This window comes from Thunnus maccoyii, chromosome 21 (assembly GCF_910596095.1).
Source record: "Thunnus maccoyii chromosome 21, fThuMac1.1, whole genome shotgun sequence".
Taxonomy (NCBI): Eukaryota; Metazoa; Chordata; class Actinopteri; order Scombriformes; family Scombridae; genus Thunnus; species Thunnus maccoyii.
In genome coordinates, this window is record NC_056553.1 from 9,089,867 (window position 1) to 9,378,224 (window position 288,358).

The window sequence follows — 288,358 nt, forward strand, 5'->3', positions numbered from 1 at the left end:
ACAGATATTCAAATATTCATAGTAATATAATAAAATCCTTCCACTTAAGTCTATGCATATTATTGATTAAGTCAGTGGAATGTATTTCAGATCACAATGGCAAAGCTGTGCATTTAATTCTGCTTTCTCTGCATGACAGATATGATAATACCATTCTGCTCCGCTGAGCAATAATGGGAGACTCCATTAGATTAAACATTTAGTTTGGGTTTTTCATGTTGTTATACTTTAGCTAGAATCCCTCTGTATTTTACTGCAGAGCAGAAGCTGTGACATTAGATATGATGGATGAAGCATATACTACTTAATTTATGAATATGAGGCAACTCTTACTCGTATTTCAACTCAACAACAGTTTTATGTTTAAAATTTTGTTCATAGTTCACTAAAAAACTTGTCTATCATCACATAGTGCATCTACTTAGTATGCTAAGCATTCACTCTGTTTGAAGTTGAAGACCATATTTAAACCTTTGCCCACTACTTAACCAGAACCCACTACAAAGAGAAGGAAAACACATTTATGAATTGTAGTAAATACGCTTTTATTTGAGCTCAGATTACATTACAGGGAGGTTTACTGATAACTCAAGTTGACATCCAAAGATGACTTTCACAAATTTTAAACAGAACTCAGTTTTGAAAGCCTCATTTCATTTCATGCCTTTGGAGTTAGCAGAGGTCCAAATCTCATCACATTCCCTGTCCACCACCAGGTTTCCGTCATCTGTCAGATGAAGACGGCACATGTTACTCTCAGGTTTGGCGGAGTTTGTGTGCCACCTGGGATTGTCGCACTTGTTGTACATGACCAGGTTGCAGTCAGCCTGCATGCACAGGCGGACAACATCAGATCCTGAAGTGTCTGAAGCCCACGTTGGCTTCCAGCCATAAATGACAAAGTTACCATCGTCCTGCAGGCAAAAACAGTGACTGTTAGTAATCAGTTACTTCTGCATTTAATTTTACACAAATCAGTAGACATGTATCATCTTGCATCTTGATAAGTGACTTGAGCATCCAAATATTCTCACCTGGAAGATAGCCTTCCACTCCCTGTTGTTGGACACCAGATAGTCTCCTCTGCGGAGCTCATCATTTTTGGACAAGTAGTTCCTGCTCATGATTCTGAAACAGAAAGAAACTCTTGAGCAAATTCACAAAAGGACTGTGTAGCTTTTGCATCTGCTAAACCTGCACAAATAAGTCAAAAACAAACTGAATAGGGGAGAAAGGGGTTGGTTGTCACATTGATTGGACATTGCTCCCTTTTTAGAATTGGGATCGGAGGTCCCCTAAAAGGTAACCAAAATTATTCGCAGGTACAGGTTACCAGGACAAACAATTCTTGCTATACTTGATGACATCAAGGATGACACTTAGCCAGCCACCCAAAGATGCCATGCAGTACCTGGCATTGTCAAACTGCTTTCAACATTTATACTTTGCCGCATGGATAATTGCAATCAGATGCAAAACAAGGTCAAATTGCATTCAGCTGAAAAACTTTATGGGTGTGTTTATGGGTCATATAATTAACACAATATCTTTTGTAAATTAGAACTTGAGAATTAGACCTTGAGATGGGACAGATAGCGGTTGCAAGTGATGCACAATTCATGGTGCTATCAGCAGCTGCAATCTATTCTTTGTGAATTTACCCCTCTATGTTGAATCCATCTAAAAGACTGAAAAGGCATTGACAAAATATGTTTTGTAAGTTTGCATTTCCTTTGTGCACCACCAGTGACCAGTGATGTGACTCTTTTCATGAATAAAAAAAGTTATTCTTTTCCTTCTTCCATTGGTTTATACCCACAATGAACCTAATGTACCTATTAGTAACATAATTTCAATAACACAGATTTAACAGTAAACTATAACACTTCTGCATTAAACTACTCTTGCACAGCAATGTATGAATCCATCAATCAGTGTAGAGGTGCACGGTACTTACAGACTCAAATGTTCCACACCTGACAGCAGCAGAGGAAAAGAGTAAGTGGAGTGAAAGAAGTAAAATTCACTCCATTTTATATTAACTGATCTGGGGGCGGAGAGAGAGGAGTGCCATATGGCATTCAGTTCAGTTCTTAATTCAGTTTAAGTCAGTTCAGAACATTCAATCCTCATTCTGGGAACACATTCTTAATGTTAGTGTCATTTTTCTTGGGAGGACAGGCTCAATGGGGGACAAAATACAGACCTTTTGTGCAAATGTATGTAAAAGTTTATCTGAAGCTTATATGAAACTTCAGTCGTCCACATGAACTGTATCATTGCAGCAGGGTGGGAGACCAGTTGGTTGTTCCCAAGATCTTGAGACCCACAGTCTTGCAGCTAGCTCATTCTGTACATTGGGCAGGTCACTTAGGTCATCTCAAAACTTTCTCCAGAATGACAACTCGTTTTTATTGGCCACAGCAATTTGCTGACACAGTTCAGTTTCACAAATCATGTCCACAGTGCCAGTTAACAGCACCAGGTAGGAAGGGTGACAGGGCTTCACTTATCACCATGCCAGTTATAGACAACCCTTTCTCCCGCATCACCATGGACATTTTAGGCCCACTGGAGAGGAGCAGTGCAGTTCACAGGTATATTTTAGTAGTGTGTGACTACACTACAAGATATCCTTAGGCATTCACCCTCAAAAAGGTCAAGGCCTGCCAGATTGCCAACAGTCAGATACAAAGGTTCTCAAGGGTTGGGATCCCCAAAGAAATAATCACTGACCAGGGGTCCAATTTCACTTCTACCTTTCTGAGGGAAGTCTACAAATTGTTGGGGATCAGAGGAGTCAAGACCAGTCCCTACCACTCACAGATGGATGTTGGAACATTTCAACAGAACCCTTAAATCCATGCTGAGGAAGTTTGTGGAAGACTCTGGGGCAGACTGGGACCAATGGCTACCTTTTCTACCTTTTGCCTATAGAGAGGTCGCTCAAGCATCGACAGGGTTTTCTCCCTATTCCAGTGCCTGTATGGTCAGGCAGGATGGGGTTCACTGGATGTGCTGAAGTAGGCCTGGGAGGGATATAAACCTGAAAAACAATGCAGTGTTCTCTTGTATGTATTGAAGATGAGAGCTTGAATAGTTCCAGGAGTTAGCCAACACTAATCTGGTTAGGTTAAGAGACTTGCCGGAGGTGCTTCCAAGAGGGCCAGTATCTTACAACACTTGACCTTTGTAAAGGGTATTGACAGGTGCCATTGACAGCCTTCTAAAGACTTAACAATGTTTATGGTCCCTAGCGGACTTTATCATTTCAGAACAATCCCTTTTGGACTGCACGGAGTTCCAGCTACATTTCAGAGGCTGGTGGATGAGTCCTTAGAGGAGCTGATGGCTATGAGAGGATCACGTTCAGCACCTCTCTGATGTTCCACAATTGATCCATGAAGCTGGACTGGTCATCAATCCATGCAAATGTCACATCGTCAAGTACCTTAGATACATCAGAGGGGGGGTTATCGGAGTGAGGGGGAGAACCAAAGGCCAGTGCTGCAAGCTCTTCCCAAGGGAAACAAGGTATTCTACTATTAAGAAAGAAACCTTGGCAGTGAAATGGGCTTTGGACACCTTGAAGTGTTATCTAATGGGGCACAAATTTGTGCTGGAGACTGACCATTTTGCATTGCAGTGGATGAAAAGAATTAAAGATTCCAATGCAAGGATTACCAGGTGGTATCTGTCTCTACAGCCATATTGTTTCAGGATCGACCAGGACACAAGAATATGGTGGCTGACTTCCTGTCCCGGACTGTCTTAAGGGAGGTGGGAGGTGGGTGGGGGTGACAAAGTGGGTGAGAACTCTCCTTTACTTAACACTTGTCCCTTTCATTTTCATCTCATACATTACACAATATTATTTTCTGCATGTGTTCATTTTGCAATAATTTGCCATTGCATCACTTGTTTGTTTGTGTTAGCATTATTTTACAGTTCACATCAAAGCACATGAGTAGGTCAAAGACACAGCCATAAGTTAGATTCAGTTATCTTTATTATGTTGCTGTTTGAACCTTGTGTGATTGTTTGTTCCTTTGTTCAGACCCGGTTTTCTTTTTTGTAGGAATGTTTCTTTTGTTTGTTTAATGCATTCTAAAAGTAATGTATTAAGATAACTTACATTTTATTGAGCCATTTAATAATGTAAATGAGCTTGTAAATGAGTCAAAGTGTGTTGTTTGATTTCCATATATTAAGGTTACTGTGTAGGTCCCCCTTAATTGTTATGGTGCTGGCAGTAGCAGTCTAGGTGTGAATTGAACACCATATAAAGTCAGTTGGGGTTTTGGCTCCTGAGGAGGAGTGGTGAGGCCGTGCTGCCATGAATGTGCCTTTGTTTGATTTACTGATTTAATTTTCTTAGTTTTCTTGTGTTTCTTTTTTTGTTTTGTTTTGTTTTTGTATAATGGAGAGCACAGTAAATTCACCCCGGCGAAATCAAGATGTCTGCTGAGTCTGCCTACCTACCACCTTCTTTGAGCTAGACTACTTTACAAACAAACAGTTTTAGGTATGCATTTTGACCTGTTGATGGTGCTACATTAAAGATCATTAGGATTCAAAATGCATTATTCCCCATTATGAGGGGCTGTTAGGGACATTATTCAGAATTACCATGCATACACATGTACATTTCCTCTCACATACACATATAAAACCAAATTCATTCACATACTATACTGAAAACCACACACACATACAAGTGAAATGCTTTTATGTACACAACTGAAACACTCTCACACAAACAACTGAAAAATTATACACTGACATACACAACTGAAACATTCTCATTAAAACTATTGAAAAGCTTTCACACATACCAGTAAAATATGCTCATATACACAGTTAAAATGCTCTCATATATTATTGTGAAAACATTTTAAACTGTTGAAAAGCATTCATAGGTACTATTGAAAAACATAATTTTGTATGTCATTTCAATATGTTGTAAGAGAGGATTTCAGCATGTTGTAAGAGAGGATTGTGAAAACATTTTAAACTGTTGAAAAGCATTCATAGGTACTATTGAAAAACATAATTTTGTATGTCATTTCAATATGTTGTAAGAGAGGATTTCAGCATGTTGTAAGAGAGGATTTCAGCATGTTGTAAGAGAGGATTTCAGCATGTTACAAGAGAGGATTTCAGTTGAAACAGAAGGTGTTTCAGTTGAACAGGAAAGAGATTCCATGCTTTGTATAGAGATATAGAGAGATACAGAGATTGACCAGTCAGTGGTCTGCAGTGTTTTCACGTCACCTTTTAGTATCAGCTCAACTTGAGAAAAGTTTTTTCAAATGGCGTGCTCTAAAGCGAACAGTAGACAGCGTAAGCAGAGCTTTTAATCAAGAATGGACAGACTCTCAGACTGCTTCCCACAGGCAGTTCCAAACCAGTATGTCTCATATAAGCACAAATCTTTTGAGCGAACATACCCACTCAAATGATCCGAACTGAAACCACAAAAAATAAACGATCAAAGAGCCCAATATGATCAATTCACTTTATTTTAGGGTGAAAATTTTTTCAAAAGCTCTCTGTTATGTATTTTATTTTTAAATGCAGCCCTCATCATACTTGTAATGAGAAAAGATTCACTAAAACAGTACTTAACATCTGTAAAATGTTAGTTTCTTTCATGTTGTTGATGTATATACTCATTCACACTGTGTTGAAGCAGCAATACCAGAGAAATCCTGTTCTGACCAGGCACGTTTTGAACAGTCACTGCACTCTGCTGCTCTGCTGTGGCCATGCAGCAGAACGATCTCTCTGATTCCTCCTGATGCTGCAGCTTCTTTCTTCTTTCATCAGTAATGTTCTGTCTCCATCTAGTGGCTGAAACAAAGAACAACACACCGACCTGCAGACAGTCTGTCCTTTGTTTTTAATCCTGTTGCTCATTGTTTTATTTTTAATCAGTCCAGGCTGAAATATCTCAACAACTATTGGATGGATTGTACGGAGCCCCCTTTGGGATCAGCTGAGAAAAAAAAGAGTGTCACATAATGCATTCACTCTGTTTGAAGTTGAAGAGCCATATTTAAACCTGTGCCCACTACTTAACCAGAACCCACTACAAAGAGAAGAAAAACACATTTATGAATTGTAGAAAATAAGCTTTTATTTGAGCCCAGCTCATTCTGGACACATATTCTTTATGTTAGTGTCATTTTTCTTGGGAGGACAGACACGATAAGGGACAAAATGCAGCCCTCCTTCCGTGCAAATGTATTTAAAAGTTTATCTGAAGCTTATATAAGGCTTCAGCTGTCCAAATTAGTAAAATGAAGTCAATATCTTCCAAAGTTGAGGTCTTTTTAATACCAAATTCCCTCTTCTTGTTATGATCCTTCAACTGAGGAAGCAACTAAAATAATGATAAGGAGCCACATGTTGCCACAGCTGGCCTAATACTAGAAAGTAAACAACTATGTGCTCACATTTCCTTTGTCCATCTGCCAAATACTCATAAATACTTTGAATGGAAGTGGATGTCAGTAGAAGGAAGTCATGATATTATTACAGTAGCAATCTTAACCGATTCCATATCTTATGTCCAACAACGTTGGATGGGGTTGTAGGTGGCAGGCATCCATGACAAGGAATTCAGCCTATAAAGAAAATCTGAGTCTCTTAACAAGTCCGCAAACAACAAATACGAGTTACATCACAGTCTTTTTGGCAATGAATGCACTTTCCTCCATTGTTGCATTGCAGATAAATACCCAAATTACAGTAAATCAAATCTGACTCTGTTAGTTTTTTCTTTATGTTTATTAAACAATGTTTAATAATATCTGGAATGAAAAGAAATTACGAGCAAAGTAGGGTCTAAACTATCACAGCAGAGAGAGAGGAGAGCTCAGAGTGGAGTCTGAACAGCATCTGAAGGCAGCATTATCAATAGCAAATAACAGAGACAATTTAAGATTGTATGTAATTTATATCCTCAGTGAAGTCTTGATGAGAAAATCACAAGGAAAGGACACTAAAACTGTAGTGATGAGCATGCAACAGTTATTAAGCATGTTATTTCTATTATTAATATTCTTTTTAACCAGTAGACACAGCCAAAAGTGTAGGAGCTCCACTGGTGTAGGTCATTTTTTTGCAATGCTCCGTCCTGGTTGTCCTCATTTCCTGAAATGAGAGAGGAAATGCAGTGAGACGAATGTTCAGGCATCATTTATGTACACAGTTGTTTGAACATTTCTGATTTTGGTGCTTCTGGTGGAAATATCAAAAGACAGGATCTAATCTGGGGCCAAATTATTTTTTTATACATACATAAACACAAAAATAGAGACAAATACTTAAATAGAGCACCTCAAAACAGCACAATAACTTTTTTCTGCAGTCAGAAAAAAAGGTGCAGTAACAACATAATAATAACACTGTTATTATTGTCCTGTACCCTGTCCTTCTTTGCCAGTCTGTCTCTCTGATTGTCCATTTCATATTTTTTTAATATGCAATTTTTAAACATTCATGTAAACTTACTAAATGTTTTACATGTTTTCAGTTCCTCACTACAGCTGTTCCATAAATTAACTCCTTTGACTGTAATACAATGATATTTCATATTAGTCCTCACTAATTGTTTATTGAATGTACAAATTCCTCTCAAGTCATGTTGACTTTCTCTCATTTGAAACAATTTTTTGATACTTTCAGATACTAATTGATTTTTAACTTTGTAAATGATTTGAACCGTTTTAAAGTCGACTAAATCTTTGAATTTTAGAACTTTTAATTTAATAAAGAGTGTGTTTGTTGGTTGTCTATAAGTGTTTTTGGGGGTTGTACACTTCTTATGGCTCTCTTTTGAAGGATGAAGATTGGATTATTGTTTGTTTTATATGTATTTCCCCAAACTTCCACACAGTAGGTTATATATGGGACTAATCAAACTTTTAAATACATTTTGCACAGAAGGAAGTCCCTCATCACTAACATTGAAAGTTCATTATGAAGGGATCTTCTAATAGTCAATATGAACAGGAGGGATTATTACAGCAAGAAAAGCATGCATCAATGTTTATTTGGGCTCCTGACTATTGTTCTAGGACAGACTTGAAAAATTGTGAACCTATCTTTTAAGGGGTGAAAGCAACATATAGACTGCACCTAATTTGTCTGCATACAAAAATGTATGTCTTCAGAATAATTTGAAAGATGCTGTAATCACATAAAAACTCTATAAAAAAAAGAGGCTTTAAAATAGATATCCTGAAAGGGTAAAAGCTGAAAAGCTCCAGGTGTGTGCAGAGAAACTTTCTTACCATTAGAGATAAGAAATAACAAGACAGGACAAAAGTAACAATACCTCTGTGAGTCTCGGTTTCTGGATGCAGTGAATGTACGGCTTGGGGTTGGTTTCTATTTGGTCTCCTGCTGCTTTGTAGCAAACTGCGCAGTCCATCAGTGGCTGTAAAGTCATTGTAAACATTAACAAGATGCGGTTGATGTTTTGGATGCACTATAAGGTTGAAAAATGAACGGAGCAAGTAGAATTCACTCACTCTGTCATTCCTGAAGGGGCATCTCTGAGGGTCTGTCTCAGTTGTGTGTTTGGGGCACCTGGTAGGTTTCACGTAAAAGTGGTGGTACAGGTATTTCACACCAAATCCAGACTGTAAGAAAGCAGAGAAGTCTGTGAACATCCTATCTGATCAGCAGGAGTTTGTTTTCTCACACTTATGTTTGATTGCAACTGATTAAAGCTGCACCACACAAGTTTTTAATGTAAATATATTTAAGTCAGGGTGAAGCATAAAGACGGGAAGAATAATAAATCTATCAATAAACTGAATTTCAAATAATCCATCAAAACAATTATTTTTTAGGTATGCATTTTGACCTGTTGATGTCTCTACATTAAAGATCATTAGGATTCAAAATGTGTCACTCCCCAATCCCTCCCAGTGCTTCCTTATGGGGAGTGATGATGAATGAACAAAGATGAAACAATTTATATTTTGTTAGTTTTATAAACTACAGCTTCCATATTTCTTAGCCATAAGTGCGCCATCACATTCTCAACTTTTCAGAAATGCTGATTAAAGAAACCTTCCTCAGGGAAATACTTTCAGAAGTGAAAGTTAGTTTAACAGAATCTAATGCGGAACTTGCGTAACAATCAGAGGACTGTGTGCAGTTTACTGGCATCACATCACAGGATAGCTGGGTAATGAACAAGCAGCAATGACCGCGGCTTGAGACCGAAGCCAAAATGGAAGTACCTTAAAGTGCAATGCCATCAACAACCACTAGATGCTGGATCCCAAAAACCCTGGGTCCAATAGACTCCTATTCAAAAATCACCAGCTTCTCTCTACATATACTAAATCAATATGTTTTTTAAACGAATCATTATGGTCACAATCGCTGAATTCGGGCCGTGTACTGGTGGTCATTTTGTAAGTTATTGCTCTGTTAATAAGATCTAAAGACTTATAGTAGCTTTGATCTCTGCCATGTGGTTGTTGATTGACAGCTGTGATCGACAGGTTTAGTGTTTCTTGATTATGATACTGGCCATTTTAGCACAATTTAGCGAGGAACCCTCCAAAAGGAAAAGATGGAGCTGACCATAAGCAGCAACTCTGGACTTCAGACCAGCTCCAATGTAAACGAAACGGGTGTCGTCACACCTCGCTACATCCATTTTCATATACAATCTATGGTAATGAAGTTTAGATGTTTCATGCAGTTACTTCTCACAACCTTGTGGAGCCGCCAGTGTGCATGAATTTTATTAAACTTTTAACAAATAAAATGTTTTAGCACACAGTAAATATCAGTCACATAAACTATATGCACAAAAATGATATTTAACGGCTGAAGTTTTGACAAAATACTTTGATTAAGTGTTGATCTTGGATGTGTCTTGAATTCTGGACTGTAGTAGTTTCTGCTTTGGATGTTCAGCTCACATATTAATGACTTGTGTAATAACTGAAAGTACTGTGTGAGCTACGGAGCAAAAATGTGATGATTTGCAGCTGTTTCATATTTCTACACGCCAGCTCATCCACTGAGTAACAACAGATGAGACCATACAACACGAAAACCATACAAGCTGCAAATTTGCACTGGTAAATTTCACAGTATTTCACAGGTGGAAGGACGATGGGGAAAAAAAATCTGTACATTGAGAAAAGTATTCCAAGGAAGACACACTTAACTAGTTTTTCGTTGCTGTTGTTTTTGTTGCAAAACCAAATTCCTGAAAACATGTTGCAGGTGTTTAAGACAAGTATGAACCTGAATTCTCTGAAGGCAACGTGAGAGTCTATAACATGTTGATCAAGTATCCTGAGTCCAGCCTTCCAGGAGAACATTTTATAAAATCTGCTACAGTATGACATATTTACCAAGCTGCTATAAATCTGCCTCCTGAACAACACCATTATGAAACAGATAAGATGTTGTAATGCAAAGTTTTCATGCTAAAAGGTATATAAACAGAGATATCCACCTTAATTCTTCAGATCAAGAATCATAACAAATGATAAAATAAACAAATACTTGCTTTACCTCGATCTCTGACTTATCCAGAGTTTTTAAGAAGCGAAAATGGTGGTGCACCCCGGCATGGGAGTTGAGTTGCTCCAAAGCCAGATCTACTCCCTTCCTGTAGATGTTAGAAAGCTGAGTATAAGGGTCCTGTGCCTCGGCAGAGTACAGCAAAGCTCCAGCACAAATCAGCAACAGCAACGCAGCAGCCATCTTCCTCTGAATGTGTGAGGAGAGCAGCTCGGCTCAGAGGGTGAAACGCCTCCTCTCTCTAGGAGATCGATACTAACATCAAAAACAAGTCCTATTAAGGCTTGGAAACTAAACAACCTGACCATCAACAGGCCTCTGCGCCAGCTGTTTGCTCTTCTCTCTCTCAGTTCCCAAAATGCCCCAGGGGACAAAGATTAAAGCTTGTTGTAACAAAAAACACTCTCAAAGGGGAGTTTCCACAGGATAAACTGCTTGCCAGAAGTGGAATTACAACAATGTCCTTAAGTGTTGCAATGGAGACCTGGATTAGTAATCCAACTTCTGGTAACAAGCCCAGCATGCAGTGAAAAGCTGCTGGCTCCAGGACTGGTGTAAAGGTCAGCTGTGATCAACGGGTGAATGACCTCTTGGTTCTGCTTAGTTATAAACAGGAAAATGGGTCACTTATTGGAAATGGGATTTCCTTGAATTGCTTGAATGTATTTGATGGGGTGAGTAATAAAGCAACTTAATCACTGAAAATGAAATTCATCACCATGTTTGAGTCAATAGACAATAGTTCTTATATAAGACAATAAGTTCTTACGACCACTAAGCCATCTGTGATTCAGCACATTGAGCACATGGTTCCCTTTTTGCCTTGTGACCCCTGAAACCAGGAAATAATGTCTAACTGTCAATAAATAAGTCAATATATATGTGTATATATATATATAGCCTATATATAATTTTACAAGACAAAAATTTGTTTCTTCTCTCATAACCATCCTTTTTTTATCATACACAAATTATATTTTCAAGGTATCTTTAAATTTAAACAGAAAACATCCATCAGGTTTTTAAAACAGGTCCTGTCACGCACAGAGACGAGTACGTCTACACTCCGTATGTGGACACCTGAACATTGCACCCATATGTGATTGCTGAATATGCTATAACAACCTCCCCTCTTCTGGAAGGTTTCCTACAAGAATTTGGAAGCTGGCTGCAGGGATTTGCTCCCATTCAGCCAAAAGAGCATTATTGAGGCACTGTTGTTGGGCGACGAGGCTTGGCTCGCTCCAATGCATCCCAAAGGTGTTGGATGGGGTTGAGGGGTTGGATGGGGTTGAGGGGTTGGATGGGGACTCAGTGCTCTGAGCAGGCCAGGAAAGTTATTCCAAACCAAACCAAGAAAAACATTTTTTATGGACTGGACTTTGTGCATGTGGGCATCTTCATGCTAAAACAGCAAAGCACCTTCCCCCAACTGTTGCTACAGTTGTTGTAAGCATGCTATTGTCTAAGATATAATTGTATGCTGCAGCATTCAGATTTCCCTTCATTGTCTCTAAGAGGCCAAACCCAAACCATGAAACAACTGCAGACAAAGAAGTATGCAGCACTAAAAGACAGAGCCACAGGATTACGTTATAGTGCATGACCCACTTTTGTTGATGTTGTACTTTATGATGCAAATTCCTTCACAAATATGTAATTAATCAAACTGAACCATGGTGAAACTGGAGTTATTGGGCCACAGGGCAGTTTCTCACTGTGCCTGGTTGGTAGTCTTGTTGCCATTAAAGGTCCTGACCTTTGTGCAAAACTTTGTTTTTTCAAATTTCCCTTTAAAGAATTTAATCAACAAAACTTTGGACATTGTTTAAAAAGACTGAAATGATTTCTGCACTGCCTTTGACTCAGGCGTGCTCAGGGGTCACTGTGTGTTTGGTGAACATTTGAACTTCAATAGAATTTTATTTTACGTGATGGGGATTGATTTTTATTGTGAGACAAAATAAAATAAGGCTGGTGTTTTTCTATATTTTTCTCATTTTCAACAAATTCCATGAAAAGACCACATCCAACAATGAATTCATTCCCCTAATAAGTGTTGTCTGTGCAGCCAAAGGGTGATATTATTCCTCTGAGTCACAGACCTCCATTGTTGTCCAAACACACATTAATGAGCCTGGACTGTTGCACCGGGTGACACGGTCACTCATTACCATGGACGCTCTGTAGTTTATTTTGAGTCAAGCCCACATACATCGTCCTGCTGCTGTAAAAACCCAATAAAGCACCAAATGTGTATTAATCTAAGGCTGAAAATAGTTCACAACAAATGCACAATCAACTCCTCCCTGAATGATGTTTGCTAAAAACTACAGTGTCCAGCTTACTTGGCTTTGTTTGAAAATGTTTATATTCATGTATTTATATAAAGTAGAAAGTAGGAATGAATGGGCTTGAAGTTGAGTGCCACAGACGGTGTAGGGAACACATTTTATACATTTTTATGGAATTTACCAGCAAAAAAATGTAGAGTATCGGCAGCTGTATCCTCTCAAGTATTGACCCTGGTCAAATTAGGCCACTCACACCCTCTGGAAGAAATACAACTTTTAATAGTTCACAAAATGAAACTTTATTATTAATTCTGTGTAAGTCAACATTCTAACATTTTTGCATAGACATAAAGATGTCTTTAAGATGAGAGTAGTTATGAGGTGAGGTATGCATTAACAATAATGTAGCTGTATGGTTTTAGTTTAAAAGAATGTAATAAAAAGTCAAATAACGCCTTTCAAAAAGCATAAAGAAACCCTGAAACTTATCTACAGGCTGTTAATTCACATTCACTTTGTTCCAGTTGATGCAAGAAGAGTTGGGGCTCCACTGCTGTAACCCATCCTGTTGCAGTGCTCTACTCTGCTGTCCTTCATCTCCTGCCATTAAGAAATAAGTGAACATGATGAGGAAAAAGTCCAAAACAAGTTAACTTTCTTGCACAGTTGCTTTGCATTTGTTTCTAATAAAAGCAAGACTGACCTCTGTAAGGGCCGGTTTGTGGACACAGTGAACATACGGTATGGGTTCTTGTTCGATGTTTCCTCCAAATGTTTTGTAACAGACTGCACAGTCTATCAGTGGCTGCATGAACGCACAAAAACAAAACACCACAGACATGTTAGAGCAGGCCTCACATTCCCCAGTTCAAAGATGACCTATAAAAATCAGACAGCACTTACTCTGTCGTTTCTGAACTGGCACCCCGTAGAGTCAACTGTTCCCTTTGGGCACTTGGTGGCTTTAAGATAGAAGTGGTGGTAGATGTAGGTCACATCAAATCCAGGCTGAGGAGAAAGAGGAGGAGGAGGATTAGCTCTGAACAACAACTGCCCTGAAGATTCCTCTCTGATAAAATTACCACATTCTTTGACAATTAGAGCTCTTCCTGAGGATTTAACTCACAGAAAATCACAGGAAACTACTCAATAATGAGTCACAGCCAAAACAAATGATGAGCACTGATTCTTTCATGCAGGCATGCATGTACAATACCTCAATGTCTGACTGTGCGATACTTCTGAAGAAGAGAAAATGGTTCTGGACCCCAGCATGAGAGTTGAGCTTCTCCAGGGCCAGATCCACTCCTTTCTTGTAGGTTTCAGGAAGTTTTTTGTACGCCTCTTGTGCATTAGCCGAAACAAAAAAGGCTCCAAAGGTGAACAACAGCAGTGATAAAGCAGCCATCTTCCTCCCTGTGTCTGTGTGGGTGACGGGACTGTAACAAACCACCCACTCTGTTTTTTTTCCTTTTTTTGAAAAGGAAAGAAGAGCCCGCCCTCTTTTCCTGGCAGACAACAGGAGACTGGAGACTAAGATCACCACTTCTTTTAGACACACCTCAGTGTTTAGATATCAACATGAAAATCTGGGAGAATTTTAATGATATCTTCTACTTTCCTTTCATCTCTCTTTCATTGGTAGCATCTTTGGAAAAATAGTTTACCAGCAGCTTAATAATTATCTAATGACCTTTATGACATTGTAAAGTCTGGATTTCTGTCACAGCGCCGAGAGAGCTCTTATTAAAGTTCAAGATGATTTTCACATAAGCTTAGACCAGTTAAGACCCCAAGACTGCACTGATAGACTGGATCACAATATAATGATGGATAGACTGGACAATTAGGTGGAACTAAACTGATTTAAATTATATTTACAGAACAGAAACTTTTTGTCTATATTGGAGAATCCAGGTATAAACAATATAAGACTTCATACGGAGTTCCACAGGGTTCAATTCTTGGTCCCGTTTTATTTAATCACTACATGCTTCCTAGAGGCCATGTAATTCACAAAAACATTATTTCCTAATGATACTGATACTCAACTTTATATATCACTCTCTCCTGAAGACTTCCAGCAACCTCTTTAATGACTGGATGTCCCTGAATTTTCTCCAACGCAATAGTGACAAAACTGGAGTAATTGTTTTCGGTACTCAGTATTACATAGACAAAAGATTAATACTCATTTGACCTCCCTGTCAATTAAAGCCTAAAATTATGTCAAGAATCTGGGTATAGTCATAGACTCTGATGTGAACAGAAACCACATGAAATCTGTTTCAAGATCAGCCTGATATGATCTTAAAACATAACAAGAATAAAAGAATCATTTTGAGTCATTTGTTTAGGCTCATTCAAGACTTTCCGCCTTCATGCAACTTCTTCAGAACTAACACTGGCTTCCAGTATATCACAGTGTGTTACTGCTTATGCAGAATTCACAGAATGAGTCAGTCTCCTAATGTTATCATTTTCATTTTGTTTTTATGCCTTCATTTTCATTTCTTATACTTTCAGTATTGCCTTAAAATGTATCATGTTCACAATTCTGTTCATTCTTTTAAAGTTTGTTCCTTTTAAAACTTAAATGTCTATACATAGAAAACACAACTGAACAGCAGCCAGGATAAATAGAAAATAACTTTTATTTGTCATCAATATTTGAACCATCAATGTACAAGGGAAAATTAGCAATAGCCTCTTGGACTTTGTATTGCTTTTGAAATGGAACAACATATCGTATCAGCATTTCATGATTTTGACAGATACTTTGACATACACAGAGCACCTTCATTCGATCCACAGGCACAATAAGCAAACATAAAACTGACACTTCTTACTTCTGATAAATATCCCCTTCATGTCCATGGCCATGGTGCAGCCAAATGTGTGTGTACATTTAACAATTCCAAATAATCTTTTTAAAAAAAAAAAAAAAAAAAAAAAAAAAAAACAGCAATAATGCCTCATATTGCAAGTAAATGGAGAGATGTTTGATTTATGAGCGTCTCAAAAGTGCAAAATATTGTAACACATGTGTCATCCTTACAAACACAGCAGACACTTGTAGCTGATCACTTCATGGTCCCACAGGCACTTGAGATTTTGTGCCAACTTCCGTGACACCAAACAGGCACAAGATCACAACGACAAGTCAAGTTCAGGCTGAGATGGGACAGTTCAGAGGGAGAGGTGAAAAGTGATGTCTGAGATACAAATACACACTTGAGAGTAACAGAGGACCGAAAAATCACGTTTTGTTTTGTTTGTTTTTTTTGACACAGTCAAAGCTACCGATCCATGTCACACTGACACAACATGACATAAAAACAAACACACACACACACACACACACACAAAAAAATACATATTTATACTTTTAAAAGCCTTCCCTCTCAGCAATGCATGAATATTGAGATTGTCTACACAGCTTCTGTTGAAAATTTGGTCGACCAAGTTCACACAAGTGTAAATGACATGTTTTGACGACTAGTTGCTGCCAATAAAATCAGAGGAAATTTTATAATAAATTGTGGAATGTTGTATTATGAAAATTTGTTAATTTAGGCTGAAACACCTTCAAGAAAATACAGTTAGGAGACGTGAGATGACTGAACTGCAGCTTATTGTTTTGACCACAAAACTATTTACATGAGACATTTGGCACTTGGACAAGCAAACCAATAAATTACAGCTATTCCCATAAACCAACCACACCAAGTGAGGCTTCAAAACAAACTCTACATTAGTACATTAGTGCCCTAAACATGTGAGTGGAGACATTTAGAGTATATTTATCATGCCACTGTGTTAACGCTCTACTAAAAAAATGTGTTATGATAAGAAACATGATACCATGGCATTAGTGTAATGAGAAATTGCATTTTCATTTTCTTTTTTGGTACGTCATGACAGATATCTCCCTCTGCTGGTACCCTTAATTCACTACAGGTACAGAATTCAATTTAAACTGCTGCATTTGAGGACAAAAAGGCTAAAAATCAATCACAATTAGTCCTTTAAGAAGCAAACTAAAGCAACATTGATATTTAAGGGGACTCAAGAGGGACTAAGGAAATAAAATGATCACATAAAATACAGTCATTGTTCAGATTTGGTGTCTTTTAAAAAGTGCTACGAGCTTCGGGAGGCGGGTAAAGTGATCAGCTGTCTAAAATAAGACAGAATGAGGGGAAAACACCTCTAAGAATACCTTTTTATTTCCTTCATAAGGCGCTTGGTGAGCTAAAAAAAAGAGCAAAAACATGAAAAAAGCGACAAACTTAATTAGCAATAATGCAGTATGTTAATATAAAGGAATGTATCCCATTATATCCTCCACATATTCAATGTGAATCAGAGCAACCTTTCAGGGCTAAAAATGAATCAGTTTGCACATCTATCTACTGTAATCATGTTTAATTATGAGCTCGAGATCATATCACTTGATTTGGAATCTCTTGTCCCCTGAAATATATATAGTTTTTTAAAAAAAAAGTATATTATGAATGAACACATGATAATGACTGTTTGATCTCCTCTGACGTTCATTCTTTGTGCCACAAAGTGCTGCTAACCGGCAGAAAAACCCAGAAGTGTGTTATGTCACCTGCGTGTTATGAGAATAAACACAGCTGGGCCATGAATCTGCCAAAAAAGCTACTTAAATAGTGAAAAGTTTGACCAAAGCGACAACCGAACAGACCTCCGACAAACGTCCGTGTCTTGGTAATGATGAAGAGGGCCAGCTAGCTGCGCACAGTGATGTGGCATCAAATAGCTCTGTGAGTGTTTCAAGTTTGAGGGACTCCGTCGTCGGATCTCGTTGGATGTCATCGGTTGGTGGTAGAGTGATTGAGGGATTTTGGTGTCCACTAAGAGGAGGTAAGTGGTAATACAAGGGCGTGTGGTGGCTTACACGGGCATGTGCATCTCCGAGTACTCATCGTGACACTCGCGCTCGTCGAACTTCGGCTCTGCGTCGTCCGCATCAAGCTAGAAGAGGGGCAGAGACATCAGACTTAGGACTTTGAACACGCATAAGGGCTCCATTTTCAGGTAATTTCTCATTATAAATATAATATCTTATTACAATAACAGACATTTTCTTAAAACTATGAGGCATCAACAATGAGTTATAATCCTTGGAGTCATTTATGATGACATGTGGGTACTAGTTTAGTTTCTGTAGGTTTATAGTGTTTAGTCTATTAAGGCAATTTCCTACATTTCCCAGAATGCCTCTCTATGACCCCTACTTGAGTAGAAATGAGCTTTTGTATTCTGACACCACTACAGTCGCACAGAAAATATCTGCTTCACAATGTTTAAATGTTTGTAAAAAAAACAGCCAATGGCGCCCCCCTGTGGTTGACTTACACAAGCCATCTCTCTGGCGTTGAAGATGCGGCGCAGCAGGAACATCTTGACAGGGACGGTGAGGATGAGGACAAATGGGAAGGCCAGCGATGCCTGAGTCGACATAACGGCCCAAAGAACAGCTAAACAAACCACCTGGATGCATGTGAACAGGTGCATGCGCAGCGTACGGACCTGGACGGAAAATAAAGTACATTCATGTGATTCTCGACAGCATTAAAGTGAGAAAAACAAAAACTATATTTCAAAAGGTTTAGTTTGATTGTAAAAGCATCACTGTTGTAACTTTAAATATTATAGTGCTGTTTTAGGAAGAAACAAATATGAGATTTTGTGGTTCACAATATAATAAGAATGCTTAAGAAGTTTACTACAGCTGAAACGATAAGTCGATTAGTCAATGAGAATAAAAGTAATCATCTGTGATTACTCGTTAATGTCGTTTAGCAAGAAAAAATGCCAAACATTTTCTCAGATGTGAGGATTTTTCTCAGTTTTGTGTCACTGTAAATTGAATATCTTTGCTTTTTGGTTGGACAAAACAAGCAATCTGAAGATGTTAACTTCAGCATTTCCTCACCTTTTTCTGACATTTTATGATTATTCAGTTAATAAAAGAGATTAATTGATGATTAAAACAATCTTTACTTGCAGTCCAAATAAAATATTTTCACATATTTTATTCCTCCAGGACAAATTTCTCAGAATCCTGCAAATGATTGTTGGTTGTCATTGTTGATAGAAATGAGCACTCATATAACCTTCTGATATTTCACGTTCTTACACCTGAAACCTTCAATGCTTCAAAGCACACATCATATATCAGCCTTAATCACAAAACGAAGAGGAGAACTTCTCACCTTGCGGACGTAGGTATGGTCCGGGTGGTACTTTGGTGGCATTAGCAGCAGCATCATACGCTCTGTTAGCTGGATACCATTGAGTGACATCACACCCATGTAAAGGAAGATACCGAACAGCACGGCCAGGGGGATCTGACGCAGCAGGTCAGCGATCACAATGGACATGCCTGAGGGAGAGAGGAGAGTACACGCGGTTAAAAATAAAACAGGAATGCCAAAAACAGCTGGAAGTTCACAGGTGATGAGGGATTTTCAAAAATATTTTGGCTTCATTAATGGGAAACAGCAGTAATGAGATTCCAATGTCTGACACTCACCGACCATGATGGCCACCAGGAGCCCCGTCACCCTCTGCTCCTTCACCTCTTGGATGCGAGGCTTGTCTCCGGGGGCGACGGCTTTACTCATGACAGTCAGGGCGTTGACGTGGGTCACTGAGCGGACGGTCGCGGCCGCCATCCACGGCAGGCCGAACAGAGCTGAGCTGCCGCCCAACACCACGATCAGCATCAGGTCCAGATGGAAACCGGATCCCTTGACGAGCATCCGCTCCTTCTTACTCACAATCAGGCTGCAGGAAGTCAGAGAAACACGCGGTTCACACGTCTTCGAACGGTGCGGCAGACTTTGTTGATGTGGTCATAGCAGACAACTGTTTAGTCAATTCAATTATGCTCTTTTAGATTAATGCCCTCCTCCTTACTGAAGTTAAGATGATTTGATGATATTCTATTGATGTTCAGTTCAAAATCTAAACTAGAGGAAGGTGAATGGTACTGGGGATATAATGGCAAATCAGGGATTATTCAGTTATTTCGGTTATTCACTCAGCTGATAAAAATTCTAATTAGTTCACGTAATGGTATGATTTTGCTGTAGTGTAGCCTGTATTGCATATTTGGATGTAAATGTTATAGCAATATAAACTTTAAAAAGCAATTTATGTCCATTTTCAGTTCTCTGGAAGCTGAATGTAACGTAATGAAATGCCCCTTAAAATTGATTGTAAAATATAGGAAAACTTGTAAACTAAAAGTGGCAAATTCCTGAATTCCTGGCACATTACATCATAAATGATTTTATCTGGTAATAACACCGAAAACGCTGAATTAATTATTTTATATTGTTACATTAATTGCTATTATGCCATCAAGTATTGCATCATAAGAAGCTTGACATTCACATACTCTGGGACATTTATAAGATTATCTGTCTCTATTTATCTATATTATTACATAATATTATCTATAAATTGTGAGAAGACTACTACTACTAATTTCAATCAACACAAACCAAATTAATCTTTGACTTAATGACCAAACTATCTAATAATTACAATTATAATGTTGTGTTGTTCTGATGTCATTCCTGCGTGGTGTAACCGCAGCGTTACTCACGTGGTGATCTGCGTCTCCATGAAGATGAGGATGAAAACCAGCAGGGCGGGCAAACAGCAGGCAAACATCATCCAGATGGGGAATTCACCGTCGCTGCCCAGAGGACTGATGATCCAGCCGCGTTTGTCGGGACTCGTCACAGAGAAACCACTGGGAACGCTCAGTTTCTGGACAGGAGACAAAGACAAGATGAACAAGATGAAGAAGGTTTGTATTGTACGTTACAGTAAACATGAGGTCAAGAGGAAAAAACATTAAATATGATTCAATGAGTCTTACTTGTGTGTATGTGTCTGATATGCTGTAATCCACCAGGACCATGATGAGGATGGCAATGGGTACCCCGAAATCTCCAATAATTCTGCGAAGCTGAACACCAGAACATGGGACAGTTTCAGCACAACTGGCTGCTACATACAGTTTATTATATCCAAGGACAATCAAAACAGTCACAAATCTTTATTTGTTTATTTGCACGACACATTTCTATACTGATTATGAAGAGCGGCTGTGATTTAAAACTAAAATTGGAGTATTTTAAGACTGAAAGTTCATTCCTAACTTCTGAAACACTAATTCCCTTTTGGTAGATGTACAAACTTGTTTATATCACAGGAAAGGAGGAAGACAGTGCAATGTGATCAAAACCTCCAGAATAGTGACTAAATGGACTTTATGGTGAGATCGTTTTGTCAACTGCTTTTTCCAAGGCCAAGAATGAAATTTCAACATGGCAAACATGGACGAGAAGTCCTTCAAATGCTTTGAAAAATGGAAATTTGAAGATCTACGATGTCATGACAATTTGTCAAACTCCATCTGCTGAAGAAGACGACGTGATACAATCAAAAGCTCCAGAACAGCTACTAAAAATCGACCTTTTGTCAAAAACTGTTTACAAGATCAAGAATGAACTTTCAATGTCAACTTTCAAGTCCTTAGAAAAAATGTTAATTTGATCATCTACAAAGCCAAACTCCATCTGCAGAGGAAGATCATGTGATATAATCAAAGGTATCAGAGCAGCAACTAAATGGACCTTGTAGTACTATAACATTTTTAATTGCATGATGGTATAACTGGTGGCTAAAATAAGTTTTGATTGATTGTTTTTGTCATTTAATTCCTCATCACTTGGTTTTCACCGCTTCCAAAACTTCTATGATGATGAAGGGTTTAAGGACAGTTTAAAAAACGATATATTGAAGAAGTAATGTTGCAGGATTAGTGTGATAAAAGTAAATTTACGTCCTCACCCTTCCAGGAAAGAACGCACTGTTCTTGAACTTGCGCAGGTAGAAAGCAATGAAAAACGTTGAAGCCATGAGCACCAGAGAGAGCAGCGCGGTGTTGGGTTCGCCGATGACCTGCACCGTCACAGGAACGGTGCTGTTGCTCAGCACCACTGTGATATTTTCTGTTGAGACGTTCTCGTCCGTGCCGTTGACGGTTTTGTTAAGCGAACAGCGTTTCAGAGGGTGATCCTTGAAAATCTGCCCGGCGACAAAAAAAAAGGTTCATATTAATACGCGACAGTTCAACGACAGCATAAACACACAAATATGTACAGGAGGCAAACACAAACACCTTCTGCGATTAGTTTCCTTAGAAGGATTATCATGAATCACACTTTTAGGTATCACAAACACACTTGAAGGAAAATTAGATTAGCCCGTAGCCAAACGCCTTTCAAGTCTGTGCCATAAAACTCTACAAATACTGTAGCAGGCCCTTACAAAATCATAAGCCCGGATAATAGTTTAACTCTCAATCCATTAAACTTTCAAGGCCAATCAATCACAATAGATTTCAGGTTCACTTGTTAGAAAAACATACTCATTTCGACCCCGAGGTTTGAATATCATCCAAAGATTAGTCTGTTCAGTTTAGCGTCAGGGACGTAAACCCACGAGCGTGCCAACAAAAACTTTTTGTAATCAAGAGTTGTTATTTCAAGTCTCAGGCGTACCCTGCCGAGCTTGATGAAGGTCTCGCAGATGAAGATGAGGGAGATGAGGAATGAGAAGATCTCCTGGGTGAATCGGGAGACGAAACGGACCAGGAAGCTGCCCTCGAAGGCCACTGTGACGATCACGATGACGATGAGCCAAAACCCGATCCAGACGCGGCCCGTCAAGTACTCCATTTCGTTCGCTTTGCAGAACTGCGAAGACACATAGCCAAGAAACATTATTAAAAAAACAGCTTTAATAGTAATGACGTCAACTAGATTTTTAAAAATTAAGGCTGCTGTTTTTATCCAGAAACACTCAAAATGAATCGACCTTCAACTTACGCTATAAAAGGCTTCTTCAAAAACCAACAGGGGTCCAGAGAAGCCCACAACCAGTAACGGCTGCGCTCCGAGCAAGCAGAAGATCACACCCTGCACTGATGTCGACACGATCAGCTCAGAAACACCAATCAGACCTTCAGTCTTCTCACCTAGCAACAGACAGCCACAACAAATTAACACCACAATGAACACAATAGGGTTTAAAGGTCCATCAGTAGTTTGTCAGATTAACCATCATTACAAAAACATGAGAAGGATTTGACTCACCCAGAAGGCCTCCGAATGTTATGGCTGGAGAAAGGGCAGCAAAGTAGATAAAGATAACAGCAGCCATGCACTGACTGTTCAGGGCATCCTTGAAGTCGCTGATGTACTTCGGGTAACGGCGCCGTACGTCTCGTATCAACCCACCAAAGGGGCGTCCGGTGCGCTCTAAAGGATCATCTGACTTTTTCATAGGTGTGAGGAGGGCCACTGGGTGAGAGGAAGGGGGTAAATCAGGTTATTAACCACATTTCAAATGACAGGAAGTCATGTAACAACAGCTCAATTTTCCTTTGACAAGCCCGAAGCTTCAGGAGGAAATGATTTACCTTTTTCTTCAAGGCTCTTGGGCTCTTTGGCCAACAGTTTGACCTCCTCCTCCTCCCTCTTGCGCAGCATCTCCCTCTGAAAGCGAGCTACAGAGCGCAGGAGCTCATCGCCGCCCATTTCTGAAGGCGGCAGCACGATGCTGCAGTCCAGGAAGCTGTTGATGGCGTTCAGCAGGTCCTGCCTATCGTCTGCCAGGTAGGCTGCTTCGTGGAATTGCTGAAAGGAGTAAAAATAAATATAAATATAATCCTCTTCTATACTTTTGTTGTATATCTCTTGTATGTAGGTCTGTTAGCCAATTAACGTTCTATTCTCCTCTTAAAGGGACTTTCCTTTATGCTTGATGGGAAAATATAGTGAATTACATGAACGAGGGTTTGGGGATATGGATCCCAAAGTGCCTTAGGTTAAGTTTATTGTGTGATTTCTCTAACGGGCTGAATCAAATGCAGGAAAATCTATGAAGCTGGGGTCTTGTAGCAATGATTGAACTGGTCTTTAGAGAAGGAAGAGTCCAAATATACCATAATTTAAAAACTGCTTAATTATGCTGACGTGTTTTTAAAAGAAACGAGAAAATCAGGAGCTGCACTGGACTGTTACACCTCTACGTCTACACCTTGCTCACCTTGTCAGACATGAGCGTGGAGATGGAGCGTCCTATCTGGTGGTAGTCCATGCTGGTGGTGGGGGGTCCGAGCAGAACGAACAGGAACCTGACAGGCACGGGGACCTCCAGGACAGACTCCAGCTCCACCGCCTCCTGCAGTCGCACAAACGCCATGGTGGGCTGCTCCAGGAAGTCCACACTGCCTGGAAGACCGCAGGAAAAAAACAAACAAACAGTCAACATACAAAACAGTGCTGCACATGCATTTAAAAAAAAAAAACAAGGTGTTTTGGTTGGAGATAACTCACCCACAAGGACAACAGTGGCCTCAGCATTTTCTGGAATCTTCTCCAGCAGCTTCAGTTCATGTTTTGACTTGGACCGATGCATGCCGGGCACCATGGTCGGCTCCTTCTGCTGGAAAGCAACAAAGGAAACAAAAATCAGTATAATGAAGAATACTTATACACGAACAGCATCCGTTAACTTTTACCTCAAAACCCGACTTACCTGTACCTCGTTCTTCTCCACGTCGATGCGTGTGTCCGTATCCCCCGCGGCGTGGACGGTGCCCATGAGGGGGTCGGTGACAGACGGCTCGGGCTGATGGGTGTGATTGGCACTGTGGTGGTGGGCCATCAGACTGCCCAGGCTGGCTGCTGAGATGTTTCTGGGGAAAGGGCTACTGTGCTCTTTCTCATCGCTCGGGTGACTAGGGGAGGCAGGGAGAGGCAGAGAGAGGGTGAGCAGGAGGAATAGAGGGAGTGACAAGGCATATAGCCACCTAGTAGCAGGAAGCAGCAGTGAGAGGGGAGATAGTTTAACAGTTGTTCATCCTTTTAAAGACAATGAAACACACATTAACTGCCAATAATCACCAGCATGAAGTAGTTTTAAAAGTGAAGTTTTACCCCTGCGTCAACATGCTCAGTGTTCAGATTTTTACAGCATAAAATGAGTAGCTCCCAAACTTTTTGGGCTTAAAAAAATGAAGCAAATCTACTTAGGTCTCCCCATCACAGGGAATGACCTTAGTGTGGACATGAGCTGTGAGCAGTTCAACCAAGTGATTTTTCTTTCTTTATTTAAAGATGAAGGCTCAAAGAGGTGAAATTATCTATATATCACAGAAAGAGGCAAAATAAAACTAATTTTGTGCATGAGAAATGTATTTATCACCTTTTTACCTCTAAGATTCATCCCAGGAACCCTTATTGGTCCAAACCCCCACTTGGGAAATATTTATATCCTGCTGAGTTGTTGATCAATAACAATGATGCCATGACGTCTTTGGCAGCTGCTGAGATTTCTAAACTCTCAAGACTCTCCCTCCAAACTCACCATTACAACTGCATGGACGTGTTCCAATGACCAAGAAATAGTTGTTGCCAAACCTAAGACCAAATACCTGCTCAAATCTAAAAGAGCAAAATGTAATAGTGCTATTGTGGCTAAATATTGCCTCATAAACCTGGATGGAAGAGATAAGTTCTGTGTCCACAATCAGAGGGAATTTCAGCAACATGCGAGCTTCTTTGTTGTAGTCTGGCGCCACCAGTCACCTGTGTTTAAGCAGCAGGGCCCTCAGGACGTTGGCTCTGTCCTCAGCTTTGATCTGATCAGAAATGATCATCTGCTCCACCACCTGGTGGGCGATGCCAGGCAGGGTTTTCTGGTCCAGGTCCAGCAGCACCGCACCTACACACCCACACACATGCACGCTAAGCTCAGTCATCTATGAACTGCATCATTTACTTTTTAGCTTACCAAAATGATACGTGCAAACTTAACTGTGTTTCTCTCTCTCTTACCGTGCGAGATGGCCTTCCGGAGCTCCAGCAAACTGCGGAAAGACAGCGAAGCCACGTGAGGTTTCCCCCAGCGGTCCGTCTCCTCCTCCACGTCTTCCTCAAACTTGATCCATCGAGCCGTCTCCTTCCACTGCATCTCCTGGTTCTTGTCCATAGTCAGCTCGTTCAGCTCCACAAACACCTGGTAGGAACATCACAAGGAAACGGGAAAAGGTGAGATGAGGCTGACGATATCCTGAGACAAAACGACATGCACGTTCAGCGTGTGCCTGATATTCAACTAAATAGCCAAAGCATTTTTGAAACTGGTCAGCTGGGAAACTCTTGATTAGTGGTGGAGCATTTTGCATGTCGTCATGAAACAAAAAAATAAAAAACAACAGGCTCCATGCTTACCGGGATTCCAGGTGAGTTATTTAAAGCACTTCAAACACAAAAGACTTTTCAACATTATTACCCTAATGTGTTAAACGTTGCAGAAAAACAGCAACTTAAAATTTAACCAAAAAATCTGAGGAGAGACAATCAACTGCTGTGCATCTCTCGGCTCTTTTAGCATCCAATATTTGTTAAAAGGCGATTTTTTAAAAAAACACCATGCTCGTCTTAATCCTCTGTGAAATGACGCTGGGAAATATGCCCTTCTTTAAACAGCCTTGTGCCTTAATACACCTGCTGCATGCCTGTGAAAATCACGCTCACACGTGTCAAACCTGACTCTGGCCGGTCACCCAGCCTCACCTTCTTGTACTGAGTCGTTTGACTGGAGTCCATGTCCAGTACGAAGCCGTCTGGCCGTGAGGCAGAGCGGTACAGAACCACCGGTAACGGCTGGAGGAGCGAGACGGTGCAGGAGAGGATTCAAACACTGATACAACCGACAGCGGCACAAACGAAGCGACCCTCACTTTTACACACATGCCTCACAAGTAATTCCTTCTCATCACACACGCACACACACCTGACAGGGACCTGTTGTTTACCCCGGGCTGCTGGGGGCTCGTAGCTATGTATGAGAATGTGTGTGTGTGTGTGTTAATAAAACATAGCTCTCCCTCTCTCAGGAGCTCCCAGTGTCTGGTTACCTCAGCTCCTCTCTCTCTCCTCTTTTTTCCTTTCCGCGTGTGAAAGGAAAGAACTTGTTCATTCATTTTTAATCGTCTCCTTCCCCCTCCTGTCTCATCCACAAAACAGAGAGAGAGCTGCGCTAATTTTGATAAAAGGGAAAGACGGGATTTGCTTCAAGTATTTTACAGTTTTGACGCATTTAAGGCAAAATCTGAAGTGGAAAATAGAGATTAAAACATTGAATCGGAGTGATTTCCCCCCCCCAAAACTTCCTTGAATTGCAACCGAATTTAAAAGATAAATAACAAGTTTATTATTCATATAAATGAAGCTTACGACATTCTGTGTATTGAAAATGTAGGGCTGTTTTCTCAGGTTTTAAAATGAACACTCCCAGGTTCCATTTCTGGGTTTTTAATATTGCTGAAACAATTGTTTGCTCCATAGATTAGTTGAGTGACAGATAACTGATGAAATTTTCTCTGTTTTACATCATTGTAGATTGAATATTTATAGGTTTTGAATTGTTGATCATAAATAACACGATATTTGGAGACTTCTACTTGGGCTCTGGGAAATTTTTATGAACATTTTTTAGTGTACTCTGACATTTAATAAACACCATATCCACCAAACTTCTTAAATGACACTTAAAGTACACTTTTCCCCAAATAAATTTAGATACTGACGAGGCTTAAAAACGTTGAGTTAAAACCAAACACCATCATCAATCTCTACATCGGCTGCATTATCTGATCCGTGCCCTGTCTTAACGCCAGCGGATGCCTTCAGGCGACGGCTCACCTCATGTGGGGTGCGGTCTTGCTTACGGCTGCGAGTGGTCGGCTCTTTGTGGTCTTTGCCGATGTGCACCACTTGTCCCTTTGTGCTCTTTCTGACCAGGTGTCTGCGCACGCCGGGGACATCTTCAAAACGATGACCTGGCGGAGAAAAGAAGAGAATACAGGTAAGAAAAGACGAGACAAGAAATAACAAAACATCATATAGAATTTAAATGATATTCAAGTAGCAAAAATGGGAATTATGTCCCAGCATGGTCAATTTTACAGTCTATTATATTTAGCTTCTGCAGTCCTCAGCCTGCACATGCGTTGACCTTTCACCCCAAGTTCAAATCTCAGCCCATTAAGTCACAAAGAGCCGGGCTACTCTGCTTTTGTTTCTGCGGTCCCACAGCAGGGAGTAGGGTTACCCAGACTGGCAGCACACCAGACATTGAAAAGGATGTGGAGAGAGACACCGGATGGCACAGATACCATACAAGACTGAGAGTAGGAATTATCCTATCAGGTGTTAGGAGTTCAGAAATCAATGGAGTTACTGGCAAAGAAAAATAAAAATAAACTAGAGCAAAAAAAAACTTAGAAAGTGAAAAAAACTGCAACAAGCTGAGCTAGTCCTCAGAAATCAACTGTTACATCCAGAAATTATAATCTTACAACAAAGAGAAAATCTTAAACTACAGAAATACCCAAAATTACCATCAAGAATACCAATCGTCTTACCTTTAAAAAAAGCTTGTATATCCTATGTAACAAACAGGGAAGCTTTTGAGGTTCTTCATCAATGTTTCAACCTCATTATCTAAAAATCATCTGCTCTCCTGTTCGTTCTAGCTTTACTCGTACCATCTCTTCAGCTCCTACTGAGCAGGTTCACTGTAAAGTAGCTCCATGATGTGTCCACTGGTGTGTGAGTGAAGTTTAGAGTAAAATGAGGCCTGACTGGCATGGGGCTCTTGAAGGAAGAGGAGGATTTGTGGTGGGCGTAGGGTTAGAGAGCTGGCACGGCCGTCTGACTACGTGACACACTCGCTGCTCAGACCGGAGTGCGCGACTTGTGCGGGTTTTGACAAATCGGAAAAAGTTGCCATTTCTTGACCGCCGCCTGACCCCACGAGGGCTGAAACTATCAGAGTACATCAGTGAGCAGAGGAGTTAATTGCTCGGGTCGAACAAAAGGGGAGGAACAGTGATCTAATAATTCCTGTTGTTGAGCAGCAGCCAGAGACAGAGCCACTTTCCCAGGATGATTTACGGTGGCGGGAAGCAGATAAAAGATAACTAGTGATGAAGCTGCTGGGAGGCTCGACTCTTTGTCACTAAGCCCCATAATATCAAGCCCAAACCTCCATCTAAAGTTTCTTTATTTTGCCCTCTAGTCTACTTAACTCTTACCCTTGTTTCATTCCACTAATGATTCAGGGTTGTGAACCGAGGTCCAGGTTTCACAATTAACCACCATGTTGGCTCGGGCCTGATTCCAGGGGCCTCAGCTGACAGCGGGAACGGCTAATTTAATAATGCGGGCCTGTCTGCCACACTCTCTGATAAGCTGCTGCTCTCCGCTGAGGGGTTGGCTCCCTCACGTAAATCACCAAAGCCCTGAACACAACCCCACGCTGAGCCGGGGGGCCGGGAACATCACAGGACGGCGGGGCGCCGACTGCAATGTAGGAGAACTTGAGATGGCCCCCGCTCTCATCTGAGCATCAGGAAAGCTCAGCCTTTATTAAAAGGTTTTTTCTTATCACGCAACACTATAGAGGGGATGGAGGTAAGTCACACATGCTGGAGACACTGAGGTGATCAGGACAAAGTTTTCAATATTTATATAAAAGATAAATGCCTGGTAGAAATAACAGGAAAAAGACTGATATCGTCTGAAAATATTTTCTGCAGCATCAAAAAAAAAACAACGAAGTAATTCATAAATGGTTACCCTCGAAATGATCAAAGAGATCCCTGAGTAGGAATTATACGTTATGGATAAAAGATGGATAAAATCTATGACACATTCATAGAAATAATGTTTTCCTCTCTCTCTTCTGTGAGCTTCTTTCCATCCTTTTCTTTTTGTTTTATGCTTTCATAGGTAAACATACACAAATGATGTAGAGTTACATAAAGACTCCCTGTCTCTAATTTTCACTGTTTGTGATATAGACGTCATGGTTTCTAACAACAGTGTTGTTTTGTTGTTATTGGCATGAAAAAAAATGATAAAAGAAATTAATGTAAGAATACAAAAAAAATTACAAAAAGAAAAAACACATTAAAAACACGTTCTTCTTTATGGTGAGCATGTAAAGATTCATTTCAAAGCACCTCATGCCTACATACAGTCTGCTATAAAACCTGATAAGATTATATATTTGTTGGAAAACTGTGTTAAACATTTATTTCTTCACTTCTGTGAACTTTCATCAACAATAATTTACCTACAAAAGCAAACACACACAGCTACAAAGCAACTTTAGGGGTTAATTTCTTATGGAGGCCACCTATTCTTATGACCTCACAGAGACTAAAAACCCCCAGAAATACTATTTCAGAACATTTAAGGTACATAATGGATTTCTACCTGTGACCTTCTCGCCTCCTTGTCACTAAAAGTGTGCTAAAGCCTTTTTTGAGAACACAAAATCTGCAACGTGACAGTTAATCTAAACTCACTTTTAATGCCATCCAGGTCAGCGGAGGCCAGGGTCTCAGCCTCAATCTCATCAGTAGGGATGCGCTGGTACTTTGCCTGCTCAGCGCCCGTCATGTTGCCCGTGCGACGGCGCTCTTGGAGGTCGTAGCTGCGGCTGGCGGAGGACACCCGGGCCAGCGGTGTGTGTTCGGGTGGCGTTGGCTGGGGAGCGGCACTGGACGTGTCGGTTGAAGCCGGTTTACTAGATGAAGACAGGTGGAGGAAGAAAAAAAAGAGAGAAAGCTGTAGCGCAGGTATTGACGAGTGACAGGTTATTTTTCTTACAGCCTAAACTTCAAAGGTTGGAAACTACAAAGACGAAGAAGATGACTTTTCTCTGCTGAACCACACACATTTTTCCTCAGTCTTTTTTCTTCATAAGTAATTAATTAATTTTCATAACACAGGATAATTCAAATGACACCATCTTTTGATCTTTTAACCTCTGCTCCTGCTATAAACACACTGACATCTCTCAGCTCAAAACACTTAAAATGTTAATGCATAAAACAGTAAAAAGTCAACAAACATGGAGGATAAAGATGCTCATCCTAAATAAATCCTCCAAAGCTCTATTGATACAAATATAATAAACTCACCGTCCTTTAAAAAAATATTATTCCACAATATTTCAAAACTACTTTCTCAACCTGTTTTATCAGGATGTTTCATAAAAACAAATCCTCAGCAATGAGGTCGCTCTCCGACAGATTAAAAAACCAGCAAAGTGCGTAGTCGCGGCTTTATCCCAGCCCAGATTCAACCCTCCTGAAGTGGAAAAGTAAATGTCATAGGTGGAGCCTGGGGGCTGCTGAGGTGTGTTTTGTGTCGTCTATAGCGACAGGTGATATATGGGCGCCTGAGAGAGGATTACTTGGGTCCATCAGATCATGCCCAGCAGGCCCACTGGATGCCTGAGACATGGTAACGTACAGTGTGTGTCTCACCGGCCAATGAAGCATGCGCTTGAGTGGTCTCACCCAATCAGAACAATATCACAGAGCGGGCGTGAGAGCATTTCAGAGACGTGACAAAAACAAGCATTATGCAATCATCACAGCAGGTAAAGCATGATTATAAACACAGCAGCTGTCCGTGCCTCCTTCCTGATCTCAGTCTGAGAAGGACAACTGTTAAAACATCAGTGGTTTTTTTTAGTTTTTTTTTTTAAAAGCTTGACTCACTCTGTGGAAGTTGCATCTTCAGTATCTGTTCCCATAACAGACTGGGGGACGATATCCAGCTCACGGGCTGAGCTGGGACTCTCTTTGCCACGTTTGGCCACATGGTCTTCATCCGAAACAAAGAACTGTGGAGGGAATACAGAGCGTATTGTTACAATAGACCATAAACCCAAAATTCAAACCATGAACTTCTGATATCAGATTCAAACAGTAGAGAAGCAACAGTACAATAGACTTGTGCACATAAAAAGGACAGGTTCACATTTTTTTTTTAGTTAAAACAGCAGTCAGGAGCCCAAATGAACATTAAAATAGGTTTTTCTCACTATAATCATTCCTCCTGTTCATACTGACCATTAAAAGATCCCCTTCAAATGCGTTTTCAGTGTAACTCATAGGAGAGAAACTCCACAGTCCTCGTTTTGAGCAAAAATACATTTGAACGTTTGTCTCAAGCTTATATGAGGCTTCAGTCATCTGAGTTAGTCAAATAAGGTTGATATCTTCCACAGTTACAGTCCTTAGTTAAAAAAAAAAAAAAAAAAAAAAAAAAAAGTCCCTCTTTGTGTCTCGACGGACAGTGTTTTCCTGTTCAGCTGCAGTGGAAGGATCGTAACAAAAAGAGGGACTCTGGCACTTAAAAGACTTTGAACGATACTGACTTGATTTGACTAATTTGGACGGCTGAAACTTCATATTAGCTTCAGATGAACTTTTAAATACATTTTTGCACAGAAGGAGGACTGTGGATTTTGTCCCAGATCACTTGAACACTATGAAAGGATCTCCTAATGGCCTGTATGAACAGGAGGGATGATTACAGCAAGAAAAACACTGTTTTACAACCGAAAAATTGAGAAAAATGAAAAACTGTGAACCCATCCTGTAATCCGAGGTAGAGAATTTAAGAGTGTTAATACATCAAGAAGGAACCTGATCTTTAAAAACAAAGATTTTTATAGATATTTACCGTACAAGTCAGGGATCATTATGTAAAGGAAATAAAAAACAATCTATCCAATGAGGGTTTTACAGTCTTAAACAATGAACGGATGTAGTAATGACGGTGTATTTGAGACCTGGATCTGGACATAAAGACAGCAAACCAAAGAAATGTATTCTCTACTTGTTCCCAATGCTTTTTGTTTCCCCCTTTTCTTTTTAAAATATATTTAAATGGCAACAAATAAAAAAGTGACAAAAAAAGAACAGACAGCGAAACAGAAGATGAAGTAAAACTAACCTCACTCATATTCTGTAACTTCTGTAACTATGAATACTATTTAGTTTCATTGGGTTAAACCCTGGTCTTGTTTTGTGAAGTATCATAATAACAGCCAAACACAAAACCCACTGATGAATGATTAAGACTATACTGAAATATTCATGGAGGAAAATATGGTAATGCTACAACAGTAAGTGAGCGGGTTGGGTATCCGAGCATGGACAATGGCCATTTGTACAGCAGCACATTCCTGAGCGCTTATTCACCCACATCTTAATGCAAATCACCTCAGATAGTAGCAGATAGCAGTGACTCACATTTCAACTGCATTTAACATGTGATTTGATTTTAACTGGACATCATAAAAACACATTAAAAACCAACGTAGACTGCAGGGTGAGCGACAAATTAGAGTTTTTACTGCGATACTGGCTAATGTTGTGTTGGCTGATGATATTAAAATATTATTACAGGACATAATACGGTAAAAAGTGCTGGAGCTTAGACGAGTCGAGATGCCAAACAAGTCAAAACATGCATATCTGACTATGTGCTGTTTACATAAATATGTTTCAAAGAAAGAATGTACAACTGTTTTTTTCTTTTGGTTTATACATGTGTTACCACAAGATGCATGTTATGTGCATTTTTGATGTTTGATAAATAGCAGTGTCTTGTGTCTCTGTGTTGGATGATTGGGCCGAATGTTTGACATGGAAATAAAAACTTATTACTTACTAACCAACCTTTTTGTTGTTTTGGTACCATTGTCACATGTTACTGGTTTCAAATCTAATAACTGTCATAACTAAAGTAACTTTCATTTGCTGCAAAAGGGAAAATAGAACATTTTTTGGACATAAAAGGTACCAGTACTTATTATTTGGAAAGTAAGTCACCTACTATTTTATAGTGAAAAGGTGTTGATATCAATAAAACAGCATTTTTTTGCCAGGTGCTGGTTGGTGGGGTTAATGGATAGATGAAGTCTATGTGTTTATGTTTATGTATGTATATCTTCTTACTGTGTGTTGTCATTATATATAGAAACTATTAAAAAAAAGAAGGTGTTTGAAGTAATTCAGAGAACAGGATCAACAAGATACATCATTCTTGAAATGATGCTCTTCAGTTTACATGTAGTTGTCATAACATCTTAAAGTATAAAGTATTATTTTCTGATCACTTTTAGAATATTTCTACTCTTAAATATAAAATCACGGGACCAGAAGTCTCCACTGAAACCAATACAGATGACAGAAGTCAGAGCCTATCAGAGCTTTCCCCCCTCACTTTAAGACTGGTTTCAAGTCCAAACATTACCTCCACATCTTTGACTTTCTCAGAGTCAGACGGAGCAGATGTTGTCTCCGTCCCCTCCTCCTCATCTTCCTCTTCATCCTCTCCCTCCTCTATGGGGCCGCTGCTGGGAACGTGGCTACTTTTTTGATCTTTGTCCTTTCTCCTCTTCTTGCTGCTCTTCTTCCTGCGTCCCTCGGGGGGCAGTTTGGACAGAGGTCGGTGGATGTGGTGAGAGGAGTGACGATGGTCTGCGGCGAAAACAGCGAAAATAGAACACAAAGATCAACCCCCGGACGTATTATATTTAGAGAAGATGCATGAGAAGACAAAACGTTTCGCTGACAAACTTATTGAAAGTTGAAATGCATCTGTGTTCTTACACTCAATGTCCTCCTCATGGTAGTTATGGTGCTGCTCATCAGGAACAGCAGAGGGACTGAGGATCTGCTGGAAGCGCTGGACGCCCAAAGCTTTGTTCAGGTCCCCATCATCTTCCTCCTCTGGGCGCGGGGTCCCTTGTAATGACGAGGCAGCGGGAGCCTCTGGCTGCAACACAAACAACAAATGACATAAATACAACGAAACATCAAGATAAAACAATGAAAATCAGCAAGTTGATCAGAAAAATGGAGATCCACGATGCCCAATATTGAATAAATAAACATTAGGAAATAAATGAAATCTATAAATGGAGACAAACACATTATACAACTGTAAAACTATTAATCAGATGAAATTACATGTTTTTTCAGTCTTATTCTTTTCACCTACTCCCAGTTTACTACTCATTTTTATCTCATTTGAGCAGTTTTTATGTCAAAATGTCCTTTTTAAAAAGTCTATTTTAATGTCACAACACAACTTTGGTGTTGACGAGGTCATGTGATTGAGTCTCTGCTCGTTACGACCACAGAAACAGCCAATCACATAACTGGCTCTTCGTTATATGTGATATTAAAACAAATATTAAATTATTATTAAAGTCATTAGAAAAAAATGGTGCTGTGAAATTAAAACAGACTTTATTTTTTTGAAATAAAAACTGCTGAAATTAAATAATATTACCTGCAATAAACTATGTTACTAAGAAAAGAAGCAAGATTAAAATAATATTTCATAACAATGAGCTGAGTTTTGAAGAAATTTCACAATTTTGTTGTTTATATTTGGTCTGTATTCATTCATATGATTATCAATTTTATAATATCTTATTCATTTAGTACTGAACACTTTGGGTCTCCATGCAGGAAAGACAAAAGCGTCTGTTTGTCTTTCACTTAAACCGACACTAGAGGGAGTTCTGCTGCTGTGAAAACGCTCCTGTCAGAACATCATATGACTGAGTCCTCTCATGCATGTGTTCTTCAAAATAAGCCTTAAATTGGAAACAATGGCCATGTGCTTTGATCAGCTACTCTTTTTCCACGCTGTGGTGTGACAGGAGTCATGTGGGTGATAACAGATCTGTTTTCTTGCAGCAGGATGTTGCGCCCTGCTGCGCCCTGCTCTGCCGGTGGGATGTTGTGATAAGGATTGACTGGAGCATTACGGCTGGTGAATTTACTCTGGCTAACAGGACCGTGCCGTAGCCACCTCGAGGCAGTGTAAAGGTTGCCATGACTACTGGGCAGATGTCTCGGATCCTGCAGCGGACCCTTCCTGCGGCGGCGCTCAGGGGCCACGAGTCATCTGATGCTCCCGCAAATAGTTCCCAGGACGACCAACATGTCAATCACATATTAAGTTTTCACTCAGTGCTGCAGGGAGTAACAGAAAACATGTGCTGATACACAATTACGCTTCTCCCCCCTACTTAGTGTTGAAAACTGCTAGTAGAAAGTAACTAAATGCATTAATCACATACTATACTTAAGTGTAATTTTAAGGTACTTTACTCAAGTATTTATATTATACGCTACTTTATTCTTCTACTCAACTACATTTCAAAGGGAAATATTGTAGCTTTTACTGCACTACATTTATCTGACAGGAATAGTTATTAATTACTTTTCTGATTAAGGTTTTACACAAATAAATATATGATGAGTTTATAATATATAATTGATTGTTAAAGATCTAAATAGTTTTGGCTGGTTATGGCTCATTGCCATGTTTCAAATGTTTATGAGTTCAGTTAGCATTTCCACCAAGGAGACATCAGATAGTTTTCATTTAAATAATTTAAAAAAAAACTGTTTGTGGCCAAAAGAGGTGAAATTATCAAATATTTCCAAAGACACCAAAAAAGATAAATACAAATTTATGAAGCAGAACAATGTTTTTTCATTGTTCCTACCCAATTAATCATCTCACGACCCTTTAGATTTTAGTAACCCTACGGGGGCCCGACTCCTAGACTGTGAACCACTAGACCAAACTACCTGAACTTTATATAAAGTAGATAAATCAGCTCCACCTCGACCAGCTACAACAGTAAAATGTTAATTATACAATCGAATAATGCCATACATAATAATATATCACTCACAGCGGCCATTTTTCTGCAGAACAAGTAGTTCTTACAGAGTATTTTTACACTGTTATTGGTACTATTACTTAATGATCTGAATATTTCTTCCACCACTGCAAAATTATTTCCAAAAAATGCATCCAACTGTAGCAAGAACCATAAATAAATCCTGAAATGGTATAATATCAAATCAATTCTTTCCACCATCTTAAAGATCACATCACATACAGAATAACAACTCTGTGTAGTTTACGCCACATTTTCTATAACTTCACCTGACACTCACAGAGAGGCATTAAGCTCATCGAATCCATCTAGACAAGAAAATGCGAACAGGAAACTCAAGAGTTAATCCTCAGTTTATGATACTTGTAGCTCGACAGCTGTTAATAAATGAAGGCATGTCCAAAGAAAGTGTGAGAAGCTATATTGGCAAAAAGGCTCTTATTCTCATGACCCACATAACCATGCAGAGTTTTACTGACCTGCTCTTACATGCCACACACAGGTGACAGCAGACGGCCCTGCAATGAACTGTGGACCAGCAGAGATGAATGAGTAAAATAAGAGACAGGTGGGCCAGTTAGACACACATTCAATATTGACCCAAGGTTCAATTCCTTTTCATTCCTTTTTACCCAACAGATCAACAAGAGACTCAAAAATAGGAGTGAGTAAACTGTGTTCACCTCGCTGACCTCCAGAACAAACTGACAAAGACAATTCAGCACATTTAAAAAGCACCAATAACACTGAAACTTAAACCAGCGGAGCAAATTTCTTTCATGGGACATCCTAACCAACATCTAAAAAAAAAGGCCTAAATGGAAAATGCAGCTCTTATGAACTCTAATATTATTGCATTGATCATAATTAGATATCACCGCTCATGCATTTCACTTACTTAAACTCAAAATTTAATAAGACGACGGATTAAAAAAACAAAACAAACAAAAAACAACCTGTCGCACACGTATCTTCTCCAGATGACTGAAACTCTTGGAGCGCTGCTACACAATCTGGTAGTTTATTTTTACAGAGCCCTCATTCATATCATGGTTTCACAGTGAATCCCTAGAGGTGGGAGAGATGTGCGAAGGATTCTCAAGGAGGTGAGAGAATTTTCCACAACCGAGACCATGTGCAAAAACAAGCCGAGGGGAGCCGAGTAAACACAAAACAGACAATGAAGAAGACTTTGACAGAGATTGATATTTTTCTGACTTCAGTAAGGAATTTTAGTAACTTACCTCGCTCATGGCAACGTGAGTTTAATCACGATCAGCGTTTTTGCTGGCAGGAAGCGTCAGTGCCTTCAACCATGACAACACTGGAGCTTTGACCCTCTACACTTCTATTAAGAACGGCAGGCAGGAGATATCCCTCTGCCCCTGCTTATCAAAGCCTCGTGATACCCTAATCAGAGCCCTATCGGCCAACCTGCCACCTTCACCAGTCTGTCTATTGTGCCAGGGCAGAATAAACAAGACTCTCGTTCTCGCTTTGAGGACAAATGCTGACTGAAAGGACAAGCCGTGTTTGAACAGCCAGGGACAAAACCTAACGTTGACATTCATCTCCATATTATAACTTTGCCACATGAAGCCTAAATATTGACCAAGGTGCTTTTAGTCAATGAGCCTTGAAGGGCAATGTAAATGCATAAGAACTAAAGATCTTTGACTTTTCTAAAGATGCATTATTAAGGGTTAATATTTACAGAGCACATGTTAAATAAGTTGCATGTATCAAAAAGGTAAGACCACTAGTGAGCAGATTTCTACATGACAAATCACTGAAACAACATATTTGCGGTTGAATATTTGACCGGGAAGTCATCAAACAAGTAGAACAGCTGCGTATGGAAGTTTTTATAAAATGTTCCATCATCTTCAGTCAGACAAAGTCAATCCGAAAGCTGGAATGCATTAGTACGGGGCATGTTGGTAACTTCCAATCAGTGTATTCCCATCAGTCCAGATAACAGCACTAATCTTGTAATAGCGATAAAAAAAATTTTGTCAGAATTTGAATTTATGTTCACTTGAGAACTAGCAGGACAGGAAGCTTATCCATTGCACTTATCCGATGGATGCAAATGGTGCCACGCCAGCGGCCCTGTGACAGTGTACTCTCAAGGTACACTTGCTAGTGCCTTGAGCTAATTGCTAATATCTGTGTGCTAATGTGCTCACAATGCTAACATCCCAATGGTTAGCATGCACAATGTTTACCGTGTTCACCATCTTAGCTAATTAGTTCTAAACACACAAAGTACAGCTGAGGCTATAACCGAAAAGAGATTATTGATCATTTGGAGATATTCTTTAAGAAAAAAAAAAGTGAGAATTCTTTGGTTCTGGCTTCTTGAATTTGAGTATTTAATATCTTTGGGTTTTGGACTGTTGGCCGGGACAAAAGGAGACATTTGAGGACATCATCTTGGGCTTTGGGAAACAGTGGGTAACATTTTTCACCATTTCCTGACATTTTATAGACTAAACAACTGATTGATTCATTGAGAAAATAATTACTGGCAACACTGACTGACCTACAACAGACATTGCCAACCCTAGAGCCATGCTGCTAGCATAACTAAAAACTAATTTGCTACCCAAACCAACATGACTGATACTAGACAGCAAGATTATTATCTGCCATAAAACAGTTAAAATAAAAATAATAGCTAGTAAAAGAAGCAATCCTGTGAGGCAACAAGCTGCCTGAGGTTTTAAAAAGTTGTATGCATGTGCAGTGGCTGCAGAGGAGATTATCTGTGTCGTGAGGTAGGCTCAAATCCAGCACACTCAGCACTTGGAGGGGAAAGGGAGAGATAGGCTGCGGATACTGTCATGATCATGTCATACCATGTGGCTGCTGAGTCACTACATTCCTACATAACTTAATGTCAGTCTGCGAGAAGATCCGAATGCACAATATGCTCAATGTTTGATCATTTTAAGACAGCATGCGAGTTGCGACCCAGTTTTGTGCCCTGCCAACACTTACTGTGCATTTTGTGTTTGGCAAGCACAGATTTGCACAACTTTCCTATTACATCATAAATTGAAAGGTACTTTTCCGTTGTTTGCATATCATGCAACAGTTTTAAAAATGTAATACAGTAGAAATTTCCACATCATATCATATTCCACATCTAAAATTAGTCTTAGACTGGAGAATATATCTCTGATTCTTTGTTTTCACTTCCTGTCTGGAGATACCCTTTGATTGTATTTGTATTGGCGATCTGGCTTTTAGCTTTATTATTTCCTGTAGGGCTACACCCTAATGGTCGACCAACTGTTAGTCTAAGTCGACCAAGTTTTCATTGGTTGGTTAGTAGCAGGAAATTTTTTTTATATAAATTTATGATATTAATTTATATAAATTAATATCATAAATGTGCAAAGACTAGTCTACTAATGGCTTGAACTAACGACTACTGATCTTTGGTCGCAGCCCTAATTTCATGTTATGCAAGTTTAGGTTTTCAGTAGCCAAGGAAAGGTCATTTGCTTTCACTGCTTTCACTCCTCAGTTCCATACAAGTAGAAGATGTCTAACTGATAAACTGTGTCTGTTGAGCAAGAGGGGTTCTGCAGCGGTGGTATATGAGGTTAGAAAAGTAATAAAAGTTGATATGGAGGAGGTGGTGTGAACAGTACTGTACCAACTGTACTTAAATGTAAGGTCTGACGTCTCACTTTCTAAAAGGAATTGTCTTGGTGGAGTCACTGATTCAGTTTCACGATGATGTCTTAGCTCAATCATTCACAGTTATGGATGTAGACATGGTGTCAACATATTTTAAATGCATGTGAGCTGACCAGTAGTCTCAACTTGAAGGTCAAGACCTCCGAAAGGTGTTGAAAGATGAATATAAATATAAGGCGCAATGAGATTATTAACGGTAGAAGTATACTTATTTGCTTTCTTGCCAAGAATTACATGAGAAGATTGATACCCCTCTCACATATTTCCATAAAATATGAACCTACGGCCAGGAGACGGTTAGCTTATTTTAGCGTAAAGCCTGGAAACAGCTAGCCCGGCTTTGAAACATGTACACACAAGCAAATGTAAAGCTTACTAATCAGGCAGGCAGATTTTTTCACCTTTGAACAAATCCAAGATAGCCGTTTCCCCTTGTTTCCAGTCTTTATGCTAAGCTATGCTAACTGTCTCCTGGCCACAGTTTAGTCATCACTGTGAGGTTACCAGGCAACCAGTGGAGACGTCAGGAAGGTACAGCCTACGCCAAGAAATAATCAAGCACATAATCCTGACATTTTTAGATTTCAGACAAACTGAGATATAATGTGCTAATTTGTGAGCCTTCAGACAGATCCAGGCTAGTTGTTCCCCCATGTTAACAGTCTTTATGCTAAGCTAAGCTACCTGGTTGCTGGCTACACCTTCATATTTATCGATCTCATCTAACTCTTGGCAAGAAAGCGAATAAGTATTTCCCAAAATACCAAACTATTCCTTTAATGTGACATAAGCCAAAACATTTGGGAACCATTTGTCTAGATGGTTTTCAACTGGCGGATACAGTTTCGTTTGCGCAGCTGAACTTCCCTGCAGCAAACCACTGAATCCTTACCAGCACCAAATGTTCTGTTCTGCAGCTGACCTCTGACCTTTCTGTGTTCGATACAAGGAATTAAATATCACATTATTATGAAGTTTAACACCATTACCGGCAGCTTGTGTCGCTTCAAATGTGCAACATAACCTGCTGAAACACAAAAAAAAAACCCAAAACTTTTTGCTATTTTATCCTGTGCAAGTGCTCACAGCTTTCTCCTGTCAAGATATTTAATAGTCCACCTACAGACATTAAAGGGGTGACTATCTGTAACTAGTGACGCATTAGGAGGACATTAGGGAGTAATTATTACCTTGGATTACTAATGTCTGGGAAAAGTCATTGAGTTGTTGATGAAGTCAAAGTGCATGTCAGAAGCACAAGAGTTAGACTGAACATTAACTAGATGCAAAGTTTGTGTGACGGTTAAATTTACCTAAAAAAACCAAAGTCAGGCGACATACAGACTTGGAAAAGCTCTATTTATGCTCTTTAGGGTGGTGTGTAATGACTGACCAGGAATGATAAGAACAAGACTAGTTATCACTGACACAAATAGAGAATGACCGTGGTAAGCGTGGTAAGCATGGTAAGCGTGTAAGCGGAAACATAAGCACGGTCTGCTCTCATAGAGCAAACCGTGCTTACGTTTGAGGGTTAAGGTCACAACAAAATGCCAAACTCACCTTAAATAGATACAGATAATCCATCAAATTACACACGTGTGTTGCCGCTGCCTTAAATACAGCGAGATGGCTATATCTGCTTTCCCAAAATCAAAAGCAAAAGCCAGACTTGTTGACCACTTTTATGGAAGGCAACCTGTTTCTATTTCAGTTAGCCCCTGTCACATGACCAGGGCAGATCTTCACGGTAGGAAGAAGACATTACTCGGTTTCACAATGTAGGCCCTTAAAAAAACAGGATCATCTGAACTCTCCCTGACCACCCACCCACTCACACACACACACAAAAGCACATATTGTTAAAGAGATAATTATTAACTTGGTTGAGTTTGAAGCCAAGACAGCAGCCGATAACTGCTAAGGCACTGTCATAACGCAAACAGTTTTATCTTTAGTGAGCTTCTTGATCTGGCACGTCTGAGACAACTGTTACTGTCTCATTACACATACTGTGGTCATATTGTGTCTCAGTCCACTTTATGGCACTCCTACTTTCCATAATTAGCTTTAAAGACACATTGAGTCTCAACTGGATCAACAGAAAATCTCTAAGAATGTAAATGTAAAGAGAAAAGGGCCTTTCCAATCTTTGCAGTAACTATTAGTATTTTTCTATCTTGTTTGAAGCGATGTTTTGTGCAACGTTTACAACTGAAAGGCACTGAATCAGAGACATTTGTTGCTTAATTATACATTTAGTTGTTTAACTGTTTTGCATTTTATACCTCTAGTTTCCACAGGCATTCAAACAGGACATGGGTGAATATCATTTTTTTGTTTTGCTTTACTGTAAACATAAGGAAATGACCTCATGATCTTGGCATAACAGGCTTGTTTTGTTGAGATCACAAAGTAAATTTGTGATCACAAGTGAACAATGTGTGATTTTCCTGTCATTCATAATAAAAGGTGTGACCTGCATCCAGGGTGCAATTACACGCACATCACGTAGGCTCATATCTACTAATTTTACTCCAAATACACAATTTTAATATTAATAATCAATGACTTGGATCAAAACCTTTTGTATTTGAATAAAAACTGTGGTGTTTGTTTGTGTGCGGGCATTACTTTTTATTTAATTTATTTATTCATTAATATGTTTTTATTATTTTAATACTGTTTTAATCAAAAAAAAAAAAATCCTATTTATTTTCTTTTCCTGAAAGGTTTATCGGTATGTGGGAGGGTGAAAAGAGGTGGAGATTTGTTGTTATTATGGTGGAGATATTCCCAGTTTAACCATTTGCTCTCGTTTGACTTCTAAATGACATTCTTTGTTTCTGATTGTGTTCAAAGGAAAAACTAAAGATATCGCCTCATGGTTGTACGCCTCCGCCAACCAGTCACGTTGCAGTTTACATCCATGTCTGTCCAGACTCATAATATATTTGTCGTGAAGACTTTGAAGGAATTTAATAAAAAACAGTTTCAAGATGGGCACCAAAGATCAGTGTCACCAATTCACTATCTGACCAAATGTGAAATATGATCACAATCTCCCCGTCGTTCCTGAGTTACGGCGTTGAATAACGGCCAGAAAAGTGTTTTATGCAGAACATTATGATCTCGCAGTGAAGTTGACCTTTGACCTTTTGGATATAAAATGTCATCAATTCATCATTTTATCCTATTAGATATTTGTGTGAAACGTTCTCATAATTAAAAACACATAAATTCTTGAGTTATGACGAAAAACGGATTTTGTGAGGTCAAAGTGACCGTTGAACACCAAAATCTAATCAGTTCATCCTTAAGTCCAAGTAGACGCCAAATTTGAAGAAACTCCCTCAAGGCGTTCAGGAGATATCGCGTTCGAGAGAGAATGGGACGGACAGACGGACAACCTGTAAACATAATTCCTTTGGCTGTTGTCAGCACAAAAACTTTGATAACAAGGTGCCTGTTTTGTGTGATGATGAAAGAACTATTTTGTAATTAAGAACAAATGATTATACAAAAACATGAGAAAAATTTAAATCCATGGTCTCTGCGGTCGCTCAACACATCTTTCATGGTCCAGTAGGTAAGTGTCATATATCCACTTCCACCTCATAAATACCCTGCATTCTATGCCTGGGTTTAGATTTCAAACATGTGCAGCAGTTATGTTGTTTATGCGCAGCGAGGAACTCCCTTACAGATTCTATGCAGGTAGACGAGGCAGAGTCACACGACTGCGCAACATCGGAAAGGAAACAGCTGACCGAGCACTGACAAAATGCAAAGCTAAGGAAAAGCAGACGTTTCCTACATTGGTGTTGCAGTGAAGTAGTAAGAAGAGAACAACTTTGGTGCTTCCAAGTAAACATTGTTATCACTCCTGAAAGACAAAAAGAATGTATTCTTTTGACCTCTCAACAGCACAAAGGAGAAGTCTCTCCAAGTAACTTCTATCACTTCACTGTTTTTTTGCTCCCACTGTGCAATAAACATAACAATTTCCACTCGCCTGCATGTACAACCCACACCAAAGTGAACCATGTGTGTAATGTGAAAGCCATAATTCCGGGAAAAGTAGGAAATCACTAACTCCAGCAAAAGAACATGACACAGGTTGAGAAAGGTGGGTAAATCAGTAAAAAAAAAAAAAAAAAAAAGAAGATAATTCCTGGAATGCAGCGCGTATAATAATTCCCGGAATTTACCAACCATCGCAAACTGATGAAATCTAAAGGTATGAGACTATTCATGGGAGGATTTTTCCTTTAAGCTTGTGATATTTTCTGCCTCAGCATCTTAATCATCCTAAGATGAACTTGTTGAGAACCTCTCGAGGAGAGGAATGCTGCTTTCTTTGGCCGATGACCAGCTGCCCTCCAGGCTATGCCAGTCATGTTTATCAAAAGAAATCCCACCAGCAGCCATGCAATTACGTTCTGCATTAAGTGCCAACATTATTTTAGTGCTTCCAACACTGGCAACACAGTGACTTATTTTTTTTAAAAAAACAGGAAGAAACTATTTCGGTTGTGGGACTGGTGACATTCACCGCTGCTCTAATGATAAGAAGATTTCAACAGGAGCAGGTCTCAAGTGTTTTTGAGCTATTCTGCACATTTTTATTTTTGCAGTCAGAAGTACTGTATGTAGCCAGCGAATTGGCTCTAGGATGTGACTAGATTTGTACACACATAGCTCTGGCGGGAACAGCACTGTCCAAAATACACACTCTGATGCCAGAAAGGGCCAAGGGAGCTGATGCAGCATAAATCCAGCGCGGGGAGAATGTGTTTGGGGGTTGGAAACAGAGTTTGGAGGAGCAGAATAGCTGCAGCTTCAAGAAATGACCATAAACTACTAATTGAGAACATCATCTTCTCCTGAGCAGCATTTAACCTTGTTTGTCACCAGGATCACCCAGCGTGCCTCATGTGTTTTATCATGTGGTTGACAACGGTGCCTGACCTGACAGGGCAAGACTGAGGGCGTTTCTGTATGTGGTCGTGCGGACTTACACTGTGAATAACCGATGCCACGGCGTCTGTAATCTGGTTGGGAGCGCTGGGGTTGCTCATGGCTCCGCAGTGGAGTTGCTGCTGGAGAGGCTCTGGAAAGCTGATTTGGATTGGTTTGGCTTTAGCCCTTCTCTTTCTCACTGGGACTCAGACAGCTTTTGGGCAGCATAACCTGGAGAGAGATACAGATCCGAGGGGTTAGTCCACATGAAGCTTGAGATTTAAAACATGAAGCAAACAAGGCACTGAAATATAGTGAAGCTGTGAGCCAGTAATCCCTGAATATGAATTTTAATTGTTTTGGCTTTTGGCTTTAATCCAGCACGTTAGATCTGAAATGAAACTGACAGCTTCAAGAGCTCACACTGATATTGGATGAACAGTGGAGGACTTTTTATGTATTATCCTTCAATTTTAGGACATTGCAGCAGGAGTTTGGCTCATAGACACCAGACAGTCATTTACTGCAAAAGAATTCCAACCAAATATTAAATATGAAGACTTTAGTAAAGTTGATTATAACTTCCTTAATTACCTTTTGTACCCTATAATTTTGTATAATTATATATAATTGTAACTAAGGATAGCAAGACTAAGAATCTACATTCATGCTAACGTCTCTGTAAGCATTTAGCTCAAAGGGACAGTGTGCCTAATACATCCTAACGTCAGCATGATAACAAAACTCTAATCCAATGATGGTGCTAAATTAAAGTAATGGGATCATCAAAGTCATTAGGCAACCTTGTCTGGGAATAATGACTGTCTGTACAAACATTTTTGCCAATCCATTACATAGATGTTGAAATATTTTAAACGATAAATGAAAACTTCGGCCTGCTGTTGAGATCATTGATATCTGTTCCAAATGTCACGGCAATCCAGCCAATAGTTGTTGAGATATTTCACTACAAATGAGGAATGTAAACCTCATGGTGGCGCTAGAGGAAAGGTCAGAGGACCACTAAATCCATTAGGATCCCTCCTCTTGAATAGCATGAATGTCTGTACAACGTGTCATGGTAATCCATCCAATAGTTGTTGACATATTTCAGTCTGGACTGAAGTGGTGGACCAATCAACTGACTGACACTGCCACCCTGAGAACCATGCCACCAGCATGGCTAAAAAGGATCACAATTCCTGCACAGTTCATCTGTTGTGGATATAAAACATCTTTAAATCACAGCCAAGAGTCAGCACTTCAACATTACAGTAACTTTTTGCACTGAAAATTCAAATTACATAGCAAATAAAAACACACAAAGCAACATGCTTCACTGTCCTAATACTGTTTGTGCTAACTGTACTAACATGTATACTAACTAAGGAATAATCAACAGTTTCAGGATTCCCTGGAAGCCACTCAAGTACCTTTGAGTGCCCAGAACCCACTTCAGAAACACAAATAGTCTGTTGTTTTATGATGGAGTGGAAACTCTAAGAGCAATTTACATTTTACTTGAGGCATGACGGCAACAACGGCAGGAGGCGTACAGTACATACCAACACGCTTTTATAAACAATGACGGTCCATCTCTTTTCATTTCTATGATTACTGATTTCAAGCCCCGCAGCACTTCCATCCACACACCATCCAAGGTCATTAACCATTAGTGTCAGATAAGAGCCAGATAACCTAGTGCTACTGTGCAGAGGACCCTTTGATAAGCAGTGGCACGTGCCTTGGCTAACCTCCACCTCCGTCACTCTCAAGTCTCCATTATTTGATGTATATAACTACAAAGGAATCAAAATGTCATCAGAATAGATGAGCCAGAGGACACTTTAAAAAAAAAGGAACAGCCAGGACGGCTTTGCAAAGACAGTAACATCGCCAATAACAACAAAATGTTATTGGCGATGTACTGCAAGAGGTAGAAGTTACATGCTGTCTGGGAGGAATGTCATTTACATAAAGATACAGTTAAACTTTATTGTTAGATTGTAAAGACCAACTGAAATTTGCATTAATTTGTAAGAGCATATAAATTGCTAAAGTCCAAATGACACTACTGATGTACTGTGCTGGACATGATGTATTTAAACTAGCTGAAGCAAACAACGAAACCCTTCATTTCACAGTTATTTTAATACACCGGGTGCCCACAACATCCTGAGACTTTACTGTAAGTGTCGCACTTGCTGCATTATTAAATGAACTAAAAGCAGAGGAGGCCTTCCTTTGATTTACGTCTCAGCGTCACAGTTAGAAATCATGTTCTGCCAAAGCCAGTCTGGCTCTCTGACAGCAGCTATCAAAGTAACGATAAGCCTCCCTGAGGCCTGACCACAATCATATCAATGACCTTGTTGGCAACCAGGAATTTCTATGAGGTATGTTTCATTAAAAGAGTACAATCAATGACAAGAGATTAATGCAATGCACAAGTTTTTAGGAGCTGGAGAGCATGAACTTGTATTTAAATTTGGACTGAACAAAGACATCACCTGCCAAGGAGGCAGGAAATTGACACACAAAGCAGACTACACACCACTTTGGCAACGCTCTGCATTTGCTCTGCCATAATGCTAATCACTGCACCAAATGTTAATTACAGACTGGCAGCTGTTCTGTTCAGAATATCAACTTTAACTAGTTTTTGACGCTGAAATCCGTGCAGTAATGGCGATGAGGGATTCCACAGGAGACCTTCAGTTAGCTTGGGCGTGTTTGAAGTTTACTTTCTCAGTAAACCTAGACCCCACCAGCTTGGAGGAGGCAGGGCTGGCTATACAGGGATAAAGTTACAGAACCCTGGGATCCTGGGCAAAAACCATGGGAACCAGCCTATCTACCCCAGGGCAAGTCTGTAATAATACCACTAAGATAACAATAATGATCAGAAGAAAACAATTTGGAACAGAAACAATTGTGCAACTGTGTTGGTAAGAAAGCAGGTTCTGGTCCTCAATGATTTAAATGTTTTTGGCACCAATTGGGCACAAGTAATCTATCTTAGGTTTGAATAAAAAGGAACTGGTTGTCCCTTATGTAATAACTGAAATGGCAAAAAAGGACATAGACAAATGCTGACAGTGCAAGAGGAAGTGAGGACAAAACGCTCTGTATTTCCCCTGGAAGAAGTTCATCACATCTCCCAAGAGTTATCTTGAAGCTCTGTTCCTCGCAAACTGTTCCTAAAAAGAAGACGATGAGTGTAGGATCTTTTTTCCCAAGAAACTTCAAACTTTTCCATAAAGCGCTTAGTCACAGCCTCAAATGTGCACACAAGACTTTGGGAAAACTATCCTTCTGGGAGGAAGTAAGTATGAAAACAGGAAGAAGGTAACCGCTACAGACTGAAGCCTGTCAGGAGGAGCCGTAAATCTAAAGAAAAATAGAAACAATGCACTTTGGGATCTGTAATGTGAGACCTTTGGAAAAACATGTGTATACATGGTCTGAACAGCTAATCTAGGTTAATATAAAGTGCTTAATGTCTACCCTGTTGACACTAAAGGTTAACTCAACTTGTCACAGCATAACAAGCTGTCACTGTCATCTTCATCTGTCCCTCCTACAGACAGAGAAGCGTATAATTAAGTGTGTGAATAAGCTACCTTCTACTGAGGAAACTGTCATCTACGCAAATTAAATACCAGCTACAGCACTATTTTTGTTTAAATTACAAATGCATCTATCATATTAAGTACAAATCTACCAGTCACAAATCTTATTATAAGCTGAATATACACAACTCTCTTAAAAGACGACATCATGAGACTAAAAGCAAAAGCTCTTCTGTTTATAGGAAAACTCACATCATCATATTTAATCTTATGACTTTGTCTATACTGCCTAAAGCTGTTTATGCTAATTGTTCATTAGATTGCATATTGTATATACTGTTTATACTTGTATTTTGTGTGATGACTGATAAAAAAAACACTACTTCACTACTAAATATCTGCCTGCCCTGACAGCTGACAGTGTGTCACCACCTATTTAAGTAACTTTAAGTAAGATTGCAATGATTGTGAAGAACATTTAATTTCCTGTTATTTACAGACGTCGTATTGGGGCTACCTACATAAACCAATCGAGTCTCAAATTTATCTGAACATCAATAAAACTTTGGGCAATTGCATCATACCTACGGAAGAAGGTGATAACTCAGATCTTTTTGTCGTCATTGAGATCTACGGCGTGGGCTTTACGGTGACTCATCTCTTCCACAGAGTACAAATGTACCTGACAAAGTCTCTCCGGTATGTCGTAAATTTCCAGTATTGATGGCAAATGCTGTGTCCAATTTCATACCGTTTCATTTTACTTCTCATAATAAGAATGTGAGTCACATTACAGGAACAATTCTTCAAGTCTGTCCTAAAACAGGTGCCTAAATGAACACTGACATGTTTTTCTTGCTGTAATCATTCCTCCGGTTCATACTGAGCATTAATCACTTTCAATGTAATCCACAAGCCTCCTTCTGTGCAAGAATGTATTTAAAAGTTTATTTGAAGATAATATGAAGCTTCAGCTGTCCAAATTAGTCAAATCAAGTCAATATCTTACAAAGTTAGAGTCTTTTTAGTGCCAAATTCCTTCTTCTTCTTACGATCCTTCCAGCTGAACAGGAAAACACTGTCCTTCGAGGCACAAAGAAGGAATTTTTTTTACTAAAAAGACTGTAACTACAACTTTATTTGACTTACTCAGATGGCTGAGGCCTCATATAAGCTTCAGATAAACTTTGAAATACATTTTGTCCCCCATCACTTACACTGTAAGCACATTTGTAGGGGATCCTCTAATGGCCAGTATGAACAGTGCAGGGCTCCCCCTGTAGAGAGGAGCAATGACAGAATAAAAGTGTCTGTATTGTCAGCTTATAGCGGTGATGAGTCGACACAAAATACCCACCAACCATCTCAAAAACGGCCAGAAGCAATGATCAGGGTACTCTAAGGCAGAACCTATATGTAAAAAATGTCAGCTTTGTAATTGAATGTCTTTTCCTGTGATTTCACGTGACTTTTAGGGTTAAAGACGGACGAGAGGTTAATAATTCTTCGCTGTGCCAACTGCTCCTCATAATGACATTAAGCGTAAAGATCGAGACAGACAGTCGACTGCACACAGGTCAAGAGCCAAACTCAAAACTCACGACACAAGTCCACATGCGTCTCAACCCAGCGATCAGCCAGGGTGCCCCGGCTTCAACCGGCGGCTTGGCAAACGAGCGTCGACCGCAGGCTGCATGCCGATCTACAAACTCTATCAAAAAAAGGCATAATTAAAGAACAGTTCAATAAAATGCGCAGACTGCCAATAAAAAATGCCTGTCCAGAAATAGAAGCTTGATCGCAATGTCCAAAACCTCAACCAACACACAGGCCTGTACTTAAAAAAGCAGGACAATAACAGGGAGGAAAAGAGAGGTTTAAGGTTTCATTAGAGAACTGGATTTACAAAAAAACAAGACAGTGAGTGATTCATTTGTTTCTGTTCAGCACAGTTGTCTGTTTTTCCTGAAGCACTGATTGTGTACGATAGTCCCAAGTGACATGTAGATAAATTGTGGCCTTAGTGTTTTTTTATCTAATACGCTGTAACATTCTGAACGCTGCAATGAATTCACAGAATATTATCGTATGTTGAAGACAAAATGCTAAAGCTGATGAAGAAAAACTTGGGAGGAGGCAAGTGAGCCTAAAAATAGGTCAGGCATGAAGTGGTTTAAGAAAAGAAAAAGACAAACACTTGAGGACATATCATCTGCTTTTTTGGATGTAGTAATAAAGAGTCAATTTCGAATCAACCATAGTATTTAGAGAGCAATCGCGTCGCAAAACATGGCCTTTAAAGGCTCTAATTCAGGATTTATAACAGCGGAAAAGCATGTTTGTGCTGCTAAATCTCAAAATAGCTTGTTTGAAGTGTTTTTTTTTCCTTATGCTGTGTAACCTGTGGAACTGTACGGGATTTGTTTTTCTTTTTATGGTTACAGGTCATGGTTTAAGACTGAGTCAGCTCTCTCTCCAAGTCAACTGGATATGAAGCAAGTGTGACACTAACAGGAAGAATCCTGTTAAGTTTGATTTGACTTGACCTGAGACAACTCTGGTCTGCTAATTGAGGACTAGCCCACATAAACAATGAATTCATTAGACAATAAAGTACATAGAAAGACAAACACTAAAAGACATGGTTCTAAAACATGACAACTGATCGAGAAATATATATTAAAATAAAAAAAGATCCATGATCGTACCATACCTTTGTTTGCTTACTGCAGAGAAGCCACCGCAGACATTGTAGTGCAATTCTGAACTCTGCTGTGAGGAGAGACCCGGGGCTGGTCAGAGTGCAGGACAAAAACAAACAGAGGGAGAAAAAAAAAGAGAGAGATAGGGAGACAAAAGAAACAAGAGTTAGAGATGTAGAGGTTGTGCGTCCGTCCAGCCTCTCACCGAGCTGAGTGCGCTCTAAGACCAACATGCGCCGACTGATAACGGCAGCCTTCCTCCTCAGGATTATGTTTCCTCCTCCAGCCTGCTGACAAGTAGCCATGTGACTCCAGGACCCATTCAATAGTGAGTCAGAGGCTGCTGCTCAGTCACACACGCACATATAAACACAGTCATCTATCTGTCTGTTACACACACACACACACACACACACACACACACACACACACACACACACACACACACACACACACACACACACACACACACACACACACACACACACACACACAAATGACCTCAAGCTAAAAGGGGAAATTCAATCCTGATGATCGATATCTGCATCTTCTGCAAGTTTTAACCCAGTGGCTCCCATCATTTTTGGCTTGTGACCCTTTTAAAAACAGCTCTTCATTACCCGTTGTAAATGTCTACCAGTTCAACCAAAGAATTTCATGATTTGAGTATCTTTTACAGTCCTGAAGACGTCTAATTATGCAGTGACAAGTTGAAACTTTGTGCAGCAGAAATATGTTTTTTTTCCTGCTTTCTTCTCTTGGTAATCATCTTGCAATCCCAGATGTATCTTGCAGCCTTCTGTTGGGTTTGGTTACCACTGTTTTAGCCAATTTATCAAAAAAATAAATAAATAAAAGGCCTGGAAAATACAAACAAATAAGAGTCTACAGCTACACCAGCAGCTCTGTGAGGCTGTACTTCTGCACAGCAGTGCTTTGACCAAAATGTTAACATCAGTACGTTGACAACGCTAACATACATGCAGTACCAATCAAAAGTTTGGACTCACTTTCTCATTCGAGGGAATATGAAGTTGTGTCCAAACTTTTGACTGATACTCTGTTACATTTCTACCACGTTCCATTTGCTATTCAGCCCTGAACAGAAAGTACAGCTGAGACTGATGGAAATATCATCAATTTTGCAGGTATTTGGTTCTAAACCGAAGTGTTGGACAAAAACGGATATTATGACCTCATGATGGCGCTAGATGAAAAGTGAAGAGGTCACCAAAGTTATTACAACTGTCCTGAGGGGAGCGTGAATGTGCGTGTGTGTGGTAATCCATCCCATAGATGATGAGACACTTCAGTGATGGTGGCGCTAGAGGAAAGGTCAAGAGATCATCAAAGTCATTAGGATTCATCATCTGATAACCACAAATGTGTGTAAGAAATTTCATGCCAATCCATCTTGTAGATGTTGAGATAATAATGCTGGTGAAGCTAGATGAAAAGTTTTCACCATAAGGATTAATCCTCTGGGCACCATGGATATCTGTGCAAACTGTCATGGCAATCCATCCAATAGTTGTTTAGAAATGTCTTAACCAAAGTGGTGCACCGACTGACCCACACTGGCATCCCAAGAGCCGCAAGCACGTCTAAAAATGCATTCAGATATCATAAAAATAGGTGCTTTGGAAATTGGTTGGCAGTAACGACAGCCCGACACATGAAAAAAATATTGTGCGGTCCTTTAATCACATGAGAGTGATTCCACATGGAAAACTGCTGCTGCATGTATTCAGGAAACTGTCTATCGCATTGTCTTTCTCAATCTACGGTGACATAAACCTGTGTTGCGTCACTCTGATAGGAAAGGAAAAGGGTTTCAACATTAAACAATCATGGTTAACACAAAAGAGTTTGCAACAAAAGGCTCATTTACCGCCGCGCACACACAAGCAAATGAATGACATCTCTCATTTCCACATAGTAAAGTCTGCCAGATGGGTGGTGAGTCATGCTTGCGCTGCTTTTCTTCAGTATGTTGGGCAACTCGGATTCTCTTGAAGGGCACTGAAACGTTACCAGGAAGCATCAGAGAACCTGTGATATGATTAACAGGATCAATAACCTCAGATTGCGATGGCAATGATTACCGACGCTGCATATACTGTATACGTCAGAAGTTTTTTTTTTGCTCTAAAATAACCAGTAAAAAATTAACTTAACCGCATGTTTACAAATCTGCACAGGATGTTTATCATTTGTGAATATGTGTCCACTGTGGATGAAGTGAGCGGGAAAGCGATGATATGTCGACTGATTTCTCTTTAATCAATCACTTGTAATAACTGTTGATAGACGTGTGATTGCGGAAATGTCCGTGCTGCATCTTTAAGTATTTCATATCATCAACAGGTTTTTTTTTTTTTGGAGGTCACCTGCTTAAATATATCACTTTTAGGGTGTATTTTCCTTTTCAAGACACACTGGCATGCCACAGTCTCGTAGAGTCTTTGGCAGTGGAAAAAAAAAGCTCGTCATGTCACAGAGGAATCAACACCATTACACAATTAATCCAACCTAAAGTCATAAAAGCCGCCAGATTAATTGTGTTTTGCAGCGAACAAAGAACAGTCCTGTGATCTAAACAAGTTGCTTACCCGTTACCCGCCAAATAACCAAGCGTTGCATTCCACATCAGCTTATATGAGCCTTAGGACTAAAGAAATACCCAACCCCAGGAGGAGTCTGAGTGGGTGTGTGTGTGTATATGTGTGTGTGTGTGTGTGTATGTATGTGTGAGAGAGATATAGTTGTTTGTCCCCAGAGATGTGGGCTCACTCTGGAGTCACATGCATGTCTTGCGGGGGGGTTGGGGGTGGGGGGGAAGAAACACAATCAAAGCCACAAGCAGCTAAAAATTGAAGTCCACCTCAAAGTCTGGGGCTTTCCTCAATCCCAACAGTGTGCTGATAATAGCATTATCCACTGACACAAATGCGGTCAACTATATAAAGAGGTGTGACTTCATGCGTGCAAGGACAGTTGACAACTTTTTCTTAACCGTGACTAACAGACGGTACGCTTATTTCACACCGCTTAACCTGCAGAATAGAGATTCTTTGCTTCTCTTTCTGGACGGTCTGAAAGAGTTTGGGCTAAATGTGGTAAAAATAAAGAAATTTGTACTTCATCCAAACCATCTCATGTTCATTTCAAAACATTTTCTCTACTGAGGGAAATAAAAAAAAAGGTAAAAGTAACTTATTACGAGCACTAAAACAAACAGAATAACACTCCTGCCTTCAGTTTTTCTAGCTTTTATTTGAAGTGTAAACTCGGAAATTCGCCTTCCAACTTCCTTTCCAGCTTCCATTCTTCTCTCCTCCCTCGGCTCTAGAACGAGCCTACGAGGCCTTATTCCTAGACGTTAAGGAAAAAAAAAAACACACTCGAGTGGTGCAACTGAGGACAAACTGTTTACTCTTTAAGGAGCGGTGCGTCACGTCAACAGGTAATGAGTCACAATCGTGCAGCATCATTTTAAACTTCCATAAAGACGGGAGGGGAAAATAATGAACTGATAAGGACTCACCAGAAGCCTGATCGGTGCCCTCAACCAGCCAGATCTCCTGTGTAGCCTCCTAATGCAAAGACTGACCCTGATGTAGCTGTACACCACTGACAGCTGCCCTGTGTGTGGATCTCTGTGGGGATTTGGCGGCGGTGTATGTTGATAGCTGTGCCTGTGTCGCCTCTGAGTGTTTCAGCCTGAAATAGCTCTGCGGGTCTCGAAGCTTTCAACATGCAAACTTCTCTGCCCTGCTTCCCCCTTCTCTTCACAGCCCAGTGGCCACGCTAACTTCACTGAGGGTTTGGCAGAGTCCGGCACTTCAGCATGACTGTGCTAAGTTATGTGCACACAGTCACTGGAGGACTTCCAGCCTCACACAGCTAACAGCTGCACTCGGTCAATATATGCCTCGTCTTTACCTCTGGGCTCTTTGTCCCATCACAGGCCTCTCAGCCAGTAGTGGCTGCGCTCACAGCTAAGACAGCACCTGTCTCGGGGTGCAGAGGGATTTAAGAGGCAACTGAGTCCTGGCAGCTTACATAACGCCTGAATATTGTCCTGCGCTCCAGAAAGGAAAAAGCAATCACCACTCAAGCATTAGAGGGTTAGCGTGTATCTATTGTAACGTAGGAGGCCGATAGAAACACATTTTTTCCACTGCTTGCACATAAAAAAAAAAAAAAAAAAATGTCCTCAAGAGCTGGAAAAAATGTGTGATAAAGTTCAGAGTAATAAGTCAGGACATGAAAAGTACATGTTCAAGAGGGACACAATCTTACCAACAGCTACACAAATAGTTTATGTATAGAGCTGCTACGATTAGTCGATTAATAAGTGGACAGAAAATTAATTGCCAGTTATTCTGATAATCGATTTATCGTTTCGAGTCATTTTTAAAGACAAAAAAGAAACTAAATTCTCATTCCGGCTTCTCAAATGTGAACATTTTATGGTTTATTTAGGCTTCTATGATATCAAACTAAAATATCTTCTGGTTGTAGACTGCTGGCCGTGACGAAGGAGACATCTGAGGTTGCACCTTGAACTTTGGTGAAACGGGGATCGACGTTTTATAGACCAAATGACTGACTGACGGACTGATAATCAGTGAAAATAATCAGTGGTTGCAGCCCTGCTTGCGTAACATAATGTACATAACAGGATGTCATATTTAATTATCAAAGATTACTCAACATGAAGCTGGTCACATTTGATTCATCTTTATTCCCATTTACACCTACATGAACCTGCAGTAGACTTATGTTATAGGATAGAAAAACTAAATCACATCACATCACATCAGAAGTACATTCATGTTACATTAACTAAGTTAAAATACTTTTGTTATAACTATAATTTTATATGTAGTAATTATTCAGAAGGATTTAATTATTGTTTAACTGTTTTTACATCAACTTGACAAGGAAACCTTTTTTTTTTTTTTACAGTGACTGGTCCGATCCTGTACGGCTCTAGTAGTGTTAAGGTGTGGCGCTTCTTGTCAAAAAAAGTGCATCCAGGGCTGCTCATGTTGCACCAGCTGCATGAAAGGTAAGGCCATGTTCTCACAGAACGTGCTCATTATGAAGCTTTGACCCACAGCACTTGTAATAACTGTATTTACTCTCATGAGACTCAGACTGTGACGGGAATAAAATATCCCTCGGGCTCCCAGAACCCAAACAAAAGGCCTTAAAACCTCATACAACGGTCAAATTAAACCAGCTATTTATCCATTTCCCTGAAAAAAAAAAAAGCGTAATGTGATTACGGTGGCGTGACAGACAACACAACATTAAGATCGCTGTGACTGAAGATTGAGAAAAGGCGTGAGAATTTAAACTAATACCTTCATGGGAAAGCTTGTCACAAGTCTGACAACAAGGGTGGCCAGGATGCTCCGCCATGTTTTATGTAGTTCAGACTATAATTAGATGCCCCAAAGAGACTACAAACCGCGGACAGTTTAATGGCTTTTAATGAGAAAGGACTGCAGCCCAAACTCTGCGCCGTCCAAGCTGTCCTGCCAAGGTGCTTAATGGTGATTAAATGTCACTTAGTAGGCTAGAGCAAAGCAACAGCCAGGCGAACAAACTGAATTAGAGACAATGATGTGACTCCACAGTGTTTAGTTTCGGTCAAAGTAATAATAAGATTTTCACCTAAATAAATGTCTGTTAAGTCATTATCTATTACTGAATGAGGTGATACAACGGTGACTGAGGCTATGGCCCACTGACGAAAGCATCTACATTTGCAGTATTGCGAACCGGGTGTCTGGGGTGACATTCCCGGGAAAAATCATGCGCAGTTAGTAACGTGTTTTCCCATCACCCAGCAGTGGTTGGTGCGCCAAAGAGGGGAGGCGGAGCTAATGCAACGTCACACAAGGTGACAATGTTTAGATTTTTGGGAGGTGAAGTCCAAAAACACACCTTAACGCTTATCGCCAAAGAGAACTTTAAGACTGATTTTTTTTTTTAAGGCTCGATGTGCTTACTAACAAAATATTAGGTCTCTTTATCTGCAGAGGGAGAGGTAAAACAAACATAAAGTGCTAAGAGACTGTGATTAAAAAAAAAAAAAAAAAGAGCTGATTATCTACCTCTTTTCCTTCCTTGTCTTCTGCATGACCAAGCAATTCACAACAGGAATGCGGAGACAGTGCAAACTGTTTGTGCTCTGACAGTTTTTTTCCTCTAAAGCAAAAAACATGCTGTTGTGACAAAAAAATCAGTTCACAATAAGTCTGTTTGACAGATTCCACTGAGGCGATGGAGAACAAATAAGAGCTGAGACTGTGATCACAGAGATAAGGTGGGACCTGGCTCATGTGTTCAAACGCCGCACTGGATTACACGACAAAAGGAAGCCCAACAGCTCTGGAATTTGAGAGTGCTTTCTCTTTTTTTTTTTCCTCTCCCCCCCAAACAAGGTCAGGCTCACCAAGACAAACATTTCAGATTCCGCTATCTTATGAGTCCTTGGGACGCACAGGTTTTATAAGGTAAAAAAAAAAACGTCATGGTGGTTTGTTTCATTTAGATTTAATGATGTCTAAGAAGTGATTATTTCTTTACATCTGAGTAAAATATCTCCTCATATAATCTGGAGAGCACATGGAGCTGATATATTGGTGAGTCAGCAGAAAAAGGCACATCCTTCCTACATCCTGCCACAGGCCGCGTCCTGAAATCTATTATCCGTGTGACAGATGGGACTGTGGTTCAAGCTACATTTCTCGAATTGCCTGCTACATTGACAGTAAACTCAAGATTAGATTTTTCATATTTTGGATTTAACTCAACATATCTGCATTGTTAGTTTTGTCATTTTGTACTTGTACCTGATTCTTGATTGATTTTGTATCATTCTCATATGTATCAGATTCATTGACCTTTTCCACAGAAGACATTTTGACTCGTCAGAGCAGGAAAAGAACAGGTGGAACTAATAAACACTAACGATGGCTCTTTTCCAGTACTGCAACGCATCAATCAACAGTGTTAATATTTACACCGGCAGTGTTTGACCTGGTCATGTGTGACCCCCCCCCCCCACTTAAGGAACCACTGGATTAGGCCAATATTTGTGTCTACTTTTAAATAAATCTACTAACGAGGAGTTTCTTATGTTTCTTTTTAATATCATTGTGAATTAAAAACTTTTGTTTTTGAGTGTTTGTTGGACTTTTTGAGCTGTTTTTACGTCTGAAGTTAGTTTTTGCAGCTGTTCATCATTAACTCGACATTTTATAGCCTAATGAGTAAATAAATCGTTACTTTGCCCCGACTGCCCGCACAGTCACATCATGAACGACTGTCAATCTCCACTTTTTTATCTCCAGACCTTCAGTACAGTAAACGCACATAACACCTCAAATTGAGGTCAGTGGGACAAAACCTGAGATTCTTGTTGAGAAACATGAATATCTACAAGTTAGGCTATGTCAAGATAACTCTCACGCAGCGCTGAAACAAGTCAGGGCTGCAACTAACGATTATTGTCATTATCAATTAATCTGTTGATTATTTTCTGTCTGTTTCAATCAGTAGTTTGGTCTATAAAATGTCCAAAAATGGTGAAAAATGTCAGTCACTGTTTCCCAAAGCTCGAGGTGACATCATCAAATGTCCCAAAGGTATTCAGTTTATCAGTTAATATTATCAGAGGACTAATAAACTAGAAAATATTCACATTTGAGACGCTGAAATGAGAGAATTAAGACATTTTTTTGTTAAAGAAATTACTTCAAATGTTTAATCCATTATCAAAATAGTTGGCAACTAATCATTTAATCAACTAATTGTTGCATCGTGTGACAAAATTAACGGATGACAATTTTGATTATCGATTCATCGTTTAGGTATTTTTCCCAAGAAAACATGCATAACATTGCGGTTTCAAAAATGTAGGAATTTGCTGCTTTTTCTCTGCATTATTTCATCTTCATCTAAACAACTTTGGACTTTTGACCTTTGGAGAAATAGAATAAGCAATCTGAAGTTGTCTGTTTGAGCTCTGGGAACTTGTGATGGGCATTTTCTGACATTGTAAAGACTAAACTGATTGATCCAGAGAAAAAAAATCAACAGATTAACCAATTATGTAAATACCTCTTAGCCGCTGGTATGGTGAAGTCTGCCCCTGATTTGACCCTATGTGACCACAGAAACCACAGACATGCAGTGAGGTTTCCGCAACAGTGAGCAATGAATGAACGGCCGACTGAATGAATGAATGAATGAAAGGCTACTGTAGAAACATGGCAGGCTCCTTGGCAGAGGACCTGCTCCCTATGTAGACATAAAGGGCTCATTCTAAGGTAACGAAAACACAACAATTCTCATTTTCAGGTGACTACACACAAATTAAAACATACTTATGAATATTATATTAAATTTATGCCAAGTCTGTTCTGCTAGATGCCACTAAATTCTACACACTGCACCGTTAAGTGCTTATCCTTTTGCAAAGATATTATAGTAACATAATTCAACAGTTTTCATAGCCAAACATTAATTAATAATAAATCTGTTGCTGTTTGGGGCCCTTTTAGTTGGGAGGGGGGGAGCCTGATGTGACCCTACGTGACCACAGAAACAAGACATGCTGTGCGGTTTCTTGCACCAATGAGCAATGAATGAATGAATGAATGAATGTATGACTAAGCTGACCACACCCCCAGTCTCCACATTGGCCTTGAATGTGTCGTTTCAAAGCCTGAAGATAAAAACGACACACCGAGTCATGATGTCAACTCTTCATCATGACCATCACATTTTCACACAGTGGCTAATTGCTGTCAGGAGGAGTAACCGTTAGCTTAAAGTCTCCCTCCCTGACATCACCGTTAAATTCCCTCCAGTCTGAGAGGAGGATTAAAACCACAAAAAAACTCAGAGTCTGAACATATTTCCAGGACTTTTTCTTTTTTTTTTTTTTTCTCCTTCCCCTCTTGTTACCTCTGTTAACAAGCTGAGGAACAAAGCGAAGTCATCCGGACACTTTGATGCATGTGTGGCAGGCAGTCACTGTCAGAGCCGCGTCTCCTCACAGGAAAACAAGTCAACAGCCCAAACCCGTCCGGCCTTCAAAATAACACCGCTTCAAAGCGAGAAAACGCGTTTTCATAAAGCGAAACCACTGTGAGGCTTACAATTACACACAGATTAGAGCTTATTTATTCGCCGGTGCCTGGTACTCACCTCAAACTCTCTCGCTGAATGACTTGCTCAACCGGCGACAAGTCGCCAAAAATAAGAGTTACTCTCACTTCCGGTGAATGAGTCAAATTAAAACCATTTGTGACGCGCGAAGGCGACTTAAAGGACCAGTGTGTAGGATTTAGTGGCGTCTAGCAGTGAGGTTTAACAAAACGAAAAACATTAAAGGCCCTCTTTAGAGCCAGTGTTTAGTTTGTCCGTTATGGGATACTGTAGAAACATGGTGGTGCAGCATGGTCCATATGTCGATATAAAGGGCTCAAATTAACGCTAAAATAACGAAAACACAATGATTCTTAATTTCAGGTGATTATATACTAATTAGAACATACTTGTGAATATTATATTCAGTTTCTGCTCCGCTAGATGCCACTAAATTCTACACACTGCACCTTTAATGCTTTTACTGGAGTGAAAACCAGGGGCCAACTGCCTTGAACCCCCAACTAAAAGGGCCCCAAACAGCCATAGATTTATCATGATGTTAATAACTTACAAAAGGCCCCCAAACACTTAATGAGCCCTTATAATGAGCCCCTTATATCTACATGGGGTCTATCTGTGGACTTGCAGTATCTACACGACACACCCACTTTTCTACATGACACCCCCCCTCCCCAGCCCTTAACCTTAACCATCTCACTGCCCATGTCTAAACCTAACCAAGTGGGTATGTCATGTAGATACTGCAAGTCCGCAGATACACCTACTTGAGAGCGGGTCCTCTTCCACTAAGCCTGCCGTGTTTCTACAGTAGCCCAGAGCAGACAAACCAAACATTGGCTCTAAAGAAGGCCTTTTGCATTTTTCATGAGTTTCTCTGCCACCGTAGGATCTCCTATATGCTTGTAAGGGGAGGTGAAGGGAGGGGTATTCAGTTGGTTGCAACCTGCAGCCTCACTAGATGCCACTAAATCTTACACACTGCACCTGAAATAACCGTTTTTAATTGTATTTAAATGTCTTTTTATAATGTGTTTCTTTTACATTTTGTCTTGATGCTTTTGTGTTTTATGTAATGCCATGTTGTTGAAAAGTGCTGAACAAATAAACCTGCCTTACACAAACATTGTTTTCTGTCACAAAGCATTTTATACTTTTATTTTGAAGGTATTATAATGGAGCTCCGGTACAGCTCTGGTAATTTCCGGCAGCTTGTCGTCGATTTCCACCAGACAGAAGTTACTGCACATGCGCAAATGATGATATTCATATTTCTGATGAAGGCCTGAGGGTAGGCGTCGTTCCGTTATGATGCCCATGATGACCTCCACGATGAATGGAAAAAAATTATTGGATATCAATGAAACATCTTGATTTCACTTTTCAGATTGTCGCTCTGTATCAGCAAATATCTGCTCAAAACATGATTCAGCATAAAACTGAAACATAAACTGAAGACTAGATGTCAGAAATGTAACTCCAGGAAGAGACACATCACTGTGCTGAGAGGCCTGACGTCGTGTCATATCATGATGTCATCATCATCATCATCATCATGAAAGTTTAGTTTCAAGTCAAAGTTTAGAAAGTTTAGTCAAAGATGCTCATAAATATCTTAAATATAAGGACCAAATGATTATTTAGCATAGATAAAGTTAATCAATGAGCTTGTTTTTGTTTGTTTGTTTGCTTGTTTGCTTTATTTATTTATCTATCTTTTTTGTGTATGTGTGTAGATATTTACAGATGTGTATGTATATGTATGTGTGTATATGTATATGCACTATTATACTACTTTACTACTGACATACTACCTTTTCTTTCTTTTTATTTTACTTTATTATTAATAGTATAATTGTTATCATTATCATTTGACTATAAAATATATCAATATTGTAAGAATGCTATAAATATGAACACCATCATATGTAAGCAAATGTAAATCTATGTAAAATGCCCTCTTACAATTAAGTAGGCCTATTTTAAAAAAAAATCATCATGAAAGTTTAATCACAGTTGGGCCTTTAAAAAACACAAACTAATATTTTTATTCCTGCTTGTTTATGACGATTACCCATCAGCAAGGCTGGATTACCCACCAGGTAGGGGGTCCAAGACCTGCAGGGGCCCCAAAAGAACCTGCATACTCCAATAAACCACAATGTCCATTAGCATAAAAGCCTTATTTAATATTCCTAAATTGATATATTTAATCAGATTACCACCCAGCTAATTTTGGACCAGGTTGTATTGTAGCCTTGAAAAACTGTACAAATCACACAGAGAGTGGGAGGAATGAAAGGGTTAATAGGGACCCAGCACCAGCAGATCATTTATGCCCTGGGGCCCCCTGACAGATTAATCCATCATCACAGATCATGTTCTGTACACCTGCACACACCTGATTACCGTATTTAGCATTAATACTTTAAAGTTGAACAATTTAAATCATTTTTAATGATCTGAAACACTGTAAATGTTTGACCCTGTTTGGATTAATATGACACAGACAAAATAATGAGTTAATGTGACCCAGAGAGTCGTTCAAGACCAGGAGTTGTTTTGACCCAGTTTTAGTTATTTTTTATTTTACTGTTGGGTTATTTACCCAACTTAAGCTTTATAATCTACTCTACTCTGTTTAAACTTACACGTCACAGTTTTTTATTGACTTTTTTTGTCTTATGAATGTCATAAACACATCGTTTTGTACATGAAACAATACATTTGTGACAGTTTTTAGCTAAAGCTTGTTGTGTGTAACACTGGGTCAAAATAACACATTGCTGCTGCTGCTGTATTAGTGCTATAATGACACAAACTAGGTAGAATTTTAACTCAGTGATTTTTAATGAGTTTATTTATATAATTGTATATCTATCTGATGTGTCTAATTGAATTTAAATATATGAATGAAGAAGGAAGGAACACTATAGGAAACATTTTACAGGGATGATCCCAAAATAATGCTGGTCTGTTGGGATATGCTTTTAATCAGGGAAGTCATGTGGTTTATTTAACTGTTTATTGCAGATAGTTCTTCTTTTATAGATGTGTAGCTATCATACTGTGTTCAGTGGTAGTTTAATAAGGACATTATCACACTTAAAGACATTTTTTATATCTTTTGGCACCTCTTACTACTCATGTATGTACTTGTTTGCAGAGGTATTGCAACTATTTTCTACATTTTAGTGACCATTTGGACTGACTTTTTAAAAGTCAGCTGGAGTCATTCAAGTAGAATCTTTTTTTATTTTGTTAAAGGTTTGTATCTTTCTTCAGTTGCTTATCACCTACTTATAAAGTTACACATGATGTCAGATGTCTGGGCCAATAAATTTTTTAAACTGCAGATTTGACAATAATATGCAGCTGCATGAGGCAAAGCATCACATCAGTATGGACAGAGTCAGAGTGTCCTCTACTGGTGGCTCAGTGCAACTGAAGCCTGGAGTTACACCTGTTAAAGTCTCCTTCCACTCAAAAATGTGTTTTACTTCTTGTTCCTACAGTTGGATGTTTGAGTTTCACTGCGCAGAATGATGTATGTGCAGAGTTTGAGTTTGGAAAAAATAATAATAGACACAAATTATTAGTCAAAATAGAGTAATTTTATGTCTTCAAACACGTCTGGAGGAGATCTTTAAGTTAAAGGCAATAATTAACATACCTAATGGTTATTTATTTATTGCTCAGTCTACTTACTTTGTGCTGCTTTCAACCTGGTATTTAATGTTTGGATAATCTGTCTCTCTGAGTCACGTGTTTGTAAAGATTTACTCATAGCTTTGACTCCTCTTAGTTTAGTCTGTCAGGCAGCATTTACTGACGATGACTCAAGGATTCAAGGATTCAAGGACCTTTAATGTCATCTCACTACAGTTACATATATTCTCTGTTTCAAATGCTGCCTATGAAGAAATAAAATGGTGAAAAAGTAGCATAAATGCAACAGGTATTAAAGCTTTAGAAGAATTTAAAATCAAGGTTTAAAAAATGTTTTTAAAAATAAATAAAGAATAGAGAATATACACATAACAATTACTGGGTTAAACCCAGTAACTGGTTTTACCCAGTTTGTGTCAATATAGCACCAATACAACATTGGGTTAATTGCAGTAGCAATGTGTTATTTTGAGCCAGTGTTACACACAACAAGCTTTAGCGAAAAAGAGCAGAGTAGATTATAAAGCTTTAATTTGGGTAAATAACCCCACAGTAAAATCAAAAATAACACTAAAACTGGGTCAAAACAACACCTGGTCTTGAGTGGCTTTCTGGGTCACATTAACTCACTATTGTGTCGGTGCTATATTGATCCAAACAGTGTAAAAATTTAATCCAGTGATTTTTTTTAGTGCGCAACTAGCTTTTCTGAAAAAAAGTACATATGTTTCACCCGAAATAGAGTAAAAAAGCAGGACATTATTCAACTTTAAAGTAACAATATGCCAAAATGTTGTCAAGAATGTGCTATCCATCTATCTATCTATCTATCTATCTATCTATCTATCTATCTATCTATCTATCTATCTATCTATCTATCTACTTTGTTGATTTAGTGCGATCAGGATCTAAACATCCAATAGTTTAGTCATTGATAATGGCTGATGAGAAGATGTTACATGTTAGATACGATGTTACGCGATTAAGGTTATTGTCTTTGGCGGTTGGAGGTCAGATCTGTCAATCAGTGTGATTGATACTGGATTTGCTGCGTGCAGCTGCTTCAGTGCAGGAAATCTCGGGGCTGCTCGGCGTTGATTGGCTGCTTTCTTGTTGTTGTCCTGTCACTCCTCCAGACTCACAGTCCTGCTAGCATCGCAGGCTGCACAGCAAAACCCTAACCAGGAAGTCCACAAAGTTACTAATTAATATCATTTTGATTTTTTGTGCAGTAAACGTTGAAACAAAGGCATGACCTCTACCGCCTCTCCGGTAAGCCACCCGATATATTTGACTTTTTAAAGGATAATAGCCAGTTAGCTGCGTTAGCTTTAGCATTGCTAACGGTCCCCGTCGTGCTAACGTTGTTTGTTGACAGCACTCAGTGTCGGACAGACACTAACAACGTTTATCCAGCGTTAGCTTTACGTTAGCTTGTTATCTGTTGTCGAGTTTAATATCGCTTTAATATCCTCTGTTAAATCAATACATGCGATACATTAATACATCAGAGGCTAACAGACTGCTTACAACTTTATTAACCAACAGTAACTAACTAAGAATTGGAGAGTTAATTGAATCAGCCACTCACTGGAGGACAAACAAAGACAGATAAACTGTCTGTGCTATATAATCTAGTTAAAACCAGTCGCTACGGCTTATGTGCATAGAGTTAAAGTTTAAGACAATACGTAAATATTCACACCAGTCCCTATGTGGTAACTCCCTTCCTAAGTCTTTGACACAACAATTGTAGGAATTTTTCTCTTTAATTTTAATGATTCTAGCACACTTGCTCTAATTAAAGCAGAGCGAACTCAAAAATAAATTCTAGTAACACATTAATAGCAAATTAAGAGGTAAAATTATATATTTACATAAATATATATATGGTTGGGGCCACCCCTGTAGCTGTAAAAGACAATACTGATATTTGCAAAGTATTTTTTTCTAGTAGTGTGTCAGTTAATGCAACTGGGGCTTAAAATGGTGAAAAATCAGGGCCCAAGGTGACATCCTCAAATCAACAGTCCGCAACCCAAAGATATTCAGTTTACTATCTTAGAAGAAAAAATACACATTTGTAAAGTTGCAATCAGAGAATTTCGACTTTTTTTTCAAAATGACTCCAAATGATTCAGTTATAAAAAATAGTTGACAATTAATTTAATAGTTGAACAACTATTCAGTTAATCGACCAATAATTGCAGCTTTACAACAGTACAAACAAAGCAATAATAAAACTAGAGTAGAGATCTTAAATGAAGTTTAAAGAATCATGAACAATAACTCTCATTTGGTCCACCAAAAAGAAAGCTTGCTCAGTTTTTTTAAATGTATTTGAGTGTTATTGGTCATGATGACAACATGAGCCAGACAGACTGCAGCCATTGTTTGTGCAATCACTGATAAGGGGGAAAATTGGCAGTTGTAAAGCCTTGTTTACAAGCCTTTTGTATGCGTTGGATAGCTGTTCAGTGGTCTGTGTTTGATGCTGTGTTGCAGACTATTGGGGAGTTATTCCTCACCCTCAGTGAGATGGGTTTCACAGAGGAGCAGATCCAGGCAGCTATGCAGGCAGGGCATTTTTCTGTGGCGGATGCAGCTGAGTGGTGAGTTGTCCCAGCACTTATTCCACTTATCCCAGCACTCTGAAACAAGTGGAAATTGCCATTCATTAAATTATCTAATAAACATGTACTTTTGTGTCCCTCTCTCATACAATGATAGGCTCTTACAGGGTCAGCATCCACGGCACAGGTTGGTCAAACAGTCATCACAGCCAGCAGAAACAGCATTTTCTGCTTTCAACCCTCCCAAAGAATCAGCAAGCATGTCTGAGTCACAGACATCTCCCACTGACAGCAGAGGTATGGCACCAAGCAGCAATATATCCATCACTGTAGTATTGTGTAGATACGTCTGTGTAATCGTATCTGTGCCGTTTTCAATAAAGCCTAAAGGAATGGATAGTTAAGGATGCAAAATGAGCTATCGTTCTTTGTGGTTGTGTCTCATTCGATTGTTTCTGACTTTAACAGGGAGTGCTTCATTAGTGCTGAGACCATCACAGTCATGCAACCTGACCCCAGAGCCACAACCGGTTGAGTCCCGCATCAAACAGGACAAAAGTGACTTTGAAGAGCAACAGAGACAACGTGTTGCTCAGGAGGCCAGAGCAGAGAAAAGACAAAAGAAACAGGTTAGCGTTATTGAAAAGAAGGACTTCACGTACTGACCAGCAGCATCGGTGCCAACTCAGCCGCACTGGCAACATGTTTATCACACAGAGAGGGAAATCTTTTAAGCTAAGTAGAAGAGAACATCTTATCTTGTGTTTGTTGGTCTGCCAGGAGCGCGAGTTGGTGTTAAAGCGGATAGCTGAGGATCGGAGGAGCTTGCAGGAGAAGAGCCAGACTAATGCCGCCGCAGAGACGTCTCCCCCCAGTAGTCAAGGCCAGAAGCTTGGTGGAAAAGTTCAGACTAATGTGGATAACAACTGCATCCTCATGGTGAGGCTAAGAAGAACCTAAAAATTACTGCAGACTGTTTATTTATTATTACTGTACTGACTCACAGGTGTTTAAACTTCATGTTTTTCTGTCTCGCTACAGATTCGGCTGCCGTCTGGGGAGTCCATGCGTGAGCGCTTTCCAGCCGACGCCCCTCTTCGCAGCGTCGTGGAGCATATCACCGGACGTCACCCCTCCCTACCCACCTTTTCACTCCTCCAGGGATTCCCACGGAAACGCTTCGGGGAAGCAGAGCTCGCTTGTTCGCTGCGTTCCCTCGGCCTCACGCCCAACGCCGCACTGTGTATTCAGACCACTCCTCCAGAGACACCCCAGGATCCACCCAGTCCAGCAGAGCCACCGTCAGCGGGACAGAACGAGCAGGCTCCGTGCGTCGTGCTTCCTCAGCCACATATCCCTGTCCAGGAGGGGGCGGAGGGGCTAGACCCTGTTTTACCCCCTCCACTACCCAACCAGCTGTGGGAAGAGGCAGTGAATTATGCAGGGATCCCTGGAGTTGGTCCTTCTCTGTCTGGGCCTTCTCACTTCTGGGGTAAATATTAAATACTGTGTGAAATACGCCTTGCATGTAAAAAAAAGTCTCATTATTTATTGTTGTTATTATCATAAATGTTTCCTCACTAAAGATTGTTTATGTGCAGTGGTTTTAGTAGCCTATAAGAATGATTTATAGGCTCAGTTGTTTCAACAAAGCACAAAGTTGAACGTTATTTAAATAGCTTTATAGTCACGGATGACATTCCTGGGGCTGTTCAACAGGGCGAGGCCAGAGATTGGTTCCTGGAAATCACGAGGAGGCTGCTGGCATCGAAGTTGACGAGGAACAAGAAGGAGAGGGGGAACCACCTAATTTGCTAAACGGTACTGCTCCCTGTGTCTGGGATTGGCACGGACGCTTCATCCCTCCCTTTCCATTCATTTTGCATTCTTTCCCCATCTCTCCTCCCCGCTTAACCTCCTCCTGGCAACATGTGTCTCTACTGTGGAACTTTTTGTTCTCTCATGTCAGAAACAGATGATCCTGGCTTCTCACTCTCAGCTGTAGCTTTCATTCAGTTTCCATACTGTATATTGCATAAGTTTCCCAGTCTACAAAACATTGGACAGACTGCCCTACTAATGTGTGTCATATGTAAGAAAGATTAGGATTAGGAAACATGTAGGTGAATGCCCCTTTCTGTCAAGCATACAGTACACAGGGTCAAAACTGCTGAGCCCCACCAGTGGGAACTGTTCTCCCTAAGTGCTTACAGCTAGCCAACCAGCCAGCCAATCATATTCAGTCTCTCAGAGCATGTGGTTTTGATGTAGTATCCTGAATGTGTGTCAGGTCAGAGTGTGCTATGAGCTCAGTCCCAGTTTAAGCTAGTTACAGGAGAATCAAAGATCCAACACACACACACAAGATGTTGATCAGAGGTGTGCGATTTATATACAGTAACATTGCAAAGCTTATGTGTTTTTTAACTGTAAAGAAATCGTAACAGGTTTTGATATTAGCTTGGTGAGATTAGCATGTCCTTATTGATTGCAATTGTTGCGTGTGTGTTTTTTTTTTTTTGCAGGAATGCCGAGGCTGCCTTTTTTCCCGGAGAACAGGATTCGTGGAGGATTTGAGCCCAGGCACCACTGGCCAGAGCAAGGCAATCGACTTAGGTTAGTGTCTAGACAGAATTCCACTTAAAGCTTAATGTCATGCTTCTGCATTTAATGTGATTCCACTCTACATGTATTACAGTGCTATAACTCTCTAAATAGGTTTTTTAAAATGTGCTTTGCTACTGGTTGTGAATCATTCTTAAGGGACTTTTAACACTGCTTACATTAACACTAATTTGTCAGTTTAATGTAGCTTAGTTGCACATGAAGAATCTCTTCAGTTAGACTGGAGGTAGGAAAAATAATGCTGTATGCTAATAGTCAGAATTTTGCTAGCAGTTTAAAATGCTGTGTAGATTGCTGTTTTCACATAATCTGACCAGATATTTTACATGTACATTAAATTATAGTATATATGTTAAAGACAGTTGTGTCTATGTGTCTTAGGGAGGCACCAGTGGAGGACCCAGCAGAGCCTGAGGATGCAGGAGTTCGGATGGCGCCCGGAGCTGCAGGTCTGGCTGCAGTGGAGCGTCTTCAAAGAGCTGCACAGCAAGAAGACCCCCGTGCCTCCCAGGGACAGCCATCACCCCCTAAAAGACCCTTCAGAGCACCCAGTGTGCCCTCCCTATGTGCCTTGGCCACCCGCGCCACTGTCCACCTCATGACTGGTGAGAGACTGTATAAAATACTCAGTGTACTGAACCCCTTTTATTATACCAAACTGATTTGTTTATACGTGAGCGTCCAGGAAAAAGTGTAAAGCTCAGCTGATTTTCTAGAAAATGTGTGTCCATGCTTTGTTTACTCATTGTGTTCATTCTGTGCCATTTGTCCCTCAGCTCCCAGTATGCAGTACAGCAGCAGTCTGGCGTGTCTGACCCCGGAGCTGGCAGAGCTTCTGCTCAACCACATGTCCCGCGAGAGACTCCTACGTCCACGCACTCTGGAGCTCTTCTTTGGCTGCCCATTGCAGAAGTTTGTCCTAAACTGCTACCCGTACTCCACCAATGAGCTCCTGCGGCAGTTACGGGCCTTCCCAGCACTGAAGCATCTAAGTCTGGTCAACTCGCCTCTTATCACTGGTATAAAATTTTAACCTAGGATTGATTCAGGTGGATGAAGCGTCAGTTTTTCTGTGTAAATCTTGGTAAAATGTCGGGTTAAAATCTGTGTTTTTTGTCCAGACTCAGGCCTGTCAATCCTGTCCAGCCTGGTCAAACTCCAGTACCTCAACCTGGCCTCCTGTAGCAAACTGACCGACTCCTGTCTGCAGCATATCACAGGTTGGGCTTTATACACACTCAAGCAGCCTCGTTAACAAGGCTCTGACTGTTACTAGAAGGGGATAATAAATATAATAGATTATGTAACACCACTCTACGTGCAACTACAAGCGTGTGCAAGAGCGCCAGATCCCAGCATAAGCTGCTCTGTGTTAAGCATTTGTAGTTAAGAGTTGATTTTTTTTTTTTTTTTGGGTTCTGCCTTTATGAATAATTTTGCCTGGTATCAACATATTTTCTTTCTCGTTGTGTCTTCAAGGTTTAAAGAGCCTGTGTTTCCTGTCCCTGGACCAGACCAAAGTGACTGATACTGGGATGGTGCTATATCTCCAATCAGCTCCATCCTGCCTCTTTCAGCTCAGCCTGAACCAGACGGCAGTGACTGAAGCCACGCTGGTAGTGCTGCCCACATGTGTGCCACAGCTGCGACTGCTCAGCATCAAGCAGACTAAGGTACTTCAGCGTTCACACGCACATCTGACGTTCGAATTGTGCCTTCATGTTTGTCTTAGCATTAGCTCACAGAACAGCCGCTTCAAAAAAGTTTATTATTTTACTCACATTTTCACATCTTGTTTTGCCAGGTTAAGGATGTGTCAGCTTTGGCAGAGCTCTCCAGCCTGCAGACTCTCAACCTGGATGGGACAGGTGTGACAGAGGGCTCTCTAGAGCACATCGCCACCCACCCTGCCCTGTCTTCCCTCAGTTTGGCAGGTATCCCTGTAGAGGATGGCAACCACGTCCTCCAGATCATCTCAGGTTTGTAACTGGGAAGGAACGTTCATAAATGAGTCCAAGCTGTGTTGAATACAATTTTTAGCAAGATTTTTCCTTCCTTCCAGGTCTAAAGTTGACTCAGCTGACTCTCCCTGGACGCCACTCTGTGACAGACAGCGGACTCGCATTCCTCTCTAGACTGTCTCTGCTCTCAGAGCTGGACCTGACAGACTACACACAGGTCACAGACCAGGGAGTCAGCCAGCTCTCCGCCATGACCAGGTCATTCCCACACTTTATAATTAGTATGCTGCACTCTACAATACCCTACTTCCTTACATAATACAGCAGGCTGTCATAACAGGAATATTGACAGGAGTCCTGTGTGTACTTTGTGTAGGTTGAAGAAACTGTCACTTAGCAACACTCAGGTGACAGACGCAGGGCTTCCTTCTCTGCGTGGCCTGCAGGAGCTGCAGGAGCTGTGTTTGGACCGAACAGCAGTCACCAGCCGCGGAGTGGCAGAACTAATCACCTGTCTGCCGCACCTCCAGGTGATTTTTATTGGTGACATCTGCGAATATGTCCATCTGTCAGTTGCCTAGCACCAATTTAGATTTAGAAATGGTGGAGAAAACATTATAAGTGAGTAATAAGTAGTATAAGTACCTGTGTTATGACATCTCTGGGTTAATTTACTGTATATTGCATTTAACACTTTTTATGTAACCCTTTTGATACCAATTATCCTGCATATTTAAGTTTCAGGATTTCACACCGTAAGCCTGGATAACCCTTCATTTAAAAACACATGCATAGTTGCTGGGTTTACACTCAGAAGCACAAATCAAACGCTGCTACAGCTCAGAGCTCATTAATTCAGGGTCCTAACCCTCTCTTAAAAATAATAGTGTACAAATTTTACTAAGCGACGGTTAAATGTGGGTTCAGAAAGGTAAATGGACTGCACTTATCCAAAGCACTTTACGAATCTGCCTCTCATTCACACACTAACGGCAGTAAGCGACCGTGCGTGCTCAGCACCGGTTTATCCATCGGGAGTAAGTGGAGTCTTCATCAAGGACATGGGGACAGGAAGTGGGGAAAGGGGGGTGACTTTTTGTGTCAAGGGAGTATTTTTCCAGCCTTCATGGAGGTTAGGGGCCAGGGTTGATCAGAGTCGGATGTAAGCTCGCTGACAGATTTAGTTTGTCTTTTAATGGCATTAATACAACCACTGGCTTTCTCAACCAGAGGTCAGTTTCAATTATGTCTTCTCAATGACAGTAACTGTAACCGCTGAGCCACCCTGATACAATATGATCCTCTTTTCTTTACTCAGCAACTCACTCTGCTCATTTTGTATGCGTTTTGCTAATGCATGTTTTCTTTCTGTTTTCTAGGTGTTGGGGTTAGCCAGCACTCAGGTGGGAGACACAGTAGTGAGGAGAGGTCTGATCCGCTGCAATCAGCTGGTTAAGCTTAATCTCAGCCGCACACGGATCACAGACCACGGTAAGGTCACACGCTCGCTTTGTTCATCCGACCTTACCGCAACAGTGATGTAATCCTTGTTTTACTCGACTGAACAACTTCAATGTATTTTCATACTTTTTCCTCAGGTCTGAAGTTCCTGAAACACATGCCTCTGGCTCAGGTGAACCTGGACGGCACCGGCGTGAGCCTGATAGGTATCGCGAGCCTCCTCACTTTCACCAACATCAGCAGCATTCGGGCCAGCAACACTCGCACCATTTCCCCCGACGAAGTGTCAGATGAGGAGTGGGAAGCCCAGTGAGCGTTAAAATCCCTCCGGGTTGGTCCACACGTACCCCCGAGCACGGCTCCGACTGCTGCTGTCCCCCTCGTAGCCTCTAAAAACACGCTGCCATCAGGACAGCCTGAACCGAAACAAACACTCCTTACTTGCACTGTTTCAACTACAGCTCGTGCCACTAATCTGTCAATCATGCACGCTAACAAGTTGAAATTTAAACGGGGAGCCTTGTGTTTTTTAAAACTAGGCCATCTAACGTTTACAGCTACAGAATCAATCAGTATTTAATAGCATACGCTGCAGCCCTCTGTCTCTGGGAAACTCCACCTAACAAACATTGTAGCTTTAAAGCTTCATGTGCAGCCTTATAGGTCGGAGATACATGTGTTTCCTCTGGTTTGGCACTTGTGGAACCAGCAAGCAGGAGACATACTTTATGTTGGAAGTGTAACATATATAACACAGCATGTATTTTCAGACTGTAACAACTAACAGCCTGATATATTTAGACATTAAATGCAAACCTAAATTGTCAAATTCAACCACCAAATGCGGTTGAAGGAAGGCTTTTGGAAGATGTGAAGGCAGATAATGTCTTCCAGTCATGTTTTGAACACCTATTGTTAAAACTAACATTGAATCTTAAGCTGTAAACATGTCATATGTTGGATTTACCTGAAGAATTTAATTGCCAACTAGGATTGAGTTCACATCAACCTCCTGATGTTTATTAGAATTAGATCCTGTGCTTTTTTTGTGTGTGTGTGTGTGTGTGTGTGTGTGTGTGTGAGAGAGCTCCAGTTTATGGTGCTATTAATAATTGCAGCGCTTTTTCTCAGGCACCGTGCCTGATTTTAGGCATAGAACAGTTTTAAATTCATATAATACATCATACACATTTCCTCCTGGACAACATTTCAGGCTCACATATCTTCTCTTGCTTTAATCCTTTTAATTGTACAGTGTTTGTAGATGCTGCAAACACCACTGCAGATTATGTCCAAAAATGACTAAACAAATCTTTATTATCTGTTTGATACCGTAGACACGAGAGAGAGAAAGAGAAAGAGAGATGTCAGCTGTTGGTTTATTATTGGCTTTAAATCCACAAAAATGAAGAGAATGCCCATGTTGCTAAAAATATTTGCTCGGTTTCTGGTTTTAACAAAATCCTTCTCACGTTTTATGTTATGACATGTTTTTTTGGTTATCACTACATACCAAATAAGTCTGTTTTAAAACACCCTGCTGGATGTCTACATCAGGCTACAGTCTCTTTAGACATTGACTGGACCTTTTTCCTCAAAGTGATATTTTATCTAGAAAAGTTTGTTATAACAGAATAATTTAGCATGTAGTAATAAGAAAAATATATAATTAAAAATGGAGGATTTTTTTTTTTTCTTTCTAACGGTGGTGGCGGTACTTCTGGGTGATGTTAACACCATTCCAGTGTGACATGAACACAGCTTTACTGAGAGCTTTAGAAAAAAGGTGATAGCCTGAAGAATTTATAGGATTTAATAACATAAGTGATGGCCTGTATGGATCTTAGTTTACAGCAAAACCACACTGCAATAGTCAACTAAAGAGTTTTTTTCCTTTTTAACTGCATCCTGGAGATGCATTGGCCTCAGTTGGCTGTCATTATCTTCTATCTTTGGTCACGCCAAGAAATTTCAGTATTCTTTTGGACAGCCCAGTTATTTTCAGTTCCCTGGAGGACTGGGTGAGGAGCGAACACCACGCAGCGGCTGTCGTACCAGGTCGGATCTATACAGCCGTGGGACTCACAAGCCACAATCCAAAGCAACTACTTCTAATCACTTGTCCTCTTGTTTACAGAGATGTACAATAGTTTATTTTCCCTAAAAGCTTTTGATTTTTGGATACAAGCACTGTTTAAGTTTAAAAAAAATAAAATAATAAAGTCTTCTCAATTTAAATATGCTGTTTTTATGTTCTGTTTATTCAGACAAACCTTTATTGCATTACATTGTTAAATAAGGCAGAAATGCTCTTTTACACCGGTGGGAGGGGAGGAAAAAAAAAAAAAAAAAAAGTCAACTTTTAAATATCATAAAATATGACCTAAAAAGCTGCTGCATACATGATGGGATAAAACAGAACATTTGGAAAAATAAAACTTTTCTATGAAGACAGCACAATGGAATGCATTCCAAAATGCACTGAGATGCTTCAGGTGAATCAGCCAATCAGAGTGCAGCCTGAGGTGAAAGGAGAGAGGAGGGGTTGGAGGGGGGGGGGGGGTCGGGTAAGGTTAAGCACAACGCAGCACCGTTATACTGAGATGGAAATACAGTACAACATGTACAACAGACGTGTCCAATAAGATGCATAAGAGATTGTTTCAGTTCTAGTTTAGGACATTTCTTGCTCGTCTCTTCGGGAGCTTGCAGGTCAAATCCATGATGCAAGATAAAGGAGTGGCTCGAGAGTGTGATGTTGCTTTTTTAGATGTCATGCGCTTGATTTTCAATCTTTGATTTCAAGTGCTCCTTATAAGCCAGGATGTCCCTGTTCCACTTTGTAATGGTTTGACTCTCGCAGATCCAGATCTCTTGAGCCACCTAGAGAAAAGAGAGAAAAAAAAAGGTTTTAATTGTGTGAGTTATAGCTGTTAAAATTAAATTCTCCTGTTTAAAGTTTCAAACTAACAGCTCCATAAGTTCAACAACTAATGTGGACCACATACAATCTATTAAATGAGCTTCAAGCATAATACAGACTGTCAGATGGAAATGGTGATACACAAGTTACTGATTAAGGCTTTAAAGTTAAAAAATGTCATCAAGAAAAATGCCAAATGCGAGCCATGATCACATATGTACCTGCTGAATGAGCCTGAAGTCGTGGCTAACCAGCATCATGCCGCCATCAAACTCGTTGATGGCTTCCGCCAATGCGTCAATAGTCTCGATATCCAGGTGATTGGTGGGCTCGTCAAGGAACAGCATGTGAGGGTTCTGCCAGGCCAGCCAGGCAAAACACACCCGGCACTTCTGGCCATCTGACAAGTTCCTGATCGGACTGACCTGCAAGAAATTTCAGGTGAAAACTTGCAGACAGAAACAAACAAACAAAAAATCATCATTCTGTATCTTCAGGAAAAGTAGCCAATTCATACCTGCTGTTTCCCCGTCAGGCCGTAGCGACCGATGATCTTCCTCATCTCCTCCTTTTCTTTGATCTCAGGGAAACACTTCATCATGTACTCCAACGGAGACAGGTCCAGCTCCAGCTGCTCTGTCAGATGCTGTAAACATAACCAGATAGGAGACATTTAATTTTATTGTACAAGCTACTTTATATGCAAAGAATCATTGCTGTAGAATTCCCTGGTAGTTTAAAAAAAGTGATGCTCTGTGTTTTACCTGGTGATATCTGCCTATCTTGACGTGAGAATGCTTGCGGATCATGCCATCAGAGGGTAGGAGCTACAAAGAGAAAGTGAGAATAAGTTGGAATACTCTGAAGACAACTGCAGGTTGTTTCAGGCTAATGGGTAAATAAACCTACCTCTCCCATCAGCAGCTTCAGCAGTGTGGACTTCCCTGCTCCATTGGGCCCCACCAGAGCCACTCGTGTATCCAAGTCGATACCAAACTCCAGGTTTTTATATATGTGTGGCTGTAGGAAACATTATCAGATGACTTGAGAAATGAACCTATATTTTCAGTGACCAAAAGGTCCATCTGTGCTGTAATAATCAACTATACTCACTGTGTTGTCACTGTACTTGAAGCTCACATTCTGAACCATGATAACAGGAGGAGGAATCTTCCCACAGGGAGGAAAATAAAATGACAGAGTCTGTTGGAGAGAGAGGTAAGAGTTAATACCATGACAATAAACGTCCATAATTCCTCAAAGTGGCTATATGCATCAGTGGCTATAAAAACAACTGCTCAGCGGTCTGGAAACCACCCTTACAAGCTACATTACAGTACCTTGTCATTCACAACTTTTTCAGTCAAGCCTGATGCCACCATCTTCTGCAGTGTCTTCTCCTTGCTCTGTGCCTGTCGTGCCAGCTTTGCAGAGCCGTGACCAAACCTAGCTATGTAATTCTGGAGGACAGATGTAAAAAAAGAAAGAAAAAACAAAGAAGAAACAATGAGTGCAGGTTTTGATTTGACCATTGACAAAGGGAGTAATTATTGTTTATCAGAAGCTTGACTACTTGGGGAAAAAAAAAAAGCTGCTCTGAACTGTCCAGTCTGTTTAGTGCAAACAACCCACCACATGGTGTCCCTTATTTACCTTCATGTGTGCTATCTGGTCCTGCTCCCAATTGAAGCGCTTCATCTGGTTCTCTTCCAGCTCCTCTCTGGTCTTCACATACTGGTCATAGTTACCCTTAATTTTAAAAATAGATTTGCATGGTCATCCAACAGAAGTTGCATACACCGATACATAATTAGTAACAGCCCGCCCCTAGTTTCCTTATATAGTGCTAACAGATCACAGATTGCAGAGTCTAGTCCAGAAACTTCCAGAGATTCTAAGAGTGTTTAGCAGTCTTCTTACCGTGTAGTATTTCAGTTTTCTCTGATGCAGGTGGATGATGTTAGTGCACACACCATTCAGGAAGTCCTGAGAGTGTGAGATGAGCACAAGGATTCGCCTGAATCTGAAAAAGAACAAGCAGGATGATCAGCACCCATCAACATTTTTGGCTATTTAAGGGATGAAGGAAGTTGGGTGTGGACTTACGACTTGAGCTCCTCTTCCAACCACACACAAGCATCCAGATCCAAGTGGTTAGTGGGCTCATCCAGCAACAACATGAAAGGCTTGATGAACAGGGCTCTTTAAAAAAAAAAACAAAAAAACAAAAACAGGATAGTTAGAATGTTTTATGTACTTTCTCCTCAAGAGTTACATAAGATAGATACCTTTTCTATCTGTACAGTAAATATAAAGCTACAGCCAATAGCCGGTTAGCTTAGCATAAAGACTAGCCTAGTTCTTCCTTGTTGCCTGGCAACAGGGCTAGCCAAGATATAATCTGCCATACATGAATTTACATTTTGCTTTAAGATCAAGTTACCTATGAGTTACTCTGGATGTTTAAGGATCTTTTCTACACAGGACAGGTGCTGCTACTCAGCGAGTACTTTTCCCCCAATTAATATATTCATAGTGGCTCTACTCTTGAATGTAAAAGTATACCAACACAAGGACTATATTGTCTGAATTCAAACCTAAAACACAGAGACAAAAGAACATTGTATCATCATCATCATCATCATCTCTATATGGCGATATAATGAGCGTTTTGTCCTCACCTGGCCAGAGCGACGCGCATCCTCCATCCTCCACTGAAGTCCTTCAGTTTCTTCTGCTGCATAGCACTGCTGAAACCCAAACCGTGGAGGATCCGAGAGGCTCGCACCTCTGCCTTGTCTGCATCCAGCTCCTCCAGACGCTCATACAGCTCCATCAGCTTCTCACACTCCGCTATGTGGGAAATGAGAGAAAGACATTTACTCAGACTTAGCCAATTATGTGTGAGACAGCTTTCCATGCTCAATATGAAGTCTGCATTTGAAATAATTGTATTAGTCTTAGCTACAAGTCTCATTAATTTTGCCAGTTTGTTGTCACTCAACTGTGGCGCTGTAGTGACAATTCATGTTACTCACAGTCTTCATGGGCAAGTCTCTCTGCTTCCTTCTCCAGCATGATCCTCTCCTCATCCACCTCCATGACACACTGCAGAGCCGTCTTTTCGCTGGGGGCCATCTCCCGGGTCAAGTGGTAAATGTCTATATGCTCTGGAATGGGAATTTCACGATGTCCAATGGCTGACAACAGCATGGATTTTCCTGGTAGATAAAAAGTACAAAAGGAAATTAATTATATTCATCATAGGTGAACTGCTGTGAAAGAACAGTGAAGATAAATGCTCTTTTCTATGTTAAAGGAAAGTAGCTGTTTTTGGATATCAGGGCAGATTGCAGCCTTCAAGCACCTTTATCGAGCATTTGCCCCAACCGCTCCACAAAAACAGCACAAAGGAAAACTGGTTACCTGTGCCGTTAAGGCCGATGAGGCCATAGCGTCTGCCTGAGTTGAGCTCAAGGCTGGTGTCTGCTAGCAGCTCTTGGCCATGGAAGGTGAGCGACAGGCTGCTAATGTGGACGTCGGTGCTGTTGGGGTGTGAGGCCAGAACGCCTGTCACTGCCCGAGCCTCTGTCTTCCGCAGCTCAAATTCGTCCAGCTCCTTTGTCAAACTGGCAATACCTGTTAAAATGAAATGCACACATTAAGCTTCAACTTCCAGAAAAATGTGATATACTGCTAGAACTGATCTCAGGAATGACACTCAAGCCAAGCAAACCACAATCAAACCGATAATAATTTTAATTTAAAGATCGCTCCCCCTTCTTACCGTTGCTTTGTGCTCCATTAAGCTGGGTCTCTGCTTGTTCACCCTCCTCATTTATCTCATCAGCTTTCTTGGTGCGCTGGCGAGCCTTCGCAGCCTCCTTCTTCTTTGCTGCCTTCTTCTTGGCTAAGTCGGATGGCATGGTTGTGCAAGGCTATTCAACAACAGGAAATAGAAAAGGGGACACCTATAGGTCAACAATCTAACTTTTAAATAATGCCATGTTGTGTCATGGAAACAGTACTATCCCCTGAGGCTGAGTTGCTAAAGGATTTCAACATTTTGGATTTCAACATCACTTTCATAATCTTATAATGCATGTAAGTTTATCAACAACCAAACACATGTCCTTTATGACTACTTTAACCTAATGCCAGAAGAAGACTTGTAAAACAACCACATTTACCTAAAATATAGACTGATTAAAGCACTTGTACTTTTGACACTTCCTTATTTTAAACACTTTCTAATATTATCATTTTCCTATTTTTATGTGTCTAACTGAATTGTATATGGGCAATTGTTTGCCTCAAATTGTCCCTTGAGGGACCAATAAAGTATTTATGAGTTGAATTGTACAAAACAAGTGCTATCGGAGTATAAATCATGTGACTTGTCAAATCAATCTGACTAATCACTTACAGTAAGTAGCGTCAGGAGTAGCTAGAACAATTGCCGGTAAACCTGAGCCAAAATGCGCCGCCGGTATCTGAAGTCACGGTGTTACATTAAGTTCAATTTACAGCTGATTTTATGAAAGGACTACCGGTATAAGAAAAGACATAAGATGATGAACGTCTCGGCCTCGGGAGCGGTGGTTATAATATTAACTAAAAACGCATTATGCTCCCACCTGCTTGCACGTTGGGCTCCAACATTAGCTATAAAGCCTGATAGCCCCGGCTAACTGTAGCTGATGCCGCTCACATTAACGGCAGATTTTGTCACCTGAGAGCGAATTAGTCGACGACTGAAGCCAAACAGCGCCATTATCTGATTAAGACAAGATGTCACACATAAGAACAGATTATATCGCTTTCGATAAACTAGCCGTTGACTGCGTTAGCCGTTGACAGCAGGCCCGAGTTGCTAAAGCTAAATTGACGCAAGGCCCGACTAGCAACGACTCTGAAGACGACTAATTCGGTAGCGACTGAATGTTTTTCAAGACTACATTTAATTAAACGGAAATCTATGTACGTTATCGATTTGAGTCGTAGTTTTCAGACGCCGGTAACGTCTTTCTTACCTAGATAATAAATTACTGGTCTCGGGAGCACACCGACGTCTCGTGTCCACTTTTCGCCGGGTGGATGTAGCCGCTCTGGAACCGCCAGACGGACCATATATGGAAAAGAGGGGCGGTGAGAGAAGATAAACCCGCCCCTGCTCCTGGGACTGCAGTAAAATGTCCTTTTATTACTCCTAATTTAGCTGCACGTTTAATTTACAACTCGGTGAAACACTGTAGCTATTAGTAATTGAGTAGAACAACCTACATAGTTACGGAAGCGCAAAATCAGAGGCCTAATCTCACAATTATGACACTACTACCTCATAATTACGATAAAAGATAGCAATATTATGATTTACTGCCTCATATTTGCGAGAAAAGATCCCAAAATTATTAGTTACTACCTCAGCAAACAGGTAACCTTCAGGGAACGTTCCCTAAAGGTTCTCTGAATGTTATATTTTTGTAATTTTAGAACGTTTTTAAAGGTTATTTAAAAAAAAAAAAACTACATAAAATTTAGCGAACGTTCCTTGGGGGTTATTTTGGAAAGTTTTCCCAACCTTCCGCGAACGTTTTGTTTTAACTTTACGCGAACGTTAGCGAAAGGTTAGGAAAACTTTCCAAAATAACCCTCAGTCAACGTTAGCTGTGGGGGGTCCAGCGAACGTTCCCCCTACGCTTCAAGCAACGTTCGCGGAACGTTTGCCGAACCGAAAATTGTTCGCCGGGCTAAATAGCAATAAAAAAATCTCATAACTGTGAGAAAAGATCCCAAAATTATGACTTACTAGCTCATAATTACAAGAAAAGATCCTAATAATACGACGTACTATCCAATAATCGCGAGAAATCTCATAACTGTGAGAAAAGATCCTAAAATTATCTTATACTTTCAAGAAAATATGTCAAAATTATGATATACTATTTCATAATTGCGAGAAAAAAATCTAATAACTATGAGAAAAGATCCTAAAATTATGACTTGCTATCTCATAATTACGAGAAAATATCTCAAATTGAGAACATTTGAGATAGTAAGTTGTAATTATGGGATCTTTTGTAATTTTGAGATCGTTTATCGTAATTTTGAGATAGTACATTAAGTCATAATTATGAGATAAGGCCGGTTTTTTTCATCAGTGAATGTATCTGGCAATAAAACGGAAGACAGCGGTGTGATGGATATTAACGTCAGTTCTTATCGTTGTGAGATTATACTGATAAGGTCAGTAGCGTCACGGAAATCATTTTCAGATCATAACATGGATCCATATGTGGACACAGGCTTTCCCTGATCAATCGTTCGTACTGATATTATATGTTATCACTGCATATTGATCTTGGACGTTGTTTTTAAGCAACACCCACTTAACGGGTCTCCTGCTAACCGTTTTAGTCAGAGGTGATGCTCAGTCAGTGAGGATGATGAAGAGGGAACCGACGGTATTTCTACTCCTGCCTGAGTGTGAGTGTGTGTGTATGTGTGAGTGAGTATGTGTGTGTGGCACTCAATGTATGAGGAAGTCAAAAAACTGAGGAAATGGACGACGCATATTCAGCCAAGCTTAACGGCTTTTTGGCAACATTAACGCAGAAATTGTGGATGTATGCTTTGGGATTAGAGGAGATGGATCGACGAGCGACATATCTGCACTGAAACAACGGACGCGATGCTAGCCTGCTAGCTTGCTCTTTGGTGTTTGTTCCTTCCGACTCATAACGTTACTGTTGACGTTACAATTTCGGATAAGACGATCAAAACTGTCGAGTCTTCTTGACTAGATTAACGTAAACCTTAACGGTCAACTTTACTCGGTGACACTTAGCGTCTAGGTACATTATTTGTATAAGTATGTGCATATTTACTTTAGAAGTAGCTATTAGCGTTAACGCTAGCCAAAATTAGTTAAGCTAATTAACATAACGTTAGCTGAGAAGACACGTTATTACACAGTTTGTATGACTAACTTGACATGTTACAATTGGCAATGGCGCTCATAAACGGGTTTAGTAGTCTCTAACGTTAGCTGCGCGTTTGACGTACAATTTGTGCTTACGAGGCAAAATATTAAACAGTTATAATTGAAATATTTTTAATCTATTGCTCTACATTGTTTTTCGCGAATTACCTTTGCTTGATAGGTTGATTGGAAACTTTACAACGACTACCTCTCCGGATAAGACTTAGAAAAGAGACAGTATGTGATATTTAAGGCAATTTTCTGCATCTCACACAGGTTGAAATATTTAACCGGGAGGGTTGGCTCATCTTCAAATGCTCTTGAAAGCCACATGGGCTGTTAACTCTCCCAGAACGGCCTCATCAAGAGTAGCTCGTAACAGTTAGATATGCGTCTGTCCTCCTTTTTGGCCGTGTTCAGGCCTGCTTTACCCCTTATCCTCGGGCTGTCTCTGGGCTGCAGTCTGAGCCTTTTAATGGTGTCCTGGACACAAGGGGACACGGATGACTCCTGCAGAGATGAACTGGGTAATGGGGGGCTTTTTCTGGGCAGAGGAGATGCTCAAAGGGACTCAAGGGATGGGGCTGGAGAGGAAGACTTCCAGCCACGTATAGTGCCCTATCACAAGGACCCAAACAAGCCACATAAGAAAGTCCTCAGGTGAGTGTGGAAGTCAGGTCTGATTTTTTTTTTGCCAGTGTTTCCAGGTGCTGAAAGAAGTCAAAACATGATGGGATCAGATTAGATCAAGATAAGTGCCACGAAGACTTACAGAGAGGGCTTTTCAGTGAACACATATGCAGCCATTGAGTTGTTTTTTTTTTTTCAACAAATGTAAAGGCAAATTTGTCAAAACAAAAAAAACCACACAACATTTTTTCTTATATCTTACAAGACTTGTTTTAAGAAACTGGAGACAATTTGATTACAGGGGATTTACATTTGTTAGTGCTCTCTTTAATAGGCTTACATTTAAATCTCCCCTGCAATAATCTAAATGCACTGAGTGGGATATACAGTATAGGTGTCCCATAGATTAAAGGTTACATTAGTCAAATCTACTTTTACATATATGTACAGTAGTTCAGATGACTTGACTTGACCTGTTAATCCACAAATGCATAAGATCTGATAATCTTCTACATGTCTTAAATTAGAATTCTAAAGCTGATTATCTGCTGGAAAAAGCTTCATATAATCTGCAGCAGTTTGGAAGAATCTGCTGAAATCTAAGATGTTTTAAATGCGGTCAAGATTTACTGGTAATAGCTTCCAAACCTAACTTGTGTTCTAATTTTTTCCGTTTATCTTTCTTTTCCACCTCTGCAGAACACGGTATATTCACACTGAACTTGGCATCAGAGAGCGACTGCTGGTGGGCGTGCTAACCTCTCGTGCAACCCTCAACACGCTTGCCGTGGCGGTGAACCGCACTGTTGCCCACCACTTCCACCGCACCTTTTTCTTCACGGGCCTGCGCAGCCCCAAGGTGCCTCATGGTATGACTGTGGTTGCCCACGGTGACGACCGCCCTGTGTGGCTGATGTATGAGACGGTGCGCCACCTCCATCAGCACTATGGCTCAGACTATGACTGGTTCCTCTTAGCCCAGGACGACACTTACATGCAGGCAGATCGTCTGTCAGAGCTCGTGGGCCACCTCAGTGCAGGTCAGGATTTGTATATGGGCAGGGCGGAGGAGTTCATTGGTGGGGAGGAGAAGGCACGCTACTGCCACGGGGGTTACGGCTACCTGCTGTCTCGCAGTCTGTTGGCCCGTCTGCAGCCCCACCTTGACACCTGCCGTAATGACATTCTCAGCGTGAGACCTGATGAGTGGCTGGGCCGCTGCATTATTGACTACCTGGGTCTCAGTTGTGTGGAGGTACACCAGGTAAAAAAAAAATATGGATACCAACAAACAGTTGTTTTATTAATTTAACGTGCTTTTGGTAGTTTTTTTGGGGGGGGGTATCCACAATAACATTTCTTTATCTTTATTTGTTTGGCTCACAGGAGATGACCTATCGTTACTTTGAGCTCGGGAAAAACGCAGATCCAGAGCGTGAAGATAGCGCACAGTTTAAAAACGCCTTTACCGTCCATCCTGTATCAGAACCAAATCTCATGTACCGCCTACACAAGCGCTTCAGCCAGATCGAGCTGGAATGGACTTACCTTCAGATCCAGCAGCTGCAGGTTGGTAACACTTAATCATGTTTTGTCCCTTGTTTTTATGGTTCTTATCTGATGGGACTACACTGATGCTGTGGGGATGAGCACTGTGTGAAAGTATACTGTTTGTTCTTCTCTCCACCACTCCCATTTTTGAACCAGGGCAGAAATTCCTGACTGATACAATATTTATACATGTCAGAAAGCCAAGACAAGGGATAGGGCGTTCTGCCGAGTTTTACATTCCAGCGTCAGCGCTCTTTGAATTTCATCTGCACTAAAAAGCCTTATTATTTAATTAAAGTAGCTGCTAATGATAGTTTATTAGGCACGGAAGCAAATGCATTATTAAGGACTGATATACACATTGTTCCTGCGCTGTTGTATATTATGTACACTGTAGCTTCTTGATAATTTTCCTCTATCTGTATTGTTTACTGAGCCTATGCTGTGTTTTGCACCATCATGAACCAGCTGCCACAACTAAACTGTGTGTGGGCTCAACCCGAAACTATCAGATGTTTGCACCTGTTAAAGACCGCTGTTAGTTATTTCCTTCTTGGATACTATTGTGTAATAAAGCTTCAAGCGACAATTGAGGATAATTGCAGCTGGGCTGTTTTGACTTGACTTTAAATATACCTTACAACACAGAGCAATCAAATATGTAATGGAGGCAAATGTTTACACCATGTTTCCCTCTGAATTGGTCTTTAATTACCTTTTATTATACGTTTGGCAGGTTTGATGTGTCAGAGTGAGGTTGCATAATATGTTATTTGTGTTTACTCATCAGATGCAGATCAGCAACCTGAGTGACTTGACACCGGAAGGTAAGGCTGGAGTCACATGGCCTGTAGGAATCAATCCTCCCTTCAAACCAAAGACCCGTTTTGAGGTTATAAACTGGGAGTACTTTACTGAAGAGCATATTTACTCGTGCGTCGACAGCTCACCCAAGTGTGAGATGAGAGGGGCTGACCGCGCCGATGTAAACGCAGTTCTGGAGATCGCGGTGGAGCGTCTGAACGAGCGTTACCAGCCGCAGCTACGCTTCCGCAAGCGGCGTCTACTTAACGGATACCGGCGCTTCGATCCCACACGCGGTATGGAGTATGTGCTGGATCTTGCACTGGAGGCCTATACCCAGAAAGGTCACAGCCAAGTCATTGCCAAACGGGTAAACTTGTTGCGACCTCTAAGTGCAGTTGAAATTATCCCCATGCCTTATGTGACAGAGGCAACACGGGTGCAGGTCATCCTACCTGTCACTGCCCAGGATCAGGACTTTGTCGGTAACTTCCTCGACATGTATGTGATGAACACTTTGGACACCCATGACAATGTTTTACTCACGTTCTTGTTCATCTACGATCCTTTCGATGCACAGCGAGTCAGCCAGACTGATGTGTTCGCTGGCATCAAGGCCATGATCGGGGAGGTGGAGAAGCGCTACGGAGACGTGAAGATCCCATGGATCAGCGTGAAGACGGAGGTTCCCTCACAGGTGAAGCTGATGGACATCATCTCTAAGAAGCACCCAGTGGACACGCTGTTTTTCCTGGCCAGCACGTGGACCGAGGTCAACGCTGACTTCCTGAACCGCTGCAGGATGAACGCCATTAGCAACTGGCAAGTCTTCTTCCCCATCCACTTCCAAGAGTACAGCCCGGCCGTTGTCTATCGCGACCAGCAGCCCTCCGCTGCCTCCTCCTCTTTCGCCTCTGAGTCCCTGCGAGACGGCCACTTTGACCGCCACGTCTTCGATGAGGCCTGCTTTTACAACGCCGACTACATGACCGCACGGACCAAGATGGCGGCCGACATCTTGGACAACGAGGAGCTGCTGGAGAGCATGGACGTGTATGACATATTTGTACGTTACTCCGGCCTGCACGTTTTCCGAGCTGTAGAGCCTGCGCTGATCCAGAAATACGTGCGGCGGGCGTGCAACCCGCGGTTCAGTGAGGATATCTACCACCGCTGTGTCCTCAGCAACCTGGAGGGTCTGGGGTCACGCTCCCATCTAGCCATGGCTCTGTTTGAGCAAGAGCAAGCCAACAGCACCTAGAGGAACGCTCAAGCAGAATAACATGGATTGTAAAATAATACTTTTTTTGATCCATATACTGAAAAGAACAGCGTCATCTTGCTCAAGGACACTTCAATAGAGCAAATGTGCGCTGATGCATAAGCTCATAGTTGTATCCTCCAGCTGAGAGACTCTCTGCACAGTGTGTATGAGCACTTCTTATGAGACTTATGAGCCTGTAACTTTGAATCCGTCATGTCTAGACAACGTTGAATAACGAGTCACTGAGGTCGCCTCACACATCTCACTGAATGTGGACCACAGACACTCACAGATTACTGAGAAGCTGTCACTTGTATTCCTGCTGTTGACGTATTCTTACAGGAGCAGAGTAACGATATTTATACTCCAATTTTAAAGGAATAATGGATGTTCTATTATGAAATATCAAAAGGTCTTCATTGACTTTTGCTATTGTTAACATTTCATTGAGAAAAAAACTTGAGCCATGAGTCTGCCTTAGTGAAGATGTTAAAGTTAATACTGGAAACAAGCTGCCTTTTGTTTAGGACATGTTCTCTTTTTTTTTTAAGAAGTATTAAAGTGATATTTCTGCTCACAGTTGTTTTTTTCATTCATACTATTGTATATATTACAGTGTGTTTCAGTCTCACTAGGCAAAAGGCAACTGTTTATAGGATCCTGTATGCAGCATTCTTGAACAGCCACTCCTGGAGGTATCTGTTATGTGCTTGGCAGAGCTGAAGAAAAGGCAATATAGCAGAAAAATTTTGTGGCCAGTTAGTGACGGCGTGCTCATATTTAGAAAAATGCATCTCGTAGTCTCGCCGGTTTGCCTAAAAGCTTTACTGCAGTGCCAGTGAGGCAGTGAACAGTTTGTTCCGAAGCAGCCTGCCCCGCCTCGTCTCCTCATATTGAGTCAGTAATTCTCCACCCCAGCCCGGGCCTCCCTGGGTTTTGGCGAGTATTCTGTACACATATGTCTTTGGGGAGAGAAGTGAACCCAGTGCCCAGTGGGAGGGTCGCGTCTACCTATAGCCAAAGTCCGCCATGGTGTGGGTGGTTAACCTTCACAGCGAGATGGTTGAACAAGCTGAATGGCTTACTTCACACAGCCTCCTCCTCCTCCTCCTCCTCTGTAAAGGCGTGAGAGGACTGCACTGAGGGCCCCCCTCACCTCCCCCCCCCACCCACAAAACTTCTCCATGTGAGGGTTGTCGGCTCAGGAGAATAGTGGAGGAGCAGAGTGAAAGAGGCCCTTTCTGAGTCGGCTGCAGTCAGCTTTACAGCGCGGCCGCATTACGCTGTGGAAAGGCCTCCACCTGCTTCCTTGTGGTGAGGTCAGTGAACAATAAAATGCCTGTCTGCCACCTCTGATGAACGCCTTGCTCATACAGGAAATTTAACCCACCAATGAGCTTGAGTGCAAACTCAACGTTTTGCTTCTACGGAGCATAAAAGTGTTCTTTTAGTGAAGGGTAATGTAGCAGGGCTGCACAATTATTTGCGTAATTGGATATCACAATTTTAGATCCCACAGTTAAAAACACTTCTGGAGACATTCAGTTCAGGTTTTATTTATAAAGTGGCTGCTATGGTTTACAGGTGGTGCACACACCCATAGTAAACCCACAGAAGGGATTTTAATTATTTTATTTATTAGACGTCTTCTCAGCACTGTGTGGGCGACATCTTAGCTTTGTCGTACCTGTTCTGAAGGGACAAACGGCACCTTTTATTGTTCTTCTTACTAACATGGAGTCCAGTGACGTCATGTCATTTCCCAGCATGCTGTAGCTCTGCTCAGTCTCAACCTGAGCAGAGGTCTAATCAGCCAGAATAAGTGAAAACACCTGTGTGGGTTTACAGGGTCTTTAAAATAGTAAAGATGTGGTATTTGAAAAATTTTGATGGAAGTTATTAGAATTGTGGAGCGCCCTGGTAGCCGAATGGTTACTGCACATACCATTTAATTGCAATGTCGTTTTTATCACTTACCCATTATTATTGCAGACAGACAAAGGATATGTTGTTTGGATGCTATGGGTTAAAAAAAAAAAGTATCTACAAAGACTTAATGTCTGCAACTTTATATGACTAAATGAAGGTCAAACATTTATCATTTTGGCTATTAAACAGTTTACACACATCTAGAATTTCTAAAATAACTATCCCCAAGCACTTAGCCAATTGTTAAACACATTTGGAGTTGTAAAAGTGATGTTTCGCACCAACTTAGGTATGTTAGTTTGGTGGCAAAAAATGGCTAAACATTTTTCTAGATTGAATCTTGCATTTATTCTCTAGATATTCAATTTAGGAAATGTTTTAGCTAACATTTCAAATCTGTTGAAATTAATAAAAAAAGAATGTTTCTGCATATAAAGACCTCAAAAGTAAAGTGTAAATGTTTTACTGTTAACATGAATCTCCAGTAATACTGTCAAGATCCCAGTGAAGTCAAAAAGACACAGTTTAAACAAGATAAAGAAGCAGGGGAGGACCCCTCCATTAGCGCTGTGATCTCTGTTTATCCATCAGTGATTCATCATTAAGTAAATACACAAGTGAAAGAGAAAGAAAAGCTGTTGTTACCCTTAAACACAACAATATATGATAAACAGGGAGTCACTCAGGGGCCAAAGGTGAAACTTGGCATATGGAAAAGAAAGCTTGCACCTTGGAAAATTACTCATCAAATATGAATGAGTGTTCACTGCAGCAGTACATACATGTTTTATTTATGAAGTCATGCAAATTTATCCCAAAGAATTTTGCTCCCTTTTCTAGTTTCTTGTCATTATGATAAACTTTGCAAAAAGTATCTCATATTACCTTAAAGTGGAGACGGGACACTTAAACTGCCTGCGTTAATCCCCATGATATATACTGTGTATACTGGGACTGATTCCTAGATAATATTTCTACACAATGCAAGAATGAGAATCTGGCACTGCTAAACTAAACTTAAAGCCTCATTTTAGTGCAGAAACTCAAAATCCCATGCTTTAACTGTGAGGCAGTGATAAATTTTACATCCCAGTGACATTGAAGGACACATTTCTCATTTTGTAACAATTGAAAAGAATATTAACTTCAGTTTCTTCCAAAAAAAAAACATCAATCAAACATCAAATCTTTAACATTCAGTTGAAGTAGGATTTTTGACGCAAATGAGTAGTATTTCCCTCTGTGTGTGGCTTTAAGAGGCTCAGCTTAATACTGAACATTAATATGCAAATTTTTGCAGCAAAGCACAAAAAAATCTAATCGCATCGTGTACGTACAGAGGGAACATGTGGCCATAAAGGTGAAAAAAAGACACTTCAGATATCGTGGCATTTACAAACTTTGGCAAGCGCTTCTTTATTTACATCCAGGCTGTCTCACAATGTCACAGCTGTTTTCCCTTTTTTTTCTCTCTCTCTCTCTCTCATTTTTTTTTTTTTGTAGAACGTAATCACCAAACAAGTCTTGCTCTTTACAGATATACAGTATCATGTATACTATTATCTTCCTGTCGGTGACCCTCTGACAACAGTGTAAACAGAAAGAAAAGAGCAGTTTTCCCGCTCTTCAGAAAACACATGCAAGGAGCGGGACGAACGTGTCGACGGTATGCCAGGGTTTAAGTTTTTAACAGGGAGACACAGCAGTTTGTTAACATTTTGTCAGATATTTTCTGATACTGTGGTGCTCAAGCTGAGGTCACCCAGGAGCTGCAGCTTCTAGTTTCCTCCGCAAGAGGGTGCTAGTGAATCAGTGACTGTATGACATAACAACATGAATGCCCTGGCCATACAAAGAAAAATAAGATCACTCCGGGTCAGACACAGGACTAAGATACTACCAATGACTACTGTTTCTCCTCTAATGAGTGCAGTTATTATAACTTACTGTCCTGTCCTAGTAACAAAAACACAGTTCAGAAAAATCACACCTACAGTTAGTTGCTGGTAGGGCTTATCATTTTTGGCAAAAAAGTTCCAGAAGGCATTTCAACAAATGTGACAAGTCCTGCGTTTGTCACACAGGCTGCTATGCCAGCTTTATATATTTACACATACCGTTTGATCAGATGTAATAATTAATGTCCATGGAGCATGCATAGGTCATCGTGAAATCGTCCAATCAGTTTGTGTATGCTGGGATAATAAAAGAGGGCCTCACCCCATGACGAAGAGAGTCCCGACAAAGAATTACAGCACAGTGCAAAGAAACCCGACGAGGTTCCAGCTAGAAACTGACTGCTGAGAAAGAAAAAAAAAATCCTCCATCTGACATTACAACATATACATACAAGTCAAGTGTCATTTAAAAAAAAAAAAAAAAAAGTGTAAAATGAGATCGGTGCAGATTATATTATGCGTTACAGCTACTGAGATTTCATGTAGATTGAAAAGAGAGGGGGGTCTTTCTTTGTTGCAGCTTCTAGCTCCCACGATAGATACGGGATGGACCTAAAATAAACCACCCCAACCCAAGATAGTACACAGAGGAACACTAACATTCCTGCCCTACTAATTCAAAACTCATGGAGCTCCCCTTACTGCACCATGTAACTCAATCCCCCCCCCTCCCCTAAAACCCCAAAACAAACACACACAGATAGTCTGTTGTATACTGTACAGTTGGCCCTCTTAAGGGGACAAAACATATTTACATTCACATCTCTAGAAAAGAAAAAAAAACTTTTTTTTTCTTCTTCTTCTTCATGTAACATAAAAAGTGTAGAAATGGACACAGTTCTCCAGACCTGGGTTTAAGCATTCATTGCAATAACAGTTTTAGGGTTTGTTTAAGAGAACTTGAGGCTTAATTGGCTACAAAGGAAAACATTTGGGCATGAATTCCCTTTGAAACGACCCAAATATTTCAGATTTGTTACGACCAAACCCATCTGGTTTCTTTTTGAACCCAGGTCAGGACTTTTGCCCATTTCTATTTCAGTGATCATGTTCTCTTCTGCTCGTTGCAAACCTTTGGTAACACCTTCATGACATAAACTGGCAAAAAATACTACACAAGGAAGAGGCAGTGAGCGACAAAACAAACCAGTCGACGAGTCTGTCAAGTCCCAACATGTATAGGCATATTTATCACTTCGCTATGATTAAGGGAAGAAAAGCTATTATTACGATGATCAATACTTTGTCTCTCCTTCATCATTTATAAAAAACACTATTCTCACTATAAACAGACACGGAGCTGTTCATGTCTTTGTGATAATACTTCAGTTAATTTACCTAACACTGATGTAGGAAAAGAAACAAAGAGAATCCGACTAAAATGAGACAAACTGGTTTATAGACAGCATGATTCCCTGCGACCCGATGCGTCACACTAATCTCGACTTTGCTGGTGTAATTAATCAATTTGAACACTGTCAAAAACACTCTCCTAATGAGAACAAAGAAACACACACGCACACGCACACGCAGACACTCCCAAACAAATAATCACAAAACAGTTTCAAAAAGAGTTGGAAAAAAAATTTTGAAGACTCATCCAGAGCACTGTGCGGCTTTGACTGGGGGTTTACGTGACGTATACGTTTCAGTCGGACACAGTAGCTAATCTCCCTCTTTGAGATGAGTGTTTGTAAATGTGAGAGCAGCCGGTTGAGAGTTTGTCTTGCTTGCTAGTGACGTATGTACAGAGCAGAAAGTAGAGATGAGGGGGACGTTTGGTTTATCAGGCAGTGAGTCTTGACGCCGCCTGTGGTCCGAGAGGTTGACCTTAGAGGGTCCACGATGCGAGCTGAATACATGCGGTCGGCGACGATGTCCTCGCAGTCCTGCGTAAAAGGGGACAAATACGCAGAAGGCGCATATAGCTTCCATACGTGCACATCGCTACTGTCTTGTGAAAACCTCCTTACTCTTTTTTTTTTTTTTTTTTCTTAGGATTTAATATTTTCATTTTTTTTCGAATTCTTCCATCGTAACGTTGGGAAAACATCTGAAATTGCAGTGTCATCTCTCGGAACAAGGTTGCTTTTCTTTAGTTACACTTTCAGAGGTATGAGGATTTCACTCGACTGCAACGACATGCACACAAACACACACACACACACCCAGGCACACACACATCCAAACACACACTCGGCTCTGAAATATTTTGCAGAGATTTCAGGAGGGCCTTTTCTTAAGTGTTGCGGACAGCTAAGGCCTGTTCCAGCTCCTGTCTCCTCTGCTGGATCTGTCGGGGCAAAAAAGGAGAAGGAGAACCGAAAGTACGTCATCCGAGTGTTTTTTCAGAGCACAAGAGATTCAGGATGTTAAAAGAGCGAATGACGAGCTGTTTCCTCACCTTGCAGTAGAAATAGCGGCTGACGGCTTCCTGGGACCAGGGCTCGTGGTAAAACGCCGCCCTCCTCTCCTCCTCAGGGTTCCCAACCACGTCTGTCATTAACTGTAGCCAATGAGAAGGCACAGTCGTTAATGACACGACTAAATAATCACTGATTAAATGTGACAAATGTGGAGTGTATTGACTGAAAACAGTGATACATGTGGATACAGCAAAGATTCATTTCTTATTCAGGAGTTACAGGAAACATTACAGATGCCAGACTTTTTCTTTTTTTTTAAAGCAAACAAACATTTTAATTCATAAAATTCTCTCTTGACCAACAAATTGTAGCCTCTAGGGGCTGCTAGAGGCTTTTAGTTTTAGCTTCTGTATTTTATTTTCCATCTCAACATCCATAATATATGTCAAATAAAGGCAGTAAGTTATTGTTTCAATGGGACTTTTAAGTTATGTGAGGAGAGACATGAGTGTGTGTTTGTGTTCATATATAAATAGCATCGAACCTTAAGGTCTCGGCTCTGGGATTTGAGCCAGTCCTGGATGTAGCCCTTGGGATCTCTGGAGAAACTGAGCATGAAGTCCCTCTGGATCTTCAGCTGGTTGATGGACTCAATGGTCTCGTGAATCTGAGCGGGAAACAATAACACGCTGTGTATCAAGAGAAAACACATACCTCACTGCTTCCTTTGCTTATTTAGCTGTACCATCCAAAAAAAACCTATATCTGCAGCTGAATTTGACACGTATCATGGTATAGATATTAAAATTAGACATCTAGAAGAGCTGATTCTGTAGCAAGTCTCAGAACTAAAATAACCCTGCTCATTAACGAACAGCATATGCACACATCCCCAGGAAAAAGCTGTCTGTACAGATGTAAACAGTAGGAGAAGGAACAGAAGAAAAGGTGGATAGGTGACCTGGTAGAGAAGGGAGACCTGAAGCTGTGACTGCAAATGTGTTTTTTATGTGCAAGAGCTCTTGAGAAAGACGCTACCTCGTAACGAGGGATGGGATTCGTAGCGCAACAATAAAAGCGATTCCGCAATGTGCAGTTTTCAGCATGTCGTCTGTGAATTATCATATCTGTGTGACTGAGGAGGAAAAATGGTGAAATACTTTGACAAAACAAAAAGATATTACACCATGTACTTATCACTGAACCATGAAGAGATCATCACCATCATTCAAATGTTAAACATAAACTGACACGTTGCTCTTTTGCCACTTTATGTAAAACATTAATTCATAAATTAGGATATAAAATTCTTGGATGTACTAGATATAAAAGACTGAAAAATATGAGATAAAAATGATTATTTAACCTTCTGGAACCGAGGTTAGTGTCAACGCTACATTAGACCATATTCTACAAAACATTAAATAACTTTGGAACCGTTTATGATATCAACAAGCTTTTTTTTCTGTCTGAACTGTGAGATTCTCAGCTTTCCAAGGTACCTTGAATAAATGGTACCTTTACGACCACCAGGGCTGATTTACGGTGTGTGCAGTCATGTGATACGGGAACAGAAGCTTGCTGAGCTTCATTTGAGTCACCATGTGCACTCACTGCACAAAAAGCAAACGACTGCAGTCTTCCATAAATCAACAGATTGTCTATTTCCCAATGATATATAACAGATGATATTGACCAAAACATAAAGACAGCACCAAAATCGGAGCTCCAAAACACCTAAATACAACTTTTCATGTTGAAAAAACAAAAATTCTCACAAGTTTTTTGTCACTGTTTTTCTTTTAGTCAAATACGGTGAGCTCACACAAAAGTAATGCATGATGGTGACTTTACACTGCACCGGAGAGAAAGGGCAGGTTCCCCTGAATCATATGATGTATAACACTTGATACTCACTGAGAGAATAAGCTTAGAATTGGCACAAATAATAATAAAACTATGTCCAGACGCTTCTTTGTCCATGTAGGTTTTAGAGGGTTAATAAAAAGCAGTGATCCTTGTCGCCAGTGTGTCATTATTGTATGAAAGATAACTCTTAACAAGCATCGTTAGCTTAAAAGTTAAAATGTGTCCTTTAAACACAAATCTTGGTCAAACATTAATAGCTCCCACATTTGAGTGTAAACAAACTACTGCGGTTATAAAAAGGTCTCTTAGAGATACACATAATGAAATCTGCTGTTCCCACAAAAGCAGCTGACTTATCACCTCAGTGTGAGATACAGCATCAAAGGTAAAGCAGAATAAATAGCGATCTCACCTTGTTGTCGAGTGTAGCGATTTCCTGTTGGTTGGCGGTGGAGAGGAGGAAGCTGCTCATCTGGCTCTTCAGGGGGTCTTCCACCTCCACGTCGATGTCGTAGCAGGCCGTCTTCTTCTGGTCGTTGGGGTCCACGCTGACGAGCGAGCGTTGGAGGAAAAAGAGAAGATGATGAGATTAGCGAATCGTAATTTAAATGTTATTCAGAAGTGCAGAATCTGGAAAGAGATCTTTCAATCTCCTGATGGCTGCAAGATTACTGAATCCAGTCCGATGTTTCCTAATTAAAACTTCTGTTTTTTTTGTATGTGAATAACAGTCTTGAATACCGATTAGTTTGTGTCACAAACTCACAAAATACAATTTTCTTTTCACTCCCCAGTCTCTGCTGCCACGTTTTGTTTATAAGGTCGACTGAACAGCATTTGCAGAGAAGTGGTGGTTTGTTTTATTAAATTGGTTTTAAAAATGTGATTTTTATTTCAAGTATTAAACAAGAAGTCTAAAGGAAAAAAAAAAATGTTACTCCTGAGATCATACTGAGAAAACAAAATTTTTTATTACTATTTGACTTTCTTCTCCAGGTGCAGGGACATACGGTACAGTATGTTCTTCCAAAAGCAACACATTAGAGAATCGTTCACTGGGTGCAAAATAACTGGTGCAAGATATACAAAACTCAGTGCACAATACAAACTCAGGAATCTACCTTATAACGTGGTTGATGACGATGGGGTCGGGGGGCAGGAGGAGGTTGGTGAGGCGCTGAGGGATCTCAGAAAACTTCAGCCGAGGGCAGTCAAAAATCTGCACAGGGTGGTGAGAAAATAGGCTTCAAAATCCAAAAATATATAAAACTTTGATGCATGCAGACAGAGCTTTTCACACAGTTTTAAGCATCTTTTGTTTAGGTTTAAATTGTAGGATTTTATATGACTTGAGCAGTAGAAGAGTCACTGGTTTATAGAGCGACATACTGTATATGCAATATATATCATTACTGCACAGAAGACGATATTTCTGTAGCGCATAGAGGCTCCCGCACCTGTTGGAAGTACTTGTCACAGTTGATGTACTCCTTGTCATGGGAGTCCTGCAGCTTGTTGGTCTTGACGTACTGCCAGAGGGCCTGGATGATGCAGGAGCGAGTCTGAGTGTGAATGCCAAGCAGGCGAGCCAAGCGAGGGTCCAGCTTAAACTGGGGAGGCTGCGGAGACGATATAATCACATTACAACACTTTTTTTTTTTTTAAACAACCGCCCACCTCAGAACCTTTACATCATCCCCATCACATCTGACATCCTTATCGTATTTCCCCCCGGCTTGGAAATGGATATCAGGTTTTGAAATGGAGTCTTAAATGCAGTGTAATGGTGCTGTAAGACCAGCGGTTATCAGTGATGTGAGGCCTGCAGGATGTCACTACAATGGCTGATTTCATGGCATGAGTTAGTCATAGAGTCGTAACACAAGAAGGGGGAGTCTATTTATGGGCCGTTGTGATTACGAGAGACCGCGTGGCACGTGGCGTGTGGCGTGGTCACCTGGTAGTCCAGCATCAGCAGCAGAGTACAACGCACGCTCACGTCTCCCGGCCTCTTCACCTGGAAGCCGTCCGTTTCCTGGGTGGTGGCCGTGCGGTGCCACTGAAAGAGCAAATAACACCAGTTAGACTTAAACTCACTCAGACAGAATGTGCATTTTGTTAGTTTTACTCGTCATTATTCGCTTGTTTCCAATTAATTCCTGCTTAAAGGGAACGCCAGACTGTCTGCTGCTGTGGTTTTGTTGAGAAGTTAAATTTCTACCAACCAGCCTTACACAGTGTGCTGAGAAACCAAGATAGCAAAAGGTTAACCATGTGGCCGTGCAGCTGAATGTTATCGCTTTTAAGATCACACAATCAGCAGAGACTTGGAACGAAATAACAGAAAAACTAAATATCAGCCAGCCCAAATAAAAAAAAATAAAAAAATAAAAAAAAGATTGGCGTAAGATTCTGCGTTGTAGACTTTGCGTTTACATATATCAGAGCCTCCTCTGTGTCTAACCGCAGCCGAAATGTTATTTACATCTCCATTTTATCTTAACTGCTCAAGAGAATGAAAAGCACTTTAAATGCCATCTTCAACACAGTGGATTGTGGTAACTTGGCACGCAGCACAGAGTCATTTTTTCCTTCAACTAATGGATGACTCAGAACAGATTAAGTACTGATTGTACCTCAAGGTAGAGAAAAAATTATTTTGATGGAAAATCATTCGAAGTGAAGCACCTGGGTGCCTTGCTAAAATACCCCCTTAAAAGGAGGAACCTTGAGAAGTTATGATTTTCACTCTAAAACTCCTAAAGTGTTTTTTTTTTTTTTAAATCAATATATTTTGTGACGAGATAAAGTGAAGGGCAGCTAATGGTTGTTCTTAATAAGTAAGCACCTTGTTTTCTCAAGCACTCTCACACCCACTTGTTAAAACAACTGTGCAGTGTTGAAAATAAAATTAAAAAAAATCCTTTCTGTTATAGAAAATCAGTTTATAAAAAAAAGAGAGAGGGCGGTCCAATCTCTGAGTATATTATGTTATTATATATTATATTTGTATTTATATGATGTGGACGTAAAAGGGGCGGGTTAGTTGGGCTGATTGTAGCTCCAGACTCAACCCGACACCACAAAATAACAAATTTTCAGTCAGCGTCCTTCCAGAGGCCTTCACTGACCCTGACTGCATAGCTGAACAGTCCGATTCGTGCAGAATACAAAAGCTTTTTTATTACTAATTGATATGATCCCAAATGAAAGCAATGACCTACAAAGTGACCAACAGGAAAGCTGTTAAAATGTGAATGTCGTCCAGATCGTCTGAAGAGATGAAACAAACAGAGCAGTCCTGAAGTATTCTGACATGTTTTTTGTTGTTGTATTCTGACTCACTGGAAATTAAACAATCACTATAGGCCTTTAAATGAAAGACATTTGGATATGTCACAGTAGTAAAAAGCACAGGTGTAAATAATAAAATGAATAACGGTTGAATCCATTTAGCTGCTTCAGTTTTAGAGTCCTGGTTTTGTGCACGTTGGTTCACATTCATATTTGTAAGTGACGTATCAAAGCTCCGGTGTGTCATTTGTGCGACACTCGAGTCATAAACATCGATGTTACGGCTCTGTTAGCATTCGGTTATGAAAAGTTTCTGTCGGTTTGGCTTGAATAGAAGCTTCTCCATAAATGTCAAACAGATTTGAAACTTCCTCGTCTCTCCGCTGACCGTCGTCGCTGTCGTCGCTCTCCTCCGTGTTTATTTTTCCGGGCTGTGAGGTGCCGACGCTGAATGATGACGACGGGTTCTGACAGCAGTCGTTTAGCCACAGATCAGATAGGAATCAGATCTAGGGCCACATATACAAGTGGCCCAGATCTGATATGAAAAAAATCTGATCTGAGTCACTCGGGGGCAAAAAAAAATCAGATTTGGGCCACTTCATCATGGCAACACAACCACTGTCCTGACTTACTGGGACACTTGAATGGAACAGAGTCATTGTTAATGAAATTAGCTTCACCTGTGATTTTCCTGCTACGACGAGTCAAAATGTCTCCTGTGAAAAAGGTCTATTGTTGTAAAGAACACATTTTACACCTTTTTTTCATGGCGAACATTTTGACTTGTCAGAAACTGGAAAATCACAGGTGAAGCACCTACACACCTGTAGTCACACACAGGAGTTTTTACTTACAGATGCTTGATTAGACCTTTTCTTAAGCTCGGTAAGATGTACTTGACTCCTCTTCAGTGTGATTCAGCTTTGAGGTGAGAAATCATGAGCCAGTTTGAGAGAGATTGGATTGACCTCTCGTTCAGAAAAATTGTTTATATTCTTCTTTGGCTATAGCTGCCGTTCTCCACAAAGAAGCAAACCATAAACTTTTTAGACCTTTCAAGTCTACAAGGTCAAGTATATGATACTCAAAGGATGTATGTGGGGTTGAGTTTTCTTTAAAGGAGAACAAAAGTGTTTTACCATCAAAGTCGGAATCACTTTAATTTCATTGCTGAAGGACAAATTTGTTACTGAACAAAAACCTATGGACTACACTGTTAGCTACCTAGCATGTTAGCATGTTTGTTAGCTGCAGCCAGAGCATGTAGTTATAGCACCATTCATGACACTTATCAACAGGTTAACAGTCCTTTGATGGTGTGTGGGTCATTTTTAAGCGGACCTCGTCCTCTGTGCACTGCGGCACGTTGGAACTGACCTCAACCAGGTGGTTGTCAGGACCATAAAGGTCTTTGTCCAGCTCGATCACCAGGCTCTTAAAAAACGAAGAGAACTTCTTCTTCTGCTTCCCCGGCTGTGAAAAAGAAAGACAAAGGTGGTCAGTTAATGTCCAAAATCAGACACAGAGACAAGTATACACATGAAACACACACAAGTAAGAGCACAAATGGAAACACTTGTCACCATGTCTTTGCTTATAGCAACATTACTCATCAAAAACCCACAAGAGGCTGACTAAGATCAGAAAAAAAAGTGAGACAGTAGACATTCTCAGGGTCCACTTCCTCCGAGCTCAACCAGAAATATTTGTGGTTTGTGAAACCTAAATGCTTCCTACCACTGTGAAATGAAGGCCTTGCCTCGGACTGCTAAGAACAGTCGAAAAAGTCAAAAACAAATATAAGATTATTACGCTTTTCATGCTGCATCTGCAGTCGCTCTCAACACATTTTCAAAACATTGATAATTAATTTATATTCCAAACCGGCTGATACATTTGCGTCCAAAGACGTTTGAGCACATCATTACCGAGTCTGACTGCGGGCCAAAATCCACCCAGAGCAGCTCCGGGATCAAAGAGCGGCACACTTTCATACTAAATGGGAAGATTATGATCTCAGTTATTTTTTAGAGGACAAGCTGCAATTTGACTCGCACCAAATTCATTCGCCAGAGATGACATAATGCTGCATTTTCCAGATGATCAATATCACAGAATCTGTGTTATTAGTTCAGTAGTTTCCATTAGACTGTGTCACATAGTTTGAAAGTACTGAAAAGAAAACACGTGTGTTGTGTATTTTTTTGAGACGAAAAAAAAACTCACATCATCCAGCAACTTCCCCTCTACTCGCAGCTCCCATGATGCAATGCTGCCGTCAGAGTCATCGGCGTCAGGTCTGGCAGGGTTGAAGGTGTTGGATATGTAAAGTCTCAGTTTACGCTTTTGCTGCTGACACAAGGGCACATGAAACACCACAGTTTAAAGGGACATTTCACAAAATCACTAAGTGAAATGTCATGCTGCACGTGCCCCGTCTGATCTGATCGGATGAACCCAAAATAACAGCAGATTAAAAAAGGAAAATAGATTTTTTTCTTCTGTTTGAAGATGAGATGAGATGAGACAGACACTCTGCTGCCATGTGACAAATAAATGTCGTCACTTGTGTTATTGAACTGTTGAGGAAAAAAATACAGCAAATAACATTTTTATCCCTCTAAAAGTGGATAAAATTGCATTTCGGAGGTCAGCAGGGCACACAGGCTACTCATGAGTCATGACTTCGTCTCCTTACCTTCATTGGTCTCTTCAGTGCTTCCTGGATGTCCACACGTTTGCGCATGATGGTCTGGTCCAGTTTGCGCTCAAACGCCAGCAGATCCATGTAGGCCTGAGACTCTGGGACCAGCTCACGGATCTGCTCAGAGGACACACGACAATCTGATGTTAGATTCTTCATATCAGACAGTCAGATTTTCCTCACAGATACAACCTGAATATCACTAAAAGGATTAAGCAGATTAGATCTCTGCAGATGGAGGGGGTGGGGGGGTGGGGGGGTGGGGTACTGTCCTGTTTCAAGGACATTTAGCACCTTAATGTCCTGATTACTTTAATTACCCCTTTAAGCAGATTTATGGTTGGGAAAACTTATTTCATCTGTATCATCTTGTTCCAACTTTTCATTTAATCACACTCAAGACTCCATTTTTTTTAATGGCTGCACTATTATTCCTCATGTCTTGTGCAACATTTTCTCACAAATTTGAGTCATATTTTGTATCTTTGGAAATTGGGGACTTCCACTAGAATTTAAAAGTTAAAAATAAAGTTCTGGTGGTTTTTTGGGTAAAACGTGACTGATGCACTGATGGTCATTGAGGTTTAAGGGGTTAAATATGGAAAAAAACTACTGCTGCTTCAATCCAACCGGAGAAACTAAAACATAAACAAAAAAAACAATTTTTTCTTCTGACACATTAAAAAAACAATCTCGCCAAAGTCCATTAGTGGCTGTTCTGGAGCGTTCAATACTATCACACAATGTTCCTCAGAGATGGAGTTGTAGATGTTCAAATGTCCATTTTTCTGAGCACTTTAAGCACTTTTCATCAATGTCCAGACTGTGACATTCTGACTTTGAGTTCACTTTCTCTTAAAAGCTCATCATCACCTAAAAATGTGCATCTGGTTGCCTCATTATTTGGAATAACTGTGAACAATATTTGTTCTACGTGAGACTTATTTTCTCCAGAAGTCATTTTACATTTAAGGAGATGACAGACAAGCTGCTGCCCAGTCTGTCATTAATACTGTAGGTCCAAACCATCCTGGGGACACTGAGGGGATGAAAAAAAATGAGATGCAGAGTGTGCAGCCAACCAGCCTGCACAGAGACATTACCATACCGATGAAAGTCCTCCGAGCATCAAGGGCTTCTGCTTACCAAACTGTGCACACACACACACACACACACACACACATCCTATAGTCAGCTCCTTCTCTTCCCTCCCTCCCTCTTCTTCTTCCCTCTTTCATGTTTCTTTTCTAAATGGCTGCCTTCATTGTTCCCTCTCATTCCTCCTCTATCTCCATCTCGTTGCTTTTCACCGGGCCGAGGTGCCGAGCAGATGGAGGAGGAGTGTGGCAGACATTCCCTGTCCCTGACTCATTATTGTGGAGTGGCGCCCCGGCCGTGTCTACTGCTATCTCCCTGTCTGGGTTATGTCAGTGGGGGGATAAGACCTGAACCCAGACGCTCACAGTCTCCAGACCTCCACGGTCTCAGTGTGAAAGCCCGCTGTGTGCCGGCCATGACATGGTGAGGTGATGGCGTGGCGCAGGGCCGAAAACTGAGACCACGGGTTGAAAAATCACAACCTCAGTAGGCACAGACTCACCTGTGGTAACGTAGTGATTCTGCCGCCTCTTTCGGTCCTACTTGTGGTTGCGTCTCGGCCATATCCCGCTGACTATTCCAATTTAAATCAATGAACCACCGTCCAAATAACAGAATGAAACCCTAAAACCTCCTGATCGCTCCCCCTCATCCTCTCCCTTCTCATTTAGAAATAACACATAATCATCTGGCCCTCTGCGCCTTTCCAAGAACCCCTGACATCAAAACCAGGACCGGGATTTTTCTGCTTTGCACACAAAAGGTAACAACAAACACACACACACACACACACATAGAAAAAACAGAGCAACAAAAGGTAAAAAATATGCAGCCTCACCCTTTGCGGAAGAATCTTGTCTGCCATTTTCCTTCTCTTAGCACTAGAGAGAGGGAGAGAAAGACAGAGAGAAAGAGGAAAAAGAGAGCATGTTACTATGGTGACTGATAGCGTAGCACCCAGACCATCTGCTAAAATGCTGGGCCATATCCAGCACCCCAGCGTCCCAGCTGTGTGTGTGTGTGTGTGTGTGTGCATACGTGTGTGTGCGTGTGTGTTCTCTGAAATGCAGCGGTCCACCTGGAGAGCGAAAGCCTCTAACAGCCAAAAAAGTGTCACATCACACATCTTTTGCCTGACATGTATTCACTGCACTCGCACACACACACACACACACACACACACACACACACTCACACAAACACACACACACTCTGCACAATCAGTGGGGCCGTTGCAGCAGGGGCTCGGATGGTGACAGGATGTGCGTTCAAGAGCTTTCAGGAATGCAGAGTCTTCAAGATTTTCACCAAGGAGAAAGCTTGCATGTGTATAATATGTATATATGTGTGTGTGTGTGTGTGTGTTTGTGTGGATATTTTCATTCACAAATTCCAGGCATTTCCTGCTGTGTGATACTTACCAGGAAAGTAATGAGGAGAAAAGACAATCTGTGCCAAGTTGGTGCCTTTGTCAGAACTTTCTCACCGGTTGACACTGATTTTAATATTCAACACTCAGGCTTCCAAATTTCATTTAAATTCTAATCGAAAAAATAAATCCGTGGACACCTGTGATATGTGGAGAACCCATGAAAATTCATGCAAGTGTTCTGTTATTGGTGCCTGCAGAAGGACACCGACTAAAAGCACCTAGATGTCACTACACTGCAAAATGGATGTGTTATAACCTGCAAAGCACTGAAAGGTGTAAAGAAGCAGTGGGATTCATGTGTTAAGATTATTCTCATTACTCCTAAATTAAAAGACAAATCTAATTTCAAGCAGCTTTATTTTAAATTTCTCAAGTTTCATCGCTTCTATTCTTTTAAGTCACTTTTAAAGGACGGGTTCACAATTTTTCATGTGTGTCTTAAAATGACAGTCAGGTGTCCATATAGACACTGAAAGAGGTTTTCCTCGCTGTAATCATTCCTCCTGCTCATACTGGCTGTTAAAAGATCCCCTTAAAATGTGCTTTCAATGTAAGTGATGGAGGCCAAAATATGAGGCTTCAGCAGTCTGAGTTAGTCATATCAAGTGGATATCTGCCACATTTACTGTCTTTGTTTAGTTTACGTCCTTATGTTTTATGTCTTGCGCTGTCTACCTGTTTAACTGTTGGACCGCAGGCTCCTAGGAAGCAGTATTTCATCCCAAATGTATATTTGTGTAAGGATGAGTTGACGATAAAGAGAGTCTGAGTTTTAGCATCAAATTCCCTCTTTGTGTTTCCTCGGACAGTGTTTCCCTGTTGAGCTGCGGTGGAAGTATAGTAACAAAAAAACAGACTTTGGCACTAAAAAGACTATAATGTTGAAAGATATCGACTTGATTTAAATAATTTGGACGGCTGAAGCTTCATATTAGCTTCAGATAAAGTTTTAAATACATTTTTGCACAGAAGGAGGACTGTGGATTTTGGCTCCCATCACTTAAATCATGAGTGCTTTATGAAGGGATCTTCTAATGGTCAGTATGAACAGGAGGATTATGGAAAGAAAAACAACCTGACTGTTGTTTTAAGACAGACCTTTAAGGCTGTTTTACTAATTCAAAGCAACATTTTTTTTTTAAATATGCTTATTTTAGAGTTAGATTAGAAGCTCAACACAACTGTAACAGCTGTCCAGTAAATATGAAGCTATAGCAGGCGCTTAGCTTAGCTTAGCTTAGCATAAAAACTGGAAACTGCTAGCTTGGCTCTGTCTAAAAGTATTAAAATCTGCCTACCAGCAACTCTAAAGCTCACTAACTAACATTTTATATCTTGTTAGTACAAAAAATTAAAGTATTAATCTTCTCATCTAACTCTTAGAAAGCAAACAAGAGTCAAACTATTCCTTTAACGATTAGCTAGTTTTTATTTTTGCTTACCTGATTTTTTTGTTTGATACTTAGGTTAAGCGATATGAATAAAATCTTTTATCACAGTATAGGTAGTATTATATCAAAATATCAATATATTTTGTGGTTAAGTTTAAATTGCCTGAAACACTTCCCCGAAAGTAATTTGACAACGATAAAATAAGCTGTTTTCGGCTAATTCAGTGACTTAAATACCTGAAAAATAAAAGTACTCACTATTTAACCACATTACCAACAATGACTTAATCTAACCAGTGCTATTACAGGAAAAGATACCACAGTATAAATGGTATAAGGGGAGTTTTTCCTACATCATATCCTTTCTCAGTATATATCGTCATATTGCCCAAACCTGTTTGATAGTAGCAAACTTCTCTAGATCAAAGAATATTTTTTATATTTGTAGAAGTTTTGTTTTTGCAGTGTAGAGAAATATCCTACCACAGAGCACTGCAACGGTCTGTGAAGCAGTGTGTTACATCAGCATGCTAAATACTGAAACCAGCCTGCTGCAAGGAGAATTGAAAGATCCGGGGCTGCAATGCAAAGGAAAACACAAACCTGCATCACAACATCTGCCATTTTTTAACAATGTCTTAAAAAGGGTTCGATATTGGAGTCTACTTTATTTTTCTGCCCTAGCTGCAACAAAAACTGTTCCCATCATGCCATGCTCCAGTCCAAAGCATGCACCACTACATTTTAGGTGTCATCTACTGTAGGAGGCTGTACGTACAAGTATGTTTGGCCATGACAACTCATTCAGGGAGTGCTGGGCTCAGGTGAAAAGGCTAAAAAGGCCAGAGTCATCAAACGTAAGAAAACGGTCATGCAGCAGAATAAACTCCTACTTTGATCCGAGCGTGGGATCTGATTGGGGCTCTCTCATGTCCATCTGCCTCGCCGGCATCTCATTGGCTCCGGGGAATCCGACTGGCTTCCTAAGAATTGGTGAGGATTCGAAGGTTGATCCGATTAGTGAGTTGTGGCGAGACACACACTCAGTGGCAAGAAAGAAGGATGTCAGAGGGGTAACACCTGGTGGTTTTCTGGTATGTCTGTATGTATTGGATGTGTGTTAAGTTCAAGGGTCTGTTAGTAGGTGCAAACTCTAAAAACTCAGACAAGGGCAGGCACTGGGATGGTCGTGTAACTGTGTCCATGCACGCACAAAGTGCAGCGGAGGAGGACCTGGGAGGCGTCCTGCTCGTCTGAGGGACACGCTCATTCAACAAAGTTTCTCAGTGAACCAAAACAATCATGCTTCACACACACAGACAGACAACACACTGATAATGGACACACTGTGAACTTGTGGATCACAGAGCAGCAGAGGGAAGGGAGTAGACAAGCAGTGTGTGAGTTTCTTTTTTTTTTTAAATTCAGCTCAGGATCGCTCTGAAATTTAGATGTTGCATTGACGTGATAATGAGCTTTGGACTCTCCGGTGCAGATGAAGTCAACATGCAAATTACTTATTCACTCAGTTCAGCACCTTAAATCCGCCGGCCTACGACCAAGAAACCTGTTTCATTACTGTATAAATCCAGCGATACTCCTAAGCAAACTGAAGAGTCCAAGGTAACCATTTTTAGGTGAGACTTCAAGGACAAAGGCCAGAATTACTTGAAAAAACCAAGGTGTTAATGTCCATAAAAGAAACAGAGCTTAGTAGTAGTAACATAGTCCTCAAGAGAAATCTCAAAAAAGGAAAGAAAAAACCAACTTATGTGTACACCAGAATATTTGAGGAGATGTATTAAGCTAGTTTCTGAAGAATAAATGAGCACACCATTCAGGAGTAGCTTCACATCAACTGGAAATCATGTTTTTTTGCTGACCATCAGATGTTAAATGTCTCTCTGGGTGTGATCAGTACGCTCTGATATCACTGTTCATTGTGGTTAAAGGTGCTACAGAGCGCATTTTGCAGATGGCTTGAAACTTCTATCCAGAAAACATCAGTAAAACAATTTAATTCAGCTTGTCAGCAAGTCACTCGTAGTCAAAATATGACAGACTGTAAGAGCAAAACTGCTGCTGTTCGTTATAATATCAAGAATTGGGTGAATTATGACTTCAATTCAACTAACTGAAGTCCGTTCTCATCATCGCCTTCACAGGAAATTTTGGTAAGTGCAACATTGTTGAACTTTTTTGCTGTTTAAACAGCTTCCTTGTATATCTTTACATTACACTGTGCTGTGTGTTTGTTGCTAGAAAACCATGGTTGGTTACATGGTCATTCAACTCTCTAACGCATAAAATAACTAACTAACTAAAGAAGCCTCAAGCTTTATGACACCACAGCACATGTTGGTCAAACACAGGAGTCATTATTTATCATTATCAGTTCATCTACTGATGATTTTTTCCACTTAATTAGTTTTTATAATACTAGAAAATATTGGAAAACCTCCATTTCAATTTCCCAGTGCCCAAATTCACACACTCAAATTGCTTTTGTCCAACTGACAGTCCAAAGACAAAGATATTGAGCCAGTAAATATTCACATTTGAAAAGCTTAACAAGTGATTTTTGGTGCCATTTTTGCTTAAAATAATGATTTAAATGATTAATGAAATATTAAAATCGTAAAAAAACAAAAAAAACAGCTCTAGTTGGTTCACATAAAAAGGTTTACATAGATGACATTTATTACACGGCAACATAACTTTGCAAATGGAAAGTATAATAAGCATCTGATCTTTAAAGACTATGATTTTGATGCATTATTTTTGATAGATTTTGTCTTTTGTGACTTTTAAGCAAATTGTGAGCATTTTAAGGCACATATGATCCATGCAGATGACTTTTCTTTAAAGCGAGACTAACTATTGTCTATTGTAACTTTTGAAAGAACAAATAACACATTCTTCTCCTTACAAATGAAACGTTTGACTTATAAGTGATAAAAATGCAGCCTTGATCAGTTGAGCGACTTCGGATTTCTGCTGCTACAGCCTGGCATGGTCTGGAACGACCAGCAGCTTATGGAGGCAGACTTTAAATAGCTATTTCAGTGTAACTGACATTACTATTACTTATCTTCACTTGTGTCTTCACAGAGTTCCCTGCTTCAAAGACACAGCTACAACTCTCCTGTTTTGGGTGATGCAAAACTATTCCTACCACTTAATGCAAACAAAACAGGAATTTAGCCCTATTTTTAGCATCAACCTGCTGGGACCATAAGGTCTCAATGACACTGCAAACACAGGTGGCCCGCCCACAGCTGGCAGCCGGTGGGGTCCGAGCGGGATGGAGGAGAAACGGCGAGCTGGGACATCAACTTGTTTGTCAGAGGACGCACTCTCACTCTCACAAAGAGACACAGACACCTGGGTGGGTCACCCTGGACCATCGATCACACCCTCCACAGCCAGCCAGGCTGCTCTGGGGGGTTGAGGCCCCCGACGCAGGACAACATTTCCCCTGACCTGTTCGACAAGCTCGCTTAATTGTAAGTGGATCAATCGTGCTGCAGATACCGAGAGAGTGAAACAGAGAGAGACAGAGGTCCACTGAGTGCGCATATCGATCTTCTTTCTAATGACCATACCTGCCACACACTCGTCTCCTTATAGACATCCATCTACTGTCTGCGTGCAAGTGTGTGTGTGTTGGTGTGTGTGTGTGCCTGGGATACTGATGTTCAGATCTTTTGTACACGCTAGATGAATAGCTGACAATAGATAGTGTAACAATATGCCAAAGAACATACTAGAGCCTGATCGTCTGCAGACAGCTGTGTGGACGCCACATGAATATGAAGGTGCACACCAGACTACATAAACAAAAGACACATAAAGGAGGAACAGAGAGGAAACATTCGGTCGTGTCAGTGATTTGGATGCAAAGTGAGCAAGACCAAAGATGCAGTTGGGAAGGAGGGCAATGTGCAAGCTTGAAAACTAGAAACAAAAACTGAAATGAAAGCTGAACAGAAACACACAAAGGTAATGGTTTCACTTCATCAACAGGGTTTCTGAGATGCGGACTCTGAAGGTCAGTTTTTAGGAGATCACAGTGTAGAAATGGCTGTTGTAGATACAGTATGTCTACTCTCACTGTCTTGAAATGTAAGGCTACTATTTTTATGACCCCTTTCATAAACAATTACTCTCTTTTTTTATGAATCCATGATTGTTTAATCTACACAAAGTCAAAAAAATAGGGAAAAATGCTCCTCACAGCTTCCAATGGCCAAAGTTGGCGTCTTCAAATGGCTTGTTTTGTCTGACAACAGTCCAAAACCAAATTATATCCAATTTACAATTATATAAACAAAGAAAAGCAGCAAATCCAGAAATTTGAGAGGCTTGAACTAGAAAATATTTAGCATTTTTTATTAGCTATGTTAATGGATGGCAATGTTGGTTGACCACTTTGGTCCTGAGTGAAATATAAAAATATCGACTGGATTACCATGAAAGTTTATACAAACATTCATGTCCCCCTTTAGGGTGAATTAAAATAACTTAACGTTCCATCTAACGCCATCATCGGGTCAAAATTTTATCCGATACCTGTGAAACTACTAGCGTTCCCATCAGCTTCAGCTGTACTTTGTGTTTTATGCTATTACATGCTAACACGCTAAACTGAACCATGTTTTTTTTCTCCAAACCCCAAACAAAAAAAGCCAAACTTCTCAAATATATTGTGTTTTATGTTGTCTTGACACGAACAGCCATAAAAAAACCAAAAGCCTCATTAGAATACAGTCTAAAATTAGCAAAATCATGAGTTAAACCAGGAACTGTGTTATCAGAGTCAAAAATCAAACTATGAATTTGTTACCTACGTCTGGTACTTGACAGTTTTTGCTGCTTGGTGTGACAGACACATTTTGGACAGTACCAAAAATAATTTTTTGTGATAATTTCCATATTTGGTTATGAGGGTCCACGCCAATATGAGCAAAATTAGATGTTTGAATCAACCATTCATTCATTTTTGACATGTTAGGTTGAAAGACAGCCATTGTGGTCTACATGGATCTCAACCATCTCACACAAAGAGTAGCCAAATGCAAGCCATGCAGTGTTTAGGTAGGACTTAGAGGTCAACTGGATTCGGACTCACTTTCTGGCCCGGTTCTGGACGGCCTGCTGCTGCTGCTGCTGCTGTTGCTGCTGCTGCTGCTGGACCTGCTGGGAGGGGGCAGGCCTCTTACGACTGGGCTCCATCACCGGGGAGGGCAGGCCGGGCCGCACCGCCGGGCTCCCGCCGTACGGTGGACCGGGGGGGCCCATGGGAGCTCCCTGGTGGGGCATCCTCGCTCCAGACGGCATGCCAGGACGCTGGTGAGGAGAGACCAGGAGAGAGGAGGGTCACATGAACGTAGAAAAACATCTTCTACTGTGTCATCTGATTAATTATAATCACAAATTACTATTTCTAAAAATATAACAAAGGAGAATTAGATGAAACATCAGATCAGTTTTTATGCATTTCCGTCTGCTGGACCTTTTTTCTTTTCTTTTTTTTTGACAAAATCATGAAGTAGAGCTGCAAAATCAGCTCCAGATTGCCACTGTTTGAAGTGATATTTTGGTGAGTGCTCTGGTTACAACTAGGAAGATTTCTCTGTCAACAGGAAGTGACAAATTGAAACTTAAGATCAAAATAAACAGTCTCTCTAGATGTTCTACTTCTCGCCTACCTTTGGTAGCCTTTCAGCAATCAAACAGCAGTTGAGCTGGTAAACACCAATATGCTTTGTGCAATTTAATGAGGTCAATTTACACGATTTCTGTGTTTTGAGACTTTTCTATTAGGAGCCACAAACATGAAAGAAACAGTTTAGTGAAGATTTAAGTGTTATGAGACGTCTTTGTTAAACCGAAATTATACTTTTCTGCATTCGTGAGGGTCCGCTAAGGTCTGTGCGGCGTAAATTTCGTCATCAGAGGGTGTGTGCTGTGCGGACATCTGCGTACCTCCAATGTGTTGTGACTACGCTACAAGGGCACCATTCTTGTAGACGCTGATCTACGCCGCATGTGTGGAACGCATCCTCCAAGCGGACTCCAGCAAGTGAAATAAACAGAACTACTACACGTCCGTGATGTCCGTAGTATATTCAGGCCTTTATACGGTTAACGTTAGAGAGCAACAGGAAATATAGAGCGTGTCATTTAGGCAAAATAAATCTGGTGTGAGATACAGTAATTTCAGGTGTATCCAAATCATTAAACATTTAAAGAAATCCACTGATACTAAAGCAGCAATCAGTTTTATTTTGTCTTGTTTAAAGATAACTCAAATTTCCAGAAAAAGCCAGAAACAAGAGCATCTGTGCTGAGAACAAACATTATTGTCTTGTTTCTCTCTTGTTCTTTTGTCTTGTGTAAATAAAAATCACATTTGATGGCTGAAAAACAGAGTAAATGAAGATTTTTTTTTTCCTTTTTCAGCAGCGTGCAAACTCGCACACACTCAAACACACACACACACACACACACACACACTCCTCCTAAACAATGCAAACAGTGTCAGAGCCTGCAGTCCCACACTCCCGTCTTGACGCCTGGGAACAACTGGGGATCTCTCACCTGTGCTTGTCACTCCCATAGCAACAGCTGCCTCCCGCCTCTATTTTATTGTCTGAGACCGAGCAGAGGAGGCTTGTATGATAGAAAGAAATCCTTTGATTTCAACCACAACACAGACCTCCTGTATGTGAAGAACCCCGAGAACTCAAGGCCAAACACTACAGAGAAAGACTAATCCTCTAATTTAAATGTAATTACTTTAAATACATCAGTGGTGGAAAGAAATATTCAGATCCTTTACTTGAGTAAGAGTAGCAATATGACAAGTACTGCATTCAAAGTTTTATGAGCCAAATGTACTTCAAGTATCAAAAGTAAAAGTACTCTTAATGCATTATTACTAATTCATTAACATGTAAGCGACATTTTAATGTAGTGTCTTGATTTTAACTACCTCACATACTGTTGTCAAGGGTTACCAACTGGGCAAAGTGGACAACTACAATTACTTTGTGGAAATGTGATTAATTGCACATTTGTTTGGTAAAATGGATCATTAACGCACAATCTAAACTAAAATGATTTTGGGTCTTAAAGTAGCTGCTGTGTGATTACTTTATCTTGAGGCATATCTTGAAGTAGCACATGTATTAAATTCAGTTTAAATAACTTTGATATTTGCATTTAATCAAATAACTTACTCGAGGAGTTAAAGGAAGCATGGGGGGCTGATTAGGGGCCTGCAGCTTACTTTTACCCCTTGACCCCCTAGCGGGTTAATCCAGCCCTGACAGTTGGGTGGTTTTGATGTAAAGCAGTGCATCGTATTTCATAAACTCATCACAGGCTTGTATTTAAAATCTACAAAGTACCTTGTAAATAAAGTATATAGTAGCATAAAGTAGCAAAAAATTGAAGTACTGAAGTGGCAAATTGTACTGAAATAAATGCCCTTCTTACTTATTTCACCACCGCAATTCATTAAAAGTATAAATTGATCCAGAAATATGGAGATCACTGATGGTTTCTCAGTAAATCAAACTATAAATAAGACAGAGTATGTGTCATGGTGGACATTTTAAACTGTGACAGAAGAGAGTGAGAGTGCCTCTCTATTATTCGCATCTGAACCTTGTTGTATACCAGAGCTGTGACACAAATCGGCCCAATCTTTATACAATTGTTGACAAAAAAAAACCCACAAAAATAAATTTGTGTTTAAACAGAACGAGGACAGCTGAAGGATACAAATTTAAAAAAAAAAAAAAGAGTTTCATAACCCCAGGCAGCTACACATGTTTTCCAAACATTTCATACTGTTTGTCACTTCTAGATGCCAATCACGCCACGTACATACACATATCTGATGTGATCTTTAGACTGTCCACAAACACACACGTGGAAAAACCTCTTTAAACAGAGAGCAAACAAAGAGCAGGAAGATAAACAGCAGCAGGGAGAGCAAAAAGGAAACTAAAAGCAAGATATTAAACCGTGAGAATATAAATGCAGAAATATTTAATAACTCAAACAACATCAGAGATTGTGACAGCAAACAACAGGCTAAGACAGACGTATTATGCGCGCTGTGAAATGGTGACCAGGCAGAGATCCTGTGATAAGAAGCCTAAGCAGGCGTCGCTGTCACTCTAGCGGGGGAGTTTAGTCGGTGGGGGGCGGGGATGTCGGGGTCAGAGCAACTGAGAAGGGTCTCAAAACCGGAGAGGAGGATAAAGCAACATATGGTCCGGCGCTCCGGCTCAAATGTTGTCACCTTGTGGAGTCTTAACAGTTCTTTTTCTGTCTACTTCCTATAAACTGGACAGGACAGTAACACCCTCTTCATACATCTGCACACACACACTTTTCAGACTTTCAGCAGCCAGTCCCGCCCAGACAGCGAACGCCGCTGTTACAATCGGCTGTCTGGAGAATTTGAGCCTTTCAAGATAACAGATACACAAAAGGATAGCTGGATAATGTGTACGATGAATTTCCCCTAAAATCGAGTGGTACTCTATAATCTGACATACTGAACTGACTCCAACGCTCTGCCCGGAGCTCTACGAGCCAGCCAGCCAGCACAGCCAGCCAGCCAGCCAGCCAGCAATCGAATCTGCCATGTGGATGGATATCTGAGAAGTGTGTTGGCATCTATGGAAAGGCTGGAGGGATTTGAAGAGGCCAAACTTAACCCACACTGTACTAAACATATGAATCTGTGGGTTGTAATATGGATGGCCCCTCAAAGGCTTCATTTGGAACCCTGAAATCTATTAAAAAACCCGAAGATGAGGTTACTCGTTGGCTCGTTGACTAATTTTTTCCAGAAATCAATCCTTAATTTTTTAATGTGTGACTACATCGTTTTGGACGTAACACAAAGTAGTCTCCGTTTTTGTTATGACCAATTAGGTTTCGATATTGCTTCCAGATTTCAATATTGTGGGATAATCATAGAGATCATATTTTATATCAATGTTAATAATAATTAAATTTATTCGTCTCGGTGGAATCGTATCATGATGACATGATCATATCGTATTATTGTTTTTACAAAATTCTGACTGATCATTCCAAGACCATTTTATAAAATCAAACACTAAATTAGTCATTGGGTTTTTTTGGGGTGTTTTTCCACATGTGATGACACGTTGTCTGCTGTAAAGCATAACAGTGGAACACATTACATAGCATTGGACATAAATTTGATTATTTTACATGTCATTTTGTTAATATCAATACAGAAACAAGACTCTGCGGCTACGCTAGCAGCTCTGTGAGGCTGTGCTTAGTCACAGAAGTGCTTTAGCTAAAAGCTAACATGCTCACAATAACAAAGCTAGCATACATATGATTAGCAGCTATAATATTTACCATTCACCACCTTAATTCTGCATGTTAGCATGCTAATATTTGCTAACTAGCACTGAACACAAGGCGTAGCTGAGGCTAATGGGAATGTTATTAGTTTTGAAGGTATAAAACAAAGTATTGGTGATGATGAAGCTCCATGAAAAGTGAGGGCGTCACCAAAGTTATTACAATTCATCTTGAGCTGAACATGAACGTCTGTACTAAATTTAATGCCAATTCATCAGATATTCGGACCGAGACGATCTCTTGAGCCATGTTGCCGTCTAGCATGGCTAAAACATATTCATAATAATACTGTAATACTGATTTCAACCATATCCGTACCCCAGCCCCCATCAGGATAATTGTAGCTTATTCCTACAATCATATATGTGTTGTAAACTTATCTGTCAAACAGGGCTGAGAGAGATGACTATTTATATCTTGGGACGATCTTGCTCATATTGAGCCAATTTGGGCAATGAGCAGGACTTCTTTACGGTAATTTTGAATTTTTATATTGTTTTTGTATCAATGAGATGATGTAATCTTATTTGTCTGGTATTGAATTTTCTCAATAGATTCCCCAGAAACCTTACCTTATCACTATATACATGTATATATATATAATGTCATGATATAAAACTGTGATAGAGAACTTTATCCACATTGCCCACCTCTAATATCACATGATGGGTTTTTATTCAGTTTAAATGGTCAGTTCATCCAAATTGAAAAGCAGATAGTTTTGGTTTTGTGTGCTGAAATTTTGACATGTACACCTCTGACATTTCTGCCTCCGCTCAAACACAACAGAGGTGAATAGAATTTAATTGAAACAGGCCTTTTTCTAAAACAGTGTCTCCGTTCCTCTGGATGGTCCAAAGAACTCATTGAGCACAGTTTTTATGGAAAATATTTCTTTGGTAGATAGTAGCTTCAATGAAAACTGATCAAGGCAAGGTTTGTGAATTATCCAGAGTAACCAAGGCATTGTGTTTGGAAAGACAAGTGGCTTTTAAATCTTTTAAATTCATCTTTTCAGCGGTGTTGCCACCACAATACTGAAAATTCCAGTCGCCTCCACTGTACTGGAACGCTGGGAGCAGAAATATCATAGATGTCCAAACCCGGGCAAAGAAAATCAACACTACAGTATCTGCGCTGTGAGATACCACTAGAGTTAAGTGAAAAAGTATGTTTTTTATCATTTGGGTGAACCAACAATTTAACCCTTACATGCTGTTCAAGTCAAATTTGACCTGTTTTTACATTTGAGAGCCATAAAAACACCCTAAAGATCATCCTTTTAGCCTGAAATGTTATGATGTGACCCAGAATATACAAAAATTTAAATATTTTAAACTATTTTTGTACAGCTGATACACATTTTTGTACTTAGAGAGTGTTCTGGGCTCAAAAATTTTAAAAATCCCCATTAAAAATATGTTGTTGCATTCAATAACATTCATTGAAATCATTACAGCTGTTATGTTCTCCTGTTTTATGTAAGATAGAACCATAATATTGTGATTTTAGTTTTTTTTTCTCTATAAATGAATAGTGTAAAACCTAAAAACACACTGTTTCAGCTCTCTGAAAGCTGAATTAAGGATTATTCACATTAATTCATATTTGTGAATGAAAAATAGATTTGTGAATCAGAAGTTTTGGTATCAGGAGATACTGTGAAGTGTCAGAATGTGAAGATTATGTGACGGTTACGCAAGTTGAGATGTCTGAGGAAAGGTGGTGGTCTGAGATCTTTTACTCTCTTTCACAAACACAACTTATAGATGACGAAGCTAGAGTCCGTCATACTATGTTTCGGCGCAAAGCGCTGGAAGGCTCCTCTCATCACCAGCAGCAGAGGGACGTGAGACAGATAACGAGAGAGAAAGAAGAAGAGACCTAAGTCAGGCCTTCAGCCCACCCATCAGTCCTAGAACCAGACCTCGGCCGAACACTCTCCCCCCACAACACACACACACACACACACTGCTAGGAGGCAGGAACACTACGACCTTCGGTAACCACAACAATGTTAGCATATACTGTATTTAAATATATATTTTTTATGTGTAAATGCATCTGTACATGTACGTCTAAAAGCTCTAAGTTGGCTCCGTTTCATGAAGGGGGGGGGGGGAAGGAAACGTCATCTGTTGCCACAAGCTAAAAAACTGCACTGAATCATCCCCGTATCCCATAGTATAAATATTTCTTCATTCTGCAGTATACACAACGAGGAACCTGCCGCAACTATTATAACAAGACTTTTCCATCTTAAAATCTGGGGGAGAGAGAACGAGGAGAGAGGGGAGAGGCAGGCATGAGAGAAAATAAGCAGAGGGAAATATTTGGCTTGGAGCAGCCAGAGCCTCATCAAGGTTAATTGGTCTGTTGAGAGGACACACTCATCTGGCTCATCAATCACCTGGTCCATTGTTGCCTAAAGTCTGTCTCTCTGCGTCGGGTGGATGTAGCCGAGCACCAAAGACTCTGTAATGACCGCTCCTGTCAAAGAGACAATACCTCATCTTGTTTCAGTATATAAATCTACCTGGTGGCACTACGCCCAACATCAGCACCCATTAAAATGGAGTTAAGTCTCAAACCAGAACTTAGTCGAGCGAGTTCTGTGATTTTTTTCTTATTTTTTTAGAAATGACTTAAATATAAAGGTTTATAAAGGTCGCCATGCAAATACCGTGAAGTCTGTTTGACCTTCCGGATGAACTTAGAGGGTGATACTGAGTTTCCGGATGCTGCGCAAAGGTTTTCAGAACGAGATGTACATTTATGAGGGAAGAATTTGGTCTGTTAAGATCATTTTCTTGATTATTTCTTGATTAATAATTTGGTCTATAAAACGTCACAATTTCCCAAATCCCAAGCTGACATATTAAAATGGGTTGTCCAAAGTCTAAAAACCCAGACAGGACACGACATACTCACATGTGAGAGGCCACAGCCAGAGACTTTTTTTTAGTATTTTAGCACCAAAAAATGACTCAACCAAGCAATTAATTGACTAATCGTCTCAGCTCTAGAAATATATATCTAGAAACACTCTTCAACGCAGGTGTCGGGGCCTAAAAAGCAGTTGAGAGATTAATCTGAGTGGTCACCAGGTGATTTTTGGAGTTGAAAATAATAAAAACTGGATTCTGCTGCACAAAATTATTATTTTTCTTGTAGTATGTATTTTTTTTTACACCTTCAGGGATGTAAAAAGTATTCAAATGAGGGGCATGGCGGTGGACTAGGGGTTTAAGGCACCAATCAAGCGCCACAACGTCCAGGGTCTTTTTGTCGCATGTCATTCCTCATCTCTCTCTCTCTCAGCTTATTTTCTGTCATCTCTGTAATAAAGGAACAAAATACCCCCCAAAAATACTTAACTGAGAAGGGGAAATCACTCATCAAATGGACTCGTGGACATGCGACCTGTGATGAGGGGTCACAGGCTTCATATTAAGGGGTAAAACACGCCATAAATGACCAGTTTATTCACACGCTTGAGTCAGTTTAGCTATCAAAGTCACATCCGTTCAAACTTTCAACAACAAAGTATAAGTGACCGGACTTTTACAGCCTGAATCCGCTAATTCATTCAGCTCATTGGCAAAACAAACCGCCACTGTACTCCATGTTCTGTTATTAATGTGCAGCACTGTACGAGGCTTATGGTAATAGTTGCCTAACCTCTAACCATAAGCAACACTTGACTTGACATTTCACGCTAGCTTCACATGAATGGACTGATTGTTCTGCATGATTTCCAGGATTGGCCGCCTGCTTTGTCTCGTGACCTTACAGGTTCAAATCCCTCCACCAACCAATAACACGCTGCCTGGAAGGCTGCTCTGTGTGTGTTGTTTTGAGTGGACTCGTCATTTCCCCCGTTCTCTCTCTGTGACTCCCAGGGAAGCATGCTCAGTGAGCTCCTCCGTTAGCCGAAGGGGGAGCTGGCTGCTTTTTCGCCGCTTCTCTTCTGCTGCTGCTGCTGCTGCTGCTGCTTGCTTGCTGCTGCTTTAGCTTCTACATCTACAATTATCCATTTCTGTGTTTGAAATCCTTGCTGCTACCCATCCTTCCCCTGCTCAGCTCCATCCATCCATGCTGCTCCACTTCTTGTTCTTTCAAGCCATCTCCTAACAGGCTGGAATCCAGGGGGCTGGAAATAACCTTCACATGGCCAGCTTACCCAGCTATCTCTCACACACAGACTGCTGCTGCTGCTGCTGCTGCGCCGACTCATGCACACACACACACACACACACACACACACACACATACACACACACACTTGAGCAGCAGTTGCACACACAGACGCGCACACAGATGCATGCCAGAGCCCAGCTCCCTTCACGGGAATGACGGACAGCGCCACTCACCACTCCATGGACCAGGAACTCAAACAGTTTGCTCTTGGTGGCTTTCCTGGCTCCCCCCGCCGTCTCCTCCGTAGCCATTTGCTCAGTCCCCTCCGTTCACCCTGCTATGTCTCCCCTCTCCTTCTTTTGTCTTTCCCTCTCCCTTCACCCAGCCTCCTGTTCCCCTCCCCTGCTCCACTTTCCTTCTCTTTGTGCTCTCCTTTTCAGCACTGCCTGTCCCTGACTCTCCTTCTCTCTCTCTCTCTCTCTCTCTCTCTCTCTTCCCTCCCTCTCCCACTATTTTGAATGTGCAGCAGCCCTGCCGAGTCTCTCACTGTGTCTAGCTCACTTTTTAGTTGAGCTGCCTTTCAGGAGCCCGGCACGTCCCTTGGTTGGGGTGGTGGTGGTGGTGGTGGTGTGTGTGTATGTGTGGGGGGGGGGGGAGAGAGAGCTGTGCGGGGGTCTGGCAAGGGGGTTTCAGCCAGCCCACCCTGCCTCTCCCCCGCACAGCTGTTGCATTCCATTGGAAGATAAGGGCATGCAGCGTGGTGAGGCTGCCGTTTGGTCTAAACAGGGGCTGGGGAGGTTAGGATCAGTAAGTCCTTCCTCTGCTGCAGTTTCCCCCCGCTGACCAACCCAGAGGCCACGGTCAGCACACACAGAGCTCCGCGTCTGGGCTCATTCTCAAAAAAGGACATTGGGCTCTTAAAGGGGCCACGCTGCATATCATTAATAGGGGGGGGGGGACCAGCACGAAAGTAGCACTTTTCAGATAAACGTCATTTTAAATAGATAAAGTAACAGACAGGAACTAATTTTCGTCGTGATCAACAACTCACACGTGTGTTCAATCAATACGTGGTGCTATTATAAAAAATGTGGAATGACTTCAGTATGATTTGACTTTGAATGGAAGTTGCGTGTTGTTACTTTCAACCCCATCAGTCGGGATGAAAATAACACAACAGTATGAACTTGAATTGTTTATATTATTCTTGTTTTTATTAGAAATGTCTGACAATGTCCTTGTTAATATGTAACTGCAATAATATTAAGTCCTTTATCTTAATAAAAAAATCATTAAAATTCATTTTTAGAACATAGATGATGACATTTAGACATATAAAGATCAGCCCATTCCTGCTTCGAAACATATCAAGTTATTTACAGTTAAATATAATTTATTTTAAGCTCGTTGTTACTGTCGAGGGACGACAGAAACAGCTGTTACAAATTGACCCGACGATGACTCCTGACAGTTAAACCCGACTTGCTTCTATACTGAAAAACTCTGACATGACAAACTTCAGGATGTGTAAAAATACAAAATAATCTGTCAAATGATCACGACGACGACACATGAAACAATAAAAACACAACAAAAAAAATGTACCGCTTGAGTGAATTTACTTACTTTGGTTGAAAACGGTTTTTTGGGTAAAACTCTGTGAAAGTTTGACGTATCCACATGATTTTTCACAGTTCTGTTACGTGTTGCTTGCTATACATGCTGACGCAATTAGACATATCATATTTATACGGGCTCGGAGAAAATCACCGTGTTATTTTTGTCCGGTGTTACTTTCGACCTGGTTTTCCCCTACATGTGTACACAGAAACAAACTGCCATATATAAGGGAGTTATGACATGATGATGATGACGATGATGATGATTCACAACTGGAAGCAAAGCCACTAAAAGTCAGGCAAATTATATCGGGCCCTTTGAGTGCAAAGCATTCCTCACAATAGGCGAGCTAATGTGCTCTAAAGCCACTTCACAAAAGGAGAAGGCCACGTCAAGAGCACCTTCATTTCCTGTGTTTCAGTGCTGGCCTTTGTCAGGAGTGCATTCATAGGTTACGAGTATTTCCTCCACTCGCCTCATTAGCTTTACCTTTCACCCACTAGTCGGCCCAGAGGCTACATTCAGGCTGCGAGTCCTGCACGGCTACAGTGTAATGGCAAACAAACAGGCTGGTCGGCACAGCAAGGTGACTGTGTGACTCTGACGCTTTTTTTTACCCTGCTCAGTCTTGTAGAAATAATATTTTGAATATCTTTGACCAACCAACAGTATCTAAACTGATAATGAAGTTCTACAAACACCCGGTTTCACCCAAAACAAAAGACACTATAAAGTAATGAATGATTTCTACTCTTAAAGTGATTTTTTAAGATTCAGATTAGGCTTTAAGAGCAGTGAATGTGTTTTCTGTAAAGGTGATATTGAAACAACAGACATCTCTTTGTTTCATGCTCTCGTACACAGTTATTCTGGAGACAAATCGCGGAATAGTTAAGTAGCAAAACCACAGCGATGCCTGTTATAGATCATAATAATATTCATTTTGGTGTATTATTAGAAGACAAAATATAAGATCTAAAGGTCAATGTTTTACTAATGTTTTACTTATTCTAGGAAATTCTTTATTCATAAGGCTAAATTTATAAAGACCCCACCCATCTTCATGTGCTACTGTAATGAAACATAACTATATTAAGTCCCTGAAATGAATGAAAATCTTTGTGTTACTAGAAAATGATCTGACCAGTGGAATCTCTTAAAAACTAACAATCGCTTAGTCAATGTTTTTATTTATGATTTATTTATTTTATTGTTATTTTATGTTTTATTCTGCCTGTCTGTGTAAATGCTTCATGTCTCATGTGGTGTCTGTTCATTCTAGATGATGAAATTTTTATTTTATGATTGTCTTACTGCTTATGTCCTTCATGTCAAAATAAAAGTTCTCCTCAGGTCTGCTGAGGTCAAAAAACAAAACAAAAAGGTGACTGTGTTGCTTGACACGTGTAATTAGGCTCTGTTGTGATTTCTCGCAGGCTGCTTTCTCAAAGCTTTTCTTTCAAAATGCAGAAGACTGAAAGCCCTGGAAAAATGTGGAAAAAGCAGATCATCCCTTCAAGGACAGGAGGATGTGCTGGGAGAAATAAAGAAAGGACTTATTGAGGCACAGTGGAAGCATTTGTGTGTGTGTGTGTGTGTGTTGTGATTTCTGGGTTGTGATGCGACATGCCGTCTCACACTCCAATTACGCACGAGCCCGAGCTTCGCCTGTCGCCACACAGGTCATTACTCTGACTAAAAACCACGCCACGTTGAAGATTACGACTCTTTCATGTCTCTGTGCCTCTACCTCCTTCTTCTCCAGCCCTGTTTTCTCCCTCCCTTCTTCTCACAGCCGTCAGATCAGGGAGAGAGAAAATATTCATGAGGTTATTTGAATGACAAAGGAGGTGAAGTGGGGCAGATTCAAAGGGGGCTTGGCTTATGACACATGATGGCAAATTGTCACTGTTATTGTTTCCTCTTCCTCTGTTGTGCAGGTGTGAAAACGGCAGAAAAGTGTCGAATCAGGTGTCAAAGTAGAAAGAAAATTACCCTCAACAGTTTTAACAGATGGAGAATATATTTAATGCAAAAAGGCACCAAAAGGAGCAAACGTGTCCTCCGGTTATCTTCAGATTTTGACGAGTGTGTTTCTTAACAGATGGCACAAGGAATATATGTTGAAGAAAACTCTGCAGATATTATCATTATTGTATGGACAGATGGTAAGTGGGCCTGTGACCTCTAAGCTAGAGGTCACGACCTTCTGGAGGATGCAATGTCCCTCAGAGGGAGGACCCAAGCTTTCTTTTTTAAGAAGGAAATTGAATACATATCCCTCGTTACACGTGATATAAACATATGTAGGATATGGAAACAATCCAATGATTTCAGTGTATGTCCTTCAAACTTCCTTCACACCCTTGATTATTGGAATCGACTTATCGATAGGCAAACGTTGGCCCTCCCATGTGTTGCTGGCAGCTTGTAGCATTAGCCTGCTCGCTGGTGACACTTGCTGTTGAGATGAGCGCACTGCAGCTGTCATTTATTCACTACGGAGGAACCCAAACCTCACTGTAAAATCTCTTCCTGCTGCCTTAATCCAGCTGTGATCTCTCGCTGCAGTCAAAAACTGCTACAATATCACTCCACGATGATGCTATGTGTTAGATTAACCTTGAATTACATAACAAATGTCACGGGCTTTAAATTTATTAGTCACACACACACACACACGCACACACACACACGGTGCGTGTCTCGATTTCCCGCAAGGTCAAGAGCTCAACACGCGGAGCTTATCCATGCAGATTCAGAGATTGTGCCGATCTCCCGTTTCTCCAGCAACAGCACGTGGGCGTTCAACGATAACAAAGAGATCCAGCAGCTCCGGCGATGCAAAAGAGACCATTGAGCGCAGGAGTACCCCCTGCCGGACCCCCGCCGTCTCCCTCACCAAAGCCAGTCAGTCTCACCAAATGGTAATGTCCCAGTGTGTAGCAGACAGGGGGGTAAAGGGGGGCTAACAGGGGGTAAGGGAGCAGCAGTAGTATTATTGATGACCAACAGAGGGAGCAAACAGCCAGGCGGGCAGAGAGGGAGGGAGGAAGGTGTTGACTGTTTGAATGGAAGGCAGGATCCATGTTCAGGGACTGGTTGCACTGGGAATAAATAGACAAAAATGGCAACCACGTGGCCACAGGGTACAGTAAAAATAACATTTAAAGATTTAATGGCTGAGTTATTTCAGTAGGAGCCAAATTCTAATCACTGGTTTCATTTTTTTAAGCATCTTCCAGTGTGTTTTTTTCCAACAGCTTCACTTCCTTATTTGGCCACAAGAGGGAGATACAGAGCGCGCGCACACACACACACACACACACACACACACACACACACACACACACACTAAGAGACATGCTAAATAAAGTCTGTTTTCTATCCTGCAACACAGGGCTGCATCATCTGTTTACAGTGTAAAAGCAGCAGTATTCAACCAGGAAGTGACATGATTTAAGAAATAAGAGAGAGAATAATAATCTCTAATTTTCTTATTTACTGAATAAATGCCGGATACTTTCACTTCCTCAAGCCTCTATAAAATATTCAAAGATCTTCACAACCTCATTCATTTTCGTTTTGCGGGGTCGTTGGCTCATTTTGAGGGCTGCGTGTTAGAAATAGCTGCTGTAAGAATTCAATTAAAGATCCCAAATTGGCAGAAATATCATAATAAATTCTCTGTACAACCGATAAAGTTGTAGTTTATATTTTAAGTGTATATTTTTTTCAAAATAACACAATATGCAGTTTATACTTGGTAAAAAAAAAAGAGCTTGGTTTAGCATAATGTGTATAATTGCTTCTCTCTTCTGTAGCTGATGCCGCTGTGCAACAACAATAGGCTGAGCTGAATAAAAAGAAAGAAAAAGAAATCCATACTGTGATGGTCGAGGCTTCTGTCTGCAACCTCTTAACAATCAGCCTGACACAGGAAGAAAAAAAAAAAAAAAGCAAGAAACAGAAGAGTATACAAAGAATAAAAGCATATAGCAGCGCTGACGTATAGCATGCCGTTCCCAGTGGCAAAGTTTACATTCCAGAAACCACAAACCTGCCCTCGTCAACATTATTGTCACAGACAGATGGGGTGCGCTAGGGGGGGAATATGGACTGTACCGAGGGCAAGGAATAAAGTCGGATTCCCTCCCACTGCTGGGCCCCTCTCTTTTCTCTTTCTTCAGTTTAAGAGCTGCACACAAAAACCAAGCTCAAGCTGCTTAAAGGCCGGAGCTCTCGGAAAGCTACTCAATGGCCATCAGCCACCATCAAAGGGACTGTACAAAAGCACCCAGACCTGCACCTTCACTGAGGGGGATTAAGGAGAAGTACATTTCAGGGCCGATTTTTTCGAGAAGCTGGGCATATGTAATGAAGAGGAACCCGCGGAGAAAGAGAAGTCTCCCATGACGGCTGGGAATAATAGGGCATCTGCTGATATTCTGCGATCAAAGTGATTTGACACAATATACTGCGAGGAAAGCGGGCTGCACAAAGCGACGGCGCTCCTGTGGATATTTTTGTTCCGAACTATGTTAAGCACCTAACCTACGAAGCTGCAGATAAGGAGTTTAGGGTCGACCTTGGATTTCAAGGCTTGTTTGGGACAAAGCATCTTTATCCAGACGACGTTTATGGTCGAGCTCCCTGGCAGCGCCCGTCGCCCTAAAAAAGGAGGCATTGTGGGAGCAGATAAGACTGAGCAACTGTAATGAGCTGAGTTTCCCCGCAGCAGCAGCAGCAGCAGCAGCAGCAGCAGCAGCAGCAGCGACACCGGAACAACCCCAGAAGCATTACCTGCTTGAGGGCATTTCCTGTTTGTTGTAGCCATGACAACGGGATAATCTGCCTCGCGTCCAAAGCTAACAGCCAATCCGGTGGGAGCGACTTAAAAAACTGGAGCAGCAGCTGGTGAACAGAGAGAGATGCAGGAACTATTCCAGAGTTTAAACTGTAAAACTAAAAGAGAAATGCTTATTTTAGAGGTGGAAAAGGCTTCAGTGAGCGGTGTTACTCACAGCGCTAAGATCAGCGGGGTCAGCTTTGACACAAACACACAGTGAAAAACAGTCAGTGAACCCAGCTACTATGTAAAATTCCACGGGATGAAAAATAAACCTGGCAGGATACTCTCAATAATTCCTCCACTACAAACTCTCCCCTCACAACCCCCCCTTCCCCACCACCACCCCTTCGCCCCCTCCTCCTTCCTCTTTCCTACTCTGTATCCAAGCGAAGTATTAGCCCTGATCTTTCAGCACCACTCTGCCCAGGCAGGATGGGAGATAGAGCCGACAGAACGAGGGCAAGATTGGTATGTGCGAGGGCCATATCGAGACGACAACTCCAAATCCAAAGAGATGAAAATCAGACACGGAGAGGCACAGAAGAGGAGGCTGAGAGGTGGCCTGAAAAAAAAAAAAAACGACTGCTGCCATATTTGCACTGTGAATTTAACACAGCACATAAAAGGACCCGCTCGATGAATGAATGAGGGAATGAATTTTCATGTCAAAACGTCACACGACAGACACCATCCGAGCAGCAATTAGAGAAATGAAGTGAATAGAAACTGTTTATGCACAGTCGAATAAATATAATACAGTGTAGTTCTTTATATGAGGGTTTAATTCTAGTTTTTCTGGTTGGATTATTTAAAACAAATGTAAGTTGTGCTTTAAAATAGGATAAATTGGATAGGATTAAAATAGATAATAGATTTTATTTGTAGAGCTCGGCAGAGGAGGAAGAGTTCTTTGTTTGCAGTCTAATGTTAAGTGCAATGACTAATGTTTCATCACTGTAATGGCATTTTTAGTGTCTTATATGTCTTGTAAGTCCACATGATGTTATGATATGTTACTACAAGATACAACAAAAAGAAAAAATGTCCTTGGATTTGCTAATAAAGTGCAAAAAAACATGAATTTCAAATAATCATTTTAGCTCATCTTCGCACTGAACTGTTCCTTTAAAGAATTTCACACACAGGATGTGGTTTAAATAAAAAAAAGACAAATAAAATCCACTTTCAGTTTCACCAGGATCACAATAACCACACTAACGCTCTTCCTCTAATCCGACAGTACCTGTCCCTACACATACAGACAGACTTTAAGACACCAACTGTGCACACAGTGAAATCTGATTCATCTATTTGTGGATCACCGGAAAATTAATCTGCAACTATTTTTATAATCCATTAATCAGTTTGGCAAATTTTCAAGGAAAATGAAACATCCCAGCTTCTCAAAATGTGCAGATTTGCTGCTTTTCTTGTCTTATGTGATAGTAAATTTTAATATCTTTAGGTTTTGGGGTGATGATCAGATCTTCATTTCTGGCTTGTTGAAACGATTTTCTGACATTTTATAGACAATTAACAGAGTAATTGCAAAAAATAACCAGCAGATTAAGTGAAAATTCAAATTATTGTTGGTTGCAGACATAAAACATACTGTTCACATGCATGCTTCTGTATCAGGCAGAGCTAGTGATACAGACATTCATAAAAACCTGATCCAGATCAGTAAAGGAACAACTTTCATCAATATCTTTAAAATTATTCTGCTGTTGTACACTGTTTTTATAAAAGCTTTTGACATTTATTTACAAGTCTCAGCTCTGCCATCAACATATAACTAATGTTCGACGCTCTACATCAGAGTATGCTGCAGTATTGAGTGTTAACATCTAAATGAGTCGACCAGCTGCTCGGTGAACTGTAGCGCAATTAGGACCCAGACGGTTTGTCTCAGGGCGCAGAATCTCATTAGACAACTATACATTATAAATGGGAGTAATATGCAACTGGAAAAAAAACCCACAACTAGTGCTTTAGGTAAGATCCCAGTGATTAAAAAACGCTGTTATAATCTGTTGGTAGGCAGGGCGGCAGCCATGTGTAATTAGGTTACAAAGCGCTCTATTTAAAAACATAAAGATCTATAATCTCACTGTGGAAATGACACAGTGAAGGTTAGAGGGAACATGTGCGGATAGTTTTTATAGCTTGGGGACTGTGTTGCATTTATCTGCAGTATTGAGGCAATAAATATGCTACATGCCTGAGATGCACCTCTGTGTGCAGCACAGTCTGCACTGTTTTGCACTGTGACATGTCAAACACTGCATAGCCGTAATGCAGTTTTAGAGATATTAACATATTAGTATTGGTAAGAAATGATACTTAACTTTTATAATATTTACTAGGTGTGCAACTAATGGTTATTTCTATGAAAATAGTGGAAAAACACCAGTCACATTTGTCCCATTTTCTCTCAGTAACAGTCTAAAACTCAAGGATATTCAATTTAATATCATAAAAGACAAAGAAAAGCAGCAAATCTTCACACTTTAGAAGCTGAAACCAGCATTTTTTTGTCATTTTTGCTTAAAAAAATATGATTGATGCTATTATGAAAATGGTTTCCGATAAATTTTCTGCAGATTAGATATTCAAAGTATGGATTACCGGTGATTGTTTCAGCTCTAATATTTAGTGAAATCTATGACATTCATAAGTTTTACTGTAAGCTCATTTGTTTCCGGGGTAACAAACAGCCATTGAGGCAGCACATTCCTAACCAGCCAAAAAAGGAAGTGCTCCATTGTCCATTTATCCCTACAAATAACACAAAACACAAAGCCAGGGAGTATTTAATTGGGTGACCTGCTATTTAGGAAACAAAGCCAAACGTGTACGGCTTCCAGTCTGTTGAATCACCGCTGGTGGAGAAATTAAGTGTGAAAAAATAAAGTTTGACGAACTCCAGAGCTGAAACAGTACTCTCACTACAACACTGATTAACCTTGATGAGACTTCCAAACTAAATTTTCAAACATCACTGAGCAGAGTGGGTGACTGGGGTGTGTATAAGTGTTTGAGTGTGTGAGTGTGTGTGTGAGTGTGTGTGTGAGTGAGGGGGGATCCTGTGCAGCTTTCCTTAAAAAGCCAGGTCAAGCATTCAGCAGACTGTAAAAGGAGCTGATCCTCTGATCCGCTACCAGACCTCAGGAGCTGTGACGGTACCTTGCATACTAATGGGACTGTTCTCCTTTTCTTTCTACTGAAGGGAATATCTGTGCCAGCAGCTGGGTCAGGGAAGACTGCAGTTTGAAATTCAGCTATTTTAGTCCTATTTTTCTAGAGAGAGTGCGCCTGAAAAAAGCATCTCGTTATTCATGCCTCTTTCTATTTAAAAAAAAAAAAAAGATAACCAATTAACAAGTAGCACAATCGCCTCCTGAACAGGCTTCAATGCAAGATAAAACTGAACAGAGAGTAAAAGCAGAAGAGGTGGCACATTCCTGAACCATCATGCATGGAAATTTAATGTACATCCTGTCTGGAAAATGTCTTTGCACACAGCTAATATGAACTGAATCACTTCTGAAAGGCTAAATGTATGGAAAGAGTGGTTATGTAATATTCTTTGTTGACTAATTGCACCCAAATCAGCAATTAAAGTGCTCTTTGGAATTAGCAAGCAGCTGAGTCACCAAGTCCTCTATAACTCGACGGTTCTGCACATGAAACCCGAGCAGGGAGAGAGAAAGAGAGGCGAGAGACCAGAGAAACCTGTAAAATGTGCAATAAATTCAGTGGCAACACATTTACAGTTACTGTACGCAGATGAACGCCCTCAAAAAAACAAAAACATTTAAAAAAAACACATGCTGACTGAAAGTTTTCAACACTCTTAAGCTCCTCTAAGCTTTTAGGTTTTACTGAGCTGCCATCTGCACCGTGGGAGTAAGAATGTGATGATGGAAGAAACAAAATATTGTCACAAAAACCTATTTTTCTAGCTAATGTGATTAAGTAAAAATGTAAAGGGGATCAACTAAAAGTGTTGCGAATCCTTGGTAAGCAGATATCATAAAATAACTGTCATTAAATACTGCATGTATTTCATGAGCAGGCTAAATATAAAATGTTAATGCCCAATATTCAATTTTTAAAGCCACGCTCATATCTGTACAGTAAATATGAAGCTATACAGCCAGCAGCCAGTTAGCTTAGTTTAGTACAAAGGCTGAAAACAGGTGGGGGGTGAGAGGGCAGCTAGCCAGGCTCTGTCCAAAGGTAACAACAATCTGCCTACCGCACCTCTAAAACTCACAAATTGACACGTTATATCTTGTTTGTTTAATCAATACAAAAGCTAAAGTGCATAAAACAACACTTTGTGGTTTTTACGGGGAGATATGTGACAGACTATTTCTAGGTCACTGCACCCAGTTAGGCCAGCTGTTTTTGCTTTGTTTCCAATCTTTATGCTAAGCTAAGCTAACGGGCTGCTAGTTGTAGCATCATAGTTAAGACTACACTCAAGAGGTGATAAAACAAACAAGATATAACATGTGAACAGTGGTGGAAAGTAACTAATTATATTTACTCAAGTACTGTACTTAAAGGTATACTATGAAGAATTTCCTAAAAAGCATGTATAAACTCATACAAAAATAAACCCTCTCAATCATCACTAATGACCCACTAGAACTGTGTGGCGTTGTATTTATCTACAGAGACTCTGCCCTCTGCCTGTATTTTATTACTTTCTTATTATTTTGCTGTACGTTAAGTTTCTGGGCGTCAACCTTTGAGCAGTGGGTGTGTAGCCCACAGAAACTACGTGCAGGGTGTGAGGTCGGGACTCGTAGCATAGCAACCAGGTTACATCTCTGTCTCCGTCTCTCTCCTCTGCTCTGCTCTGCTCTCTGTCTCTGTGACATGGACGTATTAAGAGCAGCAGGTCTGTGTGTCTGCTTGACCGAGGGCGGGGCTGAGCTACACACACGCAGAGCAGAGAGGCCACAGCGGACAGGATGAAGCTCTGCATTCACACGATATCTGGCAAGGTGGCACCTTCCCGCAGGGTTGTGCAGAGGCAAAACAATCAGAAAATAATGTTTTATTTATCTGATTCGCTGGTTTGTTCTCGCCAGCGCTGATCGCTCCCTTCATTCACTCTCAGCTCGCTCTGGCCGAGCCAGAGAGGAGGGATCAACTTTGAATGTTGTGTTTACAAACACCAACCAACAAATCCTGCATAGTATACCTTTAAGTACAATTTTGAGGTACTTGTACTTTACTTGAGTGTTTCCATTTCATGCTACTTTGTACTTCCACTCCACTACATTTCAGAGGGAAATATTGTACTTTCTACTTCACTACATTTATTTGACAGCTTTAGTTACTTTTCAGATGAAGATTTGACACAATGGATAATATAACAAGCTTTTAAAATACAACACATTGTTAAAGGTGAAACCAGTGGTTTCCAACCTTTTTGGCTTTTGACGTCTTACAAAAAGCAGTGTGTGGTCGGGGTCACATTTCAGATGTCTATGAGTTGTTAACAGCTCCACCAAATAGTGATTTTTCCCTCCAAACTTCTCACATGGTTTCATTTCAATAAATGTTCAAATGATCCAATATTTCACCAAAAATCAAAAATCAGAGAAAAAAGTCCATAAACTGAAAACAGATTTGTGTATCAGAACTTTGTTTTTTCTTCTTTTCTCTCCCATTAATCATCTCACGACCCCTCAGATTTATCTGGTGACTGTTTGGAGGGGCCCGACGCCTAGGTTGGGAACCACTAGACCAAACTAGCTAACTGTGTATAAAGTAGTTCAAACTAGCTCCACCTCCACCACCTGTATAATCTCTAATATAATCTAATGATGTCATATATAATAATATATCAGTCAGAGGGACCAAACCACTACTTTTACTGCAATACTTTAACTACATCAAGCTGATAATACTTATGTACTTTTACTTAAATAGGATTTTTCATGCAGGACTTTAACTTGTAATGGAGTATTTTTACATTGCTGTACTTTACTTAAGTAAAGGATCTGAATACTTCTTCCACCACTGAATGTGAATCACTTTGTTACCTCTGTGTCTTCACCTAAGCCAAGCTAACTGGCTGTAGCTTCATATTTGCCTTACAGACACAAGAGATACCCGACTTCAAATCCACCGAAAAAGCATATTTCCCAAAAATGTTGAAAATTCCTTTACTACTAACCCTAGTGGCTTTATGGACATTAAGCTCCTATAAACAGTCAAAAAAGTGGCTCTAGTTCCAACTAAAGACAACATTGTGCAGGCTACAATATAAAAATTAGATTTTCCTTTGGATCAGCAAAAGTAGATCTGGCTTCAACCCTACACCCCAAATTCCTCTCCTGCTGCTGTGAGCAGCCACAGCCTGCCAGCAGATTAACACAGTGAAACTGAAACTTTTCCTGCCAGATCCAAAAACACACTTGCAGACGTGTGTGGCATCAACAGCCAGTGGTGGAAGAAGTATTCAGATCCTTTACTTAAGTAAAAGTATCAATACCGCGATGTAAAAATACTCACTTATAAGTAAAAGTCCTGCATGAAAAATCCTTCCCAAGTACATAAGTACTAGCAGCAAAATGTAGTTAAAGTATCGCAGTAAAAGTAGTGGTTTGGTCCCTCTGACTGATATATTATTATATATGACATCATTAGATTATATTAGAGATTATACTGGACGTGGAGCTAGTTTGAACTACTTAATATACAGTGAGCTAGTTTGGTCCAGTGGTTCCCAACCTAGGGGTCGGGCCCCTCCAAAGGGTCACCAGATAAATCTGAGGGGTCGTGAGATGATTAATGGGAGAGGAAAGAAGAAAAAACAAAGTTCTGATACACAAATTTGTTTTCAGTTTTTGGACTTTTTCTCCAATCTTTGATTTTTGGTGAAATATTGGATCATTGGAACATTTATTGAAATGAAAGCATGTGAGAAGTTTAGAGGGAAAAATCACTATTTGGTGGAGCTGTTAACAACTCATAGACATCTGACCCCGACTACACACTGCTTTATATAAGACGTCAAAAGCCAAAAGGATTGGAAACCACTGGTTTCATCTTTAAAAATGTGTTGTATTTTAAAAGCTTGTTATATTATCCATTGTGTCAAATCATCTGAAAAGTAACTAAAGCTGTCAAATAAATGTAGTGGAGTAGAAAGTACAATATTTCCCTCTGAAACGTAGCGGAGTGGAAGTATAAAGTAGCATGAAATGGAAATACTCCAGTAAACAGTACAGTAGCCTACTTGAATACTTTTTCCAGCACTGCCAACAGCCCTACATGAAGCACCATTATACCACCGTGTGTGCGCCCTGAATCAAAGAGGGGGGATGGAGGGGACAGGAAAGAGGGGGGGGGGGGGGGGGGTGAATTAAAAAGCTTGCGTAAAGAGAGGTGAGAGGACGGTCCATACACACTGTCTGCAGCGGGGCTTCACCGTGCATCCCCCTCCCACCACCACCACCACCACCACCAACATCCACTCCTCAAGTGTCTGTTTCCCACACCAGTCAAGGTTAACAAGCCGCGCTGGTGTCTGCGTCGGCTGGAAAACGGGGAGGGGTGGGAGGTGGAGGTGGAGGGGTGAGGTGCTGCAACTATACAGTGTGCTGTGTGATGATGCAGACAGGCAGAGAGAGAGAGAGAGAGAGAGAGAGAGAGGGAGAGAGGGAAAGAGAGAGACAGAGAGAGAGAGCCACTGTAGCCTACAGTCCCCTTAAATATACCCAACCACATCCCACTCCCTGCTCAATATGCTCAAATACATTGTGCACCATGCCTCGGAATAAGCATAAATACACCACGAGGTGCAGAAATAATCCTAGCATCTTTTTTTTTTTTTTTTTTTTTTTTTTGAGGGGATGCACAATAAATTACAGCAAAACGAGGAAAAAACTCCGGTGCGCACTAATCCTGCTGGCAGCATAAAGAAAAATATATAAAGAATAGTTTTAATGGTGGATGCGGATACTCAGCGAGGCAAAGTGATGAGGAATAAAACAAATGTGCTAATGTATCACAAGGTAGCATATAACCATCCATACCTTTCTCTCCATCACTATGCGCTTTTTTAGGCTACTCAACAACAGCAACTGTCGGATGTGTCTCCGTGGAGCGGTGCGGTCCGGCGCGGCGCTTCCCCCCGTCACTCCTCAACTTCCTCACGGCTTTCAGAGACAGCGGCGTCTCCCTATCACTTCCCCATTACTGGACAGCTAGGCGACTTATTAGCACTGGCCTGTGGGACGCCGAGCCGGGGATGGAGCCAGAGCCAGGATTGGTGAAGCCTTGTTCGGAAGGGAGCAGGAGCGCAGGCGCGGTCTCTGCTGGAGAGTCGATATAATGAAAAATTACCAGTGGCAGGGAGTGTCATCAAATTATCCTCATGAGCGGGTTTTTCTTTGGGGGTCCGATGGAGGTTTTTAGCAGAGGAGTGAGAAATGTTGCCTACAGGTTATTCTGTGCATAGCAAAGGCTGTGAATATATGAGGAGAGCAAGAACAAAGAGATTTCAGGGGATTTTTTTTTTATAAACAAGGCCTCAGTGATGCACTGAATAAACCCGTTTACTATAAAGAGGAGCAACATCAGCTCCCTAAACAAAAACTACTGCACATAATGTGACATTTATCACAACAAAACTAAATATCCATGAAGAAATACTGCAGATATAAGCAGTGGTGGAAGAAGTATTCATATCATTTACTGAGGTAAAAGCACGAATACTGCAATGTAAAAATACTCAATTAAAAGTAAAAGTCCTGCATGAAAAATCCTACTTAAGTACATAAGTATTAGCAGTAAAACGCACCCAAAGTATTGCAGTAAAAGTAGTGATTTTATATATGACATCATTAGATTATTAATAGTGAAGCATCAGTGTTAGAGCAGCATGTTACTGTTGTAGCTGCTGGAGGTGGAGCTAGTTTACACTACTTTATATACACTTAGCTAGTTTAGTCCAGTGGTTCCCAACCTAGGGGTCGGGCCCCTCCAAAGGGTCACCAGATAAATCTGAGGGGTCGTGAGATGATTAATGGGAGAGGAAAGAAGAAAAAACAAAGTTCTGATACACAAATCCGTTTTCAGTTTATGGACTTTTTCTTCAATCTTTGATTTTTGGTGAAATATTGGATCATTTGAACATTTATTGAAATGAAACCATGTGAGAAGTTTAGAGGGAAAAATCACTATTTGGTGGAGCTGTTAACAACTCATAGACATCTGAAATGTGACCCCGACTACACACTGCTTTATGTAAGACGTTAAAAGCCAAAAAGGTTTGAAACCACTGGTTTCATCTTTAACAATGTGTTGTATTTTAAAAGCTTGTTATATTATCCATTGTGTCAAATCATCTGAAAAGTAACTAAAGCTGTCAAATAAATGTAGTGGAGTAGAAAGTACAATATTTCCCTCTGAAATGTGGTGGAGTGGAAGAATAAAGTAGAATCAAATGGAAATACTCAAGTAAAGTACAAGTAGCGGATATTGGCAGGTGAAACATACATTTTATAAATATATAATCAATTAGTCGTTAACTTGTAAAATGTCATAAAAATAGTGAGAAACACCTGTTTAAATTTCCCAGAGTCAAAGGTGACGTCTTCATATGTCGTGTTTTGTTTGACCAACAGTCCAAAACCCAAAGAAAATCAGATTAACATGATGTTTAACAAAGAAGAGCATTAAATCACATCTGAGAGGCTGAAACTTGCCAGTTTGGCAGTTTGGCTTTGAAAAATAATAAAACAATTATTCAATTATCAAAATAGTTGCCAATTAATTTTACTACTCTAATCTATTAATTGTCGCAGCTCTAAATATATGAACATTTTATTTTAGTTTCACAACATGCAAAAATACGTCCCCGACCATCATCACTTCTAGATGATCCGGAGGAGCTTGGTGGAGGTTTGTGTCCAGCTCATAAACATAATTTTCTTGAATAATGCATAAAGTTTGCACATTCGGAAAAACACTGACTTTAAGTCAGTGCAGTACAGTCTCGGTGTCCTTCTCGTGTCAGCATTAGAGTTTCTATCTGCAGGATTAAAGTGATTTCAGCATTAGTCAACTAATTGATTACCTTGTTACAGCTTCTAAATTGTAAGAATTTGCTGATTTTCTTTTGTCTTACATGATAGTAAATTCAACATCTTCAGGTTTTGGACTGTTGAGGAGCAAAAAAAGCTATTTGAAGACATCCCCTTTTGTTTTGGGAAATCGTGATGGCATTTCTCACTGCTCTCTGACATTTTATTGACCCAATGATTAATTGCTGAAAATAAAGCATTAGTTTTAGCATTGATGACTCAAGTCTGAGTCAGCGTCTAAACTCCGAGGGTGAGATCAGGGTCCAAACCGTCATCCTGACCAGCATCCACCCTGCTGACGTGTTCCTGAGCAATACACCGGCCCCCCATCGAGTCCACAGGGGAGCCTGACCTAAAACCTTCCTTAAGGTTTCACCGAGGAGTTCTTTTTTTTTTAGAAAGTGCAGCATAACATCTGCTTGTTTTGAAACAAAGCTTTCTATCCGCAGTGCAGCCCACTCTTATCCACCCACAAACTCCATCAGCGGAGGTTTACTACTGCCGCTCCGGCTCAATAACCAGCGAGAAAGAACAAGAAAAAGTATCTTGTGTTTGATAATCTTAGGAGAGCTCAAGCTGAAGAAGAGTCTTTCTGTTGAGATACACAATGAGCTATTTTTATGAGGAGAAATTGGATATTGAAGCTAATGCATTAAAGTCATATAAACAAGTTTGTCCTTTGAGTAAGGAAGAATTCACTTTTTATTGAATTGGCTCCAATGAGGGAAATGGTTGCAAACAAGAGGAGGAAAAAAAAAAAAAAAAAATCACTCAGAAGCTTTTCAAAACAATTCAACTTCAGAATTTATGCGTGTCTGGATCGACTTTAATATCTAAATTCAAGGGGAACACTTGACCCAGGACTTGTTTAATTCCTCCTCTGAGATTTAGCGAGCGTGGGCGTTCTCGGAGGGCAAATCACATCAGAGATATTCTAAAACAATTTTATTTGATTAGTAGGCTGGAAGAATTCTTATTGAAAAAGCTTTCAGAGACAGCTTTCATTTTTTGGCAGATGGAGACATTTTTGATGCATTTCTGAGCGCAGATCCTGAGGTTTCCTCCTTTTTTTACGCCTCATTATGATTAGTCCTGGACATCAAAATAATCTATCACAGGTTCTTCTTTCACCATCTTCGACCAGGAGCTTCCACTGACGGCCCTGAGAGCAAAAATGGGAAGAAAATGAGTGCAAAGGATTAAATTTATTGATTCATTCTTAAAATAAGGGACTATTAAGGACATAAGGCTGTTGCGGTAATCAAGCCAGTGCATGAACAGACTCTTTAACCACAGAAGGGAACCTACTTGCTGCTGTGCTGTTTGATATGAGCGATGGGAGGAGGGGCCCTCGCCGCCGTCTCTCGCTCGATCAAAGATGTCAGCGTCGAATTTGGACAGACCGACTTCCCCCTAGATACACAGACACATCCTCAAAGCTATAATCAACACTGTTTTTTTTATTTATTTATTTGTGACTATCTGCATCAGCCATACAAGTTCCTGTATGTCTGGAAACGGTCTTACTTGTGGGCTGTGATGACGACGTTGCGTTTGGGCTCGCTGTCGTAGCTCACGCTCTCCACGCCGTAGACCTCGGCCAGCTCGTGGATGATCTTCCGGTGTTCTCTGTTCATGGGAGGGAAGCAGTGGCTCCTCTTTGCCTGTTTTCCCTGCAGACATCAGTAATGTATGTCCATTAGGGATTTATATTGAAAAAAAAAACAAAGCTTTTCTGTCTCTTTCCTCCAGACAAATAACAGTTAAAAGAGTTTGGATTGCTACAAGCACTTTTATTGACTTTTTTTTTGCAATCAGGCTCCAAAACCGAGAAGAGTGGAGGCCGTCGTAGCAGCGTATTAATGGTTTGGGTGCATTGTTTTGGTGTCTACATACTTTTGGGCATTGTAGTGCATGCATGGCCTATTTTCTGTGTTTTCTGTGTTGGGCTTTTTATAGAAATACACTACAAAAGACGACGATGGAAAACAACAACTGGCAGAGAACCGGTCCGCTTTCTTTGCCAGAAGCTAGTTAGAAACTATTACAGCCAAATTTCAATAGAGAAGAAAATTTAATAAGCTTGTTTTGAGGGGAAAGTAGAGGCCCACACAGGAAGGAAGAGGGGAGAAAACGAAGGCAGTGAAGGCAGCACAGTATGCAGCGAATTTCAGACGTGAGAAAATATGATAAAACTTTTCATAAGGCAGAAAAGCTTTGCCCTCCATGATCCATGAATCATGTTGTTCAAAAAAAAAAAAAAAAAAAAGAGATTCAGTCTGTGATAAACAAGCTTTTACTTAGCAAAAAAAAAATCTAAAGCAGCACCGACAGCGACCTTGACGGCTACACTCCTGATAGCCTCAAAGCATCAAACAAATCTGAAAAAAGAACATGAGGCTATTTTTCTAACTGGCCCATGAGGTACCTACTAATTTAGTTTGGTTACTAAAGAGGCTTCATCGTCAGAAATCTACAGGAAACCACAGCTGGTTCCATCTCGGAGGTCCACTGGAGAATTGACCGAGCTCAGAAATAGCTGAATATACAACGACTGGGTCAGAAAAAAAAAAAAACATGACAATGATGTAAGTCGTGGGTGAAGATTCGTATCTTAAATGTCAACAATGAGTTGCCTGATCAAGTGCAGAAATGATGAAACTATTTTAACAGCTGCATTTTAAGCAGAATCTGATGTAATGGTCTTATTTTATCAAACATCTGCTGCAGCTATCTGCCCTGCTACCAGTTGTTTTCTCCAACAAGTGATAATATATCCAGAACGTTATATCAGAGAAATCTGACAAATGCATTTGAACCCGCTTTGTTTTTAAGGATTGCATTTAGTAATCTTTCAAACATTTAATACAGACTTCTGGACTTCTTGAGATGGCGTATGATGCCGTTTTATATAAACTGTTTTTGGAAATCTTTAGTGTCTGTTATGTTGTGCTCGTGAGGGGTTTATTGTTGTATCTTTGTGGATCATGTTGAGTTAGGGGTTCATTTTGAGATCTCTTTTATAAAACGGGATACCTGCTGTTATAATTCAGTCTTGCAGTGTTTAAACTGCTTGTGACATGCAGGAAATGTCCTTGGGGACAATAATGGTATCTGGTGGTGTAAAAACCAGATTCCATATTGGATTTATTAGCTGAACAGATGCTTTATTCGCCTGTTAGATATCTAAAAAAGGGAACAAAAATGTTAAACAAGAGATTTAAAGTGAAGGTTATCAACATGCAAGTTGTTGTCAGTCATTGTTGCCCAAGGGCAGCAGGCTCCCAACACAACCACCAGAGGGAGCATCACATTACCGGGAGAAGTCAGTATGGATCTCCATACTGGCACGAGCATTCACAGTATCTTCTTACCTTATTAGCAAGCTCGGCGAGATTCTTGATCTCCTCCTCTACCTCTGTGACAAATTTCAGGTCTTTTCTGAAAGAGGATGTGGGAGGATTTGTTAGTGTGCTGGTTGATCTGCATCTGTATTTGATCTGCAAAGGAAAAAATGTAATAAACCGGTGCAATAAATCAACAGCTGGTAATAAACAAGAGGAAAAGACGGACCTGGCGTCCTCTTTGAGGCTGTCGCTGTATACGGAGGTGGAGCGGACGTTGAAGGGGTCAGAGGACGAGTCTATCTGTAAAGCCTCCGCCAGGCGCTTGTTTCTTTCCAAAGTGGCACACTCCTGGTCGCATTCAAGCCTGAGGAAACAAACATATACTCAGGTTTTACTTCATATCTTTAGGATGGATGTCGTTTAGGGGTACCAACATACTACATATAAAACACATCGTCCTTAGTTCTGAAAGGCTGAGTCATATTAGAAGCAGCTAGTATTTAAATATTAATGCACAAACAAAAGGTCTTCAGTCATAGTGAACAGAAAATCAATTTCTATGCAGAAAAGCATTTCAGTGTTTCATCACAACACCGTAACTGTACTAAAATCACTGAAAATAACTGCAATTACAATTTGCTGCTTAAAATCATTTTGTTTGTGTATCTTGACGTGCTTAAACAATCAAAATCACTTCCATCAAACATTTTACAATGTGAACAGCTTTTCCTCCATCACTACCTGGTCTGTTTACGCTCTTTCTTAGAGAGGAAGGGGCCGATGTCCATAGAGTCACCGAGCTGCATGTCAGACAGTTTACTGGCCATGGCGATGGCTGCATACCTGCGGAAACAGACGATGTAAGAATGTTTCAATTATCTCACAATGAAAACACAAACAGCAGAATACACACAGAAAAAACTTCAACTAACCTCTGATAAGAACTGGCTGCCTCTGTGCAAACCACCGTTTCCTTTCTTCGACCGCAGTCACACTGCAGAGATACCTGAGGAAGGTATGAAGAATCAGACTTCAGCTCAGTGAAAAATACTTTTTTTTATTCAATTGTTGCTTTTCTGAAAGTTTGACGGCACTCGTGAGGAATTCCTGTAGCTGTGAGAGGTTTCATTATTTATGGAGTTCTTGAGTATAAAGGACTGCAGCTGACATGTTATTTCATTCTAGTCTAATGCCGAACACACAGCTGGACTGTTGAACATCATCTGTTAGATATGACACATTCATATAACTGAATTTATTAGCTAAATTTTCAGAGTTATTACAGTTACAGTTATTACAGTGCAGTAATAAGTTATTAAGCTTTTAACGGTGTGAAAATATGTCTCAATTCTCCCTGAATCCTCACTGTAACCGAGACCATCTGTAAAAAATTAGCAATCCGTTTCTAGCAACTGGAGGTCCAGCTGTTCTCCGTGGTGGTGCGCTCTACCTTGGCAGTGCAGGTGGTGCGTGGGCAGCTGCTGCCTTTATGACAGGGAGCGGAGCACGGGTGGCCGCAGTCTGGACGAGGCAGCGTGCAGGGCTGGCGGCAGCCGCCTTCTGGCAAGCAGTCGCCCCGGTGACAGATTCGTCTGCAGCGGTGTGTTTCACATGGCAGCTCTTTATTACACGTCAGGCCGCATGAAATGTCTTGCAGATGACATGGGATGTTGCTGCGTTGCTTTGGGTCAAAGAGAATAGTTTTAATTTAATCACAGGAGCAAAAAAACTTAAAATTACTTGTGTATATTCGTGAGCTCAGGAGACGTCACCTCGTGCTTTCCCATGCACCATTTCTGAGTGAGGTATGTGCAAGGTGGACACTTCTCTTCACTGTGGCAGTTGTGAAACACTAAATGAGAGATAAATATTAGGAGCATATTCTCATGTGCAGCGTGTAACTGCTTCTGTGAGCGATTGTTGTTAAGTCTTACCTGGATGGTCACATTCATGTCTTCTAGTACACAGGTTTTTGCACTCTGGTGGCTTCGTGCCACAGGGGATGGGAGGGTACAAAACGGTGAGCCCGCAGTGACACGTCAGCTCGTCGAAACCTATAAACACAAGAAAAATCATGACACCACATAGGATAGAAGCAGAGTGGCAGCATCACAGCACAGTAACACCACAAAGAGAAAGAAATTAAACAAAGATGATGTAAAAACGAGTGAGTGAGAATAACTATGTGGTTCTTCTGAGTCTTGGTTCATAAACGCTGCGCTGTTGGACAGGAGGAAATGACTGCAGGACTCACTGGACTGCCAGCAGGGTTCACAGTTTCCACGGTGACACGGCTCTTGGCAGCGATGGAGGCCGCAGTTGAGCTTGTAGCCGCAGATCAGGGGGCACTTGTGCTCCACATTCTGGATGGAGAGAGGCAGAAACCAGTGACACCAGCTCCTACAATCTCGCGGTTACCCAATAACAAAATTAAGATTTTATTTGGATTGATTGTGAGACCTTTAATATAATATCTTAAAAACTTTCAATCCTTTTAGCGGGTATGTGCGGCGAGCTGAAATCTAATTTTACTGTCACCTCCAGATGGTGTACGGGCGCAAAGTGGAAAGATTAAAAAGGCGGAGCCGCGGTCCGACTCCTGTCACTGGACCTCGGCAGCAAAATTAAACAAAGCAAAGTCATCAAATAGCCATCCATCACACTCAAATTGAATCCAGATCCAATTAAACTGGTTGAAAAAAACTGGTACCAGCAACATAAAACTATTTAGATTGCAGAGCCGCTTTCTTGATTACAAGGCGCAGCTGAGAATAACCAGATTTTAAACTATGTGATCATTGTTCCTTTTTACCTGCACAGCGTTCCTGCCTTTGGCTGTAATTGTTCTGATTTTTGGGATATTTACTGCAGCCAAATCACATAATATTTTAGTGTTTGTGACTGATGCTACAGGAATTCAGACAGTCTGTATCTCGGCCCTCTGTGTCTGTTAAAGTTGGCTGAAAAAATATTATAAAAACCGACGATTGCCAGAATAGTTGTCGGGTTATTTAGTGGAAATTAAGCAATAAATCTTTTGTGACACTACTTTCCACATTTTTGTAGTATTAAACCTTTAGAAATTCAACTTAGTATCACAAATCCCAGTTTCTGTTAAATTACTTTTAACGTCCATTTATTAAACGCTGCCTGAGGTGTTGGGACTTAAACAGACGACTCAAAACTGGCACAGACTCACTGAACACTCACCACGCAACACAGCTCGCCACACTTGTGTCGGCCACAAGAGCGTTTCTTGTTGCATCGTCTCTCACAAGTGAAGACGAGCTCATCTAGAGTTTAAAGAGTCAAACACAGACAACAAGTCAGGTGACTGGTGATTTTACATTATTTAATTTCATCTTGATGTGGTTAAATCTCACCTTCTTTTTGGATTGTGGCACATGGGACCTCCTGAGAAATAAAAAAAAGGTGTTATGAATAAAACAATGACTGCGGTGCCAACACAGCAAACAAATACTCCACCAGTGTTTGGGCTCACCTTTGTCTTGGATCCGCATCTGCATCTGACAGTAGAGGTCAGGGAGCAGGGTCCGCAGCTGTCCTCGTGGCACATCTTCTCACACATGTGGATGGTGTCTGAAATACCACAAGTTCAGTACGTCATCTTACAAACGGTAAGAACAATGCCTGGAGGCTTTAGATTACGCACATCCTGTTTGTACACACACACACACACACACACACAATACTTAAGACTGTGAAGAAGTTAAAAACAGATTTTTTGTTTCGGGATTAAAAACACAGCCGAACAGAAGATGGTGAAGGAATTGGGTCATTTTGAAAAAAAAAAAAAAAAAAAAATCACACATATGAGCATGAGATTACATCTTCATACAGCTAGTTACAGGAAAATCAAGACAGCCTGGAGCAAAGCCAAATGTCAGAAAATGCAGATGTAAAGAAGAGTAATCTAATGATGCAGATGATCTGCGAGTGTAAGTAAAAACCTGAGGCTTAAACATGACGTGATGGAAAAGCGTGAAGTCTTTAAATTTGGACAGATAATGCCTGCGCTGACATCACATTTAATGCTTTCTCTGCTAATTCTCCATGCGTCTCTTTACCATTTTAAAAACTAGCGAGCAAAACTGAAAAGATTTGATGCATCTCAAAACCGTGTCATTACCATGTCCTGTTTTTAAATCTAAGAGTCAACGTGACAGTTGTGAGAAGAGAATGTGCTGTGCTCAGTTTTAAACAAACCATTTGAGCAGTTTTATTACTAGAACATATATTATTGTATAACGTATGTTCCCATCTTACCTGTGGTCAGTTTTAGATCTTTAGTGAGGATAGCTTCAGTTCACTTGTTACACTATATTATGACACATTGCTTGAGCGTCATCACACACACACACTTCCTCTTCCTTACCGCTGGAGCCGCAGGCCAATGGTTTGTTGCACGTCTTTCCGCAGGAGGGGATGGGATCAGAGCAGCTTTGTCGTTCAGAGTAGCCCAGCTCCAGGAGTTTGGTGAGCGGGGTCTGACCGCAGGGACACGTCTTCACCAGGCTCGGGGAGCGAGGGCACGGCTGGCACGGGCCACGGTGGCACACCTGCTGGCACCGATGAGCTTCACAGTTTAGCATCCTGAAAATACAGAGTGTCGGGCTGTGATGGAAACTGTCGAACTGAAATAAATGCTTTGATATTAAATGATTGCGGGCGTCATTAGTTATGCGTGATGAACTTACTTTCCACATATTTTTTGACAGGAGAAATGTCCCGAACCGTCAAATCCATCTTTATCTGTCCCACACAGGACTTTACGAGAGGTGACGCCACAGTAGCAGACTGCACGTGAGCACAGAAAACAAATGAAAAACATTTAAATGATTTATTTATTCTTACAAGAACTGCAGCAGGACAATTTTATCAGTCGGAATATTTTGTGTCCCGGCGAAGTGAGACTCACCCTGCTGAAGCTGCAGCTGGCACGGCTGACACGCTCCGCTGTGGCACACCTGAGCGCAGGTGTGGTCGGCACAGTTGAGTACAGCACCACACACTTTGTCACACTGGAGCACCGTAGCCTGGCCGCAGCGCATCGGTTGACTACAAAGAGACGGTTCAATCATATGATTTAAATATCTGATGAACCAAACACTGTCGACTATAATAACACAGATAAATATTAGAGTACACGGATAGAAACGTGCACACATGATTAATGCTGGGTATTAATGGAGTACCTGGTCTTCCCACAGATGCAGGATTTTGTTACAAAGGCAGGACACTGTGGACAAGGTCCAGGGTGACATAAGCTGCAGGGAGACACAGAAGGTATTGTTTTCAAATAAATCACTGTCCTGCAGATCCACATACTGGGTTGATGACATTTAAAGTAAAAAAAAAACAAAAAAAAAAAACAACACACTTTTGTTACACTTATTTAACAATATATGCTGAAATTTGTACAGAATTCTTATCTTAAAAGAGGTTCTCCAGCAAGTAAGTATTGTACTTCCCTACGATTGTCGAGGTCAAAAGAGTAATTTTAAAAAGAATCGGTCCAAATCAGAGCTGACGTATACCGACTTTTAGTCTCCAAAAACACTGAATCCTACACTTCCCACAATGCAACTCCAATGATACAATCAGATCTTTAAAAACTATTTCCTTCTCAACCATCTCATCACATAAAAATGCCTGAACTGGAAACATGATGTGATGCTGCATTATTCTCACAACCTGTTTTCTTTTTTAAAAGTTTAATATCATGCAAAGTGTTTATGAATCTTTGAATTTTCCCCTCACAGTGTTACATCCAGTCCCAGCACTGAATATTACCTCAAAACCGAACACCACAAAAATTAAGTGTTTTTAAAGGCTCACATGTTACAGGGGTGGTTGCAGTCCACCCCGCTCCTCTTCTTCCCACACATGTCACCACAGCTGTGAGGAATCTCGCTGCGCCGCCACTCTGGGTTCGTTACTTTACCTGCAAATCACATATGCAATAAAAAAGACTGATGGCTTTGTTTCAGTCACTGTCAATCACAGACTCAACAGCTTATAGAGCTCTTCAAAATGACAGAGAGGATTTAGACTTATAGATAATCTAATTAAATTAAAACTGACAACTAATCGCATGAATGAAACAATCACTCACCACAGAAGCAGGTGTAGGAAGTCGGGTGTTTCAGTGCAACATTCTGGCAGGCTGGACAACGCCAACCTTCAGCTGAATCTGAAAAACAGCCTTATTTAAACATAAATACTATTTTTTTTTATATAAACTTTATCTAAAGAGACCAGCAGATATTCCAGCTGGCTTCACATGCTGTGCAAAACAATACACTGTTGATGCAGCAGGAACTTCACACAATGAGAGCTGTATTGTTTGTTTTTTTTTCTGTTGATGGGGCCACATTCACCGTACATTACAGTGTATTTTGTGTTGTAGCCACACAGAGAAGAGTCTAGGTCAGCGCTGTCTGAACCGGTCAGAGAGGAGACGGTGTTTAAGGGTCGTACCGTCTGCTTGAGAGGCCGGGGATCGAGCCCATTTCTTGATGCAGTTCAGATGGAAGACGTGGAAGCAGCTCTGGCAGTTCCACACCGGAGCCATGACCCGGATGACATCGCAGCACACCATGCACTCGTACTTCTCCCCGGACAGCTGTTCAATTAGACAGCCTGCCGAGATCAGAGAGAACCTTCGATTAACATCTTTAACCCGACAGACCCTTTGGCAGCTACATCAATCCCAAAGAAGGGTTTCCAAATTTCTAAAGATACTAAATATATTATGTTGAATTACAAAATGTATAGAAGGGCACACAAGCCATCAAATTTACCATTTGACACAATAGTGAAACAACAAGCACAAACAGACTATATATGATGTTGACAACCAGTGTGAAAATGTAACTTTGAAGGTACTAAGAGGGAAAATATATATCAGGAAAACAGAGTCAAGAGGTTAATTATTCCTGGACTATTAAAATATCATTAAAAAGCAAAAGAGATTGGTGGTTTTTTTAGCAAGCTACAGTCTGACCTGTCTGAGTCTCCTTGCTCTCTGGAATCTTGTCCCAGTTCCTCTGGCCGGGCCTGTGGTTTTGGTGGTGTGGTCGTCTCTGCCCTCTGGTCTGGAGCGGCGTGTGTCGTCCTGAGCCTCTCTCAGCCTTACAGGCAGGATTCTGAGAAGATCTGCCGTGGCCTGGGTTATCCTGCCCGCTGGCTCCCCTCTCTGAGCACGTTTCCTCTTGAGCCGGTGGTTTGGGTGGTTTGATTGGTCCTTGTCGTCGTTTCGTTTCAGTGTGTTTCCTCTGATGGTCGTCACGCTGGGAGTCTGAGTCCGGACCAGTCCTGCTCCTCTGCGTTCTTTCCCTGGTTTCTGATATGTGGTTTTCTCCTTTGGTTTCAGTGTTGTACTCCTTTAAGTGAGTGCCTTTCTCATTGTGTTCTCTCCTCTCATTAGGATGTTCAAAATTTCTGCCCACATCTTCTCTCCGCCAGTTTGGCATATCAGGTCCATCCATGGGATGTGCACCTGACTGGAAGCCACCCATACCTCTGTTGTGGCCACTGTCACATCCAGGTCTTTGCCACCGTGGGCCTGAGCCACCAGAATTCCCATTTACACCTCTATTCCCTTCCCTCCTCCCTCGACCTCTACCTCTCCTCCTGGCACCATCCTCTCCCTCATAGGGAGGATGCTGAGGTCCTGCATAATGTGAATTATTATGGCCAAAGGGGGGTTTATAGCCATGATGAAAGTATCCATATTGTTGAGAAGGATCATATCTGTTACTACTCATGTTTCTGTCATTGTTGTGTCTGGGTCGACCCCTTCTGGATTTGTGCTGATTCGGCTTGTGATGTGACGTCCCATTTGGATTAAGGTCGGGTGGATCTGCAAACAGACAAACTGTGAGGGTTAAAAGCCTGAAGCTGTGTGTGAAATAATCACAACCAAATACAGTCACAGTAGATATGTTTAATAGTAGCAATGATGAAAACAAAGATTCTAATTTTGGAGTGATTTCAGACATTATTATGATCAATCCTGATAGATAACAGCTGTAAACGGTAATTTTCATTTCAAACTCTAGAGCTGCAACAATTAGTCGATTAATCAATTAGTCACTTGACGAAAACTGAATGCATTTACAAGTTTATCTGAAGCTTAATTTGAGGCTTCAGCAGTCTCACTTAGTCATATCAACTGGACATATCATCTGCCACATTTACAGTCCTTTTAGCATCAAATTCCCTCTGTGTTTCCCTGTTGAGCTGTGGTAGAAGTATAGTAATAAAAGAGGGACTTTGGCATTAAAAAGACTGTAACCTGTAAGATATCTACTTGATTTGACTCAATTGAACAGCTGAAGCTTCATATTAGCTTCAGATAAACTTTTATATGCACAGAGGGAGGCTTGTGGATTTTGGTTCCCATCACTTACATTATAAGTGCATTATGAAGGGATCTTCTAATGGTCAGTATGAACAGGAGGAATGATTATGGCAAGAAAAACCTGCTTCAATCTTAGTTTGGTCATTGAGTCTTGTTTTAAGTCAGACTTGAAAAACGGTGTGAGGGAGAGGAGCACAAAAGCTAAAACAATCAAATAATTGTTGTGTTTACTACTACTATTATTTTTTAAAATGAAACTTGGAATCCATCTGTTGATTTATTCATTTACTGGAGAGCGACAACACGTTTAACACCTCGTATTTAGACCACAATGATCACCATCACTATGTATAGCCAGTAGGTTTTTTTTAAGCCAGATCAGATGTACTGTTGGCTTTCAAAGTTCAGTCACATGTCACCTAACTGATCGTACAGACATGGTCGGCTTACTCTGGCCATAAATGAAAATCAGCCGATAAAGCAGCTTATTGATGATAGATAAAAGTTAAAATCTTGGCTAACGTCAGCTAGCTAACGAAACTGGCACATAAGCATGTGACCAAAACGTAAGGAAGCGAGCTAAAGTGGGCAGCTTACTTATATTTTAACAGTAAACGCCAGTTTTAGTAACTTTAGTGACCACTGACCCATCATTTAGCTAAATGATTTAGTTAGACAGCATGTTAGTTACCTGAGGAGCCCTCAGCCATTCAGTCTGAGCTGTGCTTGTTTCTTCTCCCACGCCACAAGTTTTTTGGGTAAAACTGGCTGTTTTCTGAGAGATGACAAGCGTTGGCAGGACTTCAGCGACAATATCTACCTTTTCACTCTTGTTCTGGTTGTTATTAGTGAGAGCAGCTCCCCCCAAAAAGCAACAACAGCCTCTTTTTGCCTTCAAGTGACCTTATCAATATTAGCTCAAAGCTAGCACAAGCGCTGTCAAGCTATCAAGCGTTATTTTTTCCCCACCCGTATTCTGCGAGGACCCGCCCCTACGCCACCTCTGATTGGCTTACTCTGATATTCTTACACTAAAAGTAACCAATCTCACTCCTCATACCTAAACCTAACCAACCCAACCAATGAAGGCAATGAGTACTAGCCAATCAGAGGCAGAGATGGGCGGGTCTTCGCGGGATGCGGGTGGGAAAAAAATTAGGCAACTATCGATTGTGGGACTTCCGATTATTATTTTCAAAATAAAACGGAAATGATTCAGAATTCACAAATTATTCAATCTAAAATCAATCTGCGAAAACGGTGTTTCCTTTACAGAACTCACATTTTACAATATAATGGTTTTAAAGATATACTGTAAACCATGAAGGGGTCAAGCTAACAGATATAATTGTGAAATTATTTTTCTAGGGACAAGCCAAACCCATTCAAGGGTTCATAGATACAAAAAATATGAAAAACTGAAAAAAATGCTGCAGATTAGCCGCAAGATGGCGCTTCATGTTTGGATTTGTATAACAAGAAATACAGGGGCTTTTATATATGGGATATGGAAAAATTATTTTTAAATTGTGTATTTGTGCAACATATATCATGGTTTTGTATACATTCATGCATTTTTTGTCTTTTTTGTAATTAAAGTTTTTTATTAACTTTTTTAAGATATGCAAAACATAATGAAACACAAAACCATTTATTACAGTAAATCAATGAAAAACAAACAAATTACTTACACGTACAGTAAAAAAAAACAACCCAAAAACAGTAACTGTGGAGACAAAGAATAATTAAAAAAAAAAAAAGATTCAAAAGAGGCAATGTCTGTAATCTATTTTAGTCATGCATATATATTTTTGTTTTAAAAACTGGTAGAGGTGTTACCAGGCTGCTCTTTTATATATATAATTTATATATATAAAAAAGATGCTACAAATCTCTAAGATATCTAACTTTAGATGAACAACTTAAACATTATAGACGTGCAACCTGAACAACTTTGGCTGGTTCAAAAAGGTTTGTGACATCTCTGGGTTTGGGGATCATCTTCAGTGTTTGGAGGACTTGTGCAGACATTATGACAAACAGCAATGAAGCTAGTTTTAGAAAAGGGAAGTGGTTGATGTTCAGATCAGTTTTTTTGTTATGGCTACATATTGTATTACATGTATATTGCAGTGCATATTTTAGTAGTGTGTGGTTGATAGCTGTATAAGACCTGACTGACTTGGAGAGAATGGAGTTTTGAATGAATTGAATCTATTTAAGAGGTCAATTAACTCAACCACATATATTCTCTCAGAGCTAGAAACCAGAAAACCAGGGATCTAACCTGTAATTTGAGAGATCCGAAGCCGAAATTATATTCAATCTGCTGACAGTGACAGACTCAAAAATGTTTTTGGAAAATCTATATATGACATGAATATAGTAACACTCACTGAACTCCCAGAAAATTCACTGCATCTATCTTCTAAGTGACAGCTAGTCAGTTTAATTCATACTATAGGATGCATTAATATCTGACAGTAGGAGACATTGACTCCAGACTCCAACTGTTTTGTTTTATCAGATCATGTCTATGCTGGTTTAGGAAAATGAATGTAGGTTGATAGTGATACACTACTGGATAATTAATTTGGTTAGCCGTTACCAAGTTTTCAGACCAAACTTTAAAACAGTGGCACTACCAAAACAGACTACTATCCTTTAATGACATTAAACTGAGAGATATAGTGATAAAATGTCAATATATAGACACATTCTCACAGTTCAAACCAGTTTAATGAGAGTAACGTTGCGTGCGTCATTACGGTAAAAACTACCGTTATATGTCATTACGGTAAAACTACCGTAATATGTCATTGCGGTAAAACTACCGTTACATGTCATTACGGTAAAAAAACTACGAGGAAACGCAACTAAGGTTTTTCAACTGTTAGTGATTAAAAGTAGCTTGTGTTCAATTTTGTAGCATATTGAAAGCACACATTGGCCAAAATGACATTATTTAGGTGGGCTCCTAGGCGTCTAATAATATTCTGGACAGTGAATACCCCGCTATTTTTCCCTTAAAGTAAAATAAACTAGCCATTACTGTGTTTTTTTTTCTGTAAACCGTTGCTTTCAGTTACAGGCCCAACTGTCGAACAGCTCTCTCTGCAGTCAAGATTCCAGATCACGCATGCGCAGAGCGCCTCTTCGTCCCAGTCAGCCAGGCGAGGTGGGTGGGAGAGAAATGCGTCAAGTTGCTGTCAATGAATATAAAACACTGAAAAATGGGTGATCTTAACTTCAAAATACATTTTTAAAAAATCTAGCCTGACGATACCTCTGCTTTTTTAAAACGGCTGCATCGCAACTGCTTGTGTGCATTATGAGAATAATTTGCATCCATGTCATCAGAAGCTCTATTTATCGATCCCTTAATGTTTTGTTTACATAAAAAAAACATTTAATGTTTTTTATTGTTACATCTCATTACACAAGTATAAGAGAGTAAAAATCTTATGTTTCAGCTCCTCAATAATGCAGTAAGGAAAAAAAAGAAACTGTTGAAATATAAAAGCAATAGATTAGTGTACAAAAAAAATAAAATACATGAGTGTATGTATGTATTCAAATGTAATTACTTGTTATTATTACATTACAGTTAAGATGCAATACACACAGGCATGCTTTTGGAGAGAAAGTCGACCTTTCGCCTGCAAACCTACAAATGTAGCACAGGAAACAGACCTTTCTTGGTGCAATAGGTCAGAAGATGGGTGTAATACTATATGCATAGAACATGCTGAACTTTACCCCACTTTGTGGAAAAGTGGTGGTTTAGTCAACCACAACATCCTGGGAAACACTAACAAACTGTGACTAAAGGTGGAAACTATTCTCTCAAAAATATGTATGTTCTTCTTGTTCCTTCAGTTTAGGGCTGGGCAATATATCGATATCTTGACATGAGACTAGATATCTGCTTAGATTTTGAATATCATAGTATTGTAATATGGCATAAGTGTTATCTTTTCCTGGTTTTAAACCCTGAATAACAGTAAAATGATGTGATTCTCTGAACGTACCAGACTGTTCTAGCTGTTCTATTATTTGCCTTTACTCACTTAGTCATTATATCCACATTATTGATTATTATTTATCAAAAATCTCATTGTGTTAATATATTGTGACTGTGATATAAACTCATATGTTGATTAAAAAAACATTTCGCAGCCCACTGTGTTAATAAATATATGAGACACCAACTATTAACTCACTTATTGATTAAAAGATAATTGAATTGTGGTAAAACAGGAAATTTAATGTTGTGAATTTTATTTTGAAAATCACACACGGAAGCCGAACCTTTCCCTCGCGCGAGCTTGTCACTGACTCTCTGAGAAGCTCGAGCGCGGCCGAGCAGGAGAGAGTGGCGGTGAATGTGTCTGCGGCAGCGTTTAGCGTTTAAAAAACATAAACTACAGCCGAAGAAGAGAGGACCAAACCCCGCTGCAGCTCGAGACGACCTCGGCAGACCATGGACTATGATAAATTTTAGACAGAGGCTGGTAACGGCGGGCTGTTTTGACGACAAGCGGCTTATTGAACATCTGTAGAGCATAATGAGGGCGTCCGCTATTCTTTACGGTGGTTTTTCCTCCGAGGTTTAGTCAGACGCAGAGTGACACTATTTATAAATGCGTCGCTTTTAGACATCCTCTCAAGGAATAGACACACCGAGGGGGACACAGCCTGCAGAAATTTAGCTAATTCCCCCCCCTCTCATGGCCCCTGGGGAACAGTGAAGTCATTTGAGAAGTCACACGTCTTAATCATCTCGATAGTTTTGCGAGGAAAAATCGGCTTTCCCCTCCATCATCCACCAGACTCCCCCCTCCACCACCACCACCACTACTGCTTTCTATCTGTTTTTGTTTTTTTTGTTTTTGTTGTTGTTTTTTTTTAATCTTACATGGTTTTGTCCTTCTGAGCATTTATCGCCAACCCTCCCGTGGGCATTCTCTCCGTTAAAGGATGCCGGATCAAATATCGGTGTCCGAGTTTCTCTCGGAGACAACAGAGGATTACAATTCCCCGACAACATCCAGCTTCACCACCCGACTGCAGAGCTGCAGGAACACAGTGAATGTGCTGGAGGAGGTAAGGCCACCAAGAGCTGCATGATGGATGGATAGATGGATGGATGGACGGATGGATGGTTGAAGATGCCTCATTAAACAACACAACCAAAGAGACTAGATTATATCTGTTTTAAAGGGGCCACAGTCGCCTGGGGTCTTAAAATATATATCTGACATGCTTTGGTCACAGTACCCTTGCACAGCCAACTGTAATGAAAACACACCTGTCTTTTAGGGGTGGAGATGAGCTGTGCAGCCAGGACTTCATGCAATTAACCATAAATTCAACTGGTGATGTTTGACAGCCTAATAATAATGCAGTACTATCATGAAAACCTCTTTAAATGAGCAAAAAACAGCACCTGTTGATCTGCAAGCTGCTTATTTAATTCCACAAAATGCATTTTTATTGTTGCACTGGACTAAATATGCACATTTCTCGACACAGTTCATACCCTCAGCTGTGTGTGTGTGTGTGTGTGTGGGGGGGGGGGGGGGGGGGCTGTCCTCAATTGGGGAAAAAGCTGAGTTTTGGGTCAGTGGTAAGGTTAGGGTAAGGGTTGGGCAAGTTAGGGTAAGTCTCCAGGAAATGAATGTAAGTCTATGTAATGTCCCCAGAAGTGACCTAGGACTCCGTGTGTGTGTGTGTGTATGTGTGTGAAGGTGAACTCTCATCTTGTGTGTATTTGTGAATCTGCTGCTCTTTCTTGCCAGATAGAGTAACAACAGAGGAGGGGGGGTGGGTGGCTTTAGTGGAAGAGTGCAGGGAATAGAAGGATGTGCACTCAGGCCTGCAGCTCTCTGTGTTCACTATTACATAACTCACAGCTTCAGAGCATGCTGCCAGGCTGTAGCAGTGTGTATGTGTGTGTGTGTGACAGAGAGAGAGAGAGAAAGACCTCTTCTAGTCACTGGCAGTCAGATCTGGATCTAACTGTTAAAGGATTATAAAGATCCTCCAGTGTCGCTGCACTTAAAACTGATCAGTTTCATCCCGCTAAAGTGAAATATTGCACAGAAACACACATTTACCTCCTTACGGTTTGATGCTGTGTCACCTACAATCATGTAGGTGAAGTGTAATCAGGTCATGCAGGTGGCGTTTGACGTGTATGCCTCTGTTTTTTTTTTCCCTACTCCCCACCCCCACCATCACCATCCACTGGCGTCCTCCCTGCTACGATTAAATGGAGCATCAAACCAGGGAAGCACACACCTTCACTGTTCCCTGCTCGTGCCAAAACGTGACCTCATTTCCCACTTTAAAACACATCTAGCTGCGGATTTGAATGACTTCAGGCTCTCGATGTTTAGTGTAATCTGTCATGTAGGGCAGAAGAATTGACCAAATGATTCCTGACTTTCCATTTATGCTGCTTTAGAGTGAGTAAATGGGGTTTATTTGTCGTTAAATAGCTGCAGCGCTCACACGGAGGGGTTGAGATGAGCAGGACAGTAACCAAAGATGGTTTGTTCATGAGAAAAAAAACTCTTTTTAACATACTAACAGCTACTTCAGCTCACAGTCAGCGCTATCCATCACTTCCAATTTCCATCTTTTACTAGTTTATTATATCAGAATTAAGCCTGGGCAATAAAACGATATGTTTCGGTGATAGACACTTGATGCAAACTGCCACTAAAGCACATAACGAATACGCAAAGTTCGGTTGCATGAACAAACCCCAAGCGTGCTCCCTCGCTGGCTCATAAACAGCCTATCATATCCCTTGATGACGGAGCGTGCTACGAATGACAGCCAATCATTGAACAGGCGTGTTGTTCGGTTGCACCGTCGACATGCGACACAACAACAGAAACATTGCGGAGCGAGAAAATCAGCGTAGGCGGTGAGGAAATTGTTGATAAAGATTTCAATTGTCGTGTTAAATTATTACCTGTGTGCCTTTATAGATGAAGTGGTTACATTCAAGCTTTTCTCTCCTGGTCTTTATTAAAAACAGGTCATTAAAAACGATCAATTATCGATATCAACTGAAATGAAACACTTTATTATGATAACTTTTTCAGCTATATCGCCCAGCTGTAATCGGAATAATAGAAAATTTACCAAAACAGAACCAGGGCTGTGTTTATTCTGAGCCCCGGAGCGCAGTTTCTTTCTGTCTGCTGACTGTAACAAGGAAAAGGCTCGCATCATGAATCACCTCTCTGGCTCTGTGCCTCTGAACCGAGAGACTGCAGCACAAACGAAAAACATCTGTTGGAAGGGCGGCCATGTGCGCCGGGCTTCAGTAGCCGCTCTGGAATTTTTTGCAGAGATCACATGACAGGGAAGACCATTATGCTGGCACCGTAGCACTAGCGACATGCTCCTCCGCTGTTTAAACAAAAAGGCAAGATGCTCCTTAAACATTTCGGCGAGGATAATCAGCAGAACGCCTCTTGGGTAACTCAAACTGGGATACATCCTTCAGTTGCAGGCTGTGGCAAAACACACAGGCAGCCAGCCTAAAGCCACAAATACTGTTAGATTAGTGTGTGTTTTATAAAATTAGCTACCCTGTTTGATCTCTGCATAGACACGCAGGGACTCACTTGCATCATGCACCCAATAGAGCTGGTGCAAAGAAGTGAAATTGCCTTTGGCGTCTCTTTGCCTGAAGAAGAGTTGGTTTAAAATGTCCTGGATTTCTGCTGAGCTCCGAGTTCCTGTCCTCAAACTTAAAGCGTTCATCCCCCCCTTTTTTTTTTTTTTCTCTGAGTCATTTCCTTGGTATGTTGACAAGGTAAATTATGCAAAGGTACAGCGTGAATATTTAATGCTGTAACCCGAGGGGGGAGAGCGGACCCACAGGGTAGTTGTCATTCTCTGCGTGCTTCCACTGAGTCATCTGGAGGTACAAAGAAAGAAACCAAAAGGAAAAAAAAAAAAAGGTTGTGGCAGCATCATATCGTTTTAATTCAGCGCCACACATCAATTATTGATCACTGCAATAATGACACAAAAGTATTCATGACTCACCGGCCTCCGCCCTGTAACTTCTCTGTCTCTCTCTCTCTGTGGCGGCGGCAGCAGCAGCAGAGCACTCAAAGATGTTTACTGTTTACTCTTGGATCAGTGCAGAAATATGGGAAACAATGAGCAGTGAGGTGGAGAGATACAGTCTTAAAAATAACCTTTCTGGGTCAAAGAGATGGTGGTATTGTGTGTGTGTGTGGGTGTGTGTGGGTGGAAGACCGGAAGATGACTGATATGTCTGGGTTGTGTTTTGGTAACATCTTTGATGCAAAGCAGTAATTGTTGTGGAGATTTTTGCACCTCATTTCCCAGAAAGCCCTTGGCAGTCTATCTGTGTGTGGAGATCAGTGGTTTTTTTTCTATTGGTGAAGTTTAAGGACATGAGGTCAGTGCTCGTTTACAGTATTTGTCTGTTCAGGTGAAGGCTGTAACAATTATGTGATGACAAAAGCCCACACATGTTCCAGAAACACTGTAAAATGTCAGAACTGGTCACCAAAAGTATTAAATTTAGACTCATAACAGAGAGAAGCAAGAAAATCTTTGGATTTGAGACACTGTGAGTAAAAATGTTTGGTGTTTCTGATCTACTAGAGATGAGCGTCAGGATGGAAATGTCAGTCTGGACAAAGCCACATATCTCAACAGCTACCAGCCATACCACCATAGAATTGTTTGTTAATTCTAGTTAATCCTAGCACTTTATTTGTCGTAGCCTACTTGGCAGACTACCATGAAATTGGCCAAAGCACATTGTGGCTACTAAAGGGGAATTTCTTTTATGATTTTATGACCGCTGGCCTTTTGTCAAGTGCCACCCTCAGAACATATTTGACATTTTTGGCCTCATACTACTGGTAAACTTTGAAAAAATAGCAAACTATGTATTATCTTAGCCTGTTCTTGGTTTCGGCCAAAGACTTTTGTAATGGAGTGTGTCATGAGCATCACAGCTGTGATTGGGTTTCTGAATGTCAAATCCTGTTACCTGGTAACAACATTAGATGTCAGAAGATGGTGAAAAATGTCGATCACCGTTTCCCAAAGCACAAAATGTAACCTGAAATGTCCCGAACAACAGGCCACAACCCAAAGATATCAAGTTAACTATGATAGAGGACTAAAGAAACCAGAAATATTCACATTTATCAAGATGGAACCAGAGAATTTTAGCATTTTTCTTTTAAAAAAAACAATTTTTCGACTAATCGATGTACGTATAATTGTATAATGTTCATTATGTTCACCATCTGTTTGCATGTTAGCATGCCAACATTTGCTTATGTGCACTAAACACAAGCTAGAGCTGATATTTGGTCATAAACCAGAGGACAAATTAAAATTGTGACTGTTTGATGACTATAAAGGAAATGACCGACTGACCAACACTGTCATCCATAGAGCCATAAAAAAACATAACTAAAACTGACGTTGATTCATTTTCTGTTGGTTAATTGATCATTTCCAAAGTAGTGGAGGTTGCCTCAAAACTTCCATCTCATTCATGGAGCTTTGGCGGTGGTCGAATGACGCTGTGTGTTGAGAAAGTGGAAAAAGGAGAAAAGATTGACAAGAAGAGACACAAAATACTAAAACTTTAACAAAGTTTTTACTTTATGTAACAGTTGTAATCAGGCGAGTATGTAATAGTCATTCAGCCGATGTGACGTTGACATACAAAAATATCAATACATCTCTAATGTGTTTGACATAAACTACATGTAAAACGCACTTTTCATCCCAAACACCAAAGAAGAGCGAACACAATCATTCGTCTCAACTTTCCATTCAGCCGCACAGAGAAACAGGAAATCGGCTTATATGAAAACATCAGAGGTTATTAATCGAAATCTCTTGTAGTTTTTTTTCCTGATTTGACTGAATATCAGCAGCAGGCACTTGCTATTCCCCCCCGGGGGGGGGGGGGGGGGGCATGTATTGTCTTCCCCTCTACCCAACAGATGGTACTTTGCGTCATTGGGTTTGCTTTCCTAAACCACAGAGAGCCATAGCAGCAAATACAAGGGAAACCCTCACTGCATCGGCATTCCTTTGAGCATGCCTCTCACACCACATCACATGGGTCGGACCAGAAAAAAATGTTGACTTTTCACAGTCATTCTATTGAAGCGTGGCTGAGCTTGACCTAATAGGCAGAGGCCTTTTATATATTTTACTTTTTATATAACCGCCTTTTCAATCCAAGCATTTCACGCTTGTACAATTTAAAGACTCTGATGATGTCCTGTATGTAGGAAAAAAAAAAAAAAAACTGAATGAGGAGTTTTATTCCAAACCGCTGCATATTTATATTGGAATGAAAATCATTGCCTTGAAGTCGTCATTTGTTTATTCTCAGGTTGTAAAAAGATCCAGTTTGTAAAAGTCCAATATTATTGGCATAAGCAAACTTACATTCCTACTATTCTTTTAAAAATCTCTTGTGTTTATTTATATTTTATTGGTGTTGCTTGAATCAGTGGCTGGAACAAAATTTTTTTTTTAATGGTGCCCTGTGGAGTTTTCTTGTAAACTAACGAAATGCCACCGTCCAAAAGAAAGCCGCATATCTCCAAATTTGGTGATTTTTGAATTTTTCAGATGAACCGAAGGGTGAAGTTTTCCTTTATGGCTTGAGAAAATTGTTCCTCTGCAGCTAAATATACCCTTAAAAACCATTTGATTTGCTGAAACATGCATTGTCACAAATCTGAAAACCAGGCTGTTTTTATTGGCTCGTGAAAAGTTGACACTATGGAGATATGTTTGTTTATTTGGGCAAAAAGTTCTGTTCTCATGCAGTTTTTTTTTTTTTTGCCCACCAAAACACATTGTGTGTATCATTGAGGTCTAACAAACACGTTGAATGCATCTCCTTCATCGTACAACATGTGCAAAGCTAATTTTTGAAACATATTTTAAATGGTGCGTCGTTAGCGGTTTTATTCTTCTCTGGCTTTGTTGGGGAACGGCCGAGCGTTACCGTCACCAGCTGTTGAACAGAGAAACGACATGTGAACAACTGCAGGATGTGAATCGCAAGTGAGTCCTCCAGCATACAAACAAAGCGTTCACCCACAACATTCCTGCATAGTGCTACTACGGATGCTGTGGAACAATGTTTGAGTCCCATATTGTTTGTATTTTGTGTTTTATTATCACACGTTGATACCACAAGAGCATCTTTGGCTGATTGCAGAACGGAGAAATGCATTTGTGGCGGTGAGGCCCTGTAAAAGGAGAAGTTATATCATATATATCATATGTATGATGGGTTATCTCTTATCTATAGCCCTGAATATATGAAACCATCTCTGATACTTTTATTATCAGTCAGTGGAGGTTTCAAGATGTTGTTCACTGCCAGAATTATCTTAATTAAGTCCCTGATAGTCTCGTGGGTGAATAATAACGTTGAGAAGACACTAGCTGAGATCTTGAAAGCAACTGTGACTTTCAGAAGACGCTGAGATACAACGTCAGGATTGTGAACGTGCAAACTTGTTTTGGAATGATTCTCCACAAGACCCGAGAGGTGATGGAGCGGTGGTGGCCACTGAGGTGTCCGATGGCCGCCTCTCAGCTCTGCTATTAGAGATAAGAAATGCCTTCAACATGTTTGTGAGACTTTACAGATTCACATGATGGATTACAGTAGAAAATGCTCAAAGTGAACAACAAAACAGCGTTTGTTTTACAATAAAATATCAGCAGGATTCGTTTAAATGAATCTACTGTGTGTTTTTTTTTGTGTTTATTCATAAAAGTGGTGTTTCTTTTAGGATTCAGAAGCAAATTGGATAATAAAAGAACATATAATATAACATACTGTGACCTGAATGACTGAGAATCTCCACAAACACAATAAAACAGACACTATCTGTTAATTATGTTCATTTCAAGTTGTTTGATGGTTCGTGCTAGATTGGATCAGCTGGAGGGACGATTTGCGTAACTAACCCTAACCATAACCCTGACCTTAACACTGACCTTAACCACACTAGTGAGCGTTCGGTCCTCTGGCTGATCCAACCTAGCATTTAAGGCTGAACGATTCCGAAAAAACATCTAATTGCGAATATTTTGACTGATATTGCAATTATGATATGATTTGTTAGATTTGTTGTTCTGTAGAATATGATGTGTAGGCCGGGACATCTCTGCAGCACGACAATATTTAATTTAAAATGGTATTTCAACACATATTTCGCCTCCTGTGATTTGAAAACTGCAGGAGGCCATATCGTGTTGACCTCTACTAGCATTTACCTTGTTTGACTGGAGCGTCCACAAGCACCTGAGGCTACAGCCCAGATGACACGTCATGTGAGCCTTCAGCCCCGTCACATGTGACAGTCCATCAATAAGCAGTTTATTCTACCAATTTACAGACTGTTTGGTCATATAGTATTAAAGGAGTTGAATCTCTGGTCATTCTTGATCTGGAAACTACCTGCAAATCATATTAAAGTGTTTTCAGTGTAATGAAGTTTAATTTCAGTTTATTGTTTCAAAGCTAATGTGTTTCGCCTGATGAGTTATACTTTAATTAACACTTTAAAAATTTCAATTTCAATTATAATCACTTTGTACCACGTCCCTGTCTGTTAATGAAGTGTTGAGCACTTTGGAGGATTAAAAAGACAAACATTGTTATATTTTGCTGTTTTATAGGTTTAAATTTGAAACACTAATAGATCCTATAAATAGATAGATTGGAACTGATTATTATTTTGCTTTTTTCCTCTCACCTTTTTTGTCCTTGCTTGATTTGGTTTAGTATTTTTGGGCTGCTTTTAGAAACCCTCCACGCCCCCCCGCCACCGCCACCGCCACCACCAGAAACGAGGCAAAGACTATGAATAATTCAAAAGAACGAGCGAGACGGGGTTTTTATCATACTTGGCTTTACATAACAAAAACCGAGTGCTGGCTATTTAAGGCTCCATTCTGCAACATTCGCAACCGAGGAACACAGCTGTGTCAGATTCAATTATTAATGAAGTTGTGGCTTTTTATTCATCATTTGTCCCTCGTGTCACTAAACCCACTGAATCATACGGTGTGAGAGAATGGGAGCATTTTTCGTCCCTTGGCACCGTTACTCACATGACATCTTGTTCCAGTTTTAAAAAAAGAGTCGGAGTGGTCATTTGCAAGATTCTCAGTCTTGATTTTGTACGTTTTCAGTGCCAAATAAGCGGTGGTCGCCATTTCCCAGAGATCATTTGGTAATCAATATCACTAGTTTTGTTTCCTTTGACTTCCTGTTGATGAAATTTGAAGTTTTGTACATGAAGTTTCAACTACCTGCAGCAGCAAAACTGACATATTTATGTATATATGGCAATTCATACTCTTTGCCTTGAAGCTTTCGTATCATCCATGAAACTATAACAGCAGTCAGGCGATACTGTGTGTTGAGTTAGAAGAAGAGACAGGATGTCGAAATGGACGTTATTTCAATTTGAAAGCATTTTGACTGCTGTGTTTCGGCAGGAACTCTTTGCTAGCAACAAGCTAGCAGCTAAAATGCGAACGTATTTAGCAACTTTAAACCCTGCTAGCTTGTGCTAACGTCATGGGAAGAAAACTGACACGGATATTCCAACATGGGAGCTTTCAGTTGTAATTCAATTTATTTATTTACACGCTAAATGGAAACGAAACCTAAATTTGCTGTTTCATTGTGTTACATATTTGTAGATGTTCATTATGAGGCTGCAACTGACGATTATTTTTGTTATCGATTGTCAATTACGTCAATATTTTACTTGTTCGGTCCATAAAATAACAGAAAATGATTAAAAATGCCACTCACAGCCTCAAATGATGTCCTCAAATGTCTTATTTTGTTGACGATAAGAAAAATATAGGAAGTCTCCAGCCATACCCTTTAAGTGTAACTGCCAGCAATCCTGATTTTGCGCTTGTTTTTCTTTTCTTTTTGACACTTTAATAGCTCTTTTCAATAAGTGCTTTAATTAATGTGTGGTTGGCACAAACAAGGATATGTACCAGTGGCATAACAATAGGGAAAGTAGTATTTATTAATTTATAAAATGTACTCTTTATCTTAAACAAATGCTATTCTTATCCATTTTTTTTCCATTAATTGTCAGAATAACCTTGAGAATACTAATTGTCGCAGAGCTGGCCTTCGTCTCAACCTTCATTTGCAAGCTGACACACTTTTGTAAGGCATCACTTGCAGACTTCCTCAAGTGTCATGTAGTCGTATCTGCACACTGTCTGGTAGCTGCATTGACGGCACGCGCTCCTTTAGAGATTAAAATGGCCGTCGACGAAGCAAGACATGTATCTGCCTCTGAGGAAGGCTGCTGACAGATGTGAACACTGACCCACTCTTCCTCACCTAAATCTGGGGGAAGAGCAGAGGGATCAGAGTGCCAGAGCCGAGTCTGGTCGGGGGGCTAATCCGCTGCCAGCTAATAGCCCTTGATGATATACGCAGTGCAGCTGTGGCAGGAAGGTAGGCCAACAGCTGTGGCCCACAGACCGATTATCAGATTTCAGCCACAGACGGCAAACAAGCCGACAAACAAGCAACACAACACGGTGTCACCTCCCGCTGCGGGACAGACAGAAAACAAATTAGAAAATAGCTCGGAGGGTTTGTTTGTGTTTATAGTGGGAGATTTAAAGGAAAATTCCCCCCCCTGCTTTGGATGCTCTTTTATTTAATGTATCATCGCTCTGTGACGCTCAGTGCATTCCTGGAGTTTTTTAGTGATGATGTGTTGGGATTTACCACCTTCCCTGAACATACCACATTGAACTTGGAATTTCCTCCCAACTCGGTAAAATAGAGTAAAAAAACTGCATTTTCCCTTCAGGTTATTTAACTAAGTGATGACAAAAGCACATGACCGACCTCATACTCCATCAAAAATACAAACAAATAAACTTTACTGGGTGGCTTAAACACATCAAAGTTGTTTTTGCTTTTTCACTTCAAATCTGCAGATGATCTGAGGACATCTATGGTAGAGCTACAGCTTATATGTTTAATTTGATTACTGATTAATCTTACTTTTCAATTGTTACAGAGAGAGAATAATGTGTTTTACAGTTTCAATGATTATAAAACAACGATAAGGGACAAGCGCTTCTTGGAAGCCATCATACATTATTTAGATTAGATTAGATTAGATTTATTGTTGTCCATCGTAAACCAGTACAATGAAAGGTTGTTTGGCATCTAACAAGAACAGTAGCAATCTGCTTATAGATATATATAGATATGAATGATACTAAGAGGTGTACACAGAATAAATAATAGTATGTACTGTAGAATGAATGTAACTACGTAACAGAAAACCATTATGTACAGTTTAATACAGGTGGGACTTATAATATGAGTTATAATACAGAGCAGACTATGCAAATACAGTTGGCATGAATCCATGAGTAGCAGTATCTAAAGAGTGTTTTTCTTAATGACCATCATCCACCCCTCGTTTGCATAAAGTGTTATATGAAAGCACCAGTCAAATATATGACAGTTGGTTTTGATGATATCATCCAGCATTGACATGTTGAGTATTTTAAACCTTATTGCATAGACTCTAATATTACTCTTTTCCTTTTACTTCAGCTGGAATGAAAGAACCACAGATCCCCTTCATCCTCCTTTTTTTTTGTTCATCTTCTGTGGCTCTTTGTTTTTCTTCTTCTGCGATAATATCAGCGCGGTGGTAACATTGTTATCCTGAAGGACTGCCCCCGCAGAACCAGGAGACCGTGTTGTCCTGTGACGGCTGTGCTGTCTTGTTCTGGCCTGAGGGGTAAACAGTGCATCTCTGTCTGTGATCTTTGATGGTGTTTGGCCCTGGACCGTGTCTGTGTGTGTATCTGTGCATGTCGATATGTGTGTGTGTGTGTACCGCAGCTAAACAATTGATGCAGCTTTTTTCAATGCTGATTTGAATGCTACCTCTCCCAGAAAAGCCAAATGCCTGCTGAGGTCATTCAGGCCCACAAGAAAGGCGCTGTCAGTCCTTTCAAGACGAGTTGTTTACCTCTTTTTCCAACACGAAAAGTGTTGCATCATTTCCTTTTTCCACCTCATGACAGCAGCCGTCTAAGCTCCTGTCACTACTCTTTGTGCGGGGGGGGAAAACAGAGTGTAAATGTGCATGAACAGCTTTTGTTGTTGTGCGCCACAATATAAAGACTCACCGATATTTCTGTTCCTCTGTATGTCCGGTCGCTTAAATGTCTGAACATCCAAATGGCTGATGGGAGTGGATACACCTGTGGTTTAGCTGGTCTCTCACACGGCCCATAAAGTGTGAAATCCGAGACTCATCTGCAGAAAAACTTCAAGGAATGCTGTAAAGCGCTCTGCAGAATCCGCGCCTGTGACTTTGGCCAAAGGGCTCATGACCGTGCGGTGTGAAGGAACGTTACTCAGAGGCTAAGAAAAAATAATGTTACTTGTGATCGTGCGTGTTTACGAAGGAGCACATTCTTTGGCCGTGTGCCCTAAAGATTTACAGCGCGGGTGGCTGACTGGTTGGTAGGACGCGGCAGCTGGGAGGCTTATCAGCTGATCAATGATGAGATAAAGATTAGTGATAAAAGTCGACTGCTTAGAGGAGTTTATTTTTCTTTTCTTTGATCGGCCTGTACAGTTACAAAAGACAGATCCTGGTGTTTTGCCAGCTCTTCCAGTGTAATATTTCTCCTTTACTATTTCATAAACGATCAGTACTCAAACATTCAAAGTATTTGTATTTGTATTGTAAGTATTTGAAGTTTTTTTTTGTCATTGGTTGACGTGTATTTAAACAGCTTAACTTTAAAAAGGTCAGGTGAATACATTAATAATGTGTTTGTCATCAGAGTTATTGATTAACAATATGACAACACTTAAAAAAGTAAGTCATAGAATTCACAACGAGGTCCATTCAATAGTTGTTCTAGAGCTTTTAATCATATCACATGATCTTCCTCGGCAGATGGAGTTGTCATGCAACAAAATGAATGTTTTTTTCTGATTTTTTTTTTTTTTTTTTTTGTCAGTTGCTGTTTACAATGTCAACTTCAGATGTCAACATTTAAGCCGATGTAGATGAGAAGCTCAACAAATGGAAATTTGAGCATCTCTTCCGCTGAGGAAGATCTTGTTACGTGATCAAAAGCTGCAGAACACCTTCTCCCTGAAACTTGTGGTGACATTTCGTTCTGAACTTTTAAGACTGAACTTTTGCTTTATCTTCAACACCATCATTGATCGCCTACTTCAGATGGAGTAGTTTCACATTTTTGAGGTTTGTGGGCGAAAAAAGCCACCTCTTTTGAACTGGAAATTGACATGGAGATGGCGAATGTGTTTCCAGAAGCACGTCGTCTTGTCTCTTCCTGTGTATCATTAGGTGTAGCGCTAAGATGAGCGATTATGGACAATTAATTGGAAAAAAAAAAGAGAATAGATTCCAATCTTGAAATGATTTATCGTTTTAGTAATACACAGTACCACAGCAATGTAGCTGTTGTCACTGGATGAGTTATAGTAGATTTATGTGGTTTTCTGGATACAGATGACTCAGCAAATCCTTTTTTAAAGGTTTAGAAGTTTCCAAATCCAAGATTAAGTTATATGTCTTAACATGTCTGTTGTTCCCCTTTAGGATGGAGCAACAACCGCTCCTTTGACATGGACTAGATCATCAATCATAGTGAGAATCAATAGAGCAATTGGTAGTAAATAAATATTATTTAGTGGCAGCACCTGATAGATAGCGGTTTTGTCAGTTTTGTGGTTCAGATCTACCCTGAAACAGAAACCTTTTTGCTCCACTGCTGTTTGTTTTCTGCAGAGAGAGGATGCTAGCAGCCATTTTTCAATCATCAGCTGTGAGTTCCTCCCACTATTCTCCTGTCGAAGGCCGTTAATAGAGGCGCCTCAAAACAATTTAACAGCTGTTTCACATGAATAATGACTTCCTTACTGGTAAACATAATATGCATAAAGGTAAGCTGCTCGTTTGATGTTAGGTGAGCACAATCTAATGTAGCACAGCGTGGGTGTGATTGTGAAAACATGCACATTGCTCAAAAACAAGTGGTGGGCTGCATGAAAGCGAGCATCGCAGGGGGAAAGCCACCAAAAGAAGTGTGAATTTACAACTGCTGCATGCATTGTTCAACTTTCTCGCTGGCCACATGCATGCATGTCAGTTCCCGTGCTGAGTATCTGTAGATATGCTGCAAAATGTTAGCATCTTTGCAGCTCAGGAAGTTGGCTTGATCCACTGTGTGACTGCAGAAAACTCACCACTGCAGAAGCACCCCGGCTGAGAAGCTCCTTTCTCTCCCTGGAAATGTAAAGCTGGACGCTAAGAGCAGCAATATATAATGGAACAATCTCTGACTTGTATTGACTTCCCTAATTGTAGGTCATGATTTTAACAAAAGATAAAAGTATGCAAACTAATGAGAGCAGATATCTTGCATGAACTGCCGGTGCAAAAGTCACATTAAGGAAGCTTAACAGAGGTCTTGCATGTTTTAGCCCATAAATTATGTACATATTCGTGTATACTTCATGTCACTAGCGACCTTTTACCAAAGCATCCTGCAGGTTTTTTAGCAGTCATTGTTTTTAGTTCATTTAAGCACAAAATGAAACTCAGCTTCCAGAGCTCCTAAAATTTTTTTCTCGAGATTGCTAATTCATCACGGTGAATGATTTAGGTCGCGTTATACTTTGTCAGTGTAACATAATCATCACATGGCGATGCAGCTGTGAGCAGGGACTGTTGAAATTTCATTGTGGTTTGGACTTCCTTGTGGGACATTCAAGTGCTAATGGGAGGTTGCCACATATGGGAATTGAGAGTTGGCAGCAGTAGAGCAATGCATCTATATGCTCTGTTGCAGGGAAATCTAATCTAGAAGACAAAGACGGCCGTGCAGTTTAATTAAAATATATTATAATTCTCTTCATTTCCAATGTGTAAGGGTGTCTGAAGATATTTGGGTTTGTTGGTTGAAATGATTTTTAATTTAAGGTTTATTCTGAAGTAGTTATCACCATTCAAGTTGTAAATGTTATAAACCTATATCATTGAAGGTAGTGGTAAAATGTAGTGGTATTGGGGAAAAAATGCCCTAAAACAATAAGAAAATGTGTGTGTTCATTTAAAAAAAACGATAATTTGACATTAAAAAGTTGCTCTCTCAAAGCACATGAATGTAGCAGTAAATTAGCTCTTTCCAACACTACAATAATGTAAAAAAAATGCCAACTTATTGTTCACTCTGTCAAGTTTCAGTTCTCTATAATTTCATTTTTTATACTAAAGGCTCCCTGCAAAGTAGGAAAAGTGTATCTGAAAACATATGTTATGCTTTAGAGAATTGTCAGCGGTGGTTGTGTGAAGTAAAAACGTGGAAATCACTGGTTTGGCCCTATTTTTTTTAAGTGCTGCTTTGTCATTTTCCGTTTTGAGCTTTTAGCCTCTGCAGCCAAAGTGATGGCTGCAACGCTGGCCTCTCACTCGTGACACCGTCCTCCGTTGTGGACCCGTTTAGAAAATGTGAGTAGGTGGAGAGAGAGAGGTTTTAAGACTCAGAGTTTTTGTTGCAGAACAAAAAGTATGGACTAAAATAAGCTTTGAATTGTAGAAATATTGGCATGTGGTCAAGTGATTGCTGAATTTGCTGCTTTTGATGAAGAACTCTGGGATCCTTCTGCAGAAATATTATGTTTATATTGAGTATGAGGAGGTAAAAATGTTAGTTAGGACACTTTTAAACCTCCTCTGTTGCAGTCCTTTCAATAAAAGAGTTCATGTTCTGGGATCCTTAACTTCAAAACTTCAAACAAAAGAAAAAAGATGTAGCCTCGCTTAATCCCAGTCATTTCAGTTGCCATGTCAGATACACTACATCGGTCATGTGGTCGTCCTGATACACCTCTTAACCAAAACCAAAACCACTGGCAGGCAGGGGATCACACTCTTCAGCACCGTGTGTGAGAAATAGGCCATCTGACCTCAGCTGCTTTTGGAAATGTTACATCCTCTCATTTTTCCCATTCCACTCGGAGAGCTGAAGGCTTCTCCGGCTGCGGGCCCAGAGAAAGGGATGTGCATTTGTTTCCTGCCAATGAAAATGGTTCCCCACCCTTCCTGCTTGAGTCATGCCACATAGACTCGACCGACCGACAGACAGACAGACAGACAGACAGACTGCACTTATCTTTTCTATGAGTTCTTACCTCTGACAAGTAGAAGAAAGACTAGTCAGTGAGCACTAGAATAGCTTTATTGCTGTAATAGACATAAATATTTTTGTCTTCAGAGTGTATTTTTATTGTGTGCAATTGTGCAGTTTTGCATAAGGAGCAAAAGTTAAACATAGTTGGTGTGGAGAATTTTAAAAAAAACTGATGATCTGGTCAGTAACTTTCATTCTAAAAATGCCACTGCAGATGTTTTTTAGCCCTGCGTCTTGGCTCTGGGGAAGTCCTTTGGTAATTGTGCCCTTTCCTGTTTTCTTCCTCAAGCACATAGTCAGCATGTTAACATTTCTGAGAACCTGGGTGTCCGCTCTCTCTGTGGTGGGTGAGGAGTAAAATCTGCCACAGTGGCACAGCCGATTCCCAGAGCGCCGCTGACAAACACAGAGCTGGCCGGTTAGTCAGAGCAGCTTCCCGCAAACTCCTCGGTGAAGAATGTTGAGCCGGCGCGTGAGACGGCCCCCCGATCACGTCTCCTTGGTAACTGCACAGACAGTCTGCCAGCGCGATGCCAAATGCCGGGGTTGGAGGAGAGAAGAGTTCAAGGAGCTTGGGAAGGATGAGTTCAAGGGAGGAAATTAGAAAGATGACTAAACACACTATGAAAGTGACAGAGCAGGAATCTCAAGAGTGGATCAGCGAATGAAGAAAAACTCCTCACAGACAGCCAGTCAGTGTTTTGTTTTTTGTTCCCCAGCTGTCAGCGCAGAACAGTTGGTGTCATTAGACGAAGTGCTGCCGACCCAGGACAGGACACTGACAAGCCTGGCCGCTTCCTGCTTCCTGTCAAAGGACGGGTGCAGGGGAAACGGCAGGGCTGCTGAGTGAGGATAAGGCTTCGGGCAGGAAGCGTTAAGCTGAGACAGCCTCCAGTCAGTCATGCCCAGTCACTTTAAACCACCAATTCCTCCGGAGGCTTTGACCTCCCGGGCATGACTGTGTGAGGTTGTTTGGGAACCAGGAAGTCAGCCCCATTGCCCCCATCGGTCAGATATTTGGAGACTTTTGGTCCTTTCTGGCATTATTTGTGTTTAACTGTCAAATAATTAAGTTCATTAGCTGATAAAATCCCTTCAACTATTTTTAACTCCCATTTCTCCTACTTGAAACTGGAGTCAGGTCTTACAGAAAGCGACAGAGCCTTCTCCTCCGCTTTGTGTTTCCTCAATCGCTTCACCTTCCACCCTTTGATCGCTGAGAGTTATTTAAAGGTATTTTTTATCGATGAAATGGTTTGTGCGGCTGCCAACTGCTCTTCAGGCTGCTGAACCGCAATTTATCACAAAAACGGGTCCAATTTCTCACTCAAACTGAAACCGAAAGAAGTCGTTAGCTAGAGGTGGACAAATCAACAAACTCTCTGGTCATCACGTCATGTTAAAGCAGAAGACATTTTTAATGGTAAATAACAAGTGTTTATTATGTGAATTAAAGCTGAAACAATTAGTCGATTAATTGATTAGTCAGCTGTCTAAGAAGATTAATCTGCAACAGTTTTAATTCATTACTGAATTTATTAATTGTGTAAAAAAAAGCCAAAGAATTACAGCTTTTTCTTTGTTGTCTATGATAATAAACTGAATATCTTTTGGGTTTTGGACTGTTTGTTGGATAAAACCAGCAGTCTGAAGCAAAGACAGCAAGTTCACGATCAAACATGAGATGGATCTGAGTACACTAGATAGATGCTAGTATCGATACACAAAAAGGACAATGTAGGAATCAATTTGCTCTCCTTTTTTGACCCGTCATTGGCATTTCTTGCTTTTACAAGTGAGAATTTACCTCAAGAAAAATGGCAGCAGGGTTTTTTTGCCTCCTGACTTTTGATATTAAGACATTTTATGAACTTAAAAGGTGCCCGTGGTGCTCATGCTGTTTAAAATCCGGTCTTACTGAGGCACCATACACCGCCGCCACCACCCTTTACATCCCTTTATGTTGACCCTTGACCTCTTTAGCTCCATCTTTGACAGGCTTCCACTTAAAAGCATTCTGACACTGACATGTTGACTTTCACAGCACAAATGGCTCTTTAAGATAGATATTTCTCAGTGGAACAGCACACAGCCATGAAATGTACTTTATTCTTTCCTTCTTTTTCTCAGAGGCACTAAATAAATCGTCCATATGCATCACTTGCTGTTTGGGTGGAGAGACAAGCGACCGCAGATGTTTTGGCATTGTCACACTTGCTAATCCCCCTGGATTGAGTGGGAGCTCGCCATTGGTTGCTGGCAGATAAAAACAATCCTTTGACTATATTCAATAGTTGTCGGCCTTTTGGAAAGCAGAGTTTGGATGCATTCTTGCCTGTTGCCAAGGGTTTGCAAAGACCGTGTGCCAAGACAGCGCTATTTCATTGATTTTTTTTTTTTTTTTTTTATTCTCCTTGAAAAGCTGAGAGAAAACAGCCATAAAAAAGCCCATCTCTCCTAGTTACATCAGTCACATTTAGCATCAAAATAGGGCTGGTCAGTGTATTGCTATTTTAGTAATTCGGTTGGATTTTTTATGCCTAAAATTAACAATATAAAGCAAGAAATAAATCTGATTTCTCTGACTTAGTAATGCGTTGAAGTATGGGCAATGTAACCAAAAAAACTAAGCTAAAGATGAATATGTAGAGGGTTGTTCAAGCTGAATATTTAATTAAGAGCACAGACAGATTGGATTATGGGTGACCCTTTGGTGGCGTTGCCAGCTGCTCTCAACATGAGCACCACAAAGGTCAGTCTGCTTGCTCAGCCTGTTTTGTGCTCTTCATCCTAATCAGCACACAGCTCTACAACCTCTGAATAATCACAGATTCACTTCGGAGGCGTTTAACTGCAGACTGACTCGAACTGAGGAAACGCGGCTTGTTAATGAATGTGTTGTGCGGTGTAACACAACATGTCTAAGCACTTAGATGGCGGCTGCTTGAAACCACTGTCATAAAGAAATTAATAAATCCCAAAGAGAAGATGAGTTAGAGTACATGTCTGGATTAATTTTTGAAAGATCAGTTTATTAACCAAACAAATGCACATATATAGTTTTAATAAATAGATAGACTGGACAGAGCAGCACATAGCAGGCAAAGATTTGTCAACAGAAAAGTAGAAAATTAGATGATTTGAAGTTATTGTTATGAAAAAAGGCTTTGCAGTTTCATTTTTTTCAATAAAATATGTTCTTTTGGTTGTAGCCTGAAGCACACACACAGTGAGTTTCCATACCTGATATTTTTCAACCAGAGGGATATATATTTCGGGTGGTGGTTTGCTGTCTGCCCTATTAAGGAAGCTTAAGTTGCTAATTTGATTGAGACAGGGAGGTTCTTGTTTGTTTTTTCAGTGGGGTCAGGCAGCTACGGAGGGCTACATGGACCTATTGATGCTAGTACGGTGGCTAGCTTTGTGCTAACCTAGCTAACCTAGCTGATGAGTGATGTTAGGTGGTTTCTCAAAGCCTGCTCTGTGGTGACGAGTAAGCTAACAGATGGACAAACAGTCAGCATCTGGTGACCAGGCTATTAGCTTACTCACATTAATAGTCACAAGAGAGGAATTTTCTGAGTAAAGTGAGAAGCGAGTGAGTGGTGTGTGACACTGCGTCAACTGCGTCTTTTATGAGGAAGGTGTGTAGCTATACCTCGGCGTGAGCACCACAACTGGCAGCCAACGCTGGCTGGAGTGATAATATAGACAGCCGAAGTCATGATGCCACTCCGGGCTAGCAGGTCATTGTAACTTAATATCCATGATATCCACAAACACTCACTTCAAATCAGATTTTTCCAACTTTTTAGCTGTAATAATATTCTGCTCTGTCCTAGCGATCCTGCTGCTGTTACAGATGTCTGAACTCGCCACGGCCCCTCGACTCCACCTTGGACTCTCCTCCTCCGTCGAGCTGTGATTTTCTTGGGAAATAGTGTTTATTAAAGGTTTGCTAAAAAACAGAAATATTATTTAAACAATGATATGAGTCAGTTTTAAAAAAATCTACCACCCTTATTTACACAAATGGAGTGAACCACTTGACACAATGTTGAGGCAGTTTATGCTCCAAGGCTAGATATTTATTAATTTGCATTCCTACTAAAGGTCAATGTGACTTTTAATCGTAGAGAACCTGGATTGCAGTTTCGCTTTGTCTCTCAGTAGAGGCCTCTGAGGCTAATGTTGAGAGAGAAAACAAGGGTTATGATGTGATAACCTCAAGTTTTACATCATTTAAGTATGTTTTCATAACATTTGAAGAATTTCATTAAAGTTATTATCAAGATAATATCATATACAGAGGCAATAGATAACAGTATACAATCATCATACTGTCTCAAGCCTGTTCGGGCCACTGTAAAGCCAAACAGACACAGGACGGAGTAATGAGGCGGTGTAGGGAGGTATTGGGCAGCAGAGTTTGTTCCCATGTGCAGGGGGATCAAAGGGCTTGGCCCAGGCAGGAAAGGCCCTGTGGCGACAAACTACCGCTGCCATAATTGGGGAAGAACCATGTAAAACTGTCCAGAGGAGGCCAAGGACAGCTTAATTACGTTGTGAAATTTAATTAGCCTACTGTTGTGTGCGTGCCTCCGTTCTTAACCGACTGACCTTGATGTAATGGTGTTTTTGCTGGTGTTTATCATCTATTATGAGCAAACATGGCAGAGTTACGGTTTCATTCCCTGTGGTTAAAACGGACTGGATAAGAAATGTTTGTACTGTCAGGATACATTATGATGAAAACCACCAATACTCGCTGTCTGGCTCACATTTTAAATCACTTAGCTGCGAAGAGAAGTTATGCAGGTGTGTGTTTGTGCTGCTTGCGCTCAGGTTTTCTGAGAATAACAAGCCACCCCGATTATTTGAGCTTCTCTCACAGTATCTGAAATGATAATAAACGTCATGCGGACAGATGGCGTTCAGGATGACAGGTGATTCTCGTGTCGTCGCTGTGCCGCTCGCTGGGAGAAGTCTCTATGGTTGTTTAGCTCGCAGCGGGGACAAATGCTTGACCTCAACATTGTTGTAAATGCTCTCTCCATGCGTCACACTAAACAAGCCAGCTCCAATAAACAAACATCTGCCTTTCATTTTATCACTCTGTCATTAAGGATTGTAATCGGCTGCTAAATAACTGCCAGAAACTTAAATATAGAAGGTGCTGTGTTGGGAGACTCCGGGGTTTTAATCATTAGATTAAACATATACAGCACCAGTCAAAAGATTGAACGCACTGTGATGCACGATGCCGGGCAAATCGAATGGATTTTTGTATTACCAGCATGATATAATGTAGAGTAAAAACCAATTGATTGTTGCTCGCTGTATTTATTGGTTGTGGGGTCATTGCGGTTCCTGGACTCAGTTTCATTTCTGGTCCACTCGAGGAGGATCATTTCCAGTCGGTGTTGCTGATTTAAAAAATTGCTTTTTTCTTTGATATATATCCAAAGAATATAATCCTGCCTGCAGCTCTTTCACTAGAATTCATCTGTAAAAACATTAAAAGAAGGTTTTTCTTGACAACTGTTATTTATTTGAGTAATTTTAACGGTTTCTTTAAATAGAAAAAAAAAACAACTGAAACTCCCAACAACTGACATCTCACCTGACTATCTGATTAAAGTGGTACATGCGGTGTATGAATCACACCCTTCGGGTTCAGATGAGGTTTACGCATCACCAGTCGCACAATCAAGCGATTGAGATTATGAGAGACACTTTGTTTACTTTCGTTTTATCGTCAACAACGTGCTACACTCACAGCATTATTCACATACAGTGTGACGATATAATCAGGAACGCTTCTCTTAACTCAAGTAGCGACGGGAAAAGCTACAAAAATAGAATAAAAAAGGCCACACAAGTGAGGCTATAAAATGTAAAAACCTGAAAGTGTCATCTAGAGAGGTGAGACACTAAGAAAGAAACGATATTGAAATGAAAATGGAAGCTAACAAATACAAAAAAAAAATTATGAGGTTGAAAAAGAAGACTGTAAATCTAAAGGGCTATAATAATATTTTGAGTTAAGGGGTCATTAAAATCTAACATTTCACTTAATTCAGGATCCCAACATGCCGGTGTTTAGGTTTAATCAGACCACAAATCAAACACGCAGCACCCAGACAGTTTAAAACACAACTAGCTCGCAGATTAGAGGGTCAACCTGTCAGCGGTGTGATTCCTATATGAATGACGAGGTGTGTGTGTGTGTGTGTGTGTGTGTGTACATGTGTGTGTGTGTGTGTGTGTGTGTGTGTGTGTGTGTGTGTGTGTGTGTGTGTGTGTGTGTGTGTGTGTGTGTACGTGTGTGTGTGTGTGTGTGGTGTAACTTCAGATGTAGTCGATGTTTTCTCTGGCGAAAGAGCGAGCCGAGCGATAAGACCAACATGATGGGTTTTTCTTGCATGTGAGGTTTATGATGATGAATTTTCCTTGTGTGAAGCCGTTTTTTGTTGTTTTTTTTGGTGGGTGGGGGGGAGGGTGGGGACGGTTAAAGCAGTTCAAGGGTCACACGAGCACATCTTTGTCTTAAATATAGAAACAGTATGAATCATCGTTAAACGAGGAGCCGCTACCACTTGTGCGGTGATCTATAGCGTCTGTGAAGTGGGTTTTTTTCCCCTATTTGTATTGGTCATTATTTGAATTCCCTGGTGCTTTAGATACCGGACTCCGAACATTAATCACTGAAACTGTAAGGAAGTGAGACAGATGACTCACAGTAACAATAGGTCAGTGGCAGTGTTTATTTTTTTGGCATTTAAATGTCTCATTGTGAATAATTATAAATAGCCGGATAAAATTAGATATACTGCCTATTTATTTTTTCCCTGTAAGACGACACAAAGGATTCACTCCAGCAGGGCAGCTGTGTCGAAATAATGATTCATGCCACGTTCAAGTCAACCACTGTATTGTGAGCACTCTGTCCACATTAGGTTTATGGAGTACGCATGCTTTGAATTACAGAGCAAATATTGGTGTTTTTATGCCCTAAATCCTAAACTCCGGCTGCACCGTTACAACAAAATAGGTTTAAACTATAAAATACCCTCGCTGCCTTTTGTTCTTAGAGGGTGAAACCACTTCAAATGTTTTTTAAAAAACATCCTCTGTCCCGCCCCCCCCCCCCCCTCCCCTCCTCCCCTGTTTCCTCAGGCGTTGGACCAGGACCGAACCTCCCTGCAGAAGGTGAAGAAGTCAGTCAAGGCCATCTACAGTTCAGGACAAGGTGAGACAGCCCAGTTTCTAAATTTATCAGGCCTGAATGTGCTTCAGCCGACGGTCGGGTACACGCTCACTACTCTTTCCAAAACAAATCCCCAGATGAAAGCCTATGATTTATTAAATATCTCTAATAAAAATGAGGATTGTTTTTTTTTTGTTTTGTTTTGTTTTTTTTCCGTCTGGAACATCGCCTTTTGTGGGACAGATGGTGTTTTGTGTATGTATCCAGGCTGTCCCAGAAACCAACACCTGAGTTTGTTTTGCTCGTTGCTGTGACATGGATCCTCAGTAATTTTCCACTGAATTCTTTCGAGAGCGGCCTCCTCCCTGTAAATTGACAGTTTCAGATGTTTGTCCCACAAAAAAAAAAAAAAAAAAGTTAGTTTGTTCTCCACAGAGAAGACTGTTTACCTTACCATTCACATTGTTACTCTTTAAGACGAGAAACTTCAAGTGTCTCAGGAAGAACGACTGAAACGACTTCTAATGAATCAGCTACTAGTTGTTAGTCACCTTGACTAGATTCAGCATCAAGTTATAGTGACACAAAGTCTGTGTGTGTGATCTTGAAATAGAAATAGAATTGGATGTTTGTGCATCTTTGTATGCAGGATGAATAGCTGGACTCAAGGCTGCAGCCAGGAAAGTTTAGACAGTCCCTCCAACACACACATTCCTCCAGTTACTAAAAAGATTGTCGAAAATCTTTAGATTTTTCACATTTTATTCACTCAGTTTAGTCTTCAGTTGTAATTTTTTGCAACTTTTATTTCCCAAAATAAAAGTCTTCATGATGTTTCAAAGACTTCTCCTCACAACCAACTAACTTAAACCAACATTTTGGTTGATAAATCGATTAGACGATCAACAGAAAATTAATTTGCACCTATTTTGATGATCGAAAAATCATTTTAGTAATTTTTTTAAGCAAAAATGCCAAAAATGTACTGCTTCCAGCTTCTCAAATGTGATGATTTAATGCTTTTCTTCATCATACATGACAAGCAAACTGTTTGTCTTTGTGTTTTGGCCTGTTGGTCAGGGACTCTGGGAAGTTATAACGGGCATTTTTCACTATTTTCTGACAAGTTTATAGACAAAACAATTAATTGATAAAATAATTGGCAAGTTAATTAATGTTGAAAATAATCAGTAGTTGCAGCTCTCATACATTTAAATGTCTCGTTGGCCTAAAAGTGATCAGATATACAGTATTTACTCCAGAAATACTGGAATCAGCCCTTAAAACATCCCAACATGTGTAGTTTTTTTTTAGCCGTGCGAGCGGTGTGGCTCTGGGGATGGCAATGTCGGTCAGTCTGACTATTTTGTTGTGCAGACATTCATGTTTCCCTCCAGATAATTTATAACAACTCTGATGATCCCTTAACTTTTCTTCTAGCGTCATCATCAGGTCATAACTTTATTTTGTGCAATAGTTTGGTTTATAGCCAAACACCTGCAAAACTAATGACATTCCCACCAGCCTCAGCTGTGCTCTGTTTTTATTGACAGTTAGCAAACGTTAGCATGCTGACACACTGAGCTAAGATGGAGAACATGGTAAAGATTATTCCTGCTAAACATCAGCATGCTAGCTGTGTGGTATTTCTTATGCACATATGTCAATTTACAGTTGTTTTGTAATTTAATCAAAGCTTTTAATTCGCTTTAGCCAAATGACAAAATGTGCATGTAAATGTTAACATCATCATTATCTCTTGGTCTTGTTAATTGTAGGGAGGGTTTGGTAAACCTTCCAAATTCCCTGCAAAATGTAGAGGACGTGACCTCAATAGTAATTATAGCCCTGGTTGGACTGCAGTCTCTCTTTGAGGTAGAGTCCAGCACGCTGAAAGTTCAAAATGGCTGCTAACGGATGCTCGTCTCACCTGACCTGCCTCTCAGGACCCCTCTCTAGATCTGGCAACAGTCTAAACATCAGTCTCCGTCCAACTCTTCTCCATCTCTGACTTAACGACAAGGACAGATGGATGCTGCTGTTTGACCGTTGGCTCCCACAGAGTTTCACAGGCCTGGAGAACCACACATCTTATTGTGCTGACATTTACTGTATATTAAGATGACTTACTATTGTCAGAATGTATAAAACAAAAGTCTCTCTGGAACGGCGCTGATCAAAAATCACGGGTTAAGGTGACATGTGTTTTTTATTGTATTGCTTTTGTTGCTGCACTGATGAGGGAACTTTCCATTGTTGGATCTGTCGAGTATTTCTTCACATCGCTGTTAATATGAACATTATTGGAAGATTTGCAAACCCATTTGTTCCAGGTGTTTGTCTCTGTTACTGGTTAGAACGGAGACAGGTGACGACAGCAATATTTTCTTTCTCTTCTGCCTCTTTTTTTTTCACTTTTCTTATGACTTAAACTTCTGTTGTAAAATATTTTACACAGAGATGGTAAGCTTTAACTCTGGACATTTATCCTAAAGTGATTAAGCTGCCATGTGGAAGTCAGTGTCACCAGCAAGTCAGTTTGGTTTGGCCTATAGTTGGTCTATAAAATGTCAGAAAATGGTGAAAAATGTCAATCACTGTTGCCAAAAGCCCATGATGACATCCTCGAATGTCTCATTTGGTCCACAACCCAAATATATTTATTTAATTGTCATAGAAGACTAAAGAAACCAGAAAATATTCACATTTGAGAAGCTGGAACCAGAGAATTTGGACATTTTTCTCTTAGAAAATTATTTCAAATAATAAATTGATGATCAAAATGCTTGGCAATGAATTTAATAGTTGGCAACTAATCAATTAATCGACTAATCATTGCAGCTCAAGAGCAAAGAAGCACAAAAGATCATACAATAAGTCCAAATCTCAGTTTTTGGCACTTGACAGTTTTTGAAAGAACTCGATGCTGCAGACACATTTTGTTTAGCAACGAAAAAGTCTTGAGATTTGATCCTCAGCCCTACCAGCTAGAGTCATTTCAGGCTGTATGTGAATCACTTTTTCCTATGACTACCTTCTAACCACAGCACTTCCAGTATACCCCCATCAGGACTTGCGAAAGCTGCAAACCACTTCCAGTCGTCTACACATATGCTAATGCTAATCTTTAGCCAGAGTTCAGGGCAGGGGAGGCTGGTTCTCTGGTTGACCTTTCTTTCCGCTCTGTTTACAACACAGATCATGTGCAAAATGAAGAGAACTATGCCCAGGCTCTGGACAAATTTGGCAGTAACTTCATCAGTCGGGACAACCCCGACCTGGGAACGGCCTTCGTCAAGTTCTCCTCCCTCACCAAGGAGCTGTCTGCCCTGTTGAAGAACCTGGTGAGTCCCACATTTCAACACTCACAATGTCATCAAGCTGAATTAATAAGAGTATATGCCGCAGAGTGCACCGCGTTTGTGTGTGTCGACTCTTTTACCTCACAAGGATACAAATAGGAACATATTTTTCTTGTCTTCACTTCTATAAGTGGTTTAGGACTTGGGTTTAGCATTAAGATGATTAAATTAGGTTAAAGGTTAAAGGTTAGTTGCGTAAGAGGGGGAAGACCAAGAGGTCATGGATGAACAGTAAAAGTCCTCACAGATGGACTGACTGAGGTGTGTGTGTGTGTGTGTGTTTGCCCACATGTTCATCAGTCTCTACTCTTCTACAAAAGTGTATAAAAATCGCCTACACAGTCAGAACCGTCATTGCAGTCAGACAGTATAGCTGACTGCGGCTATATCTACCTCCGAGCCTTGTTTTTTTTTTCCCAGACGAGGCTCTTATCAGCCTGCTGTGGATTTCCCCTGACGTTTCTGTTGAATAATGTGTCCTGTTTGAATCCTCTGTGAGTGATTGTTGTTGGAAGAAGAGCCAGTCCTCGCGCTCTCCCTCTCTTCCTGTGTGGCTGACAGCGAGATTAGACTCCATAAATACACTTGGCAGCACCAGGAGCAACTGTGTGTGTGTGTGTGTGTGTGTGTGTGTGTCCATTTGGAAACCTTCTTAAATCACCCACCTTTCTGCGCTACCTGTATATTGCAGAAAAAGTAAAATCATCTCCTCTTTCTCTCTCTCTCTCTCGACTCTTTTCCATGTTGAGTATTTTATTGAGTACATTTTTTAGACCTCAGTAACTGCGCCCCAAGGCCCGCTGGTATGTGCGTGCATTACAAATGAGTATTGACGAATAGTGCTTGTCCTAGATTTCCTACATGTTATTAGCTTAAATGTAAGGATTTTATATACAAAGTTTTTGTCAGCTTTTCGGCATCTTTCTCAGTGTTTATTTCCTTTTTTGAGAATTGTTTCGTCAGAAAGAGCAAAGAGACAGTGACAGTTTGTAAGATGGACTGTTAGACTGCTGGTGTTAGTACACCGGCAGCCGGCCAGTGGAAGATTGATTCTGACGTTGGCCATATGCGAGACAGGCACTTAAGAAATACATTAGCGCCCATTAGGCGTTGTTTACTTCCTTGACCGCTTGCTGTCTGTTTGTGTGGACTTGGCTAACAACAACAGGGACTTAAATGCTTAATACTGTTGTAAATGACCTTGCTGATCCTAATGGTTAGAGCTGCTGAGCATACTGTAGCTGTGGCAACCCGAGCTGTTGGCAACGTCAAGCTTTTGCTAATTCTTCAATAGTCTAACTTGCATTTGTGCTGTTTTTGGCAGGGCTTTTGCTTTTACAGGGCTGGTGTTATTTTATATGTTTCGTATTGTCAACAATTTCCTTAAAAAGGCCGAAAGCAACAATGCAGCGATCCCTCTTTCAGTACTTTACAGTTCTGAGTTACTCAACCCAAAGCACATTAGTTTTTACTGAAGATGGAAGTCTTTAAAGCCACACTAGATACACAGTAGATCAGTGGGTCATGTAGAAAGGGTTTGCTGCAGCTCCCCTCAGCTTCATGGAGCATTTTAGCCTCTTTCAGCTCATTGTTTTGGTTTTCTGGTGTCCAACTCTCACCGCTCTGATACTCTGATAACCCCACTGTTTGCTTTACCTGCCCAGCCCCACATGGCGGCTAAAGAGCCAGATATTTCCCTGAACTAAAATGAGGCTTACACCCGTCATGTGGATAGAAACACAACTCCACATGAATGCTAATGTTGCTCCATGCCTGCTAGATATGTAAATAGGCAACTGTGTGTTTGTTTCTAACATTTTAATCAAATTTTATTGATAATTTTAGAGATAGTATGTCCATATATTGTGTTTACAGCTAGTTCTGCTGCCTCAAACTGCCAAAAAATGTGTTAATACTGCTTTGAAATGGGTCACAAATAGTGTCATGTTTAAAAAAAAAAAAAAAAGCTAAATAAATTCCTAAGACAGCTCTAGCTTTTATCAAATATTTGTTGTATTTTCAGACTTGGTCTCAAGATAAAAAAAGATAAAACAGTGCAACAGTGTTTTTAATATGGAAATCAATGAAATGAAATCTTTGGCTACACACGCAATATACAGTTTGTACATGTTAGTTGGATCAATTCATTGCCGGTCTTTTCATGGGATTTGTTGGCAATAATGAAAAATGGAATAACACCAGCTCTATCCTTGAAAAATGTTTCTCTCTCACTGTTTTGTAATATGTAACTCATGATAACGGCCACATTTATAACTCCCTCCTCTTCTCTCTGTGTCCTTTTTCAGCTTCAGAGCCTCAGTCACAATGTGATCTTCACCCTGGACTCGCTGCTGAAGGGCGATTTAAAAGGCGTGAAAGGGGTAAGATTTACTGTAAAACTTTCTCTTCCTGTCTCCCCCTCTTTTTTTTTTTTTTTTTTTCTCTCTCCTCTCTTTTAACTCTTCCGGGCTCCCACCCCCCACATGGCCGGACTCGGGGAAATAGATGCCTCGTCAGCACATCTCTCTATTCATCTCTCGGTTACTGCGCGTGTGCATGTTGAGTGAAAGAGAGTCAAGAGACCAGAGAGATTGGGGGGGGGGGGGGGGGAGTCGGGAGTAAAACTCTCTGCTTAAAAGATCACACTCTAAATCTTGCAGAAAGTAAACACTGCCTTTGTGTTGTGCTTAAGGCGAGTGGCGAGTAACTGGGTCATGAACCCTTGATGTTGGGGGTACGAGGAGGGGCGTGGTCGCTCGCCGACCGTCCCGGGCATAAATCGTGAGCGAAGTGAGGCATTCGCTGGGGCCTCTGGTAGCGATCCAACTCTGCAAATAACTCCGTCCCCATGGTAACCTCTTTGTAGTTTGCTGATGCTTGTTCCCTTGTGTTTCTGCAGGACATAAAGAAACCCTTTGACAAAGCATGGAAAGACTACGAGGCCAAGTTGTAAGTGTATAATTAAATTGTTCTGTTGTAATACTGCAAATTTTCACCATCCGACTCATTATAGAGCCATGAATAATGGATCAAACACTGTCGGTAATGTGCTGCAATATTGTTTAGACCCTCCAGGAGCTTCGCAGAAGTTGCTTGACACAAACTTACACACACAAAGTTAAAAACAGATGAGAACAAGAAGAGACGCCCCGTTAAGTGAGTTGTCCTCTTGTCTGTGTCAGTACAAAAATAGAGAAGGAGAAACGGGAGCACGCCAAGCAACACGGGATGATCCGCACTGAGATCACCGGGGCCGAGATCGCCGAGGAGATGGAGAAAGAGCGGCGTCTGTTCCAGCTCCAGATGTGTGAGGTAAGGTTGTGAAACGAAGCTGTAGCAGAGGAGGGATTTCTGGCACAATTTCATCTACTTCCAAGGTGCATGGAGAACGAAAGAAAGGGGTCAAGACTTCAGCAACATTTGTCATATAAAAAAACATCTTTATATCAATAAATTTGTTCTTTTTACTACAAGTGTTGCTGGTTTTGACCCCTTCAAAATGAAGCTATAGGACAATTTTGGTATTGATTCTCAACAGTAATCAAGCAGCAGAGCAGTCGGATCAGCCTTGTGTGCTGTCCAAGTATCCTTGCATGAGTCGCTGAAGCTGCTGTCTCATTGTAAATCAATCTGGATTGTACATAATGCCTTCAGATTTGTGTTGTTAGGTCATTTTCAGACCAGCGCTGCATCTAAAAACACAAACCTTCATTTAAATTGTTTTGCTCTGCCAAAGAAAAAGCAAAAAAGCAGAGGACTTACTTTAGTTGGATGTCATTCTCCATCTCTCTCTCTCTCTTCTCCTCATCTTGCCGTCGTCTCTCTACTGATGATTATCTAATAAAGGTAAAAACACAATCCCTCCCGCCCCCCCCCCCCCCCCGAAATAAAACACACACAAAAGAAGGCTAAAAAAGAAGCTGAATCTGGCTCAGCTTTTGCTGCAACACGATGTGTCGCCATCTGGCAATACAGTCCACAAAGCCACTTCAGAGAGAAAAGACTGGAGCACACTGATTGTTTGCAGCCTCTAATAGTGCAAACAGACTAATGTTTCGACACTACTGTGCAAAAACAGTCTTGTAGCCGATCAGATATGTGCGAGCACACATTTCCCGGTAGAACGTGAATGGCGTAACTAATGTGTAGTTTGGTTTATTACATTTATTTGTCACGACGTACGAAAGAAAAACAAAAATCATCTCACACAAGGAGAAGAGAAGCTACTAGCTCGTCCCCTGGGCAAGAAGACACAAAACACTTGTACAACTAATGCGATTAATAGAAAAACAAGTTCAAAATACAGAAAATACTAAATACACTCCCCAACCAACACCTACTTCATGTAAACAATCATAGACGCAGGACAAAATGTAGAAATCAAGATGCCTTAAAATCAGTTTTCTGACTCATCTCACATGTTCATCTCACAATGGTCAAGATGAAGGATAAAAAGAGTTTTGCATGAATAGTTTTTGTCTCATAGTTTTTCTCTTTGCAGTGTTTTTACATCCGATTATTCAATCATCCGCCATCGTGTATCAACATGCCCCCACCAACGCTATTCCTATTTTTAGTCTGAATACCCACTTTTTTATTGAAGTCCTTTAACACTCTATGTACTAGAGTCTCCGTTACCAATTGCATTGACACTAGATTTTAAGCTTGATTTGACATTTTTTTGTCATCTGTCCAACACTGGCCTCAAACTTCTTGCATTGTTAAAAGGGGACATATCATACTTTTTGTGATTTTTCTATTATTTATATTCTGTTATAATATTGGATGACTGTGTTAAAGTTCCAAAACTTGAGGTGAATATTTGAAGAAAGGCTCCCTGCATGTCAAAAGTCAGATCTTCAGCCTGCTCAGAGCGCTCTATTTGCAGACTTACCTCTACTTCCTCTTTGTGATGGTGTCAGATTATTCGCACATTGCCCGTAAATGGCTGTCTGCTCCGTAGCCTTTGTTGCTGAGGTTTTCCATCGGTTGTTCCACTTGCATGTTGCGGATCAGATTTGGGCTCGAACACGAACGGATGTATTTGAGAAGTTTCCATTTTGAGTAAAGAACAAGAAAAACCAAGTGAAATCCAGCTGCTACAGTTTGTTTACGTAGCCTAACCAATCAGAACAGGGAGCTAAAAGGTCTGCATAAAGAGCCAGTATAAGATAAATAAGGAGTTTTGTTTTTTTTAACTGTAAATCATGCAAAGATATTCCAGTAGAGCCCCAGAGTATAAATATAGACCTGGAAATATGCGTGATACGTCCCCTTTAATGGATAAGATCCCACAATATAACACTTAAAATCTAATGACAAGTAAAATATTTAAGCAGCTGAACACTAATCATCAGTCAGACTGTTTGCCTTTAATGTAAGCGCTTTCAGAAGCTCTGTAAACTTGTTTGCTTTCGAACGTGTTGTGACACAGTTTGAATTATCTTTGGTCTTATTGCTCAAAGGCTGTACTTAAAGAAATCCGACAGCGAGAATTAAGTGTAAAACAAATGTGAGCTCCGTGTGCCCGAGAGAGTCAGAACAAACTGTTAGAGCTCACTCTGCATTTCCAAAGATCTCTCTCCAGTGGTGGGCGGTGACGCCTACGCTTCGGTTCACTGTTTTATTCTGTAAGGATTTTTTACTCAAATTACATAATGGACCGATGGCTGTTGCAGTGCTGTTGGTTGTGTGAATTACTGCATTCCTCAAGTAGTGGCCGGGGCCTTTATTGGAAGCTTATTTATTTCTAATTCCCTCTGTTTGATGAAATATATTTGCTCATATTTTAATACGAAGCCTCCTTGTTTTCTGATCTGTTTCTGTTTGCTGCATTCCCAGTAATCCACTTACTCCGACGTGCGGAACAATAATTGTAGCACTTGATTTCAACCCAGAACGTTTTGGCAGTGCACCGCTTAGCTGTAGCATGTGTGTATCATGCTCATGGATGTATGCTCGCCTGGCTTAGCCAAGTTACCCTGGTTACCCATGCTCATGTAGTGCCGCTGCCATCATTATTATTAAAACATGCACCGTTATCCCATCTACTCCGTCGCCCTCCCCTCTCTGTGAAGGTCAACTAGAGGGCTACATGTACATCCAGGTAACTGCTATTTATGCTTAACTGGCATGTACGTAATGTAACAGGCACCAGGAGTTTATCCACCCTTGTTTTTCCTCAGCCTGTTTTTAGAGCCGGCCTCTATTTGTTCGTGTCGATCACACCCCCCCCCCCCCCCCCCCCCAACATTATCAGAGACCCGGCTTTTAGTTGAGCAAAATACGGTTTTCACTACAAAACTCGCTGCAGTCCTTTTGTGCTCTGCCATGCTGATCTGGCCTCTTCTCACAGTGACTCAGAGGTGTTTCCTTGCCTACATTTTCCACTTAATGAAGGTTAAGTGGTCAGATTTATTTATAACAGATGTATTTTCCAGAAGGTGCTGAACATGAAACATAAATAAAATAAAAACAGATGTTGTAAAATAACCAAAGAGAAGGAAAGAAGGCTGCTATCCAGTATGAAGCCCTCATCTAACTTAAAAATACTTTTAATCTCTTGTAGTGACAGCTCTTAGGATGGAAACCGGCATCCTCTTAAACAATTAGCAGGTTTCTCGTTTGCTTGTTTGCTAAGTTAAAACCATTATAGTTGGATGTAATGAGCAGTCGGACCTCTCGAACCGCCAGTGTGGTTTAACCATACATTCATTTTGTTTATTCAACATGTTTAGCTGTTCTTGCCTCTTTCACTTGTCTGTTCATGGTTTCAGAAGAACTATTCATCACTCATTGCATTTGCCGTTTTTGTAACCCGCCTCCAGTTGATGCAGGATGCCAAAAACAAGTTGTATCTCCCACGTTATATTAGCACTGGCTTCCTCTATCGTTGGCTGCCTCGGCTCCAGATTTGATTTTAAATTTTTTTGCATGTTCTGGCTCCTTGTGTCCTCACAGTAGCACATGTTTCCTCTGAACAGTAAAAACTCTTCTGTAAAATAAGGCCTTTGTGGTTTTAATCACATGTTAATGAACCAGCCTGACTATAAATGATAGTTAGATAACATTGTGGTTTGAAGAATTTGCCTAAAAAAGCATTAAAAGAGCTCTAATATGAGAACAGACCATGCTTGTTTCTATATGATCTGTTAGTTTCAGGCCAAGTGCAGTTTGGGGTAGAGGCCAAAAATAACAAGTTAGACAAGACAGATTTCACCAGCTGCTGATGTATTGAGTCACAGCTACTGATCCACAGCTTTATCAAATCTCTGTAGATAGACCGGGGCCTGTTGTTCAATATGAGAATATAAACTGTGAGCTCTCAATAAATTGGTGAATGGTCAGAGATACTGTAGCACCATATTAGCTCTGGTCGTATAAAAGCTGTTGTGGCTATAACGAGCAGCACAGCTTTATACATTTCAAGGATTTTTCTATCAGTGTGATGAACGAACTCTCATTAACCAAACACAGACATTCCTGTCTGGTTATTTTATCCATAAACACTTACTCCACTGATTTTCTAGGAATTTACTCTACTACAAGATACTACAAGATTGAGTCATTTTTCAACCAAAAATGCCGATTATCTTCTGGTTCCAGCTTTGTATTTCTGTGTCGTACGTGGCAGTAAACTGAATGTCTGGCTGATGATTAGACAAACACTGAAAACTGTTATGGCTATTTTTCACTATAAATAAATTAAAATATTTTGTAGACTAAACAAAATGAACTGAAATTAATTGATTATTTGAGAAAATAATTGACTCTTCAGTAGAAGAAATAATTGTCAGTTGCAGCCTTACAAGATAAAAAAGTATTGATGTTGCAGTATAAAACCTCTACACTGTCTTTTATTCATATTTAGCACATCTATTGTACCTTGAATGAGCCTTTTCTCTGAGGCATTTACTGCAACATAGTTTTTGTCTTAAGTAATGGGCAGAGATTGTGATTTATTTTCATTTGTGAAGTAAATCTAGAAGGTGTTATACCCATAAAATAGGAGACAGAATAATTACAAACTCCAGAGGTTACTAAAGTCAACAATCAACATGGTTGGAAATACCAGAGCTGCCGTTGCTATGTGTGGGACAGTCGCTGCAGTCAGTGGTACAATCTGTTCATCCCACTTAACCTCATTTCTCTCTGTTGCGTGCGCTCTCTCGCTCTCACGGTCTGTCTCTCGCCCTCGCTCTCTTTCTCTCTCTCCATGTTACTCAATCACCAGATTACAGGATGCTCTCACTCTCTCACCCCCTTTTTTTTTCTTTCATCCTACGCCCTCGGTGAAGGAGTAGCGCGGAAAGGCAGGGCTCAGCAGCCTGCATTATATTCCGCCCAGACACGGCAGCAGCGAGCGGTGCGGGCGATGCTGCCGCTCATTCACACAAAAGAGTCCGAACACGCACATTGCGGCAGCGCTCTCCAAAACACTGAACTCACACAGGGGGCTCAGACAAAATGTGGATAATCTCCCATCCAACAAGCACTGTCGGGCAGACAAAGGGGACAACACATGCATGCATACACACATATATATGCACTCATGCGTACACTTACATGCACGCATCCACACACAAATTGAAACTGTAAGACGACGGCGTCAGAAGCTTCAGAGAGGCATTGTGTAATAGATTAAATTTTCACTGCGGAGCTGAAAGTGGTCTTTAGCTGTGACTTTTTTTGTAAATCTCTGCGGATTGGCGTGCTGTGGGATTAGCTGAGATTAAGATTATTTTTTTTATACATTTGTTTTGGTGGAAATGCTGTTTGAAGACATTTGTTTTGAATCCTCAGACACCCAGACTGAGCATACAGCCTACAAAGCGCTTCCTCTTGAGGCTATCCTCTCTCTCTCTCTTTTTTTTTTTTTTTTTTTTATCATGTAAAATATTCCTCATCACCCTTTTAAAACTGTATTTAGATCAAGGCAGATGGATGCTATGCTCTTGTACTACAAGGCGTTTTCCTCTGTGTGTATCAGTCTGGTCCCCACTCCCACAGTGTCAAGGCTGTCTTGGCTCGTACATCAAAGGCTTTCTAGTGCGCTAAGATGTGATTATCATAATGCAAAGTGTTTATACAGCGAGTGTCTGCGGCAAAGCAGAAGTCTTTATTCAGACTCAGAGCATCTCTGGGTAAAAGTGCTGCCACATCGTACCTCATTAAACCCAAAATAAAATCCTTTTAACACACCCTGAACTTCAACTCATGGTTGAACTCTGCACCTCTCTTTGCTTTGCAGTACCTGATCAAAGTAAATGAGATCAAGACCAAGAAGGGAGTGGACCTTCTCCAGAACCTGATTAAGTATTACCACGCACAGTGCAAGTAAGTACCACCTTAATCCTGCTAACCTAAATGTGTGAAGCTCCCCTGGTGTGTGCATCACACCCACACTCAAATGTATTTCAAAACAGCAAAAAAAAAAAAGGGTCTCTTTTTCTCCTTGCAGCTCTTCATGTCAATTTTCTATCTTCTGTATGATTCACAGATCTTGAGGGCGCACACTCACATATATAGCTCTCATAAATATGCACAGGTCATCATACAGATACGTTCTGACAGCTGTGTGGTTTGGTGGCTAAATAAGTGGGCGTGCTCCGCGCCAGAACCGCAGCTCACAACGGCCCGTGATAGAATGACAAATTTTCTCTCAGCGTTGCTAGGTCCTGTCATAACACCGGGACAAAACAATATACTTCCCCCTTAATCTGCTCAACCTTGGCCATTGATGGATAGGAAAGCTGCAGTAGTGATGGATTAGAAGCATAAAGGCACTGGATGGAGAGCTGGGTGTGTGACTGCACACTTCCCCGGAAAGGAAACAATTTAAAAGTTTCTTTGTTTTATGGTCAGAAAAACTTTATTCACCAAAGTAAGTAAGGTAATAAAAGGGGAATTTGGCTGGGTGTTATTCTCATACTTTTGCCTATTATGATGATTGGTCATGACATCATTTTACTTACCAGCTCCTTTGTAGAGATGTAGGAAATGTGGGCCCTCCGACAAGAATAACACCGATTGGGACAAAGAGTGTGAGCCTCCAAAAAACGTCAGTTCAACAGAAATCAGTGTGAACTCTTGAGTCTGACTGGCAGTAAACACAGAGAGTAGTCCGCCAGAAACAACTAGTGCTTCCTTTTCTGTATAGTAGCGGTCAGTGAAAACTGATACAAACATTATTATTCCATTTTTGCAGTTTGTGGGAAAAAAACAAAATCCTGCACACTCTTGATCACTTGCACTCATTTTATTAACAATGTTTCAGTCCTCAAACCTTCATTATCTTTAATGCAGGGGACGGAAAATTAATGAATTCATAAATTTTTACCAGATGAAAGTCTGAGGACAAAAACTTTGTTAATAAAGTGAGTGAGCAGATTTTTTTTTGTCAGCTTTTGATCCTACACACCTGTCAAGAAGACTTCCTAGTGTGCAGTAATTTAGCAAATTTGGAAACTTGCAGACGTGAACCATCTGCTCATGTTTGCAATTACCTCTCTGGCTGGTACACAAGCTAAATAAAAAAAAGTGAGTCATAGTCTCACTCTAAGAAGAGAAAACCGGCGGAAATTAGCGGGCAAACTGACAAAGATGTTACTATGCGGTTCAGTATAACGTCAGATATTTCCAGGGAACAACTCTTTGTGTTTACTGTTGATCAGACTCAGAGTCAAGCTTTTGAGAGGATTTCTGGGAAGTTTTTGGAAAACTGTTTGAGTCCATATTTCCCAAATCTCTACAACAGAGGTGGCGAGTAAAATGTTATCAAGACCAATAGTCAGGAACAAAATTATGAGAATAAGATCCAGCTATACTATACATGTATATATTAACACTCTGCAAGGCCATCAGTACTGGACAGGAAGAGCTGGATGGAGTGGGAGGAGAGATGTGGGATCCTCGATGTAGAGATTGAAAGAAAACAAGCGGGAAGTATGTGGCAGAGAAAGTAATGACCAGAGGAAGAGAAGGGAGAGATATGTTCCAAGAAGGAGAGAGTGTTGGGCAGGGTGCGGAGAGAGATAGAGGGAGAGGTCATTAGTGGTGATTTGCAGCTGCAGCCCTGCATTGAGGTGTGTACTGCTGACAGATCTGTAATGGATTTCAGGATGTGCTAAGCACCTCTGCAAATCTGCTGTGGACACGGCCAGCCACATGATTTCTGTGCCAAGAGCCGAAAAGGCGCCAGAACGAGTCGGGCTATACATTAAACATAAACTGCACCAATCTCTCCCATCTCCTTCCTCTGTCTGACCTTTACAATAACCAAAAGGAGAGCAGTGCACCGCCTGACATTTGCAAAGTAGTAATTCCCATAAATGACTGATCTGTGTGCCGTATTAATTCCAATAAATGTTAAAGTCAGTGAAATTCAAACGGACCTCTGTTCTCCAGTTTCTTCCAGGATGGCTTGAAGACAGCCGATAAGCTGAAGCAGTACATTGAGAAGCTGGCAGCTGATCTCTACAATGTAAATACTCACAACCATTTACCTTCTGATTCACTCTAATGCTCGTTTTCACACCTGTGTTTGTGTACATGCATACATGCCTACTTTGGTTATCTGAGCTTTTTTTTTTCTTTCTTTCTGAATAAAATCAACACAGTAGCTGATACTAATGAAAGTATTTGCATGAGCTGTAAATGAAATAATCAGATAACGTGTCATATTACATGCAGGAAGTTATAAGATAAAAGGGTTCTGTTATGCTCAGCAAATTTAGCACTCCATCACAAGGAAACCTTTGGAAAAAAAACAGGCCGTTTTCCTATTTACTTTACTGCTGTGCTTCCTCCTGAAGCAGCAGTTTTATCTGAATATAATGCTCCTGCAGCTTTTTGTAAGAAAGGTTGAGTTATCTCCCGGAAACTTATAAACCTCACTTATCAAAGGATGTTAACGCTTCGGAAAGTAGAGGTGAGACAAAAAGATCTCACACTGTGCTGATAAATCCCAAGAAATTTAATTTAACACAGCAACTTAACGATGCCTGACACTCTGTTAAATTATATTTACTGGGAGCTGGTAGTGCAGTGTGCAGATCGTTTGTTTAGTTTAGTTTTTTGATCCAACGTCTGCTGTAAAAGTTTTTGCTCTACACTCCGTTTGTCAAGGCCTGGGAAAGTCACACAACACATAAATTGTGGAGAAGTGTGAAAAATAGCTTGTAAATGTCAAAAATTAAAAAAAAAAAAAAAAAAAAAAAGCCAGTATGTTTTTTTTCCAAGAGAACAAACACACATGTGAGAATGTGCAGAAGGTGAAAAGATATTTGATTTCAGTCAAGGTGTCTTTTCCTCACCTTTGCGTTTTCTTCTCATCAGATCAAACAAACTCAGGATGAGGAGAAGAAGCAGCTGACTGCCCTGCGGGATCTGATCAAGTCCTCCCTCCAGCTGGACCAGAAGGAGGTAGGCAGGTCACACGCAGCCAAATTTAAACTTGTAGCAGGTGAAAGTTTGTTTTTTTTTTTTTTTACCAGGCCACCACAAACTGAGTTAAACGCAGCCATGGCAGACCTGATTCAGTCGTCCAAGTCGATAGTTTTGATAGTTTACTTCCTCTCACTATGGCCTCTACCAGGTTTGGAGCTTGTCTCCTGCAGCACAGAGCGAGTGCCCAGTGCTGTACCATGCTGGTAGCCAGTGTGTGGTAGGCTTTGCTGGTGACCAGTGTTGTGCCTCACTGGCTGCTCAGTGGAGAGCCACTCACTGCCCGACTTAACACCACATTACATACAGACACATAAAAAAAAAAAAAAAACGCTGCCAACTCTGGCTTTAACTTATCAACACGGGCTGCTGTGGCTGTACGTGGATTTTTCAACGTCCCCCTCGATTCACTTTTGCACAATCTGTCTGCTGTTCTGCATGACACAAGTCGTACCAACATCCTTTACTTTCACATTTAATTCACACTTTCTGTAGTTTCCCTTGTTAATAGCACCCACGGTAAGCACCGGTTTTTGAAAGTAAACACTTAAGTTTGTGGTTTCGGTCGGCACACGGGCGGGCGTCACACTCGTTCACACTCACCGCCTGCACCTGAGCTGGATCTTTCACACCTCTCCCCTCTATCTCCCCCTCCTTCTGCCTTCTCTGCTTGTCTGGAATCAAGTCTAGAAGAGTAAGTGATGGTTCATGTTGAGCATGCTGGCATCTATCTGTTCTGCTTGACAGTAGAGTGGTTTGACCCTTTAGAGGTGTTTCAGAGCATGCCCTGTAGGTTCTTCTAGTTTTCTGATAGCACTCTCAGTTTGATATGATAAAAAAAAAAACAGACCCCGTACTTTGATGTGTCGAGGATCGGTTTGCTGTGTGTTTGTGTTCGTGTTGCATGTCTGCAAGCAGTTCCTCTGTATATACTGTGTGTTTAACGTTGGTATTTTGTGTCTGCGTGTGTGTGTGTGTGCGTGTGCATGTGTTGCGTGGGTTTGCACAGGACTCGCAGAGTAAGCAGGGTGGCTACAGCATGCACCAGCTGCAGGGAAACAAGGAGTTTGGCAGTGAGAAGAAAGGGTACTTGCTGAAGAAGAGTGATGGGTAAGCTGCTAACACAGCCATTATTTTTAAAAATGCTGTAGCGCACGGTTCATGTTGCATTAAAATTTAAAGTGCACACAGAGAAGAAAGACATGACAACCCCTTCACTAATGTGTGTCCCCCCCCTTCACCCTCACAGGCTGAGGAAGGTGTGGCAGAGGAGGCAGTGCTCAGTGAAGGGGGGCATCCTCACCATCTCTCATGCCACAGTGAGTATAACACAAATGCACGCACACACACACAAACACACACACACATTCATACGAACCCCCTGACCCCCATGAGTGACTGTGCTCATCAAAGGGAGAGCATCATGTGGGGAGGTTTGTGCTGGGCTTTCTCAATCTGGAGGCTGGCAGAGTGGAATTGACATAGATCAGTCGTCATGGCAACCCCGTCTCCCTCCCCATCGCCCCTCCCCCCCCTCTGCCTGCTGCGCCTGGGTGACTCATCTCAGAGCGAGTGTGAGCGTACTGTATATGCTGGCACGTCTGTAGCGTAGCCTCCGCTCAGCAGCAGTCGCCGTGCAGTGTGACGCCTTCTTTCTTGCGGACGGCAGGGATCTGAAACCAGATTCAAATCTGAATTAACTCTGTAAGGCCGTCCGTCATTGAGTTATAACCTCCTACTGGGCCTCAAACAAAGAGAGCTGCTGGATTTTGGAGCTTAGTAGAAGCAGTAAATTTAGCTAATTGTGGCAGAGAAGTGGCAGGTCTCTCATCGGACACAGATTATGAATAATCCTACTGGTGACTTTTAAAAAAAAAAGCAGGAAGATTTTTGAAAATAAAGGTTGTGGAAATAGTTTGTACTTAACTGATCGTCTCTGCACTTTAAAGACCAACGATTACATCATCCAAAATGATATTGTTGCATAAGTGAAGCTTGAAATATGTCACCCTGGTGTGTAAGAAAAGCCAGCTTGGGACAAATATTTAAGATGCCACACATAGTCTGAGACTGGAAACCAAAACAAGAAGTTAATCCATCGTTATGTAGTGAAGGTCATCTGATTCATAAACAGCAATGTCTGGAAAGTACCACAATAACTAAGATGACTCAATTTAATGTCATTACAGGAAAAAAAACTGGATTAAAAAGCAAACAGAAGCTGAGTTTGTGATTCTTACTCGATCAATTCAACGGGCTGATTTGCTTATATGAAAGGATCTCAACAGTAAATGGACTGCAGATTTAGCCGATTTCTTTACATTAAATATAATAAAACAACGTTAAGAAGATTATACATCACTTATATATTTTAATATATTTATCCATTTGGGATTTATTTACCTTCCATTGCTGATAATCAATTGCACAACCTTCCTTCCTTCCTCTGGTCCCTAAAAATGTCCTCAAATTTAAATTATAATCCACAGCAAATTATATGTTTAAAAGCCCAGTTTGTGTTTTATATCTCATAAATCTGAGGCATATTTACATACACAATTGATAGATGGAAAATCAGCATATTGTATGGATCGTAATTCGAAATTTTGGTACTTATATTTCTCATGTAACCAGACTTAGATTTAGTTTTTAGCCACACTAGCTTAATACTGTAGTTGCTCTAATGTTGCTCGATCCACCACTTTGGTCTAGAAATGAAATATCTCAACAAACAATCTAACAACCATCAGCCTCAGCTGTGTTACTTTGTGTTTAGTCATAATCAGCAAATGTTAGCATGCTACCACGCTAAGCTAAGATGGTGAACGTTGTCAACATTATTATATTATTATGTTGTCTAGTAATAGTTTGTGTGTTAAATCAGTTAATTTGAGAGTGAATTTTCTGTTTTGTATTTTGGTTGAACTGTTTGTGCATTTTAAGCTAACAGTGACTCTCGTATTCATGTAAATGTTTAAATTTGAGATTTGAGGATAAGCTCAGTCGGTGCATAATGAACGTGACTGATGTGATCGTGAGCCTCTGAGCCGTGATCTGTTTTTACAGTATTAGGGTGTGAGCTTCATTCAAACCTTTATATAGACGCTGCCTCAAACATGATGACATGATTTCTGTCTAGGAGGAGGGAAGTGGTTTTCTCAGACGCAACATGAATTGCTTCCTTTTGTTCTACTGAGCGATGAAGGGACTGAACTTTAACCTATCTGTGTGCTCTGATCCTCTGAACAGTAGTTACACGAGAGCTTATAATCATTTGTCTCTGTCTGGAGGCAGTTTACTGCCACTCCAAGAGTGTTTTTTTTCTTCAGGCCTTGTGGCAGCTGAACTGTAGGTGACTCTAGTTGACATGGCGGGTTGCCAGCAGGCCAGCAAAGCTCCAAGGCTCATCACAGACTGTTAGCATTTCATTAGCACGTGCCCCGGCCCCTCCTCTGCTCGGGCACTGGCAGGAGACAATGCTCGGTATACATGTGCCAACTAGGCACATTATTACAGTACACAGCCCGGCCAGTCCGGTCCAGTTTCTTAATGGGGACTGGAGAAACCATTAGTTCAGCTTGTGTATGTGTGAAAGTTTTACAACATTTATTCTGTAAATATTTTGATTCCTAATGTACATATTTGGATCATAGTGATCAGTCTATTGACAGAAGATTATACAGCAACAAGAGTATGAGTCTACAGCCATGCTAGCAACTCTGTGAGGCTGAACTCAGGCAAAGTGGTGCTTTGAGATAAATGCAAACATCAGAATCCTAACATGCTCTCAATGACTGATGCTTAGCAGGTAATGTGCACCGTGTTCCCCATCTTAGTGTTAGCATGCTAACATTTGCAGTAAACACAAGTTCCAGTTGAGGCTGATGGTAATGCCATTAGTCTTGGAGGTATCATTGGTCAAATTAAAAGATTTGACCTGATGATGGCACTGGAGGAGAAGTTAAGGGATTACACGAGTAGCACATGAATGTCAGTCCCAGATTTCATGGTAATCCATCTGATATGTATTTCAGCGAACATTTCAATGAAAAACATCAACCTAATTGTTTCACCAGAGTAAAGTCAGGCCGAAGTTATTAACATTCATCACTGTGGTCACCATGAATGTCTATGTCAATTTTATTTTTTTATTGGCCATCTGTTGTTGAGATATTTCAGTCTGGACCAAAAGTTGTGGACTGACCGACCATCCCTAGAGACACACCACTAGCAAAACTAATAAAAATGCCAAACATTTGAGACGTTCCAACTGTCGAATGTGAGAACTTGCTGTTCCTCTCTGGTGCATATCATTGTATATTGACTATCTTTGAGTTTTGGACTGTTATTCAGACATAACACACTATTTTAAAATGTCACCTCGGCTTCTGGAAAATACTGATGTCCATTTTTCACTATTTTCCAATATTTTATACACTAAACTATTGATAAACCAAATAAAAATCTAATTTATAGAGACCCTAGTGTGTAATAATGAGTGTTTTTGTGACCTGTACAGCCTCCATTGTGATCTTTCTGCTTACAGTCCAACAGGCAGCCGGTCAAACTCAACCTGCTCACCTGTCAGGTGAAGCCGAGCGCCGAGGACAGGAAGTGCTTCGATCTAATTTCTCGTAAGTTTTACACACGTCTACTGTACATCTCACAACATACATATATATATAAATGTTAGTATGATCATCGTTGGGGAATTCCTTCCTCTTAAAACCATCAAGGAGCGAGAATCACACCACAGTGACACTTTTTGTATAACAGGATTATTTTTAGACTGTTTGAACAACAGATTTCAAAAGGTGATATATGTGAATATTTTATTCTGTCTGTTGCTTCTGTTGTATTTAACGTCATGGTTTCTGTATTCCACAGATAACCGGACATATCATTTCCAAGCTGAGGATGAACAAGAGTTTGTCATGTGAGTACTTCAGGGTAACAGCACACAGAAAAGTATTGCTTGTTTTTGCTTTATGACCACAATGAAAAAAAGGGAACTAGCATTATTTCCTAACGTTTATGAGGTTACCTTTCACAATATAACTGACTTCTCACATCTGATAAACCCAGAAATCAAGTCAGATGTTTGTGTGCGTGATCACAAGCTGTCACAGAATTATTTTTATTAATGGGGGTGGTTGGTTAGTTTCTATATCTTTTTTCATACCTGAAGACAGGAAGCGTTAAACTTTGTCATGAACGAGAGACTGTTGAGAGTGGGTAGCAGTGGGATTTGTGGTCTGCAGTAAATCAGGTCGCTGTAACCTCATACTGCTGTTTCCCACGAAGTCACACACATGCATTTAGGTGGGCACACACAGACACACATTATCAGAACAATAGATTAAACCGTTTTCGAAATCAAACATCGCCATTTTGTTTTTCTGTAGACTTTCATTCGTTGTGCTAATTGTTCAAGGAGCTTTTTCACATTTGATTTGGTTTTACAACTAAGTAAAGTAATAAATCGAGTAATAATCATTTGTGTAGCACTTTCTAAACAAGAGACAACATAAAGAGACAAATCACACATATAGAAAACAACAGCATAAAAGACAGTTTCATATAAAATCATCCGTAAGGTAGAAAGAGTCAACAGAAGCAGTAACATGACAGAGCTGTATTTGACAAACATTTAATCTAGTGGTCAGACAAGAGGAGTCTATAAAAATGTGTTTTAAGATGGATTTAACAGCTTAGACAGTGTCAGCAGATCAAATACTAAATGGAAGACTGTTCCAAAGCCGAGATGCCAGTACAGTAAACAAAGCTATAGCCGCTGCAATGAAGAATAAGTAATATGGAAGATTTTATTATTTCTGGCAGATTTTGACTTTGTTAAAAGACGGTGAGATCTAAGAAACTTGTGCAGAAGGTGAGAAGCGGGTCATTTATAATACATGTCTGTGCTTATATTTCCACTGAGAACCAGCATTGTGCAGTTCTTTTAAATGAAAGTATCAAGTATCAAGGTCGTACTGGCATTTATTTGTTCATTGTTGGATAAGCTTGACTAAAATGTTCTCTCATTTCTCGACTGATAACATTCAACATTGTGGACATAACAAGTAAACCCTATGTTGCTTCTCAAGGCCCTGAATGATTCAGAAACACTGAATCATCAAAACAAAACTGAATCCAATTACACTGAATCTTCTTGAGCTGTCTAGACTAAAACACAGCCTGTAAAAACTACAAATACAGCCCACAACAAAAGTGATTTGTAGCACTTTTGTTCTGGGCTTTTTGTTTGTCTGAAACTTTGTTCCAGCGCCGTTGCGGTTGTGCCACTTGCTTCGGTACTGCTCGCACACTCTGTATCTCCACGTACACGGAGTCCTTTGGGATCCTGCTCGCTTCTCCTCACCGCCGCTTCTGTCACGCACTTCTAGTCGCAGCAGCAGCAACATCTTCACGGGATTTTCCATGAAATATTTAGTATTCCATAGGGCTCCTGCTTTAGAGCAGTCACGCTCCCCCACAATTAGGCTTTGAGCATTATAATGCAGATTATAAGTAAACACAAAAACACTTTGGCTCAGCATCTGCGCACCTACGCATCTGTGGATTAAAATATCTTGTTTTTTTTCACACATACAGATAAACACAGAATCTAACACATCAGCTTCTGTGCCCACTCCCTGTCTGGCCTCTCTGCCTTTGCAGACAGGCTTGAGTGACAATGACAGAGGAAGTGCTGACGTCAGCCACACAGAGACTGGTGTGTGTGTGTGTGTGTGTGTGTGTGTGTGTGAGGGCCAGTTCAGCGCAGGAGCAGATTGTACTGTGAAGTGAACTGCAGGAGGCCATGTTTGAAAGGCAGCTACAGTGTTTCCTGTGTAATGACCACAGTACTGCGTGGGCGCATCTGTGTGTATGTGTGTGTGTTCTACCTATTAAAAGAAATAAATCAAGCAAGCACAAACAGACTGTCGAGGAGAGTCATTCAAAATTAAGATGTTTTGATATACAAAAAATACCCACATAGTTAAGTTGTCCAGATGTCGTCTTTCGTGAGGTCTGATCAGATTATTGCTTCACAGGTTTTAGCCAACAGTCAGTTAATGCATCGTGTGTGTAGTGAAGAGTAAATCTTTTTTTGGTCCACTTATACAGTCTGTAAGTGTTTGTCCTCTTCCGCCATTAATAATAGATTAGTGTTTGAGTTTATGGAAACAAACACCTTACTCTGTTATAACTATAATTAACTTTTTTGTGGTGTATTTTATCATTTCTCTAAAGCTGAAATGATTAGTCAGTTGGCAGAAAAATAACATGCAACTGTTTATATAATTGATGGGTTTCAGCTTTTCAGTTGTGAAGATTTGATAGTAAACTGGATATTTTGTGGTTTCGGACGTTCAAAACAAGCAATTTGAAGACGTCGCCCAGGATTTTAGGAAATTGTGATGAGCATTTCTCAATTTTCTGATATTTTATAGACCAATGAATCACTTATTAAAGAAAGTAACTGTTAGTTGGGGGCCTACATTTTTATTTCAGCTAATTTACTCATATCTGATGTTTTTTTATCTCTTGGTAAAATAACTTTTTAATTGTGTTTTATAAAGTGCAATATAAATAAAAATTCTCATAACACCAACAATTATCTCTTCCCACGTGCAGCTGGATCTCAGTGCTGACCAACAGTAAGGAGGAGGCGTTGAACATGGCATTTCGTGGCGAGCAGACCAGCGGAGGTGAGGACGGTTTGGAGGACCTGACTAAAGCCATCATAGAAGACGTGCTGCGCATGCCGGGCAACGAAGTCTGCTGCGACTGCGGAGCCGCAGGTGTGTATTATATATTATTGTTTGTGTGCGTCCAGAGAGGCTCCATCCTGTATTCACATCCTCTTCCTGCGTTGTGCTGAGTCAACGCTCACCTTGTTATGTGAAAAGACAAACACCTTCACTTCAGCATTTTCTGCTTTAACTGTGGGCAAATCTTTTATTCAAAGCCAAACACCAATTCTGATATCTTTGCAATGTCACAGCTGCCCTGAACTCAGCGTCCTTCAGTTAGACGGTAACTGAACATGCTGCACTGCAAATCCCCCCCTGCAGCCCTCTGCAAACAAGCAGCTGCGTGTGTGTGTGTGTGCGAGCGTGCAAGTGTTGTTAGCATTCAGGACACAACCCGATCCTGATCCTCCCCCGCATTATGAAGCAAAGACTCAGCACTCAGGAGTGGCATAGACATTCAGGCCTCCTGACACTCAACACACACACACACACTCTCCTCTGTCGACACAAACGCACTCAGCAGCTCACCCACCGACTGACGGGAGGACTTACGCTCCGAGGGGGAAAAAAAAACATTTCTACGCTTTGAGAAACAACATCATTACATCACGTTGTTACATAAGCCACACGCTCTGCCGACCCCTGCAATCTGCACAAAGGGGAGGTAATTTGTCATGTCTATACTCTTGTTGCCGCATCCGTTCATATACACGGATCCAGTAGTAACACATGTTCCAGATGTGGGTTTAAGCTTTATTTCCTGGTCGATTCCGGTTAAATCACAATAGGCACTGCTGAGGAGATGAAAACCTGCTCTGATATGACTCTGTGTCCTCGGCGCATAATATTAACTTCATGGTTGAAATGTCATTGAAATGACTTTCAAAGGTCGCCTCTTCGTTCCCTCTGATCTGAGTGGAAAGAGGACTCCATCTCATTTGATATTCTCCCAGGATCTCCTTCTATAAGACACAGCTTTACAGCTTTAGTATTAAGCAGCTATAGAGGTCACCGTGCATCCTCTCATCATGCTCAACATGCTCCCTGTGACCTATCACCAGCTTGCATCTGTTCATTGTGTCATGTAAATGTGCGTGCGTGCCTCGCCTTCTGTCTTTGTGTGTTTGTGTTTTGTATGACTCACTGGTTTTTTGGGCTGCCTCCGACGTTTCCACCAGCCTCTGGTGTTCTCTTGTCAGATCGAGACAGAACAACATCCCTCTGCCCCTCACAGCATCACTAAGCTCACAACCAGCAGAGCCGAGCTGTACGTATAAAGCTCACTTAAATCTCCCGGATTGCATCAGAACATCGGGCAGTGATGCCGGTCATTCACTGCGGTTTAGAGGGTGCAGTGTGAACTCGTTGTATGGCGCTGTTACATCTCAGCGTGCTTGTGCAGTTTGCTTTGCAGCAGGTTACGCAACGGACTCCTGTCTCCATGCTGCAATATGATGTGACTACGTCTACAAGAGTCTTCCAGTGTTCTGTAATATCTGTTGAATTTATAGCTGTCTGCAGAGTACATATGGTCAATAAATGAGCTTTGGTTGAAGCAGTTAGTTGACTGTAAAGCAAGGTTCATGAGTAGAAATACACCTGTTTTAGCAGACCAAATCATTTTTTATCAGCGAAAATAATTTTGTTTTTAAGAAATAGTACTGTAACAGAAACAATAAAATGTCACAAACCCTCAGAGAGGCCCTGTAGAGCCTGTCCTGTTTGTTCAAATAAAATTCTGGTGTGGGATTTGCATACTTCTTCGTCTACAGGAAGAAAAAAAAAAAATCCAACCTGAAACACATTAACACTCACACACAAAAACAGGTACAGCTGATAAACCCATTTTTGGCCCCGTGTTGTTTAGTGTTGTTTTCTGGTTCCCACAGAGAACTGACCGATCGTACAAAGTGTTCAGTTATTTTATGATCCACACAGTGCAACTAAAAAGAACTTTTATAGCAGAAAAACGTTCAACTTTTGTTAAACATTGGTGTCGGTGGTTTTGGTGTTAGTGCCTTACAGTTAAACAATAATAGCTTCTGTTTAGGCTTCAAGGCAAGTTCTACAATCATACAAGAATAAATCATGTAGGGACACAGAGATTTCCCTACTGACAGCAGCCTCGCTAGACTAGGATATAATGCAGGCACACGCCTCATCATATTTTTAGTGAAAGGGCAGGACATTTGCTTTTTATTGCTGAAACATCTCTTCCTTTTTGGCTTTATTTAACAATGTTCCTGCTGTTTTTTAGTTTAATTTGCATGGTTTCTAGGTATTGAAGTTACTGCATCTCTCTTTCTGCCAACTTTCAGTGTTACCTGGTGCAGCTTAAATCAAAATATATCATTTGATATTCAGTACAGGCTTAAATATGAGGCATATATCCAACTTTAAATCGTTTTATTGGACCTACACCATCTGTCCACTCATGATCACACTTGACGGAAGCAGCAACCATATACTTTATGTTAAGGAGAACATGCTGTGTGGATCATTAACATTCATTTTCTCATATTTTCCGTGTTTATAGACCCTAAGTGGCTGTCCACCAACCTGGGGATCCTGACCTGCATCGAGTGCTCCGGCATCCACCGAGAGATGGGGGTCCACATCTCCCGCATCCAGTCCATGGAGCTCGACAAGCTGGGAACCTCAGAACTCTTGGTGAGTCATTTTGCGCAGAGAAATGGTCTACCGAATGAATAAATAGCTTTTTTTTTTTTGAGTCAGCAACAGCAGTCTACGCCCTTCACTATTTTCATCTCTGGTGAAATATTAGAAATAATGAAAGAGTAGTAGAAACACAGGAGAGAGCAGGATTTGATCCCTGAAGCAGCAGGGAGGTAACCTGACGCGCCAGATGGTTTGTTACACAGAACCATCTGAGAAGTCGTCCTTGGAAAATGTTTGGAAAAGTGCAGACGCTTTCAAAATATACTCGGCAGGTGTTTGGATGAACCATCTGTCTATCATTGTCTTACCTTGCGAGGCAGCTGGATTCACAAGATCACACGAGAATCCTCACAGGACGCCGATTGGTCCGAGCCACTGGCGGTTCAGACACAAGAGTGTAACTTGAAGCCTGACAAGAGGGATTCTCACGTGATCTTGTGATGGCGAGATCTCTGAAAACATGTTGTACTTGTCAACATGACCCTGATCTTACAGTAACTTCTCCCTCTTTCTCCCTCAGCTGGCCAAGAATGTAGGGAACAGTAGTTTCAATGAGATCATGGAGGGAAACCTTCCCTCCCCTTCACCAAAGCCCACTCCCTCCAGTGACATGTAAGTACTCTGAGAAAAAAAAACGCCTAGTTTTCAAACAACTGACTGACTTCCTCTTTTCTTAAAACACTCTCCTCCATATTTTGCCCATAGGACTGTGAGGAAGGAGTTCATCAACGCTAAATATGTGGACCACAAGTACGCAAGGAAGACGTGCACGTCTGCGGCAGCTAAAATGATCGAGCTATTCGAGGCAGTCCAGTCCAGAGACCTGCTGGCCCTCATCCAGGTTTACGCAGAGGGGGTGGAACTTATGGAGCCCCTTCCAGAGGCGGGGCCGGTGAGTCTGATCTTTAAGGATAGTGTTTGGTTCACCCAAATCAACGATCGTTTACCTCACCATTACCTCTAGTGATATCTGGCCATGCAGATAGTTTTGGTTTTACAGTAATGTGTTGAGGTTTTGAGATATTTCTCTGAGATTGGTGGATGGAATTGCGTTTTTTTTGTGCACAAAGCACTGAAAACAGTTTTCATTGGAACGATTTTATATCAAAGAAGTATTCATAATGAAAACTTATGACAGAAAGATTTGTGAATTATCCAGTAAAGACCAGAATACTTAGAATTAACTAGATTGTATTAGAGCTGCAACAATTAGTTGATCGACAGGAAATGAATTGGTGTAATTGAATGATTATTTGTCATTATTCAAGCAAAAAGGCAGCAATGTTTTCAGCATATATATGAGAAGATTTAGAGCTTTTCTTTGTCATAAATGATAGCAAAGTGTTGGTCGGACAAAACAACACACATGAAGGCGTTACCTTTGACTCTGGCCAATCATAACAATATTTTTTAAACATTTTCTGACATTTTATAAACCAAACAATTAATCGAGAGAATAATTGGGACCACGTCAGAAGACAAAAGTGCATATAACTATCCTGAATGACCACGCTCAAAGCCGGGGTGAAAAGCTTTCCATCATAGTGATTAGAGAGAGAAAACTGTCGGACTCAAACCCGACGTCAGAAAAGGTTTCAGATGCTATTCAAACATCCTGCAACTAACCCCACTGACCCTCTAGACCATTGTTATTAAAAATACATATTTTAGTGGCGTTCAGAGGATTTCTTAAAATCTTTCTGCATGCCTAAATATCACAAGAGGCGAAAATAGGTTTTTCTTTTGTGATTTTGGTGAACTGGCCCTTTAAAGCCCCTTTCACAGTCCATCCCTGAAATGTTCAGGAACGTTTCCTGCATGGATGTCATGTGTGAACGCGAGCAGGGATCGATACTCCGCCGGTTTTCCACCTCAAGACCGAGTAACATCACAGAGAATTTATGTTCTGTAGAATCTCAGCTGCACTCTGGTTCCCTCCCATGTCCCGCTCTTACATCGCTGCAGTACATTGCATCATTGATCACATATGATCTCATACTAGCGTACAAAGCCTTTAAAACTGCGGCCCGGATCTCTACACATTTTGCTGTAGTTTCTCATCCTTCAAAGTTCATTCTCAGCAGGACGACCGACGCTGACACATTTCTGCCAGTTGGTAAATGATGTGGTGGTTAGAAATGGGTGTAACAGTTGGAAATTTTTTTTTTTTTTGAATCATGCGGATAAGATCACCAGCAGGTGGTGATATCCAGCAACCTCCACCACATAATCGGGCATCATTGCTGTCGAGTCCATATTTACTCAGATGATTCATGTCTCTGTTTTTTATTCTGCGGTTCAGCCTGCTTTTTATATGTTTCCTTCCCTTTTACACCACTGATTTTTGTATAAACGGATGTTAAATACACAAGCAATAGATGGTGAAGCTCTTGCACCATAAACAATGTGGGTGATCAGACTTCATGTGACATAAATGGGTCAAGGTTTCATAACACAGACATGGTACTTCTTTGATGAAAAATTAAATGTACAATGCAGCAGCGGAATAAAAGAGGATATTTTTTGGTGACAGTAGGAGCTGCTGCTGCTGCTGCTGCTGCTGCTGCTGCTGCTGTCTGCACTATGAAGTCTGACTCACTGATATCTGATCCGCTCCTGTCAGTACATCTGAATAGCTGCAGACAGCACAGTGACATCCCGCTCCACGCACCAACCCTGAGACACAGACGACACGACAGGAATGCGTGACTAAATACAGCCTCTGCTCAACCGTATAGATACCGAGATGCCACAAAAAAATACAGCACATATATTCCTCACATTCATATATTTCATCTTTTACCTCCATCTTTAATGTTCTGCGTAAAGAAATTAAGCTTAGATCCTGTTTTAACACGCCGATTCAGATGAAATTGCGGCAAATCTCTGCATAATTCCTGCAGAAATATTATTTTTAGGAGCCATTTTGTTTACTGCAGCTTGTTTAAATGCTGAAAGAGACACAGAGAGGGAGAGAATACAGAATGGATGCTGCCCAGATTGTCTCACCGTGTCTTTGCTGTGTTTGATGGCCCCCTGCAGGAAGCTGGAGAGACAGCACTGCACTACTCTGTACGGACTGCTGACCAGACCTCACTGCACTTGGTGGACTTTCTTGTGCAGAACAGGTACATTTTCTTTAAGAGTTATTTGTATTAGAACGTTAGAAAAGTGTTGTGTGAGAGTTTGGATTGTTTTTGTGAGTTAAACAGCTTTCAAAATGTCTTTAAACACACCAGTGGTTTACAGCAAAATGATCTAGTAAACAACTCTTTTGTGTAAAACACACAGTCGAATCGAATTTTGATCTAGCTGTCTGCTGCGAGTCTCTCTGTTCTGTGCTTCAGTCTGTATTAAAGCGGTGGAAGTGCAGAGGAAAGCTTAGCGCTGCACAGCTCAGCTCAGATTCCCACAAGGCAAACAGAAATGGGTCAAGCACTTGTTCTCTGCCTTAATTTATTCCTCTCTTTTCAATTGTTTACCCACCACTGCTCCAGCAGCCTCCACAGGAGAAGTGGAACCCTCTCCATTAATTAATAGCTGTGCTCATACAGCGTTGTGCTCGGCCTTCGTTATCATAGAATATTTTTCTTGCCCTTTCTGGGAACCACTAAAGATCTTTTTTTTTTTTACTGTACTTACTGTTAATATTGTAGTGTGAAATTGGTTTTGCACAGCTAATTCAAGGTTAGCTTGTTTTTTCTAAGCACTAACCTTAAAGGACGTATTCACAGTTTTTCAAGTGTGTCTTTAACACAACAGTCAGTCGTCCGTATGAACAGTGAAAGAGGTTTTCCTCACTGTAAATCACTCCTCCTGCTACATACTGGCTATTAAAATCAAATGTGCTTTCAATGCAAGTGGAAACAGAGTCGAAAAATCATGAATCTATCCTTTAATTCATCGTCTTAGATCCTAATTTTGCTGTTCTTATGAGAGTACTTAAGAGTTTTTAAAGGGAAAACACAGATCTATGTTTTAAAAAATGCTTTTCTCTCATGTTAAATCACAAGAGCCTGGGTTTTTGTTTTTTTTATTCCTTTTTTTTTGCTGTATATTGTATTATTCACTTGGGGGTTTTTTTGTATGTTACTGTGTTTTGTGTACAACAAGCTGCTCCAAACAAATTGCCCCCAGTGGAATTAATGAAATTGTTTGCACTGTATAGTAATGATACATTAACCTGAATCTGCAGGACTGTGGAAAACACCTCCAGCTTGTGACCCTTTGCCCTGACTGTGTGTGTGTGTGTGTGTGTGTGTGTGTGTGTGTGTGTGTGTGTGTGTGTGTGTGTGTGTGTGTGTGTTTAACTAGCGGAAACCTGGATAAGCAGACGGAGTGGGGGAATACTGCCCTGCATTACTGCTGCATGTACGAGAAGCCCGAGTGCCTCAAGTTACTCCTGAGGGGCAAGCCGGCCACTGACATCCGTGAGTCACATGTCGAGGTTCATCCTCTCGTTAATGTCGCCCACGTATCAGACTCTTTTTAACTGTTGAATATCCCCTTGCTCCCCCACAGCCAATCAGAACGGAGAGACGGCGCTGGATGTTGCCAGGCGACTGAGGAACACTCAGTGCGAGGAGGCAGTAAGTATTTCTCACTGACAGAAACAGGAGCACCCAGCTGGAGCTTTTGGACATCACAGGAGATGATTTTAATGGTCTATAAACATTTCTAAGTTGAAAAAAAAACACAATTTATTGCTTTAAAGATTGCGTTTGATCAGACGTTCATTGACCAGTTTATGGGCAGATTAGTCAAAACACTAGATGGCAGTCGAAGGTCTGTCTCCAGCCTCAGGCAACAGGGACAGCAGAGTGGAAATAATTGTTGATGTAGGTTTATTATTAACGCTAATATGAGCGTGCAGACAAAAACAGCCATCTCCAATGCAATTTGAGAGTCGTAATGAATAAAAATGACTCTACATTTACCAAGATATGAGGTTCTTTTCTCAGTTATATTAGTAAATAAATGTTTTTAACCATATATGAGTGAAACAGAATGACTGTTTTGTAGATTTTTGTATGATAATCCTAATTTTTATGACTGATCCTGACTTCTAGTGTTACTGTAACATATTGTATTTCTTCTCTCCCCCCCCTCCCCTTACTCTTTATTGTATGTCTTGTTTATAGGGTTTTGTATTTTATTTGCAATCAATTTTGTTGCTGTTTTCCATGAATTAATGATGGTTTTGGGTTGAAAGAGCACTACAGCTTGTTTTTTTTATGTGTATAACTGAGTCATATGTGTGTGTGTGTGTATGTTTGCGTGTGTCAGCTTGTGCAGGCTGCAGAGGGGAAATTCAACCCTCACATCCATGTGGAGTATGAGTGGAGCCTCAGACTGGAGGAGATGGACGAGAGCGATGACGATCTTGACGATAAGGTTCGAGCTTGAGCTTGTTTGAGCTTGATGTTCAATCAGGTCTCCATTAAACCCAACACCGTGGTGCTGAACCTAAAGATGAAAACGATTTTCGAGTCAGTCTGATGTTCAAGTATGATCAAGCGGTGTTTCTCCTGCTGGGGATTCTGTATAATTTTAGGCGTCCTTTTATCTCTTTGTCATGTGTTCTCCTTTATTTTTGTGGTTAAGTGACCAAATTCATTTGACATGTTAAGATGTTTCATGTTAACATGGAATTGAAATACAATTTGAAGCATCAGTAAGTCACGCTTTGATGTCATTTCCACAGAATCAAAGAACAGGGGCTTCGCTCTAGATTCACAAATCTGTACTGACTGAACTTCATATGCATGAAAGCAAAAATACAGCATGTAGTAGAGGCACACACACCGATTTATTCCACTTACAGTTGCTTCAGTACACCATAGTGCAATGCAGCCTGGAAAACTGTCCATAAAGAGGTAAATGAGGCAGGTTGAAAGACTCCCCAGTTAGCATTAATTGAGTGATTTGCAGGTCAAAAGTCATCTAGACAGGAATAGTAAGTTAAAAAAGTTTGAAAAGCGAAGGTTTCAGCTACATTTCAATGACTATATTTCAATGTGAAGCAGGACTTTATTACATGTTTAACATGGTGTTAAAACAATGATTATATACAACCAAGATGTCCTCAAAACTTTACTTTTCAGCCACATTTAGGCAGTTTTAACCCAGACGTCTAGAAGTATTTTTGTCTGCAATTCACCAAATCTGTGTTTATTGTTTTTTTTATACCACGCAAGTGTAATAGCATCTTAGGGTGGATTTTCAACATTGTCAAGGTTGAACTTCAACTGACTTGATAACAGATTTTCAACAATTTCAAGGAATCTTTTGGGAAACATTTTTGGGGAATATTCATAATCAATTTCTTGCAGAGAGTTGGATGAGAAGATTGATACCACTCATGTCTGTCTGTTAAAAATATGAAGGTTCAGCCAGCAGCTAGAAAGCTTAGCTTAACATAAAGACTGGAATCATAGATACAGCCTGTATATATTCCACACATATATGGTTAAACAGCTAGCCGGGCTCTGTCCAATGGTAACAAAATCTGCCTACCAGCATCTCTAAAGCTCATGGATTAACATGTTATATCTCTTTTTGTTTAATCCGTACAAAACCGAAAACCAGCTGAGACTCCATAAGAGTGTTATTGACCTTCTCATCTAACTCACGGCAAGAAAGCAAATAAGTGCACTTCTGAAAATGTTACAGTATTCATTTAAAGCATCTGCATGTAGGGTTATAATGTCTGCTCTGCAAGGATCGAGGTCTGCTCCGTCTCATCCTGTCGTATATGTCCCTCTGCAGCCCAGTCCCATCAAGAAGGACCGCTCCCCGAGGCCTCAGAGCTTCTGCCACTCCTCCAGCCTCTCCCCTCACGACAAGCTCTCCCTGCCGGGCTTCATCAGCCAAAGGGACAAGCAGCAGCGTCTGTCCTACAGCGCCTTCACCAACCAGATGTACAGCGCGTCCACAGACCTCTCCTCCTCCCCCGTGGCCGACGGACCGCCGCTGCCACCCAGGAACCAGGGCAAAGGTCAGACCTGCCCGCTCCGAATGCTTTTGAGCTTGCATCCATTTTCGGACAACATCCACAGTTTTATCAATCTATCTTATAACCATGATAGTCAGTAAATTCAGTAGATGTTCTCCTTATATTTGTTATGCAAATGCTAGCCGTAATGCAAATGGTCTAAAGGTTGTGTGTATGCTGTGCACGATTACTGTAGAGGGTTGATAGCCTGTGAAACTGCACTTTATTATGTCTGTTAATGTTTGATTACATCCAGGACAGGGCTCGGTGCTTCATAATCACTATTCTGGGAAGTTTCCTCTCTGCACTGTCAGTCAGTCTACACAGACGCACATTAACACACCCCGCAGTGGAATCCAATTTGTCAACACACAGATCAGAGGGCGGGAAGCAGGTGTCATTAAGATTGCTTACACAGTAAACCTTCAGGAAAACATGGCTGCAGGAGAGGGCACGGTGGCAGTGCTTAGTCAGGCGTGTGAAAAGGGAAGTCGAACACACGTTTAATCATTAGCCTCGACACAATGTACACACGCAGTATACTATGAGCTTGCTGTCTCTGCAGTGTTGGTATTAAAAATAACACTCCTCCCTCTGAGGAGGGATTTAAAACACTGACAGTTGCAGCTTCAGTAAGCGACTGAAAACATTGCAAAAGCTTACACTGCCAAACACCCATCTTAACAAGTCATTTAATCCATTTATGAGCATTAAAATCTTATTTTTCTTAACACAAGAGGTGTGAAATTTCACCTGTTTCCAATGCTAATCAACATGTTTCATTTAGACCTTTCACAAGAACCTTTTTAGGAACTTTTGACCAAAGGAACGTGATCCAAGTTCCTGTTCCGGGTGTATTAGGTTCCAGTAGCCGAGGAAAAGAGCCTGGTGACATAAATGATGCAAACACTGATCACAATGGAAACATTTCACACGATAAGAGTGCATGACGATGTAGTAACAACCACAAAAACAAAGAAACTTAGAAACCTTTAGTCTCGCCATGATTTGACGCTGAAAAATTCCCTCTTTGCTCAGGATAACAGTTTGACACCTTCACTTAGTTTTGACGCCGTGTTTCCCACCATCACAATGCTGCTTAGTAAACAATGATCTGCTGGAAACTTGAGGCACAGCCATGTTTGTAACAGGAGAACACTGGCTGCAAGTTGAGTTACTTGAACGAGCCTCTGATGAGTTGATCCGATCCACCAGAGTGTCATCTGAACACTTCAATGGAAGAGATGCAACTCAAGGAAATCTGACCTTTTGAACAAAGGAGTTAAGTTGGTCAACGCCATAAATTTTCTTAAATTTGATTGCTGACCTAGAAATACTGCAAAATCTGAAATATTTCTTCTTCTTTTTACATGTCATAACTTAGAAACGTAATGATTATTTCCAGGTTTACGTGAAAATATTAGAGATTTTCAATGTGGTCTCAGATTTTTGGACCTCATTGTATATTTATCGATATTGACGTAACCAATCATTTTTAAAACATTGCCCTGCTCTACCCAGGAACTGTCAGGGCAGTTTGCTGTACTGAGTATTACTGCCTAGTGAATCACAAGCCTCAAGGCTTTAACTGCTTGTGTACAGCATTTGTATTCGACTTCCCAATTAATGGTTTTAGTTCCTGGGTGTAGCTGCTTCATATAACGATTAGGTTGAAAAGAGGCTCCTAACGCGTAGACTTAAATGGTCTCAAGCAAGAGTTTTTACTTTACTTTAACAAAACATTGGAAACAAGTGGAGTTTTAAGTGTGTCTTATGCAAAAATAAGATTAAAACTCTGAATGAGAGGCTAAATGACAGACATACATGTAAACTAACATGCTAACTCTTCAGATGCTCCAGACTAGCAGCGCAGCGCTCCCTCTCTCTCTCTCCCTCTCTCTCTCTTTCTCTCTCTCTCTCAGCGGGCGCTGAAGAGCTCACCCCCGAGGCCAGCTGTGCGACGTTTCTTCCTCTCTTTTTTGCTTTGCTTGCCACCGATAAAGATTTTCATCTTGTTCTTTTATAATGTGTGGGAGCAGCTCTTCTTAAGACTGACATACTGTAGATTCTCTCCCACACTCCTCCTCATCTCGCTCTCTTTTCTTTCTCTTTTTTGTTTCTTCTCTTATTCTTTCAGCTCCACACTTGGCATTCCTTGGCTCTCATTCGCACTACGCCACACTGGCTGGCACTCGACCATACATCAGTGAATATCCTGTTTTTATGTTCTCCCCCTTACTCGGCTGTGTGCCCCATATACAGTTATCCCTCAGTTGTTTCTTCCTTTACGGCTCAAGATTCGCAGGGTGGTGGTGGTGTGTGTGTTTTTTTTTTTAAGTAGACAATGGGACCATGTAGGCAGGCTGAGTCTCCAGTTAATTATTTCTTGCCTACATGAATTTTTATCTTTGTGGAATCACATCCACCACCCTTGAGCTGTAAACTCTTACCACAGCTGATTCCTCTCTGGCTGAGCTCTCTATTAGCTGCTTTCGTCCTATTTTACTCTATATTAGTGCCCGATAGACACAGGCAAGCATATACATAAACAAACTGACCAGAAGAAACGTGCCCACAACCCAAATCATAGTGTCCCTTTTCATTATTTTGCATTCCCGTCCAGACATTTCCTGTTTTATATTTGTTGGGACAATATGTTGTTTGTTTTGTTCTAACGTGTATCGTCATTTTGTCCTCTGACAGCAGAAACACAACCTTTTCCATATTCTTCTCCTCTCCTCTCCTTTACCTTCTCTGGGTTTTTTTGGGGGGGGGGAGGTTAACAGACTTGATTATTTTTTGGGGGGCCTCATCACCTCATGTGTTTTATGTATCGCTCCTCCAGCTCCTCCCCCATCTGGCCCTCCCTCTACACTCACAACAGGAGGCAGCTCCACCCTGTCCAAGAAGAGGCCTCCGCCCCCCCCTCCTGGACACAAACGCACCCTGTCTGACCCACCCAGCCCGCTCTCTCACAGTCCACACAGTAAAGGGGGCTTGACTGGGGGTGAGAAGCAAGCACACGTTACAATAGGGCTGCAGCCTGAAGCATGAATATCAGGATTCTCCAGAGATTAGAGGCATATTTTAACAGTATTTTAAAAGATTTTGACAAAATAATCTTAACTCAAAGTCCTCTTACTAGCTTTTTCTGGAGCTTTTAACCATTTATCAACTGTTTTACAACCTGTTATCATGTGACTTTAGTTCCGTATTGACATCACGTGATCACAACTGAACCGACTCCCTTCACTAAGACTGTGAGATGCGGTTCAAAGGTTCAACAAACAAAAAAAAAACGCTTGTAAGTGGACCTTGGGTTAAGATTATTTCATCAAATGTTCCCAAAGTTAAGAATTAACTTTCATGCACAAATGTTTAGAAATTTCTTTGGGGTTCGGGGTTTTTTTTTAAATTTTACAGAGAACTTTGGGTGCCTATTTTATGTCTCTTTGTGCAGTTTTAAGGTATGTCAAATGGTGATACGAACCTATGAGCTTTCCATGGATATGTGTAGAAAAATAGAAATAAATAGAGTATATTGTCAGATATACTGTCACATAAAGTATATTGTCACATAAATAAAACAAAAGCAACAAATCGTCACCACTGAAAAGCTGGAACTAGTGAATGTTTGGTAATTTTGCTTGAAAAATTGATACTTAAATGATTTATCAATTATCAAAATACTTCAGTCAACTAGTAATCAATTAATATCTCAGTATGTATAGAAGCAAAGAGCAGGAGCTTTCAAATGTTGAAAAATACACAATTAAACTTCTCCAAAGATACATGACTCTTAAACAAACTGCACTTGATAAATGATGTATTTATAAAGCTATTTTCACTATTAACAAAGATTAAACTTTAAGTCTACAGGCTATTTATTTACATGTTTCTAAAATTCACAACCATGGAGGCTAAATGCCAACGACTATAGCAGAAAGTAAACTGACATTATCAAGGTTTAAACCCTCGTCTTGAACGGTATTTAGAAGTTGGAAACTGGTCATTTTGACACGAGAGGAAGCATTTCACTACTTTTTTAGAGACTATTGATCATCCACAAGTTAAGCCAAGCAAAGTGAACTAATCAGCATATCTTGAAACTGCATAAAGAGATGTCAATGACTTTTTCTTAGTCAGGGTTTTGATTAATCTAAACTAAAAAAAAGTTATCTTGTTACCACCACTCAGAGACAGAGGGAACGAAATCAAACGCACCTCAGTCATTTTACTTCCAATCTTGTGTCTTTTAGGTGAATCACAGGGATATTTTTCCTGTTACTCCACTTGTTATCATTCGTCCTCTGTGGTGTTTGTGCAGTCTGTGTCACACATATAACGTCCAACCACTAATTAAACAATGACACTTTCTATTGCACAACAACCTCAGTTTTCCAGACAACACAGGCTCATGGAAAGCTCAGCCAGATGACGCCTCCCTCATTGTTTTTTTTTTCAAAACCATCACAGCATGTTAATTTAATTCCACATTTATATCAAATTAATCTCTTTGGTGGGCGCTCCTGTTATGGTGTTGAATAATCTATTTGTCGTCATTAATGTTGAAACTTTAGGAAGCGACTCCACCCCTCCTCCCGTCAGCAAGATGTCTCCGGTATCTAACAAGTTTGAAGGCATTCCTCAGCAGCAAAGGTATCACAGATAGAAAACCTCTGATCTGTCTGAAATGTATTGTATCACCTGCGATAATGAAACGTACAAGCATCTTATTTGATTGGGTTTTACCTTGATTAATTTGAAAATCTTTTCCCAGCACTACTTCAAGCAACACAAAGTCTACACTTGGTCCAAGGGTTCTTCCCAAACTACCTCAGAAAGGTAAAGTTTGTGCCGGTTTTTCATTTTAACGTGAACTCTTGAATTGAAGAAGTTGTTGTCTTGAACTTGTCTCGTTATCTCTCCAGTGGCATTGCGGAAGATCGACACCATACACCACCCCTCTATGGATAAGCCCAGCCTTCCTCCAGAGGTCTTCCAGAAGTCCCCGCCGGGAACCGAAACCCCTCAGAAGGCTCCTCTGGTGGACAGGCCTCAGCTGGGAGACCTGCCCCCCAAGCCGCAGCCGTCTGATCTCCCCCCTAAACCCGGAGAACTTCCTCCGAAGCCGCAGCTCTCTGACCTCCCTCCTAAACCTCAGCTGGGGGACCTCCCGCCCAAACCCCAGCTCAAAGACCTCCCTCCGAAGCCTCACCTCGCCGACATCCCCCCCAAACCCGGGACAGCCGAGTCCGTTCCCAGACCGCCTCCTGGAGAGACGGCGCCGAAGCCTCAGACGCAACCTCCGCCTCCACCTCAACCACAGCCTCAGCCTCAGCCTCAACCTCAAGACTCGCCGTCACCTAATCAGCAAGCGAATATAGTGGCCCCCTCTCAACAAGCCGCTGAGGACACCAACGGGACCCCGGCGGGAACTGCAGAGACCCCTGTGCCCCTCCCGAGGAAGATCAACACGGTACGCATGTGCTCGCCGTTTCTCTCAAACATTTCATCACATATTTTAACTTTTAAGCTGAGGTGAAATCTCTACTGGACCTGTTTTTCAGAGCTTCTTTGTGTGATTTTTTGTTTTTTAGGACATTTTTTTAGAAACATTGTGTGAACGATACAAATAAAACAGGGACCCGCTTATAAAACCATTGCTCCTCAGCGCTACTAGTGGTCAAAAACCTTTTTTGAAAAACCGTTTTTTTTTTTTTACATATTAGTGGTTTTAACTTTTATTGATGCAGAGGTGGTACAGGTCAGCGTTTTTCCCCACTGCTGGTTATAATTTATATGACTTCAGCAGCATATTCACTTGTTTTTCAATCACATTCATCACATTTTCCTCACCGAGAACATACCAGAAACAATTAATCAGAGACTGCAAATCAACAAAGTGTCCAAAGGGCATAAAATATTTCCACTTATACATGACCATAAAATGTGAGAATGGTCAACTGCCTTTTCATTTTTCCTTTCATGGGTATTTCCTCAAATTTCAAAGGGATTTTTTTTCCCCCTGAACCTGGTGCTCACATATAGATCTGCTGCTTTTCACTTTGCTTTTATAAATTTGATGCTTTACACAGTGGGATTACAACATTTAATGAAAGTCGACTCAAAATAAATCAAGTGTGTGTGTCAACAATGATAACGGTTTTATCTGTACGTGCAGGGGAAGAGCAAAGCCCGCCGGGTGAAGACGATCTACGACTGCCAGGCTGACAATGATGACGAACTAACATTTGTTGAAGGAGAGGTGATAATAGTTACAGGAGAGGAGGACCAGGAGTGGTGGGTAAGTCCAGCTTTACGGTTTACTGAACTCTGAATCGTCTCAAATGTACAAAAAGGCAAAAAACGCTTTATGCTCTTTTTCTTACATGCTTTCTTTACAATTTTTACTTCCAGATCGGGCACATTGAAGGAGATCCGGAAAGAAAAGGGGTGTTCCCCATGTCTTTTGTGCACATCCTGAGTGACTGACAGCCAGAAAGACTTGCACTACGCCTCTCCCTAAACTGGGAGCTCCTGTAAATAGCTATCAAAACACCTCTTGTCACATGACAAGTGTCCTAAAAGAAAAAAAAAACAAAAAAAAAAACAAAGAAACAACCCAAGAAGGCTCATCTAGCCATGGATGCCTCATCCATGCTGTACAAAGAATGTGTGTATTCTTCCTCTACCAGTATTATCTTAACCCTATAGCACGGCTGTGACGAAGCCACTCTCAAAACCCTAGCACTTACCTAAAGTCTATGTTTATGCTGTTACTGTGTATATATGTATGTAAATATATATATTTGTGTGTGAGTGTATATACATGTTTTATTGTACAAAACATGTACCATTGCTCTCTACCTGTCAGATTAAAACATCAGGGCAGTAGAGGATGAATTTTATCTGTATTAATTTTACTGGCCCTCAAGTAATTATCAGCTTATATTTCTGGAAAAAGGACAAATAAGAAAAAGGAATGTGAAATAGGTCATGTCACTATTTGTGTCTTGCATCCCTGTTTACCACCATAATTGACTGAAGAGGCAGGAGTCTCCCACTAATCTTCCCGAGATGAAAAGAATTTCATTAAATGTACTCCTTGTTCTTGCTTGCTTTTGTGTGTACACGTATTATGGTTGTTTTACAGTATAGAAACCTGCTGCTACTGTGTGGTGGAATAGCAAAGCCTGTGGTTCACTGTTGGTCACTAATTTACTCCTTGTTACACTGTTCACTGTATGTATGCTCTGTGTGTGAACTCGACGCCATCTCCACAGTCCTTTGACCTTTTTCTGTGCATGGTGTAACAATGACTGGAATTGAGTGGAGTGCTGCGTTCAAGACGCTCACCTCAGGGGTTTGAAGAGCCACTATAAAAGCAGGACTACACAAAAGGTATCCTGTTGTTAAAGCCACTATTAATGACAAGTACGGGGAAACTTAACGAGGACATCTTAGCAATAACTTGATTTTTCTGACAGGCTGGAAGTTTCACAACAACCTGTGTTCACAGATTCAGTGTCTTGTAAAACCTCATGAGCTTGAATTTTTTTTTTTTTTTTTTAGTTTGAGTCATGTAATATCATTCCATGTTACTGGATTCAGTACATTTTTTCCAGGTTTGCCTGTGAACCAGAGATGTCTTTTAGATGAAGGGTGGACTTGTAAAAGGCTGGAGAGCCAAATGTATTTTCACCCAGTCCTCACTGACTTGCAGTTCTTCCCATGTTAAGGAACAAACCCATCAACCCATTGTATCATTAAAAGTGCTGTACTTAAAAACTCTGAGCCTGCTTTTTTACTTAAGTCATTCTGGTTTGTGCCTCCCCTTGGAATTTCAAAAACTCTGGAATAAGGAGGGGAAAGAGCATTTCTAAGCAGCTTATTCAAGTGTAGCGTTTGACTCATGTTGAAGGAACACGTTTATTCTCTGGCAGAGAGTTTAGCCATTTTAGAGAAGATTTATACCAGCAGTGGTGGCAGAAATATTCAAATCCTTTAAGTAAAAGTAGAAATATGGGCATCTAAAAATATTCTATTACAAGTAAAAGTCTTGAATTCAAAATGTTATATAAAAGTACAGAAATATAATCAGCAATTTCTACTTAAAGTATCAAAAAGTACTCATTATGCAGATTACTCATCTTTTAGAGTGTTTTAGTACATTTGATGTTTTTTTTTAAAAAAAAATCACTAATACACATAGCATTTTAATGCTGCAGTTTTTAGATACTTTGGGTAGATTACTGCATCATATTATATAAGTGTATTATGTTTATTACTTTATAGCACTAATGCAGCACAAAGTGGATAACTTAACAATTTAAACCGAATGTTTTATGTAAAATCTTAATCCAAACAATAACTAGTAGTCAGTTATTAGTGGCAAATGTGGAGTAGAAAGTACAATATTTCCCTCTAAAATGTATTAGAGTAGAAGTACAAAGTAGAATAAAATGGAAACATTCAAGTACAGTTTTCATTTCAAACATTTTACTGCTGCACAAAAGGCGTCTATGTCACTAGGAAGTCCATTCAAATATATGTTAACTGGAGACTTGGGTGGTTTCCATATTTGGATCATGAGTGGCTTCCAACTAATTATGTCAGAAAGCTTTTAACCATATCATTCTCAAATTTAAGTAAGTGAACTTTCCCTTTTGCAGATGAAAACAGCATCTATTGTCAAACATCAAAGTGAACCAACAATAAGCTCAACACATTTGAATTGAGCGAGGGGGGGGAATAAAACATTTGACAAAGTTCCTCTCCAAATCTTTTATTTTGGTAGCTGAACAATTCTCATTTCAACCAAAATATACCATCCAATTCTACAGCTTCTTTTGGATTTAAGATTAACACAGGAACTAATACTTCTAAGACAACATAAATACTTTGTGTCACAACACAAAAATCACATCTTAATAAATAAAACTGTTCACGTAAAGCGTTCATACCAGAATACTGGTAAACAGAAACTAACTTATTTACACACTTGGGCTTTGTGTGGAACTTTTGACCCTTGGTCCTTCTCCACAGACTTGATGACGCCCACAGCGACTGTCTGCTTCAGGTCTCTTACTGCAAAACGACCTGTTGCAGCAACAAGAAAGTTTATTTTAAAAGACACTGAAGCACATTATGGAGATTAGAACATTTAAACAAGTGATACTGTACCTAAGGGAGGGTATGTGAAGAAGCTCTCCACACACATGGGCTTGATGGGAACCAGTTTGACCGTGGCACCGTCTCCAGACATCAGTATCTGTGGGTTGTCCTCCAGTTTCTTGCCTGTGCGGCGGTCAAGCTTCTCCCTCAGCTCAGCAAAGCGGCAGGTCACGTGGGCGGTGTGGCAGTCTAGGACGGGAGTGTATCCGGTTTTGATCTTTCCTGGATGGTTCAAGACAATCACCTAAAGACGGGGAAAGAAATAAATCTGCACAGTCTTTCACTCAAAGATGTTTCTTCTTGTTCCTACAGTTGAATAATTGAGCTTCACTGTGCAGAAGTTTTACACCAGAAGGCTGTTTTCAAAATTAAAAGTATTTTATATACACATCTTAACATGTCTGCAGGTGATCTTCAAAATTTAACTGTACTGAACCAACCTGAGCTTCAAAACTGGTGACATCTGAGGGGGGATCCTGCTGGGCGTTGCCGGCTACGTCCCCGCGCCGCAGGTTCTTGACGGCCACGTTTTTAATATTGAAGCCGACGTTGTGTCCCGGTAAAGCCGTCTGCAGCCCCTGGTGGTGCATCTCGATGGACTTAACCTCAGCAGTGAGCTTGGCGGGGGAGAACATCAGGGTCATACCAGGTTTGAGGACACCGGTTTCAATCTTTCCCACAGGCACAGTCCCAACTCCTGACAGTTGGAACAAAAAGCACTTTTTATATAGTTAAAACCAGTTTAACCATTCCTCTACTGTACACCTGGACCTCATTTGATTGAGCAATTGGTTAATTTAGTCTAAAGGCTTTGAAACAAGATAAATGACAAGGCAGTGATTAAAAATTTTGTGCACCATCTGACCTCCAATTTTGTAGACATCCTGCAGAGGTAATCGTAGGGGCTTATTAATGGTGCGCACTGGTGGGTGAATGGAATCCAGGACTTCCAGTAGAGTTCTCCCACTTGCATTTCCTTCCCTTCGTCTGGCCTTCCAGCCTTGGAACCAGGGCATCTGCAGAGAGACATTACTTTTGCTCAAGCTTTTCCATGCCAATATTTAAAGATTTTAAGACCTGAAAAAAAAAAAAAAAAAAAAAACACCTCATTACCTTCTGAGTTGCAGTGATCATGTTCTCCCCAGTCCAGCCAGAAACTGGAACAAAAGGGACACTGGTGGGGTCGTAGCCAATCTTCTTAAGGAAGCCGCTCACACCTCGAACAACTTCATCAAAGCGTTTCTGGCTGTAAGGCGGTTCGGTCACATCCATCTTGTTCACACAGACGATGATTTGCTTCACACCCAGAGTGTAAGCCAGTAAGGCGTGCTCTCTGGTCTGACCGCTTCTTGATACACCGGCCTCAAACTCTCCTTTAGCTGCAGAGACCACCAGGAGGGCAACATCAGCCTGAAATTACACGATAACAGTGAAAAGAATGTGCATGCAGAAAGAGGTCTGCATTAAAGTAGGTGGTTGACTTTAATGTGTTGCTTGCCTGTGACGTCCCTGTTATCATGTTTTTTATGAAGTCACGGTGGCCTGGAGCATCAATTATAGTCATGGTGTATTTCTGTGTGTTAAATTTCAGCAGTGAAATGTCAATGGTGATTCCTCGCTCCCGCTCAGCTTTAAGCTTGTCCAACACCCAGGCAAACTTGAAGGAACTCTTCCCCATCTGTCAAGACAACAAAAAAAAGGATCTTAGAACAGGTTTTAACATTTTAATTAATGTGTTTTACAGTAAGTTTTTCTCTCTTCTTCACCTGTGCTGCAGCTTTTTCAAACTTCTCCAGTCTTCTCTGATCAATGCCACCACATTTGTAGACGAGGTGGCCGGTGGTGGTTGACTTGCCACTGTCAACATGGCCGATAACCACCACGTTAACATGAGTCTTCTCTTTTCCCATGGTTACAGGTTGGGGTTTGCCAACCAAGCAAGTTTACTGTAGGCTCCTGGGATGAAACGTCACATTCACTCTCCCAAAATCCTTTATCAAATGGATTCCAGCAGCCACTGCGGAGCGGCTTTATAAGGTACAACTGGCCACGCACTGGACACATAATTGAAGACAGGTGTGCTGCTTCATTAAGCTTCAGTGGTGGCTGTTGCTTGATTGGTGTAACCTGAGCTGAAAGTACTGAAAGTTTGACACAAATCAGTCCTGAAACCACGGCAATAAAATGTTGAAAAAGCTGAAAGATTCTTCAGAAATGATCTCAAATTACAACCAGGTGAGTCATTTGGAGATGGCAAGTCTTTGAAGAGTCTTAATAAATAGCCTCTCGCTATATATATCAAAGAAACTCTGATTCACAAATCAATCACAAAGAATATAAAGGAAAGCACCTGAAAGTCAATGAACACATTGAATATTAAAAAACTTGTAGATATATAATAAGCGTAATAAAGTACTTTTCACTGTGGCATGTCCATGAATTAGTCTAAAGCCTTGTCTGACATCAAAATTATAAAACTGTTACTATATTTACTATATCTGACAACAGTATAAAGCTGTTTCACATTCATCTGCTGCTGGGGAGCATTTCCCTGAACTTACCTTTAATCAGAGTTTAAGATGTGCACATACAAATGTGATATTGTGACACCACAACTAGTTTGGTAGCCAATCATGATCCAAAATGCAACTTACACAAGTGTGATGTGGAAACGTGAAACCTCCAGCACAGTGAGAATTTATTTTTCAGTGAAGAAGGCATAGTTTATATTTGCATAGACTCTGGATATTTCAATGAGGGAAAAGTAGATATGCATTCAAAGATGTAAGTAGTTTATTAAAGTTCTGGGTGGAAAGCCATTTGACACAATTTAGGCCTATTTCAAGATAGACTACGGTGTAGTTGAATGTCTTAAAACATGTCTGGAGAGGATGTTTTAAGGATAGGTTCACAATATTTCAAATCTGTCTTAAAACAACAGCCAGGTGTCCATATGAACACTGAAAGAGGTTTTCCCTCGCTGTAATCATTCCTCCTGTTCATACTGGCTATTAAAAGATCCCCTTCAAATGTGCTTTCAGTGTAAGTGATGGGTGCCAAAATCCACAGTGTGCCCACACAGTCATTTAGTGCAAAAATGCATTTAAAAGTTGATCTGAGGCTCATATGAGGCTTCAGCAGTCTGAGTTAGTCATATCAAGTGGATATCTGCCACATTTACAGTCTTTTTAGCATCAAATTTCCTCTTTGTGTTTCCTCGGACAGTGTTCCCCTGTTGAGCTGTGGTGGAAGTTTAGTAACAAAAAGAGGGACTTTGGCACTAAAAAGACTGTAATGTTGAAAGATATCTACTTGATTTGACTCATTTGGACGACTGAAGCTTTATATTATCTTCAGATATACTTTTAAATACATTTTTGCACAGAAGAAGACCAGTATGAAGTATAGATGTGCTGATATCAAATTCTCCTGCTATGATTATTGTAGGTAAAAATATCACGATAAATGGTATTATCACGATAATCACATTTCCTGAAATCCTACAATTAGTGCTAAAATATAGTTAAACTACTTCACAGCATGACTTTATTCACTTGACAGTGGTCTGTATATTGTGGCTTTGTTGGACTCTGCATGAGAAATAATATAAAACACAGTTTAAACTCTGTAAAGAAAAGTAGATTGTTCAAAGTTGAAGACAACTGACTGAAAATGTCTTTAAATGCAGCTCAGTGTCTCCCAGATTCTACACACACATTCATATATTCACGAATTTTTCCTGATGAAATTGATTGATTGATTTGTGGAGTGCAAGAAGTGTTATCTGCTGAGTGTTACGAGTTTTTAAATGGCAGAGAGATTTGTTAACACACACACAGATTGTAATAACAGTTCTACTGGGCTCTTCAGGTCTTCAGAGGGAGCTTTTAGTGACTGTGGTTCTGCTCTCTGGACCCAAACTACCAGATGACCTGAAATTAGTCACTACTGTGTCCACGTTTAAAAGAAAATTCAAAACCTTTCTGTTTTCTCAGGTTCATGACTAGTCAATTTCTTGCCTGAGTGTGTGTGGCTGGACAAATGTTTTTTTTTCCTCTTCTTTTTTGTGTAAATGTATTTGTGTGTGTGTGTGTGTGTGTGTGTGTGTGTGTGTGTGTGTGTGTGTGTGTGTGTGTGGTGATTCAACTTTCCTAAGCCCTCCAAGCAACAATTAAGTCAAGGCTGGGAAGAGGGGAAAAACTAAAGTCCAGATACCTCACTGTGTGGGGGTGCTGTGTTTTTCTGTTTCCGATTACCGTAAAGTCATCCACTCATCATGTGAGAAGTTCTTTACCTTAACAAAAACTTGAAAGAAAGAAGTCATTTGAATATAGACAAAGCCAAGTGGGGGATATGACTAAAGACAGAAAGAGGTTAATGTTTAGGAAATCAGAAATTAAAGCCAGAAATCTTACCAGAACAGGGTTTGAAAATTGTTGGGTATGTTAGGACTAGTTAATTGGGGACTGCTTGTTCAATTGGGGATAAAAAAAACATGTTCCTAACTGTGAAAAAGCTCATTTTTAGATCAGTGGGGTCAAGTTAGGGTTAGGTTAAGTCTCCAGGAAATGAGACCATGAGCTGATCTGTGTGTGTGTGTGTGTGTGTGTGTGTGTGTGTGTGTGTGTGTGTGTGTGAACTGCCATTGTGTATGAAAGGTGCTATACAAATAAAATTCACTTGACATAAAGCCCACTTGTGGCTGAACAAAATCAAACTGCTAATGAAGGCAGGAGAGCTGCTCTGTGTTCACTGTGTATATTTTTTAGTTCTGTAAGTACACAATATCATTTCAGTTAGTTTTTTTTTTCTAAAGTCTAGTTTTTATTTTTATTTCAGTTAACTAAAATGTTTTTTCACGTCTATTTTTAGTTCATTTTTTAGTAAACTATAATAACCTTGCTTCAAACACGGTCTACTTTAACGACTTTCAACGCTCAAAGGTCCTAATTAAAGCTGCGGTGGGACATTTTAGCGACTCGGTTATTACTCGGCTAATCTCCACGGTGAAAACAAACCAGCGGGTCTCGCCCGGGCGGGGCTATCTCCAGCGAAGTAGTGGGGTAGGTGTGAAGCGTATCACTCCGCCCACCCTCCGCGCTCCAAGGCGACACAAACCAAGCTCTCCTTCTAGTATGACGCTGACGCTCGGCAGCTAACCCGGAAACAGCAGAAGCAGCAAATCGCTTTTCCTCCTCTCCTTTTGAGCCTCTGCCGCTGGCTTCTAGCGTGGTTTCCAGACGTCGACTGTTTCTCTGCGAGCATTAAGGTAAAAACAGAAAAAAACCCCTCTCTACTTTTACTCCTCTTTTTCTTTTCCTCCTGTCTTTTCACTTGTTCGCCTTCATTGTCCACCAGTTGCCATTCATTCTCGCTTGTTTTTGAGTGTTAAAATGTTTGTTCTTCGGAGATTAAAAAAAAAGAGAAAAGAATGATGAATCATAAACCCATGTATCGTCAAGTTGGTTAACTGTTAAACTGAAGCGATGGAAAAAACATCAGTGTTGCTGCGTTACATCCTTGATACACCGTTAACTTCCTCTTTTTCACACCAACGGTCGGTTTTGTCAAGGCTACACCGCTACTTTTTCCATCTTTTTTTAACAAGGGGCTTTGAATGCTACATGCTTGACCGATATTTTACTAATGCCAGGTGATCAGCTGTGTTTGGCTTTACACAGCCTGGTAATCTATAGTTTTAAACTAACCGTGTGGCTTGGATTAGACACAGGCTGCCGTACAGTACAACGGTGCATTAAAGGAAATGCACACACTGACAGCTGGGAGATGGTTTAGAGCTGCTTTGTCTTCACCCCCCCTTCTTCTTATAAGTGATGGGTTTTAGTCTGATCAGTGTATAATAAAATGCTTGAGAAGAGCTTTCTAAACTGTGGTCCTGCAGAAGAAGAAGTATTTAGATAATTAACTTAATTAAAGTGGCAACAAAGGTGTAAAAATACAGTGTAAATCACATCTTACATGTGTAAAGCACAGAGTTACTATCTGCAATGATTAGTCAATTAATTGATTAGTTATTTTGATAGTTGATTTATCGTTTGAGTCATTTTTTTTCTGTTTTTTTTACTCCTCTATGATAGTAAAATGAATATCTTTGGGTTGACATATTATAGGCCAATTAATAGATTAATTGAGGAAATAATCAACAGATTAATTGAAAATGAAAAGTAATCGTTTGTTTCAGCCTTATTTTACTGGATTATTATCACTGATACACTAAGCCGAGAGCTGCATTTGGATGTTGCAGGATGTGGTTGAGCTATTTTTAGTGTTTATGTACCGCTGGATAGTTTAATTTACTGTCTGCGTTGTATTTTATGTGCTCGTTATAGGTTTTTATAATCTTAATCTGCAATGTAACCAGTAATTACAGCTCACACAGAATGTAGTTGAGGAAAAAGTGCAATATTTCCCTCTAAAATGAAGTATAAAGTAGCATAAAATGGAAAAACTCAATCACATGTACCTCAAAATTGTACTTAAGTGGGTAAATGTACTTAGATAGTTTCCACCAATGTGTCCTGCAATCTCCTTAAAGTCCTTGTATCGCTTCCAGAGAGTCTAGCAGTACCCCTGTCACTTTTACTTCATCTGAATATAGCTCACTGAGAAGTTGTCTTTGATTTGCATCAGTCTGCATGACTGAACCATAGCCCAGAGTTATATCTTATTTCCTCTCTGCCAGAGCCTCTGCATAGGTCCTGAAAGTGGAAGTGAAATGTCCAGAAATTCGGATTTGATGGTATGTCAGGCAAGTGCGGCTCAATTGTGGCTGTGACGCAACGTCTATGTTAAATTTGACTATTTAAGGTGTCACGGTCTCTGCCTGTGCAAATTAGGCCGATTCTGCTCCCCCCCCTCCCCTCCCGAGGCTGGTTAGAAATATCATGAAGAGCAGCGAGACTCTTGAAATAATCCCCCATGAAAGATGAATGTTCAGGTGTAACTCAGCTGTCACTCCGCAGAAGAAGTCATTTCGTTGCCTCTCGGGCGGGGATTGCAGACACATCCATCAGTCCTGAGACCTTTGCTCCTTGTGTCACCAAAAATAAACACGCTCTTAAAGGGTACGTATGTAGGGGGACGAAGAGGGCAGTGGTGCCATCCTTCCTATTAATGGTACCTGGATGTACTGAAAGCCAGTGTAGAAATGGTCTTGATCCTTCTTGGTGAACTGAAGACTGCTGGGTGAGATATTTGAGTTGTCTGCTACTATAGTTTTTGAAAGAAGGAAGCGTCACTTTCCTCCTTTTGTTTAGATCTTTCTTAATAGATGGAAACTTGTGTTCTCATGGTTCCATTCAGTGTAGATGCAAAAAAACAAAAATAGGGGAAGCTGGAAAACACATGACAAATACTTGACTTGAGCCACAGTTGTAGGACTGTGAGACATGGTACAACTTGTTGTGCCTTGTCTCTCTCCGCAGCGCTGTGAACAGATGGGATAATAGATGGAATGACTTATGCGGGACTCACTTAGCCTGGAAATAACTCTTCCTTATTTTGATTAGGGTTGCACAGAAGTAAAAGTTGCAGTAACTTATGATTGCAAAAGCAGAGGGAGAGACTGCTTTCGACAAGAAGGTTAATTCTGGTGTTGAGCATTTTCATTACATGGGTTCAGGAAGTGACATGCAAGAGCTGTTTTCTCTCATTGTTGCTTTTTGAAATGAAATGCATGAAATGAGAAAACAGCTCATTTGGCTCAATGTTTTCCCTCATTAATCCTCGTCTTCTGCAGTTACAGGCAGGTGAAATTAGATATGACTTGAACACGGACCAGATACGGTGCAGCGACATTGTCTTACAAAACAAATGTCGCCCTCTGGATTGGGAAATAATTATTTTTTCCATCTTATTATAATCTTGTTGTAACCTTGTTAAAGAGTCATACAGATTTTGACTCGCAGTCTTTTCATGTAGTTTATCTTAAAGAGATTGGCTTATGGACACATTGTTGTCAACAAAACATCACCAGATAGACATCAGTGTTTACATTATGGATGCTTTAGGAGGAAATATGGACAAAGATGCATCAAATATGATCAAAACAATCTGTCACTCTGCTAACATAATACACACAAGATACAGCAAAATCATAAACACTTCAGTCACCCACTGAGACTCTTCCAGAGACTTTGAATGGAAGCTGTTAACCCCAGACAAGTCCCATGTGAGGATATTGTACACATACTTTGTCTAGTAAATGTATTTTCGAGTTTGGACAACAGTAGATAGTGTAGCCGAGGTGATATCACGGGTGAGTAGAGTGAGTGTCATGATAGTTCATTTAATTATTAATCATTTTCCAGGAGGCTTCCCAAAGACCTTTAGGGCAGGGCTGCTCAGATGTCGTCAGATCTGCAAACATTAGAAGCAGGATATTGTTTATTTTTCTGAAAACTGTGCTTGCGTTCATTAGAAAAAAACACAGTAGGGAGAGTAACCCCTATATTACATCTTATTGAGACAGTTTCCTGCGAATAAACTGACTTCACTGGAATGTCCTGAAGACGCCAAAGGGTCCGAACCCTATTTTGCAGCTTGCTGCTGTGAGCACACCCGGCGTCACCCAGCCGCCGGCTGCAGGTTGGGTTACTCTAGTTATTCTCGGTATGAGGTTCACTGCAGCCTGATAGTCAGACTATTTATTGTATTTCCGGGCGTGAGTGCATCCTCACACATACACACACACACACTCACACTCAATACGTCTCGTCCGGTTGAGTCATTGTTGTGATGTGTTCATTTAATATATTTCATTGTGTGGTTTTTACCGTTGTATTGTGACATTTTAGGCAGTTATCATGGTTTTTATTTACTACGTAGTGGTTGTTTGCCACAAACACCTCAGCTGAAAATAATTTTCCTAGCACCTTTTTTTATTCTGTGGTAATCAAAGTTGTATTTAATTCTTATACTGTGGGGCATTTTTGATCCATAGCGGGTGGACACAATAACATGAACAGGTTGTGTAATGTAATGCAGCTTCAAAACACAACCTTCAGATCGACACACAGTTAAAATACGCTTTCAGCTTTATATGATTGCATCGTATTGTTGTGTGTTCACGTTATTGTGTCCCCACACACCGAAGGGAACATGCTGGGTCAGGTGCTGCTGTCTTAGGTTTATGCAGAACAGAGCGTATTGATCCCTCTCTGTGGCATAATGCTGTTTGTGCAGTTATTTGGATTAACTTCGTCTAAATGATTCGGCCTCTTCAGCGCTCTGCTCTAACACCATTATCATGATATGGCTTAATCCAAGAGACTTCAACATCATTCATCTACTATATGCTTGTTGTTTTAAGAAAATATATAGTTTAATGTGACTTACTCGCCATTTAGACAAGTGATATGCTTTATTTAGATGAGCTTTAATGTGCTATGTAGCTGGAAAATGAGTTTTTCGTGGACTTTTTTCTGTGCTGAGACTTTTCTCATTTGCTACTTGAGTACAGCAAATCCTCATCTCTCTTCCATCTCTATTGCATGTCTGCTCTTGTCCCTAAACATATCATAGCAGAAATGATGACATACCTTGAGTCACTCAGTAGGAAAGGCTGAATGTGCCCGCCTGCTCCTGCACACTGCTGAATTATCAGACTGCAGATATCACAAATGATGCCTTGATCTAATTTACTGGTTGTAATCTACAAGGCTACAGTTTGCTTCAAAACGAGCACCTGTTTCCAATGACTGCATGTGTTCATCGAGCTTATGAAGAGTTCGAGTATGTGCCGTTGCTCTCTGCTGCTCACTCTACAAACAGATTTATTTAATAGTTTGTTGATTAATACATGCTGACTGTTCTTTGCCTTTTTAAAACGAGCAGAGAAAGATGATCCGGGAGGCTGTGGAGGTCCAGGGTTGCGGTGGTTTGTGTTTGCAGCCTTTGGCGGCGAGTATTGCACGTTTGATGTGCGCTTCTGTGTATGAGTCAGTATGTGTGCCAGTTTCTGATCTGCAGCGCCGGCCGTGCTGGTAGAACGGAGCATTCCTCTCAACTTTCTCACTTCCGTCCTGTGATGTTGGCTTATCTGACGCCCTAAGCGTGCACATAATGAGAAGAGAGAGCAACCGCATATCCTCTTCTCCTTCAGGCAGTCCGTCCAGAGGTTTCTAACTGGATGCTTTCACTTGTGTGCAGCAGCAGCATCTTTAAGAGTAAATATGAGGGGGAAAAAAAAAAAAGCAAAGTGGACTTTTCATAGAGTCACACATTAGCCCACACAAAAGGAAATAAAGCTGCATGCCCCTACCCCCACACTTTTCACACATGCACAGAAAACCCCTCCAGGCTCAGATGTGAGAAATTCAACAGAAGAGAGTGTAAAGATCAAGATTAGTTCAAGATTTTTTTAAGATTTTAAGATTTTCTCCTTTGACACTTAGGCAGGTACATAAAAGTTAATTGGTGAAATGAATGAAAGTGGTCTTGCTGTTGAAATGAGTCTATCTTACCCTGGTGATAATGATTTTATTATAGCATGTTCAACCAGGCAGGCATGAGATCCTCATGTGGCCGCCTACATGTGAGTGGACACCACAGGGGTGTTGCCACAGATGGCAAATCAGCAGGATTGAAATTCAGTTTTTTTTTTGTTTTTTGTTTTTTTGCATGCTGCCCCCGCACCAAACCTCCACATTCTCACATAATGTAAGACCTGTCAAATAAACCCGAGGTGGAATTTTATCCCACTTTTTTTTCATTTTTTTTACCCCCAATGCATTAATCTAGTCATTTCAGGAATTTCACAAAAAGTAAGAACATGTGCCCCATCCCAAAATACATATAGGCTTACTTAAATATCTTTTGTTTTAATGCAATAATGTTGTTTTAGTTAAAGCTGCAGAAACCTAAGGAGCAAAGGAGGAGTGTTTCGCCTTCAATGCTCACAAATGTGCACTATTACATCTCCTAAAGAGTTTTTTTTTTTTTTATTCAATAAAAGAAAGAAATTGGATTATTTGGCCGCCTCCTTCTTCAGTCTTTCTCTCTGCTGCTCCTTTCAATCGTACAGAATCTAATGATAAAAATGTAGTAATGCTAACAAACCTGCATGTCAGGTTCTGCTTACGTGATTGATTGTAATTGCGCGACATGCTTTATCCAGCTAAGAGGAACGAACCGTCAACAAGTCATTTCGTTCCTTGACATTTTAGTTTGAGCGTCTGCGGTCCGTGTAACTGATCTGTGGGAGTTTTCTTAATGAAATGATTTTCCACAGAGGCTCTGCTGCAGCTTGTGGGCTACAGAAAACTTCTACATACACACACACTCGCGCACACAAAGTCTATATATCCCTCCTCAGCCCCTTCGGCTCTCGCTCACCAACAGGGGAAAGGGAATACAAGTTGTCATGGCAACTTGAGTTTTAATGGAAGTTTTTATTCAGCGGTGCTGAAACCTACACCGCTTAAATGTGAATGTTTTTTTGGTTTCTTTGGTCTTCTATGACAGTAAACTACATCGACTGTTGGTCAGGATAAAACAAGATGTTTGAAAGCATCATCTTGGGCTTTGGGATACAAATCGCCATTTTTCACCAATTTTCTGACATTTTATGGATTAATCGAGGAAAAACGAAATGAAAATAATCAATGGTGTTTGGCAAAAGCCCCTCTGCTACACTGCCTACACTGAGAACTAGACTGGATAAATAACCTTTCAGCTATACAGCTACAGAAGTGTCAGATTTATTGGCGTTTATTATTGATTTTTCTGGTTTCTGGCCTCAAAATTCAAATGCATGTCCATTCAAAAAAACCTTCATTTTTCATTGAAACATTTGTGAATAATCTAGATATTGTAAAATCTGTCTATGCAGTAATACAGTTTACATATTCAGCAATATATTTATGATATTGTTAATATTGCACAGCCAGCAGACCAGCAATGAATGATATCTTAGTGAAGGTTTAAGGTTATATTTTTGTTAAAAGTGTTGAACGTTGCTGTAATTCGTGGTGCTGTTGAATTATATCGCTTTCTACGGTACTTGAAGGCGTTTCTAGTATTTCGTACAGCCTATATGCATCAATGAGGATAAAATGGCGAGCGGGCCTGTACGACCCATGTGTGAGACAAATGGACAGGCTCCACATATATAGATCCTATTGATTACCTCGCCGGCCTGCTCTACAGTCAGATCCAGCACATGTTTCGCTGTCTGTTTAGCACACACACGGTCTTCCAGCAGGCTCACACATGTAGGCCCACATTTATTGACCTCTTCATGTGGTGGAGTAATTGTTACATTAACGTATTGCCGCTACACGCCGAAGATGTGAGAGCTAAGGATTAAGATGTGTCTTTGCTTCTCTGAACTGTCTCAGGCGAAATAGTTGTGATGTGGCAGCTTCACAAACACTCCCTGTAACCCAAAACTTTCAAACCCTCTTCTGGTATTTAGCTACTTCAACGACAAGATTTCTGGATTTCTGGCTTTAATTTTGGTTTCCTAAACATGAACCTCTTTCTGTCTTTAGTCATCCCCCCCTCTTGCCTTTGTCTATATTCAAATGACTTGTTTCTTTCAAGTTTTTGTTAAGATAAAGAACCTATCACGTGACTAGTGGATGACTTTGCGGTAATCGGAAACAGTACCCCCACACAGCGAGGTATCTGGATTGTAGTTTTTTTTCCCTCCCTTTTCCCCAGCCTTGATTTAATTGTTGCTTGGAGGGATGAGCAAAGTTGAATCACCACACACACACACACACACACACACATACACACACACACACACACACACACAGTGCCACTTTTAAATGATCTCATCATGCGGGTCTTTTCCCACAGCAGCACTATGAAAGTGAATGAAAGTAGTCCTGTATATATGTTTAAATAGCACGTTGACCACAGACATGAGAATCTGGAAATTTAATAAAAGGCAGCTTGTTGGATTATGAAGATGGACGACCTCAGTGTACTTTGTGTTTTGTGCTAATTATGTTAGGACGAAGATGGGGAACCTACATGCTAAACATCAGCCTGCTAGTATTGTAATTGTTAGCATGTTAGCATGCTGATGTTAGCATTTAGCTTAAAGTACTGCTGTGCCTCAGGGAGCTGCTAGAGTTGCTCTAGACGTCATTTTGTGTAGTTATCTCTCAATATTTTTCACAGTATCAGTATCACAGTATTTTCAGAGTATCAAAAAACTTCTTACTGGTATACTGGAAGCTGTCATTAAAGCCACTGGAAACTGAAACAGCCTTCTAATTATGTAATTTATGGTCTTATGTACATGATAGTCAGTTGAAATATTGTTCTTGTAAACCTTCCTGATATTGAGTTTGAACTGGGCGTGGTCATGCTTGGACATTTATTACAAAAATTACGCAATAAATTCTGCCAACCAATCATAAACGACGTGACATGCTGCAGTAAGCATATTGTCTTGTTTCTAGTTGCCGGAGTTTCTGTGTAATTGGTAGCATTTCTGCATCTCACCCCAGTTTATTTAGCTATATTCATCATATTCATTACTGTGGCTAATTACCCGCTGTACAATTAAACATACACTAGTTCTGCTCAAGCACTCTTAGCTCTCTCCTTTTTTAGCAACTTTCTCACTATTAACACAGTTGTTTGAGCGCTTTTCAGATCTGCTAGTCAGTTTAGCTTAGCAGTTAGCGATGGTGTCTCACTCTCCTGCTCTCTCCTGCGTGGTTCTCTTATGTTTAGCTATTTCTCTGCCTCCCTTAGTGATAATGGAACATGTAATAAATCTAGTATATTTACTGCGTTGGAGATGAGGCTCAGTGAGTTATAACCACGGCTCCGCACCATGGAAACCCAGTCGTTAGCTGCTGTAGATAGCTAGCTCCTAGTAGCTGTTGCAGGGGTCAATCAAAACATGATCTGCCACGTCCACACAGTCTTGAGAAATGGTCTAAACAGCAAAATGAGCTGTTTTTTGAACTAGGTTTTCTAATAGTTATGAACATTTGTGTTCACACAGATTTTTGTGGGTGCTTAACGAGACACTCAACTTTGATATCATGTACGCATTTTTACTATTTAAAGCCTCAAGCCTTTTACTTGCTCGTAATTTTGCCAATTTTAGAGTGTGTTTTATTTAAGCGACATCGTTGCGGTCAGACGAGAGTCAGGAATAATTATAATTTTTTGTTTATAGAGCACTTTTCAAAACCTGCCACACAAAGTGCTTCACAAATTAAAACATCAAAACAAATAATGAAATCACATTTTAAAAACAGATTAAAACAATGCTAATGTAAAATAAAACGAGATTTAACGAGAAATAAAAGACAGTTCAAAGAAAATAAAAATTCTTGTAAAATCTATAAGGTCACTGACTCAGTCGATGACTGTAACCTTTAAGAATGCTTGTAGCTTCTTTTGTTTGATGGAAAAAAGTCATGTTTTGAAAAAGTATTGTGTCGATGTCACTACCAAATTGTATTAGCACTGAAATAAAAACGTTTTAAATGATTTTCATTTAATTTTCTTATAGCCCAAGATGATACAAAGTATTTGTGAATGTCTGAAAAGCATTTTTAATCACGGCTGACCGCTGTTTACAACCTGCTGACCTAAAAAAATATATATTTTCTTAAGATCACTTCTTCAATTTCTTGATTTCTTGAACTTTGAATATAGGATACTATTATTATTTATCATTATTATTATTATTATTTCAGCTCGAAGCACATCAAATCACAGGAACAAGACGTTATTTGTTATTTTAATGATCCTGACTCCATCACTCTAATAATCCTAACTGTGTTTGTTGAGGTAATTTCATAAATAAGCATAGAAAGTCTTTAGTTTTCAGTCTCATCGCAGTCATGAACTCTTGCAGGAGGAGAGGAGTTTGGAGATGTTCTGCTCCACATACTGTCGGTCTCGACTGTAACCTCTGTAACCATGTGTTTATTCAAAGACTCATTTGGCCTTATGTTGTGGCCTCCAGCTGTAGTCCTGATGCATAGCTGACTCCCATGATGCCCTGCCACAGATGTCACCCAGAGTGTCCCCTGTGACGTGTCAGGTCTATTGGATTAGGAGCAAGTCGTGGTCAGTTTGCATGCAGAAAAGGCTTCTGTCAGAACGAGGAATAAGAAGAAGAGAGGCTGATATCTTTCAGGTTCAGAAGAAGGACGTTCCTTCTTAGCTTTAACTCACCTTTTTATAGGATTTATTTTTATTTAGCATCCAGCCCACTTCGCTAAAGACCACATCCTTTCTTTTATTTTTGCCTCTTTTCACAGTGTCTTATTCGATCATGTGTTGACACTTCGCTTCCTCAGCCGACTCTCCCACAGCTCTCACCGTTTCTCTTGTGGGTTTTTGAAGTTTCTGGGTTTGAAGTCTGATCACATTCATGCATGACCAACACTGGTGCTATTGTCGTGCATTTGTATGCAGGCTGGCGAAGAGGGAAGTGCCTTTGGTCCTAATGGTCTCACAGTCTGCTGAGCTTGTACTCTCCATCCGGGGAACTTGTGATATGAGCTTGTGGCTTACAGAGACTGTGTTGAATCAAACTGAGGATTGTGAGGTGACAGAAACTAAACAAGTGGTTTTTTTTATTAAACATTTCTATCACAACCGGATAATTTTTGCATCGCCTGTTTAGTAGGCAGTTTGATTGTCTTTTCAAGATCTTATAATTGAATTGAATGATAAAGTGTGGACTAGATTGAATCGTGTTGTAGAGCTCTTACACGAGGAGGCAGGGAGCCTTGTAGAAAACCTGAAGCTCGCTGAATCAGAGGAAGTGTTACACAATAGGAAGTGGTGTGTTGTTTTTTTTTATGTGCGTCTATTTGTTCCATGTTTTTCTTAAAAAAAAAAAAAAAAAACTCAATGCAATTAACCAGTGTTTCTCAAGGAAAGTAGGACATGAGAACAACCTGTTTACTACATGCTCAACATTATATCTGCAGCCGTTTATGTAATATTATTATATTTCCCTTTTATGTGAGTTTATCATCAGAGTTAAAAAGGGAACTTAAAAATGACATGAATTTGATTACAGACATTTGTAATGGGGAAGCATGTGTGAAGTGTCTGTAAAGTGACTGAAAATGCCCAGAAGTAGCATTGACAGTGTTGACTAGTGACAGGAAAAGGGAAATATCTGTGACTTTAAAAACAAAGACTTCATCTGAGTAATTATAGCACAGTATGACTCATTAACCGACCACCAGCATTTGCATCAAACTCCGAAATCTTATTGTTTTTCAGGCCTTAGATTCTCATGTCTTTGGTGAGAGTTTGGTGTGATGTTGTACATGAACTTGTGTTTCAGAGGCTGACCTCTGCTGGAGGACTGTGACCCGGGGCCACCTGCCAGGCCGGGCCTCCCTGCTCCTGACTGACAGACGCACAGCTCCGCTGCTGGTAAGTCCTTGTACCAAGTCACACCTGTAAGATCGGAGAAAGCTTGTTTTTAAAGGATTAGTTCAAGTGTGTCCTTCCTAATGCAATTCCAATGTAAGAGATTGGGGACAAAATGTACAGTCTGTCAATAGTTTTTTCAGTTTCACATGATAGTAAAGTCGACATCTTTTGGGTTTTTAGCTGTTTGTGAGACAAAACATGTAATCTGAATATGTTAATTTGGGCATCAGGGAATAATAAAGGACATTTTTCATCATTTTCTTACACTTTATATGCTGAACAATCAATCGATTATGTGCAAAAATACATTTCAAGGTAAATCTGTAGCTAATTTGAGGCTTCAGCTCAAACTGCAGCTCAACATGGAAACAAGAAGAGGGAATTTAAAAGACTGCATCTGTGGATGATACCAACTTGAATTGACTAATGCTGCATTCGCATGGATTCAGGCAGACAGTAGACAGTAAACCGGTTATCATATTAGTGGATGAGAGCAGGACGGTAAAATTAGGTGAGGCCAGCAGAGACTATGAGTAACGGTAGATGGCATCGCTGTCTGTTCTCTTGATGTTACGTAGAAACAAGTAAAGCTGACATATGGCAGCCAGACATGTGACTTTATTAAGTTTTAATATTTTTTCAGGCGACAAAGTAACCATTCAGATTCCCAATATGTAGTCAGTTTGTCGAAATAACACCTGTTTGGAAATTTGCTTTGACGTTTTTGGAGATGTGGGGGAGCCGCTGTTTTTCCCGTGCCGTCCAGAAGGGGTTGTCCGTCTGCCGTTTTCCTGAATCCATGTGAACGCAGCTTAACTCAGACAACTGAAGCCTCATATTCGCTTCTGTTGAACTTCAGAACGCGTCCTTGTCTGTGTCCATGTAATAAACTGTGGATTTTGTTGACCATCTTGTACATCGAAGTGGTGTTGGGAAGGGATCCTTTCACAGCCACTATGGTACAGTACCCAGTACATATGGGCATGTAAGACAGACTTAAAAAAATGTGAAACTTTCCTTTAACAAGATCCATGTCTGCATTAACTTCTGCATCAATGCAAAGTTTGACAATCAGGCTGGATGTTCATACTGCAGGCTTTCATTCTCCCCCAGATTTCCATCTGCTTATCTACTGTTATTTGTTTACATGTCTATTTATATCTATTCAAGGGCGTCTCTCATATCTGATCCTAATTTGAATGCTTGAAAAGCAGGTTGTCGGGAGTAAAATACTGTACGTCACTCTTGTTTTTGTGTCTGCATGTTTCCCATTGTTTCAAAGTCATTTAGGTCACGGTGCACGCTGAAGGACTTTGAGTGAATACAGGCATTTCTCTAAATGGCAGTTTAGTCAGTTGCTTTTCCTCTAGTGGTGTTTTCCAGGCTAATGTGGACTCAGAATAGGTTGGAGGAAGAAATGGTTTAACCGCTCGCTCAGGTGCTCTTTTGTGTTCTTACAAATTTTGATTAACATGTCTAAACATTAATTAACTTGGCTTGCGCTCTGATTTTGCGCCACATATCCATGTAGTCTGGGTCAGAAATTCAGAAAATGCAGCTAGACAAATGGATTCACGGCACATTTCAGGGGGGAAAAAAATCCTAACTAGGACGCTGTCTGCTTCAGTTTGAATGTAGCGTTACATTGCTCTCCATGGACACTCTGCCCTAGCCGGTGTAGCTGATAAAACACTGCCATGACTGTCCCTCATGTGTCTTTTAAAGTCCTACAGTCTAAATTTAACAAAAGGAAAAAAAGCCTGAAGGGAAACTTATCACCTAAAAAAATAAGATTATTATAAAAACAGTAGAAATGCATTCTCTACTGAAACTCTCGCTGCTAATGTTTGCTCCAGCTTTGTTTAAGAAGCCCACTCACTTAGACAAATTACTCTTGTCATGTCCACTGTTTAATAAAATTACTACTTACAACTTTAATGGTAATCACCGGCTTATCTTAGTGAGATAATAAGATTTTTCAGGAAAAACCGGAGTAGCTTGGGCACACAGATACAGACATGTCATTATGTAAGACCGCCTGTGGCGCACCTATGCCTATTATAGTCTTAATGTGCCGTGCTGTGGGTGTATGTGTAATGCTGGCACAGGAAATGAAGTGCATTGTGGGCCATAAAAAGGAGTTGAGTAATGTAGGTGCTCCCAGCTGCCTGCCCCCCCCTCCCTCCCCCCACTCCACCTTCAAGGCCAGAGTGTTTATGTAACTGCAGGACGCAGGGTCACTGCCCGGCGTCTCCTCACATGATAAGCAGACGGGAAATCCACCACTTCTGAAACGTTTTTAAAAATTTAATAGTCAATTACTTTCTGCTGTTGACTTTTACTGGTTTTACACACACAGGTGACCTACATTTTCCTCATTATGGACCAGAATATGAGGGTTTTTTGGTTTTTTTTATTTTTTTTAAAGCAGGGTTTCCTGTTCACATCTCCCTCCACAGCAAAGGGAACTATTGTTTCACTGCCAGGTTGTCTTTCTTCATCTCCCCCTAATAAACCAGCTATCATTTATCTCCTTCTTGCACGTCTGCCCATCCCTGTTGTATTTTCCTCCCTGTCTCCTTGGAGATTGTTACCATGACACATGGCAATCATTCGATTGGCTTAGCCCTGGTGCTGGAATGCTTCGCCGTTTTGACAGCTAAGCCTCAGGTGGTTCATATATAGGATCACTAAGTCAGTGTATCCTCAAGAGAGATCTCTGGTGTGTGTGTGTTTGTTTGTGTGTGTGTTTGTTTGTGTGTGTGTGTGTGTGTGTATATAGGCTAATGCCAAGCTGCCTTGGTGCCGTAGCAAGACTCAAATCCATTCACTTAAATAGCCTGAATGGCTATTTTAACTAGCACGCAGTACACAACCCTGTAGCAGTACAGGGGAGCAGTAGACGTTCTGCATTCTGAAGGGAGAATAGAGCTGAGTTAATGAATTTTGTGTGTGTGTGTGTGTGTGTGTGTGTGTGTGTGTGTATGTATGTATGTGTATGTGTGTGTGTATGTATATATATATGTACATACACATACACATATACACACAGGGTGGATTAGCCTCTCTAAGCCAGGGGGATGTGTGGTACAGTAGCCTGTTAAGCTTTTCTTGGTTATCTTGTTGTCATGATCATAATTGGGTCAATACTGCCCCCAGCTGGTGAGTCATAGTAGTGTTATACCTTTTCTAGCTGATGGATTGTGCACAGAAAATATAGGTTTTTGTAATTGTACAGATTTATAGCTTTTAAAATCATAATTTTAGAGCTCTAAATTATATCCAAACAGTCCTCTTGTCTGTTGTTTTGTGAACCATACCAGCAAATTTAATGCCACTAATTAAAATAAAACATAATAAATAATCAGTAGTATGATGAGTTTTGTGTTTAACAGTTTATCCATCAGCAGGCTATGATAAAACAGTCTTTAATTACGTGGAAATATCAGTTGCTCCACTCTTGACTCAGCATATGGACGACACTCCAGGTCCTCCCAGCCCCGCCTGCTGAATAGGTAATTTGAAATGATATGTCTGAGTGGGTGTAATATGTAGAGTGACTTGTTATGTCAGCTAAAAGCTCCCAGTCTCTCCTTGCTTATATATTATTTATGCTGGCGGAGGACCGACACTGTGTAACTTCCTGCTCAGGTTCCCTTGAGTAGCGTAGACGTAAAGCTGCTGTCATTCCAGTGCGGTCGCACATGTTAGACTGCCTTCATGAAACATGGAATTAACATTTACTCTGCAGAAATGTCATCTGAATTTTGAGCATTTTCTGAAATCAGTTACATCTCCTGAAATGGCTGCAAGCGAACACTGGATGGCACTCTTGGATCAGACATCAGCGCTGCTCCTCCCAGGAAACTGACGTATATGTATATATTTTTGCAGCTATTTTCTGCAGCGAGTAAAAAACTCCTCCACAGAAGCAGTTCATTGTTGTCATTTCTAAATTTAAGCATTCCTAAAGCTGGTATGTGATGGTATAAGGTTTGGGAGTGGCCTTCCTTTACCACTCATGCCTCGTGTGCACAACAGTTTTCACCCTCCAGATGGCACTCGTCTCTTACTGAATGAAAATGCCGGCACTCTTTTTATCTGACGTTCATCATCCCTCCAAAACCGCCACTGTGCCCCACCCAAAATCCTGTTAGGGTAATATTGTGCAAGAAAAAAAAACATCTTAAGGTGATGTGGCACTGTATTCTTTCAAGTTAAATCAGGGTTTCATTTGTCTTTATGCCTAGAAATGTAAAATGAGACCCTTGCTGAACATTCAGGAGTGTTGAATGAGTGTGATTTAAGGAAACAGTGAAGTGGGTGAGTCACAGTCAGAAGGTCAGATGAGTAATGATGGTTCGGGGCTGTTTTTAACAGAAGAATAGGAGATCTGTGTGTAAATGGGTCTAGGAGGCAGCTGCCCCGAGGGAGGTGCTGCTTAGGCCGACGACAGCAAGTCACTACGCCCCCCCTTTTTTAATGTTTTTTCCTAACACATCCTAGGACGGAGTCAGAGGACTCTCAAGGGCAGGGTGGGGAGGCAGCAGCTTCCTCAACGAGGCAGATGTTCTGCTGGTGCAGCACGGAGTCAAAGTAGTAAATTTGGGGAACATGAAACATCACGAACTTCTCTCTTCAGCTGCTAGGACTCCTAAGAGAAATACTGTCACTTTTTTTCCCCAATACTTAGCAGCATTTTCCTTCAAGATGACCATCAGGGCGTTTGTGGTGTTGGTCTAGTAGCTTATTGGCTGCTTTTTATCAGTTTTAAATGCATTAATCTGAAATTAACACCAATCCAGGCTGTCAGCATTTCTCTCTGTGTGTTTTGATAGTATAAAGTATTATATTGGTGTGACTGAAGAGCGGAGCTAAGAGCCTCTTCATACAGCTCCATTTCAATGGAGCCTGCGTTTTAGCTGACTCTTGTGTATGTGCCTGTTGCCATGGTTTCCAACTTTCATCAGGTGCCGTCCAAAAGAGAGGGGGGCTTAGCCGAGGATGAGGCGCTCCCACTTTCATCCTCCTCTGATCTGCTTCTCTGGACAAACTGCCGGTTTCATGTATTTCGTCTCCCTTCATCTCGGCCGCGCCGATTTGATGCAGGAGTTGTTTTTAGGGAGAGGAATATTTTCAGCAGCCTGCAGGAGGAAGATGAGACAGCTGATACTGGATGTCACCACAAGTATCGCCCTCAGTTGTAATGATTCAGTCTTCCCGTAGCGCCGAGGTTTGTTTTGATTCGCCAGAATCTGGGTGAGGGGGGCATTAGCTGATGTTTACGCGGGTGCAACAATACAGAGGCGTGGCTACGAGGTAATCTCGTTCACCCCCCATAAACAAACAAATGGCTAGACCCCTCCCTTTCCCCTCGTCTCCATGTGCCCCCTAAGCCATTTTTAGTCAGCTGGGTAGGATTGGCAGGAGATGGTTGGGTGAGAGGTGGGGGTGAGGAGAAGTTGAGCAGGGAGGGTGGAGGTGATAGGAGGAGGGGGGAGGGGGTGGTGGTGGTGAATGCCAACCCCATTTGGGAAGTGCTCCCCCATTTTCTGCCTGTCGAATCGGGCCAGTGTCAGCGAGCTCCGGCGGGTCCAGGTCTGGCCGAGTGGGCTAATGCGATGTGGCGTGTCACCCGGGGAATCTAGGTCAAGTTTAAAGCTGCCTGGCTCTGCCCGCCTCTGCCGCAGTGTGACGCTTCACAATCCCTCCCCTTCTACACACGCAACAACATTCAGCTCATATCTCCACCTGCATGACTGTTTTCTTTATTTAAACATCTTCTAGAGACTAATATGAGCTATGTATTTTCTTTTACAGACCCACATAATCTCAGACATACACACTCACACACACACACACACACACACTGCTGCCTCTCCCCATCCCCCCCCTCCACACCCCAGGCAAGCGTTCAGCCTCTCCACGGCAGAGCCCACGTGACGCTGTGTCTGCGCCCGTTCGGGGAGGGGAGGGCGTTGTTTTTCTTCTTCCATAGTAAAGCAGCAGGGCACGTGGATCCTCATGCTGCAGCCCAGTAGTGGAATGTCAGCACTATCCCTCCCTTACATTAGCCAGCCATCAGCCCCTGAGCCATTTTTGTAGGCCGTAGCCGCAGTGCCCGGTTTCAGCTGTGCCCTGCTGCTTCTCGGCGTGCTTATTAAAGGGAATCACAAGCGCCGGGAGACGCTAAAAGGCTGTGCCATTCAGAGGTCAGGCTGCTGCATGGGCGTGGCACTGTTTTGGTGTCTTCACCAAAATAAGCTCTTTGCACCATCTGCAAATATTTGTGATGTGGGGTTTTTTTTTGTCATTACATATCCAACATTTTCTTAAAATATATATTTAGTTATAGCAGCTCTCTGACAGGAATAGACAACATGTATCTTCATATTCAGCTGTGACTGTAATTTAACAGTTTATGATCTGGTTTAGCTTTATTTTTCATTTCAAAATAGTTCATAATATTGTGAATTTGCTGAGCAGCACAGAATAAATCTAATGAAATTAAATCACTAAGTGCTTGGTAGTGGTTTTAAATATTTCTTCATCATCTCCAGTTGACTTCACTCCCTTACTAATCCGCTGTTTTTGGCGCATTACCTCATCTGTATTAATATATTCATGTGCTTTCAAGTCCTACTACTACTGTACTCGCTCTTCTGCCGGAGCTGCCGTCTGATTGGCTGCTGCAATGTTTTCAATGGCACCAAATTTTTTTTGACTCCATGGATACAGCGAGCTGTTGGGTAGATTGGCACAGCCAATAGGAGAGCTGCGCGGGCTCCTGCTTGTCAGATTCTGCCCCCGGCCTTAGAAGCAGCCCTCCCTCCCTCCCTCCCTCACTGAGAGCACGCGATCACTCGGTGGGGGGTTCAAAACAACAACAAGGCTGTCGTCGGTCCCACTGTGGTGCCCAGGTCATGCCAACACTAATGGGCACTACTACAGCCACAGAGGGAGGGGTCTTCATCCTCTCACTTTTCTCTTACTGTGCTATCACTAAGAAACCAGTCACACATAATGTTTTAAATTTATCTTTAAAGGAGCTTTTGTCATCATAAGAAGTGTGTGTATATATATACAAGCTACAAAGTCAGTGTTGGTCTATAAGTTTATGTTTATATAATCTTTAAATGACTGTCAGGATGAAATTTGAGTGGAAGAGTAAGATGTAAAAAGTACAAGTTTAATCATCTTATTCTAGTACACTTCCAGATTGTCTGCTGACTTTGAAATGCAGCCACAAGAAATCCCCGTCCTTAAAATGACCTCATTTCAAACAACACAAGGGAGCGGCACTGGGCCTACGAGGCTGGCAGTGCCCGCGTCGAAGCATTTGCACGCACTAGCAGCTCTGTCAGCCAGCCTGGGCCGGGACTCAGCCTGAGAGCGGCTGAAAGGTGGCAGTAGAGGACCAGAGGAGGCCTGCTGACGGTGGGCAGTGCCCTGCATCATCCAGCAGGGTGAGGTCAGTGACAGCTCTCATCCCTTGTGAGGCTGGATCAGGTGCCGCTTTCCGACAGCCAGTGAGGTGCCAGCGTCGGCGCAGTCAGACATTCAGGTCACATTAGTGGAGGGCAATAAGACGAGGCTGGACAAGGCAGGTGGGTCTTTGCAGGTGGTCACTGGCTTCAACTGAGTGACTTAAGCAAAAAAGCAAAAAATACTGTTATGCTCACTTTAGATAGTAGTAAATTCCCTTAGTTATATATGAAGAAAAATGCTTAAATGTTCACCAGATGTTAAGCACATTAAAGTCAGTTGTTTCTTCTGTGTTACTCTGTGTGTTTTGAGACCAGAGGAAGAAACAACATACCAAAGGTGTTATTTGCTCCTTTGACTTTAAAGTAGTTTATTAATAAACAGAATAAATCAAGTATCTGGTTACAACATATAATAACTATTAAATCTTTGTGCACTCAAACTCAGCACTAGTGTAAAAATTGTTGTATTTTTCTCTGTAAAAATAAGGACATGACCCACTGCTAGGCCCCACCCCTCCACGTGCATCTCATGCATTTTAAAAGCACTCCACCGTCCATCCAGCCCTAACCCTCCGCTCATAACTGCTGAGTGTGTACTTTGCTCTGTCGCACTGCCTCCCCGTCTCTCAGGATTGTGCTGCCATGATTTACCATGTCACCACCGGCCCTCACTCAGTCACTTTGGCTTTACACCTGTCACTCATCTCAGCTGACATCTGCCTGTCGAAGTTTTAACTTCATCGCCGCTCTGCGTCGACACTCCTTCCGCCCTCCCAGTGTACATCCTGTCTGTCTCCGCTCTGTCACCGAGGGTTAAATCTGTCTCCGCTGATGGAGTCTGCCGTTATTTCTCTGTACAAACCGCCACAGAAACGAGTGTCATATGTCTGTTGACCTCTGCTTCCGAGAAAGATGGGGTTCTGCGTTTAAGAGTCACAAGAACGACGAGAGCACAGAGCCTTGCAAGGCTGTCGGGTCTTGTTGCAAAACTCACAGCTGAGGTGTGCATCGAGTGTACATGTACAGTATCTGGGTGTGTGTGTGTGTGTGTGTGTGTGTGTGTGTGGTATGTATGTCTCAGCTGCCAAGGTATGAGTGTGTCAGAGGATGACTGTCAAGCATTTTTATATCAACAAGAGTGATATAAACAGTTGCTGGTCTAGAAAAGTGTTAGTCTGACAGTCTGTGGTAGCACGTACAGCAGCGGTTAGGTCATTCTAGGTGACAGGTCATGGGACTCACCACACATCACACACTGATGTTTACTGCAAGTGGAAAAAAGCGGTTCAGACTCTACCTTGGTTTTGGTGCAGGATCAGATGTGTTCCCTACATGCTCATCTAGTACACAGAGCAGAGATCTAGTCAATGAATAGACTCGTTAATCAGCTTAAAATGAATAGACAGCAGTTTTGATAATTGATTGATTGTTTAAGGCGCTTCTCAATCGAAAAGCTCATTATTGGCTGTAAGGCTCCAAGTAACGATTACTTTCATTATCTATTAATCTGGTGATCATTTTCTCTGCTAATCATTTAGTCTAAAATATCAGAAAATAGTGAAAAATGATCAGATGTCTTGTTTTGTTCAACCAACAGTCCAAAACTCAAAGATATCCAGTTTACTCTCATCTATGACAAAGAAAAGCTTTAAATCATCACATCTAAGAGGCTGCAACTAGAAAACGTTGTTGCCTTTTTACTTAAAAAATGACTTGAGACAATTAACCCATCATGAAAATAGTTGTTGGTTAATTTTCTGTTGATCAACTAATGGATTAATCAACTAATTGTTGCTTATTTTATTGTTTTTCTGTTTTATATCATTGTAAATTAAAGGTGCCATGTGAAGTTTTTAAAAAAAAAATAAAATTATGTTTATGTTCAGTGTTTCCCTCCCTCATGAAGCAAAGCCTTTTTGAAAGATATTCTAAATTGTTGAAATTTCAAAGAAGTTGCTGCACGCCACAAGGTCTCAGTGAGGCGCGCAGGATCAAAAACTCTTAAATTGAAAAGAAAACCAAGATTTTGCTGAGAGGGATTCTTTGGTTTTCTTTTTAATATTTCAAAATTGTGCAAATGTTAACATTCATGGCTGCTCGCTTGCAGTCTTCTTCTTCTTCTGTGCCTTTCTTGGAGTATTACTACTGTACACTTCTTCACACATTAAAAGCAGCTTGTTACACAGTGCAGATAGTGGTCATAAATTCTGCACCTTTTTTACATTTCCTTTTGGTTTTTGTATTTTTTCTTTTTTCTAGACAAAACAATTGAAAACGTCACCTGGAGCTGTCAGATTGTGATGATTTTTACATTTTTATAGATTAAACATCTCATCTGTTATGTTCCTAAGATTTATATCTCAATAAAATAATAGATTAATATAAAGAAAATGATTAGTTGCATTTTTATTTTCTTACAATTAAATATCCAACATGACTTAATAAACATATGATTGATTCTGTTTTCTTTTAGGGCCTCATATTGATTTTATTAGAAATAAAACAAATGCTACTATATCGGTCAATTAATTGTTTTACTTTCCAAGTAAGAAAATGAATTGTTCAACAGCTTTTATTTCCCATTATTGATTATGGTGATATCATATACCAGAACACCCCTGAAACTCATCTTCATCCTTTAAATGTAGTTTACAATAATATTTGTGGATTTGTCCTGAAGTGTCCTCACTGCTACCATTTCACCGTAGGAAACATTTTCATTGGTTGCTCTTTGTTTCCAAATGCATTTACTTTAACTATCCTTTGTACAGAAAACAGCTTTTAGTTGCATTCAGATCATCTTATTCACTCAGACGCACTCAACAACCTTTTTTTTTTATTGTGCCTTGAATCTTTAAAGAAATTAGGAGACGTGCTTTAAAGTTTAAAGCAGCATCAGACTGGAATAATTTGTCTAACTCACTCAGATCGACCACTTCTTTCCATGACTCCCAGACTTCTTTGCTTGTTTAAATCTACTTGTTCTTGTTTTTGATTGTCTTTACCCTTATTTTTAATTTATAAGTAGACTTAGTACTTTGACATAATGTTTTTTTTTTTATTTCTTGTGCTTCTTCTTTGTACAGAAGACTCATGTAACAGATGTCGCAGGTGTGGTTTGGGACGGTGTGAGAGCCCTAATGTGTGCGCCCTTGTTGACGTTACAATGCGGATTGTTTTGTGTTGTTGCATTGTTTAATTTATCATCATTATTATTACTTATGTATTCTGTTTTGTCAAAATGTTAAACTCCATGTTTTGTGCCTGAGGACCCCCCTCGAAAAACGAGACGTCGCATCTCAAGAGGTTTATCCTCTAATTAAATTTTGAAATGAAAATATGTTTAGTATGATAATATAAAAACTATACTGTATTTTGTTGTTGTCTGGCGCTGTGCTCATGCAGTAAACATGAGGTTTAGTTACTGCACCACATGCACTGTATGCCATGCGTTACTATGGCGTGTTAAATATTAATGTCATGTTTCAGCTCCTATGACCAAGACACATTTCCTGAAGACATTATGATTCTGCAGAGATGATGGCATGACATACAAGGTCTACTTCACATACAAACAATAACATTCATTAAAAGACTCATTTCTATATGACAACTTCCTTTTTTTTATAAAAGTTTAATTAGATCAGTCCTACTATGTGCAGCAAACGACTACCTACCACGTTATTATGTTTGATTTCCCTCAGGAGGCTTCTTAAATGGGATTACTTTGCATACAACCGCCTGCCGATTGCTGGGAAGAAACTTAGCAAAGCAGAAAAACTCAAACTGAGTTTTTTATTTTTGGAACTTTTTTGGTTTGACATCTGGTTGGCAAGAGCCTGGGTGCAGGAAACACACATGGGGGGGGAACCAAGGGGGGGGGGGGGGGGGACGGCGGTCACATCTGGGGAAACCAGGCTACTGAGTTCATACAGACACCAGAGCGGTGAAGCAGAACAACAGTGAGGTGCCGCAGATACAGTATCGTGGGTGCTGCTTGTGTTGAGTATCACCATCTGCTCACCACACTCCTCATTTATTGATTTCTCTCTCTTCCTCGACAGGTATCGTAACATGGGGAACCTGCTGAAAGTTTTGACATGCACAGATCTGGAACAGGAGCCCAATTTTTTCCTCGATTTTGAAAGTGAGTCTTTTTTTTTTGTCATTAATTTTTTATTGCAACACCAGCAAATAACAGACAGTATAACAGGTCACCAAATACATTTTATTTATCCCAACTATCCCTCTAAGCCATCCCACCCACCTCTCCTCTCCACCGACCAACAAGGTACTAACACCTACACCGACGGAGCATCCTTATCTAGTTAGAAGATCCTTCAATTTGTCCACATTAAAACTGTGTTTGGTCGTGCAACTATTGATAGTTCCAGGTAAGAAATGTCCAAAAAGCTCCAAAGCCGGTGAATAATTGAAATGTCATGAATAGGTTTCCAATGCTGGACTACAGTCAGGCCTGCCAGCCAGACTGTGCGTGTTTTTTCCATAAGGGAAAGTTAAGAATCATGATTCAGAAGATGTACAGCAGGGTCCTCTTGTAATTGTACCACCGTTAGATCTGCAAGGGTATTACTAACCTTCCCCCAAAACCCCCAAAACCCCTGGACGCTCCCAAAAAAACATGTATGAAAGAGCCAACGGTTCTGTGGGAGCAGAATGAGCAATATGGGTCAGGTACCACTCCCATTCCATGTCTATTCTCAGTGTTAGATATGCTCTGTGACAAAATGTCAAATGTAAATACTGATGATTTGGGTTTTTCGAAGCACTAGTAACATTATCCCAGTCTTGTCCCAGTTCAGATATATCCCTATCCCAAACTTTCATTCCTGATGTAGACGTATATTTCCGGGAGTTAAGTTTATTATTTATATATATATATATACACACACAAACAAACAAACACTATCTGTTCTGGAGCACTCTGTACCCAACTTAAAATAGGATGGTCTTTTAAATTTGACCTACAGAGACCCCTGCAGGCTTTACAGGCTGACCTTACTCTGAAGTAGAAGAAGAGAAGAAGAAGAGTGTTTCAATATTACATTGAGAAACCAGTTCTTGAAAGTAAAGGATGGTGTTTTCCCCGTTAATATCTTGAAGAGTTGTAATACTCTTATCCTCTCAGGCTTTGTTAGTGAATGGTTTCCCCCCAGATAGAAGGTGACTATTGTTCCATATCAGAGATAACTTGCACTATAGTCTTCTTCTTTTTTTTTTTTTTTTAAAGTAATCGCTCCCTCTCCTGATATTGATCACATGAATATCTTTCCATAACATTATAAACTCCGAACTCTTTAAGTCTTTTCAGCCCCCCCCCCCCCCCAACTTATCTGTTACACTGTGTTCCTCCCAGAGGCAAATGAATCAAATCTACCACAAGAGCCCCGACACTTTCCATCAACCTGCCTCTTCCATGCTGTAGTGTGCGCAGAATATCAATCAGGGCAGAGTTGCAGCAGAGCCCCCCTCCTCAAATATAAAGCAGTGAAGTTCAGCTGCTGTGTAGCCTAAGGCCCCCTCAACACAGCTTGATCCCGCACTGTAGTATTCTCACACTTGGCAGACCCAAAGATTCAGTCATACCTTTAGAGAAAACAATGCCTCATACTGCTCAAACTCTTCCTGGGTGAAGTGATAAAAAAAAGAATATCATGATTGTCTATTGAACAATTGCCTTTTATTCGCTATTGCTCAATTTTGTAATGTTAGTTAAAAGTTCTCAGCATTGTCTGTAAGTTATTTCCTGAAATCAGACCCCAGAAAGGTTTGCACTAAATATAAGTCCTGATTTCTAATTAATAATACAGTAAAAGATACACACTTACATTCACATAGCATTCTGTAAAAGGACTATAGCTGCCAATAAGAGCTGCGCTGCAGGTATTTCTTCTGCAGGGGAGCAGGAGTTTGTTACAGTCATCACACTTGGCAAGGTGTTTTTTTTTGCTTCAGGTGGTGGAAAAGGTGCATAGTGTTGCAACTCCTCATTGGCACATCTCTCGAGCTGAAATGAGAAAAAAAAAAAGCAAAAAAAAAAGCTGTATAACTCTGAAACTCTACACCCAGAGCTGTTACAGAGCACGCCTTAACCCTTTTCATTTGTCTTCTCTTATCTTGATCCGATTTCCTCCTCTCAGCCAGGAAAGTGGGTGGTGTCAAAACTTAACGGGGAAGCAGTGGGAAGATGAGATTATTTCAGTGAACTTTCATTTACATAATCAAAAAGGTGCATATTAAAATTTCTATCATGTTAGAGGTTGTTTTTTTTTTTACACAATATGTTGAGCCAGTGTGAATATGGATTAGATTCAGATCATCAGCATCAGATTCACCCCAGTTGACCTTGTCGTGTCGTCGTCTCTTGCAGATGCCCAGCCCACAGACGCAGAGCGAGAGGTTTGGGACGAGGTGGATGTGGTGCTGAAGGATGCGAAGGGGATCCTGGACGAGCTGCAGGCGTACAAGGGAGCGGGACAGGAGATCAGAGAGGTACACCTGATACAAACATCCATCTCACACTGACAGCACCCAGAGCGCTGGCAGAGTTAAGGGAGTGTCTGGATCATCGCAGTATGCAGAACAGGCATGGAAAGGATTGCTGCATTACAGTACTTCCACTGGGAGTTTTAAACACCCTTAATACCAGTTCATGAGCTCAATTTTCTCAATTTTTTTTAGTCTTTTCATTGCACGGTGCATTACTGAAATGCATTAAAAAGAGACCTTGTGTCTCAGTGGATCTTTCTTGGTTAAAATAAGTGAAATAAACCTTTACACGATGCTGGGAATAATTCAATGAGGGTTGCATAATTATTAAATCAATTTAGTTTCAGCCTCGGTTTGTTTTATAAGCTGTGGCCTTCAAATGAAGCCTGACACTAGAGAAATTGTTCTTTATTGTTCATCTTCGGTTAGAAATGAATGCACAAGAGTGAGAAGGTGTTTTTTTTTGTGAACACCAGGATACAGTCAGATGCTTTCAGTAGCCTCAGTAATCACCAGAACCAGAAGAATACATTTTTATGGCAAGTTCAGGAGCACAAAGGAAATTGAAAGGTTTTTTTTTTCATCCTTTGCCTATAAAAATCCAATATAATGGAAAAACCCTTTTATCTACCGCTTTGCACTAAAGGTCTTTTTTGGTGTTTCAATTCTCAGGCAATCCAGAACCCAAATGATGAGGCGTTACAGGAGCAAGCGTGGGCGGCTGTGGTTCCCCTGGTGGGGAAACTGAAGAAGTTCTACGAGTTTTCCCAGAGATTAGGTGTGTATCACCCCGGTCTCTGTCTGCAGGAATATTATTATGTAGACCCAGGAAAAATGACACCAGTGCTGAGACACAAACACAGGCAGTTTCAAATGGAACGAGAGATTTAAGCAACGTTACGTGTGACACCGTCACTGCAAAATCCAGTGCAGTTTGTAATTTTAAGACATCAAACCTTTTGATACCTTGAAGGACGAGAGCCGGCGTCCTTTATTTAGGTGTTTTATATGCCGCCATATAGACACAACCTCCATACGTGACCTTAATTGTTTGCATGTGCATCTGCTGTATTGACTGCTGAGCTGCAAAAGTCAACAGACAGGCGACACACACACACACACACACATAACATGCACCCCAGCCTTACATAAACACGCTCTGTAAACCCCCACAGCCTCGCATTTCTCAGCATGCTGCTTGCGTTGCACTGTGCACTGACCTCTGTGTAGGATGGGGCTATAGGTTGTTTAATTAGCGTATATATGGGGGGAGTGGGGGAGTAGGCTTACTACTCCTTGATCTTCTTATGACCCTGAGGCTGGGGGGGGTTGGGGGGGCAGGGGGTGGAGCCCACAATAATCCCAGTGGCAGCGGAGAAGGTAGTCAATGGGAGCAGTGGGCGGCAGCAGCCTGGCGATGGCTGTTATGTAACGAAGTAGGTCACATCCCAGCCTTGGCTGCTGCTCTATTTCACTACCTTGACTTTTAGGCTTCAGGGGCCACGATGGCCTCCGCAGCCTGCTGTCCTGTCTGATATGCATGAAGCCGAAAGTCCATTACTAGAGGCTGGTGGAGCGATCTGTAGAGCACGACTAATAAGCTTAGGATGCAAGATAGGTGATATTATGGAGAGAGGCTTATGTAATTGGCTTTGCATTAAAAAAAAAAGCTTATCTCCTGCTCAAACTACTAGCTCTTTTATTGACACCCAAATTTGACCTAAATTGAACATTTCTGACAGAAATATACATTTTAAAGCTACATATTTACCCAGAATCCAAGCTGATCTCTTCATTGTTTTGTTCGACAGTCAAAAACACTGAAATATTTAGCAGCAATATACGAGAATAACAGCAAAATTCAGCAAAAAAAACAGTAAATGTTTGATATTTTTGCTTGATTATATTGCTTAAAATATCAATCAGTCATGTAAACACAGTAGTTGTTGATCAATTTTGTAGAGATTTGTCAATTAATTAGCTTTGCATATGAAATGAAAGGACAGATTTCTCCTCGTTTCTCCCTTAACATCCAAAATTTAACATTGCTGACAGAAAACTATACATTTCTAGCTCCAGATTAACAGCTAAGAAACAGATCTGGATGTGAGTCTGGTTCCAGATATTGTGCTGTACAGTCTAGACCAGACTAAAGTCCCGCCATCCTTTGACCCTCCCCTCTCTGCGAGTAAACCGCCTACGTGCCCGCATTCTGCTTGCCTGCTCTGCCGTGACCTGATGAGTTCAGACATCTCTCCCCCCCGCCGTCCCTCTCTCCCTCCCCTCCCCTCCCCGCCCCGCCCTTCTCTGACTTCCCGACATACTAGAGTGGCTCATTTCTTAGGCCTGAAAGCAGCTCCATCTTAACTTCTGTTTTGACTGGGATGTAAGGGGGGGGGGGGGGGGTAGAAAAAAAAAAACCAAAACTGCACCACTAAGGCCATTTTTATTCAGCCGCTTCACTGCAAACGCTGGCCCAAGCAGATGGGAGTCATTACCGAATGGCAAACGTGCTCAATTTACTGCACTGCACCGCCAGCTCTTCCAGAAGTCCCCTTTCGATTATCTTAAGTAGTCTGCCGTCTGAATCTGCCCCCTTTCTGGATTATATTGACATGCTCATCGTCATATGTAATCAACAATAATTGTAAAATACACTTAGAATAAATATATCTAAAGTGCTCATTTGGTACCACACAGGCTTATTGCAGCGGATGTTGAAGCTGGTCTGGGTTATGTCAATATTGAAGCTTCTCTTCAGCATCTAGACTGAATTCCAAGCATCAACTGCGTCTATAAATATAAATTCCCTTTAGGCTTTAAAGATTTTCCCTTTTTTTTTAAATCTGTGTGTTTGGACAAAACATGTTTGTTTAGTAATATTACTTGCTTGAAAGTTGTTGAGGAGATTTTACTTAATCTTTTCCTCATTTCCCTGCTTCTCGTGCATGCTTAATTATCGGTCTTTTGGTATGCTATGTCAGGCATGGCACAGGCTTTGTATTTACTTACTGTCAAAACAATGAGTGTAATCCTGGTTGAATGAAATCCCCTTCCCTTAACCCCCCCCCCCCCCACTCCCCCCCTCCCCCATTTCATGCCAATGAGATAATTAGTCCCATGTCTCATCTGCATCTGAGCAAGAAAGCCTCTCGCCCCCGCTCCCCTGGACCCTCCCTCCGTCCCTCTCCCCCCCCCTAGACTGGCACTGGGCCCTGGGCAGTTTGGGCACCACCGCTGCCCCATTATCTGTCTCTGTCCTAATCAGGAAGCTTCAGCTGGCTGACACACAGTTCACATGTCTAACTGTGGTTAGATCCACTTTAAGAGCGTCATACACAGAGCATGTACATGAATACACAGCAGTTTCACTTACTTTTTGGGATAAAACTCTTTGGTGGGATGACTTTTGTTCCGGTTTGTAAGGTTAAGATCAACTGGTGTGTTGTGCTGTAAGTCCAATATACTCTCATATTGCCAGATATATATCATACATAATTATAATGCATAAGATTTTTTCCATTATCTGTTTAATTTTCCAAATAATTGACGTAATTTCTATCTTTTCAAACCAACAATCAAAAATGGCAAAAATATTCCATTTACAATGATATGAAGCAGTAAAATCCTCATTTAATGAGTTATCGTTATATCAATGATTTAGATTATTAAAATCATTTTGTCAATTGATTTATTGACAGTTTGTTTCAGGACTGTTCTGTGTTTTATACGTGAGTATTAATCACTCTGCTCTACTACATATTTCTTCTTTTAGGACCTTTGCAGGGCTGCACTTTCTTCATTAGTTAATTAAATGTTTGGCCCATAAAACAGTTAGAAAATAGTGAAAAATACCACTGACGCTTTCTTAAAGCCAGAGAAGATGTCTTATAGTTGATTGTTTTTTTTTTTTCTGACCAACTGTCCAAATCAAAATGTATTTTGTTTACATCACATGATAGAAAGAAAAGCAGCAAATCCTCACGATTGAGCAGCTGGCACAAGGGAATGTTTGGCATTTTTTTATAAAATCAATTATCAAAATAGTCGACTAATCAACTAATTGTTTCAGCTCTACTCATTTCTAGAGAATATAGCGTCAAAAAACCTGTTCAGCAACACTTCCTGATGACCTGGAAGACTCAACGCTCCTTAGCCAACGTGTTTCGGTGCGAGACGTTCATCAGCGTCTTTACAGAATGAATAAAAGCTCGGCCCATATACAGACAGTATATATTCCACAGAAAGGCTGATGTGTTCCTGACAGTGTCGTATCTAACACAGAAATCTCCCTTTTTTTTTTTCTTTCTCTCAGAGGCGGCACTGCACAGCCTCCTGGGAGCTCTGACCAGCGAGACTTACGACGACCCCACTCAGCACCTGGAGCGGGAGCAGGCGCTGGCCAAGCAGTTCGCAGAGATCCTGCACTTCACTCTGCGCTTTGATGAGCTTAAAGTAAGATTTCTCCTACATATCCCCCAGTGTCGGTTCCTACTTTTAAAACCATACGCTCACCTTTTTAGATGTTGATGTAAACTCTGCACTTTTTTTCCCCCCCTGTGATAGAAACCAGACCTCTCAGTCTCCCAGCAAGCTGCTGATGCCCCCGAATTGATTTTTTTAGCTCTGTGCAATTTTAAACTGCAGCCAGTGAGCGCATGATTAGCATTTAATTAGATTCCTGATACTGCTCTGCTGTTTATAATACGGAGGATGTCAGGAGAATGGCTAATAAGGGGTATTGTGGGGAAAGAGGTCTGCAAATTGTTGCTGTCCTTAGCAGAGCTCTGCATAATGTGGCAGGTTTTATAAATGATGGAGGGAAGAAACTTCAAGAACTTATCTGGCTTGAATTCAGACACAAATTGCTGATGTACAACCCAGAAAACACCAGGAATCAAGCGTGGGTGTCGGTTGAATGCCCACTGTCAAAAAAACCTAATTGTGTGAGCGATCATCTGGTTAGACAGTGGGTGAACTGGTTCCCCCTACATCCTCGCTCCTTGGATACAAAAAACTTCAAAAAAAAAAAAAAAAAAAAAAAAAAAGCACCCCGACACCCCCCAGGCGATTTGCTGCGACGTCCCAATTAGTGCCCACTACCCAGACTGGCAAGATAAAAACATGAAGGTAGGGGGTGCAAGGTGGCATGCCAGGCCTATTCATCAATCTTTCACACCCATCCACGGGCTTCTGACCTAGTTAAAGTGTCTGCGCGGCATGCAGCCCCTCCCTGGCGGAGCAGCCTGTCTCTCCTGGTGGACACAGTGGACACAGACTGAGTACCAGTCTATTGTAGCGGGATTAGCATGCTGCCAGTGCAGCTTTGACTGTGACAGGCTCATACAGGAATGAGGATAATTAGCCACATGATGAACCCTCACTGGTGGCTGAGAGAAGCTCTCTGGTTGGACGGCTTCTTTTTTTTTTTTTTTTTTTTTTTTTTGAGGGGTCAGTTTGTTGTTGTTTTTTTTGTTGTTGGAACCAGATGATTCATATTTTGTAGGAAGGTGTCAAAGAAGTGAACTGACTCCTGCAAAACACCCTATTAGAGGGTAAATCCTCCATTTGTCCTCAAGCTCTCAGTCCTCTCTCTAACCTCGCCTCCATCCCTAATGAGAGCCTTTTTTTGTCAGCTTCATAATTGTTGACCCTTTTGTCACAAACTGTAGCGATGCACAGTCTGACTGTAAGAGGAAAAACAACCAAATTTCTCCTGACAGGAGGAGCAGAGATGTGGATGTAAAAGGGGGATGAGTGTCAGAGGATTCAAATCCACTTCAGCAAATAAAACTGTAATTTGTATCGGTGTTCTTTTTATGTCATTTTCCCCCAAAGCTAAGTTTCTGCCTTGTTGGCTAAAGCATTGTGTCATGATGATTGCGTGCTTCATCCAGAACTGAATGTCCTGCTTCAGGCTGTGCCACCTACAGACATGCACTCTCTCTCTCTCTCTCTCTGTTTTAAGATGTATGTTTTATTTTATTTATTTATTTATCTTTTTGTAGATGACAAATCCTGCCATTCAGAATGACTTCAGCTACTATAGGAGAACTCTGAGCCGCATGCGGATCAACAACGTCCCGGTGAGTCTCTCTCCTCTCTGGGTAGTTAAACAGGGATCCTGCAGATCCTTAAAAAAGTCTTAAAATATATTTTCAGAATTTAAGGTCATAAAATCGCTTTAAAAATCTTAAATATGGTTTGGTCTTCGGTCGCGACTCGGTCCAGCTCTTTCTTTTCTTTTTCTGGTAATGTTTCAGTTCCTCACAGGCCGCCGCCTGCTCTCACAAAGGTGACAGGATTAAAGAAGTACACAAAACCGTACATAAGATGCTCAGCTAAAGACAGTCAGCCAGGGAGCTTCATCACTAGAATCTGGATAATAATGTTTTTAGTGCGGAGCCACAAAGGCCAACATGTGATTTGGTGACTGCGTAGCTGGTGTTCACAGATTTAACGGACTGTTAGAGTAAATGAAAAGTAGATATACTGTAACGACTCTTATTGAAGAGCCTTATTGTTTTACACAATGTTGTCCAAATTAACAATTCCAAGCAAATTATAATCAAAATATAAACTTAAAATCTTTTCTTAAAGGACCAGTGTGTAGGATTTAGTGCCATCTAGCAGTGAGGATTGCACAACTGAAAACTCTTCCCCTTCTAAGCATGTAGGAGAACCTACAGTGGCCACAAAACTCGCGAAAAACGTGAAAGGTCCTCTCTAGAGCCAGTGTTTAGTTTGTCCGTTCCAGGCTACTGTAGAAGCATGGCGGTGCAACATGGCGGGCTCTGTGGAAGAGGACCTGCTCCCTATGTAGATATAAAGGGCTCATTCTAAGCTAACGAAAACACAACGATTCTTATCTTCATGGGATTATACACTAATTAAAACATACTTATGAATATTATATTCCATTTCTGCCAAGTCTGTTCCACTAGATGCTACTAAATTCTACACACTGCACCTTTAACACAGTTTTATCTAATGTAAAGCGTAATAGTGGGACACAGTTCATTGCATTTGCCATTAATTTGATTACTTTATATGATTTGTTATACGGAGATAAGAAAGTATCCAGAAAAATATCCCTATTAATATGATTTCAAACAAACCTAATGTGCATTCGTTTTGCTGTTGAGGTTTTAAAAAGCATTAAATTTGATTTCAACGTGTGCAGCAACCCTGTTAAAGAAGAACCCAACTTTTGTTAAAGCAGCTATAATTATGACTTCTCCTGATGTTTTGCTCCACTCATGTATGTTAATATGGTGGACAAAATATCAGGAACATTATAATGCACTCTAGTACACCACCGCCGCTCACTACGACCTCAATAATAAACATAAAGTAGAATTATAACAATGTCAACAAAAACGGAAAGTTTAACCTTGGTGAAAGTAGGATTTATGGCAGAGCTGTTTGGATCGCATCAGACTGCACAGGTGTTCCTACTAAAGTGCTTAGTGAGTGCACGTCTGGTCACACTGTGCAGCGTTTTGAGTGTTTTATCATCGACAGTTTAATTGTGTAAGCTGTGCCGTGACTTTGTCTTGTCGTAATTAGATAAAAGAGAAGTCATTGTGTCATTGCGTCTGTTTCTGATGCCAAACATTTTGTTCAGACAGTACACTCAAGTCTGAGGACACTGATCATAAAACCATGAATCATTCTCTCTTACAGCGGTTAGATAATGTGCTGTGTTAATTAATTATAAATTTACTGATGTAACATTGGAAATAAGGGTTGCCTGAATGTCAGCTGAACCTTCATTATGCAAAAAAGAAAGTTTATTTTAATACCAAAGTCTTCATTTGAGTGTTCAAGCAGTCGAGTGTAATTCTGTATTCCTTTTAATATTTCCATGACGCTGATCGCCCTGATCACATTCAGAAATGTGCGTCATCATAGTTCGTCAATACTCAGAACTGTTTGATTAAAGCCATCGGTTCTCATTATAAATTCAGCACAGTTCAGGCTGCTTCACCAGGAAGGCAGAGATGAAGTTTTCAGACCGCCTGAGTGCCCCGGGAGTCAGGAAGACAGCGACAGGAAGCGTCTTGTAACATGAAACTCCCCACGGGGAGTTTCAGGGAGTCTGAAGCATAAAGTGGAGGACGGCAGATGATCCCCAAATCAGTAGAACGGACAAAATCCTCTTGAGATAAAAAACGTCTACTGTACATCCAGGTCAATGTGGATTAGATGTCACAAATAAAACGCTGAAGAGTGGTTAGAGTGTCAGATTTAGCCATTTTGTCCCTTTAAGTTCCTTAACATGTGAATTTAAGGACTTTATCATCTCAGACAAACTTGTTGTGTTTGTCCGACGAGGCTGACAAGTGAAAACAAAGCAGGAAAAACTGCAGGATTCTGTGATATCAGACTAAAAACAGCTAAAAGAAGAGTGAATATTGGACTTACATTCTTCTTGTGGCCGGAAAAATAACTTCAAATGAATGCTAATATCTTATTTATTTATATATTTGCAGGATGTGTAAACAGGCGACTGTTTGCCAACCTCAAAGGCGAGTGTTGTGTTTACATTTTGTCTTTGCTGCAGGTTTAAAAAAAAAAAAAAAGACTGAGATGTCGGGAACACACAGATACAAGATGCTTCTGTTTCCTCGTCACTGTTTATGACGCCAGTTGCAAACATCAGAATAGATAAACAAACACATCAGGTTCAGTAAAGTGCAGCGTGACTCACTGTCAGTCAGATTTCTCCTCGTGGGTCCATGTAGCTCTGATTATGATGATGAGTCAGTCTGTATAAGTCAGTGTGAACCTGAAACGGATCACAACTTCTATCTTTTTTGTTTTTCTTTGGACCAAATGACCCAAACTACCGTACAGGTGTGAAAGCACTTTAAAGTCGAGATGAAACAGCATCTCAGGAGTATCTAACTTCTGCATTGTGATGTATTTCTGAGTGAAACAGGACAGACGGACGGGACATCTCAGATCGATTGATTGATGGGTGGATGTCATGATATTATTGGCTGAAATTGGTTGGTTCAAGCCTACATGATTGGATTTTGATATAAGAAGGAAATTGAATTTTTTTGGTATATTTTGAGCGTATATTGTTAAATAGGTGCACAGTATGAGCGGGGATGTGATCTAAAAGGATTAAAAAGGCATTTTTCATTTCATCCCGACTTTAAAGTTCGAGACCTGCCGGTGTTTTTAATCCACAAATAATAATTTTACTTTAGTGCCACAAAAAAGGAAGCAGCTCACTCAGTTCTATTTAAATGTTTTCGATTCACTCTCCAGTGTCATACATGCGGCTTCGCCAGATCTGCTGTACGTCTCTATTACATGTAAAAGATATTTAGTGGAGAAAACTGATTCCTGCGTGTGAGAAACTCCTCTCGGTTTTGACCCCGTCTGACAGGAGGTTTTATTCCCCAAACCCAGAATACGCCGTTAGTGAAATGGGCACAGACAAGCTGTCGTTAAGACCTGTCACTGCTGAGAGACGCTCAGACGGTCGTCCTCCCCTCGTAGCGAAGTCGCATGCGACGGCATTTTAGTCACCGCTCAGAAAACTGAATCATCCAGACATCTGAGATGAAACGCGTCTGTCCCGGCGGTAAACAGTCTTTGAGCTCATATGTTATCATTTGTTAAAAAAAAATGAATTGGTTTGATATTTTTTTTGGGGGGGGAGATTATTCATATTCTGTCAGTGTTCTCGTAAAAAAAAAAAAAAAAAGAGAATAAAGGCAGGAGATATTATTTAAATATGCAGACAGATTTAGAACGGGCTGTTCAAGAGGCACCTTGTTCTTTGTTATCCGCCAGGTGTTTTCACTGTCTGGTTTAGTGTGAAACTGTAAAGCAGCGAGATGCGTTCGTCAGCTGGGAAACCAGGAGGAGCTGAGGAGGAGCTGAGGAGGAAATCAGTGTTTTTCTTTTTTTTTGTGTGTGATGATTTTACTTAATTAACTTGCTTTTTAAAAATCCTGTCACATGCTGTAAGTGAACTGCATGGTAATAAATGTAATGTCACATTGATATTTCATGAGTTTCATTAGGAGACGTTTAATAATCGTCACTGTCCTTGGATACGCGTGTCCCCGGTTCACCCCTGGTTTAAGACGTAGGAGAGGTTTCTCAAGCCATAAAAGAACACCTAATCTTTCAGTTTATTTGATAAATAAATAAAGGTTAAATTGGATTAATCCAATCCAAGTCAATCATACTGTCTGTTGGCAGCTGTTCAGATCACACAAATCTCTCACTTTCACTAAGACTGAACTCTGTGAACTCATGTGAACGAGTTTCACTACGAGCGTCACAGTTTGACAAAATAAGTGAATGAATCGGTCAACAAAATCGATGCAATGTTTTCTTCCTGTATACTTTTTAAAGATTATTTTTGGCCTTTATTTGATTTGTGACAACAGAGAAAGATACAGACAGGAAACGTGTTGAGAGTGAGAGCGGTTTGTCCATTGAATTTATGAAAGCACAGCTGGTTGTGAGGACAGTAACGTCCATAATGACGTGATGATAATTCACTGTGCTGGGTAATTTTTAACTGTAAGAAGAAAAAAAAGAGTCCTGCATAGTCTCTGGTTTGTTTCTAACCTTTTGACATGAAAAGAAACAACAAAATAACACATTTTTTTACAATAAAATGTTGTTACTGTTTTATGACCTTCAGGCAGAGGGTGAGAATGAAGTCAACAACGAACTGGCCAATCGGATATCTCTGTTCTACGCCGATGCCACGCCCATGTTGAAAACATTAAGCGACGGCACGACAAAGTTCGTATCGGAGGTAAGACTCGCCGGAGAAAGCAGCGGACACTTTGAATATAGGTGCTCACATAAACGTCCTCTAATTCTGTTTCTTTTTCTGTTTCTGTCTAAAAGAACAAGAACCTGCCCATCGAGAACACGACGGACTGTTTAAGCACAATGGCGAGTGTGTGTAAAGTCATGTTGGAAACACCGTAAGTGACCTCTGGCGTCCAGAGCTGCTCACTTTAGTTTATTTATTGCACAAATGACAAGACACAGAAATGGTGAGATATAAAAAACAAGCACTTATAAAGACATCTCACCAAAAAAAGGGGGAAAAAACCATCTCAAATTGAAGTTTATCAAAAAAAGAATTATAAATACATACATTATACACAAATATGCAGAAGAAAATAGCCAAAAAAATGTAACTTTCTTCCTGTTCATCACCTTTCTCCTCCTCTCCTGTCAGGGAGTATCGCAGCCGTTTCACCAGCGAGGAGACGGCTTCTTTCTGCCTCCGGGTGATGGTCGGGGTCATCATCCTGTACGACTACGTCCATCCCGTAGGAGCATTCGCCAAGTCGTCCAAAATCGACGTGAGTATAGTCACGTTCTCTCCGTGATCCCCGCTCCGCTGCTCGCCCCCCTGAAGCCCTAACAGTCATTTTTCTTCTCGTCCGCAGATGAAAGGCTGCATCAAAGTCCTCAAAGATCAGCCTCCCAACAGTGTAGACGGCCTTCTCAACGCTCTCAGGTAACCTCAGCTGAAATCAAATTGTGTTTTTTGTTTCCCCCCGCCCCCCGCCCCCCTTCAGCTCAGCATGTAATGTGATTGTAGCTACAGTCTGCCTGCAAGCACACTTTTCAGTCGTGGCTGTCATTGAAAAGGAAGAAGCTGCTCACGCTGCGAGTTGAATGATATTGACGCCTGTTTCATGAGCAGGAGACAGACCTCTCGGTTTATTTTACCCCCCCCCTCCTCCTCCCCTCCTCTCCCCTCTCCCCTCTCAGCTGAGTGACTCATGCTCCGTGCAGTCCACTGGGGATTTGGTCAGCTGTGTGAGCCTTCTGTGCTGGATTCGGGGTTGGGTGTCGAAGCCTCTCCAGAAAGGCCGATTACATCTGACACCTTGTCCCCCTTTACAGTCTCCTAAATGTTTAGCCGCCTCGCCTAGCGCTCACAGCTGCTCGAGCTGACACGGCTTCAACTTCACATCTGTATCTCTCTCTCCCTCCCTCTCTCTCTCTCTCTCTATCACTGCCGGGCCCGAGGCGTGCCGGCGCATTAGGTCACTCGCATGCAAAGGCCACCAGATTTTCCTTCCAGTGATCACATCTTGGATCTGACAGAGGATGACAAAATATTTTAGATGTAGGAGGAGATGTGTCACTTCTGTGGATCTGGTCACTCATGTTGTGTTTTATTTTTTATTTTTATTTCCCCTCTCACCTGCAGGTACACAACCAAGCATTTGAATGATGAATCAACCAACAAGACTATCAAGAGCATGCTGCAGTAGGACTGAGCTGCTACAACTGCTTGCCTCACACCCTGCTGGGAGGGAGAAGCCACTCTCCTGACTGATGTCGGTGCACAGAATGTTTTTTTTGCTTTTTTTTTTTTATTGGAAAAGAGCTACAGCTCCGCCCTCTTTTATAATGCAAAATGCTACTGCCATTATGAACGTCTTTTTCTGTGCCAAAAAGATGTTGCTGAGATATAATGTTTTCGATAAAATGGCCATTCAACAGTGGCAGCTAATGAAAGCATTGTGTATCCTCTGGTGTTCTTAAACATGTCCTGTTTTTCCCTATATGAGGGACGAGAGTGCTTTGACTTGAAAATTTAAAAGAGAGAGATATATAGAGAAGTATATATTATTTTTGTTTGATTCGTTATTTAATATTACATCCTCTGCATGATGAAAATGATGTCTTTTTCCTTCTATTTAAAAAAGAAAACAAAACTAATGGTTCAGTCTCATTTGTCTGCTCAATTGTGCATTAAATGTTTTGTTATTGAAATGGTACTTGTCGAAATGAGATTTAAGAGTACTGTTTTTATATTTTTTATAGGTTTTAATTTGTGCATATGTCTCTTTTTTTTCATAGTTGTGTTGTATTTTTCATTTGAAAACTTTAAACTGTGATGTGTGCAAAATCAAATTAAAATTGGGAGTCTGTAAAACTGTACTGTAAATGGGGGACAGTATGTTTGTGGCTGGAGAAATTAAAAGGAGAACTCTTGTTTTCTACAACTTGCCTCGTCAGGTTTGATTTCTATCTCGTATCATTGTGTCCAGATGGCCGAGAGGAAGTTTTATATCAAAGGTTTGTGTTTTTTGGGGGGTTTTCTCACGCTTGACCACTTGACTGGCAATGAGGAAGGATGTTTTAGATCTCACAGCTTGATCAAATAGACACAATGACACACAGAAAGTCGTTTTTGTTTTCCGAGAAACCAAGTCTGTCTTAAAAAAACACATTTTTACACAGAGGGAGGACAGTGGGTTTTGTCCCCCATCACTCACACTGAAAGTGTATAATGAAAGGATCTCTTAATGGCCAGTATGAACAGGAGGAATGATTATGGAGAGAAAAGCATTTGTCAAGTTCATTTGGGTGCGTGACGATTGTTTTAGGACAGATTTGAAAAATTGTGAATCCGTCCTTTTTAAAGAGTAATGAGTCAACATAAAAAAAATGGCAGATTAGTTCCATCCAGATTAAATAAAATAGCAAAATAAAAGGAAAACAAGATAATTTTTGTTTTTCCCTCTGCTAAAGAAAGCTATCATGCGTTCTTCACTCGCATATTCACTGAATGTGCTTCTACATTTCGAGCTCTTTATGCCTTTTACGATCACTCCATGTAGTTAATGGCTCATTAAGACACATAATTGCATGATGTCAATGACAAGCATTCATCTTCCTTTCATCCAAAAAATCCTTTTCTAGATCCATTATTCCTTCCCTCCTTTTACATCCCTCGGTAAGAAAGAAAGAGCAACAGAAACGTCCTTTCAATTTATTTCCAGTCCCTTAACCTTTCTGGGCTTTTTTTTGTGTGTGTGTGTATATGTGAGTGCCTCTTTTCAGTAGTGTTTCAAAGTGAGAAAAGGGGGTTACTCTTGGGTGGGCACTGCAGCACTATCAGCAGTGCGTTGGTTGGAGAACTTCTCAGGGTCAAAGAGGGAGACAGAGAGGAAGCGGAGTGTGGATGGGTGTGTCCCTGCGCTCTGCAGCATCACTGCACTAACAGACACGAAAAAGGAAGGAAACAGCAGGGAGCGAAGGAGGGAGACGGGAGGAAATGAAGTGGTTTAATCTTGGGTGGGTTTAGAGTCCTTCAGGGAGAGAGTAGTAAAAAAAAAAAAATTGGAAAGTGCAAGCCCAGGAGCTTGTGTTGCGTTTTTTAAAAAATGAATGAATGACGCTCAAATTTTGGTCGTACAGTATAGCATGCAACACTCAGAAAAGCTGCCTGTTCATCACTGTGACAGCTTCTCAGTGGGCAGCCGCAACCTTGTTCCTCGCTGGCTGATCTCCCACTGTGACCCCTCAATGCAGAAGCTCTCACTCATCCTGCAGCATCAGCCGCTGCGGGCGTACAGACGGCGATGTTGTATTTAATCTAACACCAAGTTAACCTTTCCTCTCTGGTGTTTAGATCCATCACGCCTTTTAATTTGTGGCATCCTTACTGCGTGGAGGCGAGACAGACACACTCACGCTTAAGATTGCAATGAAACAATGTTATCAAGGCAAAAAAGAACAAGTGCATTAACCTCCAAACTGCTCTTTGTGCCCAGACAGTGTTACAGGCTGACACATGCATGTTTAATGTGACTGCATGGATGTGAAGAAGATGGAAAAAAAAAAAAAAAGAGAGAGAGGCGGCCCACACTGTGAGTAATGCAAGCTCCCAAAAAATTAAAAAGTTTCAACCTTCAACATCCGTCTTTGTCAGCGAAATTATAGTATTTGCTTTACAAAGACCTTGGACTACCTCTCTTTTTTTTTTTTCCTATAAATGCATGGACAGTAGCCATTTTTTGATTTTTGGTGTGTTCTTTTATCGGACTTGCTGGATGTCCTCCTCACTGTGTCGCTCTTAAATGATCTATAATCAATATGTCTGACATCCTGGACATGGTGCAGTCCTTTCCTGGAAAAGGTGAAAACTTCCACACTCGATACAAAAACCAATAGTTGAAGAAACTAAACTTTTATCATCATGTCATCATGAATAAATTTTAATATGCTCGATTTGTGCATGAACGCAGGCACCAAGACACGTTGCAATTCAGAGTAGCTGCCTTTTTACGTTCCTTTTCCCTCTTTTCACTTATATTTCTGCCAAATTGATCACCTTAAAATGATTTTTTTCACTTTTCATTGAATGGCTCCCTTTATTTCATCTATATGTGTCACTGCCGACCTATTTGTGAAGGTGATTCTTCTTCTGTTTCTCTGTGTGTGTGTGTATCCTCTTCTTGTGTCCTAAAGATCTTCAATAAGATCCTAGATGTGTTTTTAGTTTGTTGGAGGGGTTTGGTAGGTTGTGCTCGTCATTGAGGTGGTTATTCTTATATTTCTGTCTTTCTCTATACTAACTGGGTGCAATTTAAGTTAAAAAAAGCAACAATATAAAATGTCCCAGAACAGCATTAGTGCTCCTTGTCGTAGATTCTCCATTCATCCAACCACTCAGTGACCTCTCTCGGCCCGTATAAAAGCACCTGCATTTGTTATGTTTCTCCACTTATTCATTCAGGTTTTCCTTCAGTTTGTCACGTTTTCAGCTCACGAAAAAAAAAGAGCATCAAACACACACACACTCACACACTCACACAAAACAGTGGTAATAACCGACTGAATTAAACAACTGAAGAGGCGTTTGTTTAGTGTGACGAGCCTTTTTGCTGCTGGAGCTTTAAATAAAATGAGATGCAAGTCTGTTAGAAGAGGCAGCAGCTGTTTTATCACTGAGCTTCCTGGTATAATTAACTAAAATATGTAAAAAATCCGGTTAAACAGACACATATTAACCGTCACCAACGTCTTGCTCAACGGCTCTTAAAGGATAAGGCTGCGATTCTCTATATTTTTCTAATTGTCAACAAATCTCTAAACAGAACTGTTTTCTTGCGCATCTTTGACGTGTTTTTAACAGTTTTTGGGCAACAACGAAGGTCTATGGCACAGAAGAATAAGATATATCAGGCTTTGGATACACACACAATACTTCTAAGTAGGATCAATTCATTGGTGGTTTATCTCTGCTCATGAGATTTGTTGACAATCAGAAAAATATTGAAAATTGGCAGCCAAATCCTTTAAGCCGAGCAGATACTGACTAGATCCTTTGAAATGAGGTCTCAGGGCACAGTGTCAGTTGAAAACAGAGCGTTGCTAGATAGTTTCTTGCATGTTGATCAAATGTCCCACAGTTAAATAAGGTCTCAGGTACCTTGTGTTCCTCAACATGTAACAAATAACACATCGTCCCCCCTAACAGAGGAACATACAACCGTACGAAGACGGTCCAGGCGCCAGAGGAAGTGAATTATGATGTTGGTCACACCTCGCAGAAAACATCACTTTCTCATGACCTTGATCGCTCTTTAGGCTTTAGGACAGTTGTCACCATGTGGCTTTACAGCTTGTGCATAAAAGGAGCTGATTGTGGAATATATTTTAAGATATGAGTGAAAGGAAATAAAGAGGTGAAAGTCAGGAAAATTATTTGGAACATCCATCTTATTGAGCTTTTAGGGAAGAAACCTTCATCTTCCATCCTCTTTCTGCATATAATGAGGCCTTTTCTAAACACACACTGTGCTTGAGCGACGCGTCTCTCTTGCTACTTGACAGTTTGACATTTGAACTATTATGTGGCACAGTGAACTGGCACAACTGTCAGTTATTTCTGAGTAAAGAGTTTCTTCTTTTATTCCAGTGAAAACCCCAGCAGCCTGAGAACTGTGTTCTGTCCATAAACCACAAGGCCCTAACACATTGCTCATCTGTCTCTTGGGTGAGACAAGTTCACTTTTCTCAGAAAGACAACGGCTATCCTCTGAGACCACCCCGCCACCCTCTCAACCACCCCCCTCACACACAAACACACTGTCACAGATGCAGAGCCCCCCCAAAATCCCACTTCCTTCTGCACGTTGCTTTAATCGGGGGAGTCTTAGTTAATCAGTCGTGTCAAAACATTAACGGCTCATTGAGGATCACATTTCATGCCAGCAAAACTGAACCAAGGGTGCTGTAATCTCGGTCCGTTGGGCAGATAGGAGTATTTGCTTGGGTAAAGCATCAGTGCTTTATCAGGAACTAAGAGTCAGTGAAACTATTGCTACACTCCAGTGAAAGGGCACAGGCCCATGCCAAGTTCCTCTAAAATACTTTTAAAGACAGAAAATGGACGTTTCACACTGACAAATATGTTCTTTTTGTTTTAGTGAACTTCTGCAGATAAACATCCTTTAACACCTTGGAGACTTTCTGTATCAAGACTTTACCATAATTCAATTACAACCACATATCATGTATTTTAAAGATGTTATACTCTTCAAGTAAAACAAAATAACACCTTTTCTTTCTTTTCTTTGTGCAAATTACCGCTGTAATATCTGCATTACTGTAGTTTGACCAATTTCTCTACTTAACGTGATCATTTAGAGTTTCAAATTTCTATCTTGACATTTTGAGACAGCAGTTGACAAAACTTTGACACTTAAATAATATTTTATTGACAGAATATTCTACAAAAAAACCCCATAAATGACAGCAGAAAAAGAGCAAAACCATTTTAATCTATCAAAGTCCTTCTGTTTGCTATTCTGGAGCTTTTGATTGTTACACACAATCTTCCTCATTAGCGATTGAAGTTTGCCCAGCTGTTGGGGAATTGTAGATGATAAAATTTCTTTCTTTTTTTTTTTTTTTTTTTTAGCATTTTAAGGACCTCTCGTCCATGTCGGCTTAAAAGTTTTCTTTTTTTTTTTATTATTTATTGATATTTTTGACAGACACATACCACAACCAAGCAGAACAATATGAAACAAAAAACCAAAAACAGTCTGGTAATTAAAATTTGAGTATCAAAGTTTATTCTTGACCTTAAAAACAGCAGTTGATTAAAAAAATATGACCTCAAGGTCCATTTGGTAGCTGATATCCTGATTATGTTTTTTAAAATAATCTGTTAATGTCTGGCAGGATGTGAAGTCTTATCAATGCCACAAAAAGAAAATGGATCGACTTTATAAATGTACTGTATGTATTTTGATTTAACACCAATTCAACCTTGATAAAATGACAGTTGAGACTCTAAATTGTTTGTATTTTATATACAGATGTTCACACTCCACATACCCTTATATCAGAAGATGCTGTACGACCGTGAAACGCTCCTTCTGTTGTTGTCGTTTCCTTGTCGACAGTAGAAATGATGTTCTGCATGTTGAACCTCTCTGACCTCCCGCTGCAGGTCATCACACCAGCCATTCACACATGGCAAAACAGCAAACAACAGCTTGTCAGAATAGCGGAGCACGCCACAGAGATTTAGGCCAAAGCAGACAGCGACTGTTTCGCTACTTGAGCCAAAAGTGAATCTTAATTCTTGTGTTTTTAAACAAACAAACCATTGGTACATTTTCACAATATGGTCTCTACTGGAATCAGTTTAAATCAAAAGAAATATTTGACAAATGAGGTTAACACATGGTCCATGTTGCAGCTTTTTAAACCACATCTACGGCCTTTATCAGCAGATGAAGTTCGCAATTGAAAGGTGCAGAAAAAAATAGGAAGGGCATTCACAGATTTTGACAGATGTTTTCCATATTTGACAAGCCTGATTCAAAACTAAGAATAACCTCAAAGCTTTGTTGAGATTAATGCCCGACTTGGACGTCAACATTTTTTGTCCATGCATACAAAACTGTCATGCCCACATTCACTTCCACTTGCAGTTTTGATACACCTTGCCTATTGCAATGCAATTTCCTCAGACGGAGGTCCTGAAGGGAGGCGACCGTTTTCTGTCTTTCTGTATGACCATAAATCATGGCGCTGAGACCTGATGACTGTGCAACTGTGGTTACAGACTCCACAATCGAGGTTTGTCTCCAGCCATCCTGTCACTGAGTAATATCCGACAGAACGGCACTCAAATAGGAGGCCTGGCTGTGTGTGAAATCTGGTGTGGTATCACAAGGTTTTTGTGTTCCAGCGGTTGCCCTTTTGAAGCAAAATGGTGAAATAGTTTGGTTTTTTACTCTTAGAAACAGGAAAGTCTTGCGTACGACAGTATGGAAATGTTTGAAACCCTTGTATTACTTAGCTTAGCTTAGCTTAGCATAAAGACTGTAAACAGGGGGAAACAGCTGTGTTGGCTTGGCTCTGTCCAAAGGTTAAAAAACAAAACTTGTTGTTTTTACTTGTTGTCTGGATTTTGTATGGATTAAAATTGCAAGATATAATGTGTTAATTAGTGAGTTTCAAAGTGCAAGTAGGTGGATTTTTTAACCTTTGGACAGAGCCAGGTTAGGCTTTTATCTGTTTCCGGCCTTTATGCTAAGCTAAGCTAATCAGCTGCTGGCTCCTGCTTCATATTTAACAGAAAGACGTGAGTGGTGTATTAATCTTCTCATCTATCTCTCGGCAAGGCAAATGAGTCGAGCAGGTAGCTCCGGGTCTGAAAAGTGACGCCAATTAGGAAGTGACTTAAACCTGCGACTCCACTGGCTCCAAAAAGACGTCCGATTGTATAGAACTTTATGAGAAAATGACCCTACTTTTAACTTGATTTATTACCTCAGTAAACATTTTCCTAATGAGTTGATGGTCTCAATCGCTAGTTTCAATTCTTCTTCATGATGTTCATTTTGTAAATTATGGTCTCATTCAGAGTAAAATAGACGATAAAGCAGGGTTTGCTTTAGGGTTTGGCTTCATTGTGATTGACAAGTTGCTACCACAGCGACAATATTGGTTAGGTAACGTAACCATGGCGTAACCCCAGATTCACAAATTATTGGCATAGCTATAGCCGTCGCTATTTCAGTGTGTTTTCAGTTCATGAAAATTAATTGTAACTTGTAGCATGTGGTTTTTCTACAAGACCCACTAAGGAGTTGGATGTTCTTGTGATAAGTACATAGTGGTTTTAAGCCTTATTTTCACTAGCATTACCATTATCACAGTTAACAATAGACTGTAAATGCGCCGTGCTAACCAAGCTAGCAGCTAGCAGCAGCTAGCTCCACCGAATATGGTCACTTCTGGCTCCAAAAATCCAAGATGGCGACAGTCAAAATGCCAAACTTGAGGCTTCAAAATGGGATTCCACAAACCAGTGGATGACATCATGGTGGCTACATCCATTATTATTTTTTACAGTCTATGAAATAAGCATATTTCCCAAAAAACACAATGAGATTGATGGGTGAGGTGCATTTAAGCTGACAGGTTTATCTGTTGAATAGCCATAAGACGCCATGAATCAATAATTATTCCTCATTTTGCGTCTTACACTCCCAAATGTTTTGATGTTAAGATGACAAAATAAATCTTCAATGAGCACAAAAAAAAAAAATCAGCTTTTCACATCGAGATCACAGACTAATTATTTATGTCAAGATCTGAAGATAAACTGTTTTTCTTTTTGTGATCTCAACATCAGGAAAAACTTGTTATCACAAGAAATGGAAACATCTTTCCTGCTTTGTCTTCTCTGTAGCAAGGATACACCCATCCAATCTGGCAGATCAGTGTCAGGGCCGATATTGAGCTTATTTAGAGGATTAACTATCAGCCAGATGTGACGGATCTACAATAAATAGTTTTTTTGTCAACAAAATTATAAAATTCAATGTTTACACTTTCTGTTATATTCATTAAGTCAGATTTTAACGCCACATCAACTCCTGGCCTCATGATCCTGATGAGTTCAACACAGTGAGGTAAACAGATATTAAATTCGGGAAAAGTGAGCGCTGGTATCAGATTGGAAATCAGCATCGGCAGATATCATGAGTTGAGGTATCGGAAACTGTACTGGTCAAGAAAAAGTCAGATCTGATTGCAAATCGCAGCGCAGATTACCTGTCAATCCAAAAGTGTGATTAGCACTGGTATGATCTTTAAATAAGTGTCGGGAAGCCAAATTAAACGCCTCTTGTATCCACTTTAATCATGGTTGGCGACTCAGATGGCTTCATGTTGTCTGAATTTTGAAACAATCAATGACTGTTAGAGGATTTAAAAATGTCTCTAATTATATCTTTAAAATCACAGATTATATCACTGAAAAAGACTTTAATCTATTTACTGGGTTTGGCTCTACAGTGTTTCCCCCAAAGCTTGATGGAGTGTATTTATATTGAATTATGAGCCAGTTAGTGTGTGTGTGTGTGTGTGTGTGTGTGTGTGTGTGTGTGTGTGTGTGTGTGTGTGTGTTTTTATGCAGTAAGGGAAGGGAAGGGTGTGTCAGCCAGTGCAGTGCAATGCTGACTTTAGCCAGAGCCGAGAAGCTCCAGCTGCTACCGAGCATTCACATTACTGTAATCAAGCCTTGTTGGCACAAGTAATCCAGCACCGGCAACACTGTCAGATACTTCTTCACCTCCTGCACTTCATGCCATACCTCCGAATTATCTTACATTACTAGAAAAGGCGCAGTAAAAGCTGTCACCTTAAACAAGATGTTGCCAAAGCAAGATTTATTTCTATCATTTCTAGTAGCAAGAGTCAGTTTTTGGAAAAAGAAAACTAATGCAACGTAAGGCAAAAGTAAAATGATCTAATCTATTTCCACAATATGATATTGAGGCTGTGTGTGACTCGATAAGATGCATCATTTCTTTGCAGTGCGCAGCCTTCAGCAGCAGCACTCTCATCAGTGACCTAGGGCGTGTCACAGGAGAAATGAACGGACACCAGCAACTAGAGCTGCTGTCTTGCCTGTTATATTTGCATCTAAAAAAAAACCCAAACTAGAGCAAGTCTTTTTTTTTCTTTAAAACTGAAATAAATCATCATGACAATCTACATCCCCTGCAGCAGAAAATCAAGGTTGCACCAAGAATGAAAAAGAATCAGACCAAGTTGTCCCTTTGCACCTTTTTATTTGTCTTTGGTGCACTAATAATCACGCGCTTGGAAGAGAACTTCTCAATGTCAAGATCATTTTGACTTATTCACACCCACTGCGTAAAACACACACAAATCCATACAGACATACACACTTGGTCTGGTCGTGGGCCTGCAGGTGGTGCAGTAGCATCAGCTTTGGCTCGCAGCTCTGTCTGTCGGCCTCTCCCTGACTGGAGGAAGAGCTGCTGACTGGAACACATTTCCTCCGCTCCGCTCTGCGCTGCGGAGGGAAAACACTGATTCAGCTCTTATGGGAGAACCCCCCGTCTCTGGGGTTAGTGGGGTCGGGATAACACCACCGCTGCACAAGACACCCACATCCTATCCACATCACTCTCTGACACACTGAAGCACACATAAGATTTTTACAATATTGATTTACTGTTAAAGGTTTCTAAATCTATCAATCAACTGCACGTAATCAAGGCTGGCTTCTGATGACACTGAAGGGTTTTTTGCTCACGTTTCTTCAATAAAATAGAAAAACACAATATTTGACGGTTTTTCATCTTAACTTCCTCTGATATAAAAGCCCTATTTGATCATCAGACTCTACTAATGTGTCAAAACCATAAATTGCTATTCACAGTCACTACGAGGGAGATCTCTGTGTGAGAAAGGCCTCAAGGTGATGATAACTGTCTGAGGCCAGTTGCTGGCTGGACGACCTAACTCTGGTCTTTAGAGCCTGGCAACACCCTTACACCTTCGCATGCCCCTGCAGAGCACATCACCCACACCCCACCCACCCTTCCCTCCTCCTTTACTTCTCCTTCCTCTTTTACAACAACCCCTCGACCCCTCCTCAACCACCCCTCCACCATCACCACCACCACCACCACCAACCCCTCATCCTCGCCTACTACTATACATGAATAATGCAGGGGGCCTCCTCGATCGTCGCCTCCAACATGCCACGGCATGTTTTATTCACACTAAACTCAGACATGCCGCACACACAGTTCTCCCCTCGCCGCTGCCCAGTTCTTTGAGGCGCCCGCCGGCCTCAAAGTCATCAGCGTTAGCTCAACGCGTCCGCTCGCTCGCTCGCTCTGTCTCCTTGACCTGAACGTCCCTGCAGAGGAGAGAGACCCCAGTCTTAAATGGCAGTACGGAGCTGGAAGTAAATATTTGCATTTAATTCTGGATGTCCTGTCACATCCTGCTGAAAATAAATGGTCTTGTTTCACTCGTCCGTTTTCCATTTCATTTACCTGCTGTCTTTTTGTTGTTGTTTTTTGTACCTTTTCAAGGCGGCATTATCTTCGGTACTCTTAAAGACACCATGAAATACAAAAGTTTCAAGTTATTATCTGTGTCCTTGCATTGACTTTTGCTTTCTTTTCATATCAAAAACCCTTTTGTTTCTCTTACATTCAAATATTTTTGATGAATGACAAATGGCTGCTTTTATATAACGCTTTCATCCAAATGTTTCTGCTGCTCATTCACTCATTCACACTCACATTCATGTACACACACCCCGATGGCAGCTACCACACAAAGTGCTGGCACAACCATCAGGAGGAATTTGGAGTTTGGTAGGTTATCTTCCCTGAGGACACCGTGACTTGTGGACAGGAAATGTCGGGGATCGAACCACCTTCTGATTAATGGACAACCTGATCTACCTCCTGAACCACAGCCAATGACACATTCTGCACTCTGGATTGTATAAATGACTCGGTACAACTTTCTGAAATGGCATCCTTCATGAAGGGTTATCAAGTTGTAACTAACAGCTTTATTATAATGAATGAATCAGTTGCTAATGCTTATACTAATGCTATAGATCCATTAATAGCAGCAGGTTTTGGGTTGCCAGGTTGTGAAAACTCCCTTTGACAGATTAGACTGTATGACCACTAAAAAAGGGAGAATCTGGACTAGTTTTAACAACTTATTAAGCATTTAATAACGGTTTTGTAACATTTATAACTGCATTATTACCAAGTAGAAAGAAATAAAACCAGCCAAAAGGTTCCTAAACTTGTGGGTCATAAGGGCTAGTTGAGTGATATGATGGGTTGATGGTGTGTGTTTGGATATCAGTTGCCATGGTTGCTGTCTAAATCATACAAATTGATTAATCTCTCACTCCTTTTACACTTCCTAATTCAACAATGCAGGTGAGGCAGGTGCTCGCTAAGTCACTCCCACTTTTAAAGTGATCAAACCAAATCCCTGATCTGATTCGACTGATTCCCTTTTTGAAACCTGACCCTTTCCCTTGGAGATACGTCACGAGCTCAAGAAGTTCCTCAAACCCAACTGTTATGTGTATCATTCGAACACGAATGCAGTCATGAGCAACCACCTGTGTTCCTGTTTTGAAAACAACACGCTTCCCTTACTCTAACAGACGCTGTTGCCACATCAGAGTTTTTCACCCTTATCTGACAGACGGATCACCTCCGCTCATTATCTTATGGCGCGGTCCGAGAGCAGCTTTGGTCATGCATTAGCGACCCTCCATGGCCACATCAGCGGAGATGACAGCACTTTGATGATCCATTTGTTACCCTACAGGACTCATGCCTGTGCACTTCTCTGAAGTACTTGATTTATTATTCATTTGTGTTCCTGCAGGGGCTGAACAGTCATTAGCAGGAAGGTCCCAGGTTCAAATCCAAGGCTTTCTGTGCAGGTTTAAGAGACTGTTTTCAGCAAATAAAACTACGTTAACCCTCTCCAGCACTGAAACAGGTTAAACAACGAGGTTAAACAAAGCCGACACCCAACTCTTGTTTTCTTTCTGTTTTCACCAACAATAATCTCTTGCATCATCCCGTCTCTTCTTAGTATGCATCCCCCCCAAAAGCGATCGCTCACCTGAGTGGTGAAGCGTCCAGTGTCCAGATGGTCCGCTTGGCAGCCTCTTCAACCTCGTAAGCATTAAGAGCTAAGATTGGCTGTTACCAGGAGAAAATGTTGTTGGATTATGACTCATTGCAAAAAACAAGCCAAAAAACAAGCTCCTTGACTATCCCAAAGCCTGAAAATTTTACTCCCACCCTCGTATTCCAAATCCTCAGGTGCTTTTTTCTGATAAAAATCACTGATGTTCATGAAATATTTTCACTCATTTGAACCCGTCTTATAAAGACAGTCTCCTTGACCCACATAATGATAATACTTTGTTTTGTTTTGCAACAAAGACTTCCATCACTACTAACATATGGGATACTCCTGATAACAAAAATTATTAAAACATGGCATGTTTACATCCAGTAAGTAGGTTAAAAAGCCATTTTTACTACGACTGTTTTAACACTGATTAACCTTAATCCTACCGACTGAGGTCCCTGCAGACCACAGAGGTTTACTTTTTGTCATATCTCACATGTGCTTTATTCTATTAGTCCAATTTTTCATGACTTTGTCAATCAATTTGTTCTTAATGATTTCATGTCATTGTTTTATGCTTCTGTTTTAATTAGTGCTTTTCAAAAATAACAATGTATTGGGGTCCTGGGGGATCCCAGTCAAAAGCACCAAATTCTTTCTATGCAGTTTTAATAGATGGAACTATTTATTGAGTTCATGTTTGCTCTGGGCCCTAATTTAAAGTATCACACACTATTAGGAGGGAAGGGGCCCTGGGTCAGTCATTTTGAAGGCTTTGTGGAAAGATTGTACTTGGGATAAAAGCTGCAATTTGTATTAAGTATATATTTTTGTTTTACACAATATGCAAATTAACTTTCTTAAAATAATAATAATCTGTTCTTTTTTTAGGTGACGTTAATGACACAACTAATGATGTTTTGAGAAGAAATAACATTAACATTTTGTCATGATGGTTGTTTCTTACAGTAGTTTATTCTTGGGGTCCCCAGGCAGCCCAGTCCTTGTATGTTAAATATATTGGTAGGATGAGGGTTAAGATGTTCTTCTTTATGATTAGTTCAGATTTCATACGCAGAATCATTAGAGGCTAAATGCTTTAGTCCCACACACTGTTTCACTGGTACATTCAAGTTTCAGTCTACTTCCATCAGGTATATGACATAAACTGTACAGGTACATGGACAAACATCACAACAAATCCATTGAAAGTATATAGTAGTGAAAGATAATAAAATATTACTGGGCAAATATAACTTTGTCTTCAGTCTTTTATAAAAAAGTTGAATGTTAGCATTTAGCCAACTTCATGCTAACATTAAACGTTAACATTAGCTAATGTGTTGTTAGCTTGTTGTATACGATGATACTGCGTTTGTCACTGTAGTTAAGATACCGTTACCTTCTCATCCTGAGCAGAAAGGAGTTAAAATACACTGGCAATGTCAAAAACTTACATTTACTTCTCGACAGGTTCATGTTTTCAGTGGATATATTGAATCTGTTTCACATGGTTTTAGGTCTATCATACAGGGAGGCTAACATGCACTTTATGTAACATCAACTAGGTTGGAGTTATATGTAATTTAGTATATTTCTTTCACACCTACAATATTTATTAGTCCTTCACGAAGAAATTATGTGATCCTTTTCAACTCTAGCTTAGCTAAATAAGGGGGGAAAGACTGTGAAAGAACTGGGGTCCCCAGATGTTAGGCCTTTAGCCGGACCCTCAAAAATTGGGTGAATGACACCTTGAGACAACATCTCAACTATCAAAAGGTTAGAAAAAAGAAAGTGCATCAGAAGTTCATCATATCTCAAAATTGACATGCGGCTATTTTGCATTAGCATAATAAATTTTGGCATAAACATGTTTTTCTTCAGTGTACGTGCTGTAGGTAGACGAGGATTAAGAGGAGAGGGTAATATTTTCTTGACTTTAACGACACACTATACACCATATGACAAACCCTCATTTAAAGACATTTAAAGCACTCGTTTATGCCTAACATGCCTTATTTTATGGATTGTGAATGCTGAAATGCCCTCAAGACCCAACAAGGAGCCCCTCGGGAGTCTCAGAATCTGCTCCTGTCCAAGTTTAGTAAATACAACCTGAAAACAGATGTCGCTGCTCAGATAGCTATCGGGAGGAGGAAGGACAGTGGGCCCAGTGGAGCGATCCTGGCCGACAGAGGTCATGTTCTGTGGTGGGAGAGTAACTGAGCACATCATTGAGCGCACAACTTGACCCTGGGTGAGTTATTGTGTTGAGGTGGTCCGGTCCGCAGGGAGGCCCTACTCAGATCACTTACATCCCATGCTACCTGTGGTGCTGGAGACACTGTCCTGAGAGGGTAATTCCTGTTTGTAGGAGTAACATCTATGGGTGTTAATATTACTATCAAGGGAGCGCTTCAAAGAGAAACACTTTTTTTGTTTCAGCTGAGGTCACTTGTTAGTTTTTCTCGACCCAAATTCATAAAAAATAGAGCTGCTGTACATCAAGCTCTTTTCCTTTCTCCATGTACGAAGTGTTCCCATCATTCACTCAAAGCTTACTTAACCAGCAGAGTGGAGATGAAAGCTTGAGCATTCGAGTACCCACAAAGATCCTTTGATGCCCAACCATGAAGTATGTCTTAGAGCTTTTAGCATTCCTGACTCTGGAAATCAGTCAGAAAGATTTTTCGTCTCCTGCCGACAAACAGAGGAGAGCAGGAGGTCCTCACGGTGAACGGTTTTCCTGAATTGAATGTATGTTGTTAGACTGTTGAACCGAAATGCACTGAGTCAGGTAGTGCACAGCCAGCGTCTGTCTAATCTTACCATGCTTGTTGCAGCAGATAGCATAACGGAGCATGCTGGATATCTGTTGTTCAACTGCAAACCGTTGTTGAGCGTTACGGGTGAAATAGATGGAGTGCCGCTTGTTTGTGATAATGTGCAACAGTTGTACATTGTTTTCTCTAGATACAGAGCATCCTATCATTTCTCTTCTATTTTGAGCACAGCTGTCTATTAGCTGAGTGCCTGTAAGCCAGTTTTTTTTGTTTTTTTTTTTGCTCTCAGCGTTTTGTCAATTCTGTGGAGATTTGGGTAATGGCTTCCGCTCAGCTTAAGGAACAGCTCTAAGTGTGTGCAGTCAGACTTCATCTCCTCTCCTGAACAGGCTCTCCTCATCAAAAAGCTGAGTCCCAGAGGCCGCTCTCCACTGCCTGGGCCCTTATGGTCTCAGCTGTTCAGGCTCTGGAGAACATCGGGCCCACTCAGCTGTCTGTTCCTGTCCTGAACCCCCCGCCCCCTCTGCTAACCACCGGCAGTATAACCCCCGCTAGGATTGACAGCATCTGTCAGTGTCACTCATTCAGCAGTTTTTTGATGTTTGACCTTTTGAGACGGGAATGTGCTAGAACTGTAAACACAGTTTGTTTTATCATTATTATCCACCGTTCAGGTGCTACAAGGGAATATTACTGCTCGACAAGGTTGTAAATACCCTCTTGCGCCCTTTTGTGTACAACATATGCCTTCGTGTGGAACAATATATCATATATAAGAGTGTATAAGCAGTTTAAATTACCTGCAGCATCACTTCTCATTGACCTTTCCTTTCAGATTGGAAACTAGGAACAGACAGAAGGAGGCTGAAAGCTTCACGATGCCGGCGGATAAGATCACGCCTTCACCCTTTTTTATTAGAGGCACTCACTGATCCGTGGGCTCCGTTCCCCTCGCGGGGGAAGTCGTTTGTCAAAGACAGATCCCCTCAGGAGCTCTGCTGGATTTAGGGGTTTCCTCCGCTGTTCACGGGGCACATTTCCCAGAATTACACTCATTCATGATGAGTGAAAGCATCCAGAGGAAAAAAGAGCTGCCTCTCGCCTCCATTCAGCAGCCCAGGCCCCTAATCTCCGCTGGGACAGCCCACAATGAGAAAGGAAGGCCGACACTCACATCAAGCACCAGGCTCTATAAAGGCACAATGACAAGGGAGAACATGTCATACCTCGTCTGTTTGTGCCGCTAGAAACTTTTAAAACAGTTTAAATGCCTCCGTAGTTTTTCCTTTGACACGCAGAAGTTACTCCTGTGTTGTTGTCATCATATTAAAGACCTCATGTGTCATCTTCGGCAGATTTATGCGTCTAGTTTTGGTATTTGTGTTACTTTTCAACACAAAATAAACTAATGTCAGCATATGTCAACGTATGTTTTGCCAGTAAGTGAAGCTATTTACATAATATTGCAGCACAAATGTGTGTGTGGTCCCAAACAAAACACATCACTGTCCTGTGACAACCATGTATGTTGAAAATATTAACACCTAAAGACACATTTATGGTTGTTAAAATCATCTTATTCCACAATATCTGACAGTATCATTCAGTCTGTATCCTGTATCATCAAGGTCAACTCTTCACTGAAGCTGCAGTTTATGTTTATTTACATGGAAATATTCATCATGTCTAGAGCATCATTTAATACACGTTCCTTCAAATTCAGCAACATATTTGGTATCTTTGGAAACTTTGGGATCCCAACTTGAATTTGAAATAAATGATATTTGAGCACACAGGATGAGCTGTGAAGGTATTAATAAACAAAGCAGCTGTGCATTTCTGAGATAATTCAGTTGGTTTGTAAAGAGTTTTATTAGCTGAAGAAGTTTCCTAAGGAAGTTTCTTGGAGAAAAAATACTTTATTATGAAAAATATGTCACAGAATTGCTCAATTTAAAACCAATATAATAATTATTTATCATCAAACTATTCTCTGTGTATACATGCATATACAGCTGACCTGCTGTGTGACTAAAAGAACTATTTCCAGGTTATGCTGGGAATAAAATTGTAATTAATTAGAGGAATAGCTACTAATTGAACATTGTTTTCTCTATATGAAGCGCAAAATGTTACTACATTTGACCCTTCAGTTTATCTGGAATCATAAATTTGGATAAATGGTTTTTGCTACACAGTGACTGTTAACTGTATATGTTTTCAGTAGGGAGTTGTTATTTCAAAAATGCAAATTCTGTACAGAGATGAAATGATAAATGATAAAATATGCGTATAGATCTGTAAAATATGTATTCACAGTTAATCGCCTGCTGTTGCAGTCAAGGCGGTGCTGCACATCAATACCAGTCTGCTTAATAAGCTGACTACATTCCTGGATGTTTTTGCTTTTAATATAAATATATGCTTTTCATTTGTAGTGAAAATTGTTTGCAATCAACACAGTAACCCCTGGAAAGTAAATAATCATCATAATCTTACAGTAGCACATGTGCTAGTTGCATAATGAGGTGCATTAACAGACTGTCTGAGGGCAGCCTGCAGGATATCTGGCCTGGAGGAACTTCCATGACCTGACCATCACCTGGAATGAACATCAACAAGCACGCCGCTCTCATTTATCCTTCACACCTGCTGCAAAACACAAACATGTAGCCTACATACTAATTTTTTCTCTGTCCCTCTTTTTCATCACCAGCTCAGTCTAGTGCACCAGAACCGTTGGCCTAGTTTTTACCAAAACAGCCAAACAAAGCCAGAGGACGTTTTGGTAAATAGCAGTAGCCCTTTGAGCCGATGGTGCTCTCCTCTTCTGGTGTCGTTGCTAGGAGACAGTGGGTTTGAAATCTGGCTTCGACAAGGTGCACCTGCTTCACGGGGTCTGGCACATTCAGAGTCTGCACATTCAACACATGGGAGGAAAAAACTGATTTGAGCCGCATGAATCTTGGGGGAGTTTCTCTGTTTTCCGTCCTGTTTCTCGTGATTAGACAATGATTCTGAGTTGGGTAAATTCCTCAGGGACAGATGTGCATAAGTGCAGGTGTTTTCTGCTCTCGTGCCCGTACTGTATGTTGCATTTAAACGTGCTCTCCTAAAAAAAAACTACAAAACGTCCCTCCTCTGTCTTTTTGTGAGTGAGTAAACACAGCGTGAGCTCAAGAGTCAATAAAGGACAAAAGGATTTAAAATCACGCAGCTTCTGTGACTTTGAAGCGAAGCAGAGCATCCTTTTTGAAAGCTGTCACACCCAGTTAACAGATTTCCATTAGGTCTATAAAGAGGGAAAAGACACTACTTTTCTATGTGAAAGTGGGTCAGTTGCATTATAATTCACTGACATCTTATGTGGGATGTGACCTGAGGTGATAAAAGCACAGAATGTGTGATTATATAACTAGAGGTTCGGCTTTAGGGTAATCTCCACTTGCTTTAGTGCTGACCAGTCAGCTGAGACCGACAGCTGCCTGCTGTGACCCTGAGAGCATCATGAGGATCTGCACTCTACATGCTGTCATGTGGGAAAATTAAATCAGCCGCGCATCTTTAAAATCTTCACACCTTTTCATTTTGGCAGGTACTATTAATGGCGAGTAAAAAATAGACTTCATACAGACTTTTCGAGGAAACTGACAAAAGTGAAACAAAGCTGCATCATGTGAGGATGAAAATAGCACTCGAGCATCACTTTTTTCTGGTGTCTCATTGGTCCCTCTGTGCTGCTATGTGTGTCAGACTCCTTCCTGCGTGGCTGTTGGGCTCCACTGTACTGTACATGTGTCAGACTGGAGCGCCTCCAGCTCCAGTCTGGAAGATGATCAGCTGTGCACGACAGGGTCCGCGAGGGAACCAAAGCCAACAGCCAATAAACACCTCCGTATCCTCACGATGACCTGCTGAGCTGAAGAGTGTTAATTGTGCTGTGGGTCATTAGGCTGAACACAGGCATATTTCAGACGTGCCCTCTTTGCAGGCTTTGACCTTCTGCTGGGCACCCTGGGTAATACTGGGTGTGGGCGCCAGTATCAAACTGACTGGTGTGAGCCACAAGCTAAAACGATCACTTTCTTCATTAATAATGATGAGGATAACTGACCTAGTGGCCATGTTACCAGATATAGACTCTATAGACGTCTGTAGTAAGTTGTTTTCCTTTCATTTTGTTCTTGCTGCTTTTGCACAGGAAACATTTCAGGAGCTGTTTGCGGTTTATTGACTGTTAGACAGAAAAATATCAAACAGCTGTCAAAAAAAATAACAAGTTGAAGTTGACTTCAAAGTGTTACTTAAACATGCTGCAAATTTTAATAAGCAATAAAAACAAACAGCTGTAAAATATAGAAAATGAGTGCTTCAGAAATAGCTGTTTAGTCAGCCAAAGACTTACATTTAAGTAACGTCCACACTGATATACATTTGAAATAAGACATCTTTCATTTCTAAAACTTTACCCTGAACAACAGACAATAATAAAATTCGTCATACTGGGGATATACATGCCTCTCAAGATCAAAATTATTTACCACATATCAGGCTCTGTGAAAACCTCTTGGAAGAACACAATGGCTTAGTGTAGTGTAGTGTATCTGTATGGATCATGGTCAGGTCAGTGGCACAGTGTCTATAAGAAAAAGGTGACGTGGAAGCAGGAAGCGTAACATCATATAGCGTCCTTCATTTCACCAAAGCTGAACTCTATAGATGAAGTCAGCAAAGATTCTGCCATGAATGTTAGTGTGCTGAGGCCTTAACGGCTTAAAATCTTGAGCTTTTAAATGACCCAAACACGATTATCATCATTCATCCATGTACCCACAATGTCATGTATCTATCCAAATAGTTTCAGTGTCATTTATTCACGTTCTGAGTTGTCTGCTGTAGCTCACACCTTTCAGTGGAGCTGAACGGGATTCAGTAAGTGGTGCTCAAAGCACCAAAAATACCTTATATTTGAAAAACTCAACAGAAGGTCTCTATCCAAACAGAAAGACAAGGTTCATCACAGTAATGTGAACAATATGTTCCCCACCCTACAGTTGGTAGGCACACTTGAATAGAAAGTAACTCACTTTAAAGTGACAGAGTAACACACATTTGTAAGAACATTTCAGCACCTTTCTGACAATCTCCAATTCAACTCAGCTCATGCACTTAACTCATGGTTGGTTCTCAGTGTCCTTGAATCCTGAATTACTGTAAGTATTCAGTCTGTATTTTGATGTCTGTACACTACAGTATGTAGTTCAGTTTGTAAAGTGTGCTGACCTTGAAATACTTTGTAATATCATGCTCTGCTGATATGTTTTGAAGAGATATTCATTATTTTTTGGGATCAGTCACTAATCAGCTGCTTTCTTGAACACAGAAACATTTGCTAATTTCTTTATTTGTTCCCAATGAACTCTTCTCTCTGTTGCACTAATGCTCTTTTGGTTCTCAGCTTACTTGCAAATACAGTAACCCTAAAGTTTTGATAATAAATCATTCCTTCTTATGATTATGTGATCTTCAAAGTGTTTTTTTTTAACTTCACTCTTAGTGCCATCTTCAAGAAAAATGAGTATAATTTTCTTTACCGGCTCAAGTTAATAGCTAGGAATACTACACGCTGTTAACCATCACCAAACCTTATCATTTATGTTCCAACACTTTCCCCAAGCAGTCACAAATCTCTACAGAATACAGTAGGGTTTTTTTTTTTTAAAGGTGCATTTTATGACCCCTTTACCTTGTGGAAAACCCACCCCTGGAAACCATCACAGTGATTTATGAGCCCACTCAGGTCAATGGGCAGCTCCATGTAAGATGCTCAGTGGGGCAGATGGGGAGACAGTACAGTAAGACTTGAGGGAGGGCAGGAATCATCCGCTCTGCTCGTTTGATGCGTCTGTCTGGTGTGTTTGATGGGTGGTCGTGCCCGCTGGCGATATTTTGTCCAATTTTTGGGAACAAACTGGTGCCCCTTTGGAGTTGTTTTTTTTTTTTTTTGGTGTGTGTGTGTGTTGTTGTTAATGTTCATTTACTCAGTGAGGCTAAAGGGGTGCAGGGGAAAGTAAAGTAATAGATAAGAGCCTGAAGCCTCAGACCTATTTCAGCCAATATGTGCAGCTCTCCAGGGCTTTTCTCCATAATGGGCTGCTGTGTCTGTGTCTGTGGAGGGGGGGCGCGGAAATGGATTCGCTTCTTTAATGCAATGATATTATCACTGATAAACTCTCAAAAAACATGGATGGAACATAAGAAATACTATCAGAAGAATAAACTGCTCAACAAAAGCAGCCACAGTGAGTTTAATGTGTTGAGAGTCAGTTTACATCCAAATAGAAATTCCACCTGACATTTCCATTCATGATTTGAACCTCCTGGGTGTTTCTCAGTAAATGACAGATCAGCAATGTCGGAAGACGGCGTCTGCGCCTCTTTGTTTTCTGGGAGACACTGAGGAGGCTTGTTGTCGAGTGCCACTCCCACATCCTCTGCTCCCACTGTGGCACGAGCCTTTTAACCTTGACTTCTCCCACACTAAACAGTATTTCCATCAGACAGAGCAGAGTATACCCTGGTGGTTTGCACTGATGTCACCATCAATCTTCTTTTGCCAGCCAACGGGGACCTTTCACTGTGTAGAACTCAGGAAATCAAACACTGAGCAGCTACCTTGAATCCTATAGTGCTGAGAGGCTCGTTTAGTTTGAACATCACATTTAGTATTCTACATGTTTGTTTTATCCTGCTCGAAGGACCAAATGGGACACGGAGACAACACGACGAGTACCAGAAAGTTCAGAAGATCCCACATAAAGGTTGTTGTGATCTTGTGAAAACTGTCATATTTCTGAGCTTAATTAACCTGTGCTTTTAAGTGGATATTTGCAGATTCTTTTTCTTCCACAAAAGCTGTTGATTACACTTAAAAATATATGATGATTGAGCTAAAATCAGGATTGATGCTTCGGTGATTTAAGGCTTGCAATTTTATTTACAGTATAAAACACATTTCATGCACAATTGCAAGTCATTGAGACAAAATATATGTTATTACTCACCACTAATAGTATTAAGTTTTGATATAAGATAACAAGATAACATGTAATATAATGATGAATGTGACAGTTTTTGTCAAATCTGTGTTACTTTTTTCCTTCTTATGTTCTTACTTAAACAGAAACACAACTGTTGTTGCCAAAGAAGAGCGAAGGTTTCAGGTTACCCTCCCTCGTAGGGTACGTTATGGTTGCACATTCCCCTCTGAGGTGTAGGCTCGGTACCAGGGGTCGGACCGTATCCAGGATTCCCCTCCCGCTAATCTTCTCACCTGCCAACCAGCTCTTCATTCCTCAGGTTCCACTGAGGTCAGTCCCAGGATCCGATGGAGGTCTTACTTCACTAAGTCAATAAGAAGCGTCCAGCGGCTGAGAGGACCGCGGTGCATAATGTTTCCTTCAGGTTTGAATCTGGCTTATGACCTTTGCTTGATGTTACAGTGTCAGAGGAGGGAAACTGGCCTTCAAATTTCCACCCTCTCAAGTATCTTGTTGACCATGACCTCTGGCCTCTTTTACATGCAAAGCAAAATTTGCCAACAAAGATGGTGACTTTGAACAATTCTCTAACATTTTAGGAGCCATTTTGGAAATCCAGTGACAAAGTTGGGTTTCTAAGCTGCTTCTCCCACAGAAAACTACGTCGGCTACATTCAAAAACAGTTTTTGTGCAAAAACAACTTGCGTCCACAGCAGAAGTTTCAGTTCATTACTGCAAATAGATAGTTACATTTAACCCTAAACAAACTATCAAAGTAGACAATAAATAGAACATTTGCATGAAACTGTTCGCCATTGTTGTTATTGACGTTGTGCTTCTTCTTCTTTCTTGTCCAATGAAATGCCAATGAAAAACAATGAAATGTCTGTTTTGTCGCTGATATAACAAAGCTCCGTTCTCCCCATACTCACGCCAACACCAAGCTGGTGTTTCAAGATTTAACACACCCTGGAGGATGTTTATACAAAGCTCCTTTTTTGGGGGGGGAGGAAAACACCGTTTTAGTCTGGACGGAGGGCCAAAACAGAGAGAAAAAGATGCATTTAAGAATTTAGCCGGCTTAGTGTTGACATGGTCTAACATGTTTTAAGTGTGTATTGTCCATAAGAAAAAGAATGGATCCCCTCAAAAATCATGGCACATGGCTACATGATGACAAACAAGACCTTAATTACACCTGTAACCACTAACTGAATGAGCACAGTGTCCTATCTAACAGTAATAAAACATTTATATGTGTATTTTCTGGTAACAGCTCAGACATTAATGTTTGCTTCTCCTGAGTACACGGTGAGCAAATCATGTGTTTACATCAAGACAATGCTGAGCAGTAAAATTGAGCAGATGCATCATGGTTTCCTGTGAAAAGCACCTCAGTTTTCAGAAGTTCATCTGGATGTGAAAACCACGTTGTACACATGTTGTGTGCATAAAAATGAACTGACATTTAGTTTTGCTTTAACAGTCTGTTGTCCACCTTCTGCCTCCTACTTTCACTGCAAGTCATGAAATATCAAAAAGAACCGACCTTTAAATAATGGTGCAAGGTGTTTTTTCTAAATGTAATGCATATTTTGTAAACTGTCCTTGAAATGAAGGCAAACCATGAGAGCGTTACCTAAGATATGTGAAGGTAAGAAACACTGAGCTGAGCTACAGGGAAGAAACCTGCACATCTCTGCAATGTTCAATGTCAACACCAGAGAGAAATCACATGGTTGTGTTAATTTCTGTCCGAGGAGAGCAGCCACAGATTAGGCCTTTAAAATATATGAATTCATCAGTTTATCAGTGACAAACTTATAGCCAAATGTAACAGTGGTTAAATATTTATTGTGTATATACATGTGTGTACATTTAGAGTACATTAGAGTCACAATACGGATAAGGAGTGCTTACAGTGGGGAGGTTTTTGTTGAGGTCTTGTGTATTTAAATGTTGAGGTTGAGTGTTTTTTGTTGTGTTGTGGTTTGGTTTTGACTTTTAAATAAGGGGAGACATATATTGTAATGTTACAAGTGTTTAAGTCGTATGATTTGAATAAAAGTGATGTACTTATCAGGAAAGCTAATAAATATATACGTATATACAGGGAGAGCTGTGATGTTTGCTTCACCATGAGCACCTTATTCCATTATCTGAAAACTGGACTGCTGAGTTAGATTGGTTCTGTCAGTGTTTTTTTTTTTTTTTTTTACAGCTGCAATCTTGTTTCCAATTCTCTTGTGCGTAAAATATTTTCTGGGACTGACAGAGTGTTGTCGTGATCACTGTGAGACCTCTGGGTTTTTAGCCAAACACAATCGAGGCTGCAGCAATCACCTCTAAAGAGCAATTTTGTGGCATCAGTAGGTCTGACACACACACACAGAAACAGACTGATCCACAACTTCCACTTCCATCCTGTGCTGTGAATTATTCCCTTTCATTGCATGCGAGTGTATATATGCCAGCTCTAAGGATGTTTTGACCACAGCGATACAGGCTGGTGACACCTGGAGGGGGTTCAGTACTTTGGCCAATTATCCCAGCAGGAGATGAAGGACTCCTGTTATTAGTCTAATGTAGCAGAATACTTGTTACAAGCTTAACAGCGTCTCTTTCGCTGAACTGCTGAAACACTGTTATTCACTCCAATCAAACGTGAAAGTGAGTTATTTTCTGCTTTTCTTGATTGTCGGGTGTCTACATCTGAGCTGAGAGCGGAAATGTGCTCATTTGAACAAATTGTGATCAAACTTACGGGTTTCTATATTTTAGGGCATTAACTACAGTCGGCCTGTGATTGACTTTAATATGAACATTTTCTTGAGTTTTTTGATTTCCTTGTGGGAAGCTGTTATTTTGCAGAAATTTCAACATAGTTATGGTGAATATTCTTACTTTTTATCAGAGATACAGTATGTTGTTATCGTGTGGGACCAACACGAAGATCAGTTTACTTACTTCAAGCAGTTCTACTCAGTTTATGAAAACATTTCTTCTGTGACTCTGCAGGAGCTTCGTCACAGCTGAGAAAATAACCCTGACGATGTCATCTGGGTCATCTCAGATTGTGCTTGAGACTTTGAGACTTCAGCTCAATTTACCAGGAAGAAGGGCCTAATGAATAAAAGCTAACAAGTTGCATTATGGGAAATGAAGGATCCAGTGTTTTTGAAACTCATATCAGGTACAAAGGCTGCATCAGTTTTACTATTGTTGCTTTAAAAAAAAGAAAACAATTTTTATCAATCAGCTTCCTATGGTGAGTACATGAATACAATATTTTTTGCCAAAGTGAGAAAAGATTTGATGATTGATTATTTAACATATGAGATTTCTGTATATTTATTTCCCTGTAGTTTGAAATGGTTCGGAAACAGATTAAATCACATACCATCAACATTTGAATCACAATCTCAGGACAGTTGGTGGATATTACTGCATATTTACTATACATAATAATTAATATGAAAAATCAAAAATAATTTGCACTTTTTTTTTTTGGCAAAATTTACTGTTTGCTCAAACATAGCCATTTATTTATTCATTGATTTATTTATTTCCTTTGTCACTTTTGAGCCTCCATACTGTAGATGGGGTTAACTGGCCACTGCAAATATAATCTGATCAAACCACAGCTGCACAGTCCTGATCAAGCAAATAAGCAGAGATTCTGAGTGTCAGACTCTTGATAAATGATGTTATTTTCCAAACTTTGACTGTGGCTTATTTAGTCATGAATATTTAATGCCTAAGATTTTAAATCAAGTTTTGTTTATGTTTCTTACAAGTCACTCAAATTCATTTATGTGGAATATTAAATCACTGGGCTGACCCTTTAAATACGGACAGCTCTTACAAAGAGAGACCTCTTTTAATGCAAAAAGCTACAAAATCCATGTTCTCTTTTAATCGTTCTCTGATTCGTTGTTTGCTGATTTGTTGTCTTCTGGGTTTCATTTTCTAACACAAAAACTCATGAATGCAGCTGTACCGTTTAGCAGCTGATTTTCAAATGAGCATCAGGACATCAGGAGCTGTCCTTGAACGCACCACCAAGGAGACATTGCAAAATAGTCTCCAATGAAATTGCATTACCAAGCAACAATAACGTAACCTTGACAGTTTGAAGTCAGTACAAATTGATTTTCAGAGCATAAATACATAAATGACAACCAATCAATTTATAAAGCTATATGTTACTTTGGTTTAGGTGGAAATAATATTAAAAAAAACACAGCTGTGGTGCTCTAAGGAGGGACGAAACGTCATAAACTTATAGAAAATGTGCTTTAATCTGTGTTGTCCTGCAAGTCTGGCAACAAGATGCCAATATGAATTCAAAACCATCGGTGAATCCGGCCCGTACCACCAGCCACATGCAGACATCTCAGGGCTCCTCTGATAATAGGAGTTAATAAGCACAACAACCTAATTACACTTCATAATGGAGATGACTAGCATGTCTCAATAACACAGAGGGGGGTCTTCCATGAACAATGGGGTCCATCGCCAGCGGGGTGGAGACCTCCTGACTGTGACCCTGACACATTCACCCACATCAAATAACCGCAGACAAACACGCGGCCGTTGCTATACAGAAGGAAGCTTTTAGTGTTTTTTTTTAACCATTGAGAGGCCATTCCACGTGATTTATTGTCTGTATTGAGACTGAGAAAAGACCACAGAATATGTTTTCTAACAGGCCAATTGACTGACAATCTTTGATACTGTAAAAGCTTGTTGTGGTGGGAGTTAAACACAAACACTGTTATGAGCGATAAGTGTCATGAGTGTTATTAGATGCTGCTTTTCCATCACAGTCACAAACTAATAGCAGGTTAAAGTTACATCACAGCATCTATTGCAGAGGACCTATTCTTGCCCAGAAACTTCATATATGTGGATCATTTGGTAATGTTTTAGTTTACAGTCTGCAAACTAAGTGTCAATATTATGTACATATGGGGCGTACATGGGGTGCCAATGAAATACTTCCAGTATTATAGGGAGGAAGTAGAGGGAATAAGGAGGGACCTATAAATAAATTACACTATAAGTCATTTTTAAATAGTCCTGTAGGTATTAAATAATTGCACAGTACAGACAGGGAACCAGTGGGCTTGGACAATATGTCCTTTTACAATACAATAGCTGTGTTGTGAAAAGGAGCCAAACTACATGTGGTGCTTTTACTTCATAAAAAAAGAACCCTTATTATAAACTTAAATACAAAACATGATATATAAACTTTCATTGTGCACATACTTGAACACCTTTCTTTACACTGTATGTTGTCAAATAAACCCCAATACAGTTTGTTTCTGAGTCACTGTAAAGAATTCGGCTCGTGTTTATGATCATATGACAAGACATAAAAACTGATTCGGATTCTTCTCGAACATCATTTGTCAATCATGATTGTCAGATGAATGTTATGTCGGGCTGCAAAACTATATTAATATTCAGAATCAGAATCAGCTTTATTGGTCAAATGTTTACACATACAAGGAATTTGACTCTGATGTCTAGTGGCTCTCAGTGTACTTAAACACAACAGTCGTCAAGAACATACACACAGACGTACAGCCAAAATAAGGACAACAAAGATGAGCAAACATATCACTATTATGTACAAGATAGTAGGTGAAAAAATAGACACATACATATAGAAACAACAAATTAACAACAACATACAATGTCTATATACAGGTAACACATTTTTAGTAGTACAAAGGTGTGTAAGAGTGCAGGAAGTGCTGAAATAAATATTGTAAGATACTTTATATACATACAGTAGGTGGTTATGTGCAGTATATACAGCCTGCTCAAATATATATTAACAGCAGTGGATGATAAAAAGTAGCCATCAACTACAACTATAAAGTACACTGTCTTCTCGGGTTTAGCCATATTTAACATTTTTTCCTCAACAATAATGTACACCATATTAATAATAATAAGTACTCTTTATTTTAAAACATTTTACAGTATTGTTGGGAGGCCTGACCAGCTAGGAAGGTGGTAGGAGGCCGAAAAGAAGAGTGTTTTATTCCGCCCAGTGTAGCTAAAACAAGTGCTTACAAAAAGAAATAAATACAAGCAAATCAAACTTAAATTAACTGGTTTAACTCAGGATAACTCAAATTTAGGCATGATCACACGCAAGCAGCTACACTGTCATCCTCTCATTCCTGCCCTCCAATAAACCAGCATTTCTCCCCTTAAATAGGTCCTCCAATCTACCGGGCTACTGGGGTGTCCTTTCCTTTATACCAACAACTGGCATATAACAATGCAACTTGTATCAGTCAACAT

The 288,358-nt window shown here is 40.6% G+C and overlaps 10 protein-coding genes and 1 long non-coding RNA gene across 18 annotated transcripts; 5 read left to right on the plus strand and 6 right to left on the minus strand.

The window, feature by feature from the left end:
* Positions 1-540: 540 nt before the first annotated feature.
* LOC121887722 (lectin-like) lies at positions 541-2,036 on the minus strand. The gene is made up of 3 exons (XM_042398637.1): positions 1,958-2,036; positions 1,035-1,128; positions 541-914 (listed from the first exon to the last, which is right to left on the minus strand). Exons 2-3 carry the CDS (start codon positions 1,122-1,124, stop codon positions 654-656), a joined length of 351 nt encoding a protein of 116 aa, XP_042254571.1. The 5' UTR covers positions 1,125-1,128; positions 1,958-2,036; the 3' UTR covers positions 541-653.
* A 13,460-nt stretch (positions 2,037-15,496) lies between these two features.
* slc4a2b (solute carrier family 4 member 2b) lies at positions 15,497-60,805 on the minus strand. 3 transcript variants are annotated; one of them, XM_042399088.1, is made up of 24 exons: positions 60,751-60,805; positions 51,528-51,606; positions 45,302-45,473; positions 34,474-34,639; positions 34,115-34,341; positions 31,567-31,691; positions 30,364-30,584; positions 27,692-27,828; positions 25,820-26,000; positions 25,571-25,706; positions 24,519-24,720; positions 24,317-24,422; positions 24,027-24,211; positions 23,398-23,614; positions 23,072-23,278; positions 22,805-22,953; positions 22,478-22,672; positions 21,765-22,001; positions 20,788-20,877; positions 20,509-20,675; positions 19,429-19,682; positions 19,109-19,278; positions 18,249-18,422; positions 15,497-17,864 (listed from the first exon to the last, which is right to left on the minus strand). In XM_042399088.1, exons 3-24 carry the CDS (start codon positions 45,359-45,361, stop codon positions 17,784-17,786), a joined length of 3,687 nt encoding a protein of 1,228 aa, XP_042255022.1. In that variant the 5' UTR covers positions 45,362-45,473; positions 51,528-51,606; positions 60,751-60,805; the 3' UTR covers positions 15,497-17,783. The 3 variants fall into 3 exon arrangements, with proteins under 3 accessions (XP_042255022.1, XP_042255020.1, XP_042255021.1); XM_042399086.1 differs by having other exon boundaries at positions 24,317-24,425; XM_042399087.1 differs by lacking the exon at positions 60,751-60,805 and adding an exon at positions 60,508-60,713 and having other exon boundaries at positions 24,317-24,425.
* A 4,522-nt stretch (positions 60,806-65,327) lies between these two features.
* On the plus strand, positions 65,328-75,238 carry si:ch73-173p19.1. Its single transcript, XM_042399674.1, has 17 exons — positions 65,328-65,652; positions 66,886-66,992; positions 67,111-67,250; positions 67,422-67,582; positions 67,734-67,892; positions 67,995-68,445; positions 68,673-68,774; positions 69,479-69,569; positions 69,960-70,183; positions 70,355-70,597; positions 70,700-70,798; positions 71,058-71,251; positions 71,383-71,557; positions 71,641-71,797; positions 71,916-72,069; positions 72,919-73,030; positions 73,138-75,238. The coding sequence occupies exons 1-17, from the start codon at positions 65,632-65,634 to the stop codon at positions 73,311-73,313; spliced, it is 2,766 nt and encodes a 921-aa protein (XP_042255608.1). The 5' UTR covers positions 65,328-65,631; the 3' UTR covers positions 73,314-75,238.
* Positions 75,239-75,240: 2 nt separating this feature from the next.
* LOC121888247 (ATP-binding cassette sub-family F member 2) lies at positions 75,241-81,064 on the minus strand. The gene is made up of 15 exons (XM_042399676.1): positions 80,957-81,064; positions 79,711-79,861; positions 79,350-79,562; positions 78,962-79,144; positions 78,605-78,776; positions 78,030-78,125; positions 77,844-77,946; positions 77,577-77,672; positions 77,264-77,383; positions 77,037-77,126; positions 76,833-76,943; positions 76,688-76,750; positions 76,441-76,569; positions 76,145-76,348; positions 75,241-75,883 (listed from the first exon to the last, which is right to left on the minus strand). The coding sequence occupies exons 2-15, from the start codon at positions 79,847-79,849 to the stop codon at positions 75,767-75,769; spliced, it is 1,836 nt and encodes a 611-aa protein (XP_042255610.1). The 5' UTR covers positions 79,850-79,861; positions 80,957-81,064; the 3' UTR covers positions 75,241-75,766.
* Positions 81,065-81,600: 536 nt separating this feature from the next.
* chpf2 (chondroitin polymerizing factor 2) lies at positions 81,601-87,733 on the plus strand. Its single transcript, XM_042399675.1, has 4 exons — positions 81,601-83,565; positions 84,235-84,799; positions 84,922-85,104; positions 85,877-87,733. Exons 1-4 carry the CDS (start codon positions 83,294-83,296, stop codon positions 87,149-87,151), a joined length of 2,295 nt encoding a protein of 764 aa, XP_042255609.1. The 5' UTR covers positions 81,601-83,293; the 3' UTR covers positions 87,152-87,733.
* A 1,732-nt stretch (positions 87,734-89,465) lies between these two features.
* On the minus strand, positions 89,466-133,599 carry smarcd3b (SWI/SNF related, matrix associated, actin dependent regulator of chromatin, subfamily d, member 3b). 5 transcript variants are annotated; one of them, XM_042399678.1, is made up of 14 exons: positions 118,998-119,326; positions 110,330-110,547; positions 106,092-106,181; positions 103,214-103,256; positions 101,272-101,394; positions 100,800-100,922; positions 99,951-100,046; positions 97,234-97,335; positions 96,734-96,895; positions 96,398-96,495; positions 95,689-95,824; positions 93,952-94,074; positions 93,446-93,547; positions 89,466-93,334 (listed from the first exon to the last, which is right to left on the minus strand). In XM_042399678.1, the coding sequence occupies exons 1-14, from the start codon at positions 119,073-119,075 to the stop codon at positions 93,281-93,283; spliced, it is 1,548 nt and encodes a 515-aa protein (XP_042255612.1). In that variant the 5' UTR covers positions 119,076-119,326; the 3' UTR covers positions 89,466-93,280. The 5 variants fall into 5 exon arrangements, with proteins under 5 accessions (XP_042255612.1, XP_042255611.1, XP_042255613.1 ...); XM_042399677.1 differs by having other exon boundaries at positions 100,800-100,925; XM_042399679.1 differs by lacking the exon at positions 118,998-119,326 and adding an exon at positions 133,300-133,599 and having other exon boundaries at positions 89,467-93,334; positions 100,800-100,925.
* A 2,436-nt stretch (positions 133,600-136,035) lies between these two features.
* On the minus strand, positions 136,036-148,058 carry nfx1 (nuclear transcription factor, X-box binding 1). Its single transcript, XM_042399953.1, has 23 exons — positions 147,776-148,058; positions 145,726-146,583; positions 145,200-145,361; positions 144,835-144,912; positions 144,558-144,663; positions 143,915-143,986; positions 143,638-143,777; positions 143,417-143,516; positions 143,095-143,312; positions 142,201-142,298; positions 142,082-142,112; positions 141,909-141,991; positions 140,953-141,061; positions 140,633-140,752; positions 140,471-140,550; positions 140,149-140,379; positions 139,631-139,704; positions 139,440-139,541; positions 138,925-139,062; positions 138,726-138,792; positions 136,879-137,024; positions 136,660-136,764; positions 136,036-136,513 (listed from the first exon to the last, which is right to left on the minus strand). Exons 1-23 carry the CDS (start codon positions 147,792-147,794, stop codon positions 136,438-136,440), a joined length of 3,213 nt encoding a protein of 1,070 aa, XP_042255887.1. The 5' UTR covers positions 147,795-148,058; the 3' UTR covers positions 136,036-136,437.
* Positions 148,059-151,420: 3,362 nt separating this feature from the next.
* Positions 151,421-215,438, plus strand: asap1b (ArfGAP with SH3 domain, ankyrin repeat and PH domain 1b). Of its 2 annotated transcripts, XM_042399147.1 has the most exons (28): positions 151,421-152,190; positions 174,583-174,655; positions 177,812-177,957; positions 180,282-180,356; positions 180,875-180,924; positions 181,158-181,287; positions 187,226-187,311; positions 189,382-189,457; positions 190,312-190,398; positions 191,429-191,529; positions 191,669-191,738; positions 194,966-195,053; positions 195,307-195,355; positions 198,061-198,227; positions 200,716-200,849; positions 201,379-201,470; positions 201,564-201,750; positions 203,901-203,986; positions 205,173-205,288; positions 205,380-205,447; positions 206,145-206,252; positions 207,627-207,855; positions 210,698-210,859; positions 212,433-212,511; positions 212,633-212,697; positions 212,784-213,331; positions 214,037-214,159; positions 214,273-215,438. In XM_042399147.1, the coding sequence occupies exons 1-28, from the start codon at positions 152,065-152,067 to the stop codon at positions 214,345-214,347; spliced, it is 3,396 nt and encodes a 1,131-aa protein (XP_042255081.1). In that variant the 5' UTR covers positions 151,421-152,064; the 3' UTR covers positions 214,348-215,438. The 2 variants fall into 2 exon arrangements, with proteins under 2 accessions (XP_042255081.1, XP_042255082.1); XM_042399148.1 differs by lacking the exon at positions 210,698-210,859.
* A 1,186-nt stretch (positions 215,439-216,624) lies between these two features.
* Positions 216,625-219,040, minus strand: si:dkey-37o8.1 (Elongation factor 1-alpha-like). Its single transcript, XM_042399614.1, has 7 exons — positions 218,796-219,040; positions 218,528-218,707; positions 218,143-218,439; positions 217,895-218,045; positions 217,470-217,726; positions 217,039-217,273; positions 216,625-216,954 (listed from the first exon to the last, which is right to left on the minus strand). The coding sequence occupies exons 1-7, from the start codon at positions 218,937-218,939 to the stop codon at positions 216,845-216,847; spliced, it is 1,374 nt and encodes a 457-aa protein (XP_042255548.1). The 5' UTR covers positions 218,940-219,040; the 3' UTR covers positions 216,625-216,844.
* Positions 219,041-222,155: 3,115 nt separating this feature from the next.
* On the plus strand, positions 222,156-260,314 carry fam49bb (family with sequence similarity 49 member Bb). Its single transcript, XM_042400035.1, has 12 exons — positions 222,156-222,298; positions 233,336-233,427; positions 244,979-245,061; positions 247,306-247,427; positions 248,097-248,202; positions 251,740-251,879; positions 253,433-253,510; positions 258,103-258,219; positions 258,315-258,394; positions 258,655-258,781; positions 258,869-258,939; positions 259,642-260,314. Exons 3-12 carry the CDS (start codon positions 244,989-244,991, stop codon positions 259,703-259,705), a joined length of 978 nt encoding a protein of 325 aa, XP_042255969.1. The 5' UTR covers positions 222,156-222,298; positions 233,336-233,427; positions 244,979-244,988; the 3' UTR covers positions 259,706-260,314.
* Positions 260,315-274,379: 14,065 nt separating this feature from the next.
* Positions 274,380-276,349, plus strand: LOC121887753. Its single transcript, XR_006093032.1, has 2 exons — positions 274,380-274,467; positions 275,829-276,349. It is a non-coding gene; the product is annotated as an uncharacterized LOC121887753 (long non-coding RNA).
* The last annotated feature ends 12,009 nt before the right edge of the window (positions 276,350-288,358 follow it).

What these genes read in the sequence shown, in the direction of transcription:
- slc4a2b (XM_042399086.1), bottom strand. Translation starts at nt 45,361, where the DNA reads ATGAGCAACCCCAGCGCTCCCAACCAGATTACAGACGCCGTGGCATCG. An exon ending in AAGACCGCACCCCACATGAG is followed by an intron (nt 26,001 to 27,691) that starts GTGAGCCGTCGC and finishes TGTTCCTACCAG; the next exon opens with GTGTTTGTGGAGCTGAACGA. An exon ending in CCACGCTCATGTCTGACAAG is followed by an intron (nt 23,615 to 24,026) that starts GTGAGCAAGGTG and finishes TACTCCTTTCAG; the next exon opens with CAATTCCACGAAGCAGCCTA.
- fam49bb (XM_042400035.1), top strand. Translation starts at nt 244,989, where the DNA reads ATGGGGAACCTGCTGAAAGTTTTGACATGCACAGATCTGGAACAGGAG. An exon ending in TTTTTTCCTCGATTTTGAAA is followed by an intron (nt 245,062 to 247,305) that starts GTGAGTCTTTTT and finishes CGTCTCTTGCAG; the next exon opens with ATGCCCAGCCCACAGACGCA. An exon ending in TGCGGATCAACAACGTCCCG is followed by an intron (nt 253,511 to 258,102) that starts GTGAGTCTCTCT and finishes TATGACCTTCAG; the next exon opens with GCAGAGGGTGAGAATGAAGT.
- nfx1 (XM_042399953.1), bottom strand. An exon ending in TTCCTACACCTGCTTCTGTG is followed by an intron (nt 144,664 to 144,834) that starts GTGAGTGATTGT and finishes TGTGATTTGCAG; the next exon opens with GTAAAGTAACGAACCCAGAG. An exon ending in TGAACCCTGCTGGCAGTCCA is followed by an intron (nt 140,753 to 140,952) that starts GTGAGTCCTGCA and finishes TTGTGTTTATAG; the next exon opens with GTTTCGACGAGCTGACGTGT.
- si:ch73-173p19.1 (XM_042399674.1), top strand. Translation starts at nt 65,632, where the DNA reads ATGACCTCTACCGCCTCTCCG. An exon ending in TGACCTCTACCGCCTCTCCG is followed by an intron (nt 65,653 to 66,885) that starts GTAAGCCACCCG and finishes GCTGTGTTGCAG; the next exon opens with ACTATTGGGGAGTTATTCCT. An exon ending in CAACTCGCCTCTTATCACTG is followed by an intron (nt 70,598 to 70,699) that starts GTATAAAATTTT and finishes TTTTTTGTCCAG; the next exon opens with ACTCAGGCCTGTCAATCCTG.
- smarcd3b (XM_042399677.1), bottom strand. Translation starts at nt 119,075, where the DNA reads ATGGCTACGGAGGAGACGGCGGGGGGAGCCAGGAAAGCCACCAAGAGC. An exon ending in TGCTGATGCTGGACTACCAG is followed by an intron (nt 96,896 to 97,233) that starts GTGACCACGCCA and finishes TCGTCTCCGCAG; the next exon opens with CCTCCCCAGTTTAAGCTGGA. An exon ending in GTCATCAACCACGTTATAAG is followed by an intron (nt 95,825 to 96,397) that starts GTAGATTCCTGA and finishes CTCGCTCGTCAG; the next exon opens with CGTGGACCCCAACGACCAGA.
- si:dkey-37o8.1 (XM_042399614.1), bottom strand. Translation starts at nt 218,939, where the DNA reads ATGGGAAAAGAGAAGACTCATGTTAACGTGGTGGTTATCGGCCATGTT. An exon ending in TGATCACTGCAACTCAGAAG is followed by an intron (nt 218,046 to 218,142) that starts GTAATGAGGTGT and finishes GTCTCTCTGCAG; the next exon opens with ATGCCCTGGTTCCAAGGCTG. An exon ending in GGATGTCTACAAAATTGGAG is followed by an intron (nt 217,727 to 217,894) that starts GTCAGATGGTGC and finishes TCCAACTGTCAG; the next exon opens with GAGTTGGGACTGTGCCTGTG.
- asap1b (XM_042399147.1), top strand. Translation starts at nt 152,065, where the DNA reads ATGCCGGATCAAATATCGGTGTCCGAGTTTCTCTCGGAGACAACAGAG. An exon ending in CTGCCCTGTTGAAGAACCTG is followed by an intron (nt 177,958 to 180,281) that starts GTGAGTCCCACA and finishes GTCCTTTTTCAG; the next exon opens with CTTCAGAGCCTCAGTCACAA. An exon ending in CCCTTCCAGAGGCGGGGCCG is followed by an intron (nt 201,751 to 203,900) that starts GTGAGTCTGATC and finishes GGCCCCCTGCAG; the next exon opens with GAAGCTGGAGAGACAGCACT.
- chpf2 (XM_042399675.1), top strand. Translation starts at nt 83,294, where the DNA reads ATGCGTCTGTCCTCCTTTTTGGCCGTGTTCAGGCCTGCTTTACCCCTT. An exon ending in CCACATAAGAAAGTCCTCAG is followed by an intron (nt 83,566 to 84,234) that starts GTGAGTGTGGAA and finishes CCACCTCTGCAG; the next exon opens with AACACGGTATATTCACACTG. An exon ending in TTCAGATCCAGCAGCTGCAG is followed by an intron (nt 85,105 to 85,876) that starts GTTGGTAACACT and finishes TTTACTCATCAG; the next exon opens with ATGCAGATCAGCAACCTGAG.
- LOC121888247 (XM_042399676.1), bottom strand. Translation starts at nt 79,849, where the DNA reads ATGCCATCCGACTTAGCCAAGAAGAAGGCAGCAAAGAAGAAGGAGGCT. An exon ending in GAGACTTGCCCATGAAGACT is followed by an intron (nt 78,777 to 78,961) that starts GTGAGTAACATG and finishes TTTCCCACATAG; the next exon opens with CGGAGTGTGAGAAGCTGATG. An exon ending in ACTTCAGGCTCATTCAGCAG is followed by an intron (nt 75,884 to 76,144) that starts GTACATATGTGA and finishes TCTTTTCTCTAG; the next exon opens with GTGGCTCAAGAGATCTGGAT.
- LOC121887722 (XM_042398637.1), bottom strand. Translation starts at nt 1,124, where the DNA reads ATGAGCAGGAACTACTTGTCCAAAAATGATGAGCTCCGCAGAGGAGAC. An exon ending in AGTGGAAGGCTATCTTCCAG is followed by an intron (nt 915 to 1,034) that starts GTGAGAATATTT and finishes TTTTGCCTGCAG; the next exon opens with GACGATGGTAACTTTGTCAT.